The sequence below is a fragment of the Meleagris gallopavo genome, chromosome Z (assembly GCF_905368555.1).
Source record: "Meleagris gallopavo chromosome Z, MGAL_WU_HG_1.1, whole genome shotgun sequence".
Taxonomy (NCBI): domain Eukaryota; kingdom Metazoa; phylum Chordata; class Aves; order Galliformes; family Phasianidae; genus Meleagris; species Meleagris gallopavo.
Window position 1 is genome coordinate 40429361 of NC_139435.1, and position 288358 is coordinate 40717718.

A 288358-nucleotide genomic window follows, 5' to 3' on the forward strand; every position below is an offset into this window, starting at 1 on the left:
CACCACGTTTCATGGTTTCCAGATTCTAATCCTAATTCCTTTGGTTATTCTTATTATTCACCCCCTGTATAATAGATGACTGCTTCACATAAATTACTTATTTAATGCCCAAATGCAGTTAAAAGAATGAAGTATGAAAATCTCAAAGTCATTGAAAACAGAAGTATTGCTAAAGGCTAGAGCTCTGTTGCTCTTCTTTATGCATAGGTGTATCTGAATTTGAAGATATTTTTTGTTGTGTTTTTTTTTTTTTTTAAAGGTAAGTCTGGTTCTATGGAGAGCAGGTGAGAACTCTTTTCTAATTCATAAAAATATACAACTTTAAATTCAGCTTTGATTTCAGTGGCTTGCAAAGGAGTCCAGCATCTTGTGAAATCAAATATTTTCTTTTCACATTAACAAGAATAAATTTGGATAGGAAAACAAAACCAAAATTAGGATGGCAAAACTTCTGTTTTGATCAAAATCAAAGTCTCCAGATCAGGTAAATATCAGTATGATTATTGCCATGAAGTTTTGAGTAATCCAAGTTCATGCAGCCTTCAGTAAATCATTACATTTACCTGCAAATACAAAATAAATGAAGCAGTACTTCCTTCAGTCTTTCTCTGTCTTGCTTTCTTTTCTGTCTTGCCTCTATAAATCAGGCACATCTTAGGAAGGGCAGATCTAACTTACTTTATCGGTTTCACACAATCATAGAATGGTGTGGGTTGGAAGTGACCTCCACAGTTCATACTGTCCAAATCCTGCTCAAATGGAGCCAACTAGAGTACGTTGCTCAGATCCATATCCAGATTGAAGAAGCGTGAGGACAAAGACCCATCACCAGTCTGGGCAGCCTGTGCCACTGCCCACAGTTTACACAAATTTATAAATGTTCTGTAAGTTTTTAATAGACGTTTATACAAAATTTAAGCATTGCCTAGCAAAAGAGCTCTGTTCTGTCCAGTAAGTGGAAACTACAAATAATAAGACTACAAGAATTTGTAAACATGGGAGATTTGGGGATCCAGGACCAAATAACAAGGCCTTCAGAGCCGTACTTTATGTGTAATCATACTGTCATACATGGCACATTAAACAACTTTTTCTCTGCTTCACACGGTTTGAAACACTACAGTTGCTCCTGAAAAAACACACAGATAACACCAAGAATGTGAGTTTGCAGACTCCCTGTTAAAGGGCTGGAAGACATGGAAGGAAATATAAATTAGCCATATGAGCTGGCATATATTCTTCTGAACTACCACATACCTTACAGACTGTGTGTTGCCTCAGAAACATCCATGTTAGATCTGAGTTTAGTTTAATATCAGAGTTCTTTGGAGCCAGGCAGACAGCAAGAAGACAGTTGTAAAAGACCTGGGCGTTGCTTCTATCCACTGTTTACACATCACTGGTGCTTTCTGACCTTTTTCCTTCCTATTTGCCTATTTGGAGTGCAGGTAACCTAGGACTGAGTTTGTCTCACAGGGAATGTAATGGCTAACAGCAGTAATTTTGGCTATGGTCACTCCTATCTAATTCTAAAAGGTTTTTGACATTATCATAAAGCACAAGGCTTTTCTTTCACCTCAACATAAACAGTAAGTCAGGACATCAAACATCCTTAACTGGCTGATCTGGAAAACTGGCACCATCTTAGGGACTGCAGTCATTCAACTAGTTTGGTGTTAGCTTGTCACAGATTCCCACAGCAGCCACACATATAGAATCAAAGAATCACAGAATCATTTGAGTGGGAAGCGACCCTTAAAGGCCATCTATTCCAACTCTCCTGCAATGAACAGGGACACGCACAGCTACATCAGGTAGCTCAGAGCCTGATCTAGCCTCGGCTTGAATGTCTCCAAGGACAGGGCATCCACCACCTCTCTGGGCAACCTGTTCCAGTGCCTCACCACCCTTACTGTAAAAATGTCTTCCTTATATCCAATCTAAGTGTCCTTTCTTTTAAACTGAAACCATTTCCCCTTCTTCTATCACCATATTGCCTTCCTTCTTATCACCTCGCTTTAGATAGTGAAAGGCCTCTCTCAGGCCCAGCTGCAGCTCCAGCTCTCTCTGCCTGTCCACATAGGAGACACGTTCCAATTCTTGGATCATTTGTGTGTCCCTCCTCTGGACGCGTTCCAATAGGTCTGTGTCTCTTCTGTACTGAGGACTGCACATCTGGATGCAGTACTCCAGGTGAGGTCTCACCTACGCAGAGTAGAGGGGCAGGATCGTTTGAATTTGTTGAAGCTCATGAGGTTCCACATGGGCCCTCTGCTTGAGCCTCTATAGGTCTCTTTAGATGGCATCCCATCCCTCGAGTATGTGAAAAACATATAAGTATATATGTATGCCTGTGTGAGTTTGTGGGTGTGTAACCAGTTGAAGAGCTACAAAGAACCAAACAACATGATATCAGATGTTGATCATTTAATCAGCTCACATTCTGCTGCCAAGCTGATTATTTGGCTTCAAATCACAAAAATAGTCTAATTAGCTCTGCTATTGCATATAATGGTAAGCTTTTGTAGACAGTGGATTTTTACTGAGCGTACCAGAACTTCTGAAAACTGATATTGAAAGAACATTTTGTTTCTTTAAAAACTGCAATTTAACAACTTGATCATAATCTGCTGAATATAAAATGTGTGCAATAAATCACATAAAATCATGCCCTGTAAACACCTGGGAGGTGCAAAAAAACTTAGCAGAGCTAGTGTGTAGGCTGATTGACTCAGAAACCAATTCTGTCCATACAGAGGCTTCTCAGTGTCATCATTTGCTCACCTAGACAATACGGATGTCTCACACTTCTGTGGTCTCTCTCCTATGCACTTCTAAATTATCTCTGCATTACCAAGCAAGTTTATTCTGTCCATCCAGCTTTCTAACTGCTATTCGCTTTTCTCTTATAATGAGTTTCCTGTCAACTAATCCACCATAAAAAGAATGACTTTAGGGCAGTGACCTCTCCTTCTTCATTTGCTGTATAGGTAAAAATCAGAAAATTCTGGTGGGTTTGAACACTCCTGCTTGCCTAAATTGAGAATTACTCTGAACCTGGTCATCAGTTTCATACACAAAGTGTAAGTGATTGAAGTATTCTCTTGTGTAATATTCAGTCAGATTTTTATCATTCAAATAAGCCAAATTCTTATTGATCTTCAAAGAAAAAGCTAATAAAAATTTCCTGACACTAAATTTTAAAATAGGAGTGTGTTATATCTTTTGGTCAGTGTCTCCGAAAATTGAATGCTTGCACTATCAAACAACAAAGAGTGTTTAACACATGAAGTATTTTTTTATTCGTGGGAAATCAGTTAGAGGAACTGTTTGGCCAACATGAAGTAGTCAGTTCCAGAACTCCTCCCATGAAATAAACATTCTGTCCCACAGAGTGGCCTTTTGACACCATTTACTCAAAACCCCTCTAATTCTATCCAAGCAACTTCCAAAATGGTGTAATTGCAGTATTTATTGCATCATCTTAACCTCAGCTAAAGACAAAATACTTGGGAAACTTCTAACTTACTTTAGACCAAGATAAATCCAGAGGAGACTGGAATCAGCTATGCCACAATTTTGTTCTGTCATCAGAGATTCAGACTATCCAGATCATTCTACCCATTGCTAGCATATGGGTAGCATGAGTGGTTTAGCAATATTGTCATGTAGCTACAAGGAAAAATACAGAAAATGAACATTTCTCCTGTTAACATGTTTATTGCGTTTCAACTTTATCTCCAATACATATCTACAAAGAAAAATAAAACAGTATAAGGGTCAGAAATCTGATCAGTGAATGTTTTATATCCTTGGACAATCAGAGAAACTGAAGATTCAAAAGGAAAAAGAATTTTTAAGAAGGAAACATTATCGTCATTTCCATTTTAAATTCAGGAAAAATGCTGGCAGAATGGTCAGCACAGTTCTCTGGAAGTATTTAATAGTCGTCTGTCTTTTTTGGCATAAGCACAGTGAGGAAAGGCTCTTTTTATTATTTTACTTTGTCTTACTTGCTTTTTATCTGAAAAATGCCCTGATACAAGATAGGTGACCATCAGTTGAGCTAATGTCAGACATTGATCCAGTTATACAGATTTAAATTAACATAGAGTACACAAAGTTGACCTTGCACAGGATACATGCATAGACAGAGAAAAAACACTAAGTCAAAATAAATAGAGTTTTTAGACTGTATCATCCATATCAGTACTAATCCAGTAACTTTCCAGAGTATTTCCTATGAAATATTTTACAAGTAGCACAAGATTTACTTTCCTTCCTCTAGGTTTGATTTAGTGAGTCAAAGTCCATTATACTACTTAAAACACAGCTTTCCATATATTTATTTTTCATATAAATTTTGGGTTGTTTTTTTGTTTTTTTTTTTTCATCCTCTTGAGTCAGTGCTGGGCATGTTGATCATCAGTGATTTAATGTATAATAATCCCTTCAGTGATGGTGTAGCAGCATTAAATTTTAACCCAAAACAGGCAAGTTATACTTTTGTTTAAGAGATTCCTCTCTACATTCATTCAAGAGGTGTGTGTTTTTATCCAAGTGCACATCAGATAACACTGCTTTTCTGAGACTTACCTACAGTGATCTGGAAAAATAATTGTGCTACTAGTTCTAAAGTTACATATTTTCTTTGTGTAATAGGTAGAGAATATACTCTCTGTCATTAAGTAAAGAACAATTAACAAATGACTGAATAAGGAATTAGAGATTTAAATCATCTTCTTGTAAACTTATAAGCTTTATTTGGGCAATTGTAATTAAAATGACCTTGTATTCATGTTTTAGTAAGGTCAGGGCAAAAATTAAAGCACTAGAAGGAAGCCCTTTGGACAAAATGGCAACTGTTTTAACAATGTACTTTTAGTAAGAAAACTAATTACCCATCCAGACAAGCACAAAGCACCTGAACAGGAAAGCTGGTGAAGCATGATTAAACATTTCTGTAGCTGGGACTACTGAAATGATGCCTTTCAAAGGTTCATTTTTTTTTTCTTAAAGTTCAGCCATCTTTCACTGGGACAAACAGTACTGCTTATTAAATTCAGTAATTCCTTGTTTATAATCAGATACTGAGACTTTGGCCCTGCGTGGTTTGGCATTACCAGATGTTCACATAAAATCCCAGGGACTCATCTGCTCATTAGGGCTCTTCCTCTTTCCACTTATCTTACATTTTAAAATGGCATAGCTGTATGCTTTTCTTCTGAACTTTTCAAAAGCAATTAATTCTCAGGCAAAGCCCATGCACACAGCTTCAGGCTGACAGAAGAAAGTTGGGTGTGAGTCATGTCAGAGGCACGTGGACAACTGACTGAAGGGCTCTGGCTGGGGTTATTCATTCAACTTCCCAAGTGCTCTTCTTCCGTACATCTTACAAAATTTCAACGATGTGAAAAACATTTGGTCATAGTGAAGGGCTTGACACGTATTGCTCACGCATAAAATGTCCTTCCCAAAACCTCTTAGCAGCAGCTTTACAAGGAGTTGAAGCCTGATCACATGACTTCTATGGCCAGGTCATTTGTGTCTAACACATTCCTGTCCTTTAATATGCTACTGATGATTGTCTTTGAGCAGCATAAATATTGTGCAGCAAAGAGTGTGACAGTCAGGACTCCTGAAGTCAGCCTGTGCTGACCGTTAAGCACATATTAATGCTAAGCTTACATGAACAGCTCCAGCAAGCAAAAACTGCTACTGGTGTCAGTGTAGCAGCCTTCCTACTCTCTTTTAGTTGAGACAATATTTAACAAAACAACAAAAAAAAGCTACTTTCTCTAACTACAATTCTTTTCCTTTCTCCAGTCGCCTCTGTTTCTGAATTGTATGTTCTGTGCTGCTTGTGCTTTCCTCCAGCACCTTTACTAGCAAAGAGGAAGTTACAGCTTTAGCGGTTGTACTTTGTCCTCTCATTTTGAAAGGCATCAGTTCAAAATACCTTGTTCCTAGCTGCAGTGACTTTTCTTCTTTCTCTCCACCTGCCCCGGGTTTTGAATACTCATGCTAAATTGTGTTTCTCTTAAACTGAACCAGAAGGATGCGACCAATATCATAGAATCATAGAATCATTAAGTTTGGAGAAGACCTCTGAGATCATCTGATCCAACCACCAATGCACCACAACCATGTCCCTCACTGCCACATCTACACATGCCTTGAACACCTCTAGGAATGGTGACCCAACCACCTCCTTGGGCAGCCTATTCCAATACCTCACTGTCATTTCTGAGAAGAAATGTTTTCAAATATTCAAACTGAACCTCCCCTGGCACATCTTAAAGCCTTTCTTACTCTTTCTGTCACTAATTGCCTGGGAAAAGAGGCCCATTCCCACTCCTACCTTGCCACAACCTTCTTTCAGGCACTTGTAGAGAGTGATAAGGTATCCCTCGAGCCCCCTTTTCTCCAGACTGAACAATCCCAGTTCCATCAGCCACTTCCCATAAGATGTATGCTCCAGACCCCTCATCAGCTTCATTGTCCCTCTCTGGACATGCCCCATGGCCTCAATGTCTTTTTCCTGGCGAGGGGCCATGAACACACTCTTGAAACTCTGTTGCTAGTCTTATGCCTTCCTCGGGACAAGATATAAAGCAGTTATTAATACAGACTGAATGACTGCTCTTCTCTTCAAACCTGAAGTCACTTACTTGTCTTTTCTCCTTTTCCTTCCTACTGCTTTTCATATAACCAAATTACAGGGAAAGATCCATCCCAAATGCCATCTGTGAGCAGCATCTACATGGTCTCTGCCTCTACCTTACTGCAAGTAACTGCAAACCACTGGAAACAGTTAACTTCCCACAGAGCTGCTGACACAAAGACATGGGAGGGAAGAGTAGCTCTGAGTCACTGCTGCAGGTACTTACCAGCTGGGTCAGATATCCTCTGACTGGATTTTTTGCTCGACCCCTAAGGATTACATTTAGAAAAGATCTGTGACAGCACTGCCAAAAGTATACTTCGGTGTATAATAACACAGACATGGTGAGGATGAGATAGTGCAGAGCTCCTTACAGGTGTTCTTCCTATTGGCAGCTCCTTCCATGTGAACACTGCACCCAACCATTGCTTCCTGCAGATTTTCATTTTCACAACCCTATTCCCTCAGAAGGGGAAAAAAAAATAGGATAGAAAGAAATTAAAAACAAAACAAAAAACATCTTCTCATGTTATTTTCTTACTTATTCAGTATTGGATCCAGACTCTCCCGGTGCTAAAGGAAAGGTTATGAAAACAAAGACTCGCTAGGCTTTTAGTCTTCATACAGGAGTATGCATCAGCTTCAGCTGGCTGTTCTGTACTTATATCTACACATGCAGGCTTTTCTGAAGGGTTTGGATGTCTCTCTCAGAAATAAAGACAGATTATCAGTTGCAAATATTAACCTTGCGAAAATAAGTTTTCTGTATGGCTTTTCACACACATCTAAAGCAGACTATTGCTTTCCATAGCACCATCTGAAATGAAAAAGGTGGAAAGAGTGAGCTCTTTCCTATTTTCAATAATTTTTGTAAGATCTCTCCTTTGTAAACACCCTTTATTGAATGATAAGTAATAATAATAGTAACAAAATAAACCAAACAAAACAAAATGAAACAAAACAAAATGAAACAAAATAACAACAGCAAAGAAAAAGCAATCCACAAACAGAAAAGAAAAGACAAGTTTTTGTTAAAAAATGCTAAGATCATTTTTCAGCCACTAAGGTAGCAATCTCCAGCATCTTTTCTCCGAAGCTAAAGTATCACATTTATTCATGTATCCCTACTTAGAATCAGATGTGTATTTAGACTAATGTTTTGTCTAAGTGTTCATGGATAGAGAGGACAGGCAGATGACACCACTTTATTGCCCTGATAAATTTTACAGGTGAAAAGAAGAAATACAAAGTACCCCACTTCATTTCTTAGCAGTAGCTAGAGGAAGTGCTCCAGGGACCTGGAAGATTCTTGTTCTCCCATTCTCATGAAGATTTGCAGGTGTTCTGCTTTCTTTTACCTCTTTTCCAAATGTTTTGATCCATTCTTTTGTGCTTATCTTTAAGGGGAAAAAAAAAAGAGAGAGAGACGCAGATTAGATAGATAATAACACCTGGCTTAATAAATCCTCAGTGCAAAAGATGTGCAAAAGAGAAACTTGTGACAGAAGAGAAACAGGGGAAAATAGAAAAAATATCTTGGAAATCAAAGTTCTAGTTGATCTTTATCCTATGCAATAAATTAATTAATTAATTAATTAAGATACTTTAATAGGGCAGTGAATATTCTGTGCTGTGCAAGTATTGTTTTACCTTCAGAAGTGCTCATTAGAAGCATTTCCACCCTCCTCTTATTCAGCTGAAGACACTCATATTATTAGGAAAGTGTGTCAGGAAATAAATATAAATGTTTTTATGAGGGGAAACCTGTTTCATCTCCCATGATTACAGTATAATACAGCTGCACCCCAGGAGAACAATAGAGAGATTTATTTCTTTTATAAGTCTAAATTTTATAAAAAGGTCAAGAAGTTCTGTTAAAAAAGCTGTGAGCACAAGAACTATCTGGGAGAGAAAGAGAGAGCACAAGAGAGCAGGAATGCACATGTTCTTATGAAAGGGGAAATAAACATGCTTCCATTTAATATTTAACTCATTTCTTCTGGGTACTTTACTCGCCTATTAAAAGCATCTGTCAGGTGTGTGCAGTGCACAAAAACTGGTGTCCAGACAGAGTCCACGAGTGTTTGTTGAGCACCTCCTGGACAGTGAGGAAAATCTGGTACCATGAGGTGACTTTCATGTGTCTGAAGAGGACCCCACACCTTATCTTTGTGTTTCACTTGAGCTTGTTTGAACCTCTGTCTTCTCACATTCTGACACCTGCAGGAACATGACGTGGGCATCTACACTTACTCTGAATGAGAGGTGTATGCTCAGTTCACTGACCAAGAATGGCAGCAGTGGGGCTCAGGAGCACTGAGACATGTTCTCTGCTTTGCCATCAAGCAGCTGGGAAAGGCTCAGCAATCATCTCCTCCACTTCTTGTAGATTCTGTGTGAGGCTGCTGTGAACCTGTGGAATTTCTCTTACTACAGATGCCTACCTAAATTGGTCTGCCACGTATTTGGCACTGCTGGTGCCCCCATACTGCCTGCAAATGGCTGCTCTTGTCTTTCCGTGAACTAACACTCAGACCCACACCACAGGCCCATGTGTTGCCTGTGCAGCCAGCCTGGGAAGCTAACCATGCCTGGGGAGAGGATTAGCAGATGGGAAGTCAAATTCAATGCCATGACCACATATGGTCTTCAAGAACAGTCCTGCAGCCTACTCCCTGTTTAGCAGCTGCAACAATTAGATCTGCTTCTCAGATGAGAAAACACAGTGAGAGCAACCACACGTGCATTGTGGAAAAATAAAAGATGAGGAAACAGAAACAATGAAAAGCATAGCCCAACCATCAGAAACATCACTAAGCAGACAGTACAGTATGCCAAGAGAGATCCTTCCTATATTTATTTCACAGATACATAATTAACTATTGTACATTTAAGTTGCTCCCACTGTTGTGTCAAATTCTTGTTTCAGGTGTGTGGCAGAGAGAAGTGATGCTATTTTATGAGAAACACATCAAAAGAACTACTCAGCTACCTTCTCAGATACCGCATTAAACTACTAGTGTTACAGTTTTCTCTGTCAGTAGCTTGCGCCTTTCAATTCAGAAACATCAGCATTCAAAATTGGGAAAATTTATACATTTTGGTTACAACAGAGCGCTCACTCAGAAAATCTAGATTTTACTTCCAGATCTGCTGTGGATATAAATCTCTCTGACAAATCCTTCAACTCTTCTGTATTTCAGTTTCCCTATCTGTAAACAGAGATTGTCTATTTTAAAATTGCTGTGAGAAGCCAAGATGTATTTTTCTGTGAACAAAACCAAGATATTATTTGAAATGGGATCAACTATTGCTGTCTGTTATTGAAGACTATATATTATGATTTGGAAGACACAAGTGTCTGTGTGCTACTGTTTTTACTGTAAAATTGTAAGTATCATAAATCAGTACATTAATTTTTATGTGGGGCATCTGATTGAAATTCAGAAGGAAAGCAGAGCTTTTGTAAACATATGGCAGCCATACTGCAACTCCATATAGTTCCCCATTCCTCCTACAAGTACATCAAAAATGTTGGGGGGGAAAAAAAAAAGGAAAAGAAACAAACAAACAAAAAAAAAAGGTGAGAATTGTTATGAAGGAAATTGCTGTTCTTCCAAAATGAAAAAAGACTCTCACTGATTTCAACAGATTCCACTTTTGACTTTCTGGGTTTAATGAGAACCATTTTGCTCAACCTGGAAGAAAAACACAGTTAAAAATTCAGAACCAGCTTTACTTTCTCAAGCAAAAGACTGGTAATGGATTTATTACACAGATGCAATCCTATTTATATAGCAATTTTGGAAAAAAAAGTCTGACTTAGACTGTGTCATTTTAATTGGTGCCTCTTCCTTTTACATAAGCAGCCTACATTCCACTGTATGTCATTACATACAGACAGACAGCAATGTTAAAGTCAGTATTTCCAGCTGGAGAAAAGTATATCTCAAAACTTAATGTTTTCATGTCCGTTTGTCTTTCACCATCTTTCAGATAAGGAAGAAAAAAGATTATAGCAATAATTACTTTATTTTTATTAAGTCCATTCTCAGATACTTGTATACTCGATGCTTTAACATCTGCCGTTGGTTTGACCTCTTCGACACTTCTCCCAAAAACCTGGAAAGTGTTTCCAATCTCAGAACTTTCCACAAAGAACAGTATCATAAAGCCATTGTGGAATAAATATGTTTATCTTGTAATTTAAAGAAAAAAAAAACTCAAATAACAAAAATAGATCATACCAATGAAATTAAAGTAGGAATGAGTTTGGCTCCAGAACTTACACCAGTCTTTTCCTAATGGGTCCTGCAATAAACTCAATATCTAGACATTCTCATTTAGAGCAGATGTTTTCCATTCTTTGGCATGCAGGGACACACCCACAAAAAAACAGACACAATTTTTTAGACAGTCCACAGTAACAACCCTTACTACAAGCTAAGCATGCATCATCAACCTTGGCTACTAAATGCTTACATCTTTTTTTAGCACATCAGAATCGCAGTCTACTACAGCTAAAACAATGGGTTCTACTTTTTTCATAAGAACATCTTTATCCTTTTCCTGGGCCAAATCTGTCCCTCAGAGTTTAGGCTGAAGGGAGAAGGGAGACAGAGATTTCCTCTAATACTGTCACACCATATGAGGTCAAGCGGAGTCCCCTTCTACACAGACCTACAAATTGCCTCATTTTCTACTCTTGGAACACTCCAAGGGCAGGATTGCTGGTGGTAACAAGCACCGCTTTGCTGCCTGTGGACAGCCTTTGGAAGGATGGATAAGTATAGGAAGGATTACTCCAGTCCTCTGCAGTCAGAGGAAAAACAGACCTGATATATATATATATATATACATATGTATATACATAAGCCATCCTCATCCTTCCTACCACGAAAAATTACTGCCATTATATGAAGTTATAGGAAATGTAATTTTAGTTATCCCACTGAAAAAGAAAGGTAAAGTGGAGAAACCAGTAAACCAAGCCTATCAAGCACAAAAGATGAAGATAAACTGGCACCACTGTTAAAGAAGGAGAGAGAAAACTATGGTTGAAGCCACTGGTAACAAACAGAGTGCAGAAAGCACCCAAGACTTTTGAAGCTGGCAATGCTGATGGTAAAAGTGGGAGTGAGAAACTATTTGCTGCCTATATGGTTTTGCAGCCATGATGCATGTAAGGACATGAAGCTATTTCAAATTGCGGCTGTGTAACTGCAAAACTCTCCTACTGATGCAAGGCACTCTGCAGACACAGAAAGACAGAGCACCAAAATGCATGGTCACTCTATTTGAACTGCAGGAACTTGTTTTTTTAATTTTGTGCCAAAAGATATTTCTCCAAGAGATCCAGTAGACCCAGCTTCATAGTGACATGCATCAAAGAGATGATGGAGGTCAAAGAATTTGGACAAGATTTTTGTTGTGGGTTTTGTTTTTTTTTTCCTTTTTAAAAATCTCTTCCTCAAAATTCTTGTCTAAAGCCAACTGTTCTATCCTACCTGACTTTCCCAAGTTATCAATTCTGACACAGATTTTGCATTAAAAGATGGTCCAAGAGGGATGGATAAGGGTCCAAAATGTTTTAACTGTAAACTGCTTTTCAAAAGAAAGGATGCCTGATATCTCTTGAGTGTTCGGTGTTCTTGCTTAACCATGCATGATTAGTTTTCTTGTTAAAAAGTTATTAACAAGTTTAGCGTGAGGCAATCCTTACCCAAGAACACCAAGAGTATCAAAGTTTGCCACGGTGCACTTTGGGAAGTGAGGCATATGAAAGATATGTACCCTGATGGCAGAGAAAGTTAAAGTACTGCAGGGGAAGGAGGTGTAGGAGGAAAAAGACAGAAGTGGGAGGTGGGCAGTAAGGCAATAAAGCCGATGAGGATGGAGGAGAATCATGACCCTTTCTAACCAAAAACTCCACAGGGCCAAATGGAAGATAATCTGTAATTTCCACCCAGGAGAGACCAGCAGAGTTGAATTCTGATTTCATCTAAGGAGGACTGCTTGTAAACTGTTGCCAGCCAGCTCGTAGCTGTGCTGCCCCCACACTCAAAGTCATGATAGCTTGAACAAATAAAGAAACAACAGTTGAGGACAGAAATCAAAGCTGTAATGGAATAATGAAAGCCTATTTCTTATTATTTTTCACACAAATTCTCAGATGCTGAATCCATCAGTCTAAGAACAAGAGAAAAACTATTTGCTCTCCAGGGCTCGGATTAACTTTTGTGTGTATTTTAAATGATGCTTATTTTTGTGTTTCCTTGCTTTTTTAAATTGTTAGAAGCAAATAAAAAATAAAAAAAGAAAGAGAGAAAACTCAATGATTTTGCAAGTTATTTTCTTTGATGGCAAAGGAGCTAGTGGTTCTTTGCAGTAGTTTCTTACATTGTCTTTTCTTTCTGGGACCTTTCTTTCCAGTTCAGCACTGCTTGCTTTCACAATGGTTTATTTCTGCCCTTGGATAGACTTGACATTACAGCAGTTAAAAATATATTCTTGTAAAACTTTTCACCAAAAAAGTAATTTTGACAAGAAATACATGTATGTCCTTCTGCATACTAATTTGGGAACACTCCTCTTGAATTAGAGCAACAAGAAAACAATGTGAAATTTTAAAGAAATTCTCTTTCTAAACCAGGTCCAGCCTGTTCAGGTGGCCTTGTAAAAGCATCAAATAACTCCAAATGTGGAGTTAACAGAATAAAAAGTGATCACAGCTTTCCCAAATTCTTTCTTCCAACACATACAGAAGGATTTTTACTTCAATTCCACTGGCAGAGAAACAAACATTGAGGATGAGCTACAGTTGTTGCAGAATTTCTCATACAAATTAGTCACACAATTAGTATTGACACAGAATAGAAATATCCCACGTGGGCAGCACTGTAGAAAAATAGCTCAAATTATGAGGCTGCAATTAACAACTTTTCATTAAATCCAGGCATACACCTACTAGGGAATTTGGGCCAATTTATCCCCCATTACACAATACAAGTACAGGCTAAATATCAGGTAGGTTGCTTACAGAGCATATCCTCAGTGAAGGTACAAATCCTAAATTCTCCAAAATGCTGCTCTTGAACTCAATAATATTGTTTACTGGCATACTATCTAGTGTCAGAATCAGAAAATGCATAACCCTATCAACACCGTATTTTTCTTACAAGTGAGGATGCAGGATTTGCTTTGAGAGACATTTTACAACATTTTTCATTGAAAGATTTTATTATCATCATTTCCATTCATGTCTGGAACAATTAAAAAAATATATTTCAGTGATGGAAGGAGTCAAACATTTGGGAAAGTCATTTTATCCTGCATTTTGGTGAGAAGCAGCCACAGAATTTGCTGAAACTCATCGCTCAGCTCTAGGCTAGTAAATGTTAGAAATAGTGCTGCAGTGACAAGTTCATCAGAGTTATTACCATTAGGCAGGCCAAGAAATTTATTGCCTATTTTGTGATGCCTAGTTCATTGAGTACACTGTTGAAAATGGTTTTATAGCTTGAAATTATACACCATACAGTTTTACCATACAGATAACAAGATCTTTAAAATGTATTTTTCCTGAATGGCTGCTTCAGATTCAAACCCCAAGCTTCCCCCTTGAAGTATCTGAAACTGGCCTGCAACTTCTCTTCAGCAGCTAGCTAAGTCTTTAAATCAGAGATGATTTTTGCAGGCCTTTGTGGCAGACTTTGTCTTCCCAGGATGTGAAAGTTACATCACTCATGGTGGGTGATCACATCATTTGTGTTCAGAAGCAGGATAACATACTTGCTTTAGAACACAAAACTTCCAGCAGAGATGGAGGCAAGAACTAATTACCTCATTAAATTCCTGGTCATATAGCAAGAGATTCCCTTGTGATCATTCCAAATAAGATGTGCAGATGTCTATAATCTTATATCTCCAATTTCTTCTGTGAGTTCCCTAGGAATTTGGTGTAGCGCATAATGAGAACAGCATTATTACTGAAGGTGCAGTTCTTCCAATAAACAATTAATTTGACTGACCAGTATTTCTACACAGCTTTGCTTTCAGTAATACCCAGCTTTCTGCATTTTTTACTTTTCAATCTGAAATTTCACAGGCTTGCCTTTTGAACCAGTACTACATACTTAGAAAGTATGCTGGAGTGAGGGAATAAAACCAAATCCTCCCACATATTGTGGAAAAAAATGGAAGCAGAAAACCATGTATGTATTTCAATCATATGCAGAAGCAGTGGATTTATTTTGCACAACTCTTGAGAAGAAAAAAGGACAGGAAAAAAAAACAGAAACTGAAAAGAGTCAGCGTTTAGAGGAAGATAAATAAGTTCATTTGAGCACTGGGGAAACAATATTTTATTTTCAGTGGAAGACCAAACACTCAAACTTACTCTGGAGTTCTGTATTTCGGGTGGGAGATGCGTGCTCTTTCCTCTATCCTCCTGCAAAAGAGCAAGACAGAGCAGAGCTCAGCTCCTTCAGCTCCCCTCATTGTCTCAGCTGGTTTTAGGGGCCTTTCAGCCACGGCTCTCTATACACTCCTAGGGTTGGCCACTACAGCATCCTCTTGGCTTTGTTAAGAACCCTCATTTTTGTCTTTTTTTCACTGGTGCCACTGTGAGCAGATGAAACTCCAAGAGCATCTCCATTGGTAGCAGTTTATTGGAAAACTCTTTGCTGACCAGTGGTCTCCTCATTCAACAAGTGGGTTTTCTAGCCCACTTGCAGCTCTTCTGGCTGATGGTTCTGGGATGCTGCAGCTCACTAGGTGGGATTTGTGACTGTCGCCCTTCTTGGTGGCATTTGGCTTGCTTCCAACTTGCTTTCCAGCAAGGCATTACTAAAAGGCCAATGGGTCATATCAACTTTTCATAATTTCTGAATAAGTCCAGCTGTCCAAACCAGTGAACTACTAAAAGGAGCTTTTAGTCCATTACGAATTCCCCAAACTACACAGCTTTTTTGTCTTTCCTGAGCTAATGGAAAGTAGGCACAGCTCAATTAACAGAAGGATAAAGTTGATTTGTAATGAAGGACATTGTAATTCTGCTCTGTATAGACACACACAGAACATTGACACTACCCAATTTACTGCATCAACAAACAAAATGCTTCTTGGCCTACAGATCTACTCAGTATTACATCAGAGAAGGCTATTAGAGAGGCAGTAGACATGAATGAACTAGCAATTAGATAAAATAATTTGCAAAATAAGAGCTAGACCAAATCTCATTGAACCAAATATGCTTCAAATTTTTTACTTCCGAAGAGAAATACTTACATGGAATTCCACAAACTACCACTTCTTGTTTGCAGATCCTGCTGTTCACAAATGGTTGTTAATTTACCAACAGTATTTTTCCCCAGCAGAAATTATCAGTTGTTTGAAAGTACAACATTTTACAAAAATATGAAGTTCTGACACTACTTCACCTAAGGTAAATGCTAAGAATTTCCATTAGCATTCCATTTGGACAACTGAAACATGGCAAGATCGTTCCTATGACTGGAGAGCTGCAATGGATGGCTATTATATTTTTAGAAGGGATAGGCAAGGAAGAGTGGGCAGTGGTGTGGCTCTCTATGTTAGAGAGAGTTTTGATGTTGAGCTCGGGGCTGGAAATGTTAAAATTGAATCTCAATGGGTAAGGATCAGGGGGAGGACAAAAAGGCTGACATCCTGGTGGGGGTCTATTGTAGAAGATTAGAGAGGCAAAAGCCAATCTTGAACTCAACCTGACCGCTGTAGTAAAAGAGAACAAAAAACTTTTTTACAAATATATTAAGAGGAAAGCGAAGAAGTGTCTCCAGCCCTTACTAGAAGAGGTGAGGAGCATGACTGGTGAGGACAAGGAAAAGGATAAAGTTCTTAGTGCCTTATTTATACCCATCTTTAATAGTCAGACCAGTTATCGTCAGGGTACTCTAACCCGATTCAGGTAGAGACAGTCAGAAACTTTCTGCTCCATGTAAACTGTCACAGGTCCATGGCACCAGATCCACCCAAAGGTGCTGAGGGAGCTGGCAGAGGTGACTGCCAAGCTTCTTTCCACCATCTGTCAGCATTCCTGTCAACCAGAGAGGTCCAAGATAACTGGAGTCTTGCAAATGTGAATCTCATCTAGAAGAAGCGTCATTAAGTAGAATCCGGGGAACCACAGGCCTGTCTGCCTGACCTCTGTGTGGAGGAAAAGAGTCTGTGGGTGTTGTTTGATGCTTGGCTGAACATGAGCCAATAGTGTGCCCAGGTGGCCAAGAAGGCCAATGGCATCCTGGCTTGCATCAGAAACATGCTGTGTTGTCAGCAGGAGCAGGGAAACAATCATCCCTCTATACTCCACACTTATGAGGCCACACCTCAAGTACTGGGTTCAGTTTTGGGTCCCTCACTACAAGAAAGACATTAAGGCAGTGGAAGGAAGGGATGCCATTCAGAGGGACAGACTTGAAAGGTGAGCTCAGGTGAATCTAATGTGGTTCAACATAGCAAAGTCCAAGGTTTTGCACTTGGGCCAGAGGATTCCCAGGCATATATACAACTGGGAGGAGCAACCCTTGAGAGTGGCCCAGCAGAGAAGGACTTGGGGATTCTGGTGATGAAAAACTTAACTTGAGCCAGCAGTGTGCTCTTACAGGTTGGAAAGCAAATGGTATCCTGGGCTCCATCAGAAGAGGGGTGGCCAGCAGGTAACAGAAATAGGATGAGAAGGAATGGCCTCAAGGTGCAGTGCGGGGAGGTTCAGATTGGGTATTAGGAAAAAATTATTCTCTGAAAGAGTGGTCGGGCCCTGGAAAGGACTGCTCATGGAGATGGTTGAGTCACCGTTCCTGAAGATGCTCAAGAAAGCTTTAGATGTTGTACTAAGGGACATGGTTAATGGGAAACATTGGTGGTAGATAGATAGTTGGACTGAATGGTCTTAGAAGTCCTTTCAAACCTTAATGATTCGGTGATTCTATTCTAACTCCATAAAGGAATTACTTGGTTTTTCATTTTGAAAAGAATTTTTATATTAGTTTCCCTTCAAAAATTTACTTGCAGAGTGTTGACGTCGTGTTATATTACCACAAAGGACGTTTCTCATGAGAGTAATTTTCAGGGGAATTTCAAATCTTCCTCAGTTAAGCTTGTAAAATTTGCCATGCAACAGAAAGTCTGGTTCCTGTACAGTCACTGACGCTGAGTCTATTTTCTGTTGTACAAGGAATCTATCTCCTGAAGGACTGAACACTGGGAAACATAAAAATTAATATAAATATTCTCCAAATATTGTATTAATGTGATAACAAGTGATTATGGAGACTAGAGACAATCCAGGTTTTTGGCAAGAGAATTTCATGTGAAATGTCTCCAAAGAGCAAACAGGCTGTATGCTCTGGCCACTCTGTTGTACTTCACTATGTCCCTCCCATATCCTCAGTCTTGTCAACTTACATACAGGTTCCCCTAGGACAAGGGATGTGCTTTCCATTGATTGTGCACAGCACTCAGAATAAGCAAGTTTGCTACCACCTAAGCATTATTAAAACAAAGCTATTAAATCAGTGAATAGATAAATCTGTAGGATTCCAAACCATCAGATTCATGTATGGCATCATGGCACTAGCCAAGGTGCAAGCACATTTTTGAAACTTAGTGTGATTGTTTCTATAGTCATGAATCTATCACAGGGAAAGGGTAGTAAGAGAGAGAAATCAGTGCACATGTGTGGGCTACTACACAGTAAATCATTTGTGGTACAAAATAAATAAATCAGCCAATATCCAGGGAAAATCTATAATGAATAATTACTTTTTCACCAAGTAAACATTCCTCACAGGTCTATTGGGTGGAAATCTTCACATTTTATATAATATTTTTGTTCTTGTCTCTTCTTCACTGGTTACATTCTTTGTACTCCCTGTCAAGTCTGTTTGTTTTCCTACTAAGTACATTTGAAAACAGCTGAAGACTTAAGACTTCCATAAATTAAGATCTGAAAGTAACTCAGGAAGTTTTCTATTCATTTACTCCACCTTTCTTAAATTATACCATACAATCTTTCTACAATTTGTGAGAGAGATTCTGACTTCTGACTGATGATGGAGTCCATCATCAGTCATGTACTCAGATGGTATCAGACAAGATTGTAGAGAAGTAAAATGTCATCTGCAGCAGCTCAGTCACTATCCATAATAGATTTGAAAGGCATAGAGAGACTAAATAAACTTCCTTTGTTTTATCCCTTTCCCTGATGCAGCAAGTTACATCCAACTTTTTGAAACAGTGCTGCAATCTGCCAAAATTACTGGCAGATTATTATATGATCCTAGAGAACAAGACACAATAATATTCTTAGAACCATAACACCTTTTTTTTCTAAAGGCCATGAAAGTATGGTATAATTACGATTAAATATAAATTAATCCTCATTAAATTCTTCTCTATTTTTATTAGATTCTTTCATACTTATCCAAACACAGGTCATACCCAAATTCATGTGCTCCATTAAGCAAATTATGCTGATGAGAAGAAAGAGAAAACAGAAAGAGATGATCACAAGACATTAATACAATTAAATCAATACATTTAACATATATTGTCTAAAGTTTTATCATGTAAAAATAAACAAATCTTGTTCATTCTATTTCACAAGTCCTACCGCAAAGCGATATTTTTGCCAAGATCCTTTGTACAAGACAGAATATACTGCCAGTATAGTGACAAGAAAAAAGAGAATAATTTAATCACTGAGCTAGCCAATGCAATTACACTTTAAATAGCTCAGTAAAGTTGAAAGTGTTTGTGAAGATCTCGGTTTGCCTATGCTAAGACTATATGTATGCACTAACATTTCTATTATGTCTTCTTCCTAAGGGAAAAGGAAAGTATAAACTGGGGCTTAGACTTTGGGCCCACAATGTCTTTGAGATTAATGTTTTCTTATTATTAAAACTAATATTAAATATTATGCATTACAGAAATAATTATCCTCCTTATGCTCAACCTCAGGTTTTCCCTCTGACTTCAACCCAATGAGGCATATTTAAAAATGAAAACATTTATAATTTTCCACAATTGAAACTATGTTAACATACATATCGCATGTTGTATTTCAGAAACAGTGCTAATAACACACTCGTGTATCAACAACTGGAAAGCTATCAGAAAAAGTACATAGGAAACATTTATTTATCTCTGAGCATCTACTGATTGCACTAAATATAAAGGCTTAAGAAAGCACAAGCTGTCAGCAATTTCCCAGTACACAGTATTCTGACAGTAATATTTTTATAATAGCTTAGATCAAAGTTAAGGGTGCAACTCACTCTGTGCTGTAGTTAAAGCCAAGTCTCATCCATGAGAAGAGACTATGCCCATCATCAACCATTTTGTATGTTCATCTTTAAATGTTTTGTAGGGAAAGAAAGGGACTATGTGGATTATCTTTATGTTTTTTGTAAGTGTATAACATCAGTCACTAAAGCATAACATTTTCAATCCTGAACAGGCTTTCAGTAACGTTTACACTTAGGGTTGGAAGTGAGGAAGGAAGAGAAAGATAAATGTATACAGCATTCTCCAATGACACATTTTATATTTCAGATAGAAATATTGCTTGGCTGGAAAAGTGGCTTAGGACTTTTGTTCTTCGCATTAGAAATACCTAATTAATTAATATTGGCCTCATGAACAACATTTCTTTTCTAAGATGTAACCTACTGAAGATAAAAACAGGGAAGTTACCCAAATCAACTTTAGCCTTATGAAACTGACACCACAGGAAAACCAATGATTCCACTGAAATGCTAAGTATCATTTTGTTTATGTTTGTTTGGTTGGTTTATTTGGTCATTATCTCGGAACAGGGAGATAATTTGCTGAGTTCCTTGTGATACAATGGCTACAGAATTATCTACGTTGGAATAGACGTTCAAAATCACTGAATCAGGATGATTCAGAATTCAAGTCTGTATTTACAATATACTGAGTCTACATTCACTGCCAAAATACTTCCACTCTCTGTTAAGAATGGTCACTGGTCCCCAAAACTGCCTTCCTTTTCTTCATACTTTCCCTACATAACATTTTTGGTACTTCTTTTTTTAGTGCACTTACATTTTTGACAGAAACTAAATGAGGGAGAAAATGAATGCGTGAAAATTCCCAGACTTAATCCAGTGAGAAAGGATGACATAAATCTCTTGGTTTAGATATTATGCAGATTTAACTCTAAATGAGTTCTGAACTTGCACCTTACTTTCTAGTAGGCCTTTCCCTTTGCTTCCAAGTCTGTTTCTCATGTTGAAATACTTACTTCCAAGGTCACAATTCGAAGTCTCTCCAAGAGGTATGACAGCAAGAAGCCAGAGACATTTTTCCAAAGCACACTTAAGACAACAGTGTTCTAATTGAATTCTCCTAGCTTGCAGAAGACATTTCTTTTTGAGTGTACTAGCAGCTGCTGCATTTTCCATAATATTGGGTTTGAGCAGAAACTTTGAGACTGAATTGCAGGATTCTAGGGGGACTATAGCAGGAATGTAGGATGTGAACAATGGACACAGTTTGACCAAAGGCACTGGTATTTCCACCAGTCATCCATAGCCTGAAATGATGGACCAAAGGTCACACTGCACAGTTAAACATATCACAGGTTCTATATACACCTATAGGGGTAGCGTTCACAAGACTGCTGGCGGACACAGACTGTATCCTGTGACCAATAGGAAGTTGTTGTGTTGGCCACATGCTCTCTACATTCTCACTTGTAATAATGTTATCCCATTGTAAGCCCAAGCTATTTGCCTGTCTACTCCTCCTTCAACTTCTACAGACCTTCCCATTACCCACCCTTCCCCTGCTAGTGATTGCTATACAGTAATTTTTTTGCCCTTAATATATAGAGTTTCTTATTAAAAAACAAAGTCATATCTTCTCTGATGGTTTTCAAAAATATCTTTGGTGCTGTGTGTCTGTATATTTTCTTTCTTCTTCTTTTATTTACTTCCAAAGACTCAATATTATGTCTCTACACTCCACTTCAAAGTCTGGTTATCAGTTCCTCATTTCCATCATCAGAGTTGGGTTACTCTGGAATCTCCTGTTCAGGGGGCAACATTGAAATAGCTGTGAAGTGAGGGACAGAGACTCTTTTCATCCACTCATGTTATCCATCACAAATAATTGTAGTGCTGTCTGTAAATAAATTAGGTTTTTCTCTTTTACATTGCTCTTCCAAGTGTTTTGAGCTGTAGTGTCAAAACCAGCATCTCTAACTTTTCTACTTACTAAAATTAGAGCAGCAATCCTGCCATCAGTCATTCAGGAGAAGAAACAATATAAAAGAGAATTTTAAACACATACACCATCAAGAAAAAAGAAATAAAAGACAGCAAGACTAATGAGGACATACGTGTCTCCAGTGTTTGAAAGCATATATGCATTGTTTATGGAGCTGTGTGAAATAGAGAAAATCAAGTTCCACAGATCTGCAAAAGTTGTGGTAACCTTGCTAGTCCCTTTCAAGACACAAGAACTTTAATCAAGTCCTGAAAAGAATTTTCTTAGTGACCAAACTGAAGCAATTCTTATTTAACAGTTCTTGCAGATAGCCATTTTCCTTGATGAATGCAGTTGTTTTATGAATTATGAATCAGATGGTGCAATAGCTGCTAATTCATAGTAAAATAAATTCTGCTGTCATGAAAACGCTTAACTAGGGCTACGGACATTGCTCATATTTAGAGCATATTCCATTATGCAATATAATCATCCCCAAACTTTCCAAATTTCTGTTTGTATATCATTATCAAACATTTGTAATCATATATATTCCCCAAACAGTGGGTCTGGCAGTTTACTAAATTAACCAAAGTCTGTCTGCAGTGTCCTTTCCAGCCAGTCACTGACACTGCAATTCTTATCATCTGCACAACACGTCAGTTGTGCAGACTTTATTGTGCTACTGACCCCATTAGAAAGCTAAATCCAGTAAACAGCAAACAGGAAGTGTTTCATGAAGTGATGAACAAAGTAGTTAATAGGGTGTAATCTGAAAAGTATTTCTGGCTAGTATAAGCAGAAAAGACATAGTCTAGGAAAAAGTGTTGAGAATGTATGGCTGTGACACAAAAATGTAAAAATTTGTGGAGCTGGTGGGTTTCATAGAGAGACAATATAGCATTTGAATAGAAAACCTGAATCTGTAAATATACGCTTTACAGTATAGAAGCAGACTGACTGACAGTGGTCTCCTGCAAGGAGACAGCTGACTTTAAAATACTCCATACTTCTAAGAAGTTACAGCTGTTTCAGAGACTTCTGTAAATGGTAAGGATTTTTCAGCTGCATATCTTAAAACAGACTAACTGGTTTCATGCTCTTTCTACTCCTATGACACTACTGATATTTGTCTCTTAGCATTTTGTGCAACATAAGGAAACCACTTTTCCAGGAAAAAACTTCAGAAAGTGAAAGGGGCTGGCTGTAGGCCTTGGTTTCCTCTGGACACACAGTTTTTTGAAGACAAGAAACAACTGGGGCCTGAGGCTGGTCTCTAGGCAACTTGCTCATGCACAAATAAGGACAGACTATACAAATAGATCACTAGGAAAGATTCCCTCCACTTACCAGAATACTTTCCAAAGAAGAAGTGAACAGAAATTAAAAGTTGCTCACTTGAAAGTGCATCATCTGTAAGTATCATCAGCTAATGCACTGGTGTCCAACCTTTGGGCTTTCTTGGACTACACTGAGTGAAGAGGAATTATCTTGATCCATTAATAAAATAAATAATATTGTTAATGTAGATAAGTAATAAAACTTATCTATTTTTTCAATTAAAAGATAAATATATATTAAAAAAAAAGGAGAGTAGAAAAACCATAAAACTAATGGGATTTTTTACCTTATTTTTGTGAAACGAATGTGTAGGCTTGGTTGAAGGGGCTGCAATTCTTAGTGATCTCTCAAAGTGTTTGTAAAAGATTCTTGATGAAACCTGTGCTTCATCCTTGACAACAATTGTTCACAAACACACATACTGCTGAAAAGCAATAACATCGATAAGGCATGACATTGAGGCAAGGGATAGATCTTATAAAAGTCTAGCAAGAGACATGATCAGATTTTTGAGTTGAATATCTGACTGCAACTCTCTGCATTCCATTTGAAAATTGGCAGGTCATGTATTTACGTCAACTGAAAATGGAATCCTAAATATACCAGGAAACTAATTTTTTTTTTTCAGCAATCTTGAAACCAATTATCAAATTTCTTTATCAAAATGGAAAACACAGCTGCATACTTCTTTCTGTTCACAAGAACTGTGTTTAGTCTGTGTATCTAAATGTTATTTGCCATCACTTGAGTTAGCATGGCACTGCGCCCTTCCCATGTGCTGGTTTCAGCCCAGACAGTGCCAATCTCACACTGACGTTTGGTTGCTGTGCACGATAGGTGCATAGTGGGGCAAAATAATTGCCATGATGTTGTGGGGCAGAGGGCAGTCACAAGGCAGGCTGAGTGTGGACTGCAAGGTGTAGGTTGGACATGCCTGGACTAGAGGACTTGAAAAAGATTATTTTCTGACTTTCTTGCAGCCCAATGCTGCAAAATTCTTAGAACTATAGAATCTTTTGAGATGGAAGGGACCCTTAAAGGCTGTCTTGTCAAATCATCCTGCAATAAACAGGGACAACTACAGCTAGGCCAGCTTGCTCGGAGTCTAGTCCAGCCTGGCCTTGAAATCTTCCAGGGATGAGGCATCCACCACATCTTAGAACAGTCTGTTCCAGTGTCTAACTACCATCACTGTAAAAGACTTTTTCCTTATATTCAACCTAAATCTCCCTTCTTTAAGTTTGAACCATTTCCCCTTGTCCTATCACCACAGACCCTACTAAAGAGTCTGTCCCTTTTAGATACTGAAAGGCCTCTCTCAGGTCACTTCAGATCTTTCTCTTCTCCACGCCAAAAATGTCAAGTACCTCAGCCTTCTCTTTGTCCATTATTACAAATCTGCCTGTACTGCTCACTAGGTGGGAGGTACACTGTCTTGTACATTACTTTTCTGGTTGATGTACTTGTAGAAGCCTTTCTGATTCTTCTTTGCATCCCTTGCCAAGTCCAGTTCCAGCTGGGCATTGGCCTTCATCTTGACTCTACCCCTACACAACCTAGCAGCATTCCTATATTCCTTCCTTTGCTATCTGTTCCAGTTTCCACTGCCTATGCATTTTCTTCTTGCTGTCCACTCTGACCAGCGATTTTCAGTTCAGCCATGTTGGTCTTGTCTTCCTTTCTCCTTGTCTTCCTGCCAAAGATTTGCTTTTCACAGATCATAGAATCACAGAATCATAGAATCATCTAGATTGGAAAAGACCTTCAAGATCACCAAACTCAGCCATAAAATTGACCTGCTGAGTCCCATCACTAAACCATGTCTCCTAAATACCTCCATTAATTAGATCTCAACTACATCCCCACAGACTATTCCAGTGTATGGCCAGATTAAGAAAGTCTACCTAATGCCCAATCTAACCTGCATCTGATGCAACTTGAGACCATTTCCTCATATCCTATCACTTGTCAACTGAGAAAAAAGATCAACACTCTCCTCAATATGCCCTCCTTTTAGGTAGTCTTAGAGAGCAAGGTCTCTTTTCAGCCAGTTTTTTTTTCAGCCAGTCTTTGTATGTCCAATTTTTGAGTCCCTTCACCAGTTTTGTTGCTCTTACTCCAGCAACTCAAAATCATTCTTGTAGACAGGGGCCCAAAACTGAACACAGTACTGAAGGATTGGTCTCACCAGTGCTGAGTATGGAAGGACAATTCCTACTCTGGTCCCACTGGCCACACTATTTCTGATACAAGCCAGAATGCTGTTGGCCTTTTTGGCCACCTGTGCACCCTTCTGACTCACATTTAACCGGCTGTCAACCAACCAACCAACTTGTGACTCAAGTGTAACACCCTGTATTTTGCCTTAGTTGAACGTCATGCGATTGGATTTGGCTTATCAATCCTTCTGCAAAACCTTTCTACCCTCAAGCTGATTAACAGTTCCACCTAATTTGGTGTCATCTGAAAACTTACTGAGGGTGCATGCAATCTCACAATCTAGATCACCGATAAAATACTGATCTCTTTTAGCTTAGAGAGAGTCACACTATGAGGTGTCTACTTCTCATTTGCTAAAGAAAAGCTTCAGTGAAATGCTTTATTTTTGTGCAGCCAAATTTGCTCTAGTATCATTTTACCTGTCTCTCCATGTAAGCATGGAAGTAGATATGTACAGATATACCATAGAATCATAGAATCATAGAATGGCTTTGGTTGGAAAAGATCTCAAGAATCGCCAAGTTCCAACTCCCCTCACACAAGCAGGGTTGTCAGCTGCTAGATCAAGTACCAGATCAGATTGCCCAGTGCTCCATCCAACCTGGCCTTAAACACCTCCAGGGATGAGGCATCCACAGCATCTCCGGGCAACCAGGTCCAGCATCTGACCGCACTCTCAGTAAAATACTTCCCCTGATATCTAATCTAACTGTCCCTTTCTTTAGTTAAAACCATTCCTATCATTATCTACTCATGTAAAAAGCTGAATTCCCTCATATTTATAAGCTCCCTTTGAATATGGGAAGGCTGTAATAAGGTCTCCACACAGCCTTCTCTTTTCCAGGCTGAACAAGACCAGTTCCTTCAGCCTGTTTTCATAGGAAAGGTATTCCAGGCACTGATCATCTTTGTGGCCCTCCTCTGGACCCTCTCCAAAAGCTCCATATCTTTCCTGTGTTGGGGCTCCAGACTTGGACGCAGAACTCCAGCTGTGGCCTCACAAGGGCAGAATAGAGGGGGACAATCACCTCCCTCACTCTGCTGGTATTCCCTTGTCATGGTTTTATGACTTTTGTTATCGGTATTCCACATAATCAGTATTCCACATTACCCTAATCCTAACCCTAACCTTAACCCTACCATAACCCTATCCTAACCCTCACCCTAACATCATGTAGAGCACTGAGAGTTACAGAGTTAATGCTCCAGTTCTATGGATTGTCATTATTTCCGGGTATCAGTTCTCAGAAAAGAAGAACTACATCTCCCAGGAGGCTGACTGTTCCATTTTCATTTTCCATTCAGAGGGAAAGATAAAATCTGTCTGCAAATGACGAGATGCTCTTTCTGCTCATCTCTGCAGTGTGTGTGCTCTCTAGCCATCTCGCCTTCAGCTCTAGTGTAAGGCCTTCAGTTTTTGAACACTCTCATCTTATTTATTAGCTTCAATTCCAATTTTATTGTATTATTTTATCTTGCATTCAGTATCTTATTTAGTAAATCAATTTTCCCCCTCAGATCATTGCCACTGTTTTGTTTTTAAGCCTATCTCCCTATCCTTTCTCCTTTTTCCCCTCCCCCTTTTCCCGGGGTGTGGGTCCATCAGTTCCCCCTCCCCAGTAGTCATGGAACCAGGCCAAACCAGTCTGTAAACCATTGACACCCCTCTTCTGATGGAATCAAGGATACCATTGGCCTTCTGGGCTGCAAGTGCACACTGCTGACTCATGTTAAAATTTTCATCAACCAAGACCCTTAAGTCCTTCTCAGCAGAGCTTCTCTCAAGGATTTCTCTTCCCAGTTCGTATACATACCAAGTGCAAAACCTTTGTTGAACTTCATTAGGTTCACAAGGGCTGACCTTTCAAGTTTATCAAGGTCCCTTCTGGATGGCTTCCTTTCTTTCTGCTGTACCAGTCATACCGCTCAGCTTGGTTTCATGAGCAAACTTGCTGAGGGTGCACTCAGTACCATCATCTGTGTCATTGAGGAAGACATTAAAGAATACTGGATCCAAGACAGACCCCTGGGGGACACCAGTCGTTACCAGCCTCTACCTGTACATAATGCCATTGACCACAATCCTCTGGCTGCAATCTCTCAACCAGTTCCTTAACCACCAAATGGTCCACCTTTCAAATCCATATGTCTCTAATATAGAGATAAGGCTGTGGTGGGGGATCATGTCAAACGCCTTGACATGTAAATATATGTCCCTTTGCTCAACAGAACACCTTTTTTTAGCAACATTCTCACTGGGGAAACTCTCATCTGAATAATTTCTATTGTCATTGTCACCACATCCCATGCCCTGTTGGGTACTGGACCATATTTCCCTTGGTTGCCTACCTCATTCTGACAATGTATTTACAGAAGATCTTCTGGCTAGTTCCAGCCCCAAATGAGCTTGGGCTTTCCTGGCTCCATTCCTGCACCTACAGGCCAGGTCTCTGTCTAACTTCTGGGCATCCTGTTTCTCCTCTACTCTCCCTGCACTTCCTCCTCATGTTTGAACTCCTGAGTTGGGAGTCCCTGTTCATCCCTAATGACCTTCTGCCTGGCCCTGTTTGACTGTCTGGGTGTAGAATGGCTTGAGAGTGGCCCTAAGGAGAAAGATTTGGGGGTGTCGGTTGATGAAAGTCTCAACATGAGCCACTAGTGTGTGCCTGCAGCCCAGAAGACCAACCATATCCTGGGCTGCATCAAGAGAAGTGTGGCCAACAGGTCAAGGGAGGTGATTCTGCCCCTCTACTCTGCCCTTGTGAGAACCTACCTGGAGTACCGTGCCCAGTTCTGGGGCCTCCAACACATCAAGAAAGACATCAAGCTGTTGGTGACAGAATAAGGCCAGAAAGATGAGCTGGAGCACCTCTCCTACAGGGATAGGCTGAGAATGCTGGGGTTGTTCAGCCTGGAGAAAAGAAAGATTTGAGGGGACCTTGTAGCGGCCTTAGTATCTGAAGGGGGCTTACAGGAAAGCTGGGGAGAGACTATTTAGAAGGGCAGGTAGACACTGGGTGAGGAGAAATGGCTTTAAACTGGAAGAGAGTAGATTTAGACAAGATATTAGGAAGAAATACTTTACTATGAAGGTGATGAGACACAGGAACAGGTTGTCCAGTGAGGTTTTAGATGCCCTCTCCCTGGAAGCATTCAAGGCCAGGCTGAATGGGACTCTGAGCAACCTGGTCTAGAAGGAGGTGTTCCTGCCTATAGCACAGGGTTGGAACTAGATTATCTTAAAGGTCTCTTCTATCCCCAACTATTCTATGACTCCCTGCCCACTAAACTGATATTTTCCTGGGCTCTGAGAACATTGTCCCTGAATATCCAAGATGGACGCATAGTCCTCTTGTCCTCCAGGACAGTCCAAGCAGACCCTCAGCTACGCGAAATCAGCTCTCTTGTGGTCTTGTGCTGGAATTCACCCAGTTGTCCTGCTTCATCTCTTGGTCATTGCAGATGTGGCTATCCACAGCATTCCTATCCCCTTGCAGGTCCCTCTTCCCTGTGAGTAAGAGACCAGCCCTAGTCAGCTCATTAACTCTCTGTGTCAAAATGCTATCTTCGATACCCCCCAGGAATCTCCTGAGTTGCTTATGCCCAGCCTTCCTGCCAGCAGATTCTGGGCTGGTTCAACTTCCTATGCAATTTTGGACCTGTGATCACAAGGCTTCCTCCCAGGGCAGGCTCTTTCCATGTCAGCCTTCCCTTTTCCCAGAGTTCACTTCCACCTCCTCACCATCCTGCCTGCCCTGCTGACAAGCCTTTCTTATCTGTGGCTGCCCTGTCACCACTTGAGGTCTTACACCAATGCTCTGCAGTTGCTTTTGTGGAGGAAATTTGCTGCAGCTGAGAAGAAATTGCAGAGCTGATGAAGGAAGGAGGGTTTTGAAAGGAGCTCTGACAACTAGACTGTGCCGGTGATCACAACCCTCTGAGCTCTGTCAGTCAGTTCTCAATTCATTTCACTGTTCACTCATCTATATCACATTTCCTATGCTTCATTACAAGGATATTGTGGGAGACAGTGTCAAAAGCCTCGCTGAATTAAAGCTACACAACATCCCTTCATCTACTCAGCCAGCCATGACATCTCAGAAGGCCACCAGATCAGTCAAGCATGCTTTCCCCTTGGTGAATCTATTCTGACTACTTCTGAGAACCTTTTCTTCTACTTGCTTGGAGACATTGCGGATGGAAACAAACTATATGATACTGCATTCATACAAAGTTAGAACATATTCTTTGACATAATATAGATATATTGAAGTAATTTAAAAGTGACTTAGCAAGGTTCAGGATGTCTGTATATATTAGATTTACTGCATAAAGGATAGGACAATAGACTACAGAGATTTAACATAACATAATTTCAGATAGAGCAGTGACTTAACAAGTTTCAAGATGGCTGGATACACTTGGTTATTTACTGCATGGATGCTAGGTTAAACAAATTTTTCCTAATATCCAACCCGAACCTGCTGAGGCCCAACTTATGGCCATTACCTCTCATTCCATCACTCAGTTGCCTAGGAGAAGATGCCAACTCCCACCCGAACAGAGTAAGTTCAGGTTGGATACTTGGAAAAATTTCTTCTCTGATAGAGTGCTTGTTCTTTTTCTTCTTTATTTTCCATGCGTTACGTACAAATCAACACAACTGAAGTTAATTATGAGATGTTTAAGCCATGATGTAGATGTTCTGCACTAATACGAGAAATCACAAAAAAACTGAGGAGTTGTTTCCAGCTATGCAACTGTCAGACTTTCTATTGAATCCTGGACTCATTCCTCAGTAAGCTTTTTAAGATTCATAGAGTGGGGGGAAATGGCTTGTAAATACTGAAATTATGATTTTATATATTTTCCAATTTGTAATGATTAGCACAGTCATAAGTGATACAATTGTCAGAATACAATCTTCTTTTTTTTTAACCTTTCCTCTCTCCTCATCCTTTCTCACTCTTACTCTCTTTTTCTTCTCCTTCCTCTCCTCATTCTTTCTCCTCTTTATCTGCTCTGTTCACATCACTGTGGTCTTGAAGGTTGAAGCCCCATAATTAGTCATTAAGAAATTAAAGACTTACTTAGATCTCTAATAAAGATGCATTGTTTAGCAGCACAGCCTAGACAGAATTTTTATACCAATACTTTTAAGGTATTTGCAGTACAGAGATAATTGTTTTTGGAACTTGAGTGTCAGCTTCACCTTAATCTAACCAGGAGGAACCTCACTTACTGCTGCTTTGATTGCTCTTTCCAGGACATCATCTAAAGTACAGGGGAAAGAGGCAAACATCAGAGCACTGTACCTCAGCCCTGGCTTCCAGCCCTGACCTACAACTGGGACACTCTTGGGAAGCTGCAGTGGAAGGCTCTACATATCAAAACTTGACAGACTTATTTTTAAAGCTTTGTAAAGAACTCAATTGTACACTGCAGCAAAAAGCACAGAGCAGCAAACAAAGAAACATTCTGGACTTGTGACCTCAGAACTCGCCCCTGCCCTTACCTGCACAGCTGGTCTTCTTACTCCTGCTCCTTAGAGGAGAACCTTCTGCAAGGATCAAGGGGGAAAAGCAGCACCTCCTCCCCCCAGTGCCTTGCTGACTGTGCTAGGAGGCCTGGAAGGAGTTGCAGAAGCAAGTTCTGCACCACCTGCCTGGACTGCATAGACATCGCTTTTGAAGCAGCACTGAGGATCTAAAGGGAAACTGGACGAAGAGCCACCTGCTAAACAAGAGCTGTGACCACCAGCCCAGGTGCACTGTCACTGTCTGCAGTCTCATGCCTGGGACAGCCCAGAGCAGCAAACTGTCCTGGCCCTCTAAAAACACTAATGCTGACAACTCCCCAGCATGGTGCCCTGGAAACGCCCACAAACATTTGCAGAGGGCACCCAATTCCCTCCCCTTGAAGTGTTAATTGGAAAGCAGACACAAAGCTTCTGCCAATGAACATACCATTGTTGTGGAGCAATGTGACAGTTTTACTAACGGGAGATAGATTGTTTGCAGGAGGTTCCTGCCTACAGAGCAAGACCACTCCATAAGGCTGCTCCAAAGAGAAGAACAGATAACTGCTAGTCCTATGGGGCTGTAGTCAGCAAAGCATCCCACAAACGAGGTTTCCATCCCTAGTAAGGTAGAAAGACCAGAGTTCAACTGAAGGACACACTGATAAAACCACAAGAGGTCCCAAGACCCCCACCACAAAAACACTGCATACGCATGGAGACGGACCCCTACATTAATGCTTGTGTGGGAAATACTGAATATGTATATATTGTCCAGGGAATACCTTTACATGTGTAGCACAAGTAATGAATATAAACCAAAGAACTTTTGTACCAAGTATGCATTCTCAGGTGGAGTGATCCCCTGTGCATCCAGCACTGCAATAAAAGTATGCCCGCTTCTTAACACTACATTGGTCTTAAGGAGTTCTCTTTCAGGCTGGTATTTTTGTCCAGTATTGCCATGAAGGACTTCAAGACTTTGAGTGGAGGGGCTTGGCTCGGAGCTGTTGTTTCCCACTCTCTTGAACTTCTCTGTTAGAGCTGAAAGCCACAAATCTGTTTCTTCCCAGTCTTCTGTACAACATCTCTATGTTCTTGCAAGGGAAGAGAGTTCAACTGTAAGTTCTTGCAGTGCCCTCACCTCACTCTTCTTCAGCAATGGACCTTGCAGCACTTAAGCTCTTTTGTGTAGAAAAGGAGCTGTTTTATCTCTGGATCATCTAAATGAGGCAAGTTACTATTCTGACCATAGTAAGAAAGGCAGTAGTGCAGAGGTGCCCATGGGCTCAAATAGCTGGAGGAAGTTGTCAGACATGACCTCCCCATGCCACCAGGCGAGAATGAGTACTGCCTGGCTCAAGAAGGGTATGAATGTGCTCTGCTGCATGGACAACACACAGTTGTGAGGGATGTTTAGAGAAGAAGGGGAGAAAGAACGAATTGCTGCATCTGTGAGTCTAATTATGGATATTCACCACATGACCAATGCCTGCTCCCTTGACATGCCATCAAGATCTAAGTCTGAATTTCACGGCTACCACTCTGTTCCAGCCCTAGATCTGCATTCAGGCTATGCTTCTTTACTTCACAGAGGCAAAAAGCACAAAGTGTACTGCAGTGGCCAGCAAAGGAAAAGTCCAAGTCAGATGGAAAAAAGTCTCTTATGTCCTGGCGGATGTCTTTTCCATACATATGCAGAAAGATGATCATCCATTTCTGTCATGGTTTCATGATTTTTTGTTATTGGTATCCCACATCATAACATCATGTATTGCACTGGGAGTTAAAGAATTAATGCTCCAGTTCTGTGGATCATGGATAGTTCTGGGTACCTGTCCCAGAAGAGAATAACTATATTTCCCAGAGGACTGTTCACTGTTCTGTTACTGTTTTCTGCTCAGAGGGAAAGACAAAAACCATTCACAGATCAGTAGATGTCCCTTTTTGATCTTCCAGCTCATCTCTGTTGAGGGTGCCATATCACCTCACTTACTTAGAGTAAGGCCTTCAGTTTTCAGACACTTGCTCTCATTTTAATTGATTTACTAGCTTCAATTGTACTATATTGTATGATATTTTGTTTTCTTGCATTTGGTATCTCACTTAGTAAATTAGTTTGTTTCTCCTCAGATAATTGCCACTGTTTTGTTTTTAGGTCCATCTCCCTACCCTTTCCCCTTTTTCCCTTTCCTTGGGCGTGGGTCCGTAGGTCCCCCTGCCCCATTAGTCACAGAACTGGCCAAACCAGCCCATAAACTGCTGACAGCTTCTCAGCAGCACACACACACATCCCTTTGGCTTCCTGGAGGGTCTTCATTGTGCCAGTCATAAAGTCTGCGTTGGAGTATTTTCTGCAAACTGTTTGCAAAGAGAGAGAAGCAGGAGAGACTCCATCACAGCTTTGCTGCAGCTCTTCAGAACATAAAGCAAACTTGGGGGCATTCTTAGTTCAGCAAGTTGTGCAAAGGGCAATCGTGATGCTCCTGCTGTGTATACATTACTTTAACATACTTGAGCCGTCTCTAAGACTCTCCTCCCATGTTGTTTGCTTACCAATAAAGCCATGTTCTTTGCTTAGCTATAAACCCTACCTTCCAACAGCAGCAATTGCGCACACACAGCACACACACGCATCATGGAATCTGCTCCTTGCACTGGGTGCCTAAAAGCTGGACATGGCTCATAGCCTCCTTCTACTTCCTGAAAAAAGCTGTCTCAGAGTGACAGCTCATTCTGGAAATTGTGCAAGAGCCTGGAAGGATATGCAGAAGCCTATGCATTGAGATCTCACTACTTCCTTTTGGGTCCAGTTACCCTTCCAATTTTGATAGTGGTGTGGAGCTGAGATATGGTGCTGTGAGTATCCAGTCCCTCACACAGGTTCACAGTGTTGCCTGTTTTAACAGCTCAGTTGGTCATCTAAGCTAAAAAAAGCATCAGGAGAAAAGGGGAATTATGCTTTTGGAAACTGAATCATTTTTCATATGGGTGAGATGGAGACAGGCAGGAATAAGAAGGCAGCTGATTGTGGTGCTTCTCCTTTCTGGGGACAGGACCCAGACTATGGGGTCCTCGTTGTGATACGTAGGGATGAGAGGGCTGGCAATCACTTCTCTGCTCACCTTGGTCTGGGGAGGGAAGCTGAGACAGAGGGTAGCCAACTTGCAGGACTTGAGCATGGATTCACATGTCAGAGGTCCTAGCAATCCCAACAAGGAGCCAAAGGCACATCCTTTCTGCAGGTGCAAGAGGCAGGAAAATGGCTGTAGGCAGTTAAAGCTCTCCCATGCTTCTCCTACTCATGCATTCTCTGCGCTATGACTGGGCATCCCGCACCTTACACAGAGCTGAGCAGAGTTCTTCTTCCAGGACAGGAGCACTGGGGTAGAAGCATGGGGCATGCAGTGGGGCTCCTTACTCACTTGAAGCTCTAAATGATCTTCACAGACAACCAGCAGCTGGGTACAGGTCTGCAAAGCCCTGCTGTGCTCTCACACATTGCCCAAGATCACTGAATACCACAGGACCTCGGGTAGGGCTCTATCACACTGCAAACATTTTCCCCTTCCTACCATCCTCCTCTGCCACTGACTGCCAGCACCCAAGGTCCTCACTAGCAGACAACACAGGCTGAGAGAGACCTTCATGTCTCCAGGAAAACAAGCCTCATGGCAGAGTCCAAAACTCCTTGCAAGACAGTCCTGGCTTCTCTTGGATCATTTCTGTGGCCCTCTTCTGGACACACTCCAACAGGTCTATGTCTCTCCTGTACTGAGGACTCCACATCTGGATCCAGTACTTCAGGTGAGGCCTCACCAGCGTAGAGTAGAGGGGCAGGATCACCTCCTCAACCTGCTGGCCACGTTTCTTTTGATGCAGCCCAGGATACGGTAGGCTTTCTGGGCTCTGAGGGCATATTACTGGCTCATGTCCAGCTTATCTTCCACCAGTACCCCCAGGTTCTTTTCAGCAGCACTGTGCTCAATCATTTTATCCCCAGCAGTATTGGCAGTAGAGGTTGCCTTAACCCAAGTGCAAGATCTTGCACTTGGATTTATTGAATCTCATGAAATTCTCGTGAGCTCACTTCTCAAGCTTGTCTACGTCCCTCTGGATGGCATCCCATCCCTCACTTGTGTTAATCACACCCCACAGCTTAGTATCATTAGCAAATTTGCTGAGGGTGTATCCATCCCCACTGTGGATGCCATCGATGAAGATATTAAAGGGTATCAGTCCCAGCACTGACCCCTGTGGAACACCTCTCATCACCACTGATCTCCATCCAGATATGGAGTCACTGACCACCGCACTCTGGACTCAACCCTGCAGCCAGTTCTTTGTCCATTGAGCAGCCCACCCATCAAATCCATATGGGATCACAGAATTGCTCAGGCTGAAAGATCTTCAAGACGTTCAAGTCCAACTGCAACCTAACCATACTACCCCAAAAACCCACTGCTAAATCATGTCCCTGAGCTATCTTTCCAATTTGGAGTGAAGGATGTTATGGGATACTGTGTCAAAGGCCTTACTGAAGTCCAGATAGATGATGTCAGTGGCGCTCCCCTTATTAGCCCTTATTATACCATCATAGGCGACCATTAGGTTGGTCAAGCAGGATTTGCCCTTCATGAAGCCATGCTGGTTCTCTCATATCACCTCCCTGTCTTCGATGTGCCTTAGCATAACATTCTGGAAGGCTTGTTCCATGAAGTCAGGATCTCCATCATCTTGCGCTTCAAGGAGGGATTAAAGCTCTGCCACAGTCACTCACAGCTTGGGCAGCACAGCTGAGATGGGTGATGCTTTGCACTAGTGTGAGCTTGTTCAGCAAGTCTTGAGGCCCAAGAGAGAAAAATATTCTTTGAATTGCAGGAAAGGCCAAGGGCCACAAGGGGAATACGTGGGGGGAATACAAAGGGAAGGGCTTGGATCTTCATCTGGGGAAAAATTGTTCCCTGAAGAGTCTGAGGAAAGAGAAATCTCATCTCAGCAGCTCCTACCGGAGGGGGGGGGAGAGGGGTGGGCAGGAGCTGGAGCTGAGCACTCAGATGCCCTGGCACAGCTCAAGCTCTCATCTGATAGTTGCAGCTGTAGAACAGCCCACAGTGTCTCCTTCCAGGTGGGGAAGAAGCCACCCCCACAGTGCCAAGCTGCCGTGGGTGAACATGAAAGCGTTGAGTGTAGCATGAGCTCTCATGCTGTCCAGCTCCAACTGTGCAGGGAGAAATGTCTTGAGACACTTGCTTAATGGCACCCAGCACCCATGCCCCAGGGCCCTCACAGCAAGAATTGCTGTGAAAATAAAATGGAAGAAAACCAAAAAGTTAAACCCTAGACACTTTACCATCTCATATCTGGAAATCCTTGCATTCCAGCCTTTGCATAGCCTGGAAAGAAACATGGTGAGCATGTCTGAGACCAGGTGGAAGTTGATCTCAGCAGCATGGCTGAGAAATCATTCTCTGCAGAAAAGAGCAAAGGTCGGTTGGTGCAGGCCCAGACCTTTCAGCGTGGCCAGGCCAGTCACGGTCTGAGGGAAACAGTGGTAGGAAGAAGACCAGAAAGGCCTGGAGTAGGGTTGGGAGAAGTCCTCTCCCCCGGGAAAAACTGGGGAGACTCACAGAAGCTGGAGAAGAGTAGACCTCACTTAGACCTCAGTCAGCTCCTCCACGTTTCCTTCCTCCAGATGTTGCAGCTGCTTGTCTTGGACAGGGGAGACTTCCTTACAAGCTCTTAGTGCATTCCTTGTTATTTCTTGTACAAGAATAACTGTTTTGTTATTCTGATGTGGAACACATTTCTTTATAATTATTTAAAAGAGGAAGCATTGCTTAAACCTTGCCGAATTTAAGGAAGATAAGGAGAGGCAAGATTTGCAAAACAAGGTTGTAAAACAGGAGCTAGGGAAGATAAGGCTGAGAGGACTGCATCCAGCCAGAATATGCTATTCTTGAAAAGAATGTAACAGATAAATCACAAAGACAGAGTCAGCAATTAGGCTTAACCTGGACCAAAGGTGAAAAAGGACAACAAGAGGAAAACATCGAGCCTTCATCCTACAACCCCTGAGGACCACCACCACCATGATCCGGAACGCATGTGGAAAGGGGCTGGGCTAGGGGTGGAGAATATGATAATAACCTCTCAGAAGTAATTGTAATATCCCTCCAATTCGTGGCATATGTATGACTTGTCTCTATAAATATTCTTAACCTCTACCTCACGGTGTGCAAGCTAGGAGTTACCCCGTTTGCACCCAGCATGTGTGCGCAGCGCTGATTAAATCATACCTGCTTTATAACTACTTTGTGGTTATGGAGTTTGATTTCCACAAGTCAGGAATAACTGGATGGGAAGGGAAAAGAAGAGCCTGAGATGTGGAATAGACTAACCTGCCAGGAGAGGGCCAGGGGGAACAGACTCAAACTCCCAGGGAGCAGCCGAGAGCGGCTGCAGTGCCAAGCTTTAGCCAGCCCTGAGCAGGAGACAGGAAAAGGTCCTTCAAGGCACAGTCAGGGAAATAGCACAAGCAGCTCATGCACTCAGGGGACTGCTCGCAGCCTGAGGCCCCAGCTGGTGTCCCACACTGTGCCTCAGGGGAGAGCTGAAAGGAACCCACTTTCTCCTCAGAGAGTCTCAGAGAGCTGCCCGACTGCTGGCTCAGCTCACAGCTCAGACTTTTGATCTAAGCTTCACCTTATATGGCCTCCAGTAACGCCCTCAGGAACTACTGGAGAAGAAGCAAATGTTCCCTTGCCTTATGCCTCTTCCCACATTCCCAAGTCACTGCAGCCTGCTTGGAAGAGCTGTCTGAAAGGTCCCTCTGCCACCTAACATTTTCGTCATTAAAACCACCTCCCAGTCTTCTCCTAAGACACTCCTTTGGGTTCAGGACAAAGAAGAATAGGCAGTGTCAAGGCATATGGCTGCTCCAGAGCAACATCAGAGGCTGTTTCTTCCTGCTGTGGCATCTCTGGGAGTGGGGTCTCCTCTAGGCAGGTAAGCTTCATCCTGCACTGTGCCTCCCAGCAATGCTGTGCCTTTAGCAGATAGCACTCCATTCTGCAGAGTCCGAGAAACTCTCTTCTTTCCTTAGAGAACAGTAGGAAGGAAAAGACCCTTGTTTGATCAAGTAACAGAAGAAAAGCTGCTGTAAACCTGGCACTGCCAAGCTGGGACCTGCACTCACTCCACAGGTACTCATCCCACCCCACAAACACCATCACAGCAGGGGCATGCAGGTGCTCCAAGGCCTGCTGTCCTAGAGGATGCAAAGGACCACATCTGTGTTCTGTGATAAATGTGTCACCAGGAGAACAGCCCCCAGACCACAATGCTGGCTCCCTGGAAGGGAAATGGCAGCAGAACAAGCACTGGGCAACAGGAAGTGCTTCATCTCAATCTCAGCTATAAAGCCGAGCTTTCACACTCTTTCCCTGCCTCTCCATCCCCACCAGCACTTTAAGGTTCTGCATAACGGGGATATCAGTGGCTCACATGGCTCCCACAGCTCTATGGATCTTGCTGCGGAGGCTCTGTATCCAGCAGCAAGGCAGTGGCTTGGAGTTCTCTGTCTGTGACAGGAGCCGCTGCCACCATCTGAATGAGGGAGAGGAAAAGTAGGATCACTCTGCAGCACAAGCAGTGGCTTCTCCCAGGAAGGAAGCAGCTCAGTGCTGCTCTGGCAGGCACTGAGAAGCTGACAGCTTTGTCCACAGCACTGCCAGCCAAGGAAGGGAACAATGTCTCCAGGGACAAGGTGGGTGCCAACATACCTGAACATACTGCTTCTTCTTGGGGCTCATGGCACCAACCTCCATAGCATCTCTGCCACTGCCTTGGTCCAGAAAAGCTTTCTTCCCCAAGGCTTGCTACTCTCTAACAGGCTCAACAGCAGGATCTAGGGAGACAGCAGAGCACCTGTGAGGAGAAAGAAGTGCTGGGTGAGATACCAAGCCACTCAGCTTTGCCATGTGTAGCTCTGATGTCCCTGTTGGATGCAGACACAGAGATTCAACAGAGCTCACTGAGGAATTTTCTGCTCCTACTTTGAAAGTAGGATCTGAGGAAACAGAGATCGATCATTTCTATCTTATGCCCTGCTGTTATGTCCTCTCTCTCAGCCAGGGCTTGGAGTCAATGGGAGAGTAGGATAAGTATGGCCATGTACTGAGCTGGCACTATGTATAGCAGCAGCCTTGGCCGCAGGAGTTGTAGAGCTGTAGAGACTGAGGCAGTTCAGCATTTCCCTGAGCCTTATGCATATTGGGAGGAGAGATCTGGGGTGCTTAAAGGGGCTGGGGAACAAGTGGCTTGAAGATGAGGAGCAGCAGCAGGATAAATTATGGCTTACTTTGGTCATCCCTCTCACAGAGACATCCAGTGAAGCCTGGATACTCATCCACAGCTCTTGGAGACCTCCTACTTCTTGGGCTTCCTGGGTAGTCTCCCACCACCTGCATGACAATGTTGGGGAAACCCCATTTATTCTCAGTTCCCAACTCAGGAGGCTGAAGCATATCCCAGTTGGTTCTCCTGTGTCAGCCTCTGAGCATCACTCATCTCCCAGAGATCCTTACCCTTCTGTCTGAAACATGGCTGAAATCACTTGAAGATGTGCCACAGCACATCCCATGCTGAGCAGCTCTGCACATTTGCACTGAGCAACTCCTTAATTAAATGCAGAACTGCCCTCCTCACTTGCCGAGAGTCAATTATGGTTGTGATTTTCCTGGTCAGTGGACAAAGGCAAGCCACCTGCTCAAAGGGACAGTCCTGGACGTGCCGACAGACAACAAGAGCATAGGAGAAGACTTCTTTCCCTGAGGTCAGGGCCAGCCATTGGCACCAGGCCATGTGCTTTCCCTGCACATCACAGGGACCTTCATTCTCTGCACTGCTGTACTTGCTCTCCGTGGCAGAAGACCACACAACCATATGGATCAGCATGTCCCTGGGCATCCGAACCTCGCCTGATGCAGCAGCATCCCTTTCCCTTTTCCTTTCTCCTTTTCCATCTGTCCAGTGGAAGATAAGTTGCTCTGTAGGGCAGGGAGGTTTTCCCCTCAACCCCAGCCCTTCTTGCCAAAATGCTGTGAGATATGTCTGCTTCTGAGCAGGCAGTGCAAATCCTACCTTGCAAGACTGGTGCAAATCAGCTGTTTGTTCACAAAAGCCTACACCACACAGAAAGGGAATTACTATTGAATAGAATAGAAACTCTTAAGAATCACATCATCATAAAAATATTTTTCAAGGATGTTGGTACTAGCAAAAGAACAGAAAATATTTACTAAACAAATGACTGAACTATTTACTCTCTATAGTGTAAAAAAAAATAAAAAGAAGCACAACCTCTGCAAAATGCAGATGTGGTCCCTACTCTGGACCACAAATATTCCCAAATTTAGATTTTTTTTCTTTTTAACCAGGAAACTGGTTGCCATAGGTGTTAATCCACTTCCTTTCTTCTTTTACATTGTTGCGCAACATAACTTTGTAATAATCTCAGACACTGTGCTTGCTGAACCTCCAAGAATGTCCCCCATATTGCACTAATCTGACTGAACCCATAGCTCTGTAACAGCTAGGGGGGATATCTACCCTGAGAAGATCAGGCAGAGCACTTAAAAAAATAGCATTTTTTCAATTCCTACCTTCCATGCTGGATGGTTTATATTATAATCCATTATGCCTCAAAAGATCTTGTAAGTGAAGAAGTGTTTCTTAAACAGCACTATGCTGTGTCCAGGACCTAAAATGCCCAAAATGCCCCATCCAGGACCTAAATTTGAGGGAAACGGCTTATTCTGCTTTCACTTAGAACACCATTAGCAGGATGCTGTATGCTTTGCAAAGTTGGGAAAAGTCAAAGGCAGAAATTTTTTGTCTTTTGCAAAAGACACTGATCTTAGTTTTTTGACACACCAGATCACCAAAAATCTGTGTTTCATGTTTTAAAATTGTCTGTATTTCTCTGGTCTTTTTTGGGATTTCAGTAGGAAGAAGTTAGATGGATAATAAGAATTCATTGTGCATGCTCACGTGACAAACATCCCACATTTAAATCTTTCTCTAGTCCATTTTTAGGCTAATGAGATCATGAATAACCTTCATTCTTATCTGTGACACTCAAGAGACACTTGATCTTTTATAACCTCAATTATTATGCTAATCAACAAAAACACAATTCAAGCTTGCAATCCTTCGATGCTTTCTGATACTTTGTGTCTTCCGTGGTCTATGGAAAGAAAGACCCAATAGCAGAAAATACACTATTATCCCTTTTTATTTTGATATGAAAAGCAAACAAGAGTATAAATACCAGCCCACATAAAGACCTTTAAAATAAAAGCAATTAATGTTCAGAACAAGTAAGGGATTTAACATTGGAGGTAAGTTTGCATTTGGCAAGGTATTACTTTTTGTTCTGCTTTAAACATAATTATTTTGCACGCTTTCCTTTGAAAATGAGCAGAAGATCAAAACAGATGCTTGAATTATTGTATGTGGATATTTCAGGGAACTTTGAGCCTTTTTATTATGTAAATAAACTAATAATATCTTGCAGTTACCCTGTCAAAATGTTTCCCTGCTCTGCATATGTTAAAACAAAGGCGAAAAGGTTCTTGTCATATTTTTCTTTTGTTCTCACTGTTCTCTTTACAATACATATAGCATGATGGAATAATTTGAGGACAGTGAAATTGAAACAGAATTTATTGGCTGTGGGAATGCAGTTAAGGACCTAACTTTATGCTCCACAGAAATTTGCATTCATCAGGTAATAAGCTACACTGAAGAACTTCAGAAGTCACCTGTACAAACTTAATTCAGCCTCCGTATGCTTATAAATGAATAAATGATGATGAAATCTTTAGGTATAAACATTTTTTGTTGTTGTTGGTCTGCTTCCTTCATTATGTGAAAGAGACTGCGCCCTCAGTGAGCAACTATTTGATATGCTCGTTTCATTCTTCATACTCTGTGCAGGATCTCCTGCCTTGTTAGCTTCATACCATTCAAAGCATTCTAAAAGTTAAATACTTGATGTATGGGGACTGCTGAATCACGGCCTGAACCTCTGATTGATCACCTGAGGTGAGCAGTGAGTCAGCCATGGGATCACAGGTGAAGGCAATTCACCTGTGCTGCAGGAAGGGGTGGAGCCTGGCTCTACCTCTCCTAGACCCACTTAAGAGCTGACTGCCAGTGGGGAAGGATCTCTGCTGGAGATCCACTCCACTGGAGTTTCCTTTATGAGCCCAGGATACTGGTGAGTGTACCTATTTGTTTCCTGCTTTGGTGTAATAACATCATAGCCAAGCTCTCTGTTATACCTTAACATCGGTATATTCATTAATTGTATACTGCTATACCATAACATTGGTATATTCATTAATTGTACATTTGGTGAGCCAGGCCAAATATACTAACTTTACATTATGTCCTTCCTATGGAATTTCTTTAAATGGGTCAAGGGGGAGAACGTTACCCCCCTAGATAAAATTATTCCAGGGCAGATCCCAGGATTTGTGGAATCTCCCTATTATGAACTAGTGCTTATCATTGAAAAATGGTGTCCCTTACGTGTTATGGGAAGTATCTCCCCATACTGCATGGCAGATTACTTTCAGGGACTTAGCAAAGACAGATCATGAAAGAAAGGCAATTAGCTGCTTCCACGGTGGCATGGCCATTATTAAATGCTTTAAATCATGCGGAAATGAGGAATAATACTTTAGAGAACAAAAACTAATTTTTGAAAGTCCATGTCGGAAAGCTGGAGCAAGAACTTGGTATATTAACAGGGAAGAAACTAATTCTGCATCTTCCAATAGGTCAAGTTCATAACATTTCAATAGATGATGACCAGACTCCTGAATCAACAGACTTCGTTTATCAGGAAAATAAAAAATCTAAATTAGATCTCAAATCTCCAATTTTGACAGATCCACTAGAAGTCTGTCCTGTCATAATTAAAAAACAAAAAAAGTACAGGACAGACCGGCAGGGGTGTCACCTGATCAGTGGCCCCTTGCCCAGACACATTTGCACGTAACAGCCCGGCCGTACACGGCAACGGAATTGATGGATTTAGTACAGTGATTTCGGCAGAAGCCTAGAGAAAGTGTGCCAGCTTGGTTATTAAGAGTGTGATTCTGGGGCAGAAAGTGTTTTGGTGAATGGCCCAGAATTAGACAAGTTGGCCTCCATGACTGTCCATCCTCTTCTCAGGCAGAGGTTATATGTGGGTACTCAATATCCTGATGAAAACCATTCTATAATAGAATGGTTAATGGTGGCCTGCCATATGGTATGGCTGAACAAATCTGATATACCTCTATGTACAGGGATGTTGTCCTCCATGAAGGACCTTCAAAATTATATCCATGAACTAGGTGTTAGGAAAGCAATTTATGAAGATTCATTTGATGGCCCTGATATGGTCAAATTCTCAGCAGGGATGAGAAACTCAATTCTACAGCAAGCTCCCTCTCATTTATATGGTATGCTTTGGTATCTATATTAAGTTCCCTGGTGGCCTCAGAAGCAGTAGTCCAGCAGGCTGCCCAGTTAGTGGCTGACCTAGGAGAAACAGAACACCTATGGACCAGGCGCAACATTCAGATGTTAGAAGAAGCTGAGGTCCTGCCAGTGACTAAAACCAAGATGCTGGCTACTCGAGCTCCTCAATTGGGACCCATAAGGGTTTCCTGAAAACAAATGTTTAATGACTTAATTTGGGCTGGGGTCCAATTTGCAAGATTGACTGCCAGCCCAACCATATCCTTCTCCAGCTTTGGAGACAGCTAAAGGACAACCAAAAATTCCAGAAACTACCCTAAGAAACCAAGGGTAAGGGTTTTAGAGAGAATACCAACAATGACATGGAACCTAGAAGATTTTGTTGTTCCTAATAGGGAAAAAAAAGCCGCCTCAGATGTCTCGGGCCACGATGCCTGAGCCACCGGAAGCAAAAGAATTGGCCTTAGCACAATTCATGGCGTCACGAGGGATGTTAGTTCCCCAAGGGCCTCCAGACTGGACCAGAGGCTCTATGTAGAATTAATGATTTATTGGTCCCAAAAAAATATTCAGAGTTATGGCATTAGTGGACACTGGAGCAGAAACATCAATCATTTACAGAGATCCAAACAAATTTCATGGAGACTGAGTGATGACTGGTGGTTTTGGGGGACAGACAATTCCTGTCACCCTAACATGGTTAAAACTGCAGGTTGGGTGTCTCCCACCCCAGGAGTTTAAGGTATCTATTGCCCCAGTCCAGGAATACATCTTGTGCATAGATATTCTATGGGGTCTGGCTCTCCAGACAACTGTGGGAGAGTTCAGACTTTCACAGAGATGTATCAGTATCCAGGCGTTGTAGGCAATATTAAGAGGCCATGCGAAACATGGGCCAATTTGCCTGCCAAAACTGCACTAGATTACTAATGTGAGACAGTATAGATTCCCGGGTGGGCAGGATGAAATATCGAAAACGGTGCAGGAATTAGAAAAAGTGGGCATTGTAAGACCTGCATACAGCCCATATAATTCCCCCATATGGCCAGTGCGAAATTCGGATGGCATGTGGAGAATGACAGTAGATCACAGGGAATTAAATAAGCTCATGCCACCTATTCATGCAGCCGTACCCAACATTGCCTCCGTAATGGACACATTAAGTAGGGAGATAAAAACCTATCATTGTGTCCTAGATTTAGCAAATGCGTTCTTCAGTATTCCAGTTGCTGAGGAATTGCAAGATCAGTTTGCTTTTATGTGGGGAGGCAGGCAGTGGACCTTTCAGGTCCTGCCACAGGGGTACATGCGTTCACCAATGTACTGTCACAATCTAGTGGCGCATAAGCTGGCTGATTGGAAAAAAACCTAATGATGTTAACATGTATCACTATATTGATGATCTCCTTCTGACATCTGACTCACTGGAGGCAGTAGGGCAGGTGGCAGATTCATTAACCACCTATTTACAACTGAGGGGATGGGCTATAAATCCCCAAAAGGTGCAAGGTCCGGGCCTGTCCGTAAAATTCCAGGAGGTGGTTTGGTCAGAAAAGACCAAAGTATTACCCAGTGCTGCCATAGATAAGGTTCATGTGTTCCCCGTCCCTACAACATCGAAGCAGCTGCAAGAGTTTCTAGGAGGCAGGCCTCATCAAATGTTATAACGGTATTCGTAAGGCTGCCCGGAAGACAGACTCCCAGTCCCTGCAGGGATGGACAAAATGACTGTATGAAACCTTGCTGGACCTGAATGGAAGACCACGAGACGGCAGACCCAGCGCCCTGAGAATGTTGCAGACAACGTGGGCCACCCCGCTTACGATCCAAATTACAGGCACTGATCATCTGGTAAGACCTCAGATTGGTAATGAAAATAATAATATTCTGCTCCCTGTCCCTGAGAATTTAGATCCAGGCACCCATAGAATAAAATGGCCTTGGAAGGTGCAGGTAGGACCCAGATGGAGTGGCCTACTTGCACCTTGGGGGAGACTGTTGGAGGTGGGAGGCTCAGTAGTCCCTCCAGTAATAGGTAAATGGCCTACTGATATTGTAGTCAACACTCTGATCTTCACTGCTAAAGAGACTCCCATCATGTCCCTATGGCACATCAGGACACCTCCTTTGTTGCCTGATATAATTATGCCAGAAGGTGTGGTACAGGCAGCCAGGATGTGCCCCTGTACAAGAGGAAGTGTTGACCCAGGATAGAAATACGGCCTGTATCTTGCTCTGGAGAGCAGACCTTCCCCTCGTGATACCTCTGAAACACCTCTATTTCTCCCTGTGAATCTTTGAGCCTTCAGGATCACCGGAAGGAACGAAATTCCATCAAAGAGTTCCAGTGTTACTGTCAGATCACGTGCAACACCCAGTGATGGTCTACATGGGACTGATGGAACAAGGACCGACCAGCACCTCACGACCGCATGCCTCCAGTAACATCATCGAGCACTGGCCCATAAAAGAATATCAACGTTCACCGATTGTCACTCATCTTAAATTTTACCAACATGCGCCGTGATGGAAATTGTATAAGTGTATATTGGATCTCTGTATTAGGAAAAGCTCACCCTTTTAGTCAACCTAATCATTGGTTCATGCCATGAAAGTGTGGAGTGTATGGGGACTGCTGAATCACAGCCTGAACCTCTGATTGATCACCTGAGGTGAGCAGTGAGTCAGCTATGGGAGCACAAGTGAAGGCAATTCACCTGTGCTGCAGGAAGGGGTGGAGCCTGGCTCTACCTCTCCTAGACCTATTTAACAGCTGACTGCCAGTGGGGAAGGATCTCTTCTGGAGATCCACTCCACCGGAGTTTTCCACGTGAGCCCAGGTTACGGGTGAGTGTACCTATCATTTGTTTCCTGCTTTGGTGTAATAACATCATAGCCAAGCTCTCTGTTATACCTTAACATCGGTATATTCATTAATTGTATACTGCTATACCATAACATTGGTATATTCATTAATTGTACACTCGAGTTCCTCAAAGAACTCTTTAGAATCAGTTTTCCTAAAATACAGTGATGGTCATCATTTTATTTCTATTTACCAAACTCTGAATTAATTCATGTTTCCAAAATTTTTTAAGTAAAAGAGTAGTTGTTTTTTTTTCCCTCTGTTTCATTGGCTCAGTTCCAAGACACTTAGAATTTAAGGTAAAAAATAACTGCAAATGGCCAGTGCCCTATCAAAAAAAATCAGAAGTATTTAAAATTCACTGCACTTCACATATTTAAAACTTGCTCTCACCAGAGGGTGTTTGCATTGTGTGGTCTCAAGTCAAGCATTCTAAAACTGACACCACCAGCCAGTGAGACCAGGAGTGGGAGACCAGGTTTAGCTCCACTCAGCAGTTCAGAGGCAGCAATAGGAAACAAAACTAGATCTTTAGGCTGGTGTTAACCTAAACTCTTTACTTTTTTTTTAATTTCTGGTTATTCTTTATTTCCCTCATAACTTCTATAGTTGACAGAGAAAGAAGTCCTACCTAACTATATCATATTTCCATGTCAGTGTAGCATCCCTTTCCTACTTCACTATCTTACTAATCCTCTTCCCCTTAATCGGAGCCCTAGAAAACAAAATACTCAACCTCTAAGTACTCTAATAGTTTATGAAAAACATTGGTCTTGTAAACCAAAAACTGAAGACTTCACCCTTCTTAGAGTAACTCAGAAAGAAAGGATTTAAACCTCCTCCTCCAGCTCCCAAAGCTGGTATTCTCAAATAAACTACTTTCTGAAACCCCTAAACTGCCCGAATTGCCCCCCGAGACAACCCGCGTACAAGCTCTAATACCACAAATAACACTAACAATAAACCCCACCCTGCTACTAAAAGCAACCCAACCCCACAAGAATAAAACATCGCCACCCCACTAAAATCTAATCGAACAAAAGACACCCCCGCACTATCAACAGTGTAGTTTCATAGGCTTTTCAGCTTTCAAAATAAGCTTGAGATAAGGTTTTCTATTGTTTCTGTTATCTACTTGTATTTTGTAATGTCTGTTTTGGATCTTAAACAAGTATGCTTTGAAATGGAAAATTACATTCAATGATATTTTTAAGATTAATTTAAATTAAGAAATCTGCATATAAATCTCTCTATAAATATTTTTAAGAATTGAGAATTTCTGGTCTGAAAAGAATATCCAGAGACTTATGGCACTAGTTGATACAAGGGCAGGAATATCGATAATCTATGGAGATCCAACCAGATTTAGATAGAGTCGTGATTGGAAGTTTTGGGGGATAGACAATTCCTGTCACCCAGACCTGGTTGAAATTGGGGTTTGGGTGTCTCCCACCTGTCAACGGTTTACGGGCTGGTTCGGCCCGGTTCCGTGACTAGAAGGGCGGAGGGATCTGCGGATCCGCACCCCCGGAAAAAAAAAGAAAATAAGGGACCCCGAAATAATTGAAAACAGTGGCAACAATCTGAGGTAAAACAAAGTAATTTACTAAATATGGTATCAACAGAATTTTATAAGGAGAGAGAATGTGAAATTGATGGTGGATCGGCCTTACCACAACGCTGAGATGAGAAGCGCAGGCAGAGAAGCGCAAGCGAAGCAGCGCAGGCAGAGAAGCGCAAGCGAAGCAGCGCAGGCAGAGAAGAAGAGCATCAGGTGACCTTGCCGGGAGTTATATCTCCTCGCTGACCGCAAAGCCCCCTGGGGAAACGTAGCTGCTCTTCTCCGCTGGACAGGCACCCGGAACTTGAGCATCAGCAGTCAAACCCCAGTGCATTGCATGATGTTATGATGTGGAACACCGATAATGAAAAATCATGAAACCATGACATTCCACCCCTTATTCCACATCACTACATCATACTTAATATATACAAACAAAATATAAACACACGCACTAGGAATTACTGACTGCACTCCCTCAACATCAAGTTCCCTTGCGGTACACATTGAACATCCCCGTTTTCCTGCATCACCCACCAAGTGGACCCAGGTCCCTGGGCAAAAACAGTTCCACGAAGAGGTTTGTCCTTCTCAGAGGCTGGAATAACCCAAACTGCCTTTCCCAACATATTCTTTACATGTACAACAGGGACTTTATCTCCCTCTACGGTGTGTAGGGAGCTGGACTGGGTTGGACCACCACGATTGATAGATCCTCTGGTATTGACTAACCAGGTGGCTTCTGCCAAATGCTTCTCCCAGTGCTTAAATGTACCGCTTCCCATTGCTTTCAGCATAGTTTTTAACAACCCATTGTATCGTTCAATCTTACCTGAGGCTGGTGCATGGTAGGGAATATGGTAAATCCACTCAATACCATGACCTTTAGCCCAGGTATCTACAAGAGAATTTTTAAAATGAGTCCCATTATCTGACTCAATTCTTTCTGGGGTACCATGTCGCCACAGGACTTGTGTCTCAAGACCTAGTATGGTATTTCGGGCGGTAGCGTGGGGTACTGCATAGGTTTCAAGCCACCCAGTTGTTGCCTCCACCATGGTGAGCACATAACGCTTACCATTACGAGATCGTGGCAAGGTGATATAATCAACCTGCCATGCCTCCCCATATTTGTACTTTTGCCATCGCCCTTCCTCCCAGAGAGGTTTCATTCTCTTGGCTTGTTTAATTGTGGCACACGTGTCACAGTCGTGAATGATTTGCGCAATAGCATCCATAGTTAAATCCACCCCTCGGTCTCTAGCCCACTTATATGTCGCATCTCTCCCTTGATGGCCTGAGGTCTCATGGGCCCATCGGGCTAGAAATAATTCACCCTTGTTCTGCCAGTCCAGATCTATTTGGGCCACCTCAATTCTGGCAGCTCTGTCTACCTGATGGTTATTTTGCTGCTCTTCAGTAGCCCTATTCTTGGGCACATGGGCATCTACGTGACGCACCTTTATAACCATATTCTTTATTCGGGCAGCAATATCTTTCCACAGGTCAGCAGCCCAAATAGGTTTACCCTTTCTTTGCCAGTTGTTTTGCTCCCACTGCTGTAACCACCCCCATAGAGCATTTGCCACCATCCACGAGTCAGTGTAAACATAAAGCATTGGCCACCTCTCCCGTTCAGCAACATCCAAGGCCAGTTGGACAGCCTTTACCTCTGCAAATTGGCTCGATTCTCCTTTTCCTTCAGTGGCCTCTGCAACTTGTCGTGTGGGGCTCCACACAGCGGCTTTCCATCTGCGGTGTTTCCCCACAATACAACACGATCCATCTGTGAATAGGGCATATGTCTTCTCATTTTCGGGTAGTTCATTATATGGTGGGGCCTCTTTAGCACGTGATATCTCTTCTGCTGGCGGTGTTCCAAACTTTTTGCCTTCAGGCCAGTCCATGATCACCTCTAGGATTCCTGGACGGTTGAGATTCCCCATCCGCGCTCGCTGCGTAATCAGCGCAATCCACTTACTCCAAGTGGCATCAGTAGCATGATGGGTGGAGGGACCCTTTCCCTTGAACATCCAGTTCAGCACTGGCAGTCGAGGTGCCAGAAGGAGCTGTGTTTCTGTACCGATTACTTCGGAAGCAGCCCGAACCCCCTCATACGCGGCTAAGATCTCCTTCTCAGTTGGAGTGTAGCACTCTTCAGACCCTCTGTACGCCCGACTCCAGAATCCCAGGGGTCGGCCTCGGGTCTCTCCTGAGGCTCTTTGCCACAAACTCCAAGTGGGACCTTTCTCTCCAGCAGCAGTGTAGAGGATGTTCTTTGCATCCTGTTCCATCCGTACTGGCCCCAGGGCCACGGCACGGGCTATCTCTTGTTTAATCTGCTCAAAAGCCTGCTGCTGCTCAGGACCCCACATAAAATCATTCTTCTTCCGTGTCACCTGATAAAGGGGGCTTACAATGAGGCTGTAGTTTGGAACATGCATTCTCCAAAAACCCACTACACCCAGGAACGATTGTGTCTCTTTCTTATTAGTGGGTGGAGACATGGCACTGATTTTGTTGATCACATCTGTTGGGATGTGACGACGGCCATCTTGCCACTTTATACCTAGGAACTGAATTTCCTGGGCAGGCCCTTTCACTTTGCTTCGCTTAATAGCGAAACCAGCACGCAGAAGGATCTGGATTATTTGCTCTCCTTTCTCAAAAACTTCCTTTGCTGTGTTGCCCCACACGATGATGTCATCAATATACTGTAAGTGCTCAGGAGCACCTCCCTGTTCCAGTGCAGCTTGGATCAACCCATGGCAAATGGTTGGGCTATGTTTCCACCCCTGGGGCAAACGATTCCAGGTATACTGAATGCCCCTCCAGGTGAAAGCAAACTGTGGCCTAGATTCTTTGGTCAAAGGAATGGAGAAAAAGGCGTTAGCAATATCAATGGTGGCATACCATTTGGCTGCCTTTGACTCCAATTCATATTGGAGTTCTAACATATCTGGCACAGCAGCACTCAATGGGGGTGTGACTTCATTCAGGCCACGGTAGTCCACCGTCAGCCTCCATTCTCCACTGGCTTTACGCACTGGCCATATGGGGCTGTTAAAAGGTGAGTGAGTCTTGCTAATCACTCCCTGATTCTCTAGTTGGTGAATCAGCTTCTGAATGGGGAGCAAGGAATCCCTGTTGGTGCGGTACTGTCGTCTGTGCACCGTTTTTGTAGCAATCGGTACTTGTTGCTCTTTCACTCGTAGCAACCCCACGGCAGATGGATCTTCTGACAGGCCAGGCAAAATAGACAACTGCTTAACACCTTCTGTGTCTACAGCAGCTATTCCAAAGGCCCATCGATACCCTTTGGGATCCTTAAAATATCCCCTTCTGAGGTAATCAATACCAAGTATGCATGGAGCCCCTGGGCCAGTCACAATAGGGTGCTTTTGCCAGTCTTTACCAGTGAGGCTGATTTCGGCCTCCAACATAGTCAGCTCTTGGGAACCTCCAGTCACCCCATGAATATAAATTGATTTTGTCCCTTGGTGACTCGAGGGCATTAGAGTGCACTGTGCACCAGTATCCACCAGGGCCTTATATTTTCGTGATTCTGATGTGCCAGGCCATCTAATCCACACAGTCCAATAAACTCTATTATCCCTTTCCCCCCCTGGCTGGGGGCAGGGCCCCTCTATTTGTTACCTTCATTGTCTGCAGCAACTGGAGCAATCACCTTTTTGGAGAAGTTCACCTTGGTGGTTGATTTGTCTTGCAACTCTCTTACCCGTGCTTGAAGTACAGGAGTAGGTTGTTTATGCCACTCCTTCATATCTTCTCCATGGTCACGTAGGTAATGCCACAAGGCAAAACGTGATGTGGTCTTACTGTTGTCACTTGCTCGAGCAGGAGAACGTCTTCTTTTGATGGCTGAGACATTAGATGCCACCGGCTGGGAGGAAATCAAGTTGATCAGCCCCTCCAATAGGCTGTTTTGGAGATTCTGGTCCCCATTTGATGTATCCGTTACCTCCACGGATTTATCAGCTTCAGGCACGGTTGATAGTTTGTCTATTATATCTTCTTGTTTGTTCTCCATTCTGTCCAGCTTTTCAGCTACTTTTGTAATGGCTGAAACACAAGCTCGCAGAGGGCTTAAATGTAACTCAAAGTCTTGAAGTTTATTAACCAATTCACTTATAAGGGGTCTTCTTTCCCCTCTGCCATACATTGCTGCAAATGTGCTGGCGTACCTTTCTGGTGCGGTCTTTGTGAATGTACGCCACATGTTTGGTGTACACCTGACTCTCTCGGGATCATGCTCTTGGTCTGGCTCGTCAGGAATGAAATCGGGGCTATGTAGCATTTCCACCACAGCATATTCTCTTAAATAACAGATGCCTTCTTCCATATCAGCCCATTTCTTTTTCTCAGGCATCAGATCATCTTTGAAGGGGTATCTTTCTTTTACAGCTAACAACATCCGCTTCCAGAGGGTAAAGGCCTGGTTCTGGCATGTACTAATACCTCTGTCAATGGCTGAGTCCCTAGCAATGCCACCCAGTTGGCGAGCTTCTCTACTATCCAGCCAGACACTGTTGGCCCCATTGTCCCAACATCGAAGTAACCAAGTGGCAATAGGCTCATTTGGGTGACGTGAAAAGTCTTTTCTCAGACTTCGAATTTCATTCATTTTCAGAGATCGATCAACAATAGTAACGATATCTTGCTCACCTCTTACTCTTTCGGGACTTCTTGTTGCCCTCATTGGCGCCGGTGACCGTGGTCTTACTGAGGGCCCCTCCCCTGGACTTAGGGGTGCTTCTTGTGGATCTTGGAGCCACTCCTCTGGACCTCTCTCCTCTTCTTTCTTCTCTTCTAACTGAGTCGAGATTCGTTTCATTTTCCGTCCTCTTACAGGGGCAAGTGACATCAATTGTGGTGCTTCTTGTAGTTGATCAGGTTGGTCAGTTCCAATGCTCTCATCCTCCAGTTCAGCTCGGAGCCTGTCTCGTTCGATTATGAGAGTATCTAGCTCAGATTGGAGGGTGTCTTGTTGAGATTGAAGACTGTTGAGTTTGGATTGCAGGGAGTCTCTCTCAATTCGGAGGGCATCTCTCTCAGATTGGAGGCTGTTTCTCTCGACCAGGAGACTCTCTCGCTCATTTTGCACTGTTTCCCTGAGACTCTCCTTTTCAATTTCACAAACTCTCTCCCTCTCCAGGATAGTATTGAATAAGGCCCGGTAAGCATTAGCCAGGCCCCAAAGAATTTGGGCCTCCTCAGATCTTCCTGAGCCGCGACATTCCTGTCTCAAATATCTGTTTAAATTTTCAGGGTCTTTCAGGTGTTCTGGAGTAAAGTTCCATGACACCGAAGATTTCCATCTCTCTAAAGTCTCACCCAGGCCTCTCCACATTCCCTGCCACTCAGTATTTACTGTTTTTGGGGCAGACTTCCTCAAAATATAATAAATACTAATAATAAGTGAAATGGTGAGCAGTACATTCACGGAGATTAATAACGTGATCAGGTGAGCATTGAAAATCCGCATAAAGAATTCAAAGGAGAGGCTGGAAACCTGCTTAAAAATCCCCAACCCTGTAAAATTAGCAGCTCCCTCTGGAATGGTATGCCACATAATATGCAGATGCCACATAGTTATTTCCATCCATGTTTTCAATTGGCTATATATACCTATTGCTCCATAGAGCAAAGTGGTGAACTTAATTAAGGCCCAGTATGTTTTTAGCATTAAGAAAGAAGAGACAGTGGCATGCAGCCCCTTAAAAGGCAGTTTCAGTAGAGAAAGCATTTTTTCTCTTTTTTTTTTTCTTTTACAGAAACAAGATAGCAAGGCTCAAAGTTTACAAATATCCTAGAGTATTGGCCGTCCGCCTGGACTTTTCAAGGTCACGCTTTCAGACAGTACTGGTGAAACAGATAAACTTTCCCAATGAAGCTGTCTGAGAGCGGAGAGAGAGATTTGTTCAAAAAGCTAAAAAGCAACTGTTGCCCGCATTCTCCACCAAGAATGTCAACGGTTTACGGGCTGGTTCGGCCCGGTTCCGTGACTAGAAGGGCGGAGGGATCCGCGGATCCGCGCCCCCGGAAAAAAAAGAAAATAAGGGACCCCGAAATAATTGAAAACAGTGGCAACAATCTGAGGTAAAACAAAGTAATTTACTAAATATGGTATCAACAGAATTTTATAAGGAGAGAGAATGTGAAATTGATGGTGGATCGGCCTTACCACAACGCTGAGATGAGAAGCGCAGGCAGAGAAGCGCAGGCGAGAAGCGCAGGCAGAGAAGCGCAAGCGAAGCAGCGCAGGCAGAGAAGAAGAGCATCAGGTGACCTTGCCGGGAGTTATATCTCCTCGCTGACCGCAAAGCCCCCTGGGGAAACGTAGCTGCTCTTCTCCACTGGACAGGCACCCGGAACTTGAGCATCAGCAGTCAAACCCCAGTGCATTGCATGATGTTATGATGTGGAACACCGATAATGAAAAATCATGAAACCATGACACCACCCCAGGATCGTAAGGTATCTATTGCCCCAGTCCAAGAATACATCCTGGGCATAGATATTTTATGGGCTCTGGCTCTCCAGACAGCTGTAGGAGACGACAAAGATGTATTAGTGTCTGGGTGGTTATTGAGAGGCAATATGGAGAGGCCATGCGAAACATGAGCCTATTTGCCTGCCAAAACCACACTGGATTACTAATGTAAAACAGTATAGACTCCCACGTGGGCAAGATGTAATATCAAGAATAGTGCAGGAATTAGAAAAAGTAGGAATTATAAGACCGGCACATAGCCCATATAACTCCCCCATATGGCCAGTGCAGAAGTTGGATGGAACATGGAGAATGACAGTGGACTACAGAGAGTTAAATAAGGTCATGCCTCCTATTAATGCAGCCTTACCCAATATTGCCTCCCTAATAAACATATTGAGTAGAGAGATAAAAATTTACCATTGTGTCCTAGATTTGGCAAATGGGTTCTTCAGTATTCCAATTGCTGAAGAATCGCAAGACCACAAATCTTCCTAGTATAACTAAGTGAATGACATATAGCTGAAAACTTCTACTGCTATCAATGAGAGTACTTCTGCCTCAATACAGAGAGAAAGCTACAAAGGACTCACCTCACTGGCTCCATCTCTCCTAGACCCCATTTAAGGGCTGACTGCCAGTGAGGAAGGATCTCTCTCTGGAGATTGCTCCTCGTGGAGTTTCTTGCAAGCCTACAACACCAGTGAGCACTTTCCATTTATCTCTGATTATCTTTACCAACATGATAATCTTACTAGCCTAACTTGTCTGTATACTTATTGGTCATCCAATACTTTACAACATCTGTATACTTATTGATCTTACACCTCCCTTCCTTCCTGCAAAATAAGTACTTTTAAGCAAATCAAGACCTCTTTTTGCTATCTTTTCAATTTGCAATACTACATAATCTTTTCTTTTGGTATTGTTTAATTGTTTTGGCACTGAGAGACATATAGAACCTTTAACTTGGGAAAGAGAAGATATTTCTCCAAATTTACTCAGTTATTTAGCCTCCAGTAGGTACATTTGACTTAAACGTCTCTTCCTGCAAACCCTAGAGCTCAATCACCACATGTGCCCTCCTGCACATAAGGCTGGATTCTCAGGCACATTCTTTCCAAGTTCAAATTTGACTAATGCTTTAAAGCCTTTCTTGGATTATTTCAGTTATATTATTCCCTTTATACTGGCACCTGCTAGAGGTGACCATAAATCCTTGCAAAGTAGATCACTGAAATTTAATAGTGATAACACTGAGAATGGATATTGGCTTTAAGATGACAATTTCAAGTTACAAGGAATGATTTGACTCATTTTTCTAGAAGAAAAGAGTTTTCTCAGCTTGAGACATTAATGATGCAGCTAACAATAGTTAAAAATCTGTATGAAACATCAAAGAGAGAATGATACAAACAACATACAAGCCTAAATTCTGTAGTTACTTAGATTCCCTATACCTTCTACTCACAGACACATAAACATGCACAATGATTCTGCTTCTGTGCGCTGGTGGCTCTGTTGCCAGGAAGCTTCATCTTGTACTGACAAAGTGAGGCAAGAAGTGACTGCAAGATATTTTAGGACCACTCTTCTTTTGAATAGTTCATTTGGAAGGGATCTACAAAGATCAAGTCCATCATTCATTTTTTTTTTTTGTCATTGCCAATATGAACCCAAAGCCATTTTGTCCTGGTTGGCGAGCCAGACAAACATGGTGACTGTTGAGCACCACCCAGTATGGCCCTTAAGATGGGCAATTCACAATTTACTCTCCCCTGTGCCTTCCTCTGCTGCAGAACACAGCTCAAAGACAAGGAAAAACCTGACCACAAATCTTCCTAGCAGATATAACCAAGTGAATGACATAAAGCTGAAAGCTTCCACTGCTATCAGTGAGAGTACTTTTGCCTCAGTACAGAGAGAGAGCTACAAGGGACTCACCTGACTTACTGAAGTAACTGACCAGGAGTCACTAGGTTACAGCAAATCACATTTGGTCTACCCTCCCTACTGAAGTATGGGTCCAGTAGTTAGCATAAAGGGATTTCTATACTTAGTATCTTCCTGAAGTCACCCATTCCAGTAATACAGAGGTAAAAAAACAGTTTTGAAATACTGTTACTTTCTTTCTGGGTACTGATGTTTTGGACAAAAGGAAGACCACTTGGCATACTGAGTAATAAACTAGTATTTTTAAGCAGATATATTGGGGCACTTTCTTTTGTTCTGAAACACAATCAAGATTGCATTTGATAAAAGAGTTTTCAAACAATCCCAGCCAGTATGATTCATAACAGTAAGCTTTTGTCAACAGTGAGGTCAAACCAAAAAGAAGATGGGAATGTTACTGAGTTATCACTTAAACTTAAGGACCAACATGACAAGACTGGATGAAGTTGAACTTGTGCACTTGTGCACAAGTACTAGATGTGTGTAAATCAAATTTGTGGGTCCATTTTGTGATTAGACAACAGCAGGATGACTGTTGCACAGAATCTGCAAATTTTGTAACAGTCTTAACAGAATAAAAATAAAAAAGGGCATACGTTATTTTGGAATACAATCTGATCCAGTTCTGGAATTTTCATTTGGCAGGGTAATGCAGTAAATTAAATTTAGTGGGATGCTGAATCAAAGCCAAGTATTAAGGCAGACTATTGGCTGCGGGTTTGCGCGGGACACCTTTTTCCAGCTTGTCTTCACGAAATGTATGACTGAGGCATTTTAATCCGGGGGCTAGCCAGACTGCTTGTATCATTTGTGAGAGTTATGTAAATATGATGCAGTTGAACAAATACTATACAAAATGTTAAAGATCATCAGTCTTCCCTACTCTTTACTTTTCATCTTATGGTTAAATATATTCATATTCATTTGGGGATGAAACAAGCTTGAGAGCAGTGCTGCTAACTAGGAGTTGTTTATGTTGACTTAGATAATTAGCCAGAAAAGACGGTAGTTCTAATCTAACCCCCAAACACTCAGTGAATCGGAGAGTCATTTGAATAGGAAGGGACCATTAAAAGACATATAGTCCAACTCCCCTCCAATGAACAGACACCTGCAGCTAGACCAGGTTGCTCAGAGCCCTGTCAGTCTGGCCTAGAATGTTTCTAGGGAAGGGAAATCTGTTAAGGAGTGCAGAAAGCAGCCATTTAAGTACTGAAGGACCTCCTCTGTGCAAAGCAGTTCAACTCAAAAAGCCAGCAGCCTCCTGGAGCTGTTTCAGATGCTAGGGTTAAGCATAAGGTCAAAGGAGATTCTCCTCCCCCTCTACTCTGCCCTAGTGAGGCCACACCTGGAGTAATATGTCCAATTCTGGGCTCCCCAGTTCTAGGCAGACAGGAATGTTCTACAGAGCATCCAGAGAAGAACCACAGAGCCAGTGATGAGCCTGGAGCATCTCCCTCATGAGGAAAGGCTGAGAGACCTGGGGCTGTTCAGCCTGGAAAAGAAAAGACTGAGGGGTAATCTTATCAGAGCTTACAAACATCTAAAATGCAGGTGCCAAGAGGATGAGGCTAGACTCTTTTTGGTGAGGCCCAGTCACAAAACAGTGGACAATGGGCACAAAATGGAACAGAAGAAGTTCCATACAAACATAAGAAAGACTTCAGTGGTGACAGAGCATTGGAACAAGCTACGCAAAGAAGCTGTAACAGGTTGTGGAGTCTCGTTTTCAGGAGATATTTAAAATCTGTCTGGATACTTTCCTTTGCACCCTACTGTAGGGGATCTTCTTTAGCAGGGGATTGGACTAGTTGTTCTCCAGAGGTTCCTTCCAACATTTACAATTCTGTGATTCTGTAAGAAGAGTGTAAGCCGTAAAACATCTGCTGCATGCGCTTCACCCTTTCCAGCTTCCTGGAAGGTAAATCACCTTTGTTTCATTTGGAAGTTTGAGGGAAAGCAAGAATGTTGTTCCATAAATGTAATTTTCTGAATAGAACATTCCCGGGCCACAGACCTCCATGTTCTGGAGCAAACCTCATTATTCTCAGCATTTCTAATCTGTCCAGTACTCACCTTAAATTGAGAGACATTATGCAGGTTAAGCCATATGAAGACTTAGATCTTTTTGATCGCCGAGGTTTCCTGCTTCGGAGCTGTCCCAGGCAGAGCTGAGGCGGCTGATCGCGGGGTGCATAGGGGACTCGTTCGGTTTTCCCTCATCCAGGGATTCCCGAGTTATCGGAGCAGCCCGGCACCTCTCGCGAGAGCGGCTCACGTGGCGGGGGCGTTGCCAGGGTAGTGGCTCTCCGTCCCCACCTCCCTCCCCCCTCCCCCCCCATAATAAGGGTGTTGAAGAGGACAGTGGTGTGCCACTGGCCACACAGACGGGGAGGAGGAGTTTTGTCTCTGTGAAGAGGGTGATAAGTGCGGTTGCACCCGTCAATGACCTGGTAAAAGAGCGAGGGCAGATCCAGCACTTTCAGTAACGGGGCGGAGCTGTTGGTCACACTTGGTAATGCTACTCTGATTGTGCTGGTGCTAGTGGGTCTGCTGGATTGCCATGGCTGCATCCCGGCCGAAGGCTACTGCCAGGAGACATGTGGAGACCCAGACAGAGGTCCCCTGCACACGTAAGAGGAAGGCTGTAGCCAAGAAGAGTGTGGTGACCCAGACTGAGGTCCCAAAACAGCACGCTAGCGTTCAGGTTGCTGGCTGCAACGAGTGCCAGAGTCTGGCCCTTGAAGTGCCAGGCGATGGAGGCAACACCTGTGTAAGGTGCGACCAGGTAAATGACCTTCTCAGTCTGGTGGCCTGCCTGAGGGAAGAGGTGGAGAGGCTGAGGACCATCAAGGACTGTGAAAAAGAAATTGACTGGTGTGCCAGGCTCTATCAGCCCCGAGGTCCCGGCATGCAACTGAGGCTCCCTATGGAGCATGTGGCCCCCAGTCGCCTTGCAAACAGGTGACAGAGAGGAATCGGCAGACAGACTGTGCTCCGGATACAGTGAGCCCTCAGTCTGCTCCTTCCCCTCACAGTACTTACGAAGAACTAGGGGGTGTGGGACTGGGACAAAACTCTCCCAAAAGGGTAAGGTGATATCCACTGCTCAGTGGAGGAGCCTCTGCCCTGTTGTTGCTGACTAGAGCAAAGCTGTTTGAGAGAGAAGGACGGGTGGAAACAGATACCTACTCGGCGTTGTGGGCGTCCCCCCAGACCATGCTCAGCTACCCAGGTGCCTCTGAGGAATAGATTTGAGGTCCTGGAACCCGAGGGAGAGGTGTGTGCAGATGTGGAGGGAGGCCCACCCGTGAGGGTGCCTCGGGGGAAGCGGTCAACCCCATGCCTCAAGACCTCCTCCACCTGGAAGGACAGAAGGGTGGCTGTCATAGGCAACTCCCTGCTGCAAGGAACCGAAGGCCCTATATGCCGGCCCGACCCTACCCGCAGAGAGGTGTGCTGCCTCCCTGGGGCACGAGTCAGAGACATTGCTAGGAGACTTCCCAGACTGATCTGCCCTTCTGACTACTATCCACTATTGATAGTACAGCCTGGCAGTGAAGAAGTTGGTGAGAAAAGCCTGAAGGCTATCAAAGATGACTTCAGGGGACTGGGGCGGGTAGTTGAAGGAACAGGTGTGCAGGTGGTTATTACATCTGTACCTTCAGTGGCAGGACACGATACTGGGATGAGCCTAAAAACTCATCTCTTGAACAAATGGCTTAGGAGTTGGTGCAAACACAGGAGTTTTGGTTTTTTTGATCATGGGGCAATTTACTCAGCACCTGGCATGATGGCTGCAGATGGATGCAGCCTGTCTCCACGGGGAGAGAGGGTTCTAGCTGAGGAACTGGCAGGACTTATTGACAGATGTTTAAACTAGGTATGAAGGGGGAAGGGGACAAAATGAGGGCTGCTGGGACTGAGGGGGCAGTTCGAGGCTCCAAACAGAACTTGATGGGTGGAGACAGTGGAGTTCAAAGGCTTGGAGAGGGGTGGGGGGATGCTGCTTCTCTTAAGTGCCTGTATACTAATGCGCGTAGCATGGGGAATAAACAGGAAGAGCTGGAGTTCTGCGTGCGGTCGCGAGGTCATGATCTCATTGTGATCACGGAGACGTGGTGGGACAGCTCGCATGACTGGAATGTTGTCATGGAGGGCTATGTGCTTTTTAGGAAAGATCGGCTGGCTAGGCGGGGTGGTGGAGTTGCTCTTTATGTGAGAGAGCAGCTAGAATGTATTGAAATTCACTTGGGGGAGAGTGATGTAGCAGTGGAGAGCTTATGGGTGAGAACCAAGGGGCAGGCTGGTAAGGGTGACACTGTTGTGGGGGTGTACTACAGGCCCCCTGATCAGGATGAGGAGGCTGATGAGGCCTTCCAAAAGCAACTGGATGTAGCGTCACGTTCCCAGGCACTGGTGCTTATGGGGGACTTCAATTATCCAGATATTTGCTGGACGACCAACATGGCCAGGCACGCATGGTCCAGACGGTTCTTGCAGTGTGTTGAAGACAACTTTCTGATGCAGGTGGTGGAGGAACCGACGCGGGGAGGGGTGTTACTGGACCTTATTCTCACCAACAGAGATGGACTTGTTAAGGAAGTAAAGGTTGGGGGTAGTTTGGGTTGTAGTGATCATGAGATGGTGGAGTTCAAGATCCTGAGTGGAAGAAGCAAAGCAATAAGTAGGATTGCTACCCTGGACTTTAGGAGAGCCAACTTCAATCTCTTCTGGGACCTACTTGAGCTATCCCATGGGCTCGGGTGTTAGAAGGTAAGGGGGCCTCTGAGAGCTGGTCAGCATTTAAACAGCTCTTCTTCCAAGCTCAGGATCGGTGCGTCCCTGTGAGCAAGAAATCGGGAAAAGGTGGCAGGAGACCTGTGTGGATGAGCAAGGAGCTCATGCGCAAGCTCAAAGGAAAGAAGAAGGTCCATGAAATGTGGAAAAAGGGTCTGACCACTTGGGAAGAATATAGGAATGTAGTCAGGGCCTGCAGGGATGCAACGAGGAAGGCTAAAGCCCATCTGGAATTGAATCTAGCTAAAGTGATAAAGGATAATAAAAAAGGCTTCTTCAAGTATGTTAACAGCAAAAGGAAAACTAGAGAGAATGTGGGCCCCTTACTAAGTGAGGGGGGGGTTCTGGTAACGGGGGATGCTGAGAAGGCAGAGATACTGAATGCCTTCTTTACTTCCGTCTTCAGTGAAAAGGCTCTCCCGCAGGAATCCCACACCCTGGAGGTTAGTGAGAGGGTCTGGGGAATGGGAGACTTCCCTTTAGTCAGGAAAGAGGACGTGTGTGAGCGCCTAGGCAGTACTAAGGTCCACAAGTCCATGGGACCTGATGGGGTGCATCCACGTGTGCTGAGGGAGCTGGCGGAGGTCATTGCCGAACCGCTCTCCATCATTTTTGAGAGGTCTTGGACAACAGGGGAGGTCCCTGAAGACTGGAGGATAGCCAATGTCACTCCGGTCTTCAAAAAGGGCAAGAAGGAAGATCCGGGTAATTATAGGCCTGTCAGCCTCACCTCCGTCCCTGGAAAGGTGATGGAACAGCTTGTGCTGGATACCGTCTCCAGACAACTGAGAGAAAAGGAGGTTATCAGGAGTAGTCAGCATGGGTTCACCAAGGGGAGGTCGTGCTCGACCAACTTGGTGGCCTTCTATGATGCTGTCACATGCTGGGTGGATGGGGGAAGAGCGGTAGATGTAGTCTACCTTGATTTTAGAAAGGCATTTGATACTGTCTCCCACGACATCCTTATAACAAAGCTGAGGAAGTGTGGGATAGATGAGTGGACAGTGAGGTGGGTTGAGAACTGGCTGACTGGCAGAGCGCAGAGGGTCGTCGTTGGTGGTGCAGAGTCTGGCTGGAGACCTGTAACCAGTGGTGTCCCCCAGGGGTCTGTGCTGGGTCCGGTCTTGTTCAACATCTTCATCAATGACCTTGATGAGGGGATAGTGGCCACCCTCAGCAAGTTTGCTGATGATACGAAGTTGGGAGGATTGGCTGACATGCCTGAAGGCTGTGCTGCCATTCAGCGAGTCCTGGACAGGCTGGAGAGCTGGGCAGTAAGAAACCGGATGAGGTTCAACAAAAGCAAATGTAGGGTCTTACATCTAGGGAGGAATAATTGCATGCACCAATACAGGCTGGGGGATGAGCTGCTGGAGAGGAGCTCTGCAGAGAGGGACCTGGGGGTCGTGGTGGACGACAGGTTGGCCATGAGCCAGCAGTTTGCCCTCGTGGCCAAAAAGGCCAGTGGCATTCTGGGGTGCATTAAAAAGAGCGTGTCCAGCAGGTCGAGGGAGGTGATCCTCCTCCTCTACTCTGCCCTGGTAAGGCTTCATCTGGAGTACTGTGTCCAGTTCTGGGCTCCCCAGTTCAAAAAAGACAGGAATCTCTTGGAAAGAGTCCAGCGGAGGGCCACAAAGATGGTGAAGGGCCTGGAGCATCTCCCCTATGAAGAAAGGCTAAGTGAACTGGGTCTGTTTAGCCTAGAGAAAAGACGACTGAGAGGGGACCTGATCCAGGTTTATAAATATCTGAGGTGTGGCGGCCATAGTGGTGAGGCCAGTCTCTTTTCAGTGGTACGTGGAGACAGGACGAGGGGAAACGGACATAAGCTGCAGCATAGGAAGTTCCACACAAATGTGCGTAAGAACTTCTTCACGGTGAGGGTGACGGAGCACTGGAACAGGCTGCCCAGGGAGGTTGTGGAGTCTCCTTCTCTGGAGATATTCAAGTCTCGCCTGGACGCCTACCTGTGCGACCTGGTGTAGGGAACCTGCTTTGGCAGGGGGGTTGGTCTCGATGATCTCTAGAGGTCCCTTCCCACCCCTACAATTCTGTGATTCTGTGAAGACATCTAAAATAGTATTACATCATCCTTGGACTCAATTTTCCTCTTTCATGCTGAAAAATAATTTGAATCGTACAGTGAATTCTCGAACAAGCAAATCTTTTTTTTTTTTCCTCTCCTTAAACTGAGTAGGACAAAACGTTGGTGAGAGTTTGCAATAGAAGTTTCTTCTACTAAGCTGTACGGACACCTTTGCACATGTAATGTTTTACCTTGCTAAGTTTGGACAGACAATGCAGAAGCAGCTCCTCTTTTAAGTCATTTCAAGCTGATCTTCCCGCTCCACGTTAACAGCAACATTTCATGTATGGAACATTTAATGCCCGGAAGTAGTATTGTAGAATTTTGCTACTCTGGTTCCTTATAATGGTGATATTTATTACTGCTCATTTAATTATGTGTTCTTCCAATCTACCATTAAAAATGATGCATGCTAAATAACACCATTCCAAGAACGAAGGGCATGCACAAAGCACAAACATCTCATGGTAAAGAAATCCGTATAGGCAGCAAAAAGATGCAGCTGGTTGGCATTTGGTAACTACTTAATTTGACTTATCAAATTCTATTGTGTATGGTTTCCTTTTTGCTAAACTTGATATTTTCAGGCAATTCTTTCTGAATTGCTTCAGAAGCTAGACTGATAGTATGCTCTCTTACTGGGAAGAAAAAAAAAAAAAATGTACCTAACATCTTGTATAATATAAGGATTAATGGAGTATATTTTATGAACTACTTAACAGCAACTAAAACTGCCCATACAATACCATTAAGAACAGCCAAGGCATACATATTTTAAGATAGTGTATCCTTTACTAGCTGTTTAGTAGTTCACATTTTGAAGAAATTTCTTCAAAGTCAGTAATAGTAATAGTAAAATAGCGTGCAAGGTCATTGAACAAATGCTTTACATCCTGATGACCTAAAAAAAAAATAAAAATTATTTCAAAGAAAGGTATCCTTAGACTAATTTCATAGTTACAATGACACTACTAAACTTTGCAAGTTTGGATGACAGAATTTGTGAATGAAGTTTTCAACTCAATCAAGCAGGACAGACGTAGCTTTGTAAACTGCATGCGTATTTGAGAAAATGATGCTGATGACTGCTAATAACCACTCTTTCCATACTGCTCCATGCAACCAAAAGACCAGCTTCCCATATTAAATATTTCCTTAAAAACCAATAAATCTGAAATACTAAGACAGCTGCTGCAAATAGCAAAAGTGAGCTAGTCCTCACTTTCAGCCTAAGGTGGACTATAATGGGATGACTTACTGAAGAATGGAACGGGGCCTTTCTTAGATCAGATTAGAAATCTGCTGTGTAGGGCAGAAGGACTCTCACCAAAAACCCCTCTTCTGTGTGCACTGTGATGTCCTCCACTAATTCATCCAAAATCTTCAGAAGTTCAGAAGGGTATTAATTTTTTTTAAGAGTTACAATTCAATCTATTAATGTGCAAATAGTACTGTAAGCCTACAGTGTGTTGACTCTGACAGAGAACAAAAACAGTATCTTTTTTGAAATGCTAAGCATATACCAATTTCCTATACGTAGGTCAATAGCAGCAAATGCTATCATAAGAAAGCATTTAAATTTATAAACAATAAAATATGTAGGAGAGCAAAGTGATTGTAATTCATTCTTTATTATATATTTTTATTAATAAGTACTGTTACTTGAGGCATGCATAATAACACTGCAACAAGTATATCTATCACAGCATTACAATGGCAACTTTCTGAATCCTGGAATTCTTGCATTTTGGAAACTGTCACTACTACTACTGCAGTCTTATTCGAGAATAGAATCAGCTCACGCTGATAAAGCAATCCACCTCCAAAAACAACCAGAGAAGACTTTGGCACTAACTGCAATCTTGGTTGTAGTTACCTTACATCAAGTGATGTAACCAGTGAAGACACAATATCAAATTTTAGCTGCAATTTGAATAATACCTGGAGAGGGAATAAAGGAATTCATCATCCAGCAATTACTTGAAAGACAGACAGTAAATAACACAAATCTAATTATTGTTTTTAACCTTATTTCTTATTGTTACAGGAAAAAGACATTACTCCTTTTATTGTAGAGAATCGACCATGCTTACAGTAAAATAGCATCATTTAAAACCAAAAATATATTGAAGTGTCAATACATAAAACAAAGACAATGAGTTCTCTGGGTCAAGCCATGATACATTGATCAGTGGCTGATAAGGAGCTCCTGTTCTGGCCATTTATTGGGGGTGAATGCCTCTGTAACAGAGCAGCAGGTGCTCAAGTCCCAACTGTTCCACATTCAGCTAAGCCATCAAACTTCTCACCACATTGTGGGATACTGGAGCGTGAATGCCAACGGTGTTGTTAATAGTGGCAACAAGTAATAGAGAAGGGATAAATAGGTGAAGTAGCTAGGGCTGTGGCAGCTCAAACCAAGAATTTGCATCCCTGTGGGCACAAATGGAGACTGGGCCTTTCAGAATTATGTGCCTGCAAACATGGTGCATGCCAGACACATGGCCTTTGCACTTTCCACAACATGCATGATAAGGATAGTTTCACTCTTACACTGTAGCTGCACTGAAGTAGTTCAGAACCACAACTGACAGCTTGACTTCTAAATCAAATATAGAAATCTAATTTTTAAGTATCTTAGAATCTAATGCATAAAAAGAACAATATTTTAGAAAAGTGCCTGTTATCCTGAGTCATTACATAAGTCATAACTTCTTTTTTTGCACTATCTAGAGGCTGTACAAGACATGAGTACATAGATGTATTTTGGATGAAAATACCATATTTGTTTTTTTACTACTAAACCAGAATTATTTCTAATTGGATCTAGCACATTTCTAGTCTTGCCTGTAGTGTGCAAAAAATTTATAAGAGAAGTAAGGAAAAAATGCACAATTGGGCTAACTAACACTTGGCATTCTGCACCTTCCAAAATTTAAGCCAAAATTATTCACTGAAGTTACTGATGTGTGAATCCATAAGATGAAAATCTATTCATGCAGAGACCTAGTAAAGTGGCACTGTAATAAGAGCATTCTGCACTGCTTTCACTGGGTTACTTTAAAGATATTTCAAACTTTGTGGTAAGTTCAATCCTCCTTCTTGGCAGGTAACTCCCCTGTACTTTCAGTGCAGGTAACACCTCTTCAACAGATTATGAAATAAACTTTCTTGTTTACAGTATGTAGCTCTAAGAATTATAATTTTCACTAGACATAAATATATATGGGGATAAGAATCTGACTTCATTATAGCCTCACACTTCCACAGTAGTAATTATTAACATAAATGTAAATCTTTAAACAAAAATACAGCAGCAAATCACCAGAGGATCAGGAACCTTTCCTCAGTTCCAGAATTAGAATGATACAGACTTCACTAACCAACACTCTATTTGAAATGGCAAATCCTGGTGAAAAACAGTGTCCTAGCATTAATGAGTCAATATAGTTAATTCCCTGATTTATTTTAATCCTTCTGCCAATGGCAGCCTTCATATAATTTCATTTGCAACAGTAAATGCACACAATGTTCTCATCAATTAAAACCTCCTGCAATTAATGAGTGTTATTCTTCATGCTCTTTAAGCCTCTGCACATGCAACAGAAAATGAATACTGCAATTGGGTCACATCCAGTGAAAATCTTTTGGAAAAATATTTTTCATTGCAAAACATGCAAGTTCTGTAAATAAAAGTGTGAAACTTCACTTCTGCATTAGATTTTATACTAAGCAGAGATAAGAGGCAAAGGAACTGGCAGATGACAGGAGAAGACAAAAAAGTGACAGCTTGGCTTTAGACATGAAGAATACAAAATCATAGCATAAATTTTCACGCTGGAAAGGAGCTCAGGAGCCTACACAGTCCAATCTCCTTCTCAGAGGAGGGTTAACACTGAATTCAGACCAATTAAAAGATGTTACAACAAAATTGGACCTTCCCTCTTTAAGCATTATTGTGCCTGCAGTAAATTGAACTCTTTAACTACGTGCATACTGAACAAGAGAAAACAAGCTAAATATATATACAATGCACACATCTAATCCACTTCTTGTAGTCATGGACACTTTAGAAAAAAATCTTTTCATATTAAGCCATGTTTTTTTTTATGGGGAAAGACTTTTAAACAAGCGTATAGTTCTTGTGAATACAGGCTGAATTGGTTGCAGTGCAGAACTTTGTACTATGAACAGATGTTTCAGCTAGTACTGTGGTAGCATCATACAATCCTCAGAAGCAAGAAACAAGAGCAACAATTCATACATCACTTTTTCATTTTTAATTTGGTAATTATCAAATGGTTTCAGAGCAGGCACTACATTATTGCAAACACAATCAAGTATTTGTATTAACATAATGTTGAAAAATAACCTTTTCACCTCAGTATACACACGCGCATATACACACACATAGAAACATAATTTAAAATAATCTGTACAGATGAATTTTTCAGGAAGCAACCCTAGCACAAAGAATTCATTTCTGTATCCTGACACACCACAAATTATAAACCTTTTTTTTTTTTTTTTTAAATGATAGGCTTTAATGACACAAAATGCCATGCAATGCTACTCAGTAGAAAATGAACCAGTAAGGAAATTTATCTAGTTCATGCTCAGAGAAAACACAGAATTCCTTAAATAAAACAAGTGCCAATTTATGAGAAATCAGAAATATTTATTGTCCTTGAGCTTGAAAGGACCCAGTTACTGTGGTTCCTTAAGCTTATCCCCTTAGTAGACTTGAGTGAGGAAATATGTGAGTACAAGAACCCAAGATTCCTCATTTCTTATTACCAGCTGAAAAGATGCTTCAAGTAAGGAGTATCCTGGTTGAATCTGAGTCTGAGAGTCCATCTTCTTGATTGCTGGCCTCATAATCACCCACATTATCAGCTAATTCAACATCTTGATCATCATTACTTTCTGCACTATAATCAACTTCTTCAAGAAAGCGAGGCTCATCTTCATCCAAAACGTATGTTGTAGGGCTAAAATGAACAAGAAGTTGCATAAATTATGTTAAAGTTCTACCCCAAACACAGATTTCAGACTGTGCCCTGTCACTATCCTGACATAATCCAAAAATTACCTCAGGAAAAGGAGTTTACCTGAAACTGATTTTTGATTGCATGTAAGACAATTGAGAGATAAAAACACATCTGTAACACTCTGAACTAATTAGTCAGTCATACACAACTCATTATTGAAATGTCCCATGACAAGTCAGCTCTATGATAAAAAAAAAATTATACTAATGACTTGTACAAACATCATGTAATTATAGCACTATCACACATTGCTGCAGGACACAAACATAGAAATAGCAGCTGCTGTAAACAAATTGAGGAAAAAAAAAAAAAACACCAAATAGATCACAGCCTAACAATCTGAGTGGAAATCTTGTATTTTACTAAACACACATTTTACAGAAAAGTATTGTGAACAATTGCACTGTATATGCCAGAAATGACAAAAAAGGAGATATTTTTTGGCCTACAATTAAGATAGATTTCCATGTGTCCTATGACTGATACTACTGTCTGCACAGCAGTCTATGTCTTCAACTCATCCAAGGCCTCCAAGAACAATGAAAGTGTCACCTTCATGTATATTAGAGGAAGGTTAGTAAATAACTTTCTGATCATCTCAACAAGCAAAATTATAGGCACTTTATAGATGCAGTTTCACTGCTCTCCCTTGGAACACAGAACATTTTCTGCTTAAAAGCATCAAGTATTGCTAAATATTTCATAAGTAATTTATATTCAGATGAAGCACTAAGAAGGTTTTCAATGCCTTTTTCCTAATAATCAACTCACACACAACTAATACAAAAGAATACTCTTATTGAGAGAGATCACCGGGTACTTGTATAAATGCTTGCCTATTAATTTTGATGACTTCTATCTTAGGGCACACTTCAACTTATCTTGGTTGTGGCTTTAAAATTAAAAGGATTAATCATTGCTTCTTTCTAGAGGTCTATTAAGAGCTTAAGTGGATCACCTGAATCTTCAATGCAATTTTTCTATTCAATACAAGTAAATTACACACTGCTTTTCTTCTACTTGTAATCTCAATAAAACACTACATTATAACCTTTTGTGCTGTTGGCAGTTAAGTTATACATTGGAATAACAACAAATTAGATGAATTGATAGTCCTAGCTTATTAAAAATGGAAGTAAAACCTGAAATAGTACAAAAATAAATTATCAAATACTCAATTCAGGCAGCCTCTGGATTTATATTTAAAGCAATCTGTACAACAGTTCAACTGAACAAAACTAGGTACTCCTAAAGATTATTTAGCTGTAACTGGGGCAACAACTCAGTAAGTTGTGTTTTGAACTGGGTGTTTTAACAAAACTATTTCCATTTAAGACAACTTAATGAGTGCAAGGAACAATCTATATCTTTACTATGATGCCTCCTCATCTTACAGATGGGGAAACCAAGGCATCATAAAGGATACAGACACTTCACGTGAATAACCTGTCACAGAACCAGGAAGGAAACACAGGCTTTTGAGCTTTCATGTTGTGATGTTTTCTGCCTTAGACATTCATTACCTGACAAGTATTCTATAAGGGGGAAAAAAAAAAGTTTAAATGTTTCTCTTATTCAATGAGATACCAAGAAATCAAGTAGATCACATTTCAACAAATGCACAACTGTTTTGCAGCTCCTGCTTCTAACCACTTAATGTAGATGTCTACTTATTTGATTTCATATACAAGAAATCCACATTGCAATTGCAGAATAGACCATATAATGCAATTCACAGGGAACTAAGCCATTAAATGTGAATGCTGGTCCTATGTTAACTAACAATTCTGAATGCTGAAACAAAAAACTACATACAACAGTATATGTCAGTGACAAATACTTCATAAGCCACTGACAGTGGGACATTAATGCATTACCGTAGGCACTTAGGAAAATTCATGTTACTAAGAGGCTCTACAGTCTAGTAAAGCCCTTTGAAATTCTTTTTTGTTTTCTTTTGTAATAAGTGCCATTATTTGGGAATTAAACTCACATAGCTATTCCAGTACAAGAAAGAAAAGGCCAACCAACACAGCCTGTTCTAAGAAGTACACAAAGAGCTGGGCAAACAAACCTCAAATTTTATAGGTGTGGACTGTCAACTCATCTGTTCATAGACTGTTCCATTTTTACTTCATTGCAAAATATACACGTGTATTACACGTTTTTGTCATATATTTCATATATATTTCATATATTTCACATTTATTTCATATATATTCACATGTGCTTGCATATGTATGCACACTCCTAACTTTTACAAAGTCAAACAGTGTGCACAGTCGGTATGTCTGATAGAAGACGTTTTAGACATTTGCTCTGGTATGTATACATTCAAAATTCTCAAGAGATACGTTTAGTTGATATTTCTCATTTGATAAAAATTATAAATTACATTCTCTATTCAAGGCAATAACCAAAATAGCAGATCTGAGTCTCAAAACTACATAAACATTTAACTTCAAAACTGGCTCAAAAATCTGCCTCAGTTTTAGCTTTCTACTGCCATCCAAAATACAATGCACCATCACTTCTTTAATTACTGAAAATAAATATTAAGATTACATTTATCCAGTTTTTAATTTTCTCTTTCTTGAATCTTTATTTCTTGCAAGATGGTACTCCAGTATTTTCTACATTCATAGAAGAAACTTATATAACACTTACAGACATTTGCTTTCCCGTGGTGTGTTTGCATCTGATGTAGCAGATTAGCCTTGGATATTTAAATTTCCATAAATCTTTATTCTATAGGGTAGCATGTATCTGCAAAGTATGATTATCAGTTCACTGCTTCACTGAGGTTTGGTGAAAAAGAAAAAATGTAGAAACCCAAGCAACTGAAAAGATTTATTGCTGCTTAATCAAATTCTTCATTTGCCTCCCTGCCACTGCCCACCCTCAACGTACCTTGTGATAATATATTCTTAGCTGCCATCATGCTGATTCTGTGGGTTTTAATCTCCCAACTTTTCCCTTGAGCTGCTTCTAATTAACTTACTCAATAATCCCTCTTCCTCTACCCATACACCTCCTGCTTTTGGTTTTAAAAGGAAACCATTATTTGTCTCAAGTTAGCAGAGGTTGTTAATCATACAACTACAGTTAGTAGTGTAATGTATAATCTCAGTGCTTTATGTTATAAAACTTCTTTGAAGTTTTGCTGAAACTTACTTACACAACATTTTATGGTGAAATTATGAATTCACCAATATGAAGTAATACACTTGATACAATTTTGTATTCCTCACATTTATTAAGAACTTTAAGACTATTGCTTTAATTTTATAAACTAACTTCTACAACACCTGCCATCAAATAAACAGAATTTAGGAATGAACATAACCTCTCTCTGAAACATATTATTATTTTTAATTACAATATTTTACTAGCTTTTTCTTACATAAATTAATGCATCAAATATATTCAAAATTAAACTTGTTCACTAACACTGTATTTTTTTAATCTATAAGACTCAGTTACAGATAAATTAACCCACAAGTCAGACACAACCACAACAAATTTCTGGCTCATGGAGGTAAGTGACTTCTTGAGACTATGGGGAAAGTGTACACATTTAAAAGCTTCTGTAGAAAAAGAAAGAAATATTCCCTGCCAAACCATGGAAAGTTGCAGGTGCCTGAGGAATTGGAAAAGGAAGGAGAGAAAACCTAAGAACTAATGATTTCTTTTAGAACTGCAATGGAAGGGAAAGGAAAATTCTGAAAGGGCAAAAGAGTAAGGAAATATCACAAAGGAATCACCTGTACATACTTATGCTTTTGATTGATCTTTAGGATCAATATTCCTTTACAGGAAACAGCAAAGCTGGAACAGTAGGCAACATCACAAATTCAGCTCCATGCGCTGTTCCCATAAGGAGCTCTTCACCTGTTTGTTTACCCAAAGTAGTAAGTATAATCCTTAAATATTAAATTTAGAATTTCTAACACCAAAAAGAAAAATTGTGTGTCCAATCCCTTTTCAAACCATAAGAAGCTGTGTATTCAATTTCCATTTAAATATTTCAATTATTACCATTTTCACTGTCACATAATTTCATTCCACAGCTTAATCAAAAGTTACCTTAACGCTTTGTGGCATCATCCTGAAATACATTTTGTAAAACTCAAAATTGGATTAAATTACTTGGGTTCAAAAATCGTTAACTGCAGTACTTTATACACTAGTATTTGGATCACATTACCACAAATGGAAGAAAAGCATGAAAAGTGGTATCACAGCATCACAGAATGCCCGAGGTTGACAGAGACCTCTGGGTCCACTTGTCCGAACCCCTGCCCAAGTAGGGACACCCAGAGCAGGCTGCCCAGGAATACATCCAAGAGGCTTCTGAAGATCTCCAAGGAGAAGATCCCACAGCCTCTGAGCAGCCTGTGTCAGTGTTCTTTCACCTGCTCAACACCTGGTGTTCAGATTAGATGTTAGGGGGAAAGTTCTCACTCAGAGGCTGGTCAGATGCTGAACAAGTTACCCAGAGATGTTGCAGATGTCCCATCTCTGGAGGAGTTCAAGGCCAGATTGGATGGGGCCCTGGGCAGTCTGATCTGATGGGTGACCAACCTGCCCATAGCAGGGGCACTGAAACTAGATGATCTTTATGGTTCACAGAATCACAGAATGGCCAGGGTTGGAAGGGACCTCAAGGATTATGAATCTTCAACCCCCCCTTCCACATGCAAGGCCATCAATCTCCCCATTTAATACTAGACCAGGCTGCCTGGGGCCCAATCCAATCCGGCTTGAACGTCTCCAGGAATGGGGCATCCACAACCTCCGGGCAGCCTGTTCCAGCACCTCAACATAGTAAAGAACTTGGGTTCCTTCCAACTCAAGACATTCTACAATATAATAATTTTTGTGGCCCTATGCTAGACTCTTCCTAGTAACTCAATGTCTATCTTGTACCATGATTCTGGCCAGGTAGTTATTAAGATGGAAGGAAAGTAGGTCAAATTTGGTTTCCTTCTGGCAGCCTAGAAGGAAACCTTTTTGCAACAGGATCTTTGTCACATTCTCCTGCATGAGCCCCACACACCTTGCCCCTACCACACTGATGCATTTTCTCAAGTCTAAGAGTGTAAGTGCAGAAAACTGGATTTTACAGCTGTTTTTTCTCTTTCACACAGCTCCTTTTAGCAGTATGCTCTTTCGACAGTTTCGCAGATACCCAAAAGCATTCAGAAAAGTGCAGTCTGCTTCCCTACTATAATTAAATCAAATTAACAAAATACAAAATGTTCCAGAACACGCCAACGAGCGTCAAAACAACTAATGGAACAGCCAGAATTTCCAAAAGAGGTCAGGTTATTCGGCAAAAAATATTCCAGTAAGTCCTAACATGCAGTCATGTGTTTTTGTTTCATTACACAGACCTTACCAAATCTCTCAAGGTAATAAATTTAATTCATACTGCAAGATTAGTATTACATTTAGTCTAATATTTTCCACTGAGGATCAATTAAAAGACTGGCATGGTAACACATAACTGAACTCTCCTCCCCACAGTCCCCCATAGCACCTCTGCTGCCACACACCCTAGAAACAATGTCAAGCAGTAGTTACGTCTTTATTCACTTTCTTCAAATAACATCACAGCTGGATTTTTTGTGCATGTGTTTATATAAAGTAGTATGTTATGAGGCTGACTAGTACATGACTTCTCACCTTTTTTTATTCAATCCTGATGCTAATACACTGCTGATATTTCTTTAACTGTCTGCCAGAAACTGCAGGGAGTGACTCATGTATGGCATTCCTCAATTCAGGAAGTACTGTTTCAATGCCACTCAACCACAGGTAACATTAACAGACTAAGAAACCCAGCACTTCTTTTTTTCTAAAACAGCACAACTATCTGTGAACTGCCACGTTAACTTCTCTACAGAGACAATATAAAATATAGATTCTGAATCTGAGGCACCAGATGAAACAAAGCTGTGTGGAAATCTGGGGCTGTTCTTCAAAGCCACCCTAATAATTACTCACAAACACATCTTGATTAAAAATACTGCAATACGAGGTGAAACATTTCAAAGATTTGGATCGATATTGAAGCTTGGTTCTAATAAAAACTCACATTCATATAACACTTCTGGATGGGAAAATATTATACAGTCTTTTTAACATTTAATATTAACTGCAAATGAAATAAAAACTACTCTTGAAAATACGTGCTCAAGGCAATATATGAGGAAGTGATAGAATAAGCATAACTTGTCTGTATTAAATCTTGAAGTTCAGCATCCTGCGCTAATGGACAGAAGAAATCTTGTATTCCAATTGCTTCAATTAGCATTCTAATTTAACGCTTCCAAAACACCAGCACTCAGTGTTTTTGGGAGCAGACTTAAAAACTCTCTCATTTTCACAGGCTCACAGAAAGGAAGTTAGAAAGAACCCCTGGAGACCATTTTGTCCAACCTCCCTGCTCAAGCTTGGCTACCTATATATGGCTGCCTACAAACATGTTCTTCTGAATGATGAATATTTCCAAGAATGGAAACTCCACAACTCTCAAGGAAAGCATATTCCAGTGTCTGAGAACATCCACAGCAAGATGGGTTATTTTTATGCTTAAATATAATTTCCTCTGTTTCAGTCTTTGTTCATTGTATCCTGTACTGGCACTGGACACCAACATATACAGTCTGGCTCTGTTTTCCTTACAGGCACCCTTCAGGCATTTCGGCATCTTAACAAGATCCACTTCCAGAACACTCTCTACAGGTCCCAGCTCGTTCAGCCTTTCCTCCTGTGGGAAACACTTCAGTCCCTTAATCATACTAGGGGCTTTTGCTGGTCTCTCTCCAAAGTACCTTTCTTCTGTAAAGGAGAGTCCAGACTTGGATACAAATTCAGGCTGTGGGCTTCCCATTGTTGAGTAGAGAGAAAGGGTCACTCTGAAGCTGCTGGCAACATTCCTCCTCAGGCAGATGAAGATACCATTATTCATCCTTGCAGAAAAGGCACATGGCTGGTTCATGTCTAGCTTGTGTAGATCTCCCAGGACTCAAAGGTGCTCTGCTGCTGAGATGCTCTCCAGCTTAGTGGCCCTCAGCATATACTGGCGCATGAAGTTGTCTCTCCCCAGGTACAGGACACTGCAGTTCCCTTTGCTGAGCTTTGCCTCCACCCATTTCTCAAGTCTGTCAAGGTCCCCCTCTCTGCCCTATCAGCCACTCCTCCTGAAACACCTCCCCTACAGGAACAGGCTGAGTGAGTTGGGGCTCTTCAGCCTGGGGAAGGGAAGAACCTTATAGAGTCCTTCTACTATCTGAAGGGGACCTACAGGAAAGCTGTGTGTCCTCCAAATCCTCCAGTTCTCTTGTCCCTATTTGCAATCCCTAATTTAAAAATAAGATTTAAAAATAGGTACCTGATGATGGACACACACATATCTGAAGGGGGCCTACAGGAAAGCTGGGAAGGGACTTTTTATATTGGCATGTTGCAACAGGATGAGGGGAAATGACTTTAAACAGGAAGAGGGTAGATTTAGACTAGATATTAGGAAGAAATGCTTTACTGTGAGGGTGGTGAGACACTGGAACAGGTTGCTCAGTGAGGTTGTGGATGCATCCCACTTTGAGTAACCCGATCTAGAGGGAGGTGTCCATGCATACAGCAGAGGGGTTGGAACTAGACAGGCTTAAAGTCCCTTTCAACCCAAGCCATTCTATGATTCTATGACTTTTTCCTCTTGCTGAAAGTCCATGCTGACTTGTCCCAATGATTTTCCCGCCTTCCTGAATTCAAGCGTCATTTGTTTTCAGTATTCCACAATCTGATAAGGTGTTTAAATACAGAAACTGAACATCATCTCCCTACTTTTTCAGGGTACTATTGATGCCTTCCCATATCTCTGCTAGTTTTACACAGTTTATAGACAAATTCCTCATTAGTATAGCATCTAAAGTCACAGCACCTCAAGCACCTCCCTATTTTAGTTCTATAAAAACAGCAATAAATGCCATTTTTCCCCACCATTACTTTAGCTAAGTTGGAGCTACAGCCAAAGTCACTATAAAACCATTCTGAGCACAAAATATGCCAAGGGACATATCATACCATGTAAATCTTGTCTTTTTATAACCTAACTTAAATGCTTTTCTGATATCTGTAACTCCATTTTATTTAATTTCTAACCATATTTTCAAGAAAGACATGTTTGTACTTTTGAAATCACTTGTTTACTGTGTATTGCAAATTACATGCACAAACAGATAGTAAATGATGAAACATAAGGATATATGAAATAGTATGCATATTTTGTAAGTCAGCCTAGAGCTTTAATGAATTGGTAACTTAATAAGCGGACTGCTGAACAGGTACAATCCCTTTTTTTTTTTTGTTACCCAAACATTATTACTTCACATATTTTAAATTCTTCAAATGTTTTATGTATCAGTATCAAAGGGGAAAAAAAATAAAAGAAAAACTTCCATTTCCTAAGGTGACATTCAACTTATACAGTTCAAGTCTGACTAAATAAATTTTTAATACTGTAACCAGCAATACAAAAAAAATGCTGAGGAAGAGATAGTTGAGACTTAGTGTTTTACTGAATGTAATAACACCTTGATTACTTTTAAATTTGTACCAGCAACAAATATAACAAGTAATATAGCTGTGTATTACTGCTTTCTTCAGAAGTTTGAAGCAGTTGAATTAACAAGGTAGTGTAACAGCAATGTGAGTATATTGGAAAACTATCATGTCACAGAAGATCATCATTCTTTTTGATGTCTGGAAGAACATTTTTGAGAGTATCTTCACTTCATCTGAGAAACTAATCTTTTCCTGAAAAATTCAAAATATAGCAAATGTGTATTACCTTGTCACTTTACAGCTTGACTCAATCAGCTCACTTTCAATATCCAGCAGACCAGAAGGCAGATTGTATTCCAAAGGTGAAGTCATTCTTTTTAAACGCAGTAAGCCAACACAGAACTTGGCTCCCATTTCCTCCAGTTCTCTTGTCCCTATTTGCAATCCCTAATTTAAAAATAAGATTTAAAAATAGGTACCTGATGATGGACGCACACATACAGCAAAATTACTATTTACAATACATTTAAGAACCGCAGTATAAACACTTAGCAAGAAATAAATAGAACAAAGGATAACAAATTGAGTCTCCTAAGGGAGAACAGCCATTTCTGGACACCTCCAGATTTCTTCAGAACTTCCTGCTTAACGTTTCTAGCACATCAATATTCATAGAACTCTACCCAGCACTAACAGAAGAGATCAGAGATCATGTCCAAGTCTACATTATTTATAAAACCTGAGACAGAATTTTTAAAAACATTTTCAAATACTAAGATGTTAAATACAAGATTCTTCACAAAGTCCTTTAAAATCAATAAATTCATACCGCATCCTATGAGCAATTTCATCAATATGTTCTAAGAAACAAATTGGACAATTTAAAACAATACTATTACTCTTCGATATGAACAAGTCTCTCTTCTCCTCCTATAAACTAGGGATTACATATGTTAATTTTGAAAGAATTTACCCACACATTTGGTAACTAAAAACATAAATACATAAAAGAAGTATCAAAAGTCATTGTTTATTTCTAACTTGAATGAGATAGTCAGTCCTGTACCTGGGGAGAGACAAACTAAGAAGTAGAATTCATGTATTATTCTCCAATATTACATAAGTGATAAAGTCTCCCATCATATTATATACATTTAATTTGGCGAGCTGTGCATTATGTAAGGAAGAGTACCTCTGAAATCTACTGTTTTATGAAAAGAGAATGATACTACAGAGTGGCCATCAACAATTACAGAATTAGTCAGTACTGAACCATTTATATGATAGCAGATTAAATGTCACAGTCTCACTCAGTCTTTCCTCTGCATCTTCTTCATCTCAGGAGAATTTTAAGAGTTTAGTTTGTATCTTCTAATCCTCTCAAGAAAAAAGGTAGTTAAAAAGATGCTTTGACAAAATAAGCACAAGAGCAGAAGAACCAGGAACCAGTGGCAAGCTAAGCTGTCCAGCACGAGAATGTATGAAGAACAGGGCATATTTTTTTCCTAAAAGCTAGAACAGGCACACACACACAAGCTTTGCACATTGCCACATTGACGCTATACTATAAAATGCAAGGTTCAAAAGAATTGTATTACTAATTGGTAGATTCTAAACATTATTCATGTACTTCTGTTTTGAACAATTGCAAACTTAATAAATGGAAAGCCTGACTTAACTTTTCTTGCGGCTTCTTTTTTATCAGTAGTTTTCATAAACAAAGTGCTTTTTAATAGCAAGAAAACTAAAGCAATGCAATGCACTATTCTATAAATTGCCATCCTCCAGTCATATGGTACAGAAACCTGAAAGCAGTGAACAAAAGTTGGATACTAATTATTATTGTTAATAGTAATACTACTTACCTCTTTTATAATGCTTTTGTGCTGTAGGTTTCAAAGCACTTTATTAATAAAGGAAGAATTATCCTCATTTTACTGATGGAGAAATGGAGGCAGAGAGGGTTGAAGCGATTTGCACAGTGTCTCAGCATGTCACTGACCCCGCTGGGAACAGAAATCAGTTCTCCTCACTCCCAATGCAGTACCTTATCCACAGAGGCCAAATTTTTGTTTTTGTTTTGTATTTGTTTGCACGTCAGTAACATTCGAAGACCCCAATCATAGTTGGGGCTCCACTACGCTAATCACAGGAAGACACAGTCCCTGCCCCAAAGAGATTAAAATAACATTAAGGACAAGAGGCAACAAGTACGCAGAAGAGGAAGGAGAAGGGTAACAGTAATCTCACTGTTACACAGATTATTAATGTGCACAATTTGTTGTTCAGAAATTTTTCCAATCATTGTCTATCTGTTGCCAAAGAATGTACAGTTAGTTGGCAGGCTCCTTATAGACAGTATAAGAGGAGTGACTCCAAGTTGAAGAAGGACAAGAACACAGTATGAAATAAAGTGCAAAAACAATTGTTAGAAAGATAAATAGCGTGTGCGTGTTTCATGGCTGCTATTTTCAGCACAATAGAAACAGGATATAACTAAAGAGAACTAAAATGGAACAGATGAGAGATCGTATCTGTGAAGCACTTATACAGCAATCTGAACTGCAGTAGAAGCCTAAGCCATAACAGTTGAGAAGTATCTTCCTGTAATACGTTTTTAAAAGATCGGAAACAGTCATACTAAGACTTGGAGAAGTTATATAGTAGAACTTTATATTGTTCTTTTCATTCAGTAGAGACTACAAAGATCTGATCATTTTTGTGAATTCCAAGTCTAGAGATGGAAAGATCGTGGTAAAATAATTATCTTCTGTGCACTGTAAAATTTCAAAATGGCAAAGCCTTCTCAGTGAAGCTAAAAATCAAGTCATGCTACCAAACTTATTATTCGCCAAACATGAAAGGCGTGGATTTCCTAATTCAGTTAATGTTCAGGTTTCATGTTATTTGCATTACTGAAGAAATTTTCCTTCTATCTAGCATCTTAATTATCATCCATGTGTCTCTGAGCACTGTCTCATGTCAACTTCTGGCTTTTGCATATTGAATCAGAGATGACCAGGAAATATTTGTAGCAGTAATCCTCAATGTGTTACAACAATGCATTAGCAGTTGAAGCAAGATTGCTTCCAGAAAAAACTCTGTCACAGATGATCCTAAATTCAGGTAAGAACTTCAGCTGAACAGCTTCTTTCCTTCCAAACTGAAAACAGCCTAGCATCACCAAGTAAAATGAAATATTAAAAATAGTAATAATAAAAATAAAAACTGACATCCATCTTTGGCAGAGACTCATCATTTCTTTCCAAAAGAACATAATTTTTGAGTAATCTTTATGGTTTAATAAAATTCTATGATAACAGTAAGCCAGAAGAAGAGAGAAGTTCTTCAGACTTTTACACAATACACAGTTTGTCAGACTGGAACTCTCACATCCCTCAGGGTTGCAGGCAAGAAGGTGGGAAGGGAATTTCTATAGTTTGACTCCTTTTGTGTTTTGGAAAAACACATTATGAAACATGTCAGCCAATTTATACCATGTGTTCAAACACATTATGAAACATGTCAGCCAATTTATACCATGTGTTCATTCACAGAGGTGTTGGCTTCAGTCTCTCCACAGAAAAAAAATCCCAGTTACTTCATCTCTTCGAAGAAATATTGCTTTTCTCATTCTGTCTACCTTTGGCTTTTCAAATATATTTCCTCAATAAACCTAGCAGTACCACAGTAAATAAAAAAAAATGAAGATGCTTCTTGTATGTTCAAAGGATGACTGAGATCTCACAAACGGTTTGATTCCAAATGAACTAAGTGACAGAAGAACAATTTGATCTCATCAACTTGTTTATCACAAGGGAGGAGGATCTTCCCGATTGAGTAAGTGATTTTTCCATGAAATACATTCATTTTTTCCTCCCTTACAGAAGAAGGACTTTGCAGCCTAAGCATCTTAAAAGTCTGTCCATAAAGTATCTCAGTTTCTTATGAACTTTCTATTGCAATGCAGCAAAGGCCATGAATGTTTATGCTTGTAAGAATATTCCAGAAGTTTCAAAGTAAGTTATTTGGATAGGTTGTTTTTTAAAGCTCTATAATGTCAGCATCTGATGAACAACTGAAATTATAAAGGAATATTCTGACAATAACAAGAATGCTTCTATTGTTAATTGTGAAAATTAACTCACTCATTCGGTAGTTACAGACCTACTAATATTCATGCCAAAATATCTCTCTTCCTGATGTCCGGAAGGTAATGGAATATACATTAATATTCCTTGTTAAACCTCTTTTTTACCCCCTCTCTTGTCCTAACTTTATGGTTTCTTTTCTTGTCAAGCACATTATTTTTGACTTCTGGTCATTTTTTCTTAATTGGTAGTTCTTATCTCTATTTTGAAGCAGAGGAAATTGTGACTTTTTCTCTGAATGTACAGTTCAAAAACTTTCTTCAATTTTTAGCTAAATTCAACACAGTGGCAGAAACCAAAGACGTGATATTAGGGTTCTTTATCTCTCTTTATTTGTTGCTTTTCTAGAAATGTTTTCCTTGCAAAGTAAGTTCTCTGCTAATGAGAAACAACCACCAAGCTCACCTATTGTTTCTCAAACATACAACCCTATTAATTCTTTTGAAGGACACAACTTAAAGACAAGTTCCAATTTGAGAAGATAAACAACTATGATGAGTTTAGCTGAAGACATACTTAGTAGCACCAAAGTAGTAAATCAATATGAAATTGTTTTACTTCAAAAGCTTTTTTCTACAGCCGCACAGAAAAACTCTGTATGGAACCTTACTAAATATACTTGCTGAAGAACCATGAACTGCCATAGTAAACTCTATAATTGCTACATGTAAAGAAAATTCTTATTTTGCCATTGCTATTTATCACCATCCAATCTTAATAATCTATTAGAAAGAACAGTTATCTAAATTTTTTAATTACATGCATTCATATGTGCTATAAGCAATAATTAAGAGAAAGCTTGTTAAATCAGCAAATAAGCACAGCATACAATAATGTGTTTTTAGTGACAGAGACTGCTATGCAACCAATTTAATTTCATTTTACATTAGAGTACAAAGAGATCTTAGAGAAATTTTAAAAATCTAAGGTGAACAAGCAAGCAAGCAGGTTTATAGAAGAAATGGTAGAAATTATAAGCAAGAACAGTTTAACTTATATACCTTCTTACCTTATATTTGCCCTGGTCACATCCACATAATGTGCTTTCCATTGTGTAGCTCCTCTGTACTCCTATCTCCCTCCAGACAACAACTCGTGCTGTTGACTCCTTGGACTTTTCCACTACAAAGCTGCAGCTGCCCATACAGAACGCTGGGGCAGTTTGACTCAAGATTTTTGGGAGTACCTGCAGGAGAGTAATTTGAAAGAGATCTTGATTATTTTATTTCATTCATGAAAGGGAGACAAGGGAAAATATTCAATCGCAAATTGCTGTTAAAAAATTTGGCTGTAGTTAGATTTAACAGACAAATAATAATATTGCACCAGCTGGAATTTTTTAAACCATACCACAGAATCACAGAATGACTTGTATGGGAGGGGACCTTAAAGATCATCTAGTTTCAACTCTCCTGCCATGGGCAAGGTTGCCATCCACTAGATCAGGCTGCCCAGGGCCCCATCCAATCTGGCCATAAGGATGGGGGAGTATACACCTCTGGACAACCTACTCCTGTGCCTCTCCACACTCTAAGTATTTCCTCCAAATACTTAATCTAAATCTCCCATCTTTCAGTTTAAAATCATTCTTCCTTCTCCTACCACTATCAAATTGTAAAAAGTTGGCTGCCCTCCTGTTTACAAGCTCTTTTTCAGTACTGGAAGGCTGCAACACGACCACTCCAGAGCCTTCTCTTCCCTAAGCTAAACAAGTCCATCTCCCTCAGCATATCTTCATAAGAGAGATGCTCCCTGATTCATCTTTGTGGCCTTCTCTTAATCTGATCCAACAGCTCCACATCTTTCTTGTACAGGAGAGCCAGGCCTGGACTCGGTACTCCAGTGCCTCACAAGAGCGGAGAAAAGGGGGACAATCACCTCCCTCAGTCAGGAGGGATGTTTCCCTTTCTCCAATTACCAGGTACCTAACAGCCATGACTTTTCAAATATGACGGAGAGTGGCTTGGCAACTTCATTGGACAGTTCCTTCAGGACCCTGGGATGCAAGTCATCAGGCCCCATAGACATGCAGATGTTCAATCTCAGGAGGCACTCTCTGACCTGATGTGATCTGATCTTACAGTGAGGGTATTTTGCACAGCTGATCCCTACCTAGAGGTTTAGGGACATGAAAGACATGAAAAGCTGAGCTGCCAGTAAAGAACTCATTGAGCACGTCAGTCTTCTCCAGGCCTGTTGTAGTCTGCTTTCCCTTCTCATTTATCAGAGAGGAACACTCTTTTTGGCCTGTCTCTTCTAACAAATGTACCTATAGAAATGCTTTTTGTTATTTTTCATATCCCTTATGAAGTTCAGTTCCACCTTGGTTTTCCTTATCATGCCTCTGTATGTCCATACAGAATCCTAGTACTCTTCTCAGGCCACCCCTCCCTGCTTCCATTGTCTGTACTTTTCCTTCTTTTCCCACAGTTTGATCAGCAGCTCCTTGCTCAGCCATGCTATTTTCCTGCCTCCTCTGCTTGACTTCTAATGCTGGAGGAGGCTCACTCATATGATCTCAGAAAGTTGACTTTAAGAGCTCCTATATCTCTAAGGACAGTTTCCGAGGGAATACCATCCACTAATTCCTTAAGCAGCCTGAAATTTGACAGTCCCATAGTCCTCAAGATCACTACTTCAACAAGGGCATGTTTGCTACACCCCAGACCACCTCAAATCTTGAGCTCTTTAATGATGTCTTCTGCATTGGTGAGCACCAAGTCCAGTTACACTGGTTCATATCTCCAATACTTGGATCAGGAAGTTACTTCAACCAACTCCTGGATTTCATGCTTTATTGCTTTCCCAGGAGACATCTAGGTGGTTGAAATCCCCCATCAGGATGAGATCCCGCAAGCACAATGCTTCTTGCTGAAGCGAGAAGGCTCACACCCAATAGGTTCAAAATGCCAATAGATTTGTCATTTCCTAATGTTTAAATCCTATTGCTAAAATGAAGTATTTGTCATGTCCATAAGAAAAGTGGACTCTTCAGGTGACCACCATCTTCTTCTAATTCACTCAGATGATTTTGCTCAAATGAAGAGCACTACATAAGCCGTACAGTTCAGAAAGTAGAATTCAGACTTCATACTGTTTCAACAATCCAATTTGTTGACCTAACAGACACCATTTTATTAATGCATAAAATCCATCAATATTAAGTAATGCACTAAACACACTCTTCGCTTTGTGAACTGTGTGACTGTGAAGCAAAGTTCAAGAAAAATGTGCACAAGACAAATAGAGAAAAATCAAAGAATCACATAGATTGGAATAGACCTTTAAGATCACAAGTCCAAATATCAACCTGACCTAAGTCCCATTATCCTTACTGATACATTCAACGTCTCTTAAGTAAAAGCGATAGCAAGTCTACCACTTCCTTTGGCAGCCTGATCTATGCTTGACCACCATCTCCATAAAGAAGTTCTTCACTGAATACGCTAGGATCCAATGTAAACCTGCCTTGGAGCTTGAGTGCACCAAGGTGCAACTTGAGACCATTTTCTTGGATTCTATCACTTGTCACCTAAGAAAAGAGACTGATATCCACATATCCGCAAGCTCCTTTCAGGCAGGTTGCAGAGTGATTAGATCTCCCCTCTCCCTCTTTTTCTTCAGACTGAACAACCACAGTGCCCTCAGACACTCATCATATGTCTTGTTTCTTAGCCCCTTCACAAGTTTTGTTGTTCGCTGAAGAGGTTCCAGCAATTCTATATCCTTCTTCTAGTAAGGAGCCCTTTAACACTTCATTCTTAAAGAAGAAGCAGCCTTTCAGGACTCCTTTGCCATTCAGTACTACTCTGAAAGGGATTCTAGCAAACAGGTCTCAAATTAGGCCGAACTCTGCCATCTGGAAATCCAATGTAGCATTTCTGTGAACCATTTTCTTTACTTCACTGAAGATCTAGAACTCTTATCAGTTCATGACTGCTGTACCCAGGAAAGCCTCCAACTATCACAACACCTGTATGTCCTTTCTGTTTGCATCTCCTCAGAAAACTTTAAGTGTTTTGGACACTTTTAGTTGTACACATTTGCAGCTGCCACAAGGCGGCAATGGAGCTATGCAGAAGAAAATTATCACATAATTCCTTGAATCTTATTTTAGGAATTACTAAAAACTTATACCATTCAAGAGATGTTACTTCTATGAGTTGATTATGTTTACATATTAGGGGCATGTGCCGTAACTGTATGCTTTCAACACAAATCTTGCCTCTTTCCTTACACAAAAATAAGGATTTCTGTATTTTGCATGTTTTCTTAATGCTGTATTAGTATTTGCCATACTTAAATTATTCTTTTTTTTTCTTTTTAAACTTACTTACTATAAATACATGAAAGAATATTTTTTCATGCATTTGCTAGATGGTATTGAGCAGAAAAAGCACATAATGCTAATTAAAAGTAAACAAATGAAGTATTTTGCTAACAATAAACCCTGTATTAGCATAAAAATGATATTTAAAGCTGCCAAAATATTTTGACATATGGATGGACTAAAAAGAAATAATTCTAGATAAGTCTGATACTGTGAAGTCTCTGTGTAACCAGATTAAAATTAGGAAATTATGTGAAAAGTATATTCCAAATTCATGACAATTGACAAAGGTATGAGTGTCAGACTTACTCTGTAACCAGGGTCTTCCATTAGATCACAAGAGGTAGTGTTAACATTTGTGTGCCACATTGTCTCTTTGATGCTGCAGCCATACATGAATACATTCTTTTTACGAGAGTGACCATGATAATCGCAGTAAACCTGCAATTAATCACACATCAAAATAAAGACAAGGAACGTCAAATTTAAAAATCTTTATCCTTTTATTGCATTTATATTTTCACTGTTGAATGTTTCAAAAAATTAGGAACAAAATTCCTCATATACATTCACATTGTGAAGAAAAGGTTCCTAAGAAACATTTGACTCTCTAGCAACAAAAACAGATTCAGACTTAAAAGTTGCCAGAAGACTAGTTCACTAAGGCAATTTTTAAAGTTTGATACAGCATACAAAATCCTATTAAAGTGCTTATTTAACAGAACAGCTATACAGACAAAATTTGAAAGATTCTGAGATTGCTTATGCAGATATACTCACCAGAGGTAAACGCTTTATAGCAGCCAGATATTGCAGTAAGCCTTTAGCATGGTAAATTGTGGGATGCAGATCTGGATTTGGATTTTGCCACTGTCTGTTTAAATCTTCTCCACTTAAAGAGCAACGGTGGCTATTAGGGAGTGGGGGATGAAAAACACAAGTTGTACTGTATTTGTATTACCTTGTTACTTTTCAGTAAGACTCCTTTCTTACCTCAAGTTTTCTTTATCACTACAAACTTTTCTGGAAGAGTTTGGTAAGAAACAATTTTCAGTTTTCTGACATTGCAATTAATAAAAAAGTTTGAGGTATTTTTGTTTTTCCTTTCAAGTTATGTTACAGAAAATCTAAAAATAAATTACTTCTTATATGAAGTCTATTGTAATCTTGCCTGCACATTGATGAAACTGAAGCCTTGTGATTCTACTTAAATGCTAGTTCAAAGTAATTAATTTCAAATACATGGTATCTTTACAGCTCTGGTTCACTGGCTTCTGTCACAAAAATAATCTCAATCAGATATCTAAGACTTGTATCTTGAAGTGATTAGGAAACAACTTGCTACTAAGAGAACAAGAAGAAAACGAACAAAAAAAAAAGGCAAACAAAGATCATCTCTGTATTCAGCAAACTTTCACCAATAACTTCTCAGATAGCAGGTATCTATATTTCTACAGTTATCTAAGGTATATCTATATTTACATTATATCTGATGGGACAGATTCCTCCGCTGACTTTGTGTTAGATTTTCAATTACAGTCTGAATTATTTAATTTCAAATGTTTAGTTATATTCATGCTTTTTCCTATATAAGGACAGGTTGCATTCAAATCTATAACCAGTCTGACCATGAGAGACAATTAAACTAATTTCAAATCATTGAGAGATGGCTATTACCCATAAATAACTGAAAATACTTTTTAAAATCTTTGAATTCATGAGACAACTGCACCTGCCTCTTAAGCCAAAAAAGGGGAAACAAAAATTGAAAAGTGAAGTCTAGCAATCTTGTGATTTTCTTGTTAATTAAATATTGCATGGCATAGGGGATAATTTAGATATTTAACTTTTAAATTACAGGTGCAAAGACTAAGTATTACAGGTTAAATATTTGTGAGTAAAAACTTATGCTTACTTCCCATTGATGACACCATCTGGATTGAGCATGGGAATAATTTTGAAAATGTAAGATTCTCGCAAACTTTGGGCACTTGGGTTATTACTCATAAGATACTCCAGTGTTCCTTTCATAACCCAGCTTGAGTTAGTTTCTCCAGGATGTACGCGAGCAGATAGGAAAATATAAGGACGATTCCCTAAAAGAAGCATGCAGAAAAGTTGCAAAACAAGATAATTAAGCACCCTGTTAACTGAAAACAGGCAGTAGTCTGCTTCATTTATTACTGTGTGAAATAGATTATTTAGAAGTTTTTTTTCAGAATATTCAAATAAATGGAGAATGTTTGCCAGAATTTTGCTATATGGACTGCTAATTGTTGAATTCTCACAATACAGCTTTAAATTCAATTCAAGACATGAGCATAATTAGCTCGACCTGGTGATTATGGTACAATAAGTTTGATGTTTTTTTTCTTTTTTTCTCCAGCAGAAAATAAAAGTTTCAGGAATGCTAAGCAAGTTCAATTCAAATTAAAAATAGCTTAGATATAACTATAGATTTGGCTCCAATAAATATTGTCTTTTTGACAAGCAAATATTTTGAACTTTTGGAAAAAAAAATAACTCAAAACTGACATACTCCTTTCGAAAGAGGGTTGACTGCAAAATGTTACATGCAAAAAACATCTATCAACTGATTTAATACTTGAAAGAAGACACTTATAAATATTCTTATCGGACTACCACAAGAATTTTTAAATATAAAACTAATGTTGGATGTTAACCCCCTTTCATGTGATTTCATTAATGTTAGGGGTTTTTTTACATTATTATTTTTACAGTGCTCAATAGTTAATACTCAATTTTTTTTTTTAATTTTCTACATTATTTTCAGTTGCTGAGAAAGAAAAATCATACTTACTGAATTGACAGATATGTTCATAGTAATTCGATTCTGGCATGGCTGTAATAGTGACTACAGGACACGTGTTGCCAGCCAGAGTCTCACAGAGAGCATCTTGTCGAAAATATATCTGTTGAGGGTTGTGCATAGATTCCAACTTCTGAAGATGCATCTTCATCAGAAATACAATGAAAAAAAAAATCAAATCTTCTGCAATCATTTATGACAGCCTATTCAATGTCCTGTTTTTTTCATCTTTGTAAACAATGTTAACGTTTCCATTATAACTCTGAACATCAAATACCACGCTCTCTATATCTAACAAACTGAATACTTTTCTTTATGTAGCCTGTTTCTTCAACTGTTTTGAGGAAGAAGGCACAGAGAATAAGCCTTTCTTTTTCTTCTAGATGATACTATAAGGGTATATGGAAGGTGAGCACATCTGCTTTATTTAAGTTACCTGATTGAAGACGTTTCCAGGGCAGAAGAAGATAACAAATAAAACTTGACCCAAAAATCAGGAACAAAAGAGATAAACAGGGAATACAAGATATAACACAAGCAATGTCAATGATCAATTGTCTCCAGGCACTAACTGATCAGGCAGAAAACTACAGGCAAAGCTTCAGCAAGTGCTAGCTATACTAGCCACTGAGTTTCAGTACCCAGTGTAAGCAGGGTGATCACGTGGGCAGGCACACACGTTGGTAGCTGGAAGGAACTGCAGTGGTGATGGGGTGTGCGTTCATGTGCTAGAAAGCATCCAGCTGCACTAGCCTCCAAGTAGAAGGTCTGTACAGTGGGCAAGAGGGACCAGAACCCCAGAATATTGCACGGGTGGCAAATGTATGTATGCTTGTGAATCTAGTGAAGGAGGATGTCAGCACTGCTACAGCAATCTTTACCAGCTCAAGAGAAGGAAAGGGATTTGAGTGTCCACACTTGGGATATAGGCAAGTTTTGGTAGAATGTTATATGTGAGTGCCAGTCTGTTCCATGCTGGTGGGTGGGTGGCTGCTGCCTGTTTGTCTCTCACAGGATTACGCACTCAGCTTTGATATTACTGATTCAAAGTGCAAACAGGTCATCTGCAGCCAAATCTGGGCAGAGATGCTTGAGTCCCTCATTGGATTCTGTATAGTTTTCCAATCAACTATGATTTATTATTCTCAGGAAAACCTTTCGAAGTAATACATTTTTAAAAAAAATTTTCCCAGCTATTGTTCCTTAGAAAAACCCTCACTCCTTGCCAGTCTAAATAGTAATGTTTTATGAACATTCTCAATTTTAATCTCTCAGCATTTTGAACTTTACAGAAAGAAGTAAAAATTCACTAATGAATGCTCATATATCACATTCTCCAAAAATATAGATATTTATTAATACATCACGATCTTCTCACCTTCAGTGTTGAATACGTATATGGATAATGGTAAGCAAAGTAGCAGACATCATCTTTATGTTGAAAAGTCACTGTAAATGTAATTGTGTAATAAGATTTTCCTTTCTGACCCCCAGCAGCAATCGAACTTCTTGAAAAATGATTCCTGAGAGTACAATTAAGATAATAAACACAAGAATACTACTCATTATCATTGATTATTTCTGAACATACACTGTAAGGGGAATAAAACTTTAAGGGATTTTATTTCTCTTCTTTGTTTATCCAGGTTAAATCTACTACTTCCCACAATCTGGAAAGAAATTTCACGATAGCAGGAATACACATATATCATATTAGGAAGTTATGAATACACAAACAAACAAAAAGAAGCAAACAACTGTTAACCAAGAAAGGTTGCAAAATTAAATGCTATATCTTCTTGTCCTATGTTTTTTAGGATTATTCTAGAATGACTGCACCATGTAAAACAAAGACAAAACACAAATACCACTTAGTCAATACTACTGGATATCACCATTAATGTTTAAGTGTGTATGTGTGCATTTCATAAACAGGTTCTCTAGAATAATAGGCAATATCTGACGAAAGATGAACTACTTAAGCATTAACTGTGTGCTAAAAAAAAAAATAAAACAAGATTCTATATATTCTGTTCATGGTAGTTACGCTCCATAGTATCTGAGAAATAAAAATGTATTCAAAACCAAACTGCTAAAATATAATCATCAAAAATCAGAAGTAAACATTTTTCATCAAAAATTCTAGCTATACTAATCTTAAAAGTAGAAGTGTTGTTGTATGTTTGATGGGCATACTTACTTATAGTAACAAATATCTGCCCCAACACGAGTCCAAGAGGGTCGAGAATTTAGTGCTTCCTGAACAGAATACATAAGTGGCTGCATACCTTAAAGGAAAAATGCATCTCATTTTAATGCTTAACCTTCAACAAGATCAAACAGACCACATCAGCATTTTTACATAAGTCTACAAACTAGCTATGCTCATTTATTAACAGATTATATTCATACAAATATTTATATATTATACACTCTTTAAAGTAGGTGATGGAGACTGTCCTTCCTCATCACTTCCTATGTTTCAAAACATAGCAAATAAAAAAAAAATAGACATACACAAGATGAAAATGAAATGAATAAAGGAAAACTGTGTTTAGCACAAACAGTAATCTAGGAGAATCTTGGGTCTCACTTCATTCAACTCACCACTACAAAAAGGCTTCAAAGAGAGTACAAAAAATAGAGACTATAATCCATTCACATGGGTAGCTGTAAAAGTGACTCATCGTTTCAGAGCTATAATGTCTTTTTTTTTTTTTTTTAAAGTAGCAGTTTATATTTTTCAGAGAGTATAGTTAAATTGAATATCTGAGATCAAGCTGGAGGAGAAAAATCCACATATTAATTGAATAGTTTTTACTTCTTAGTTAATTATTGATATAGACATATTGACTGATTCATTGTACTTAATAAAAAGCAAAAGTAACTATCAAGTATGTGTACGCAACATATGAATGAATATCTAAGGTAAGTGGTGAAGATTAGTAATTAATTTAAAAACATTTTGCTATCTGGTCATTCTTGGAGCCTTTATCAATGTGAACTGTAAATTATGACAAAGAATATTTTGTTAATCTATTCCAAGAGTTTGAGGATGTGTGGGAGGGCATCATCCTTCTTAAAGTATTAAAAGGAAAAATTTCAGAATATCCAGAAAGAAAAAAAAAACACAAAGTAAGTTTTTACACTGAATGACAGCCTCTCTTATACAGAAAACTGGAATAAAGGCATACCAAGCAAACTTTTGGAAGAGGCATAAAGCACGGAGAGCTAGAGATTCCAGAAGTCACACAAGGCCCAGTAGTTCAAAGGAGATTTGCCTTTCCTTTTCAAGTGTGACTCTCTCTTCCTATCAATTAGACAACTCTGAGATGGTCTTCATCTATTTTCACTTCTTAAAATATACCTCTTTTCAGGTGGTTTTAATATATTAGCTGTCATTCTCTACCTGTGCTGGTCAACAGGCCTCACTGGTGTCATTCCCACAAGGATTTTACGACACACTGTAGCCGCAGCCACCAGGAGAATTGTTTTGCTTTGGCCTCTCTCACAACAAGAAGTTATTTTAGAAAATGATGGCTGGTGTTCTCAGATACCCTTTTTTTCTTTTTAATGGATATTTGTCAAAATATTTCCTAGTACTTCTGTTTAAAAAATATGATCAGTAAGAAAACATGAATGTACCAATTCCCAGGAGGATTAAGGGGAGAGGAGCAATGGAGCAGCTGTGCTGTCTAATACAGATATTTTTCTACATGCTTCTTCTCAAAGTATGGGAAATATATCTTACCGTAGTTAAACTGACTGTTTGACTTTTCACAGTTGATGATGTTAAACCGGTAACCAATGCCTGTTTTCATTCCACTGACTTCAAAGTAAAACCATTGATGATAATGATTGCTATTTATATCTGAGTTCAGAATTAGATCATACTCGTTTCTAAAGATTAACAAAAACAAATAAATCTTTTTTTAAAAAAATAAAAAATGAAAGGTCTTGCACATAAAAAGAATAGCTGAAATATCTTACTTTCTAATCTGAATGACTTTGCGCAGGTTTCCAGACTCAAATTTGGAATTAAACTTTAAAACATCCACTTCTTCAGGTACTGAACAACTAAGGGTACAAAAAAAAAAAAAAGATAAATAAAACAGATTTGACTAAAACAAACTCATAAAGTTAATTTTTAGTTCATACTTGATAATTATTTTAAGTCTTTCCATAAATACTGTTCTTCCTTAAGTACTGTTTTCAGCAGGGTAAAAACTTACCTGGAATTGTCGAGGTCATACACAACTCTGTCTATAATATCATTTTGATGAATTAGTCTTTCAATGTCTTGAGATATTTTTGTCCTAAAGTAAAAGGAGATTCTCATTCAAATCGTTGCATTCTGTTTCCAATTACAAAAGAGAAATTACCTCATACAACAAAGAAAACTGAAAGAAATTAACATGAAGACAGTGAGACAGATTTCATAAGAGACCTGAGCCTCAATCCCGTTTATGTGCACAAGCTGCAGTGTTCTTAATTTTAAAAACCTGCATTCACAGCTGACTGATTTTATGTATGCAAGACAATTGAGTTTTCATGCACACAACTGAGTTGTACCTTATGAAAAAAAAAAAAGCACCACTTCCTAATTTATAGTAGAAGCAGGAATTACTCAAATATTATTTATGTTAATGCTTTAATCTAGGACAGCACTTCATAATATTAGTAACTTACTGGAGTCCTATCATAACTAAAATTTAGTTTTACATAGTATGTCGTGCAGTGAGCGTGTTAATGCACTAGCGTTTCACCTCTGGAGATCTATGTTCATTTATCGATTAGGTAACAAATAAGAATGAATTTGGTGATGTCAATCAAATGTCAGGTGTATGTTTATCCAGATCATAAAACCATTGCACAACTGGCAGTATCTAGGTCCTGGCTTGGGAAAGTAAGAATGTTTGCAGTTCAAGAATGAAATATAGTAGCAGAGCTGTGTGGGAAAGCTTGCACAGCACCTGCAATAAGAAGAAAAGGAGGCAGATTAACAATGAAGAATACAGAAACAGAGCTGTAAAGTATGTTCAGGTTGGAAATTCTCCATTTAGTTAAACTAAATATTGTTGAGGTAAGTTAAAAAGAGTGATAAGTGGAGAACTCTTGCACTTCACGAAATTAAGAGAAAAGTAAGCAAGACACAAGTCCAATATACTGTCATAATGACAAAAATGCTGACTTGCCAAAATCTATCACAGCAGGTTCAGTTCAGGGCAGACATACAGATTTCTGATCTTACACAAATCATTAGCTCTCAATATGCTTCAATTTTAAACAGTAAATAATGATTCCTACTATCAAAGGAGTTTTGCCAGGAAGAAATCAATTTATGAATAACAGACATTCAAATATCAAAAAGAAGGAAGAAATAGTATCTAAGATATATACAAAAAGAAAAACATATAGGCACCAAAAAGTCAAAAGAAAAGCTATTTTAAAATAATTGAATGAAAAAATATGCAAGTCAAAAGCTCTGTGTTTATACGTCAGTCCTCTACTGATCCTGATTTATGTTTTAAAGAGTCAAATGATTAGAAAATAGTAGTGCTCAGTGAAAATCCCTAAAACTTTAAAGAACAACAAAAAAGTAGGTATTTAATCTCTAACCCATAGAGAATTAAAGCTGATTGCTTTCTAAAGAAAACTTAGCTGATAATCAGTAACTATCGCTTTTAGTAAAGAGAACAGAAATATAACTGACTGCCAAAAGCATTTAGACACAACCACTGCAGATGATTTTAAAGCTTCTCTGCGTCCTCTTCCAAACTCAATGTTAGGTCCTTTTTAAAGCTTCCCTTCTAAGAAACTTGCTACACTTGCAATAACAAGACTGAGTCATTTGTAGAAAACTGAATTCTTAGAAGAGCATACCTGAAAAAGTTGACACAAAATTTTTTATTCAAGCTTAGCATTATTATATGAGATTTCTATTTTTGTTCCATAAGCGAGCTATAAGTATACTTTCAACACAGATAACACAATTCAGCAAAAATAAAGCACTTTAAAGCAAAAATAAAATATAGTCTACAACTACACTCGTGGTTTAGAGATCAGCTTATATAATCACACAAGTAGGTTTGTTGGTCAAAATACAGAGTTTAATATAGAAATTTATTTCTAAGAAGAATGAGCATTGGATTGACAAATTATATTTGATTTTAGAGATTTCAGTCAATAGAGGGATGCTCAGAAAAAATTCAGAATGATAAAGTATAAAAAAACTACATGAAAATTTGCAAGATTTTCTTAAAATGTAGATCTTCATCTTGAGTCAGAAATCACCTATCTTGTTCCCAGACAACTTAATCTAGCTTAAAGATAAGCAGTTAGAGAAGATTTTTTTCCTACATGGAACAGTACTTCCTATAGCAGTTATATATTATGTCATTAGAGTTTCAAGTTTCTCAGTCATTTCACTAGAAAGTTCGATTTTACAACATGCTTAAAAATCAGATAAATCATTTTAATTACATAGCTTAGTTTTAAATACACTCATCACTTCATCAATAGATAAATGTAAATACGATAAATCTCACATAAATGGTTCAATTTACAGGTAAAAAGCTGAAAGCTTTCAACCTAATAATGAAGCAAGTGGCAAGATCTGCTATCATGTTTTGCAAAAATGCTACTGTGACTTTACAGTAATATAGTCCTATGCATATGAGCCAGCTCTTCATACCATCTCTGCAAATTGCTCTTTCCAGTCACATTCACCACAGTTGTGTTGACATGTTTACTCTTTCTGCAGATCTAACAAAAACTGCATCCTCAGCACAAAATTTTGCCCCATTGCAGACATTAAAAAAAAACTTGAAAGTATTAACAGAATAATTTTCCCACTGCAGTTTGCTTTAAAAAAAACAAAAAAAAAAACAAAAAAAAAAAAAAAACTTTTTTATCACAGGAAAGAGAAGAACTAAAGTATCTTTCAACTATTAAATGGCCTATATTTGGTAAGACCTGAAGGGAACACTCAGGTGTCTCTTTCCAAAAATACTAACCCTGAACACAACAGGTTAGTGTATAGTTACTTTAGTGCTTCCTCCAGCTCCTCCATAAGGATGACAAAGAGAAGGAATTGCATTCACATACATTAGACTTCATACTTAACTTACAGACAACACAGAAAAACCTTCAAGAAAAAGAGCTAAGACTGTCAATACGCCTTCATGGCTACAGAGTTCTTGGTTTATTTTTAAAATACAACACAATTCCTTCCTAAATATGATATTATGTAGTTAAACACAAGCTAGAAAGCACGACACCTCTAGCGTTCACCTTCTGATTCTGAAGTATTAAAATGTGGAATTTTTTGAGTTTGGGTTGTTGTTGTTTTTTTTAATTGTTTTTAAATACAAACTACAAGATCTGGATGAGAGTGTGAAAGGGGCACAGAAAGGAAGATTACAAAGTAAACAGTATTTAGCAATTGTAACTACTGAATTAGAATTATAAATTAAAGACTCTGTTGTTGTTGACTTTGCACTGATTAATGTCTACTTACTTAACTTTCTTTGTTTTTTTCCCCACTGAAAGTAGTTTTAGATACAAAAGTGAAAACTGTATACACACCTGTTAATCTCAGCCTAAGGAATATTTTTTCAAGGAAGATAATGACAACAAAAGAAGTACTGTAACTTACCTTTGCACTCCATAAGGCCTTTCCAAGATAGGCTCCTTAAAGGGGGGTGGAATATGTCCAAAATAATCTGGATAGGCCACTTCTGAATATTCAGGAATAGATTTTGTGGTTTTCACCATTTCAATATAAAGATCGCAGTCATGAACAGGAGATACATCAGAAACCTCAAGCATCACTTGTTCCTCTGATGAACTAGATTTGGAATCCTCCTCCTCAGATTCCACTCCAGTGCAGCAGAATTTCCCAAGATGGACAGATGATCCTTCAAAAAGGCTACTTCCACAGGGTGAAACATGTTCACAAGTTTTACTACAAGCAAGTGGGGTAAGGCTAGTTTTGTTTTCTTTTTTTACAACACACTCTGTAGCATAATACTGATCATTTTCTGCAGTGTTTTGCAGACTGATTCTGTCCAAGCCTTTCACAATTTCTTGGCTTAGACACTGGCATGATGGAAGCATATTCCTTTGAATATTTTGCCGAAGTAAGCTATTGTCTTTGATACTATCTTTCTTTGGTAATTCCAGGAAAGCTGGCCTTCTATTGTACTCCTCTGTCAGTAATGGATTGCTCTCCTTCAAAGAAATTCCTATCACTGATGGATTTGTTTCAGCTAAGAATTCCTCTCCTGCTGTAGGAACCACAATAGGTCCACCCAGATTTGCATCAGGTACAAAAGGCTTTGGTTCCTTGGAAACTAAATCACATTCCTTAAAATATAAAAGAAATTTTAAAAATATGTTAAAAAAATAGACAAGCAATTTATCAGAAACAAATTTATCAAGTCAATACCATTCACCAGATATTACAACTAGCTAATGTCAAAGGGGCACAGTACATTAAGGACATACAAGACATTATTTATCTTCATCAAAAACATCTCATGTCCTTCCTTCTTATTTTACTATCTGCTGTGTGCAATAATCAGACATTGGATAAACAGTTTTCTATCTGCCCACAATCCTTTTCTCAGTCAGAATAAAGTAACACAGAACATTAAGCTAAATAACTCACTATATAGTCTCCCCATGCATAGCTCTAGAGCTACAAACTGTCTCTCCCTTTTTCAACTGGAGTAGCTCTCCACTAAAACAAACAAACAAACAAACAAACAAAAAGCATTCAGATTCAAGTTCCTCACAGTAAAGCCTGCACTGAGAATTATGTACTTTACCTGAAAGTTCTCAGTAAGTTCTGGGAAAAATTGCTCATACATTTTCAGATCTTCTAAGGGTCGCCCCAGTTCCTGTCTAGGTTTCAGTTTATTAATATCAGTTTCAATATCATCATTCTGAAAAATAAAGAGAACAAATTAATCTTGCTTCTAGGATTAATAAATGTCTAAACTATTAGTGTAATATTAGTAATATTAGTAAAAAAAAAAAAAAAGCGTTACTCAGTTTTTTCTTCCTTCAAGGCCATGCTTTAAGAGTGTGATATCACTATTTTAAAATTAGTTGAACTGTGCATTTCATCGTAAGACTTTAAAAGCAGCTTCATTTTAGTATGTCCAGATCTCTATTTCGGTAGAAACATCATAAACAAAACAAACTTGCTTTCATCCAAATGTATTATGCACAGACTACACTTTACATGAGATCTACACCTAACCTAACCTGACAAACCTGAAAAATGTGAAGATTTCATCTGACTTGCAGTGACAAACGTATAAATTGAGGAAAATACTCCTTACAACATCTCATGACTGCCTTGAATAGAAGTTGTCATTGCAGCCCATAGACAGATAATTCAATCAACTCCTGAATATACATAACATAAAAATGTAGAATAAGACTGTTCTGAATGAGCATCCGCTCATGTCCTTATTGGAACAGGGGGAGAAGAAAAAGCCCTTCCAAAAGCATAAAGCAGTGTGAGATTAAATCTCTATCTCTACAGCTGGCTGAACTTCAGTTACCTTACTGAAGCACTGACTTAGTCAATCTCATTCCAGAATAAGGGAAAAACTTAGAGCATCTCTTACAAATTGTACTGTGTAGGTAACTGTAAAGCAAGGGCTACGAGATATACAAGTAGAAAGCAGAATGCTGCAAAAAGACTTGCAGTGTCTTGCACCTGCAAAGAATGCTGCAGGGTTCACATGCACTTTTTGCAGTGTTTTGCTCTACTGTACTCAAGTCATATTAAGTGTGGAGGAAATATGTTTAAAAAAAAATCTTGAGGCAAATTGAGCAGCAAAGGTTGACATTTTCAAGGAAACTCCAAGTTTCAGCACATATTTTAATTTCAGAAATTGCCCTGAAAACCTTCTCAACATTATCACAGTATGTAAATCTATGGCTGTATAAACAATTAAAAAAATTTAAAAGTAATAATAACAAAATGTGATACCTCCCTTATGCCCATTAGTTTTGTCTCATACCAACCTTAAAATTTTGGTCCTTGTCATCTTCAGTTTCAATTTCTGATTCTGTTTCAGCATCATCGTTGTCATCACTTTCATCTACCACATCATCCACTACAATGTGAAAAGATTTTGTAAGGCAGATTACACATTTAAACCAATAAATATGCTTGAAAAAAGGTCTTTTTTTTTTCCTTTTCTAGTTATCAGTTGATTTTAAAAAGTCATCAGGTCCCATAAAGCCTTGCAAATATTAATCATTATCACTAGATTTAAAAAACAAAACAAAAAAAACCCAACACCAACAAAATGTTTGTATGATAATTCTGCAGACTCAACTTAGGACATTTCATTCCAGTTTAAGTCAGAACAAAGATCTTTGGCTTAAAGCAAAACCAAAAAAGAGTTTCCCCCCCAAAAACATAAAACAGTACATGACCTTTCGAATTATTTTACAGTGCAGACATATGGCATGAGCTCAGCACAAAACAAGATGACTCTGAAGCCTTTTCCCAGTACTTATGAGCATGTCCAAAAAAATCTGAGGTTCTTAGCACCTTTCAGTCATGTCAGTTGGTACTAACCAATTGACAGTGTGGTACAAAGTGCCCTGTACACAATTTTAGACAAGCCCAGAAGAATCTAATACTAACTAAAGAAAAGTAAAAAACTTATCACTGGAAACCAGCAAGGAAAATACTGAAGGTGAGTGGTCACTGCACCTGCGTAACAAAGGCTGGGAACTAAACCTTACTCCCTAAAAATACAGCAAGATGTTACATTCTAAACAGATGAAATTATTTATACTCTAATGATCAATTTCTAACTTACTTAGAGACTAAAGGACCTAGACACTGAAGGACCTACAACTTCATCCCTCATAAACTAAAGAAAACAAGGGAAATAACATAATTGTTTACACGGGACAAAAGAGCATCAGGCTCTCTAACATTACCTAGTTATATTCACAGATGTGTCACTTACAAGAGGTAAATTTCATCTTTTTCTAGACATTTTTTGGGTTGGTGGTTTTTAAAGTTTTTTTTCTTTTTATTAATGAGTGTTTTCCATGTAGGAAATCTGCTGACTCCCGGTAAAAAGCTCACTTAGAGGTTTACAAATTATATTGATTTATTAAGGTAATGTATTTGCTTTTACAATGCTGACTATACAAAATTATATTTTTAATAAACTCAAAGCCATACTCTCCAAAATTCTGTAATGCACTTAATGTGTGTAAATGTAAACAATGTAAAGCATTTTTTAACACAGAAGTTTTCTTAAAAAAAAAAAAAAGAAAAAAAAAAAAGGAAAAAGAAAAGAAATAACTCTGTGAATCCTACTTCTACAAGTTTTCCAATCCTTTGGTTACAGATTTCAAGCCCATCAAGTAAAATATCAAGTCTACTGCAACCGAAAACAGATCTTCAAGAGAAGTTACTGTATGTACCAAAACATAACTTCTGTGGATTTTACAACAGTTCTAGATCACTTCCTATTCTGAAAGCAAAACTCTAAACACTTGCCTGAGTCATTCCTATACAAACCCGGAATAAATATTCGTCTTCTTTCACAGTGTTATCACACTTTGTTTTAGAAAATACTGTCAATAAGAAAACACTAAAAACCTCTTTATTCTAACTTCACCTCTTTATTTTGGAGTAACTTCCCCACAGCAACTTCATTATTTACTAAACTGTTTTCCTGTATCTGAAAATGCACTAAACATTAACTACCCAAAAATAACAAGAGGTAAGCACAATAGGGTGAACGTAATTCCTTCAAGGCACCATGCAAACATTTTATAGATGAGTGATGCCTAGAAGACTGCAGCAGTTCAAGAAAGCAGCTCTAATTTTCTCATCATGTAAAAGAAGGGAGAACCACAATGATTTAAAATCAATACTTTGTTCCAGTTTATCAGAATAAATAATAAATTAGGGCATACACATTTCTACAAAACAAGAAGCATACTATATTACATTTCACAATGATGAATATATATGATAAGTTAAAAAGAGTCTATGTAAGGTCAGAAATGAATACATACAGTTCATGTTTGACACTTCAAAGCTTGATGAACATTTTAAATTTTGATCACATTTTATTTCCTATTTTTATGTATCTCCAGAAACATGACCAAATATGCATAGACAAAACTGTCATCACTTAAAGGCTAACATTAGAAATTGCTGCTCCACACTAACAGCCAGAGAATCTTTGTTAGCAGAGAAGAATCTCACCAGAGCCCAGGTTTTAGCAGTTAAAAATCACAAATAACTTCAGTTGATTACATCTTGCAAATGGTAGCTTTAGACATTTTCAAAGGAAAAACATTACAAAATTACCATACCATCCGGAGGCAAACTGTACATTTGAGCCACAGGACCACTGGAAGGAATAATTGGGAGTTGGAAGTGAAAAGCACTTTTAATAGTTGGTAAAGGAAGACGGTTTTTAGGAAAACATTTTCTCATTATTAGGCTGGATGTGTTGACAAGTGGATCAAGAGTTCTTACTGCAAGGCACTCCTATTAAAAGAAAAATAATGAAGAAATGAGCATCTCACAAACCAGTAGTCAAATTGCATTAGTTTCTAAAATCCAATCCTAACAGCTAAAATATTTTACTAGAAATTAACTTAAAAATATCTATGTGCCTCCTTTGAAGGAGAATTTCTGTTAACTCAGATTCATCTTTTTAAAATGCAGACTTAAAAATGAAGAATCCTTTTTAAAACAAATAAAATCAAGACATCCTCCCAGAAATAATCGTATCTGAGTAACAGTAAATATAAATTTCATCCTGTATCCTTTACTTCTGCTGTAGGTAAATAAAGAAAACTACCATTGCCTTCAAGAGTGAGCATGAATATCAGAAAAAAACAACAATAAATTCGAAGTCAGAATATGTTTCTAACTCTCAAGAGACTAAAAGAACAAGAACAGCAACAACAAAAAAGAGAAACTTACTTGTGAAGTGTTGTAAAGAATTTTCATCCCATTTGCATCAATGAATGCTTTTCTTCCCAATTTGATGTTTGTTACACTCTTAATGCACTGTAAAACTCCTTTACGTATCAGCATATATCTGTGTCGACTATCATGACGGTGCCAATCAACGTAAATTGTTAAAAGCATGTGTACGTATCCTCTATCTACTGCTCTCCTGGCATTTGTTTCTTTATTAAAAAAAAAAAAGGAAAGTAAATTAAAAACTCAGCAATTACTCCAATATCGTTACGTCTTCAGCAGTACTTTCCTTTCTATTTTTAACTGACTTTTTTTACACAAGTACTGAACTACTTCATCAAAGGTATTACTTCAGCCACACTTGGCAGTGCATTATATCAAAGTAATAATCAAAATTCTAGCAAGTGTGTTTCCATATTTTTGAGACACTTCTTAGAAGCCCTATTTCTTCCCTGATTGTCAATATTGCCAAACTTTTAACTAACTCAATCTAAGCCACACATACATCAGCCATGGAAGAGAACTTCTTGTTTAACTACTTTTTACAGTTGGAAGTATACATATCAAAGTGTATAATAGAATTTATAATGGGCAAAATATTACTAATAAAGAAGTGATTAGGAAAGTTTCCATACGTATTTCTACATTGTTAAAATGAATCTAGTATCTAGAATCTAGTATCTAGTTATTCTTGCTCCAAAATGGAAATAAAGTTAATGATTTTCAGACAACTATTTTTTTTTTTTCATTTAATTAAAATCCATATTGGAATGTGAGTTTGGAAAAAAGTACTAGAAAAAAAACTTTAACTAGAATATACAATGTAATTAAGTATCACTATAGAGAGCAAGCATAGGAAATACTACTCCAATGAAAACTAACTAAATGATCAACTCCAATACCCTATTAGTTCTTCAGAATCATACTGCATGTAATTTCTACAGCTTATCAGAATAACAATGTGGATTACACTGAAAGGTAATTGTAAGGCAATGTCAGATAACGAATTTAAAAAAAATGTTTATCAGTATCCAAGCACAGTGTAAGTACAGCAGGTAAAACAAACTTCCTGCTGTTTGTAATCCATATGGTACTGCAGCAATAATCACTCACAAAAACACTTGAACCCCAAATACAACACATGAATTGGCCAGCTGCACTCTACACACTAGAAATTCATAAATTTTTCCTTTCCTGAATTTCCCTGGGAGGAACCCCCATATTAGTAAATATACAAATCCATAACACCAAATCATCACTCTGATCAAACCCAAGAGAATTCAGCACTGCATAATAAGCAGCACAGTCTTTCCCTCTTGTACGTCTGAAACAGTATTCTGAAAATATAAACATGCTTGAGCTCTTACCAAACTACTAGAACAACTAAGAATGCTGTATCTTTTATGCAAGAATGTTTTTAATCCCTTGTCAGTTATAACCTGGTGCAAAATCAACAGTGATGGCATTTGTCAGTTATCCACTGCCATCAGCCGACACAGCCAGTGTCTGAGAACAGGTCTTTGTTTTGTTACCCCTGGTAGCACTTCATGGACATCACCAACAGGCTTTCTTTAACATCCTGTTTATCAGAAAGGTACACAAGAAACCCTCTATTTTCCCCTGGCATCCAATAGATATTTTCAAATATTTGTATGGAGAAGATGCATATGAGATAAGCTACAGATATCTCGTCTTAAGAGCTGAGATGAATGAATACAAAAGGTTATTTCTCCACCTTGCATCCAGACCAATTCTATAGAAGTTGTGCAACCTTTCTGCTGCAGAACTGAAGAAACAGTAACTAATATATATATACACCAAAGAAAAACTGAAGTACCAAAGACTGGAAATAAAACTCTATTTTTAAACATCATATCCATTACTTTGTTTTGGCCACAGACTTAGTACTAATTCTACTATTTTTTCTATATAAGCACACATCTATATGTTTATACACATACGTATATCTCAACTAAACAAATAGTTTCTTGTAGTCAAAAACTTACTTGATTTTAGCAATGCAGCAAGTGTGTCTAAAGCAACCCTGTCAACATAACAAGAACAGTCAAACAACAAACAGCTAGTGAACTTCATCTACAACATTGCAAAGCTATAAAAAAAAAAAGTACAGCTAACAGATTTCTTTAGCATCTACCTAAATGTTTTCCTGGTTGCATTATATCACAGACTTGGCCTTAAAATTTTCATTTTATTAAAATATCATGCATCTTTCTTATATCTGCTGGTGAAATTTTAAAACATCAACACTACATAAAGGCTCATTCTGCAAGAAACAGTATTAAGTGGCAATGCAATCTTTATGAGCTATATTTCAATGGATATCTTTAACATCCATGTTTTTATCTTAGCAGTAGAGTAGGTATTTTGTAAAATAAAAGAAACTGCTTTAGAAAACCATCAGACAAAATGGGCAGTTTATGAATATAGGGGAGTAGTGCTCATCAATCTGTACTACAGTAAAAGATCACAAGTTTTTTTGCACGTAAACATCTTGTCTCAACTAACTCAAGATGTACAACTAGAAAACTTACATACTGATTTTTACCCTCCTTGTAAGGATAGACTTCACACATCTGAACTCAGGCCATAAACAAGGATATCAACATTACTCACATCATGGAATAGTAAGTTCATGTGTTTAATTTTAGCTGGGGCTTAAAAGGGCAGTGCTTGTTTTTATAAAACATACTCCACTGACCACAAGTATCATCTGTTTTAGATAACATAACAGAGTTAGAATATGAACAACAATAAATTATTATTTTGTTAAGCAAAGAAAAAATTAGTTTTCCCACAGGTATGCATTTAGAAACCTTCCTAGTATGTAATGAAAAGGCTATTTTCAGTAAGATTGTTTTTATCCTAAATAAAAACACTTGGTTTTATCCTAACCTCTCCATACCCACATTCCCTTGCACGCACACACACACACACACACACACACACACACACAAAAAAAAAGGAAAAGTTTAGAATAAAATACCTAATGCCACCATTTTAAAGTACCCAAAGAATTTTATTTGTTTTTACACTATATTTATCCTGGTAGATAATGGTGCTTATTAATAGCTTTGATGTAGTACACAAAATTCTCCTACACTAATGCCACCCTAAAATCACAAAGAAGATTTGGGAGCCAATTCAACAGACAAAAATTGATGGGATTATCCTGATCAGTTATTTCTTATATCAGGATAGCAGGTAGCACATGTACAGCTTGCTTGCAGACGTACTGGAGGTAAAAAAAAAAATAACATTCGTACTCTTTTACGTGGATTGTAACCAGACATTAAAATATTCTGTGTTACTCTACTGGATAAAACAGTCAGATTTGTAGTTCTCCTTCCCAAATCTTTTTAAATCACAAATGTAAGTTGCAACTGATATCTCTAATATTCCTGTTCATTAAAGAATTTAAAACACATGTAAAGTTTGCTTCAAATACTATATAAAGAAACATTACTTACTTCATAAGGCTAGTGTTCTTTTTACTAAAAGGTCCAATGATCTTAAACATCAGTTCAACGACTCCATTCTTTCCTAAGGACACTGCATTTACAGCTGGAAGAGTTTTAAAAAAAAAAAAAAAAAGAGCTATTTTAATACAATATAACAAGAAAGGCAAAAGAAAATCAATATACTCAAACTAAAATCCAGGCAATTACATTCTGAAATACAAAATTCTCATGACAACTTGACACTAGTATTCACACAATCACTGTACAGACCTAATCCTTATAAAACTTTCAAAATAAAAAAACCATAATGAACAAAATATTACTGCTTTACAGATAAAATCAAACTATTCCTAGTGCATGCTTCTGATTCCTTTGTTACTAAGATAAATCATTGAAATGATTTTTTCTTTATGGAAAAAAAATTTTCCACATTTTATTGAGAACACCACCGTATGTAAAATTTTGAGACTATCAGGATCTATGATTTGATAATATCCTTTGGCACCAGGTTAGAGAGGTTTACCCACCAGTATCTGAAAGTCAAGCATTTGCTGTAAAAGACAAAAATGCCAACCAGCATTGCCCCATTTAATCTTTCCTGAACTAAATGTTCCGCATGCAGATTTTCAGAAAATGAAAAATAATAATAGAATGAGAAAGGCACTAATTAAGAGAAATAGTGCTAAGATTGTTGTTCAAGGAATGCACACTGCATAGCCTATACAAGCACAGGAATTAAATTGCCAAATAAGCTCAGCAAGACACAGCAAAATAATACGACCGCAACTAAGCAGAGAGCAAACTTCAACATAATAAATGCTGCATTAGTGGAATTCAGTACTTGAAGCAACTTGCAAAGTCATCATCATTAGCAGCACTACTACAATACTCTTAAGTTAATTAAAATTAGCACTCTATTCAGTAGCAAGCAGAAAGAAACTGTATGTAATGCCACCCAGTAAACTGAAGTAAACTACTATTTTTCCTGCTTGTAAAGAGTGGGAAATACAGAAAGATAGAGATGATCTAAACAAAATCTGAAACAGAGACTCCCATGTTCAGGCTAAAGCAAGTTTTCAGCTAAGCTATGTGATTAGTTCTATTAACTTCTCCCACTTAAAAGTATTTCACCTCATTACTTTACTGCTCAAAGGAAACAAAGCTTCCACACAATGTACTGGGTCTTTACAAATTCTACATGCTAATCTTAGAGGGCATCAAGTCAACTCTCTCAGAGGAACGTGATTATGTTTTCACCTTCAGACATGTATTTAAAAGGTTAAACGGCCATTTCAAGTTAAACAGAAAAATCTTCAGCACACTTGAAGAGGAGTAAGAACCTCTCTATTTTCACCACTTCCTACTATCCATACAAACAATCAATTAGGCTTTTATGGAATAGTATTAGTTCAACTGTAGGACACATACACAGAAAATAAGGGAAAACTTAAATAGAAGAAGTAAATTCCTAATTTAACTTAGCAGCCATGAATTAAAATAAAAATACAGTGAAAAGCAAAAACTCATAGGCACGTATAGAAGTGTTTTTGCATGTACAATGTCAACATTCTTGGTTCAGATCATAAAGTGTCAGCATTTATGCAAATGAGATGCCCTCAAGTTGCACATAACTCATTACATGAGTTAAACTCACTGTACACTGAACAAAAAAACAAAGATATGCAAGAATACATATGCTTCATAGATTTCACTAGACCTTTAAGCAAGATGACAGTACAAAAATCAAATTCTTGGGTAACATGGTGACAAATCATTTAACATTAAACAAGTATTCAGATGCTATATTTTAACCATGTCTGCATTAAAAAAAAAATGAAACCACGAGGGAAAGAGTGATCTGCAATACTTACAGTTAGTTGAATAAACTCTTAATACTTGAAGACATGGCAATATTAGCCTATGGTTCTGCAAATTCTGCTTCACTAAATTCAGTGTTATGTTCAAGGCACCATTAATTCTCGCTTTCATGCCAATCTTTTTGTCTAACATAAAAAAATACAAGATCAATCAAATCAGTTCTGAAATTATCATTAAAATATGAAAGTTAAATGAACTGTGAATTCTTGCAAGTGACAACTTAACTATGCATGTCTATTTTTACAAATTTTTCCTTCCCTCTAATCTAGTCCTCCTTTTTTTCTCCTCAACCACTTCTGAGAACATGGATGCTTCAACAGAAAAAAAGGGAAAAAAATTTATTATGTTTCCACCACAAAACCGCAAAGTTACTTAAATGTATTGATTGTTACCTTTTGGACCAATTTTTGCAAGAAGGGTATGAAGAAGTACCATTAATTCTTCATTTGGTGGAGATTCTTTGCTTGCATTCAAAAGCAGCTGCAACAATATCTGTGTCCCTCCTTTGGTGACCAAGATGTTTGCTCTCTGACCACCACCTGGTAATCAAAATTCATTTGAGGCTGTCATAGCCAAAGAACAGTTAAATACCTAAACTATAATTATCAGAAAGAAAGACTTTCAATAGCAATGCTTGTAGCAATATTTTCTTCAAAGCTGACTGCATAACAGTAAAAGCATGCTTATCTTAGACTTATAGGAACAGAAATTACTTATGGATGAAAGCGTATTTGAAAAGTCACTTCATTCTTTATTTACTTTTGATTGTCCCAAAGCACATAATAATGCATATAGCCTTAGCAAACTTCAGGAAGAAATAAATAAACAAATTCTGCAGAAGTATGTAAGAGTACAATCACTGTTTGTTAATAAACACTTACCAACTGAGACTAATTCAATGAGGATACTCAATATATTTAGAACAGTTTGAGGATCTCTTGTATTCTGCAACAGAAATAAGACATATTTCTTTGCTTGATTTAGAAATCTAGTATTGTCATAGACATTTGAAGCACAAAGAAAATTGCCCACACAAAAATCAAGCAGAACTTCAACTGTTACTGCCCTTATAACCATCCCACCTGAGTTTAACCATAAAACCTATTAAAATCTATTTCTTAATATGACATATTAATGAAAATACTTGAGAAAAAAAGGGGAGAGAAAAAATGAAGTACAATGTACTTCAAGTACAATACTTCAAGACCCTACCTAATCATTATAATTCTTTGAAAAAATCACATTTTAGAGATGAAGAAGAAGAACTACATATTTAATAATACCAAACCCAATTAGAATATGGTAACCTGAAACGTCTAAGTAAGCAAAGAGATTAAAAGGTTTTACCTCTAGGGTTGACAGGATAACTTCTACTGCACTGGAACCCTTAGAAGTCATCTCCTTCTTGGTTTTTTCTGTCAGTGAGAAAGAGGCAGTTTTTGTTTCAATGTATTACCTACTATAGTGGTTTGTATTATACTATTAGACACTGTTGTCTTCGGACAGAACATAAATTTTAAGACAGTCTGAAAAGTGAAGATAGCCTGAAAAGGACCAGCAATAAACAATATTTGAAAGTCAGAGTAAGAAGCAGAGCAAAAGCAGCTGCAACTCAATACGAGTTCAATTCAGAGAACCATTTATGACAGATACTCTGAAAGTAATGCCTCCTATCCATTATGTGCACGATATCACAAGTGGATGCTGAAGGTATGCCAGTGGAGCGGAATCTTCCCACCAATATTCTGTTACATTTTGTTGCTGTGTGACAGATGGAAGCGGAGGGGCAGTCTGACAAAATGGTGTCTGACTCTGTAGTGTGTATGAAGCAAAGGTGTGTCACTGAATTCCTCCATGTGGAAAAAATAAAGCTGACTGATACTTGCTGAGTATTTATGGAGACAGTGGATGTGAGTACAGTGGGTAGTATGTTCCAGCAGTGGTGACAGTGGAACATCTCTACCAATTGCACATTTTTATCAGTGTGGCATGCAGGCTCTTGTTCACCAATAGTAAAAATGCTGAGAAATAGCATTTTGAGGCTGAGAATTTCCTCTGTCAAACAGTGTTATTGTGCTCTTTATGTCTATTGTCATTTCCATGGAAGTACATTGGAGGCAACTTCGGTATATTAGTCTACTGTGGTAACACGTTGCCTCCCAACATAAAAACTAAAAATGAATCATTTTAACAGTAAATAACTTATTCTTCATATGAAGATATTCCAAGTATCAGTTTTGATCCTCTCACTATGAGAAAGATATTGAGGCCCTGGAGTATGCCCTCAGAAGAGCAACAAAGCTGTGAAGGATCTGGAGACCAAATCTTACGGGGAGCAGCTGAGGAAACTGGCATTGTTCAGTCTGGAGAATAGGATGCACAGAGGAAACCTTATTGCCCTCTACAATTACCTCCTTCAATAAAAGGAGGAGGAGAGGATGTGGGGGTCCATCTGTTCTCCCAGGTAACCAGTATCAGAATGAAAGGTAATGGCATTAAGTTACAGCAGAAGAAGTTCGGGTTGGATATTAGGAAAAATTTCTTCCCAGAAGGAGTGGTGAGGTATTGAAACAGACTACTCAGAGACATGGTGGAGTCACCATTTCTGGAGATGTTGAGGAAACGTATATGTGGCACTTAGGAACATGATTAGTGGGTATACTGGTGATATGTAGACAGTTTAACTAGATGATCTCTAATGTCTTTTACCAACTTTATTGATTCTATGATTGATAAAAGAAGAACACTTTCTTTTATATCAATTTACCTGGAGTTAAATATTTTACAATATATCAGATACGACAGTATCACATTAAGTGTCCTTACACTTAAACTCATTACTTAAATAACTGCTCACATATATATTATACTTTATGTACAATATAAATTACAAAAAATATGCTGCACTGACAATACAAAATGTATTCAGTGTAACCAGTACTATACCAGATAACATTAAACATGGTCTTAGAAAAATCCATTACAGAAACAGATAGATAATAAAACTCAGCAAGTAGAAGCAAAAATTAGAAGTCCAACAAGTAAGAAATAGAGGGAGAAAGGCTCAAAAGGAAAACCATTGGAAAGAAAAAAAAAATCAGTTGTTTACCCTGACTCTGGACCAAATGAAGGATCTTTGCAGTAACATATCTGGCATTATCTGCTTCTGCCAATACAGAGTCCAAATTGATCTTCTCCAGCTGTGACAGCAAAGACACAGTCCGAGAACTGGTAGAAACACTAAAAGAAAGATTTTTTTTATCTTCATTTATATATTAACAGTAAGCATGATATCAAATACTAGATCAGAAAATAAATAAAAACCAGATACCCACAACATTAACAGAAAAACCCAAACACTAAAAGCAGAAGTCTCAGAAGTCCCATGTGAAGAGTACACAGCACAGCTTCTTCACTTCTGTAGTTTATCTTGATTGGAAAACAGGCATACTTCTTCATACAAAGGCTGCTCCAAAAGTGTTCTATGTATTATACTGCTCCATGACCTACAAGTAGATGCCGGTGGTATGGCAACAGCTTTTGAACATTCCCACCAATATTATGTTACACTTTGTTGCTGTGCAACCAATGGCAACAGAGAGGCAGTCTGAAACAGAAGTGCAAGAAGCAAAGGTAGGTAATACACATAGAAAACATGGTACCCATTGATGTTCATCAGTGTTTACTGAACATCTATGGAGACCAACCAGTGGATGTAGGCACACAGAAGAGGTGAGTGTATTAGAAGTGACAGAAGCAGAATTGACTGCTCCTGGTAGTTTCTATGACTAGTTTTCTTTCAGTCTGGTCTTTCTGAAATGAAGAAAAAGATTATCAATCATAAGTAAGCCAGTGTTCATTAGCTAAAGAAAAAAACTTAAATTTTAAGTTTGAAAAATAAAAATAAAAATAAAAATAAATTAAAAAAAAAACTTCAGGAAGTCCTCCTGTATGATCAGAGTTTGGATTTGTTTTGAACACGAAGAGTGTTTTGGCCAGTTTTGACAAAGATGTTTTGATATCACAACTTGCCTTGTAAATGTACTTCACATAAGAAATTATTTATAAAGACAGGTAGGTTACAGAGAAAGAAAGAATGTAAATATTTATAGTGCCAAAATAAAGTTTGTCTAGAAAACATTTCATCTCCTCTTCAGTTTCAGGCTATAACAATTATTTAGAATAGTTTTCATATTCACATTCCTATAAGAAAGTGATTTTTAGATAAACTTTTAACATTCAAATTATAGTATACAATTAAATAGAGGAGATTACTTTGAAGGAGAAACAAAAGTAACTTTACACATTCGTATCGTTAAAATTCTGCAATAGTCAACAATAAATCATGTTACACACACACACACTGTCCTGACTATTTGCAGTGAAAGTACATAAGATTAACTTTATAAATAGTCAGTTAGTATCTCTTATAATAATGCTAATAATGCAGAATTATTACTTCTTCATTTGTATTTTATATGTGTAAAAAGGCTTCACAAGCTACTACCTCTTAAAAAAAAAATAGTTCACATACAGACAAAAATGTTGAAAGCAAGGTTAAAAAAAACCACAGATAACAGCAAAGGTCATGCTGCTGTGAAAGCAAACCAGTAATAGCTGCTGAAGAAAATGTTTCCAAAACTATTACTTTCCCACACTGACATCTAAATAAGCAGCATAATTTAAAAAACCCTTCAGATTATAGATGATACTTATAATCTTTTAACATCAGTAGTAAGGAACAGCAAAACTAATTACAAATCTTAAATCAAAATCATTTGGTAGACTTCAATTTAAGAGTATTTTCTAATCTAAAATAAATGTCTTCCTCAAATATCACATAATGTGTATGATTAAAGCATAATCATTTTCAGTTCTTTCTCACCACCCAATATCAGGCTGAATAGTAGTAATAAAGCAACAATTATATGCCTAAGCTTTCTTCTGCTTTTTACTCCTCTGTTTATTCACTGAACTCAACATACTCCAAAATTAACCCAAATCCTGTCAATCTGATATACAGAGAGACTTCGAAAGGATGTTAACTTCACCAGCTCCAAAATGAAACAAGAAAGCGCCCAGCTAACTCACAAAGAAGCTATGGCTGGAGGGTAGGGGAGGGAGAGTGTGTAAGTAACTGCTGCTTTGTTATATCATTAGTCTAACAATGAAACACCACTAGCTGCCAAGTAGGAAACAACTGTGGATAGCAGCAAAATGAAAGAAGAAATAGAATTTCAAAATGTTCAAAATATAAAATTAATTTAAAGAAATAACCACTTCAAAGCAAATCTGATTTTTTACTTCTATAGTGAGCCAAAAATCAGCACTGGTACATGGAAGTAATATACCACTTAGAGACAGTTAATACCTAACATAATACCTTTAAACTTAGCAAAAGCTTTGAGGGGGCTAGGAAGGGTATATAATCCTCACTGTAGGCTACTATAACAACTTAATTGCAACAATTTAGAGGTATAATCTTCTCCTGGAGCTAGAATTTCTAGTAAGGGCAACCAGTGCTAACAGTTAGTTTGAAAATTGTTTTAGACTATTCATTTTGCAAGAAGTCCTTGAGCAGAAATATAGCCAAATAGATTTCACATCTTCATAACACCCAGTTAAGCATTCTTGAAATTGATAGCAGTCCTAGAGTCTGTGCTCAATATGAATCAAAGTCCTCTTCTAAGACTGAGTTTTTCTCCTTAAAGTAGGAATTAAAATTTTATTAAATTCTACATTAATATACCTACTGGTACATAATACTGTAATAGTTTTCAATGTCTGTACTGTAAATTGGAAGAGTTGTAGGACACAACTTATGGTAGCCAGCCTGAGTGACTACTCCTGCGCACAGCATCACTGTGATAACTCATGTGACCTGAGAACAAAATACAAGCCTAAGCCACTGTGGAAGCCTTTTGGGTACCTGAAATGTAAATAAATACATCTTGTCAACCAAGCAACCCAGTATCTCTATCTAGAATAGAGTTCTTCAAAATAAAGGAATTCAGTGTTCTTAATCCAACAGGTAGGTAAAACAGATAAATAATCAGAGTGGCACAATAGAAACTGTGTCCAGTTGAACTAAATTTCACCTTAAGCTGATGACATTCCAGAATCTCACAAGAACATCCTTAATATTACAACCAGCCACAACAAGACACTCATTTTCCCGCAGTGTGAAGAACCATTCTTTTTAAAAGGGACTTTTTTTTTTTTTTTTTACCTCACCCATTGTAAAACTTTCTTCTAAGACGACTTCATAGTCACTGAGGCTTACATAGCTTCCACCATTTCTAGTTATAAAGACATAGCTACAGAACACCAGAATAAGATTTGTGAGGTCACTGATACTATTCTCAAGACCATGTTTGGTCCTCCTGACAGATATATGATCAACCTGTACTTAACGGCCTGCAAAAACAGAGACAGAATAACAAAAACAACTGTAATGTAATACTTTGCAAACTTTAAAGTTTTGATCACTGCAGTTTAACCTTAATATTTCTGTCCTTCCTCACTACAAATATGAATACCTACTGTTCTTTATCTGTCCCAATAATATTTCTCTTGAAATATACTATCTTGCACAAATATTTCCATCAAATAATGAAAAACCATTTTCTGCATTTCACAAAAGTACTTTGAAATCATTTGGTCCTCCAATGTTTTGCAGATCTTTTGAAATACAAGTTGTCCGTAATTTTAAGAAGTATTGCTCTTTCAGTTCATTAGCTGAACCTCATAGTATTTTCATTCAGTTATGACCAGAAGTAGAAAAAAAAATAGCATATCCAGAAAAACTCTGCACATTTTTTTTTTTTTGTGATAATGAGTGCTACCACTTCAGTCAGTGCTTTATTCTAGGATACTTAAATGGAGCAGCAGCCTTATCTTCCTGATGGCATTATCATACACAGCGATGTCTAAAGCTTCATTACAATAATATGTACATACTATTTAATGCCTCTGTCCTGCTCATAGGAACTCTTCCCCATGTGAAACACAAGATAAATTCTCAAGAACATCTCAAAACACGTTTGCCTGTTGAAAGTGTCACCTGTTTTGTTAACTCTTCCAGAAACCTGTGCGAAGACCAGAAGTGACTGATCTACAGTTACTTAGTTTCCTCTCCCTCACTTCCACAGACACAAGAACTACATTTGCTATTTCCATCCTTCTGCACTTAGCCTAAATCCCATGAGCTTTTAAGCCAACAAGTAAGTTCTGGGACAGATGTAGGCAACTTTTCTTTAAGCATCTTGAAATGAAGCTTAGCAGACATTTCTGACTGTATGCACTGCAAGTGTCTATACACTGGAAGCAGTTACCCATACAACAAAGAGTAGACTACAGAGGTCAATACTTGAAAAAGAACTTCCTCAACAAGAAAACACCTTTTCTAAGTAAGTCCTCTCATTGCAGTGACATTCATTCCAGCCCCACCAGCCTCCCTAATGTTTAAGCATTCCTGCTGTGATTATGAAAAAGTACTAGATTCATAACTTGCCATTACCCACTGTGCAGTGCTTTTATCAAACTATGTGCAAAAACCTAAGTGTCTGCTCAAGATGAGAAAGATAACTAACATCTGTCACAGCTGTTATCAAACATCAGTTATCTCAGAATAGTTTTAGGCTATTTATCTTTAAGAAGTGCTTCAAAATAATAGTCAAATGGAAGAAGTCAGTTTCCCAACAGTATTTACTTTCTCTGAAATTGCTGTTTGCTGTTAGCCAATACATTTACATATCAGGAAATGTTTTCTTTCTCTACAGCAAAGTCTTGTGCATTCCAGCATGTTACCTGCAGTAAATCCAGTGTTCCTGCAAAAAGTTGATTTAAAGTAGGTAGAATTCTCTCCCCTCACCCCTACAACCCCCTTCTTTTTTTTAATCTAATCAAACCATTTCCAAAACTAACTTTCCTTTCAACCATCCCCAGTTACCACTGTCTTTAGAAAGATGATATTCTGGATTGGTTCACTCTTATCTCTGGAAACAATCAATCACTTTTGTGTGTGTTTATGACTTAGGAAAAAATTATTTTCAGTTACAGCGAATTAAACTTTCATTTTAACACAGTAGCTAAAGAAAAATAATAATAATAAAAAAACTTAAGTGGCCATTCTGCAAAATATAATTTTTTTAAAATACTTTATGTACTACAGTCAGTAGTGTTTCCAAGAATATCCACTGCTAAGAGACTGACTCTGCATATAATGTCTAAGAAACTGGTACATCCTAAACAAAAAACATAAGTTTCTTTACTGTTTTCTTGGTTACAACTTTTGCACAAACAAGAATAATCAGTCTTTAACATCAAGCTGTTCCACTACTACGAGAAACAAAACATAAGACTAATCTAAATGTTTTCACTTAAATTGCTATATAACACTCTTACAAATTTTAAATCCACCCCAAGATGTAAGATTTATCCAAAGTACAGCAAGTACTTCTCACAAATTCGTTCACTCATTTAGAAAAGAACTAGAATTTCAGAGGACTATGATTGAAGCCAAAATAGCCTATTTTGCTGCACTGACAATTTTTCTAAAACACCAGATCAGATGGTTTGCTGAAACAAAATGGTTCAACCTGTGCTCGCTCAAGAAAAGAACAAAAAGAACAAAACTGAAAGTCCTTCAACAGTTTCCTGATGTTGTCTAACTGTGACATGGCCTTCCACAGTTAATCACATAGCTTTTTAAAATGTTAAGATGAGCTATCACAAAAGTAACGAACTCTTCTGTAATTTCATTTGTTTGTTCTGTTGGACTGTAGAATTGTTATATAACAACATTTTGTAACTTCCTGTGCAATGTTATAAAGTTGTCCTTTAATTCCTTCAGTAAAAATGCTTTTTAATGTTTCACCAGCACCTGCATGAAATTATGAAATTCATTGATACTTCTTTCAAATAGAATGCATATTAACATACATATGGATATATTTGAGAATAACTGCTGGAGTGCATTTTAAGTGTGAAAAATTATCCATTAAAAGTGAAGTTACTTTATGCTAACCAATGTAAACTTCCTCAGAAGGAACATCTGGACACAGTGCTCCGGGTGTGATCCCCCCAGGGCAGAGTAGAGGAGGAGGAGAACATCAACTCACTCTCATAAGGGATAAACAATATTTTATTTAACATGAAGACTGCTTCTTTACAAACCTCAAATGTCTTGATGCTGAGAAGTCACTAAACTCACCTTTTTTCAGATGATGCTTTTACTTTGTTCATATCGGAAATCTTATTCTTCAAATCACCATCTCCAATAACCTGGAAGATATAAAACAATCACAAATTATTGATGTCTATTACTATTTATTGTTCATATGTTATTAATATATTGAATGTCTCTGCACTAGAAATGCTAAGTTTATTCACACTGATCATACTTCTTCACACAGACACAAGCTCTTCCTCTCTTCAATCTATTTAACATCACTTTTAAAATATTGTAGTTTAAGTATGAGCTGTAGTTCCACATTATAATTTAGTCCCACCAAGCTCTGAGTTTTATTATAATCAAACAGAAATTGATGTCAACAGATTTAACAGACAGTATTTTCATCTCCATAACTGTAAATCATCAAATAAAGCTTCTGCAGAAGCTACTATATGCACTTTTAAAAACTTTCTGGATAATGTGAGATACCACAAAGTACTAATTTCTGACAACTATTCGGCACATCTACGATAACAAGGAATAGCAGCACAGCAAGAAACATGGAGTGTTTGGTGTTCTTATTTAAGCAAGACCTGAATACATTTCTTGGACAGAAACCATACTGTGCTAAGGAGTCAATTTTCCTATCCTTTTAAGGACGTAGTGTCCTCAGGGTACACTGCTTCCTCAAACAGTGCCTCTGAGCAATTAAGGTTGCAGTCTACAGGACCATTAACTCAACCTCAGTACTTCTATTTGAGGTCTAATATGAATAATAAATACTCTACTGTGACAACAACAAACCCAGAAATGTAACATCAAAATCACAATGGTGTTCTCAAAAGGGCACAGGTTAGTTTTAAGACAAGTAACAGGATAAAGAGGGGAAAAAAAAAAAAAAAAAAAAAAAAAAAAAGATATTCAGATATTCAAAAATAGAGGTGGCGAGACAATACTGCACTTATTCTCTTGGGAAATGACAGAAAGAAATATGCACACCCCCTAAACAAATTTGTAAGACTTTTCAAAAATCTCTGTTCAGCATATATAATAACCAATTTTTGATTATTGGCAAATTCCAGTGCTAAATTCCAGATGCTAAAAGTCTAAAGCAGGTGAAGTATGAGGGAAGTTTGTTTCAAAGCTTACCTGAATACAGAATCTTCTCAAAAAGCAGTAAGCAATTGCTCAGCTTTTCAAATATTCCAGCTTCACTCAAGTGAACAGCTGTCATAGATTTGTTCAAGTAAGCTTCAGGTGCAGGCTATCTTGGCTTCCTTTAAAGAAAATGAATAGTTAAAGGAGAATAGCTGTGTTCACCACAAAGCAGACAATACGACAAAAAATATAGTTGGGATTATTCAATCCAGACTGCAGGTCTTACTTCAGAGGGAATATATTAGATTCTTGAGTTCAAGTAGCCAAGTGCTATTTAGTTTGCAGTGCTGACCTGCTGTCAGACAGATGATTAACAGGCTGACAGTGCCAATAGTGTCCATATATTATACTATGCAGAAATGCCTTACAAGTGGAGCCAGCAACACAGTTGAACTATGCTGAACAGCAAGGTCTTAATTTCCTTGACTCTAAATTCAACATAAAATATTGAACTTTAGTTAGTGCTAAGATACAAACAGTCCAGGTCAAGCAGGTTAAAAAAAATAAAAATGAACTCCTACACACAAACACACATATACAAAGCAAAAAGGATCAGGGACAAAAGAGTAAAACACTACACAGCAGCAATTCAGAGGGTTGAGTAAAGTAACTAATTATCTCTCTAACATTCTATTAGACGATGCAAGAAATCACACAGTGATATTAAAACTTTAAATGCTATGCTTAATTTGAATAAAGGATTCCAAGAAAGGTAAAGACAACAAATACATGGGGCACAGCTAATGCCACTTGTCTGTCAGTGATTGCATAGAAAAGAGTAAGTTACCAGCAGTCACTACACACTAGGAAGAACAACCAAAAGAAAATAAATAAATAAATAAATAAAAGGAGTGAACCAGAAGGGAGTAGAGGGTGATGAGTAGTTAAATTTCAAGTTGGATTCTACGGAATCTCCCACAGTCATTTCATACAGCCTGTGGAACAGCATCCCATGGTAAATTCCTCATAGTAAATTTCTTCAGGCAGGTGAAGTTCAAAATCAGAAGCTGTACATACATAACAATGCAATGCTAAGACACGTCTAACTTTTTGTAGTCCAATCCATTATTTTCACCTTACCCATTCCCCCCTAAAAGTAATAACATGCCTGATGTGACATGTATTTGCCTTCTTCTCAAGTGAATTCTTTGTCACTGAGCCACCAACTCAGCTTCACTAATCTTTCCAGTCCTGTGAAATCACAGCTAAATAACAGCCACCACATTATTCACACCTCGCATCCAGGGCTGTTGACTGGGAGTGCCTTGTAGACTACTGAGACATGTAACACAATCTACTTCAATGCTAAGTCGATTTCTACATCAGATGAACACTAAGTTGCTCAGCATCTCCAAGACAGTAATAGCTCTGGTTAGACATTGAGACAGGATTCACAGAAATATTATCAACACAAGCTAGGTAGCGGAGAGGGAAAGAGCAATTAGTAATTCTAGCACAGTGTTCTTGATATTGCTTATTAATTCCATTCCACTAATACAAATGATATGACCTCAGAATTTCTGGGAGAAAACACAGAACAATGATGATTCAGTCACAGAATCCAGGTGTTACTATCCACCTTCATAAAAACCCTCAAACTCACTTCTTCTCGTGTGAACAAAGAAATTTACAGATTTAAGCTTTTTTTTTTATTGATTGCCAGGTTCGACAATTCCCCTTTTTCTATGATCTCCCAAGACTACACAGCAAGTGTCCGCGTTACTTGCTGTCCAAACCCTTCGAAAGGGACATCAGCTTTTCTCTTGGTCTCACTCAGCCACATCTGATGCACAGGAAAAAAAATTGTTTCTGATACTTTTGTGATTCTAAATGCACTGGTTTTGGGGAAATGGCACCTAAAATACTGTTTGTTTCAAAAGAAAAATATAAAAAAAAAAAAAAAAAATCAAACAAATGAGAACTCTCCGCACTAAAATTAGGTCATTCCCCTTGGTTTGTCTTACATACTTTTTCATTTTCACACAAATATCAGGAATCATAGAATAGCACCTCCCTCTAGACCAGGTTGCTCAAAACCCCATCCAGCCTGGCCTTGAATTCTTCCAGAGAGGGAACACCATAGTGCACTAGAAACAACCAAAATCTTCAACTTTACCATTCACCATCACAGAATCACAGAACTGTGGGGACTGGAAAGGATCTCTGAAGATCACAAAGTCCAGCCTCCACTACAGCAGATTCCTTAGCAGGATCCAGATGGGTCTTGTGTATCTACAGAGAAGGAGAATCTACAACCTCTCTGCGCAGCCTGCTCCAGCACTCTGTCACTCTCACAGTGAAGAAGTCCCTCCCTGGAACTTCCTGTGCTACAGTTTCTACTCATTGCCCTTTCTACTATTGCTTGCGTCAAGAGCCTGCCCTCATCGATTTTACTCCTGCGCTCCAGGAGTTTATGAACACTGATGAGAACCCTACTCAGCCTTCTCACCTACAGACTGAATAATCCCTGGTCTCTCAGCCTTTCCTCATACAGGAGGTGCTCCAGGCCCCTCATCATCATTGTCACTCTTCGCTGGAATCTTTCTAGGAGATCCATGTCTTTTTTGAACTGGGGAGTTGAAGTATTTAAGGCTGAACAGTAGGCTCTGAACCAACGTTGACCTACAGATGAACCTCACAACCAAATGCTATACCACACATGCAATGCAATATTTATCTTTTTTGCTATTTTAACATTAATATATATATAGATGCCAATCAATAAAGATCTCCTGTAATACTTTTTGAGCAACACTAACCAGAAGGGACTTTTCTTTATTTACAGGCAAGTTTTCAAGGGAGTAAAACCTTGTGAGCAGTGAGATCAGACAACTTGTTGAGAAGAATGTGGCTAAAGCCCAAATAGATAGAGACACTCCCCTGGCTCCTCCTTGAGCTGCGGCCAGATTTTAGGTGGAATCCAACAGGAAGATAACATGAAACATTCCTGCACTTGACATTATGCAAGCTTGTTTATCCAGCAATAGAAAAACTGGTCCCCATTTTAGCAAGTTCAGAGACCTCATCTACAAGGTCACTACAGTTTATCTTGCATAGTAATGATTAGGTGCATTAGCTTATTCTGTTATATTCTTTTTGTATCCTTTCACCTTGTTTTATTCTTGCTGTACTATTTCACTTATTATTTTATTTCTTTAATATAAGTAAAGATAAACTTATTTAATTTGATGCCTGTGTTCTTTGTGCTGACCTCAACAACTGGCAAAAGAGGAGCCCAGAACTTGACCCAACAGTCCAGACGTGCAAGAGTAGATGGGGAGGCCTCAACCTATTGGCAGTGTTCTTTTTATTGCACCTCAGAATACCACTGGCCTTGCTGGCCATAAGGGCGCACTGCTGGCTATGGATTGCTAGGTCCCTCTTTGCAGAGTTCTTTTCCAGTAGGTCAAATCCTAAACTGATGCATACAGTTATTTCTCCCCAGGTGCAAAACTGTTCTGGTTGAATCTCCTAACATTCCTTTCTGCCCAGCTTTCCAGTCTGTGCAGGTCTCATGGCATGGCAGCATGGCCATCTGGTGCGTCAGCCCCTCCTCCAACCATCAGCAAACGCGCTGAGCATGCACTCTACCCTTTCACCCAGGTCACTGATGAAAATGTTGGACAAGATCAGACTCAGCACTGACCCCTGGGGAACACTCCTAGCTACAAGTCTCCAACTAGACTCTGCCAGTCAGTTAGTTCTCATCATCTGCCTAAAAATGAAAGCGGAAATTAAAAAAAATTAAAAAGTAAATCTTAATACTTCGTATGCTTGGTCACAGAGGTTTTCTTGCATCTTCTTTAAGATTCTGGTACTTAAATCAACACATATTTCAGGATAAAACTTTCTAAGCACTCTGAAAAGTCACTTTAAAATAAAATTGAAGATATTAAATTAAACCCAATGCAGTAACATACATGCCTCACCTGTACAAGAACTTACAGTCAACTGCATTAATTGCGTATTTTCTTCCCTCTTTTATTTCCCATTAATTGCTAGTGGGCATCTAAAAGCCTATTAGACCAAATTCAAGCCTTACACTAAGTTTCTTATAAAGCAAAAAAAAATGCATTATCACAATTGTACAGTCTCTACAAGTCAATTCTGAGCATTTTTTACTACCATTTTCTTAACATCGTATCTGAAAAATTCTCATGTATTTCATCTCACATCTGAAGCTCACAATGTTTAGTTTATGCAACAGCAGTCCTGCTTTAATATTTCAGATATCTTCCCCCTATTCTTTGCCACTGAAACTTGAAGTTTTTGATACATACGTACCTGCCAACATACACATGCTAGCGGAAACCAAAGTGAGTAGCACCGGTCAGCTGGAGCAAAGCAACTGCCACAAAAACAGAGGTGCTGAGAAGTGGCACATGTAAAACATGCCAGATGAAGCCAATGCCTGAAGCCTGCAAAGGCTGAAAAAGCTTTTGTGCTAGAGTCCTGTTATTAAAACTCTTCTAGAGATAATCTGTTTGGTCACTGACGTTGGAAGACATTTTGAGTTTATTAAACCTAAATTCATATACATTAATTGACCAAAATATTTTAACATAGGAATGCTGTTCATGGAAGAATAAATGTAATTAAAAATGTTAAAATATCTTTTAATTTTCTTAAAGTTAAAAAAGAGTCCTTAAAAAAGCCAAATACTTCTGAAATTAACCCTAGTTAATACTATGACTTTCCTGCAAAGTACTCTGAAATTACATTCTCAAGACAGTTCACTAGATCTCTTTATCAAATCAACTGGAAAATCAAAAATGAAAATAGATATGCACAGCTTACTGATATCCTTCAGTTTGCTCTTCTTATATGATATTTAGATTTCTCTCTTTTTTTTTTTTTTGCCAGAAACTCTTTTTCTTAACAAATTTACTTGATATCTTAAGGCCTATTCTTCACTGAGCCCGCTCAGTATTTCAGAAATGTGTTTTATCACAATAAATGAGTTTTAACTATCAGATTTCAAATCATGAGGAGATAAAACAAATCTATAATTTCAATATGTAAATCTGGATCAGTAAGTCTGTAAAATCTTTATAAATATTTACCTCTACATACATTTCCATGCTTTGCTTTGCATTTAAAAATAGGTGCATCCTATCTTCAAGATAAGTGCAAGAAGTGCAGAGCAAACAAAATATTTCGTTGCTATTTACCACACAGAAGAAGCAAGCAGCTGAGCAAAATCATTGTAATTTTTACAATCAAAAAGAAAAATCTAATATGTGAAAGACACAACAAAGAATACAAATTTCAGAGGATAAAACAGTAACAAATAACAGTAAATTAAAAATAGAGAAAAAGCAGATATGAAATAAGAAACAATGTAATGATTTAGAACTTTGTAAATGCAAGGCAGCAAAAAGTTGTGAAGTCAGAGCTCTACTAAAACCTGTTGATGGTTCAGATGATTGAATGTATTTCTTCAGTGTGCTTCCAAAGGACAGTCCTATCACTCACATAAGGGCATGTGACAAGCAGAGCTTAAAACAGAAGCAAATAGGCCTTTGATAGGACAGCATTTCACATACCACAAAGTCTGAAGGTGTTTATGGATCAAAATACTCCTTCCTTTCCAAGACCCTGAAAAAATCTGTTTGAACACAACTTCAAAGAAAAATTAGCTACTGCCTTTTCCTTGTACCCACTGCTATAAATATTTATATTAGAAAACGAAGTCAGCTGATTAGTTTACCCACTGCTGCATTATAACAAAGTGCTGGCTTTCCAACGTGACTAGATAAACTGCAGTATATACTCAGACATTCAAAACAACACACACTAAGCTCCACAAGAGACTGAAGCAGCAAAGCTCTGTGCAGCAGCCTGCCAACTATGTCATGCAGCCTATTACCACTGGCTATAGAAAAACAGGTCTGAAATATGCTGTCTAAAAAGCTGTAAATACCTAAGTCATCTTCCTTTAAAAAAATCAATGATCAAAACAAACACACAACATCATTCAGCAGGTAAAGAACAAATTAAGAAAAACTGCACTTAACTCCTAGAAACTTACCAGACACTCCTAGAAAGTTACCAGCACCCGATATCCATACTTCTCAAGACATGAGGAACTTATCATCATGCTCAGAGTATCACGTTCAAAACTTGCTTGATTTAAGCTGACAGAAATATTGTGAAAGTCAGCTGCTTATCACACAGATAACATAACCCCTTCACAGGCAGAAGGTGAATGGTACGGGGCCAGAAGGGGAGCTGGGAGCAGTAAAAATAGCCAGGAGAAGAAGGACTATCATGGTAGAAACAAAGCACTTCCCTCCACTAAGTCCTGAACAGCAAGTGGAAACACCAGCAATTTTCCTGATTTCTTGGCCATGTCTCAACAGCTCACTGCTATACCTCCAAGGTGCCTGCCAACATCAAACTCAGTGCCTAGTCTTCTAGATCACACTGTCAAATGCAGCTCAGATAGGTCTACAAAGGTAACAAGCACCCGCGCTTGTTATTTCACCAGCTGAGCTATGGGAAACCCGAATGGAGAGGGAAAAATAAAAATAAAAATTAAAAAAAGCAACCAATGGCTCCATGTTGGAGATTTATAAACAGAAACATATTTCCAGCTCTTAAAAGATAAAGATAATTCTGTTCATTAGTAAGCAGAAATAAAATCATGTCACAATCCATAAAATCTCTCAGCAACCATTCACACTCTCAAAAATTTGATTTGTACACTTGGCCTGTTAATTGTAGGTGAAAGTTATAACAGTAATGCCTTCCTGCCAGTACACACAACCCTTCTCCAAAATCATAGGATTTTTTAAACATACAACAAAACTCTTATATCAATTGCTCAATGTATTAAGCTTTTGGGATAACCTTCAGAACTCATCTCCACAGCTATTGCAAAAGAAAGGAAGCACTCTCGTCCACAATTTTCAGCCTGTGTAGAGCTGTTACAAAACTATCCACACATCAGTCATGTTGAATTGTCCCTGTATCCAGGACACACACTGAACAGCTCATAATCTCCTTGATGCTTAGCCCAGGATATCAGACAGTAAAGCTGAGCATAGCAGCAGGGCTTGAAAACAGGCCCAGAAACACACTGCCATTACAAATCCTTCCTAAGCGCTATCACAAGCAGCTGCCTTGCTTGGCACTCACACACTCGTTCCAAGAAGCCTGACTTCCTCTCTAAGTTCCTTAAGGAGTTTAAATGCTTCAGTTATGCAGTCATTACTCCAGAGCATGAGTTGAATAGCACTCAGCTCCTTCAAGCAATAGCAATCCATATCATAGGGGCAACCCCTAAAGAGCAAGGGGCTCACAGATAGTGGAAATATGAGAAAACTTTCAACTTACGCGCGTCAAGAGGAGAAGAGGAGATGTCCGCCAGACACCTTCAGCAGAATACAACCATGCCCAGAACCTGCCTCCCATCATGAGCAATCGTAAGACATGCTGCTGACAACTTGTTGGGCAAGTGCAAGCTGAACATCTTCTCTAGGCTGAAACCCAAACACAGAGTGAAACAGCAAGCTGCTCTACCAGCTTCAACCCTCCCTGAGGCCTCCATGCTCTAGTTGGAGCCTTTTATGCTTAATTTTTGAAAGCTGCTTTCTGAAGGGGTAAACTAACTGCAACAAAAATCAGTCAAATGCTTCTACCAAGACAACAGTGTATTTTTCTTTGTCCATAAACCAGACCGTGTGGAAGACAAATTTAAATACCTCAAATCGGACAACCTCAGCACGAGCACTGCCCCCTGTGGTGGGGTGCCGCTTCACACAAACACCCACACTGAGTACTCATTCTGCCATCCTCCCCTTGCTTTTTGGAAGAATAAAAATAAGGCTAAAAAAAAAAAAAAAAGTTCTTAACTTATGCTGGCATAAAAATAAACTCACAACAGTGAGCTAAGACACAAGAAATGAAGCGTTTTATGTGACAAAATGCCCTTGATGTTACACAGCAAGGTCTCCAGAAAAGGAGACTGCCTTGCTGCTCCACCACTGACCCAAACAGCAAAAGGAGAAGCCAGCGCAGACCCGCACTTGCTCACGAGCAGATGCTAAGGTGCTGCGTCCAGCTGCACCCCCCTCAGGACCTCCCGACGGACAGATTAGTGTCTGTGCTGTCACCGTGCGGCAGTGACACGCAGCGCTGCGCTTCCAGCCTCAGCAGCAAGCGGCCCTCCATGCAGCATAGCGCAGCGCGCACGCCGCCGATCTATCGGAGCATTGCTGCTGGGAAACACTCCTACCTGGTAGCTGGCTTCCTCGAAACGGATGCATAAACACACAAAGCCTGAGCTAAAACAAGCCTATCTAAAAATTTCAGAGTGTTTTTGCTTCACAAGGGTACGCAGAATCTCACCTCTGCCCCAAGGCACGACGCGGACAGCTGGCGGTGACAGGTTCACTCTGTCTGGTGACAGGACACTCAGGACACGTCTGAAACAACAGCCGGCACCGAGCAAAAACACCGCTTCCCCACCGCAACGCGCTGCTCACTGCTTAGCTTGTCTCCGAAGCGCTCGCAACGACACCTGCAGCATACAGCTATGCCAAATTCCCACGAGCGGTAAAGAGAAGCGAAGCAGCGCACGAAGGAAGAAGCAGCCGCGGCCCCGCGCCGTGCCCACGCCGGCTCGCGCAGCACTGACCGGGCCGGGCCCCGCCGCACCCGCACTGCCCGCCGCCCCGGGCAGGCCAACGGAGCTGTGCGGAGGGAGACGAGCACGACGCCTACCGCGGAGCCAGACGGTTTCCGCAGGCGGATGCAGGCAGCGCGCATCGCTGGATTCCAGGCGCCGCAGGGCCAGGCGGGCCCCGCAGCCCCATTCTGCTTCTGCATCTGCCGCGGCCGTGGCCTCGGCCTCTCCCCGCAGCGCGCGCTGCCCCGCCCGGCCCCGCCCTGCCCCCGCTGTCCGCCTCACCTTGTCCGTGGCGGGACGCGGGCGAGGCGGCAAAGCGTGCCCCTCACCCCGCGGCGCTGAGGCGGGGGCGCCAGGCCGCGCCCCGCCGGTCTCATCCGCGCGGCGGCAGGAACCTGCCGGCACACAGCGCGTCAAGGAACCGCCTGCCGCGCCCCCCGGCCCTGCGCAGGCGCCCCGCGCCCCGGCGGGGGGGACCGGTGCCGGCCTGCGTGGAAGGGCTCCCTCCGCCTGTCACGGCGAGATCTTCCCCACCTGCTGTGCTGCTGCCGCGGGCCCTCCCTGCAGGCTCCGGGACACTGCAGTCGCAACGGGCTGGTGGGAGAGGGAGCGGCCGCCTCAGGCGGTTGCACGAACCGGGAGGCGTGTGAGAATCATATGGCTGCAGATCAGTGGGACGAGTCGCGTGAATTAGCCTCGCCCGTGGCGGTCCTGTAGTGTCACACAGTCCTCTGTCACACGAGCTGTCCCTGCCCAGGCCCGCGGTCACTGTCACACCCCTTTTTTCGTCGGAGGTAAATGCTTGCAGCTGCAGGTGGTACAGAGATCCCTGCTACCCAGCGTGCTGAGGAAGCACCAAAGACTCAGGTTGGGGATTTGTAACAGCCCAAAACAAAGAAACAGCCGAACCATTAGATTTTATAGCAAATTAATCTCTGTGGTACACAGTTCTGAGCCACTCAGCTCACTGATGACTTCTAGACGTGAGCAATATAGCTCCTTGACACACTCCCATCTGTAACAACCAACAAATAACATTTCATGAAGTTCCTCAATCGGAGAAAGGACATGTGCAAGAATAATGATGATCTAGAAGACTCACAAAGGAGAAGCAGCCTTTTAGTTAAGGCTGATAAATCAAAATCCATTCCAAATCTCTCATACACTAGTAATCATAGGAAATAGTTCCGTCGTGGGGATAATCTCTAATAGAAATACACAACGCCTGTTTCCCAATAACATTTTGTAACTACAGAGTTACCTATCCTGCTTCTCATACAGCACAATGTAGATTCTAAATTGCACACATTTTTATGCATATGCCTTTCAAAATGCATATGCCTTATCCATCTGGCTAAAGTAGCTACAACCACTGCCTTATGTGCTGTGGTTTATTCTAACCCCAAGGACTGGACTAAAGATTTTCAATACTTTTTCACTAACAAACAGCTATGCATTTTGGGTGACAGTTTGTCACCTCTTCCTTGGGGCTGGATCCACCTGAACAACAGTTCACGATAACTACTTGTTAATGCTTTCGTTTTGGTATGGTGTTATGGTATTAGATAAATTGTGCTTACCATCCGTGCAGCAATCCACACATGATCTGTGTAGAGAGGATATATATCTTTACCTTCTGAACATGGAACAAAACTGCGTTAGTGACAAGTCAGTGGAAACTCGATAGTTGGGACCAGGGGGCCACATCTGTACACTTGTGATAGAGTAAAGATAGATACCAGCCCTCCCATGTGGTTCTGGTGAAATACAGTGTTTGCCTGACTGTTAGTTTCAGCCAATTTCTGCCCATCTGATCAGGGAAGTCAGCTTCTACTTTGATGGAGTTAATTTAAGTTTAAAGTGATATAACAGATTCTTAACTCCATCATCATGTCATTTATGCATAAATATTAATTACGCTTTCTGAATTCCCCTTCCCACCATATTAAAATAAATGGATAGCAGTAGTTAAGACATATAACCAGATATCCCTGACTTTACTTACTTGATCTTTATCCAGTAAATACTTAAACATTAATCATACTTCCTAGACCTCGTGAACAATCAGAAAACACACAGGTTTGAATGGAGCTTTGTCCCTCCCCTACCTAACACATTCTTCAGTCACCTATCTTGAATAAGTAGAACCCAGAGAATCAGAATGCAGGAATTTATGAGCATATTGGCACTAGGCAGGAATAGTCTTACTTGTTGCAAAACAGCTATCATATTTGACAGCTGTTAAGAAAACAGAAAACAATGCAGCTGAAAGTTTTCTGTGGAGTTCTATTCATAGAATGATTTTAAACTCTCTCTAAAGCAATGTCGGGCATTAGAAGATGTAGAATAAACTCAAGTATGACTCAGTCAAAGACAGAAATAGTATCAGGCAGGCACTGGCAAATAAAAAGCAAATATGAAGAATATAAATAAAAATCTCTTTTTTTTTTCTTTTTTTTTTTTTTAATCTGATCAAAGAGACAGTTAAGTTTGTTCAGAAAATAATATTATTAAATACCTTCATGTGTGTCCTGGCAGATGACTAAAACAAATCAGCTAAAAACATGAGAATCCTCTGCTGGAGAAAGAACACATAACATTAAGTCAAATTTTCTGTTTGTTCTCTAACTTTTATGTGTTTTTTTTTCTAGCAGAGCATCTGTTTGTGGGAGTTGAAGCTCATTAATGAACATAGATTTATTATTTTTTTCTTTTGCAGATAAAGTGAGTCCACATTTAGGACTTATTTCTACAGAAAACAAGTTTGCCTTTAGAACAAATGCACAACCACAGTAACAGACCAATATTGTTCTTAATTGTGTAAGAATTTTCACCAGTTCTGATGGAATTTAGTTACATGAGACTGCAAGAACTTGCCCTAGTTTTGTTTTCAAACACATTCCAGTGAAAAGTGATGGTTTGAATCCTTTGTAAATATATACTTGGAAAATCACACTTAGAACACAATTCTAAACATTTATTAGATACTATCAAAACAATATAACAGTTTATTATTTATTTCATTTCACAGAATTTTCAACATTCCAGATGAAATCTTTACTGTAAACAAATAACTTTTTATTTAGCCAGAGGAAAACATAAATCTGTGGTGTTTTGCAAATAAGATGATGACAAATTGTATTACTGCCATTAAGCAAAAGCTGGATAAACCCAAGCACTCCCTTCTGAAAATAAAGCTACAGCAAAACAGCCTTGCAGTTACTGGTTCCATAGTGGTTCCATACAAGACTAAGCCTCTGATTTTGCTGTTTAAACAAAATATTGTCACAGGAACATACTTTTTAATAGAACAATCCAAGTACTTAAAAAAGAAAAAAAGTAACAAACATGTCTCAATCTGAACTCAATGTGGAAAAACAAGTCCCTAAGAGAGTCTACATCCAGCAATACAAATTAAAAAAGAGAGAGAGAGAGAGAGAGAGAGAGAGAGTAGTTTGTATGTTTACAGAAATCATATTGCATTGATTTACTATTTTTGGCAAGGTAATAAAAGCAGTGATTCCAGCAACACTTTCTGAAGGTTATGCAAAGGCAAAAGATGCAAACAAAGACTGCCACCCCCAGCTGCACACTTATTATCTCCATTATCTCAACATCTACCAATACATACACAGCATCAAGTCTTACAAAATCAGCATACGTAGCTGAAATAATCACAGGTAATTTTTAAAGTTAATAACTCTCCCCTATGGAAGCAGGAAGAACAAGGAGGATAAGAAAAAGTTCTTCAAAATACTCTTAATGATAACAATATGTAAGCATTGTTTGATTCTACCCCTTCTCATCCTCAGTATCCCTATCACCTAGTTACTCCCTCATTTACTAGTAAATCTTTATCTGTACTAGTTCAGTCTGCCTTGCCTGAATCTATGCCCCTATATACTGAATAAATCCAGTCAGTTCCAGATGATAAACAGCTAGCAGCTCTCCTCAGCTGTGAAAAATAATCACTCCCTTATTTGAGAGTCAATTCTTATCTCTGAATACACACTGGAGAATTTGTTTTTGTTCCTTTATCTCTTAGATACGTAATTCCTCTCTAAACATTAGAATACTTGGTACTTTTCTAACATAGCATCTGTTCTTTTTCACATTTGAGAAGATCTTTTGTGCTCTGCTATGTATCTGTTTCAACATACACAAAAGCAATTCAGTTCAACCTCACATCTGTGTCTCATTGAGATATTTTTGCTTTTATAACACTAGAAATCACCCATCAATATTCTTTGCACAGACTAATTCCAAAAGTATAGATTTATAGCCTATGGATACTTTCATCTAGGTGTCCAGGGGAAGGGTGTTTTGGGTGCAGTGGGGTAGTTGAACCTTGTAGGCAGCTCAGCACTACACAGTTGTTCCCTCATCTCCAGTCCCACAGCATGATGGGTGAGAGAATCAGAAAAAGGTAGAGCTTGTGGGCTGAGATAAAGATGGTTTAATTGGACAAAGAAAAAGGGAAATGATAATAAATATATGCATATATACAAAATAAGTAATACACAGCCAGGTTACTGATGCTAGCCAGGCCCTGAGCAGCGGCAGCCCTCCCAGCTAAGTCCCCCAGATTTATTGTTCAGCATGATGCCATTCAGGTACAGGACATCCCTTTGGTCAGTTTGGGTCAGCTGTTCCAGTTCAGTTCCATCCCAGCTGTTTCTGCACACCCAGTTTCCCTCTGGCAAGGGCAGTGTGAGAAGATGAAAAGTCCTTGACTTAGCATAAGCACTGCTCAATAACAACTAAAGCATCAGAGCAACATTGTTTTTTTCTCATAAATCCAAAACACAGCACCATACCAGCCAGAAGACACCAGCTGAAAACAGGACAGATAGGAAAAAATTTCAAAGGTGATGCACCATGCTTGTACTAAGTCAGACACTTACTTCACATATCTACTGATAAACAAATTATAGTTTTACATACAAGACATTAAAGACAACAACAAAAGAAAACAAAGAAATAAGAGGAAGAAGTTACTCTCCTGTGTTACAGTCAAACAAGAGCTTCCATTTTCAGTTTGGTTTTTTTGTTGTTGTTGTTGTTTGTTTGTTTGTTAGAGGGGAAAGAATTTATGAACATCATTCAGTTCAACTAATTTCTGCACTCAGGGCAGTATTTTACTATCCTTTCATATCCTGTTTGTTATCATAGATATTTTTATCAATGTGAGTGCCCTAGAATTTGATAGCTGACAAGTATCACAAATTTGCAAACTGGGGGCAGTTGGTTTTGTTGTTTTTAAACAGGCCACTAATCAGTAAGAGCCTGTGGTAAATTCTTCCGTATACAAGCATATTAAAAAAAAGTAAGTAAGAAATAAAATAGACTGCAGCCCAGCTGAAGTTCAACTTCTTCACACATGTATGCTTTCACACATCTCCATTTTCCCCCTCTGCCTGCATGAATTATTTCCGTTGGCAAGACACAAAGAAATTCCAGGTTCTTGAAAAATTTCAGCTGTCCTTTGAGCAAAGTAAAATGTGAGGAATAGCCTTGAATAAAGATGATGAGATACTTCCTTCTTTGGAAAATGCTAACTGAAAATAGCTTTTTGCAGCAGGTAATCTCTTGCTATGATGGACTTAAGATGATACTTGAAGGAAGGGAGAATACTCTGTCGACTCTCAAAAATGATAAACAAATGTATATTTTAAATACACACATGATTCCTAGAGCAAACAAAGGAAACTTATCTCTTAAATGTTTCCATTTATTTAGCATGTTTTAGTAACAACCTCCAGAGTATGAGAATGTGTTATAAATAGAGAAGACTTAGAGGTAAGTTACGTTTGTCTATTTAACTCAATTGACTTCTGGGATATAGAACTTCAAAGGCTGCAGGAGCTCTCTCTGCAAATCAAAATTTCTGTTACAGGATGTTTTTGATTTGTTTCTTCATGCTGAATAGTACAAAACAAGTCTGCTCATATCTTCTTGTCAGTATGCTTAAAAAAATCACGTTTTAATATGAGTTGCTATAGTGTAAAAATAGCCTCTGTATTACAAACTCATACAAAATACATCAGTAGTTTCAGAATTAATATCATTTTGGAAAGAAAAAAAGAGCAGGCAGTCAACTGACTACACTCTAAATCAGTGCATAGTTAGCTGAAGTTTCCTTAAACAAAGCAGCCTATTTACATCTAGTATACGGTGATGTCTTCTTACTGTATCACAGGAACAAAGGTACTCCTTAATTAATGCTTAAGCAAGTTCCTCATAATCCTTACATTTAATCGAGTTCTACTCTGACAAGAAGTGGGAACACCTGTTCTGGCTTTAGTCATGAATGTAGATGCAGGTTGCCTTTCCCTCTCATCCTCTCCCAATTCTATTTTGCTTAGTATTGACTATCTTGTGGATCTTAACATCTAAACAGAAAGATATTTTTGTATTAAACAGCAAAGCATTTTAAGTATTAGTACCTAGTAAAGCAAGTCTGCATGGAAACTAAAAATAAATAAAAAGCTTTTATTTCTTTGGATGTCCCATGCAAGTACCACCTAGATCAGTCTGCTCTGCTCTACCAATGCACTTCATTGTACCATAGGAAAATAACATGCTTCAATTATGTTCATAGAAAGCACCTCAGCTTACTGATTACAGGAGTGAACACAAAGTAACTTTTTAAACTGTTATGGGCATTTCACACAAACAACCAACCTTCTCATCTTTCACTCCTGGTAATTTTCTTGCGAAGAGAAAGCACTTAAAGTCAGTTACCATACATCCACTGGTCTACTGAGAACTGGAATGAGGTCACCACAAACATGTCACAAAAGCCAGGTCATAATTCTTACTGTTCAGCCTGTTCGGAAACATAGATAAGCATGTGCTAATGGAAGTGTAGGTAACAAACTTCAAAAGTAATACCCTTTTGGAAATTAATTTACATTAAATACTGCGGGTTTTAAAAATAATTCATACCTATATAATAATCATGTCTGCAACAATAATCAGAGAAGTTCTTTTATCTTGAAACGTGTACATAGAATTCAGCTCTCTTTCTACAGAGTTCTGGTTCAGGCACCATATTTCTTGCTACAGGGAAGTAGATGTAACTAGTTCTAATTTATAGATGCTTAGCTGCCAGCTATCTGGTTTAGCATCAAAGATCTGTTCTTTGCAATCATAACATGACTGATACAGGGCATCTATCACACAGGGCAGGGCATCCTCCCAGAACACAGAACCGCAGTGTGGAACGATCCCCTGAGACATCCCTGAAACCACTGAATCCAAAAGGATAGCTCTTTCTGACATAGCAGGTGCTATCAGAGGTCTGACAGTTGGCACAGATTTTTCTCCTTTTGCCTCGCTCCACATACAGTTGCACTGTGCATGGAGGGTGTTGAATAGGAAGAGTGAATTGCAAAGTCAGGTTTTCCATTTTAAATGGAAAATGTAACTTCTTCACATGCACTGGAGCAGAAGGCTCTAGGCTTAAGTAAGCTCTTTTTGTTTATCAGAGCACGTTAAGAGCTGATTTCTATAACTGTGATCTTTGTCTTAGGCACGGGAAACATTCAGTCTTTGCAATTAAAGATCAAATTCGCAGTAAACGGCTCTGAAACTGTAGGTCCCTCAGATACGTCAGCTCGTTTCCCTCACAGGACGAGATAACCAACACTGCCCGCAGAAGGAGTTATACAACGCCTGATGACAGCAAAACCGCGGAGACAGAACCGGTGCCCCGCCAGCAGGGCTCTCGCTCTGCTTTCCTCTTCCAAACCGGGCCACATAGCCTCACCCAGAGCACCCCGGAACGACCACTGCTCGCTTGCACTCAGCTAGCCCCGGCCAGCCCCTCACCGAGAGCAGGCGGCAGTGCAGGCAGCGCCAGCCCGGCGGCCCTCCTCGCGATGTGCCCCCGCCGCCGGTAGCTAGGGCGCGCGCACGCGCTGTGGAAAGGAGAAGGGAGGGGCGCGCGCATGCGTTCCGTCACCCAGGCCGGGTATCGAGGCAAGAGGCGCCGAGCGGGTACGCTGGCTGGGGGTGGCGGGAGGCGTAGTGCAAGGCCGCGGTCGCACTCCTCGCTCTGCGCCAGGGTGAGGGCGGCACGATCGCCTCCCGACGCGCCCCGCCGGGATGAGTCCCGCCAAGGCACGGGCCCTGCAGCCGGCGGGGGCGGCGAAGGCAACGCTCGGCGTGCGCGGTGCGGGGAGGCCTGTCCGGCTGCGCGGTCGGGTGCCTCGAGGACTGCGAGAGGTCCGGCGTTAGCGGCCTTAACGCCATCTCGATCTCTCGTTCGGTGTCTGCAGGTGTCTTCTCGTTCCGACTCGCACAGCCCGGCGGTTTGCGGCCTCGTGAGAGCCGGCGAGGTACTGACCCGAGTAGGTCGGGGGGGCCCATCCTGAACGCTTCTCGGAAGCCTTGCTGTCGCCGCCGCTGTTAGTCGCCGGCACCCGGGAGGTCTGCTGTTACGGAGGCCTTTGTCGGAAGCTTCTGCTTCCGTCGGGCGGCGCCCGTCGGGGCTCCCTGACGGCTGTGCCGACATCCTTCCCACAGCAGGGGAGGACTGGGTACCGCGTGGGGGAAGCAGCGTGCGCGCAGTGCTCCTCGGGGTGCCTTGCGGGTGGGAGCGCGGCACCAGCTCGGAGCAGTTGGTCACTGCTGTTCCAAAATTACGTTTTAGTCTGAGGTTGCTTAACACTCTAGTGGTGGTCTTGGTATTAGAAATGCCCACGAATATGTTTTGAGGCATAGCAGCACCTTCTGCGTTGCAGCAGGAGGATATTTGTGTTCCTAGCAGTGTAACACACCAGAAGGTAAAAGTGTGTTGTCTGCATCCTCTCTAAGGGAGGTTCTTCTCATGTCTCTTATTTTCAGTACAAACTTTGTTATAGCTCTGTGCTGACAAACTTTTGGTGTTCTTAGCTTTTGAAGGTTTGTAGCCTATAAACAAGTGGTAGGAAAACTGAATACCTTTCAAACTGATATGTAACAGTAGCCATTTAAATGAAATTAGGTTAGTCTCTCTGTCTTCCCATATTATTGCGGAATAAAAAATAACTTCCTTGAACAACTTTCTGTGATTTCTGCCTAATCTGTAGTGTGTTTGATACAGTTTTAAAGGAGCACTATCATGGTTATGAAAGCTTCGGTAGAAGATGATGATTCGGGATGGGAGCTTGGTATACCTGACAAGATGGAAAAGAGTAATACAGACTGGGTAGATATAACCCAGGATTTTGAAGAAGCTTGTAGAGGTGAGTTGTAGTGCTCGTGTTGTGTGAAAAATTTGAATCCTTGGAGAACGGAGTATAGTTTTTTGTTTCAGTAAGTAGTTTGATCTACATTCAAGCTCCAAACAAAGAGACCACAATGATTTTGTGTTTTCCTATGTTTAACACTCTACAAGGCTGGAAATATGAGAAGAACCTTATCTTCTTCTCAGTTGCATAAATATAGATTTGTGTTGTGCTCTGTGTTGTTCTATGCGTTTTTGCATGTTTTTTGTTGTTTGTTTATTTGTTTTTTTTTGCTAAGTTCTTTCTATGTCCTACTGAGTGGAAAGCTCATTTCTCTATGCAGAATCAATGCTGTTCTCTCTGTAAATTTTGAATCTACAGGATCTGATTATTTGTTTATTTATTTGGTCAGTGTATCATTTTTTGTCTGAACTAAGGCTCAACTTCAGAAGGGATGTAGTACACCCCAGTCACATAGAAAGAATTGCTTTCATTTAAACGAAGTCTTTATTGCTATTAGCTATTGGTTTGCTGCGATGACAAATTTATACATTTTTTAATTGATTTTATGATGACCTTATGAAAAATAAAAGTAAAACTGTAGCTTATGAGACACAATAATTTACACAATCATTGACATAATTTTCTTATACCACTAAATAGTTCCCTTTTATTAATAATGTATGGTTTGTATGCCAGTCAGGTGTATCTGAAGGCTTTGCTAAAAAATAATGAGGAAAACCAAGCCTTTCAGTTAACAGCTCCTCTGGAAAATCAGACATCTGCCTAAAGGAGCATGGAAAACTACTGTCCTGTGTTTCACGCTATTCAGATTTTTAAAGTTTGGTGATTCAGGTGCTGGGTCAGAGAGGAGGATTAGGTATGATTCGGAAGAACGATTTTTAGCCTTATGGTTGTAAAAGTGCTAAATGAAAGCAAGTAAAGGTAGAGTAGAAGGGCCTGGTTTGATTCTCACACTTTATTCTCTTTTAGACTATACAGTTTTAAAATAATACAGTTATACTGGAAAAGTTGCATTAAAATTATGATTGTAATTATTTATTGTGTTCTGTTCCTTCATAGAACTAAAGTTAGGAGAACTGCTTCATGACAAACTGTAAGTATGCTTTTTGAATAGTTCTGTTTTTTTAAATATTAATGCTTAATAATGATCAAGACATGCAGTATCAGCTAAGTTATTTAAATTTTTACTTTAACTAAAGTAGTTGAAATACTAGGAGTATTATTAATCCTCATGAACATGTATGTGATGTGTTTGTATGAAGGCTGAACATTTCTCTTTTTGCCAGTATAGTCATAGAACGCCTTAGGTTGGAAGGGACCTCAAGAATTGTCAAGTTTCATCCCCCCTACCTCAGCCAGAGTTACCAGCCACTAGATGAAATACTAGATCAGGATTCCTAGACCTGGGAAACCAACCTGGTCTTGAATACCTCCAGGGATGGACAATCCACAGCCTCTCTGGAGAGCATGTTCCAGCACCTCACCATTCTCTCAGTAAAAAAATTTCCTGACATCTTATCTAAATCTTCTCTCCTTTAGTTTAAAACCATTCCCCCTTGACCTGTCACTTGTCCTCATGTAAAAAGTTGATTTCCCTCCTTGTTATAAACTCCTTTAAAATATTGGAAGGCCATAATGAGGTCTCCCCTCATCTTTCTCTGTTCCAGGCTGAACAAGCTCAGTTTCTCCAGCCTGTCTTCATAGAAGTTCTCCAGCCCCCTGATTATCTTTGTGGCCCTGCTCTGGACCCTCTCCAAAAGCCCCACGTTTTTCCTGTGTTGGGGGTCCCAGACATGGAGGCCTCATGATGGCAGAATAGAGGGGACAGTTGCCTCTCCTTCTGATGGAGTCTAAGATACCATTGGTCTTCTGAGCTGCAAGCACGCATTGCTGGCTCATGTTAAGTTTTTTATCAGCCAAGCCTTAAGTCCTTCTCAGCAGGACTGCTTTTCTCCCAGTTTGTATACATGCCTGGATTACCTCAACCCAAGAGCAAAACCTTGCACTTTGCTTCCTTGAACCTCATGAGGTTCACAAGGGCCCACCTTTCAAGTTTATCATGGTCCCTTTGGATGGCATCCCTTCCTTCTGGTATATCAACCACACCAATCAGCTTGGTGTCATCAGCAACTTGCTGAGGATGCACTCAGTTCCATCATCTGTATAATTGTTCAAGATGTTAAAAGAGTACCAGATTCTAGATGTACCCCAGGGGACACCACCACCGGTCTCGACCTGGACAGAGAGCCATTGGCTACAATCCTTGACCTTTCAACCAATTCTTTATTCACTGAATGGTCCACCCATCAAATCTTTATCACTCCAATTTAGAGATAAGGGTGTGGCGGCCTTGCAGAAGTCAAGGTAGATGTTCCTTTGGTCCACTAATGCCATCACTCCATTATAGAAGGCCACCAGATTGGTCAGGCACGGACCTTCCCTTGGTGAAACCATGCTTGCTGTCTCAGGTCACCCATTTGTTTCTCAAATGCCTTAACATGTCTTCTAGGAAGACCTGTTCTATGGTCTTCCCCATCACAGAGGTGAGGCTCACCAGCCTGTGGTTCCCCGAATCCTCCTTACTCACTTTCTTGCAAATGAGAGTGATGTTTACCTTTTTCTAGTCACTGGGGACTTTGCCTGACAGCCATGACTTTTCAAATGTGATAATACTACATTTTCACTTAATAGATGTAATGCTAACATTAGAAGTTATTGTCATTAACGCTGGAACTAATAAACCTACTGAACTATTTTACATGGACATACCTTCATGCAAAAAGACCAGAAAAAGTTTGAAGTTTTTAAATTAATTTACCTCAGATGCCATTAGCATGCTTAGGTAAGCATGCTATGTGCTTTAGAGTAATTCTAAAATGCCATCCCAAAGTGGAAACTGGGAGCGCTACACATGAAGAAAAAAATATACTTCAGCGAAAAGTATGTGCTAGGATCTTGCTGGATTTTTTAAGGAACGAAGTGAGATTAAAATATTTTAAAGAAAATGTGTATTATTAAGATATGTAAGTCTCTTCATTTAAAGAATGAAAAGAGTTCTTGCTGAAGACCAATAATTCTGAAGACAGGAAGGAGCATTCTATTTAAAGGCTTAGAATTATGATCAGGGATGTCACCACAGTAGAATCAGAGCACAAGGCGAAGTTTTATACATAAATGCCTTTCAAAATTAGAATGCACAATAACTCAACACACAATAAGCCTTTTTCTACACTTGCATAGGATTGAAAATGGGATATTTAGTTAAGGAGTGTTCTTCAGTTCCTCTGCTCAATAAATACTAAGCAATTTCTTTTACTTTTAAGTGTGTCTTTTCTGACATAACTGTTAAACAGTCCTCAAACTCATGAAAACCATACTCTCTCAAGATCAATCATAGTGTCCATGTAGCTTATTGTCAGCAGTTAGAAATCAGTGTACTCAGTTTGTCATCATATGTTCTTTTAGTCTGGTTTGTTAAGACTGTTTGATTTATAAAGAATCAAATTTGGAACATAATTATTTTGGTCTCCTTAGTTTTGGTCTTTTTGAAGCAATGTCTGCCATTGAAATGATGGATCCCAAGATGGATGCTGGTATGATTGGAAACCAAGTTAATAGAAAAGTTCTGAACTTTGAGCAAGCTATTAAGGTTTGTGTTTCCTGTTTTTGCTTTCTCAGTGGCTGTAAAATAACAATATGAGGAGCTTGTGGCGCTTGTCTTTTTTTGTTCTTTATATTACTACAGCGATACTAACTTTTCCTGTGAAAATTACTGTAAAATTGTTAAATATTAATGCCTCAAATAAATACATTTTGGAAATAGTTTTGCAAGTCATCTTGCATATCTTTTGTCTTTTATTTGAAAATAGCTAAAGGAAAGTCAGCTTCTGTACTCTTTTTTGTGATTGTTGGTTCAGTTCATTAACATGAACAGAAGCTGTCACATTTAACAGTATTCACAGTGATGATTAACTTCTGATGCATGGCCAACATTTATGAAAGTATGCTGAAAGACTGTTACTTGGGAAGAAATAATGCACTTGTAGAGGATATATACTTTTTTTTTTTTACCCAAGTGTTTTGAATGGACTAAGGGAGAAAAATGTGTGAAATTGCATGCGTTGAACAAATAAAGAAACAGGGTCTCTGCTTTCTTGATCCTTCAAGGCAGTAAAATTCTGTGCAAGTATCCACAATGAAAAAAGCAGCTTTCAGAGAAGAAGTCCTGCATAATATTCCTTGTTCAGTCATTATTGTGACTTTGCATACTGTTTGTGTTTTTAAGTAATTGGCTTTAAGCTTTTATTGGATAGTTACAGATCAAAAGTTTTATTTTACTGCTTTCTTTGAAGAGCTCTGCGTTTGGTGGAAGTTGAACACAATGATGGAAAGTAGCTTTTTGAGAGTTCTTGAAACATTATGAAGCTGGTCAGTAAAGCATACAAATATTCAGAAGTCTTGACCAATTTGTAATTTCCTTTTTGGTTGTACAAATAACTTGCTTTTTGACTATAGTCTTACACATTCTTAATTTTTGTTTCTTGTTTTTTTTTTTTTAAGGATGGCACCATTAAGATAAAGGATCTCACTTCACCTGAGCTGATAGGAATAATGGATACTTGCTTTTGTTGTTTGGTAAGGATTTCTCTGCTATTAGCATTTATTGTTCTTGCTTTCAGAATGTAATCCCTCAATCCAGACTGAGAAAAGGAAAAGGAATAGAGCTCAAGAATAGTGAACCACTGAGTAGAAAATAGGCTATTTGCATTTTTATTTCCATTGAGATATTTGTGTTGGATAATATAACAGGCCTTAAGTTTGATTTTACATGTGTTTGTTTTTCATTCTAAGAAATCATTGCAGAAGAGAACTGATAGCATTTTGAGTAATGTAAAAAGGCTCAGAAATTGTTTTTTTTTTTTAAATATCTAATTGCCTACTGTATATTAGTGTTTACTGTGTAGGAAGTGAGTGCACAGTAATCTACACAAAGTGTTGCTCAGTTTTTTAGAGTCAACGTGGACTTCAAGCTGTCATCAGTATTTTGAGAGTGGAAAGGAGGTAATCTAAATCGGTTTCAAAAGGAGATGTAAATTATCTGTTATTTGCTAGTTGTAACTGTTTTTCCTGTGTGTATATACTTATATACTCATTAACCTGCTCAGTAAATGATTCACAGTATTTTTAGATGTTCTTTAAAATGATGTCAATAAAATTACTTCATTTTATGTATTTTATTCACAAAAAGTCATACAAAGATCACTGTGTGTTTGACGTGGTATAACATAATTCCTCTTCTCCTTCCCACTTCATAGGCTGACTTGTTTTTCTTTTATTTTAGAGAAAGGAACTTCATCATTTCATGATATTTCAAGATAGAAATCATGTTCTGGGTTACTGAAGGTTTCGCTTTAGTTTAAAAACATGGAAGTAGTAGAGAGAGTGGATTGTGAAAAGAAGCAATGTAAAATATCGCTGAATTGTTTCATAGCTGATTTCATTTTTCATACTGGATTTTGTAAAGGAAACTTCTGTGGTCGATGGTCTCTCAACTTAATGTCATGTCTAAGCCACAGAGATCAAAGCTGAACCTTTTATAAGTTTCGCCCACACCAGAATTTAGCTGAAGGACTGTGGCTAAAGGTTGAAACACCTTCTCTATCCTTTTCTGCTAGGTAGAAAGCTGTGATGATACAGACGTCCTTAATGACTCACTGAAGCTCAATGAGATGTAAAAAGAGTAAGGGTGTAAAAAAACGAGGACTTGGCTGTCATGAGTAAAACATTTAATTTTCATTTCCGTAGATAACATGGTTAGAGGGGCATTCCTTGGCACAGACAGTATTCACTTGCCTTTATATTCATAATCCGGACTTCATAGAAGATCCTGCTATGAAAGCTTTTGCTCTGGGGATCCTAAAAATCTGTGATATTGCCAGAGAAAAAGTCAACAAAGCAGCTGTTTTTGAGGAGGTATGTTTCAGGATATGCTGTCGTTAAGTCTTCAACATCATATGTAGGCTCTTTAACACAAGTGAAATAGTTCTAGAGAAATTTATTACTGTTTAATTGAAGGATGCTATAGGAGAAGCAGTTCATGCTCCTGAAAGTGTTACACTTGATTTCTTTATTATGCAATGTTCTTTAAAGGACATTAATGCTCTTTTCTATATTTTGCTTGAGCATTTGAGCCACATAAATATTTTGTTCAGGAAACAATGCTACTCTTGTGGCTAACCATTTCAAGTCAGATTTACATATGGTTTTCTTTCTGTTTAAGTTTTTGATTTTGTACTTTAGGTAACCATATTTGTCTGTCTGAAATGTCCTTATATCACTGGAATGAGAATTTCTTTTTCTGTGACACTGGTCCTTTCGGTGCCCTTGTGTTTAATCCTTTGTTTTCTCTGAGCTTGGACAAGTTACTTTTTAATAACTAATCTTAAACTTTAATAATTAATCTTAAAATTGATTAAATAGAACTGTGCATCCATAGTTTTTGAAACTTATTGGTAGGATGATGCTTGGTAAATGTTAGGAAAGTCATACTAGTATTAGAGATTTATGCAGAATTTTAGCAGGAATATCACCCATAACTGGGGATGTATTCCACTCTGTCGAATAAAAACAAACTTTTATTTTATACCTGGTGTAGTTAAAGAATAGCAACAAAAGCAAGCTTAAAACTGTAACTTTGTGTATTTCACTGCTCATGCTTCTCCAATTTTCGTGTTTTAGGAAGATTTTCAGTCAATGACATATGGATTTAAAATGGCCAACACTGTGACAGACCTTAGAGTTACAGGTACAAACTCTTTGTGTGTGCCTTCCTATTAGTTGCTTTCTCTTTAAGCATGTCTTGCATGTTTATTTTCAACCAAATCTAATAAATTAGTAGGAATGTCTTATATTCCTACTTATAGTCCTAGTCCCAACCCTGATGATTGGGTAAAAATAGGGACTGGTTATTCTTTTTCTTGAAGAAATTACTTGGCTGTTTATTTGTCAAATGCCTGAAAAAGAATTGGTTTAGTAACTGGAGTACTGCATCCAGGTCTGGGACCCCAAAACAGAAAGGTATGGAGCTTTTGGAGAGGGTCCAAAGGAGGCCCATGAAGATGATCAGAGGGCTGGAACACATTGGCGAAGACAAGCTGGGGGAGCTGGGCTTGACCTACTTGAGAATGGCTTCAGGGAGAAGTTATTATACAGCCTTACAGTATTTAAAGGGAGATTATAGATAGGAGGTATATCAGCTTTTTACACAGGTAGATAGTAATAGGACAAGGGGGAGTGTATTTAAACTAAAGATGTGAAGATTTAGATTAGATAGCAGGAGGAAGTTTTCCAGAGAGACTGGATTCCTCATCTCTGGATGTGTTTGAGGCCTGGCTTGATAGGGCCCTGAGCAACCTGATGCAGTACTTGATCTAGCTGTCAGCCCCGCCCTTGGCTGGAGATGTGCAACTGTATGATCTTTGAGGTCCTTCCAAATTAAGTCAGTCTGTGGTTCTGTGTGTCAAGCAAATGTGTAACCATGGGATCATCTAGAACTAGGACAACTACAAGCCACTGGAAGGTACTCTTCATGCGTTCTGCTTCTCTACTTTTCTACTTATTGTCATCTAAACAGATTGCTTGTGAGGAAAAAGCTCTGTAGTTTTAAAGCCGTGGATACAAACGTTAGCACTGTATGCATACATGTGTACAGTAGTCTTTCTATGCACTATTACTTATGTATGCTTGAGCCTTTCCATTAGCCTTTATTTCCTTAAAACTTTTCTGATTTAAATGATGTAGGTGTACTTAAGAACACTTCTGCTTTTAGTTGAATTTTTCCTTTTCTAGGTATGCTTAAAGATGTAGAAGATGACATGCAAAGACGAGTGAAGGTATTTCTTTTGTATTTGCTTTGTTGATTATACTTCAAGTGTGCTTAGCATAGGTTTTAGAGAGGGAGCTGGATTATGAAGAATAAAATTCTGTCAGTAAATGCTGGTTGTGGGGTTTTGTTCGTTTTTTTTTTTTTTTCTTCTGTGTGTGTATGTGTGTTCAGAAGGATTGCTGTAGTGGATTGCATAAAATGATGGTACTTTACCTTCTAGGTAAAGATGCTGAACTCATAAGCTTTTTCTAAATTCATTAATAGTGATATCATTAGAAATAAGTGGAATGGTGATATAGAGCGTGACATTGGGCTGTGACAGAGAAAGCACTGTTTAATTTTTGGCTTTTATGCACATACTTTGTGTGATACTAAGAATCAATCTTCCTTCGTCAAAATGTTTTTAGAATTTCCATAAGGAGGGTAATGTACTATTTTCAGAGTATACTGAGGCTGGTATGGTTATTTAAGAAACAACATTATTTAAGAAACAAAATGATACGCTAAGAAGTTTTGAATTTAAAAATGTTTTGTTTTTTTTTTTTAGTGCTATTTAACTCGTAAGGTGTTCTATAGAGGATGAAGGGCTTTTATCAGTAACTTTCCTTTGCAGTTTTTAATTATTTCAAATTCCTTAACCTTTTAGAGCACTCGGAGTCGACAAGGAGAAGAGAGAGATCCTGAAGTTGAACTTGAAGTAATTAATTGGTTTACTTTTTTACTATCTGTTTAAAGGATTAGTACACTCTCACTTAAATGAATAGTTCAGCTCGTGGGGGTTGTGTGTCCCCCACTGTTGCTACACCAGTTGTTTATGAACTACTCTTTTAAGAATGGCCCTTAGCATAGCCCCATCTGGTATGTTGACTTTTAAGTGGTGAAAGAGTTCCAGATTGATCCTGGTGGCAGAACAGTGCTGTCATTTTTCTGCTTGCTTCTCTAGAAAACATGATTAGCAAAGTAGAAGGTCTTAACAATCTTGTGCCTTCTCAACTCATTTCCTTCCAACAGATTTTACTCCGGTTGATAAACTCTCCATTAAGGGGGAGTTTAGCAGCAGAAGGTAGAAGCAGTGTAGCTCCTTCCAGAAAGGATGGTAATTAATGTATTCGATGTGGTATAGAAGGGTATGGGTTTTCTTTCCACGTGACACATTTTCTTCAGAAAGCAGTTATAGTAGGATTTTCAGGGGGAAGAAAAAGAGAGAAAACCAGATTCTTTAATATCTTATGGCTGTTCACCTAAGCTGAAACTGAAATGGCATTTGCATAGGAGCTGTAGTCAGTGGCTATGCTTTATCCAAAGTATCTTTGTATCTTTTTAAGACTAGAGAGTGTAAGTCAATAAATCTATAATTATTTTTTTTTAATTTGCAGGATTTAATGTATATTGCTTAGTAATTTGTGGTGTTTTTTAATTACAGCATCAACAATGTTTGGCTGTATTCAGCAGAGTAAAGTTTACGCGGGTACTACTGACTGTTCTAATAGCCTTTACAAAAAAAGAGGTATGTCTATATGATATTTTTGTGTTTCCATTAGGATCCTTTCTCTAAGATAGTACAAATGCTATGTTAATCTGAACTGATGTTCCTGCAGGGTTAAAATAAGCCATGATGGTAGCTATTGCTCATTACAAAAACACATGAAAGTACAGTAGCTGATACTAGTATAGCCTTCCAGAAATCACTTGAAGAAATTGTATGAGAGTTTGCAGAGTTACCTCATATCAGGTTGTATTTTGTTCATCTCTAAAAAATCATTAGCTTTTCCTTCCATGTGGGTGTTGCATTTATATCTAAATTTCTTCAGTCTGAGAAGTGGAAAGTAACAACTTTTCCATATAGTTGTTTTTTTTTAAAAAAATACTGGATTTCCTAGCTGTTGAAAGGAAACTGCTTGTATTAGTTAGAATTGCTTGTCACAAAGCTTTCTGTTTGAATGACTTTATAGAAGAGTAGGTAACTGTATATTGCTTATTATTTCAGTTTTCATGAAGTTTTTTGTTTATTGGCATGGAATTGTGCTCCTCCCAGTTTTGCTGTTGGAGCAGTTGCATACTGGATGGTTTGAACGTCCTTGATTAAATTAAAATTTAAAGTCAAATCCCAACATTACTGATGAACACCAGTGGTGAAGAAAAGAGGTAGCTGAGAACAACTGCATTCTGAGTATAACCATTTGTGGAGTAGAAATCAAACTATGGTGTGGAAGTGACATGTGAGCAAATTCTGCTTGTATTAACTGCTATGAGTTGTTTACTTCCTAGCCTGCTTTGATTTGATTTTTAGATCTCTTCAGCAGCTTATTCACGTACTAGAACTTTAAGAGGATATTTCACAGATCGATGGATAGTGTTCAGCTTCTGTTAGCTCTTCAGGGAGTTTTAAACTTTTTTTCCAAAGGAAGCTGTATTTCAATTTGATGTTGGGAATAAAATATAATAAAATATAAATATAATAATATATAATATATAATTATTTATATATAATATATAATAATATAATATAATAAATATAATAATATAATAAAATATAAATATAAAATAGCTTCCTCAGGGACCATTAGCCTAGTACCTTTAAAACAAAATTCTGTTTTTACGGAAAGTTGTTTTAAATGGTATTCTTTCTGCTCACATTTTGTTTCGTAGAATGTCAGAAAATTCAGCATGTCAACAGGTAATGGATGAATATTTCTAATGAAAATGTGGGATTTTCTAATGTTACTTAGTAATTTCATTTTGTTTGAAAGCTTTTGTTCTGTCTATACTGTTAAGAGTTCTGCATTTTTTTTTAATGATACGTGATATCTTTTTTCATCTTTGGAATACTTCATTTGGCAGAAAAGTTTTCTTTTTTTCTTTTCCAGATCTGCAAAATCAAGAGTGCCAGACCTATGCATAGTGTGTACTAGATTTTCAGTTGTAATTATTCTTATGGCTTACATTACTTAAAGATACTTCATAAAATGCAATATTATACATATATACAGATACGTAAAATGTAAAGAAAAATTTTTTTTGCACAAAAGTTTGTCTCTTCAGAACTGTTATGTTCAAATATGAATTTTGATGTCATTTTCTCCAAAACTAAAATGAGTTTTGTAATCAAAATATATTTGTTTAAAATGTGATTAACTGTCCTGTGCTTTTTAGACAAGTGCAGTTGCAGAAGCTCAGAAATTGATGACTCAGGCAGCTGACTTGCTGTCTGCCATCCATAACTCATTACATCATGGTATACAGGCACAGAATGATACCACTAAAGGAGGTAAGTTTTTTTTGTTTTTTCATTCTTAAATATGTATCTTGATAATCTTCAATATTTGAGCATGTTAAAAAAAAAAAAAGTTTGTTTTGAGCTAATACTGTTTGTTATACAAACTATTAGAGCTTTGAGTGTTGCTGCTTCTGAAGTCAATAATGTCAGCTCAAAGCCAGAATTTATGTGAACACTGAATACTGTGCATTGCATTTCAAATCAATGCATATGCCATTTCAGAACAGGAAGTAGCACCTCATTGTCTGTACAGGTAACTGCTGTTGTTGAGGGTTTTCTAATGGTTTTAGAGAGGTTTTCTAAGAGTTGAGGGTTTTCTAATGGTAATCATTATCTCAGTTGCATAGCTGGTGTCACCAGAAGTTAATGTCAGCTAAAAAATTCATTTAGGCTAATTGAATCATTAATATCGTACTTTTAAATTTAAAGTGAGTTTTGAGAAGTCAGCTTTATATGCAGCTTTTCTCTCTCTCCTCTCTTGTTAGATCACCCTATTATGATGGGCTTTGAACCTCTTGTTAATCAGAGGTTACTGCCTCCAACTTTCCCTCGGTATGCAAAAATAATTAAAAGGGAAGAAATGGTCAGTTATTTTTCCAAACTAATAGACCGAATAAAAACTGTATGTGAAGTGGTAAACTTAACTAATTTGCACTGTATATTGGTAAGTATGAATATTTCATATTTATAGCCAAATATAAAATCTTACAATTAGACTTATGAAAAAAATGATTTGATGCGTGCAGTTTCTGCAGTTACACACTGCAGGAAAAAAAAGGAGCTTATGAATAAATCTTTTGGTATTTTCTGTGTATTTATCTGGTATTGCTGTGTACAATTCAATATCTGCTATCGCTCCTGGTACTTCATCTTATTTAATTATTGGATGAAGGCCTTTTTTTCTTGTCAAACTTCTGGTTTTTCCATAGCACATTAGATAGTAATTATGTATCACAGTAGCAGAACACAAGGAAGTTAATTTCTTTGCAACTCCTTTTTTTTTTTTTTGTCTGAAAATCTGTGTCTGCCGTAACAGAACATCGTCCCTGCTACATTCCTTTTTGTACATGGATTCTATAACACAGGAGCACAGATCTTTAAGCAAGTTATTCCTTGAATAAAGCTAAGCAATTGTGTATGTTCTTTCCTGAATAAGAATGGTGCCCCCACTTGCTGTCTACATTGGTTATAAGTGGTATTGGTTTTAAATGCTTCTGTGAGATAGACCTTTTCACTGACAAGGGAGCCACAGTTAAATCAGGCATAGTTCAAAGACCATGCAAAAATGCTTTGTCTTCTTATCTCCTGTTACATGAATTATAGCAGTGTTTGCATGAAACACCTGCTACTAATCAAATCCTGCAGTTTTATTACAAACCTGGTTCAATATTGATGAGACATAAACAGCTTCACAGTATCCTATTTTTTTCTACTACTACTGATAGTAGTACTATTCAGTGTTGCACTGAGAAAAATAAATTTTAAACCTTCTGTTTTGTAAGTGATAATTATGGAAGAAATAGATTTTAAATTCATAAAAGATTTTTTTGATAGCTTTTGTTCCTTCTTTCTTACAGTTAGTATGAGCTAGCTATCTGCATGTCTGTGTGTGTGTGTTTTTGTGTGTATTTACAGTTGTGTGTGTGTGTGTGTGTGTGCATACAACATGCACATTAAAAATACAACCATGCATAAGAGTAGTTGTATTAAACTGACTTGTTTTCTTTTTTCCTTAATACACATTAGGATTTTTTCTGTGAATTTAGTGAGCAATCACCATGTGTTCTTTCAAGATCTCTGTTACAGGTAAGGTCCAGTCTTTGAGCAGAGTAATTAGCTTTCATGACAAATACAGATTCATCCTCTTGCTTTAGATATCTACTATCTAATATCTAATATTTATTGTTTGCGCACAACTTAGTATAATACAGGTTTTAAAAATTTTCTGGTGCTACTTAAGTATCGGATACGTGTTCTGATCTCATTGTTTTAAAACATTTTTAAAATATTGTTTAGACTATGTTAGTACCTACTGGTTAAAACACAGTGTTGACCTTTCTTCTGTGCCTTAATATTGTCCCTGTACAGGCATTTTCTGCTGTTCTGCATCTGCTAACTTTAGTCTGAGACTGATCATATATAAACTACCTCTGTTGCTGCAACAGTAACTGATGATTGGAATACAATTGAGTTTTGGACTTGCTTCTTCATTTACCCTAAAAATTCATAATGCATTCCATAACTCCAAGTAAAACACACTTCGTTATAGGAGGTTTTGATCTCCATAGGGTGTCTTGGATGTCAGAACTTCTTTTCCTTTGAACCCAATTAAGTCATGTGTAAAATTGATGGAGAATATCTACTGGCAAAACATTCTCATAACATACGTGTGTTCTGACTTTCCATTGCCTGGTCCCTGGGTACCTGGCAGCACAGTTGCTCCATTTGCTGGAGAGCCATGTAGAAAAGGGGCAAAGCACTTATGGGTGAAAGTGGAATGAGTAGCAAATGTGACCAGTGAAAGTAGTAGTATCTGTAGGGCAGAAAAAGTTTTGCATTGGTCCCGTTCTTTCCAGATTTAACTTTATTTGCCTCCAGGGGAACTGCACAAAGTATTTTCTGTTAATCTTTGGAAACATCTGTCTGATGAATCATACTTGAAGAAGAAGAAATGAAATAATTTTACATGTCCCATCTTATACAACCACTAGAGCTGTATTTTATGTGAATTCAATACAAATGACTGATCTCAGTATGCCTCTGTTTTTAAGATTGCCAACTAACCAGACTATCTGAATATTTAAAGCAGTTTTGATATACTTAGGTATCTTAGGAGTTTACTATATGTTATTTCTCAAGCATTGCTTTTAACTTAACACATTTCTAAAAGTACATTTTCATTTTCAGACAACTTTTCTGGTAGATAATAAGAAGGTGTTTGGTACTCACCTCATGCAAGACATGGTAAAAGATGCTTTAAGATCTTTTGTCAGTCCTCCAGTACTTTCTCCAAAGTAAGTGTGTCTTGAATTGACTTGCATGTGTGTATATATAATATGATGAAAAATACTTCTTCTTACAAAGGTAGATACTTGAGGAATATACGCGTTTTGTATTAATTTGTGCTTAATATGTGAACATATTCATACTTACATTTCTTGTTGAATTTTGTGCTACATAGAGTGGTGACGTTTTAAATTCATCTGTCCATTTTTGGATATTTCCCTTCTAGATGTTGTCTTTATAACAATCACCAAGCTAAGGACTACATTGATTCCTTTGTGACACATTGTGTTCGGGTAAGTGTTCGTCCCACTTACCTGAGTGCATTCATATATGAGTACTTTCAAGACTATACTTACATTTGAAAATGAAACCAGTTATTTTAGATAACTGATGGGAAGGCAGAATTGGAAAACTTGGCCATCTTAAAATGGTAACACTTAGAAAGTCAGAAAACCGTTGTTGTTTTTTTTGTTGTTGTTGCCTGTATTGTTTCCGTCTTCAGTGAAAAGGCTCTCCCTCAGGTTTCCCAGACCCTGGAGGTTAGCGAGAGGGTCTGGGGAATGGGAGACTTCCCTTTAGTCAGGAAAGAGGACCGTGAGCGCCTAGACAGTACTAAGGTCCACAAGTCCATGGGACCTGATGGGGTGCATCCACGTGTGCTGAGGGAGCTGGCGGAGGTCATTGCCGAACCGCTCTCCATCATTTTTGAGAGGTCTTGGATAACAGGGGAGGTCCCTGAAGACTGGAGGATAGCCAATGTCACTCCGGTCTTCAAAAAGGGCAAGAAGGAAGATCCAGGTAATTATAGGCCTGTCAGCCTCACCTCTGTCCCTGGAAAGGTGATGGAACAGCTTGTGCTGGATACCATCTCCAGACAACTGGGAGAAAAGGAGGTTATCAGGAGTAGTCAGCATGGGTTCACCAAGGAGAGGTCATGCTCGACCAACTTGGTGGCCTTCTATGATGCTGTCACATGCTGGGTGGATGGGGGAAGAGCGGTAGATGTAGTCTACCTTGATTTTAGAAAGGCATTTGATATAAGGATGTCTCCCACGACATCCTTATAACAAAGCTGAGGAAGTGTGGGATTGACGAGTGGACAGTGAGGTGGGTTGAGAACTGGCTGACTGGCAGAGCGCAGAGGGTCGTCGTTGGTGGTGCAGAGTCTGGCTGGAGACCTGTAACCAGTGGTGTCCCCCAGGGGTCTGTGCTGGGTCCGGTCTTGTTCAACATCTTCATCAATGACCTTGATGAGGGGATAGTGGCCACCCTCAGCAAGTTTGCTGATGATACGAAGTTGGGAGGATTGGCTGACACGCCTGAAGGCTGTGCTGCCATTCAGCGAGACCTGGACAGGCTGGAGAGCTGGGCAGTAAGAAACCGGATGAGGTTCAACAAAAGCAAGTGTAGGGTCTTACACCTAGGGAGGAATAATTGCATGCACCAATACAGGCTGGGGGATGAGCTGCTGGAGAGGAGCTCTGCAGAGAGGGACCTGGGGGTCGTGGTGGACGACAGGTTGGCCATGAGCCAGCAGTTTGCCCTCATGGCCAAAAAGGCCAGTGGCATTCTGGGGTGCATTAAAAAGAGCATGTCCAGCAGGTCGAGGGAGGTGATCCTCCCCCTCTACTCTGCCCTGGTAAGGCCTCATCTGGAGTACTGTGTCCAGTTCTGGGCTCCCCGGTTCAAAATAGACAGGGATCTCTTGGAAAGAGTCCAGCGGAGGGCCACAAAGATGGTGAAGGGCCTGGAGCATCTCCCCTGTGACAAAAGGCTGAGTGAACTGGGTCTGTTTAGCCTAGAGAAAAGACGACTGAGAGGGGACCTGATCCAGGTTGATAAATATCTGAGGTGTGGCGGCCATAGCGGTGAGGCCAGTCTCTTTTCAGTGGTACGTGGAGACAGGACGAGGGGAAACGGACATAAGCTGCAGCATAGGAAGTTTCGCACGAATGTGCGTAAGAACTTCTTCACGGTGAGGGTGACGGAGCACTGGAACAGGCTGCCCAGGGAGGTTGTGGAGTCTCCTTCTCTGGAGATATTCAAGTCTCGCCTGGACGCCTACCTGTGCGACCTGGTGTAGGGAACCTGCTTTGGCAGGGGGGTTGGTCTCGATGATCTCTAGAGGTCCTTTCCAACCCCTACAATTCTGTGGTTCTGTATTCCCAGACTTTTTCAATAACACTTTCATTAACATTTGATTTTACAAGAAATCTTCACCAACTATCTCTTCACAGGGTAGTTTCGTACCAGAAAAAGTACGTAGTAAAAACTGATTTATTTTTACCTTCTCACTAGTTAAAAAACAAAAGTGAAAAGATTCCTTGTGTTGCAGTGACAGAGCAATGAAAATATCAGAAAATATCAGAAGACATATTTCTTACTCTTAAATCTCTTCCTACAAGAGTCGCTTGTGATCACGTTCCTCAAAGATGCTCACCTAAACCCTTGTTGACTTACATACAGAGAAGTGGGCATTTGCACTGCTCTAGATTGCTTGCTTGCCTGTTAGCTTGCAGGCTTCCTAGGGAGTCTGAAGGACCCTACCTTCTAATGATAGATGTATAAAGCATGCCTAGTACTCCTCCGCAAGGTTGTGTTGAAAAATTAAAACTATGCGTTGTTTCTTTCAGCCGTTCTGTAGTTTGATTCAAATCCATGGACACAACAGAGCTCGTCAGAGAGATAAGCTGGGTCACATTCTAGAGGAGTTTGCCACCCTTCAGGATGAGGTAATGGCCTAGGTAGCAGTCCAGCAAACCTTTCTTTCAAGGCATATTCCTGCCAGATTGGAGCATATGGTATTCGATTATATGTAAACGAAGCAACTCCTCTGTTCTCATGTCTGAAAGAGAACTTCAAAACAAGGATCCCTAAAATTCAGACCAAGAAGCATTTAGGATGAATCCAAATACTTCTTGTTAAATCTGTTGGATGAAAAGGTACTGAGTTTTTGGGGTCTTGTTTGTTTGGGTATTTTGTTTTATTTATTTATTTTAGATTAACTTTGTCGTATCGGTAAACTTTGTGGAAACGTACTATATGTTTGTAATTCAGCAACAGTTCCACTCCTTATACTCTTCTGTCCGTTTTATAAGTTAGTTTGCAAGCTTGTAAGCAGAGACAGATAGGTGAGGCAGAAGTCCATTAGGTTCCTGAAATGCACTGCTTCTTGCTGCAGATCCTCAGCATGTCTAGTAGGAACAACAAACTGCTGAATTTACTGCTGGCAGACTGAGAAGGCATACTTAACAACTACCAGTTGTTAACTACCAGTGCTGGCCTTAGAAACAGCGATCATAACTTTGTGAAGTTTGGGGTTTGGTGCAGTATACTGAAAGCAAGTAATAAAAAAAACTTGATTTTAGAAGTTCCAACTTCAGGATGCTTAGCACCCAGCTATGAGGGATTCCTTGGTAGGCATCTGTGGAGGTCAAAGGAGCTTATAAGTGCTGGGAATTATTCAATAACAGTCCTCCAGAATTACAACATTCCATCCCCTATAAAGGGAAAGGGAGGAGGCAGAACAGGAAGCCACCTTTCCTAAATAATGAGCTTCTCTGGATGCTTAAAAGCCAAAAAGAAGCATACAGTCTATAGAAAAGTGGCCTGCTATGCATTAAGGACTACAGAATTGCTAGGGCATTCAGAGTTGCCATCAGGGAAGCAAAGGATCAAGAGTGAAAATTGCCTTAGATGACAGAAATGAGAAGGGTTTCTTTAGTTACATGAGCAAAGTAGAAATGCACAGGGAAGGCATATGCCCATGATAAGCAGAACAGCAAAGCTGGTTGTTAATAATTATGACAAGGTAGAGGTTCTCATTACCTTCTTCACCTGTGTCTTTGCCAGTGTAACTGGAGCCCAGATCACAGGATTCAATAGCTGTAACAGTACAAGTCTTAACCTACAATCAGTGGAGCAAAGCAAGTGTCAAAAGGTACAAGCTACTCCGGGAGAAGTTTTGCCTTGATATAAGAAAGCAGTTTTTTTACAGTGATAACAATCATTACTGCAACAGCCAGTGATGTGATAAAATTCCTATCGCTGTAGGTTTTCAAGGTGCCCTTGAGAAGGATGCTGTATAGTCTCATGTAGACCCCATTCTCCATTAAAGTTTGGACCTGATGATCTCTGGAGGTCCTCTCCCAGTGGAGCTGTTTTGTGATTCTCTGAGACATCTTTGCAAGATGCTTCTGAAAATTCAGATTTATTGCTCTGTAAATTGAAAATGGCTTTCTTTTTGTTAAGTTTTAAAAAAACATATGTGAAGTAAGTAATAGTTATTTAAAATATGTACTCCAGCTTGTTTAGGATTTTTCTCCAGACTGGACAGTAAAAGACTACAGGAAAAGGTAAGTTTTTCTCCTGGGATTGTTTCCTTAGGTAGTCTGAGGTATTGAAATAAAGCATTTTGCATGACCTTCATTCTAAAGAGAACAGTCATTTGGAATTGAGGGAAATTTTATGTATTCTAGTATCTATGAAGATTATTTGCTTGAGAGTTTACTGCAACACTGCAGCAAATGCTGCTGTTTTGAGATGCTTTTTTTTTTTTTTTTTTAATTTTCTGATATGTATAACGAGGTGTTTTGTTCAAGACTACTAGTAATATTTCAACTGTGAGAGACTTCACATCTTCTATACTACTACATTTTAAGACTGAATAGGTCTTATCAATGTTCTAGTTTCTCTGGTGGGCCACAGTGTAAACGTATTTGCATTCCAAACTTAGAAATATAGTATTTCATTGCAGCCAGGTTTAAAAAAATAAAATAAAATGAAGCAGTTGTTGCAAATACAGAAGCACAAGTAGTAGTTTGCTGTATTTTCTGAGTTCCAGTGCTCACATGACTGTTAATAATTTTAAAATCTGAAATTTTAATATGAGGAGAGGTAATGCTGGTTAACAAACTTGCCTCCCTGAATTATTGTATTAAACATTTTTTCCATTCAGTAGAATTTCCTTACACTCATGTGAAAAATGTTTCAGATTTTTACCAGTTCTAGACCATTGACACAACAGTATCTGGAAAAACATTTCTGTTTTAAATTTGGAGCATAACTTTGTTGGCAGCACTTGTATTCTGATTTATTTATTTCTGGGAGAACTTCAATGCACTTTCAGTCTTATATTCTTCCTCTTGTCTATTATTGAATAGTTTGCCTTTGTTTTTCTTTTTTTTGGTAGGCAGAAAAAGTAGATGCAGCACTTCATAGTATGTTACTGAAGCAGGAACCACAAAGACAGCATTTGGCATGCTTGGGCACCTGGGTCTTATATCATAACCTCCGTATTATGATACAATATCTTCTGAGTGGGTTTGAGTTGGAACTTTACAGTATGCATGAATATTACTATATATATTGGTAAGAGAATGCTTTCTTTACAGTTCTTGGGGGAGGGATGCTACCACGGAGTTTTAAATGCAAACATTTAAAAAATGGATTTCAACTCTTTTCTTTCAGTCTTAAGCTGGTTCGAAATGCCATTTTAGTTTCCTGTTCATTAAATTACAAATGGACAAAAAAAATCTGTTGGTCCCTTTTCTAGTTTTACTCATTATTGTACTTCATTTTCACTGAAATAGTAATTGGCTCTCATTTAATCTTCGGAAACTATGTCTTCTAATGAAAATGGGTGGAAAATACACTGATTAACAGAGAGAACAATGCAGGAGGAAGACAATTTTGTATTTTCAGTCTTTGTCCTACTAAGATCATTTTGTTGACCACCTTAGTGTTTTTAAAAAATTCAGTGTTTTAGGTTGTGGCTGTGATACTATGTAAAAATAACATCATATTCCTTAAACATATTTGGTGAGTTATGTGCCTTTACTGAAAATGATCACCCTCTATGAAGTCAAAGTACTTCTTTTTCCCCCACTGTACTTTATCCACATAAAGTTATTTTTCATAGTAGATGACTTGTTCAAATGAGAAAAGATTTTTAAATGTTTCAGTTTTTCAATACAGCAATAAAAATGTAATGTTGATCCTATCTACTATGAAGTACTTCTGTACTCTAGTGGAGGTTTTGGGGGGGGGTTGAGTTCGTCGGAGGTTTTTTGTTTTTTTTTGTTTCTAATGAAGTCACCATTAAACTTTTATGTAAGCTGTCATCGTTTTTTTTCTGAGCAGTTAGACAGGTTTACATTACTTGAACTTCAGTGCATTTCATTCTCTTTCTGCTTTGCTTTGTTGATGGTTTTTCCACATTATGTGGGAAAAGTAATACTGCAGATAGGTAGCAGAAGTTTGCAGTATGCTTTCAAGTACTACCTTACAAGTAATACCCAGCTTTCTGTAACTTAGTGTGTTTACCTGCCTTATTTCCCCTTTGTTCTTTTTAATAAAATCACTCATAGTCTGAACTATCAAATCAACTGTTTTATCTTCACACATTAAGTGAAGAAAAAAGAGAAAACCTGTAAATTACACAGTACACAGTAGTTTTTCTCCTGAGTTATAAATTCTTACAGAGCGTTATTTTTTCCTTCATGTGGTCTGGATCTATAATTTCTGTTGTTTTTCTTTAATTCCTTTTGTTCTGAAATATGATTTGTTGGACTGTCTCATGCTCCAGAGGAAATTTCTCTAAAAGAATTCTTTAAAATTTCTCTTCGAGAATGTCACATGTATATAGTGTGGACTTAGCACTTTCCTGTAATAATGCATGAATTTTTAAAGCTTGTAACTTAATAAAATAGAACACAGAATAATTTGTTGTTTTCAGCTGTGCACATTTTTTGATGGATTTAATTGCCCTAAAGTTTGTCCCTGTGAGTAAATTCATTGAGTAAGGCACTTAGCATTCAGTTAGAAAGCATGTATTATGTTTTACACTGTAGTACTTTACAAGGGTATACTGTGTTTTCCACAGGTACCTATCAGAGTTCCTCTATGCTTGGTTGATGTCAACGCTGAGCCGTGCTGACAGCTCTCAAATGGCAGAAGAGAGAATAATGGAAGAACAACAGAAAGGCCGTAGTAGCAAGAAAACCAAGAAAAAGAAAAAAGGTATCTGAGATGTAAAGTGATTTGTTTTTTCTCCTTTTCCTGTGGCCATGTCACATGAAATTAAAAATTGAGTCAGAACTTATGTGAGTGGGAAAAATGTCCTGAAGTTTATGAAGGCTTAAAAGTAAAACATTTTAACTGAAATAATCAATCTCTGCATAAGAGTTTTCCATTTATTATTAAGTAAGTTTTTCAAAAAAATCCAAATCTTATTTGTATTCATAGCTTCACGAGTTGTGTGTGTAGATGCTATGAGATGTAGATAACAGGCCCAGAGCAATTGTCTTTGAAAAATACTACCTTTCCGAAGGAATTATAGACTGTAAAGGTATGCTTTTTGTGACTAGATTCTGTAGCTAGATTCAAAGACCAAGCTTTCCATATATTTCTTTATTTTCTCTTAGTTTTCAGAATGTTTCTTAAGTTTTAGATGTTGAGTTACCCTATTTAAATTCAGTGGTAGCAATCTTGCGCAAAAATTTCTTTTAGAAACTTGGTCTTTCTCTGATGCTTCCATGTGAGAGATAATGAGAATTCCTCTTTCACTATAATAGCAGACTGACTCTCTTCAGAGCAATAAGCATGCCTGCTAAAAAGGCAGCTAGACCCACTCTTAGTATTTAATGTTGCTTTGCCATACCTAAGTGGCTAGTAGATTGTAGTAAATTGGAGTTATCTTAGTACTAACTTTGTGATTGAACACCATGCAGACAATCTACTTCTTTGCTCTCTCTCTCTACTTCTCTGTACCTTCTTTCCTGTTCAAGGAGAACATTTGGATTTGAACAGCCTGAGATAATTTCAGCTGAATTTTCTTTTCTCTGGAAGTTCAGAAAATTTTACACATTGTAAAAAGGTGCCAAGTGGCACTAGTTATACAGTGGAAGCTAAAGGGGAAGTTCAAAGAATATTTTTTGAGTAAAAAATATTTCTTGTTTAAAAAAGCTTTAATCTTCTACTGACTATTGGAATCAATTTATTTCATTGAAGACAATGTAACATTCATGTGATAGTAATTAAGTGTGTCTTGTGATGTTTTGTGTAATCAGGAGCCAAGTGAGCAGGAAAAGTGCTCCTGCTCTTCATGCTCCAGTTGTCTTTCATTATTTACAGTGCAGAAAGTGTAGTCTCTTTCACTGAATAGATCAGTCGGAGTCAGCTAGCTTCTATCTTTAACTTCAGCACAATGTGATGCTGAAACCATTAAACTGAAGTCAGTGCAGAACACTACTCTAATGGACAGAGCAGATGGAAAGGAAGACTAATTCCTGGTCTTAAAATGAGTGCTGAGTGAGTCCATGAGTAATTCTTGCCTTCTTATGAGAGTAAGCAGTGAGATGCAAGAGAATGGTGTACGTTTTGATTTCTGCTATGTGGGTGAGTTATGGCCGTGTTTTAGTGTTCAATTTTGAATTACATTTTTGAATAGAACAGTTGGTACTCAGCACGATTACACATTTCAGTACTTAGACTTATCTATATTTATTAGGAAGAAACAGATGCTGATGATTATCATCGTAAGTGAAATTTCTTCCGTTATTTTCTTGGAAGTACAGTTACATACATTTGCTAATTGCGTGGAAGCTCACAAATACTTCAGGAGGGGTGAGAAAACTTAATTGAAAAGGTGAGAAATGTGTTAGAAACAACTTTCCTGGAATATATGCAATTCAAGAAGCAGTATATTGTAATAGGCTAGTTTAATGAAAATGGGTAATTTGCAGAAGCATTTTAGCTCATCACATAATACAACAAAACATGTCATGTTCGGGCAGTGCTCTTGGAAATAATCTGAAATAAGTTCTCTTGCTTATATGGAATTTAAAAGTTCTTTATCTAAAATTTACAGTTCGCCCTCTGAGCAGAGAGATCACTATGAGCCAAGCGTACCAAAATATGTGTGCTGGGATGTACAAGGTAACTTTTACATGTTTTACTGATCAGTGGCTTCTTTTCGTTTTTAGTGAGAATCAAGTATACATTGCATGCCCTCTTTGTTTTTAGTGGGACTGAAAATGAATTTCAAGTTTTTAATGTGGTATAGTAAATTCTCTACTTGTTTTGCCTCTATCCAATTAGTGCAAAATTATAGCTTTCATCTTGCTTGTGCAAAAGACAATGTAAAGCTAATACTTCTCACACTTCTCACTGTACTCTATCTTTTTTTTCCTTTTTAGACAATGATTGCATTTGACATGGATGGCAAAGTAAGAAAACCAAAGTTTGAATTAGATAGTGAACAAGTGCGGTATGAGCACAGGTTTGCTCCATTTAACAGTGTTATAACACCACCCCCAGTGCACTACCTGCAGTTTAAAGTGAGTAATTTTAAAATGCAGTACCACTCATGCTTTTGTAAATAATCATTTATTTATGCAGTGTTGTTATAAAAAGAGCACTTAATATCTCAGAGTTTGTATTAAGGCATGTCTGGGCATCCTCAGATAATGAAAGGTGTTCCTGCCCTTGATAGAGGGGTTGAGACTAGAGGATCATAGAATGGCACTGTGATCTTCAAGGTTCTTCCAACTCAAAGCGTTCTTGATTCTTTAAGTCAAAATTGCAGGAAGTTCTAGCTTTACTTATAGCAAAGAAAATTGTTTTAAATTCTTACGAAGACTCTTAGATGCTTGAAAATTGGTCTGCTCTCACAGTTTAAGATGCCTGTGTTGATTTACATGAAAATGAAGTATATTGAAAGTTCATTGACAAACTTGTTTGTGGTAGTTTGTCTAGCATAACGTTTTTATTACTGCAATAATTAGTAGAAAGGAAACAAGGATAAAACTAGATTTCAGTTTTAAGTAAGGGAAGTGGTGGTTGGAAGTGATATGTGAACGTCTGTCTTGTCCAGTCTCATCCTGAATAGTGTTACAGATCAGACCTGCTGTATCTGTGTCTAGTCAAGTCCAGAAAAAATTCAGCGATACACATTCTTCTCTGGAAGACGTGATCCTGTTACTTTTTTTTGTTCCAGTTACTCTGTGGATAACCTGATTCTGGGTTGCACTATCTGCATTTTCTTCTCATGTACAGTCTAAATCTCCCAAGCTGCAATTGATGGTCTTTTCCCCCTGTTAGTCTGCCATTAAAAAGGAGTTTAAGAGAACCCTTATGGCTTGTATTCAACTTAGTGTTCACTGTAACAGTGCTCCTCCTACAGTTGGTGACTAGACTCTAGTGATATGTGGGGTTATTCTGCTTCAGATACAGTGATTTCAAAATTTCACGTTGAACTTCTAGATACCTGTTGGCCAATCTTTCAGTACCAGACAGACCTGTAAAAGCTTAAACTGTAATATATAGTATGCCAGCCACACTCCTTAATTTAGTATCGTGAATAGCTGTTGTGGAAATGAAGACATGGCTTCTTCCTTGTCACTGAAGCTTCAAAATTGTATAAAATGAAGATTTAAGTACTGTGAGTCTTAAACGTTCTTTGAGTAAATACTATTACAACCATTTGGCTTTGTATTTTTTGTTCCTTTTTTTTTTTTCCCCTGTAATTTTATTCCCTGCTGCACAGGACTAACTAATCAAATGAACGGCAAGTTACTGAGAACAGGTATCATTTTATAGCAAAATTTTATAGCAGTATACAGTGACAATTAAACAATATATTGGTGCTTACTATTTGCCTTTTAAAATAAGTGTTTTTAACTTTACTGCTTTTTCTTAAAATTTATCATTTTCAATCAGGGTAATAAAAATACAACTTACTGGCAACTGATCTTAATGTGTATTTGTATATTTCTTTAATATGCCAGGAAATGTCTGATTTAAATAAGTACAGCCCCCCTCCTCAATCAGCAGATCTCTACATGGCAGCTAGCAAACACTTCCAGCAAGCTAAAATGATTCTTGAGAATATTCCTAATCCAGACCATGAGGTAAGACTAAAATACTGGAAAAATTAGTGTTTGTTAATGATAGAATGTGCTTGTTTTAAGCTGAGTTTGCTTGAGATTCGGGGTACCTTACTCTTCCAAAATTCTGAGTAAAGCTGAATGTTTTTATTAAGGGCTGAATGTTTTTATTAAGGGCTGGTCAGAGGAGCGTAGTGGCGTTTTACACAGCAGTTCATTTCATCACATTTGATAGTGGAATCTGGATTGTTCTCACCATCGTTCCAAGGCTTCTCTCTGCTGAGTATCTTAAATGACAGGCAGCAACGCAGTTCTTGCTTGTATGGTACCTGCTAGTGTCACTTGAAAAACATATCAGTTTTATCAGGAAGTTAACATCTCCACATTCCTAGCTTACCTGGAGCCTGATAATTTTCCCTGAGAGATGGGAAAAATTTTGGCTGGAAAGTAGATTTCAATCTGGCATTTGTTTCCATTTGTTTTTTCAATACTAGTTTGTAAACACTTCTTCTCTTCATGTTTGGATCAGTGTATAGGGTAGATACCTAGAGTCTGTCTAAACATTTTTTTGGACAAGTGCCTCGGAATTTGTCATAGTTTTAATAGTCTTTGTACTTAAGCATAGAAGTCAGTGATCTGTTGAACAAATAAAATGTCCCCTTTCTTAAATATTAATCCACTTAATGCAATCCTGAGTAAATTCAGAACTCTTTGATCTCTGGTGAGATATACTGTAAGAGGACTGTAGTATTGTTACAGTATGCAAGTGTGCGTATTATCCTTGAAATGATTTTGAAGTCATATGCTTTCAACTGACAACTACTTGCTGTTTTCTGAATAGGTCAGTCGAATTCTAAAAGTTGCTAAACCCAATATTGTAGTCATGAAGCTTCTGGCGGGGGGCCACAAAAAAGACTCTAAGGTAAGAAAATGCCAGGTTAAATTAATGTGAAATATGTTAGTATATGCAACAATACCATAGCTGCATTAGCAGATTCGGGCCATAGTTACTCTGACTGTCAAAAGAACTGGGAAGTAATAATTCATTTTCCCTTGGAAATAAATATGTTATAATTATTTAAATAAAGAAAACTCTTATGTTTTAAATATCTTTGAAACTAAATTGGAAGGTATGTGTGGGATAACATATACAAAATTAGTCTTCAAGAACAGGAAGGAGTAATTGATATGTGTGCCAGCAACTTGTGAGAAAGCAGCAAGGAGAGTGGCTGGCTTTCAGGATCAGTGGATCAGAGCGGGGAGAGAGGGCCTTCAGACTTTTCTGCTGAAGGGTAGGCACAGAAAAGGAAAAGATGATGCCAAAGAAATGCACTTTACAACTTTGTACCTCCAATCACTGGAGAAATTACTGAAATATCCAGAACTAGGTTGGAGCATTTTTCAGATAGAAAAAATAATCCCATCTCTTTTCTATCTATCTCCTACTGTTGCTTGACTGTATTATTTTTAATGTTTCCCTTCTAGGTTCCTCCAGAATTTGACTTCTCTCCTCATAAATATTTTCCAGTTGTGAAGCTTGTTTGAAAGATGAGACTTTGTTAGGATACCTGAAGCAAAATCAGGTACCAGCAGTAGGATTGAATATCTAGTAATGTACCAGCTGAGTGGGATTTCTGGGATAAAAGTGCTGATTTATGGAATATCTTTAGCCTGCCTTCTTTAAATGAACTGAATGACAACTGCTGTTTTAAAGTGGTGTTTTATAATGTTACACAGGTGAAGCTGATTTTAATCAACTGTACTGTTGAAAAATGTTGTACCTTCTTTGATTTAAATAAAGACTTAATCAAAAATTACTTCTATGAGTGAGCCGTGTCAGAAAATGGTGTTTAAAGACATAACACTCATTACTGAATAAAAATAATGCTCTACAGTATTATGTCTGATAATACACATAACTGAGCTGCTGCAGTTAGAATCAGCTTCCATTCTTTTGCCTGAACTGCATTGCATTTTGCAAGTAGAATGGCTGAATTCCTTTCTTGCCAAGTCCAGTCAATTAAAACAAACTTTATAGAAATTAAAAGCAGATGAAAAGTAGACTTATACATTTAGCTCCCATTGCACTGTATTCAGTGATTTTGTTTCAATTTTGTCAGTTATCTTGGAGCATTTTGCCTCAAATGGGTGAAGTGCCCTTGAAGACAGGGAAGAAAAAACAATGGAGTAGAACACACAAGTTGAGATGAAAACTATTTGCTAAGACAGAAAAGGAAGGAGAAAAATAATAGTGATGATAATTATATATAAAATGAGATTACTTTGGAAATGAGTCCTGTTGTCTGACTCAGTTCTTTCTGGGGGGTCACCCTTTCCAAGACACAGAATAGATGTTTCCAGACAGCCATTGGTTGGTTCCACCATTATAAGCTTGTGGCAATTGCCATGGCAGCTTTGTGGGAGTGCAATATAATCTGCCTGCCAAATGCAAAGTCTTGCACCTAGGTCAGGGTAATCTCAAGCACTAATACAGGTTGGGCTGAGAATAGCTTGAGAGCAGTCCTGAGGAGAAGGATTTGTGAGTGTCAGTTGATGAAAGATTCAACGAGCCAGTAATATGTGCTTGCAGCCCAGAAAGCCAACCGTATCCTGAGTTGAATCAAGAGAAATATGACCAGCAGATTGAGGGAGATGACTCTACCTTTCTACTCTGCTCTCATGAGACCCCCACCTGGAGTACTGTGTCCAGTTCTGAAGCCTCCAACATAGGGAGGACATGGAATTGTTGGAGTGGGCCCAGAGGAGAGCCATGAAGGTAATCAGAGGGCTATGTCCTCTGCTATGAGGACAGGCTGAGAGAACTGGGGCTGTTTGGCCTGGAGGAGAAAAGACTCCAAGGAGACCTTATAGCAGCCTTCCAGTATCTGAAGGCAGCCTATTGGAAAACTAGGAAGGGATTTCTTATAGGGGCATGTAGCATGGCTTTAAACTGGAAGAAGGTAGATTTAGACTAGAAGTCAGAAGAAATTCCTTACTGTGAGGGTGGTGAGACACTGGGACAGGTTGCCCAGTGAGGTTGTGGATGCCCCCTCCCTGAAAGCATTCAAGGCCAGGCTGGATGGGACGTTGAGGAACCTGGTCTAGTGGGAGGTGTCCCTGCCTATAGCAGGTTGGAACTAGGTGATCTTAAAAGATCCCTTCCAACCCAAACCATTCTATGATTCTGTGATTATTATTATATTATTATTATAGAAATAATTCACCCATATGTTGCCAGTCCAGATCTACCTGAACTACAATCCTAGTGGCCCAGTCCACCTGCTGGTTGTTTGGGTGTTCAGTGACACAACTCTTGGGTACGTGGGCATCTACATAATGTACTTTTACAGTTAGTTTCTCTACTTAAGTAGCAATATCTTTCCCCAGTGCAGTGGTCCTTTGATGAACTATACTACCTAGTCTTTCTTTGAACATAAAAGCTATTTTTCCAAGTTTACTTTGCTGGAAAGGGCAAAGCTTTGGTTTAAATGCACCGTGGCTTCCTGCATAGTGATGAGCTTTTGGCCATGTAGGACACTCCTTTCTGTTTCTCATCATCTATCTTTGCCCTGTGAAGTAATCACACTCCATCGCCTAAGCAACAGCACTGGAAAGCTAGAACAGGAAAACAACAAAAATACATTGAACTGGAACACCCCACATGTCTGCCAGCAATTTGAATCTTCATGGAATAAGCAACCCTCAACACACACTTAGCACAGACGTGAAAAAGGAGATTGCATACCCCTTCATGTTTGCTTATCATCTTGATTTATAGTTGATTTATTTACTTGAATGCTTCTACATCATTGCCAGAGGAACGGAAATGCCAGAACATGTAGTTGCAGAAATGTCCAACTGGTGGTACTGTAGGCCACTAAAAATTCACCTTTTGCTACCTTGTTGTAAGCAATTATAGAAATCCTTCCAGTCTTCAAAATCTTTAACTGCATACCAGTGGCTCAGGAAAAGCTTTCCGTATTTCTCCAAAAGATGCAGCAAATAAGAGAGACACCAAGTAAATTCCACAATGTTCACAGAACTCAAAAAACTTGAATGATCATCTTTTCCATTTTCATTAACAATACAAGTGTATCAACAGTACAGAATAAGGTAACAGACATTAGAGAAGACTCTCTTTATTTTAAAATGCATACTTAAATGGACCAGACTTTGTAAAAAACAGTGGGGACAAGTGTGAATTTAAGCCCAGGAAAATTAGACAAGCAGCTTCCCCACCCTCATGCACATAAAAAAATTGGTGATAAACATTTTGTTAATCACAGTTCCAAGTGAATATTGTTTTGTTCAACTACATTAAGTAAGTCCTTTAAAGTTCCATATAGTAGACACAACAGTCCCTTGTCTATTAAAAATTTATGACCCCAGGTACATTCTTGTAGCACTTGAAGCTACTGAGAGTAGGACATTATTCTGCTATGTTTATGAACATTGCTTTGACACAGGTTTTCAGCCTTCCACTGTAAGAGGTACAGCAATTGTGCTTTGCATAAAGGAGGTCGTGTTTACAGGAAGGACGCCACCTATCTGGCTACCAAGAAGCCCAGCCAGGTTTTAGGCACTGTACAGAAATGCTGCCAGCTATTTCCTAACCCCAAGAGTGGTTGGACTCTGCCACAGTGTTCCTTGACAGGTTGTTGGTGCCCCATATCTGTCAGTGTTCAAGAGAATTTGGGCATGCCCTCAGTAATATGCTTTAACTTTCTGTTAGCCCGAAAGTGGTCAGGCAGTTGAACTATTCTAAAAGAATTCTCTGGCAATATATTAATTGCATTAAGGAACTGTGGGCTTTATTCAGGATTTTAGGAGTTTCAAGTTCAAGTATTTGTTCAACTTGAACACAGCATTTCACTGTACATTTCATAGTGTTAAAATGTACAGTTCTGCAATCAGAAATTCCTGATTAACTTAATCTCAGCTAAATAACAGTTTACAGATTAAGTCCTAAAATCATGCTCACTCTACTCTGAATACATGTAAACATTCTGATGCCAAAGCATACCATGTTTTACAAAAGATAAAGCAAAAGAACCAGCAATACAGAAATATCCCCAAGTTTTTCAACATCTGTCATTTAGAAGAAATGCTCGTATATCCTCTACTGCTTAAAAATATTTGCTTTCACTGTTATTACTGACTGCAATAGTCCAGCACTGTAAAATCTGACTTAAATGGTGATAATACACAGTAGAAAGTAACTCAGTAACAGAGGGTAGTTCTTCTTTCAATTCATGTCACACTTGGCAAGTCTGTCAGTGAACCATTTGATGGCTCCTGCTTCTTTTGCTAAATGACAACTCTGAATGACAAACAAAAAACAAACAAACAAACCAGCCCTCTATTTGCACATTTAGGCATCTTAAGGTACAGGAGTAGTTAACTAACGCATTAAAGAATGATACACTATAACTTTATGATATGAAGTACATTAAGAGAAAGCCATGATAAATTTCTGTATTCTTAAATGAAACTGTTGGTTGGGAAGTCATTTGTGTCTGACTTCTCCCATACTATCATGTGGCTGTTGGTTCATATTCATGGAGACTGCTCCAAACATGGGGGCTGGTCTTAAAAGCAGACAAATGCAATCTTCAAAACAGTTGGCTACAAGCAACAAAGGTGAGATTTGAAGTTAAAAGGTGTTTCAGTGGCAGCCATGCATATTCTAGGCTCTCCAGAGTGAACTAGTTCAACAAGCTGCAGAAAATTCAAAGACTACAGAATAACAACAACATGATAATATAAGTGCTGTGTGTAACACAGCACATCACATCAACTACTGTTTCAACTGTGGGCAATAAAATGCACAACCTGGTCCGCCTTCTTCAAAAGTCCATCAGAGAAGACATTTTTTGACAGCTGAATCTGCTACTCCATAAGGCAGGCATTTCCTTTCTACTCTTCAGTGAAAGATACTGTTTCAGCAGAGGGATGACAGAAGTAGCACAACCCTGCCGAAGGCCTATCACATCACAAGTTCAGAAGTCAGTCTGACTGATCTCTGCATAAGCTAGTGGCACCTCTAATTTTGTGAAGAGACATCCAGTAAGGCTTTCAGGAAACGCTCCTGCTAATCTCTTAAGAATATTCTATTACTAGAATCTATTTTTAACAGAAAACCTAGGAATAAAACCAGGACAGCTATTCATTCCTGGTACAGATTATGTAAGCTAGAAGTTTCATTTATGAAATAAAGGAAAATATATAATGCCATGTCATATCTCAGAATTACAATCATCCTCTCTGAGTTCCATCCACATTGCAGTAAAATAATGTCAGAAGTGGCATGAGAGCAGACTGCAGCACAGGACATTTTTCATGTTTCCCGTATTTTGCCAAAGTAAGTTAGCTCCTCACTCTTAAAACTAAGATGAGGATTTCTCTACTGCACTGCTCAGGAGAAAATTTCATCTTTGCCAGAGGACTCTTTCCCACCTACCACCAGTCCATGCATAATGTTATTGTAGCATGACTATACATGTCAGCTGACTTCAAAGTTACTACGGTGCTTGTTAGCTGTTTTTTATTTTATAATCAGGAGGAAGAAAAGTCTCATTGCAGAGGTCACACTGCCTTAAAACAAGCCTTGAGATATATAATTTTTTCACCCCGAAACCGTACTAAAACTTCACAACAAACTACTTCATTTGAGCCTTTATCAAAGCCTCAAAAAGATAATCAAACATTCTTAAATCACTTTGCTCTGGCCATTGCTGCGTTTACAGGAAGAGTTGATTAAGATGCATCATGAATTTCCCTTGTTCACAGCCTCTGTGTTCCAGTTTGGTCAAGTGGTTCTTCATATTTTTTCTTGAGAATTTTGACCTAATAAGGAAGAAAGAAAAAGGTACAGAAATCTCTTTAAGACTCAGGAGTGATAGGTCCAGAAAATTTTGAAGGGACTGTTAGTGCTGAACAGTAAAGCTGCACATACTCCCCCTCTCCACCATTTACTAAAAAGTAGCTTCAGTAATGCTATGTAACAACACATCATACTCAACAGTAGGGAAAACTGGCTAAGAAAGAGGAATTACCTATCTGAACCTGTTAAAGTATAAAACTCAAAATATCATCATAGTACTTTGCAGCATATACTGCTTCAAGTAAAATATTCTTTGTTTATTTACCAGTTTCAATGCCTGCAAGTGCAGCTTGCTTGTCTGTTTCTGATTCAGCTTCATTCTCATCTAAATTGTAGTCAACATCTTTGTCTTCATTCAGTGCTTCACGTGCTTGTTGGTCTGGAAAAACATTACAGTTAATTTGTTTTACACAGCAAAGATAAGTACTGCAAAAGAATCTATGATATAATTTATTTTGCTGGTGAGTGAGTTTCTGTTTAGAGAGTGAGTTTTAATATCTTTCCTTCAGAATAGAAAACCTTTGCTGTCAACATTGTATTAAGAGCTAGATAATAATCTTTGGGAATTGGAAGTGTAACAAAGTTCAGCCAGCATGTAAGTGGACAAAAGAAAAGCATTAAGCAATTTCACAATACATTAAGTGACATCTAAAGAAGAGTAAGACTTGAAGATTATACTGAAAACCTGACTATGGTGTTGCTTTTAAATGCGTTAACACTTCCTTTGAAAGGCATCTCAGATACCCCCTCCTTATTTTGGCTTGTGGATAAAGCTTTGAAGATGGCATGAAATGAATATATGAATATACTAACTTGGCCTTAAAATGGTTTTCTATAAATGATTTTCTTCACTCTGACACTGTCCTGCCCCACATGGCTTCATCTTGAGCAAATTTCACTACCTTAAAATTTCTTAGTATAGATTGTTCAGAAGAAAATTACTTCTGACTGCAAGAACCCTACCTTTACTTTTTCAGTTAGTCAGGCAGAGAAACCATAATGATCAGTTAAGAGAAGAGTCTCTGGTTCTCAAGAAGGAGAACCCTAAACAACAACTGATTAGAGGAAGGCTTGAAAAATTTTAGCATTATATTGTACACGTTTAAAACATCAAAAATACTTTCCAGTAATAGACCTAACTGTCTCAAGCTTTTAAAACTAGCTTTAAATGAAAAACAGAGAATGCTTATAGAATGTAGAAGAAGTCCACTTCTGCTTCCTTACAACCAAAGGAATCCACACCATAAGGTATATTATTTTTGCTGAACAATCAAGCCTAAAGAATATTGTGCTGTTCCTGGATTCAGAGAACTCTGACCTTCCACAGGCTGCACTGCAGGGCTTTCTCCTGCACTAGTTGTTGGATGATTTCGCTATCTGGTTTTCTATACCTCAGTTAAAATGAAACATTTGGCTTGTATAGTCACATCTCATTGGAGAACTGCCTGCTCTGGTACGTATCTTTTTGGTGCAGTTGGAAAAGTGTTACTTTGGCAGTGCAGATGAGACAGATTACTTATCCTTGCCAAATTATCTACTCTACTAATATCATATAATAATGCATTATATAAATGCATTCATTGGATTATAGAACATAAAGAGTACTACTTCTTGTTTACTGTCCATGCTACTGATTCTGCTTTGCATCAATACACAAGGAGCGTACACATTTCCCCATTCAGAAGAGCTGGTAGTGAGGTAATTAGGATAATCTGGTGGAAGATGGAAGACAAGCTGGAATAAGTACGGAAATAGCAAGAAACTGATCCTTCATAGCGCTGCAAGCTTCTACTGCATCAGAAAATTCTACTTTGTTCCGTGGAAAAGTTGCTAATAACCACAATGTTAGGAGCACCAGCCTGCACACATGAATTAAAGCCCACCTAAGATGGAGTTCCTCAAGTTGCCTGGTCCAGATTCTGGTCAGATTTAGACATCACATCAATACTCAGCATGGTACAGACATGGTCACACATGGTAGAACCAAAAAACTGGCACCTTTGCCAGTAACTTCCAATTTGCAGTTTTGCTGACTCGCAATAATAAACTTCAGATACCTGAAGTCTCAAGCAAAGGTTTGTTCATGCCAACATATTTTGAAATGGGTAGCTATAAACTGACAATCTACAAAATATTCTATCCATCAATGCTTTGTATGCACAGTATGTTGCATCCTTTCCAAACATGTCATATTCTTACTAAGTCCCAATACTGAAAGGTTTCTGAGAGTGAAGTCCCCACATTGTCTGCCTTGTGCAGACAATGGAGAGAAGGACAGAACAGCTAGAAAAGTGACGCACGGGAATCCAGACTGGAAGCTCCACATTGCACAAACAGAAACCTCAGTCATTATCCACTTGACTGTGAAGGAGTGCTGAGGATTGATCTTTAGCCTCTCACTTACGAAGCCTTGCATTAAGTCTAGCTAACCTCCACCACTATTTCAGAAATGATGCCCTTTATTCCCTTTCTTTCAGTGTGCAAGGTGTTACTAACCAGCCTGTCCAGGAGGCGAGTCACTCTGCTTAGCATCATAGTTGAGGAGCTGCTCCCTCTCCACCTCCTCGTCAGCAATCTGTTGTGCAGCTGGCTGTGGTGCCTCTTGCTCAGCTATGTTTTTTCCATCTTCAGCTGGATTCAGTTCTTTCTCTGACTCAGGGGGCATCTCCTTATGGCCTGTGCCAGCCATAGCCAAACCCTGTGGGCGTTTCAGTTCAATGGAGAGCTTCTCCTCCTCTGCTTTGGAGTCCTCTTTTCTGATGGCAGCAAGGCCATTTGCTCTTTCTGTGAATTATATTGATGATTCCAAATTAAAAAAAAAAAAAAAAAGAAAAAAAAAATCAGTAGCAGCATATGTTAAAAACCTTGAATAAACGTTGCTTCATTTTTCACATTCCATTCTTATTTTTCTTTCAATCACATCAGATTCAAAGAGAAAGACTGAAGACAGTCCATACTTTTTGAGTATGAAAGCTAAAGTATAAAACCTACAAAGTCCAGCGTCCAACATCACCAGATTCACGCTGCTACCTACTTAAATGTTTGTATGTGGAGTTAAAAAATAATGGTAAAATTAGGTAGGTGAAACAGAGCAGTGCTCTATTAAAACTTCCAGTGTTGTATGTAAGCATCAGATTTCTAAGCATTGTACGTTGTTATTAACAATATAACAGATCAGGTGTTCAAAGGTAGCTCAGGACACAGTGGATACATGGGCAGACTTTCAAGTAAATGAAGCCTGTTCTCACTTTTAGGTGTGGAGAGAATGCAGAGGTGGGCTGCTGCTTTCAGCAGGCATTACCACATCACATATCTGCACTTTTAGCTTAAAAATGCCAGGATAAAACTCACCTGAATAAACTAAACGGAGTTGTTGCTGTGAATTGCTAGTTCTCTAAAACTACCCCTAAGCCTGCTATTAAAGATAGCACAAAAGAGTAATTTAATAGAAAGTTGGATTTCTCACATGCACAGTACTTTGTGAGACTAGTGCACTGAGACATCCATTCAAGTCAATAGATTGTGAGAGTTGAATGCCAAAAACAACCATGGCTTACCTGATCTGATCTCTGATTTCTCTTACTGTCACTTTGCTCAATGACAACACAGAAAGCACAGGAATGTGTTTGCCTAATGCCAAACTTTCAGGTATTTGATAGGGAGGGGAGTGGGCTAGAGGTACCAAACTTACTAAACAAGTAAATTTAAAACATACTTAAAAACTTTTGCATGCAAAAGCAAAATATTTTCTCAACAGTAAACGAGTGATTACAAGCATTTTTATTTTGCTTTAGAAGCAATACATCAATTTCAATATAGCTGAACTAGCAGAAGTGGCAGTAATAAAAAAACACTTGGACAAATTACTGCAGTTAAAGGACAGTTTATTATAATTCAGTCCACTGCTGTCATTTTTTTCCTTCTTGGATACAAAAATATTTTTAGTGCTCAGTTAAGTTGCAAACTTTCTTACTCAAGTTCCTAAGATATCAATGATTTTATCTCACCATTAGGCTGCAGAGCATTTGTCCTTTTCACTGTAGGCACTGCTTTTGGCACATCTTCATTGGCTCTCTGCTGTTCCAAATCAGTCTGCTTGAACTCAGGTTGTTTCGGAGCTGACAACTGACCATCAGCCTGTAAAGTGAATGCACACAGACATATATTGCTTTGAACACTCAGTCCTGGATTTGGAAGGTGAAATTTAGTCAGAATTCAGTGGAGGAAAAGAAATCTAAACACACTCAAATAACTGACCTGAAATTTTTAGTGGTGATGGAAGTACCATACAATCCTGAATAGGCAGCAATGCTTCTATGTAACAGCACAATAACACTACAAAAATCTAACACCTTTTTTTCTGTCTAATTGCAGCTGAGAATACTGTTCTTGGTTAGTGTTTCCTGTTATTCATCAAGGGTCACAGAACCATAGCATCACATATTTCTCTACGGTACCCCTGCTACCACACCAGGGACAGCAGAGCAATAAAAACAGATGGTATTACTACTGCTAGTGCAGGAACAGGTAAACTGAGTTTGGACATAATCAGCCAATCATTGCTGTACAGAACTGGAATAAATGTTGAATGTAGGTTTTAGAGAAGGAAACAAAAACAAAATATCAACAACTAGACAACATTATTAGGAAGACCAAACTTAAGGATGTACTGAATACTGGTACTTGACTGGCCTTGGACTCTGACCTGTGAGATATGATTAAAGATTAATGGTTAAGATGTCACAGAATCATAGAATCATTATCCACCAACCTAAAGATCTTTCAACTAAATAATTACAATTCTCTATGTGGTCTTTACTCATATTAACTCTTAATAGCTATGTGTTAATTCAGTTCACATAAAAACTGAACATGAGATGTGCCTGGAGCTCATGTTGCCCTATACCAGCACAAAACAAACAAACAAACAACAACAAAAACAGACTACAATGTCTGTTTTTGACAGACAAATGACTACAAAGTTTGTTCAGTGTACATGTGCCCAGCTTGATTAAAGTTTAGAGCAAGTATTCAGGTTGCAAGAGGACAAGAAGCTGGACGTGAGCCAGCACTGTGCACCTGTAGTCCAGAAGGCCAACAGTATCCTGGGCTGTAACAAAAGAAAAGTGACCAGCAGGGACAGAGAGGGCATTATCTCCTTCTGCTCTGCCCTTTTGAGGCCTCACTTGCACTACTGTGTTCAGGCCTGGGGCTTCCAGCAAATACGTGGAGCTGTAGGAAAGGGTCCAGAGGAGGGCCGCTAAGATGATCAGAGGGCTAGAGTACCTATGAGGGAGCTGGCTTGTTTAGCTCAAAAAAGAGAAGGCTCCAAGGAGACTCTCTACAGCCTTCCAGTACTTGAGGGGAGCTTACAAGCAGGAGGGAGCCCAACATTTTAAACAGTCTTATAGTGGGAGGACAAGGGATAACGGCTTTAAACTAACAGAGGGGAGATTAAGCTGAGATGTTAGAAAGAAGTTCTATACTCAGAGGGCAGTGAGGCCCTGGCACAAGTTTCCTAGAGAAGCTGTGAAAGTCCCATCCCTGGAGGCATTCAGGGCCAGGTTGGATGGGATCCTGGAAAGCCTGATCTGGTGGGTGTAGCTCTGATCTGGTGAATGTTTATGGCAGAGGGAATTGGAACTGGGTGATCTTTAAGGCCATTCTGTGATTCTATGATGATTCTATGTATTCATCTTTCCAAAGATGCAGAGAGAAAAGTATACAGACCTACAGAGAGAGACTTTTTAAATAGCTGGCACTACACAAATCAGTAAGCAACTTTATGGTGTAGAAAGTCATACCATCCACAAAAATCTTCCTGTTCCAACTGTTAGTAAACTGTAACTGCTTATTGTTCTAAGCAGGTCAATAAGTTACTAGGTTGCCAAATCTTCATGTGGTCATTTGGTAAAACATCTGCAGAAATAAGTGATCGAATAACCAAGAAACTGAAGTTGAAAAGGATGCATATGTCACTGATTACTTGCCTATTTTGAAATTGCTTAAGCTAAGTTAAAGCCAGGGAGATCTAAAGACCTTGGGTCAACACCTCTGAGTCTAACATCAATAAACAATTTAACACCTCAGATTGAGAAGTAATTACTACCACAGAAGATTTAGTAAAGTTATTGTGATAAGAGTATTCAGAAGTCTGTCCTTCTTCACTCATTAAAACATAAAGGTACTATATTTAAATATTCCTCTTGGTTTTTTTAGACATAACTGTCTCTGCAGTACAAATCTCTAGAGACTGAAGATAAGACTACTTTCCAGTTTATGCTGGGGCACACATACTTATGTAAAAATATCAAGCCTGAAATTAATAGCAACAATTCAGCCCTTAATTAGACATGCAATAAGCCTTAAGCTGTATTATCTTAAGTGTTCAACTCAGTAATTTTTAATGATGATGTCAAATAAAAGCATGTGTACGCTACAAATTGAAGTGGTTGGTCTTCTATCTGAAAAGATAACTGAAACTTGTTAAAGATGAATTAATATACACATTTTATATTCTTAACCTAGGAGTACACATCAATACTCAAAAGACAGAACTATAAGCATAGCTGTGTATTTATTAACTAACCAACAACCCACCTTCTTTCTCTGATTTATTTTAACACTGACCTTTCTATTACATAAGCATGTGCATTTCGGAAACTCAGCATGAAAAAAAGAAATCACAGTAGCTGAGCCACTGTGATCTGTAAAAATGGGAATCATTCCAGCTGAAAACATACGCAGTGATAAATAACTCAGCTTTTGCATATGCAAAAGTTGCAATCATTGGGCAAACAAATAACTGAAAAAGTTACAACCTGACATACGAAATACTGCCATAGATATTAGGGAACACAAGGTAACTATTTTGCCTGAAGCTCTATCAGTAGTTCTTTGAGCTGGGGCCAACCCATCTGTAGATAAAAAGGACGACAGGTAACCTGCAGCCTACTCTGAAAAAACACTGACTTCAGACATGAGACTTGTTGGACAAGAATACAGGTGTCCTGCAGAGGGAATTCAGCCAAACTTCCTAGCTTCTGGAATTGGTAAGTAGACCTCATCTGGTATGAGTAATGTTAATGAGAATCTGATGCAAGACAATACCAGAAATTCACTTGCCCATCTCTTTAGTATGCTCTTTCCCATGTGAAGTTTATAAATGGTTTGTATTTTCCATCATCCAATCAAGCAAGACACATCTGCTCTACGAAGTCTCCCTGCCTGTGTCCAAATGATGGGCTTGTTATTTTTTTGTTTATCTGACACTTCACAAAAATTACTCAGACAAACAAGAACTTTTCCCTTTCTTCTACAGAGATAGAAGAATAGCATTCACAGTTTCTAATGCTTCATTCTTCTAGCAGCACTCATACAACACAAGGCAGGTACTACCAAGACTGTTTTGCCTTTGCAGTGAAAGCTGGCCACTCAAATAGTCTCTACTGCAATCACATGTTAAAGTTTCTGTCACAAGTGCTTGTGGTCTTGAAGAAAAGGCACATTAAATTAAATTACTGTAAGTATAATATACTAGTTGTCTCTTTATCTGGGGGTTTTGCTGCCTGTTTCCATGGCCATCTGTGGCAAGCTTAACTACTCAAGTCCTATCCCAGATTTAATCCTACTTTACTAAAGTAGTATCAATAATTTACATGCCAAGACAACACAATCATATGAAATTTATTTTTCTCAGCATTCCTTCCATCCTCCACAGCTCAGGAAGAAAGAGTGTGTGGGCACACAGCCACTGCTGCTGGCACAGGGCCAACCCCTGTGGCAAGCCCATGCTATTCCACTAGACTGTGTTACATACAGCAACACTTTCTGCAGCTCCTTCATTCCGAGAAAAAAAACAAAACTCTCACTCCTGCTGTACAAGACTGAAATCTGTATTCCTCTGAAAACTCACAGTACTGCGATAAACAGCTGAACCCCAAAGTCCCAAGTAAAGAGCTGTGGACTATAGCATTGTTCTTCAGGCTTTGTGCTATTCTGAAGTGACTGATGCTAAATTTATCCTCATCTTTAAACATATAACTTCAATACACAAAGCAATACACAAAAAGTCCTTCAACAAAGTCAAAAGGAGCTGTGAGCCAACGCTCAGCAACACAAATATTCTTGAAATGGCTTATAACCACTCTCATTCTCTCATTATCACCTCTCAAATTCTGCCTGTCTCAGAGGACAGTAATAAGGAGAACAATAAAGACCTCTCCAGGATCTCTGCCTTGTTCTGTCCCCAAGTTCACTCAATTTCACATAAATCAGAAGCATTCAACTGATGCAAATGAAAGTACTAAAAAGTTTAATGAGACACAATATTTTAGCTGGAGACAGCAAAAAGGAGGAGAACCTCTTAAGAATTACAAGGAAAAAGATTTAAGACAAGATACTCCTATCATACCTGGGTGCTTCTTTTTGAATCTTCTAAGAAGTCCTTATTTTTTTTGACTTGTGGTACATCACTGTCTTTTTTTGATATCTCATTTATCCTTTCTTCACATTGTTCTTTTAATTCCTTCATCTGGTTGATGCACTGTGACCTGGAGAGAACATGAACAAGTGAGTAGTTGCAAACTTCTATCCATGTTCAAAACTCTCTCCTAAAATTTCATTTTGTAAAATTATTTTCTTTGTTCCTTCACTCCCCCCTACTTCATTATCTTTTTAATTTTATTACCTTACAATCTTCTATTCCCTTCTGAGACCTAGTGACTAGCAAATCAGATGAGGCAGCTGTGCGGAACACAGTATGACATAGGGGAAGAAAAGCTTACGAAGAGAACGGATGGACCTTGAGTAGTCCTGCATGCAACACAGCTTTCTGTTGCCTGTTGAACTGAAAACATGAGACTCATTCAAAAAATAATTCTGCTGTGATGAAACCTGAGAAAAACGTGTTTTTTGTACCACCTAAGTTAAATTTTGTTCTTAGGCATTACGCACGCACAATTTTATCACTGCTTTCTACAGCACAACAGCCAAACTGACTAAAAATGTGCAGTTTGCGTACTTGAAAAAAAAAAAAGAAAAAAGGCAAAGTTCAATTCTATAACAATACTTTTTTTGACTTTTTTTGCTAGGCAAAATGTACTTGATATCCAAGGTGTCATACTCTCATCCATACAATTCCAAGTCCAAGGAAGTACCACACATCTAGCATCCCTTCCTGCCATAAATGAACTTTTAAGTGCTACTAAGCAAACCTCAGGAAGATAGTGTAGCTCCTCATCTGAGAAAACTGCTTTTGTGGATTACCAAGGAGAGACAGCAGAATATGGTGCACCTGCCTTAAGACTAATGGAAGGCAGATGAGTTGACTACCTAACCCCTGTTCAGTCCTGTTGGCATCCACGCTGACCCTGGCAAACCCATGCAAGCAGTATGATTTCATCACCATAACTTTATCTCTTCAATCCCTGCTTGCTGTGATCCTGCAGCTGATCCCTCCAGATCTAATCTTGTTCAGTGAAATGAGATGTACTTGAAAATATTTCATGGACAATAAGCCTGAGTTTTCAGATGTCAGATTTACTACAGTAATTTTGTATCACTTTTCTACACACATTTATCAATCTAGTAATTCAACGATTTCTACTCATGTGGAGCACAACTGTACAGCACATACATGCACTTATGAATTCACTTACTCTTGATGACCTCAGCCCTCAAGGAAGATACATTCTTATCTAACCAGCAAAGAAGATGAACAAATGTCCAAGAGTTCCAATTATGTTATGATCCATAACACACACGATGATGTAGTGTACTTTGAGAGGTAAAATACCTTGGTTGGCATGTAAGTGTAACGCAGCTTAATAAAAGGTTGGTACAAACTTATTTCTTCAAATTCCTTTTATGTTAAAAGTCCTTACTTATTAGAGTTCCACCAATACAACACATCCAATTCATCTCTTTTAAAAGAGTAACACCTTAAAAAAAATAATAATTGTATAATCAACTGACAATCCGTAAGTATCCCAAAAGCAAATCCTTAATTCTTAAGTAGTTGGGATAGAAGGGAAGAAAAAAAAGGGAATTTTGAATTTTCAAGTTTGGCTTGCAAAATACAGGTTCTTTGATTGCCATGTTGAGCTTTTAGTCAAAACTCCTACTATATCTAACAAAAATTTGAATGTTGGAAAAAATACATATTACAATTGTATGCCTGATGGAAATCCTAGGAGTATACAGACGTGTGCTGGTTTTCTATACCTAAGCACAAAAGGGGAGAAGCTGAGGGACAAGAACATTACTAAACAGAAAGAACCTACAATAAATTCAAATAGCAGAAATACGTGTTAGTGTACAGACACTGATAGGTACTTTTATTCATCAACCTGTGCCTTTCAATTCAGTGAAAAATTTCAACAAAAAAAAATATGACTAAGTATGAAATGCACCGCAGAACCATAACTCTAACAGAAGCTTCCTGTTTGACCCTCCAACAACTCCATGAGGTACAGCCTCTCAAAAGCATTTTTATATCTTAGTTTTTAAACTTCTTCATTGCTTAGCCTGTTCATGATCCCGTTCCCCCCATTTCTGAATTGAGAATATAGCTACCCTTCTCCTCCTGCACTGGAAGGAACATCCAGAAGCATGGAAGAAGTTTATGGATATGGAGATGCTGTTCAATGCAAGGTGTGTGCTCTTCTCCAAGATTAACTCTGAGCAATTCAGAAGATGTGTGCGGTGTCACTTCCACCTTAAGATGGTATAACTACTGATAGTGCTAAAGCTGTCACTAGAATTCTTAGGGTTATAACCAAGTCACTTACAACTCCAGAAGCATTGTTTAGATAGAACTTACAGGTCATATGAGAATTTTCTCTGAAGGTTAGTCTGGTTCTTCTGAAACTGGTAAACATCTAGCTGCAGCTTTCCATACTCTGTCTGTAACTCTTTCAAGTGTTCTGATCATAACAAAATTAAAATATATATTAAAATATACACATATATTTACCTAGATATATTACAACACATATATCAGACAGCAAACCTTACTGTAAGCACACTAGCTCTATCCATTTCTCACGTTCATTACATTTTGCATGCAGATGCACTGACAATTGCTAAATTGAAAGATGAAATGAAATGAAAGATGGAAAGGACTCAGTAAGATCAAATACCCTCTCAGCTGAATAGAATAACAAAAGCTGCATAATGTAGATTTTGATTTCCTTTTCTTCACAAGGAATATTCTAGCTTGTTTATAAACTCTTTGTCTCCTAGGTTTCAGCCCCAGAAACCTTCTGATATAGGAGAGAGAGAGATTTATCAGAATGTGGTATGAAATAGCATTCATATTAATTAGCTACCAGAAGATGTGTTTACAATTCTTTCCTGAGTAACACAGAGTTTACTGTTACATTCCTCAGGAATCTATGATTTGGAATTCTCTACATTTTTTTTAAATATCTGAAGCATCACTATCATGCTTCATCATTATAAATGGCTCCTGACAGAAAGCTTTCTATGAAGACATCAGAAGAACTGGCAACATATTTGCTTGTTAATAGAACTTAAGATTTCTTTCTCAGACTACTGGGGGCATACATTGTTAACAACAATTTTGGAACACCAACATGAATTGAAACAAATTAGATTATATATTTTTTTTTGTCTAATACAAGTTTGCTAATTATCTTGGTGCTAAAATACATGACCAAATACCACCTCAGGGAGGAATGCAAGCATATGTGATAAAAAGTGCAATAAGCTAGTTTTATTTCGCATTGTTTTTATATCATTAGCAGATAAGGGTCAGGAGTCTACAGCAAGAAGTATACAGACAAATCCCTCTGGTATTGAGGCATATGCAGACTGACAGTTCACTGAACCAGAACTATGTAAATGCAGAATTGAAATCACAGCAGCTCCTGCACATTCCCCACAGCTTGGAGAAAGGCAGCATTTTCAGAAGACACCGGAATAGCTCAAGTCTTAAAAACAGCATATTTAAAAAGAAAAAAAGAAAGAAAAAAAAGAAAAAAGCAATACAGGGAGGTATTATGTCCTACCTTGTAGACTCTGGATCAATCGTTCGTTTGTTGTGATGTTATTTATCAGCACTGCCTGTAAGGAGCAAAACAGAAAACAATGGTTTAACTGCAAAGGCCCGGAGTTACCATTAATGTTATAAGTAACACCAATCAAAGCACTTGTAATAGGATTTTTAACTTGAGAAGTGCTGTGTTACAGATGAAAATAAAACTTTATTCGCTGTACTAGAGACTTATTATTAAAACCAATGAAGAGTTATTTTAATTCAGATTTCTGAGTGTACAAAGATATCACATTTATATTTACATTTTATATATACATTTAAACAAAAGCAGGAGGAATGTAAAGAGCCCACTGCTAAAATTTCTTTATCCTGGTTTAATCTCATAACAGTCATGGTCAGATTCACTGTATTTACCCCTTGAAGGAAAACAGTGTAATACAGCTCACTGCTAGCTCCTGCTCACCAGCAACAGAAACGCAAGAATGACCCAGAAAGCATTAGCCATGGAAAGAGAAATACAAACTCTAAAAGCAGTATGAAGTCCCTGCCTCGTGTCATATTTCTCACTAGCCAGACCCTTGCTTTGATAAGAAAGCCCTGAGAAATGTACCTCTCATGCTGCACTCACTCTCACTCTGAAAAAACATTCAATATATGATTATGATTTGTCTAATTTTTCCCCATCTCTACCAAATCATAAGTACTCCAAAACAGCTTAATAATAGCAGAAATAAAGCAAGCCTAAATGAACCCTCAGCAAGTTTGCAGACGACATCAAGCTGAGTGGTGCAGTCAATAATTGGAAGGGAAGCTATCCATAGGGACCTGGACGGGCTGGAGAAGTGTGCCCATGAGAACCTAATGAGGTTCAATAATGCCAAGTACAGGGTGTTGCACTTGGGTCGGGGCAATCCCAGGTATTTATACAAATCGGGGGAAGATCTCCTTGAGAGCAGCATCTTGAGAAAGACATGGGGGTCCTGGTGGATGAGAAGCTGGACATGAGCCAGCAGTGTACACCTGCAGCCCAGAAGGCCAACTGTGTTCTGGGCTGAATTAAAAGAGGGGTGGCCAGCAGAGACAGGGAGGTGATTGTCCTCCTCTACCCAGCTCTTGTGAGGCCCCAATACTGCATCCAGACCTGGGGCTCCCAGCACAGGAAGGACGTAGAGCTCTTAGAATAGTTCCAGAGGAGGGCCGTTAAGATGATCAGAAGGCTGGAGCACCTGCCCTGTGAGGAAAGGTTGAGGGAACTGGGATTGTTCAGCTTGGAGTAGAGAAGGCTCTGGGGAGACCTCATTGTGGCCTTCCAGTACTTGAAGGGAGCACACAAATGGAGGGGCAAAGGTTGCTTACGAGGGTGAATTGTAATAGGTTTTAACCTGAGACAGAGGAGGTTTAGGTTAGATATTAGGAGGAAGTTTTTCACAAAGAGGGTGGTGACACACTGGAACAGGTTGCCCGAGGCAGCTGTGGACGTCCCATCCCTGAAGGAAGTCAAGGTCAGGCTGGATGTGGCTCTGGGCAGCCTGGTCTAGTGGTTAGTGACCCTGCACACAGCAGGGGGTTGAAACTAGATGATCCTTTTCAATCCAGGCCATTCTACGATTCTATGATATTATTCTATGAAAATAATTCCTCTGAGCCAAATGTCAAAAAAATTCAGATTAATCTTTAACACTCAGAAAGCTTGATGCAGGAGTCTTCTCAAAGACGAGATCCACTCATGAGCATCTGTCTTATGCTTCACTACAGTTCTCTAGCTCTCAACTTCCCTTCTCTCAGGAAATATGTGTACTCTACAGGTTTCTGAAGTCAGGATACATTGAGTCCCTGGCTTCCCAATGCTGCTTCTCAAGTTGTGATGCGTACTCACACTCGCATCACTTTAAAGGCAAAGAAATACTTGCATTCATTCTGTCTTCCTATGTCATGCTGAGACACTGACAGCACCTATTTTCTTGGAGACTAACACTAATAAGTACCAGTTGGTTAAAAAGGAAGTGTTCAATTAATCCAAGCATACACAGAACAGAGGCGTGAATTTGTCTTTTGTCAACCTTTTAAAAAGTTCCAATCCAAAGAAGTGGTCGTTCATGTCTTAATAAAGAGGCAGTCTTTTTCAACTCAATAAAAGAAATATTCCTACAGCATTCCATACATACAGTCAGTCCATGAACACTGTTGTGAAATATCAAGAACAAGGGTCTTAATTCTTCATTGAAAAGACACAAAGAGAAACAACACAGAAAGCAACATATTTAGGATCAATCAACTCCTCTCCTTCTCAGTCCTCAAAGGACAAGGTAAAAAAGGTTCTGGATCTGTCTTCACTGCTTAATCGCAGAAAGGCAATTTATGTTTCAATGGAAATGTAAAGTGCTGCTATTGCTTGCTCAGCCTAATGAGGCTGCTCCATGATCATCACCGGCAGGATTTTCCTTATTGGGGTTAGTCAACCATGGCCATTACCAGAAACTGTCAATGGAACAGAAGAACAAGTACTATAGTTTGATACAGCCATTTTACATTCATACATATTTCTGTTCATTTGGTTGTTTACTGTTCTTTAATGAACCCCTCTGGCACTAGAACCATTTACTTCATTTTGATTGTGAAGCACACAAGTGCTGGATGTTCAGCACCTTAGGCATGGAAAATTCTCCTTAAAATATAAAGGAAAAAAAATTATAGATCTTAATCTTTTGGACAACGTAAATAAAATTGAATGAAACTTCCATTTGACAGAGCCACATCTATCTCCCTGAATTTGAGGGTAATAATCCAGGAAGGAATCACGAAAGTCCAGCCACCTGTTTAATGTGAGCAGGAAATGCTGCTCAGTAATTTACAGGGCAATGTTCCAACTGCCAGCTCCCTACATAACTGTATCAATAGCTTCAGGCTTTCAATTCTTCCTCCTGCCAGGCAAACATTAACTAATCTTTGCCTCATACCTGGGAATTAGGCGGGTATTATTTCATCATATTTTTCAAACTGCAAGGAAGCAGTTAGCAAACACACACTGAAATTCAGACCTAAGAGGAAATTTACATTTTAAATCCTGTTCAGCAACAATACCTATAATTCCTGACAGTGATTATTCAGTTTTGGTGAATTCAGTATCTCACAATACCAAAACAATCTGTGAGAGCCAGTTGTAAATAGAGTAACTCTGTAAATAGAGCCAGTCGTTGTACTTGCAATACACTTTGCAAAGAAGTCCTCGTCACTATGAGATAGGAACAGTCAGCCTCCTGACTGGAGTCACTGTTATGGACAGCAGATCTTCAGAAACCAAACCAAAAGCCATGCGGCTATCAGCAGTGATTAAAAAGAGACCTTGTTCCAGCTGGACAGCAAATATTTTACTAAAATCTGCCAGAGATATGTATCATATACCAAAGAAGATCTACATAAGTCATATTCCTCTTTAGAAGCACAAATGTTAAAGGCATAGGTTTAAAAACACCACAAACAGAAATACCTGCATGGTGGTATTGAGATAAATCACCCCAAAGCACATGTATTTTAAATACATATTCTGAGCTACATACATGCATTAAAACACATAATTAGACCAATGCCTTACACAACGGTCTCCTTAATCACTCTCTTGGGGGGAACGACTAGCTTAGCTCCTTCAGCATGGCTGTCTATGGCTTTTGATACCACCATAAAACCAGCCAGACCCAGCACACTGATGTATGTGTTTTCCAACACTAACCAAGCATAGCATATCTACTTATGAGAGACTACGATGGAAAAAGGTATAGTACAGCAAAGCAGCTGACATGAATAAACATTCGTTTCAGAGCTAAAAGCAGCGGAAAGGGATTTGGAACTCATGAGGCACAGCTCTCAAGAGAAGAAAAAAGCAAGCAGCAGTGTCACTAATCCAAGCTCAGGACAGATGCAGTTTTCAGCTGCCCAGCCTCCCGAACAAAGTGCTGGGAACATAGCAAGCTGCAGGGTGAGGCTTGCATACGCGAAACTCACACAAATCAGTACTTGTAATAACCAGGGAGAAGATGGGCAGCTATATCATGACCAACACAAACTGATCTGTGTCCCTACGGCAGACAAAAGGAGCAGTTTATCATGCACACTTCCAAGACAGTAGCACAGCCCAAACGAGGGCTTGTTTATGTCTTTATGATACATGAAACTGTCTTTCTCTGTTTCTGCAAAGAACAGAAAATCTTCTCTACCACTACATTCTTGGCACTATCTCCAATTCTTGTCTTTTTCTAGTCTCCTTTTTCATCACTTTGGAATAATTTTTGAAAAAGTGGGAACTATTTCAACCAGCCACAAAGAGCCTTTTTCGTTCCAAGGCATCAGATTCGTGGCTAAGCACATATCAGTATGTAAGGAAAAAAGAAAAAGAGTTCATAAAAATGATTCCTTATGAAAATATTTCTCTTTTAGGCTGGTCCCTGTGGAAAATGCTCATAAATACTTCAGTAGAAGCATCTCAGTTGAAGAAATCTGAAAAAAAATCTTGAGCTTGAATGGAGCAGATATTCTTCATTTAAACATATTTCCCACTGAAATTAGTTCCATCAAGAAATCAGACTTTTTCTTCCTTACATTCTCAGCAGAAAAAGCAGCTGAAAATCTGAAGAAGAAATTATGTTTGCAGCTGTGGCGCAGCAGCAGGCAGACTGGAGACAACACTCCTTTTGAGGTTACAGGACTTCTGTGAACACTGCTATGTTTAATTAGAACCCCAACACCTGGCAGTATATAAACTAGTATTCAGAGTATTCAGTATAGTGGGTGCAACACTGCTTTAAAACAAGCGCACACAGACAGCTCCTTATTTCCACAGCAGGCTTTTTTCTCTCTCCCTCTGGCCACTGCCACTCCTTTTGAGCAGAGCCTGCACTCTACATGCCAGCAGGTGTTTTGTCTCAGAAGGCTGAGCTGGGAGCTGAGATCTTCTCAGAGGAGTGATGAGAACAGCTGTGAACAGTGGTAAAGGACATCAAGCAACAGTGCCAGCCACTTCTCTTACAGCAAACAAAGCTTGCTGTCCCTCCTCAAGAAAGCAAGATGTGAGCTTGGGAAGAATTACAGAAATCCAAACTGCAAAAGTACATACTAAGAATTAAACATGAAACAGATTACAAGTATTGTTCTGCTGCTCCACTCTTCAAAAAACTATTGTGGGTTTGTGCAACCCAGAAGCCGCGAGTTCTGAATAACAACCATGCAGGATATTGTTTTGCTTTAGAAAATTGTTTGTGGATTAGAAACAGCCCCTCTGCACTCCTGATTCTTTGTCTGCTGTTACTGAGAGTTCTTGTAAGGTCTCCTGATCTCTTCAGTCTACTTCTGTATGGATTTCCAGAAGCCATTGGCCAAATCTTCAATAATTCAAACAGATTTTTTAAAAGCAGTATGCTGACAGAAGTGTTTCATACATACTCAGACATGAGAGAAACATGATTTCTTCTCCGAAGGAGTAGTGAAGCATTGGAATAGCCTGTCCAGGAAGGTGGTGGAGTCACCATCCCTGAGGCGTCCAAGAACCGCATGGATGTGGCACTGGAGGGCATGGGTAGTGGGCATGGTAGGGAAAGGTTGGTGGTTGGACTAGATGGTCTCAAAGGTCTTTTCCAACCTGAATGATTCTACAGTTCTACAATTGTGAGAGCAATTACCCAGGATTACATTGCCTCAATGGATTGTGAGAACATGGGATATTTCACACTCCAAGAATCTTCTTCCTTCTGTACCCTTGTTCCTAAAGTAGAACAGAGGCAACTGAACTAGAAAAGAAGGCAGATATAACTAGTGATAGTCGCACTGTCTCTGAGAATTACTTTAATCTGGAATGTATATTACTGGTATATTAGTTTAGCACAAAATTAAATTAGTCGCATAATTATCATATGATCAGCATTATGACCATATCCTTATCCATATTATAATCAAAGTAATAAGATGCAGTGATCACTGATGAAGTGAAATTAAGATGGGTCTCAAATCTAATTTGAGAGTTACTTTTGCTAAGTACTACTCTTCTATATCCAGAGGCTCTATAACTTCCCCCCAGAAAAGAGGAAGCTTTCTGACACAAACCAATCACTTCTACAAATCAGCTAATGGCCTTTCCATTTTTCTTATTTAAGGACAACAATGAAAATTAAACAAAATCCTGTTTATCATGTAAAGATCTGTTTAGCTACATTTAGACAGTTGTGTTAACTTGGAAAGAGAGCTGAGACACCCAGGGTTTAGATTTGCATTAATTCCTCCTGGACTGGGTAAACACTCCCTGCTAATCTCCAGAAAGGGGAAATATAAAGTCCAGCTCAAGAAATGAATTTTGTATAAGTGGAAATATTGCATTCACTATCTGCCTTCAAGGTATCCCGGATTCCACTGGAATCCATTAAGCCAAAAACCAAGAATATGTGTTTGTGTATGCATACACATTCATGTACGTACATGTGAATTCAGAACACAGACATTAGCACGTAGACATTTAAAGACAAACACTGAAAAGCTCAGAAACAGCTTTTTCCTGTATTCACACCCCACTCTCATACAATCTCTGACCCTGAAGAGCATGTTCAGATTAAGGTCCTTAGCGAGGAAAACTACGCTCTCCTCCTCCATCATGATGGTCATATCAGGAGCACTTGTAATTTAGAGTAGATGAATCCATGCCAACTTGCTTATGGCATAATTTTTACAAATACAGTTTTCCAGTAAAACACCTCTCCGTACTCTTAAACTGCAGACCTGGGCAGCAAACATCTGTGTGGGATGTCCGTTCACGTGTCACAACAAGAGCAAGTGCACAGACTCGCATGCTCGTTCCAGCCTTCAGCCTCCCGAGACTTGTTCTACTCCAGTAACATGAAACAGAAGAGGAAATGAGTCCATAGCATCACTGATACCTAATGCTTTCTACAGCATCAGCTCCTGCGTTTCCAACAGCAAACTTTATTGACTATTCCGTTACTGAACACCACCTGCATTTCAGGATGATGGAAGAGAATGCACTTATTAGGTCATAATCATAATAAGCTATGCTAGTCTCAGCCCCACCAGTCCAACATCCTGTCTTTCAATAGCAGCTGCCAAAGGAACATAAAGGCACCATAATGCACAGTGTTTTCCAGCAGCAACTATTTCTGGCCCAGGAACATTTGGAGCCAGAAAACATCTTATCAGGCAGAGGGCAGGTGCTTCTCCAGTCTGTCCTATGGATTGTAACCATCACTGACGCCATGTAATCAGGTGCTGCAAATGAAATATGTTTGCAGCCTGAGAAGCAGCTCCTTCACCCACTGCTGTTTTCTAAGCCATTCTGCAATTTTTACCTGACCATTCAGCCCTGTTATAACAATATCATATTATCACATGGCTACACAATTGCTTTGATAGTGAGTGGTGAGTGTACAGACACTTCCAGTTCGAGGTGTGAATACACTAATTAGTCTTTCTCATCTCTGTAATGCCTCCTTCATACAGAAGTTCTAAGGGACACCAAAGGCAAGATTTTTTCATAAGTTTTTCTAAACCCTTCCCAAAATAATATATTCATCCTATGTCACATAACAAGATTGATTTTTTTTTTAATATTTCCTATGATTTTTCTTGGAAAAAAAACAAGATTTGATAAACAATAGTTCCTCTAAACTCAAAGAAAAAAGCAACTCTACCACAAGAAAAAATGATTGAGTGGTGGCAGTTGCAACTGACTAGTATCATGGTAATTCAAAGGAAAAAGTGCACATTGCTCTTGGCAAAAGGAAGCACTTTTCCATCCATGGAGCTTTCCTAGGACTCTTGGGTGAGTTCTTCTCACTAGCTCTTGATATTTGCCCATCATGCTAGTCAATGGAATTGTCAGTGGTAGACATCTAGAAATTCTTCTACCTTGCTAAAGGAAATTCTACTAGTGAAAAAGAAGCAGAAAATGCATTTGCTTTTGAAAAAGATTTTTTTTTTTCCCTCCCCTCATAAATGTTCTCTGCTACTTGCAAGACGCATGTGGAATGCAAAAGCATGCCAGAACAGAATGAAGGGTTTTACCAACCACCACTGAACCACAAATTAGACTCTGAGATGCAAACAATGGTACTTGCAAAGAGGACGCTAAAACCAAACAATACCCAGAACACACAGTAGCAATGCCTGCTACTAGAAGGGAGAAGTGACCACAGGTTTGAATATTGAGAAATGATTAAGCAAGCAGGGAAATGACGAGACTGAAGCTGTGCTCCGTGTTAAACAAAGGACTGAATGTGTACAATTGTCTTTGGAAAACAGCAATAAGCAGGTTGAGAGCTTATGGGTGAGAGTTAGAGGCCAAGACAAAAAAGGAAACCTCATGTTGGCGTTAACTACATGCCATCTGATCAGGAGGAGAACATCAACTAATTGCTCTTTTCTCAGCTACAGGAAACACCACGATCACAGGCCCTATTCTGCTTGGGGATATCAACTATCTTGACAAATGCTGGAGAAGAAGCTCAGCAAGCATCCAGGTGACTTAAAGGACAATTTTTTTAATCCAAGTGATAGATACTGCAACCAGAGGAGGAGCTTCACTGCGCCTGTTGCTCACCAACACAGATAGTCTCATTATTGGAGGGTCAAGATAAAAATCACAGAATCATAGAATCATCTAGTTTGGAAAAGACCTAGACCTAGTTCAACCATGTACCTACCACCACCATTTCCCCACTAAACCACATCCTTTAGTACAACATCTAAAAGCTTCTTCAACACCTTTGAGGATGGTGTCTCACTCACCTTCCTGGGCAGCTCATTCAAGAGTGCCCAACCATTCTTTCAGTGAAGAAATGTTTCCTAATATCCAACCTGAACCCCTCCTGGCATTCATGATCACAAAGGATATAGGCTGGGCAAAGAGCAAAGTGAAGACCTTTGGAAAAGCAAACTTTCACCTGTTTCAGGAACTTGTGAATGCAAACCCTTGGGAAACAGCCTTCTGTGTCACTGGAGCAGGAAAGTGTTGGCAGCTCCTCAAGGATGCTTTTCTTCAAGCACAAGAGCTCTTGATCTCCAAGTGCAAAAAATCAGGCAAAGAAGACATGAGACCAGTATGGCTGTATATTCAGTTATGGCTTAACTGAAGAGAAAGAAGGAAATGCATAAGCAGTGGAAGCAATGGCTGACTCACGTCTTGGGAACAATTTAGGAATGCTGTCTGAGCGTGCATAGATGGGATTAGGAACATCAGTGCACAGCTGAACTGAATCTGCTGACAGATGTGAAAAAAGGAACAATGGTTAGAAAAAGAGAAACAAAGAAAATGTACCATCCATGCCAGACAAATCAAGAGATCTAGTGATGTCAGACATGAGTAAAGCTGAGACTCAACAATTTTTTTGCATCAGTTTTCACCAGTCATCAGTTCTCTCTGATCTCCCACATCTCCAAATCTGAAGATGTGATCTGGGTGAAAGACGTCCATTCCATCAAAGGAGAAGACTCTCTTAGAAACCACCTGAGGAATCTGAATAGCCACAAGTCCATGCACCCACTTCTTCCAAGCCCAAGATCAGTGCATCCCTAAGAGCAAGAGATCAGGCAAATGTGGCAGAAGACCTGCATGGATGAGCAAGGAGCTCAAGAAACAAATCAAATGGAAGAGAAAGTCTACGGAATGTGGAAAAGGGGTCTGCCCACTTGGGAGAAATATAGGAACACTGTCACGGCATGTAGGAAAGCAACGAGAAAGGCTAAGGCCTACTAGGAATCAAATCTGATGAAGGAGGCCAAGGACAACATTTCTGTATGTCAGTAGGAAAATGAAGACGATGGAAAACATGGGCCCACTGCTGAATGAGGAAGGTGGAGAGTCTGGGGAAGGGAAGACTTCCCCATGGTTGAGGAGGATCTGGTCAGAGATCGTCTAGACAAACTCGATATGCACAAACCCATGGGTCCCCATGGGATACAGCCGTGAGTGCTGAGTCAGCTGATAGAAGTAATTGCCAAGCCACTCTCAATCATCTTCAAAAGGACGTAGAAAACAGAAGAGGTGCCTGACTACTGAAGGAAAGCCAATGTCACTCCAATCTTCAAAAAGGGCAAGAAGGAGGAACTGGAAAACTACAGGCCAGTCAACCTCACGTCTGTCACTAGGAAGGTGATGGAACAACTTATTCTGGATGTCACCTCCAAGCATTTGGAAGAGAAGGAGGTTTATCAAGAGTAGACATTGTGGATTTTCCAAGGGGAAATCACTGATCTGGTGGCCTTCTATTCACAATCAGCCGGGTAGGTGAGAAAAGAGCAGTGGATGCTGTGTAACTTGAGTAAAAATCAAGGCTTTTGACACTGTCTCCCATAACAGCCTCATAGGTAAGCTCAGGAAGTGTGGGACAGGTGAGGAGACAGTGAGGTAGATTGAGAACTGACTGATTGGCAGAGCTTAGCGGGTTGTGATTAGTGGTGCAAAGACTTGTTGGTGGCCTGAAGCTAGCAGTGTTCTCCAGGGGTCAGTGCTGGGTCTGGTCTTTTTCAAGATCTTCATCAGTGTCATAGATGAAAGGATAGAATGCACCTTCAACAAGTCTGCTGATGATACAAAATCAGGACGGGTGATTGACGCATCAGATGGCCTTGCTGCCATTCAGTGAGACCTAGCTGGACAGGCTGGAAATCTGGGCAGAGAGGAGCTCTGTGAGGTTCAACATGGGCAAGTACAGAGCCCTACACCTGGGGAGGAATAACTGCACACATCAGTACAGTTTAGGAGATGACCTACTGGAAGGAGCTCTGCAGAGAAGGGCCTGGGTGTCTTGGTAAACAACAGGTTGACTGTGAGCCAGCAGTGTGCTCTTATGGCCAAGAAGGCCATGGTATCCTGGGATGCATAAAGAACGCTGTAGCCAGCAGGTCGAGAGAGGTGATCCTTTTCCCCCTGTTTGTCCCTAGTGAGGCCACATCTGGAGTACTAGGTCCAGTTCTAGGCTCCCCAGTTCAAGAAAGACAGGGATCTCCTAGAGTCCAGAGATGGGCCACAAAGATGATGAGGGGTCTGGAGCATCTCCCTTAAGATGAGAGGGTGAGAGATCCCAGGATGTTCAGCTTGGAGAAGACAGAGGGGGGATCTTATAATGGGCAGGAGTCAAGTGGATGGGGCCAGGCCCTTATAAAAAGTGCTCAGTGACAGAACAAGTGACAATGAGGGCAAAGAAGTACGTCAGAAATTGCCTACAAACATGATGAAAAACTTTACTAGGAGGGTGACAGCACTGGAATAGGGTGCCCAGAGAAGTTGCAGAGCCTCTTCTCTGAAGATATTCAAAACTCATCTAGACACTTTCCTGTGTAGTGTACCGTAGGGAGCCTGCTTTAGCAGGTTCCAAGGACTACGTGATCTCCAGGGGTCCCTTTCAACTCCTACAATTCTGTGATTCTGTGACCTGATGAGGTACTACCCAAGGTACTGAGGAACTGGCTGACTTAACTGGCAAGTCACTCTCCATCATACTGGAGAAATCAGGGCAGTCAGGTAAAGTTCCTTGTGACTGGGGACTGACCAGAGAGGGGGTAGATGTCCCTTCCTTGGAGACATTCAAGGTCAGGCTGCATCAGGCTCTGAGCAACCTGATCTAGCTGTCAATGTCCCTGTTCATTGCAGGGGAGCTGGAACAGATATTCTTTAAAGGTCACTTCCAACACAAACAATTCTATGATTCTCTTCACTTGAATGTAGTCTGAATATCCCAGGGTATCTTTTTAACACCTATACACATTAAAACATAAATAACGAAACTATAACTTGCTTACTTTTTTTTAATCACACACGTCTCCCACTTTACTGAGTTTTGGAGGCAGAAGATTTGGAGGCCACAAAATTTACAATGGATTTAGAAATAAATATCAACCATTTATAACTACTTGGGAAAGGAATACAAACATATCTATCAGTGCAGCTGCTTCTCTTCCTGAAGTTTTGAAATGTTAGCATATAGGAAAGAAAGCCAGAGGTCAAACGAATGTAGCTCTAACAATATAGGAGGCAAAGGTATTATTCAGAAGTGCTATCACTTGTAGCTTCACAAGTGATTATTCACAAGTGATAATTTCACAATTAAAACCTGATGCAGTGCAGTAAGAAAAATCCAGATTTCAGCTTACTTCTGTTTCTTTCTTTCCCTCCCCCTAACACATTTATATTAAAGTTCTTCTCCATTACAAACACCTGAGCAAATCTTTTACCACTTTGAGGGCTATAAGCTGCATTCAGTGATAATTTGTACATCAAATATTTTGCCACACAAACACTAACTGTAACCCCCATTAGCTGGAGCAACGTTACTCTGTTGCAAAAAGTGTGATGGTTAACCACGATCTCATGGAACATTGTAGTTAGAAGAGTTCCTACCTTCTCTTCCCAATGTACTCTGTTGGCATTTTCCATCTGGAAGCTATGCAAGGACTGTATTTTATCAATTTGCTCTCGCTGCTTCTGCAGCTCTCCCTGGAATTCATTCTTCTTGAGCTCCACGGCGCCTCTCTCTGCTGCTGCCCTGCGGACCTTGCCTTCCAGCTCCATGATCCGACTCTGAGGAAGCAATAACAAGAGGCAAAGAGAAATGTTCTTCCTGTGAGACTGTTTAAAAGGGTCATGCTTTCAAACTTCACATAGGCAGAACTAAAATAAGTAACAAGTGAATCCGCTTTCCCTCTTGCTGGACTTTTTTCCAATACTTTCAAAGAATACCTAACCACAGAGAAAACAATAGGCTAACAATACTAATCTCATCAGAGTATTTTCTCAGATAGTGATGTCTTCCAGACACTGCCATGCACACACACGCACACACACACGCACACACACACGGACCAGTCTTACACAGATTTTTGAAACATCATATTCTGTAGTGGCCATCAAAATTTCATCTAAAGATTACAAAAAAAAGTACAAAGCCTTAGGCTAAAATAAATAAATAGATAAAACTGCACCAAAACATAAATCATAAAAAAAAAAAAAAAGAAAGAAAGAAACCACAATCCATGATCTTGCTGAAGTCCAAGGTCAAAATATTTTCCAAATGTCATCCAGGCAATCCAGACATCACTGCACTTCTGAGTGCTGATCCTAACCTTACACAGAGGGAAAATTCAACTCTGAAATCATGAAGAAGTTTTATTTTAAGACCAAGGAAAAAGTGGAGGAAGGACAACACTGTCCAACTTACACTTAAAATAACTGACATACAGCTGTTGCACAAAGATACAATGCTTATTTATAAGAACAAAATTATTCTTGACCAGTCAAAAAGCAGTGACAAGATGAAAACTCAAGATCATGATATACTGCACACAAAAACAAGGTAAAGGAATCAAGCCAGATGCTGTCAAGGCTATATATTTTTTATTTTTTAAATACTCATTTAGTTTTGCAGGTCATTGTCTCTAAACATTTTGTATTAAATTCCTCATGAGCAGTAAGAAAGAGTATAAAGCCAAAGATGGACGGAGGAAGGGGGAGGAAGACAATATTTACACAAGTATAAAGACCTGGCAATTCCAGGCAGACTATAAATGAATTTAGTAAGAACTGCAACATCTGCCTAGACTGTCAGAAAATTGATCAACTCTTCTTACATCACAGTATGCTGCATATTACTTCCTGCCTACTCTTCTTCATTGCCAGAGAGAGTGAGAGAGTGGAGAGGTGGGGAAAAAAAGGGAAAAATTATTTCTAGTTTAACTGGAAGATCAATGAAAAGCATTTATTTCATTTAGTATTAACTGGAACAAAATCATGCCAACAAATGGATAGGCTTACAGAGTTCAGAAGCTTGATTTGTACCTCTGGCTGTGCTTTTATTATACTCAGAGTGTTTGAGGACACAGAAGTAAAAGTATTTTCGTATCTTGTATTTTGTGGATAAGATACAAGACAGTAGAGTAATCAATAACAACAAACAGGACCTTATGCCTGCTGTGGATTCCTGAGACCAAGTCAAGCTGGTATAATTGCTTACTGATGTCTTATGTTCCTCCCAGCTGCTCCATGACCACGCAGCAAAACCTCAGTGGTGCAGACACAGCTACTAAGGGCTAGATGCCACCATGCTGAGGAAGATGACCTAAGCCCCAGGAGACATGACACCACACCCTCCCACCACTGGAAGACTAAGACATTCCCTCAGCTGCATGGCCCCAGACATGCAACCTGAATGAAGTAAGAACATGGGGTGAAATAGGAGTTCAGTTTCTACAGTCAACATCTCAGTGCTTAAAGTCACTTCACTTACAGAGAAAACACTAATTCAGTAGAAAAATTAAGCATTGGCTCTCATCAGTCATGTTTAATTACCACTCCTTCAGCTTTAGGGCTTTTTTGTTTATTTAAAATAAACAAACCTTGCACACGGAATCACAAAGCAGGAGCTTTGTTCACGTACTCCTCAACTTCAGAATGTGCAGCACAGTAAATTTTACAAACCAAAATAGATAGTCACAGAAAATGCAGTTACAAAATAGTAATTATTCCATGAGAATTGAATGCCTTCTTTAGGAACAGTTCCTAAGAAATACAAATTCAAATTTTTAGAAACTGTATCTGAACAAGCTAGCTTTCCTTGCCCTTCGTGGGAAAGTGCATGTTACTCATCCAGCTAATACTGAAAGCGGTCAATCTTTCTTTATACTGTGCAACAGAAGTCACTGAAATGGCAATATGGAAAAATAATTTAGGAAGATGACCAAATTACAGAGACTTGTTCAGATATTAAAATGGACTGCAAGTTCAATGTACTCTGAGAAAAAAACTGAAGCAGAAGAAAGCAGCTGAATGTCTACATACATTTGAGGTACCATACTCAGGTCTTTGGGTTTTGGGTTCCCCTGACCTCCCTTCCTCCCTATATTGATAAGCATTGGCTGTAGTATTTGTGAAAATCCCTAAGCAAGCCAAAGCAAGCTCATCACATCTAGTGCAAGCATCCTATTTACTGTGAATTACCTTTGCCAACTGCAGATGTGCATGACTACATGCAGAGCAATAGGAACGTTACCTGTAGATCCAAACTGCGAGAGCTTGCAATCCAGTAATTGAAACCCAAAACAATGATGCATGCCAGGAGTGAGGCCACGAGAAGAGGTGGAGACTTCATTTCTCAGCAGCCGTTCCCAAGCTCTACCATGTCAAAAACAGCAAAAAAGCAAAACCACAAAAGAGTGGAAACTGCAAATTAAATTATGTGTGTTATATTGCATCCCCCACTTAGATTACTATATGAACACAATCAAACCTTCACTGCAGTAATGCAACAGCTCTCAACTGGACTCCACTAGGCAAGGAGGGCAGGTATTTCCACCTGGAGAAAGAAAAAAGCCATATCATAATGTTAGCTGTTACAGAAAGCCCTACATAAACTTTGCAAAAAAATCTCGAATATTCCTAACAATACAACAAAAACCAAAAAACAAACAGAATAAACCAGCCATCCTGCTATCATACATTCCATACAGCAAGCTAATTAACAGCACTGTTCTAGAGGTAAGAGGACAGATTCCTTGTCATACCACTTAGTAATAATGAACATTAATCTCAACCTTCCAGAAATAATTCACACCTTGCTTTCAACTGTGGATATGAACCTAATGCGTTGGTTCAAGGCTAGTTATTTAATAGGTAATTAAGTACAGAAATACCATGAGGGTAACGTAAATAAATAAATAAGCAAACACTGTTGATTTCAATGGGAAATCATACGAAGTGCTATTTCTTTTGATCTTCAGCTTTCTGCTGCTCTTGACCAAGTATAAATAACGTGCCTTAATCTGTGAGCAACATCGAAGGCATCAGCTGTTGCTGAGCTTGTTTCACTCTGTGAAGCAACCCATTTTAACACAATGTGAGGGCAAAGAGCAACTGCAATTCGGTTTACAATAGGCCATAATCATTCTATGAATTTTATGAGTTGATAAAATCTGGTCTTAATGACTGCAATGGCACTTAGCTCAAGGAATCCTCCAACTCCACCAGGAACTCTGGGCACAGTTGGCAATACAGAGTACTCTCTTGCAAACTGAGATCCACCTTTTTTTTTTTCCTTTTGGCACTGCAGACAAAAACCAGCAAAAATAGTCATGAAATCAAACAGCAAACACCAGTGCACTGCAAGATACTAACTCAAAGTGAAGTGGGTGCATTTACTATCAACACATTGCACAATCTCTCAAGGTGCACACTCTTAAATACAACAACTTATTTTTCCCTGTGGATGCAATTGTAATGCATTTATAAGTGAACAAATGGTAGCAACACTCAGAGCGTTTTGCATGGGGACATGCTGTGATCACAGGGAAAATGATGATTCCAGCTGCTAGGAGGAAACAGAGATGCTGGTATTGCTCAATGCCCAAGGCTTAAGTCCTTCAACAGCACACATTCATTTCATGCACATGTGTACCCAGAATAAAACCCACTTTGGAACACTCCTTCCAGATTTAGTACACATAGATTTAGACACAACCCCTTGTCACTCTCCCTCAGTAGCATGGCCCCACCACCTCCATCACACACATACAGACACATACAGGTTTCCAGCACAAAGGTACAGATTATGGAAATGCATGTGCTGCTGTGCAGATTGCCTTCCTGCAGTGCTACACAAAGAGGAATACCTGAGATTTAAGAGCAGATTCCCTGCAAATCTAAAACCATAGAACTCCAGGGACAAAATCAAAATGCAGGAAATATCGGATTTAGTGTCTGGTAGGGGGTCGGAGCTAGATGACCTTTAAGGTCCCTTCCAACCCAAGCCATTCTGTGAGTCTATGATTCTATGAAACAGGGACAACCATGTCAGCTAAGGACAAGATGATTTATTTACTTGTGCTTACCAAAATTAAAATTCCATTTCAAAAAATGTTTAACAAAATCTGTCTAAGGTCATTTGTGTCCTGTTCTTCGCTGTAATGGTACTAGCTGCTATACTTGAAAAACATGGAAAAGTTACTAAATGTAAATTACAAGATACAGTGCATCATTTCAAGTGCTGCTTTCCTTGCTGTTTTCCTTCTGATAGTAAGAAGTACACAGAATCATAACAGTGGGAAAAGACCTCTGACATTATCTAGTTCAATCGTCAACATATCACCACCATGCCACTAACTATGTACCTCAGTGCTTCACCCACATGGTTCTCAAATATATCTAGGGACAGTGACTCCAGGCTGTTCCAGTGGCTCATCACTCTTTCTGAGAATAATTTTTTCATAAATATCCAACCTGAACCTTTGCTGAAAAGCATATACCCAACATCCAACCAACGGCTCCTACAACAGAAAGCAGAAAGCATCCATTTCATCAGCTTCAGAGACTTGCTGGAAAGTTAACTACTGGGTTTGCTGGTTAGCTCAGAAAGTCGTGAAGGTAAAGCAGTTGCACAAACACAAGTGACTGTCTTGCCTGGAGCACAGTGCCACAGGGCTGTGGATACCCCAGTGTCATGCTGCCTGAGCTGTCCCTGTTAGAAATAAGTGGGTGAGCAAGCACTGACTGAAGTACTCCTCTCTTGACTCCCATGCATTTTCCCCTCTAAAAAATCCAGTGTTGCCTGCCTTAGCTGATTTACATTAATTGGGAATATGTTTTATAGTCAAAAGAAAGAGAGGAAGGAGAAGGAGTGAAGACACAGGACACACAGGAGCACCGTCCATCCACCCAATCTGATCCAGGGCACAACCCCAGCTGCAATACTGGCATTTCCTCCTGCTACAGCTTAGAAACAAAAACTGTGTGGCTTTCTCCTGGGGAGACACGCATCCTGAAGGAAAGATGCAAATCAGCTTAGGGAATACATTGATATGGAAATGTATTTGTGCATGCTGTCCTCCAGGAAATATCTAGCTTGGCACAGCTATTAAGTCAAAAATAAAGTATGTTTCTGATTTTGTGTGTAAGAATGTGATTTCACTGAAAATGAAGGAACCCATCTCTCAAGCATGTTTACTACAGCTGTGGAATGAGATGCTCTGCCATATGCATCATGTTCTACACTTGGTAGGACACACAACTCCTGACCTCTGAACATTCCGGCCCTCTGATGGCAACCCAGCGGTGCTCCATGAGGAAGGCAGTAGATGCTTGAGCCAGCTAACACCTCCTGCTTCTTGTGCTGCTGTATTGCCAGCTGGAGCAGATCCCCCCCTGAGCAGCCAGGACCCAGAAGCCTCCATAAGGACTACCAATAGAGACACAGCCTCCAGGATAGCCATAACAAATCAGAGTGGGTTAGGCCACATGCCACCATCTCACCTGGAGAGCCATCTCCTGCCCACAGGCCTCAGATATGAAGTCCTGAGAGGCCATGAGTCACTGTTTGTCCAAATTATCACATTACACACTCCCCAGAAAGGGGTGCAGCTCTTGGCCAACAGGTTCTGCAACTGCATGCTCATTGTTCCCAATAAACAACACCGCTCGAGGCCCAGTCTGGACCTCAGGTTTTCCCATCCCAATGCATTTGTAGACACAAATAACAGATCAGAAGAACATGAAAAGATGGAGAAGGCTCCTGCTAAGGGAGTAGCTGATGGCTACCACCACCTCACTGGCTATTTTTCAGATCAGGGCCCACCATGCACTGCCTCTTAACTGAATTAATCCAAAGGAGAGTTCCCCAGCAGAGCTACGGTTTGTGACACCTCCACACGACTCAGGATGCTCATCAGCTGTGGAATCCAGAATACTTCCATGTGAGAACAACACCGAGCAAAAAAAAGTTACACATGAGAACAGTTCACTGTTAACCAGATTGCTAATTTCTTTTTAAGGATATGGTTTGTCTTAGGCACTTTTACATACAAAATGAAATATTTTGTTAGTATCAAAACTGAAAGGATCCTTGCTTGCTCTTAAAGATTAATAAAAGGAAAAGGAATAGAGTAAGCTTGTATGTACAACACAGGAACCACAATATCACGTCACTCCTTCCACCCCTGTAAAACCACAAGTACAGTTTCACTGTAAAACACACAACCCCACACTCGGGGAAAAAAAAAGAAAAAGAAATAAACAAGAAAACCACATATCAAGCAGTCGTTCATCAAGCACAGTGCGATTAAGACACGCTTGGACTGGGAGAGCGGGACTGACTGGCAGACTGAGCAGCAGTCCCAGCCGGCACAGAGGCGGGCAGTCCCCGCCGCAGTACGGCGCCTCCAGGCTCTGCCCCGGGCTGCGGCCGGAACCCGTCACTGCCCCTCACTTCAATCACAACGTTATCCGTACCCCGCTGCAGTACGCGGAGTTACCGGGGGGCCCCAGCCCGTGCGAGACCCCCGGGGCACAGAGGCTGCGGGCACGAAGCAAAGCGGGCCGCCACCCGCGGTCCCGTCCGGGGCAGACTCCGCTCGCCTCCCCGCGGGCCGGAGGGGTCTGGCGGGGGGACCCGCGGGCACAGTACTTCCAGCACCTGCTCTCGCCGCCGGCACGGCCCCGCGAAGCCCCGCGAAGCCCCGCTCCGGCCCGGCCCCGCCTGCAGCCGACAGCCGAAGCTCACCTCACCGCGCTCTGCCGCCGGGCTGTCTCGGCCGGAGCCAGGAAGGCGGCCGCTGCCGCGCCCCCCGCAGCCCCCGGCGCCTCCCGCGGGGAGGGCGGTGCTGGCGGCCGGGCGGGGGGCAGGAAGTGCGGAGCGGGGCGCGGAGGAAGTCTGGCGGGCAGTGGGGCAGAGCGGGCGGGGTCTGTCTTCACCTAGCGCCGTGGAAAGGGGCTGCGGCGGGCAGGGGGGTGGCTTAGGGCAACCGCGCGCTGTGGGTGGTGGGCAGCGGCTCCCTGCTACCGGTCCGATCGTGACCGCAGGTGCTGGCGTGTCATTTGCGGAAAGCCGAAAGCGGAAAGCCAAAAGCAGAGCGAGGTGAGACCGGGCAGAGCTGGTCTAATACTCGTTTACGAAGCTAAAGGAGTGAAGCTGGTGGTTTTTGTTACCGGAACGTGTCTATTCCATTGTTAGCCATTCAGCTGAACGCTTTCCACCGTTTGGTTCTGAACATTGCTTTCGCCCGTTGGCTTCTCTGAGTGGAACATGCACAGCTGAGGAAGAGCAGAGCGTGGAGCTGCAGCAGCTGGTTCATGGGCTGTGCGGGAGAACTTCTGCATCTCTTCAGCAAAAGTTACTATTTTGAGATAAATTCCCTTATTGGGTTGGATGTAGTAATGTGATTCGTAGAAATACAGTGGCAGTAAGAAAGTGGTTCACTTGTCTTAGAACAAAAGGATGGTAAAAATAAACATCAATAAAAATACGAGGAATCATTGTGCAAGCAGAAAATAGGCTGCCTTCAGCTGGGAGCACTGTTTAATTTTCCCCATCTTGCTTACGGCCAGAAGTTCTGCAGACATAACTCAGTTACTTCCCTGCCTCAGGATATTTTCTCGATGAGCAGCAGCTCTTCCCACAGATTACAAATACAAGGTTTCAGACACAGAAGTGGCTGTTGTGTCACAAGAGCACATTGCCAAAAGCTGTCTTCAACAGGAGCATTGCAGGTTCAGCACTGTCTGCAGTGTGGATCCAATGAGAATAGTTACTAGAGTTCAGTTGCTGCAGCACTATGCAGTCTGCACAAAGTGGTCCTAAGGACATTGAAGGACAATGACAGTGGCTGAACTAGTTCAAAATACTTATCAGTACTCAACACCTACTGGTGTTTTAGGAAGTATCAGTAGCTGATACTGACAGAGAGGAAATTGTGAATAGCTCAGAGGCTGCAGAGCAATGGCTCTTCTGGAAAAAAATAGGTCATCATAATAAACCCTGTTCTATTTATTTATTCTGTCTACTGCTGGTCATCTTTACTTTCTCTGTTAACTAATGCATAGGCTACAGCTACAGCCAGTGTTGCATAAAGGATGGTTGAACATTCAACATTAGCAAACACGTTTCATCTTTTAAATGAATAGGCATGCATGTTAACAGAAAACTGAGAAAAAGGGAAGTCTTGCCTTTAAGTTTTGTGGTAAAGCAAAGAATTCTTGAAAGAAAATCTCTCATTTTGGTCTGGAAGAAAAAATGAATGGGACATAGCAGCAGAGTTCAACAGAGTTTCCCAATTGCAATATATGCACAATGCTTCCGTGGTCTTTAAGAATTGTGTCCTAATTTCTTTGAAGCCAACAGCAATGCATGTCAAAGTTATGTTAAGCTGCAGAGGAGTTCAGTAACTCAGCAACATTGTTCTTTCCAACAGGGTTGGCTTGTTAGGCATGTGAAGGTTGGGGGCAGCTTTGGATGTAGCAATCATGAGGTGGTGGTGTTCAAGATCTTGAGTGGAAGAAGTAAGGCAAAAAGCAGGACTGCTGCCTGGACTTTCAGAGAGTCAACTTCGACTTTTTTCAGGACCTACTTGGAGGTATCTCATGGGTTAAGATTCTAGAAGGTAAGGGGACTTGTGAGAGCTGGGCAGCATTTAAACAGCATTCAAGAGTGTTGTCAGGGCCTGCAGGAAAGCAACAAGGAAGGCTAAAGTTCACCTGGAGCTTAAGCTGGCAAAGGAGATAAAGGATAATGAGAAGGTTTGGGGTTTTTTTTTTTTTTTTTTTGTTGTTGTTGTTTTGTTTTTTTTTAAGTATGTTAGCAGTAAAAGGAAGAGTAGGGATAATGTGAGTCCCCTGCTGAGCAAGGGAAGTGTCCTCGTAATGGGGGATGCTGAGAAGGCAGAGATGCTGAATACCTTCTTTGCTTCAGTCTTCTCTTCAGAAACTCCTCCTCAGGGCTCCTGAATCCTGAAAGGAAAAGAGGGAGTCCGGGAAATTGAGAGCTTCCCTCTGGTTGAAGAGAGGGAGCATCTAGGTGGGATCAATGTACACCAATCCACCACCAATTGGGATGCATCCACATGTGCTGAGGGACTTGGCAGGGGTGATTGCCCACTCTCTATCATCTTTGAGAGGTCTTGGAGAATGGGAGAATTGCCTGAAGACTGGAGGATAGTCAGTGTCACTCTGGTCTTCAAAAAGGGCAGGAAAGAGGATCAGGGAAACTAGAGTCCAGTCCGTCTCACCTCTATCCCTGGAAAGGTGGTGGAACAGCCCGTTCTAGATGCCATCTCCAAGCAACTGGAAGAGAAGAAGGTTATCAGAGGTAGTCAGCATGGGTTCACCAAGGGAAAATTGTGCTTGACCAACCTCGTAGCCTTCTAGGATGGCATCACCAGCTGGGTAGGTGGGGGGAGAGCAGTGGATTTCGTCTACCTTGACTTCAGCAAGGCTTTTGATACTGTCTCCCACAACATCCTAATGAAGCTGAGAAAGTGTGGGATAGATGAGTGGATGGTGAGGTGGCTGACTGGTTGACTCAGAGGGTTGTGATTGGTGGGGTAGAGTCCGTTTGGAGATCTGTGACTAGCAGTGTTCCTCAGGGGTCGGTGCTGGGTCCAGTCTAGCTCAGTGTTTTCATTTATGACTTTGATGAGGGGATAGTGGCCACCCTCAGTATGCTGATGATACAAAGCTGGGAGGAATGGCTGACACACCAGAAGGCTGTGCTGCCATTCAGCAAGACCTGGACAGACTGGAGAGTTGGGCAGCAAGAAACCAGATGAGGTTTAACAAAGCGAGTGTAGAGTCTTGCACCTGGGAAGGAATAATCGCAAGTATCAGTACAGGTTGGTTTCTGCCTATTTGAGAGAAAGTACTTTTTAAGTCACACAGCTTTGCAGATACTCCTTGGAAAACGAGTATATTAATGCCCTCATCCCCAAGAGGTTCACTCACAAATTTGTCTACCTTTGTCTCTGACCTTTATTATGATCATTTGTACATACCTACACATAACAGGTAATACATAACTGCTATGAATACATTTCCCATGAACACTGTAGCATTCCCATTTGATCAGGAAGAGGGATGCAGAGCTATTGGAATGGGTCCAGAGGAGGGCCACAACGATGATCAGAAGGCTGGGGTACCTCTCCTATAATGAAAGGTTGAACAAATTAAGATTGTTTAGCCTGGAGAAGAGAAGACTGTAGGGAGAGCTCATTGCAATCTTCCAGTAGTTGAAAAGAGCTTACAAGCAGGAGGAAGATCAACTTTTATGCAAGTAGATAATAATAGGACAAGGGGGAATGACTTTAAACAGAAAGAGGGGAAATCTCAGTTAGGTATTACAAAGCAGTAGTAATTCTTCACTCAGAGAGCAGTGAGGCACTGGCACAGACTGCCCAAAAAAGCTGTGTATGCCTGGTCCTGGAAGCATGCAGTGCCAGGCTGAATGGTGCCGTGGGCAGCCTGAGCTGGTGGGAGGCAGCACTGCCTATGACAGGGATTTGGAACTGGATGGTCATTGAGGTGCTTTCCAATCCAAGTCATTTTATGATTCTGAGATTCAATGATTCTCTGAATTTATCTCTCTTCACAAATTGTTAGACATGAGCTGCATTTCTCAGGTCATTTCTCAAATACTTCCAGAAGTAGAAATTAAAAAAATATATTAAGTGTCACTGCAACAACATTAGGCAGGCAAGAAAGCATTAGTCTAGAGGGAGTTAACAGATTTTAAGTATTCTGATTCTAATTGTATCCCTGCCATTAATTGCCGTGGAGCCCTTGGCACATCATTTAAAATCTTAGGTTTGAAAATAAATATCCAACTCATAGTCAAGGAAAAGATGTAGATGTGGTGCAGAGTATGTTATGGCATTCACTTTTCTTCCATATATATTACAAGAGGCGCTTGATATTTTTAAAATGAAATTAAAAATCAAATGCTTATATGTCATTTTAACCATTTCTAATAGCACCATGTACAGAATGCGTGTCCTACATTTTACAAACCCATGAACTGGCATTATTTCAGGTGATATCTTACATCCTTACTGAAAAAAAGGATTGAAAAGGATTTGTTTTTCTTGTGGACAGTTTTTATAGAAAGCTTTTTATGGAAGCTTTTATCAGTTAGTAATTAAAAATTGGTATTATTTCTCATTATGAAAACACAATACATTCATATAAAAATATATGTCACAATAACTAATGAAAAAATACAGTGTCTTACAATTATAAATGCAGAAGAACTGTAAGTGTAATACCAGTTTCAGGCCTAGAAGAAAAGCAAATCTTAGAGCATTATTCACTTTCAACTCACATTTTTGGTCACACAGAGAGCATCATAACAAAGGGCTTATTCAACATGTCCAGGTCAAATGCAGCTTAAGCATAACCTTCCTCCTGCTTCTCTCCCCTCCAAAAAGGAAAATAATGCACCAAAACAAAGCAACCACAATGAAAAAGAACTTAGGCAGAAAGGAGAAGAGTGCAAGAAAATCTGTTGAAGTAGAACCTAAGCTTACAGTGGGATTCTGGAATTTAACTGAAACTGTTGAATTATGATGTCAGCTGGGCTCACTTTTCTTTCAGGTAAACTCTATCCCTCCATTGCCAAAAGAGTTTCTTGTTTTAAAGTCTAAGATTTCATCTTGTGTCCTTCCTAATCAAAACATCTTCAGTAGGGACAGTGGGAGAAAGACCAAGAAAAAAATCAATGCTTCACTGTGCTAGAGATGCAGATTTCATTTTTTGACATCAACACTCTTGTTGCTTATTTATTTCCTTATATGACAGAGAAATAACAACTCTAAAGACTTTGGAGAGAAATAGGTTTACTTGAACCATTTGTTTATTTACTCATATGCTTTTTCTGCCAAATGGCAAGCTAAAACAATCCAACTATTTTTATCTTTTTAGTAAAAAGATAAACAAAATAAAGAAATCAAAAACATCAGTCTGCTTCTTCCATTTCTGAAAATCTCCTGGTAGAACAAGAGCTTCAAAACCAGTCATGAGATCATCCTCTGGAGACACATTACCATAGTAATGTCTGGTCATCATCAACCAGCGGAGCCACAGTTTCATATTATTGGAGAAAGGCGTTAGCCATATTTGGGTAAGAGTAGGTTTAGTTGTTTTTACCATACTATTACTCCCAATGACCCCAAACAACAGGAGTATAATTCCACAGAGAATCCAATGAAGTTAAAGATTTAACACGTTCCCTTTTTCCCAAGTGCCATCAGCATAAGTTGCTAGATATCTCTGTTTCCTCCTGCTAGTCTCCTCTTTTTGAGGATCCAACGTTTAGAGGTCTGATCCTTGTTAATATCTAATGTAGAACGAGGAAATGAAAATTTGCACTCTAAGCATCCAAAAGATTTATAAAATTACCAAAAAGAAATAACATGAAACTACCGTAGGATCTCTCGGTTTTTGTTTGTTTGTTTGTTTTTGGTTTTTGTTGGTGGTGGTCTTTTTTTTTGTGACACTCAGTTTAGTGTCGATTTTTTTGTTCTGTTTTATGTATTTTTTCTGGTTCATTTTAGAGTTTCATTATGTCAAGGCTGTATACCAAATCAGATAGGGTTGATGACAGCTAATGAGAGATGGGTGATGTCCCCTGCCTCTTCTCTCCTCCTCTCAAGGAAGAACATCTGAAATCAGGCTACATTTTTCAGAGGTGCAGTGCATATTACAAGACATGAAACACCACATTTAAAACACATTTCCCAAAAACAGATAGGAAATAGTGTAATCTTCTGCACAGTGTGTGTGCATATATTTTTTCTAAGTTCTTATTGGCTGATGTGCACACTTAGGGTCTGTTTTTATAAAAACAACAACAACAACAAAAGGGCTTTCCAATCAATGTATGCTCTTCTATGGCCTACATCTTGCAGGATGTACACTTAATGTTCCCCCTAGGAGGAGGAAGGGACACATCCCTCCAGACCAGTTTGCTCAAAGTCCCATCCAGCCTGGCCTTGAATGCTTCCAGGGAGGGCACATCCGCAACTTCATTGGGCAACCTGTTCCAGTGTCTCACCACCCTCACAGTAAGGAATTTCTTCTGACTTCTAGTCTAAATCTACCCTCTTCCAGTTTAAAGCTATTTTCCCCTGGCCTGTCTCTGCCTGCCCTAATAAAAAGTCCCTCCACAACTTTCCTGTAGGCCCCCTTCAGGTACTGGAAGACCTCTACAAGGTCTCCTCCAAGCCTTCTCTTCTTCAGGCTGAAGATCCCCAGTTCTCTCAGCCTGTCCTCATAGGTGAGGTGCTCCAGCCCTCTGATCACCTTTGTGGCCCTCCTCTGGATCCACTTCAACAATTCCATGTCCTTCTTGTGCTGGGGGCTCCAGAACTGGACACTGTACTCCAGGTGGGGTCTCACGAGAACAGCATAGAGGGGCAGAATCGTCTCCCTCATCATGCTGGTCACAATTCTGATGCAATTCAGGATACGGTTCACTTTCTGGGCTGCAAGTGCACATTGCTGGCTCATGTTGAATCTTTCATCATCTTTCACCCCAAATCCTTCTCTTCAGGACTGCTCTCAAGCCATTCTCAGTCCAACCTGTATCTGTGCTTGAGAATACCCCAACCCAGGTGCAGAATGTTGTACTTGGTCTTGTTGAACTTCGTGAGGTTGGCACAGGCTCACCTCTCAAGACTGTCCAGGTTCCTCTGAGTGACATCCCTTCCCTCCAGTGTGTCAACTGCACCACTCAGCTTGGTTGCTGTGGGTGCACTCAATCCCACTGTCCATATCACCTACAAAAATGTTAAACAACACCAGTTTCAACACCAATCCCGGAAGAGCACCACTCATCATCAGTCTCCACTTGGACACTGAGCCACTAACCACAAATCTCTGAGTGTGACCATCCAGCCAATTCCTTATTCAGCAAATGTTCCATCTGTCAAATCCATTTTTTCCAATTTTGCAACCAGTACATAATGCGAAACAGTGTCAAATGCTTTGCACAGGTAGATGATGTCAGTTGCTCTTCTTCTATCTACTGATGCTGTAACTCCATCATAAAAGGCCACCAAGTTTATCACGCATGATTTGGCTGTACTTGTGAAATGGAAAGTGGAAAACAGAACTAGCATCTGAGGGCTCTTAATGCAGGACTATTAGCAAGACAAAAAAAAAAAAAAAAAGAAACTATGTTCTACTAACATCACAGAATTTCAAATGACCAAGTTCTACATGGTTAGTTGCTTATGTGAAGTCAATGCTTTGTTTTGTGGAACTAGTTCCTGTGAGACACTGGTGTCTAATTTGTAATCTCATGGCTCACAAGAGCAAGCTAATAGAGAATGACAGCCTTACAAATGATTTAGTTCCAAGACAAAGCAAAACATTTATTTCCACTAGGGCTGCTAGCTAATTGTCCACACTTGCGCTGATGCTGCTGCCAAAATTAACTCACTGGCTACGTAAGTCAAATCTCTTCTTGCTATCAGCAGTTCAAAGATAGTATGTACAGAACGCCACTGAAACTAGGAGAATGAGGTGACTGCACTCCAATCACAGCAACAGAAGTAAGGAAGTATCACTTTTGGAATGTGAAACAACATTATTCTAGCTTCTGTGCTGTACAAACCTGGGTACCAAGCAAAATCTGAAAATTCAGCCTAAGCATAGCCCTTATGATAATCTGTTACTTCTGCAAATCTGCAAGAATTGGTGCTGCACAACAGGATTAAATAGATAAATATATAAAAATCCACTGATTCTGCATCACTATTATCTGAGGAGATGAAACTGGTCAGCAAACAAGAAGTGTAGTTTGCGGAGATAACCACCAGGTGGTATTAATCACATAGTATGGGTATCTGCTGAATTTTCTTTATGCGGGATTTCTTGAGGTGTTAGCATTCACTCATGTGTTTATACATGTGAACAAGATGAACTATACAAAACTACATAAACTGTGAGCAACTGCTCAAATACTTCTACACCCAAAACACCAATGAGAAACATTCTCCAGAGTCATTGTTCCTGTTAGCAGGACACTCCCTTTTTGTTCCTTCTGATGAACAGATGTTACAAATTAGGATGTTTGCAAAAATAAACAGTGTTGTTAGAAGTATTATTGAATCAGCTGGTTATTGTATTTTCAGATTTGATTTTCAATATCAAGTAAAAAAGCCTGTGGTGCTTATTAAACTCTTCGCTTGAGATCTTGTGCATGAAAATCAAGGTCTGGGTGAAGGCTGGTAACAAGCTGTTACCAGTGTTCTCCAGGGGTCTGTCTTGGGACCGGTGCTCTTTGACATCTTTATCAATGACATCAGTGATGGAATTGAGTGCATCCTCAGCAAGTTTGCTGACGACACCAAGCTGAGCGGTGCGGTTGACACAATGGAAGGAAGGGGTGCCATTCAGAGGGACATAACAGATTGGAAAGGTGGGCCTAGGTGAATCTAACAAGGTTCAACACAGCAAAGTGCAAGGTTTTGCACTTGGGTTGGAGGAATCCCAGGCAAGACAGACTGGGAGGAGCAATCATTAAGAGTAGCCCTGTAGAGAAGGACCTGGGGGTCCTGATGGATGAAAAACTTAACATGAGCCAGCAGTGTGCTTTTGCAACTCAGAAATGGTATCCTGGGCTCCATCAGAAGAGGGGTGGCTAGCAGGGAGAGGGAGGTGATTGTCTCTCTCTGCTCTTCCCTCCCGAGGCCCCATCTGGAGTACTGCGTCCAGGTCTGGAGCTCCCAATATAAGAAAGACAGAGAGCTGTTGGAGAGAGTCCAAAGGAGGGCCATGAAGATTATCAGAGGACTGGAGCACCTTCTCTATGAAGACAGGCTAAGGGAGTTGGGCTTGTTCACCCTAGAGTGAACAAGGTGTGGGGTGGCCTGCAGGGTGACCTTATTGCAGCATTCCAGTACCTAAAGAGAGTCTATATCAGGAGGGGAGTCAGCTCTTTGAAAGGGTAGATAACAGCAGGACAAGGGGAAATAATTTTAAGTTGAAGGAAGAAAGATTTAGGTTGGATATCCAGGGAAAGTTCTTTACCAAGAGTGTGGTGAGGTGCTGGAACACGCTGCTCAGAGAGGCTGTGGATGCCCCATCCTTGGAGGTGTTCAAGGCTGGGTTGGATGGGGCACTGGGCAGCCTGGTCTAGTATTAAATGGGGAGGTTGGTGGCCCTGCCTGCAGAAGGGAGATTGGAGCTTGATGATCCAACCCAACCATTCTATGATTCTATGATTCTATGAAAATATGGATAGTAAACTGTCAGTGGTTTATGGGCTGGTTCTGTGACTAGCGGGGTGGAGGGACCTACAGATCTGTGCCCTGGAAAAGGGAAGCAGGGAAAAAAAGGGGAAAAAGTGTAGAGAGATGGGTCTAGAAAAAAAGCAAACAGCAGCAATGATCTAAGGAGAAACAAACTAATTTACTAAATAAGATATCAGAATGCAAGATAACATGCTGTAACACAATGTAATAAAATATAGTTAGAACTGGAGCTAATAAATCAAGTAAAATGAGAGAGTATCTGAAAACTGAAGGCCTTACTCCAATGCTGAGGTAAGACGATCTGGGGAGCTCACATACTGCGGGGGCCAAAAGGGAAAAGAGCAGGTCTCGTGACCTTGCCAGGGATTTTATTTCCTCTTTGAACACAAAGTCCTCTAGGGTATGTAGTTTTTCTTCTCTTGTAGGATAGGTACCCGGAACTGGAGCATTAACTCTTTAACTCCCAGTGCACTACATGATGTTATGATGTGGAATACCAATAACCAAAAATCATATAAAACCATGACATATATACTGCAATAGTGTTTTGAGGATATTCATTCACTACTCTATCTTAATATCTGCTGCTCAGTATAGCAATGGTGAGATTGAGATCTCCAGACCGTTTAGACAAACCTAAAAATCTGCCCTGTCCCACTGAAAAATAAATAGAATCATAGACTCATTAAGATTGGAAAAAACATCAAAGATCGTCTAGTCCAACCATCCACCTATCACTAATATTGCCCTCTATATACAAATACATAGATCCTAATCTGATATTATAATTCTTGTGTTTCAACTGACTCCAATTTACACAGTTACAAAAAATGCACCAGTTGCCTAGAGCTACAATCCCCACAAGCATCAGAACATCATCTTCAGGAAACTGAGTGCGAGTATAAGAGTATAAGAGCACCAAGTTTTTTGGGACCGTCCTCCACCATTTCTTTCTCAGTTACCATTGAGAAGAAATGTTGTTCAATATTATGTACTGTTTTTCCCCTCGATTAGATTATTTTAAGGGGGACTGCCGATACACAGAGAAGCAGTGGTAGAAAAAATAATGCTTGCAATGCTAATACCATCACTGAATTTGTTTAGAAAACAGCAGGCAAAAGGCTATTCAGAGCAGCAATGATGAGGATATTGTGCACAACAAAAGATGTGGTCCTGTTGCTTTATGTTGGAAGGAGCCATGCATTAGAAGCACAGCTATGGTCAGGGCTCTGCTATTTTGCATGCTCTTGGCTTGTTAAGACTAACTCCTGGAATTCATTTGTACTCTTTTGACAGCCATGGACTACTTTAGTTCTGATGCTAATCTGTACACAAACACTTTTCATAAGCTGACTGCCCTTTAGCACAGAAAAGCACATACAAACCAAAATAGTCTCAGAGCTCATCTGATCTGCATGTCAGCCCATGCACAGCCTGAACAGCATTTTGTGGCCACCTCTTGTAGAAATGCAGTTGGCTCTAATCCAACATTCATAGGCTTCTATAGACCAGAAGGCTCTAAAAATAATGCATTTGAAATAATACACTCTAGACTAGAATGCAACAGCCCTTTGAAGAGTAGCTCAGCACAAACTGTCTCACTCAGTGCCTGAGAAGCAGAGTACTAATTGCACTGATTATTTTTCATACCTGACTGTATGAATATAAGACTTTCTAAAAGTCTGGGATCAGCTCAAATACAAACAATTACAGACCTGAAGAATATTTCCCAAACTACTGCTGCCAACAGACTTGTGGCTGCCCCCAGAATCTTCTAGGATGTGGGAGAGAGAAAATATTCTCACTTATTTTGCAGTGGTGGCCCAGCAGTACTCCAAGTCTGCAGACCTGCTTTTGAACTTTATCCGTATGCCATTCACCCCAAGGGTTTCTTACCTAGGTCTGTAACATTTTCCTATATCTTCTGTGAGTGGCTGCTATTTCAGATGAGAAAGAGGATCCAAGACATCTTCAGGTCATTAAATCTGAAGATTTCACTTTCCCTTTTGCCCCAGTACAGAAGACAATTCAATGAGGCATTTAGAAGAAAATCTTCTTTTGTTAATCTCTGTGTATCTGCTCTGACTTGTGCCATATCTCCAACTTCTGTTTCAGGATGTAGCATTTTTTTTCAAGAACTGGCATTCTCTGGTTCCTATACTTTGTAATGTGGGAATCAAATGTTGATTCTGCATTAGAATTGGATAATATATATTTTTTATTTCATGATCTCCGCTGTCATAGTTCTTTTTGGGAGTCTTTCTGCTTAACCTGGGGAAGATCTCTGATAGTTTACGTCATTTATCCTCTAGATGACCCCTCCCAGGAAGGCACGCTCTGTATATAGGTGTATATAGGTGTATATATGTATATTTTGTCATACACACCTGCCTGAAGAGACATCGGAAGGCATGGCATCATTCCCCTGGTGCTCCTTGTTTAACGAAGACTTGGAAGCAAATCACCATATCAGTATGACAAGAAGAGCACTGAGACATCTTGGAAACAACAGGATGGCAACTGACTGACACCAGATAACAAACAAATTAACAACTAAATAACAAATGTAAATCCTCTGATAAGATTGTGAACCTGGAGTACCCAGCCAGTGGGGAAATAGGGGAGAGGGGGGAGGCAAGGGGGAGAAAACGGGGTATAAAGGCTGCCATGTTGTATCCATTGGTGCGCTCCTGCTTGCGGGATGCCTGCCACTGCAATCGCAAATAAAATCTGCTTTTATCAGACACACTGTCCTGACAAAATTATTTGGATATTTCCAACAGTAGCTCCCCAGAAAACACAGACAGGACTTTACATCTGCATTGCACAGGACTTGTAACTGATAAGTATGACAGTCTTTTATATGTACCCCTATTCATATATTTAAGTTCCTATGCCTGCCTTTTAGCTGCAGATGTCAGTTATTGTCCAGTGTGTTCATGTGTAACATATAACAGAAATCATAAGCTACCATGTCAGCAAAAACAGAAGTACATTAAGAAGCTACTGCTAGCAAGACAAGAATATTACTGGTATACTGGGAAAATAAGAAAAACTAACATGACATCGTAAAGGTTTTTGAAACATTCTGCTTTAAAGCACTCCCCTGTTCACTGTCACAGTTTGAGTCGCTGCACACCTGAGAATAACCAGTGAAAGCCACGCTGCAATTTCTGAGCAAGTGCGTGAATGTAGCACATTGTCACTGTCAAGCTTCACCAAAACAATTAATGAAAAATCTATGGAAACTTGCTACACGCCAGAACAAATTGCTACATACCGTAACTTGTTAGATATTTTATCAAATCTGTACAAGGTGAGTTGCTATTTCACTGCGTAACAGAAGGAAACTTCTGCTGCATCATACCACCACTGCATGTTATTCTTGCCTTATAATGCAAGCTTTCAGTGAGGACTATAAAGGTCTGATGGGATGGGCAACCTCCTTCCAAGGTGAGAAATGTCTTTGGCTTTACATTTTATATGCAATTCAGAAAGAGCCTTGTCTTCTGTTCCTTACATGATATTATTGTATGGTGAAGCTGTGCTCCAGATGCGAGGTGAAAAAAACAACACACGCACACAAAACAAAAAACAAAAACAAACAAACAAACAAACAAACAAAAACACACACACACACACAAAACCCACTACCACAGTAGCACAGCGATTCCTAAATAAGCAAGCTGTCACAGTACTGATCTTGGATCAAAGAAAGCTGATGTTGCCATGTTCTTAGGTCAGACACAGGCATCCTTAAGAGTACAGATCTCTGCCATGCTTTTTGTTTAAAGTGTTCTACATGCTTCAATGAGAACCTACACTGTTCTTTTAAGCCTGAAATGTCAGAAAGCTAAAGGAACTTGATTAAAGTGACCTGAGGAGTAGAGGGGTGTATAATAGACAACAGTAGGAGAGGTTTAAGATCAGCTTTAGAGAATTAACTTCTAATTATCTTGCTGCATAGCAGAATTCAAAGGTACACATCAAGGCTCCCCATTCAGTGCACTGGCAGAGTAGGTGAGCCAGTTTCAGCACTTTGAGTGGCATAGAGCACTTCAGAATTAAACATCCTCTATCACAAACATCACTGAAAGTTGGACTCTCACAGCTTCTAATACGCATAACAAAATGAAGTGTAACAGCTCCTGCCTATTACTACTGAAAAGATGTAGAAGATGTTGAAAGCATTAATAAAGATATTTCCCCTACATAGCTTTTGGTACTCAATTTCAGTAGTGATGTTAGAATAATTTGTACCTACTTCCTCACTGTAAAAAACATTATATTAATAAAAACATTGATACAAAATGGAGGTAAGACTGCCTTCCTCCTCTCATTTCTTTTCCCTCCAATAATTTTTCAAAAACCATTTAAAAATTCTATTGGTTTTAGCTCATTGAAGAATTTTAATCATCACAAGTAAGGACAATCTAAGCAGATCAATTTCATGGTTTATATTCTTAGTCTTCCTATTGAAGCTTGTAGGTTTTCATTAACTTTGATAGGTTTCAGATCAGATATTTGAAAAAGAAAAACAAAGTTGTGCACTATCACCACGTGGCAGATAGCCTCTGGGTGAGGATACAACAAAAGCTGTGCAAAGTAGAAGCAAGCTGAGTATTTCAGTCAGCTCTGTCTCACAACCCTTATGCAGCTGAGAGAAATAATTTAAAGCATTAGAGTAAGTCTGGAATACTTACCTAGCTCTAATAGAGTGGGATTTCCATGAGAATGACTACCCATGCCTCAGCAGGGTAGCTAAGGCAACTTCATCCGTTTCTTTAGGTATCTCTGTAAACACCATCTGGTGCAGCAGCAGGGTTTCCACGCTTAGCATCTCATCCATGAAGAAATGGCTGTTTTTGTTTTCTGTTAAACACAATGTCACCTGTAAGTACAGTGGTCACCTGTGTCTCCAGGGTATAACTTGTTTGCAGAAGAGAAGACGGAAGAGCACAGTTAGGCAGTGGAAAACTAAATTGACATCTGAAATCCATGAAGAAATCTCTAACTCCATTGTAGTGTTAGAAAGTGGCATTCCTTTATTCCTCATGATGCACACTGGGCAAATTGACAAGCAAGCATGCACTCTCAGAGTTCAGGTTCTACATTTATACGGCTAGGACACACGTATGCAGCACTTTGGCATATGTATTCACTCTTTTTCAAGGTCTCATAGGCATGTACTAATGTCCCTTTTGGGCATGCTCAGTGGTATTTAGGGTGGTTGAGTGCCCACCTACTTCTTCCCCTTGTTTTCACCATCAGCTTCATCACTGAGCCTCACTTTGACTCACTTCATTCACTTTTCCTCAGTTTGGAAGATTTCCGTTGCTTATTAGGCCATAGTGAACCACTTTTTAAAAAATGTCTGTGGAATACGAGGAAAATATTTTTGCATGTTTCGAGGCAAAAGACAAAATATTCTATTTTATCCCCATTGCAAAATTATTGAGGAAAAACACGAGTGTTCACACACTAAAGTTGAAATGGGAAGTTGCAGAACTATCACTTAGGATTCCTTTTGCTAAGCTATTACACTGGTTCTTAAACTAATGTACTAACCCCTATTGCTAAGCAAACCAACCTATATCAGAGTAGCTTGAGGAGAAGAGCTGACTGGGACAACTGGAAGACAAGAATTGTTTTGGAAAGCAACACCACTGGACAAACTCATTAGCAGTGACAACCAGGAAAGTAAAAGGTGTTGCTAATACTTGGAGACTTGTTGTGGGTATGGCAGAGCGATCTCATTTGTAATCAGAATGGAGTTAATTTGATCATAAATGAGAGGAGTCTGATGGATGGAAGGAGAGTGGAAGAGGGGGACAGAAGACAATTAGGAAGCTGACCCCTGGAGTAAAACAAACTGAAAGAAGGACTGTTCCCTGGGTATTTGCAAGCAAAGACTGATTGATGAGTGACAAGTAGACGTGTCAACAGCAAAGGTGATTTAAAAAGTACCTAAGCATTAGTGTGATTTGAAGAAAAGGTAGAAGAAAGTAGAGAAGTGCCAAATAAAAATGAAAAAAAAAAAAAAAAAAAAAAAGGAGCAGAAAGAGAGAGGGGTATAAAAGGCAGAGAAAGAAAGGATAGATCTGAGTTCCTTACTCTGGGCAGGGCAGAGTAAGGTACTGCCTTACTCTGACAGTAAGGTAAGTGGGCTGATTTACCTAGAATGTGCCTATTCCTGGGAACATCCTGACTGGGGTGTCTTAGAGAACTGAGCCAGACTCCCTAGACTGAGAATTACAGTTTACGGGAAAAGACATTATGTTTTACATAAGCAGCTACTTATTATGTCCCAGGACAGGCAGAGAAATAAGTGAACTTTGTTTTCATGAAGACTGACATTTATATCCTGTACCACTTTCATGAAGAAATGAAATCTTTGGGGAGAAAAGTCAGCTTATCATGTTGTGTTTGTATAGTGTGAGAATGTTATGCTTCAGGCTCAAATTCAAGCTACTGCTACAGACTGAAGAATCACTAAAAATAATGATAATTTTTTAATTGCCTAAGGCACTTGCAGTTTTATTCGCTTCCTCTTCTGAGCTGCAGTTATTTCCTTTTAAATTCAAGACGTAGAACAGGATATGCAGGATAAACTGACAAAATTACTGAATCTTTAAAAATCAAAGGGAGGTTGTAGTGTGTCTTCACAGCTGTTCCATTTAGTATTGTAGAACTTCCGTAATTTGCTTCTCTCAAAAAAATTCGGCTGGATTCCTTCCTCTTCACCATGCCTTTATACAGTTTCCATTGCAGTTCCCTCAGGTTATGGAAGATGACATATGGTATTTCTGGCTCTGGCAAAAAGGTATGTATTATGTTAACATATGTAATACAACTTTTTCTCTAAAATAATTAGGAGTACACTGCAACAAGGCATGAACACTGACAAGTGCATGCTGTAATTTAAGCTGAGTTCCAGAACCCAAATGATCAACTGATCATTTGGGTCATTGTTTGGTTTTGTTGTTGTTTTTAAGCAAAACCTAACAAAATGAGTAAGTCTTGTCCTGCTTCCACTTATACATATAGATGGATTCTAAAGATTACCAAGTCAAGAGGAAAATTATTTCACATATCATCATTACTGTTGGGCACCCATGTTGCCAGCCACATTCACTAGGCCAAAAATGACTAGATGTCAGCACTTAGCAGCTGCATGCTCTCACAGATGTGAGTTGCTGACAGATTAGCGAAGACACACTTGTACTAATGCTGCCAAGGTTGCACCTCTTGTTCAAGCTGAACAAAACAGTTTCATCCTCTTCCACATTAAAGTGTCTTTGGCTATCTAGGCATCAATTTTGGCACTGCTGGCCAATGAGGAACACCTCAACAGATAAAACATAGGAACCAACTCAAACTAAGATAAAACATAAGAACCAATTCAAACTAGTTTGAACACTTGTCTGCTTCTTGAGGGCTATAAAGGGATGGATGCTCTGACAGTCCTCATCTCCAAACTGATGCACCTAGAAAAATTTTAACAGTGGAAATCATATTATCTCCCCCAAGTTGTTTCTTGGTGACTTGAGGCTATTATCTGAGAATCCAGAAAATATAAAGATGAATTTAATTTCTCCTTAGTTATCTAGGAAGTGCCATTAACTAGTGTTTTTGAAAAAAAAAAGACTAGTGTCTTTTCTATGTCCCACATATTCATGCTTCTATTATTTGGAAATTATTTCAGAGTATAATACCTGAATTTTTACATTCAGAAGCCTAATCTAGAAACTCAGTCTCAATTATTTTCCTCTTTCAAACTTTTTTTTCTTCCATTGTTCTTAGCTATTCCCATTTGAGCTATTCTGAGCCATATATAAGTACCAGTACAGACTACGCACCTTCAGAAGCATGTAATTTGGAAACAGGAGTCTCTGATGTTGGCATGCTCCTTTTCTCTTTCCTTAAATACTGTATTTTGCATAATATCTCTCCACTGAAACATTTGTCTTGGATCAAAGAAAGTGGCATAGAAAGGCAATTTTTGATCAAAAACACGTAAGGGAGAATATGTTTTTGCAGTGAGTCACTAGAATAGTATTTTTTGCGTCCTCCAGAAACAGGTACTTTTGGCTTTGATTTAGACAGCTGTCTGACATCTTCAGATATGGAGCTGTCTGCACTTCTCATTCCTATTCTTAATGACTCAGCATTTTCCTTTGCAATACCTATTTGTGAACAACTACTACTAATAGACTTCTTACAAAGATAGCTGCATTTGCTACATGCTGCAGCATCCCAGTCATTAGATCTTGCTGCTGACTGTATGGTATGGAAGAGAGAAATGTGTGTTTGCTCCAGAAGTGAAAGGTAATTTTGCCACTCATTTTTGGTATTTGTGAAAGATAACAACAACTCTGACACCTGAAAAGAAAAAAGAAAAAAAAGCAGGGAAACTTTCCACATTAATGAAAATGCTCAGAACTATAAAAATGAATTCTGTGGAGGATTAGGATGTCTTCTTTTGTTAATATTATACCATTTTTTATAGACTACAAGTTTTGATATGAGTCATAGTTTGATAGCTGGTGATCTTCATACAATACAAATCATCCTTCCCACAAAAATCTTACAACATAAGCATACAATAAAAATTATTTACAGAATCATAGAATCATGTGAATTGAAAGGGACCTTTAAAGGCCATCTAGTCCAACTCCCCTGCACTGAACAGAGACACTTACTACTAGGTCAGGTTTCTCTGAGCCTGATCCAGCCTGGCTTTGAATGTCTCCAAGAACAGGGCATCCACCACATCTCTGGGCAACCTGTTCCAGTGCCTTATCAGCTATGATATAAAAAACTACTTCCTTATGTCCATTCTATACCTCCACTATCACTTTGAAACCATTTCCTCTTGTCCTATCACAACACACCATGCTCAAGAGTCTATTCTCTTTTTTCTCGTAATCCATATAGCCAGTGACTATAGATGAAGATAAAAGCAAGATGACCACGTGAGATACAAAAAATGGTGATCCCAGCATTTCACAATGATGACAGTTTCCTTTGGACTGATTTGCATGAATATACATAGAAGTTTCTTTTCTACTGTTTGGAATGGGCAGTAGAGGACAACATGAAAAATTCTCTTATTTTTTCACTTTATGCCTTGATAAATAAATCTGTCAATCTGATTTTGAAATGTAGTTTGACGGGAACAATGTGTTCTGCTACATAGTGATCTGTTTTGTACACATAGCCTAAGAGTAAATAAATGAATCTAGTAAGTATATGAGCCTAGAGAATCTGTAACCTTTTGCATCCCTCAGCTTATGTCCAGCACCTAAGGCCAATCAGTTTATTGCAAAGGAAGTTGCAAAGATGATACATCAAATAATGAAAAAGATGTGCTGTTTGTTTGTTGTCATTTACTAAACAGGCAGTGGATCCAAATATTATGCATTGAGTCATTTTGTTTTACTGAAAGCTCAGAGACTGATAATTTCTGCAGAAAAGAAAGTAGCATCACTCAGAATAAAAATTACTTGAGGCAAAATGCCTATTGTTGGGATTGCAATGGCTTTCTGTTTTATTCAAATAGCACTCAAAATTTACAGAAGAAAGCAAGAGAGCTGCTTCTATTATATGAAGATAAATATGTATTAAAGAGCATATAATGTAAAGGACAAAGCAGATTAAGACACCTCGCTCTTACCAGTATTCTCATCAAATGCACTGATGCACACAGGACAAATGAGAAACAAACAAATTCATCTTTTTGATTTACAGCATGAACAAACACCTCTTTCTTTTCAAGAATGGGAACAAATGACAGTAATTAAAACACTATTCATATGCTAAATACCGATCATAAAATGTTCAACTACTATAGATTCTGGTACTACTGTTTGTTTTTTTTTCTTTTTGATACAAAAATTCAGCACAAATGTACTTACGACGCTTAAAAAAAAGTTTCTCTGTATTTTCTTGCAGAGCAGCATTCCACTAAAGCCTAGCATATCTTCTCATTCTGTCAGGTCCACTGCATATAGCAAAGAGCATTTTGGTGTAATAATATAAAAATAATAATTTGGTACCATAGAGGTACGTAGGCAATTCTTTGGGGGAAAACAAGGAAAACATCAACAAGGGGAAAAAACCACAATAAAACAACCCTGAGGATAAAGAAGGTGGGCACAGAAAGCCTACAAATGGTTTTTATACTGTTACAGTTCTCACTTTCCAGCCCACAGAGGATGACTTCTTCTGATCCATATTTTCTGGCAGCATACCATCCTCAGTCTGATCCATTTGCCTTCACTATGCTGAAAAAAGTAAAGCAATTTTAATTAGAAATTAAAATATATGAAAGTGGGGGAAACAGTGAAAGGGAAATACAAATACCCATAATTAAGTCACTCCTTACTTCCAGGTGACCTGTGAAGTAACAATGAAGTTTCTGCGTCATGCACAACTGTACTCTGCCTGCCGGTTTAGAATCTCACATAGAACAGCATTTCTCACAGTTTTTGCAAGGTGATTTCCAGGCCAACGAATTTTCACACCAAATCCACCCAAAACACTATTTTTTTTTTTTTCCTTCGCTGGCTTCATTCTTTTTCCCTTGCTTTCCCTTCTCCTACCACAGACAAGACCCTCTCTCTCCTGCTTCCTCCTGGCAGCAGAGGCCCTCTCAGATGACCGTCTGGGGCCTCCCCGCCTGCCGGCCGCCACCGCCCGGTCACACACCGCACAACAACCGCCTCCATCACGGCACTCGGAAAGGCGGGAGCGCGGCGCCGAGCGGAACAGCCGCCCGGCCCTCCCGCTGCGGCCTGCTGGGGTCACCGCTGAGAGCACCTGCGTCAGGCTCTGCTGCTCGTTTATTTGAGTTAAGGGAGAGTCCACTGGGGCATAACTCTATGGATCTCTTAAAGTACTAGGGGACGCAGTCACTCTTTTATCCCTGTACCCCAGTGCCAATGAGTCCTTACCCCTTTACCTGCTGGCTGAAGTACTCGGCGTTCGCATTCTTCTATAATTTACCTATCAGCCATCCCACTCAGTAGGTGTCCTCTCACCCCTTCATTTCCCTTTTTTATACATTGTAATCCGAACTCAGCGTTTGTTATTTTGCTCGACTAGAACTAGAATCCTTGTATCTCATGAAGTCGATCATTCTTTGTTCTGTCCAACAAATCAGATTTACATGCAGATGCTAAGCCAGCATCTCCAACCATGTACTTACAAACAAAGTTTGTTTAACCAGATCCATGTGACTCCACTTTCGGGGAGTTAGGAGCACAGTGGTGAGTGGTAGTCTTCCATTGTACAGTAGGTAGACCAGAGGCAAGTTTCTTCAGCTGCTGGGGCTTGGGGTGGCAGCTGAGCAGAAGCAAAGCCATCACCTTCACAATTCCACAGAACTTCCTCTGTGCAAAGCACAGCTTAGACAGCTTCCCACCAGATTGGAATTTTCCAGGAAAGATTTTTCAATTTAATAATAAACCAAGAGTATTGCTTTCAGAAGTGCTATATGCAAAGCCTCTTTATTGAGACATATGGGTCTAATCATAGCATAAGGCTGTTCCAGCCAGTTTTATGACAGCCCAGGCAGCACAAATTTCATTAAGACAAAGGAAGGCACATGTGCACTTAATGTGAACAGTTTTCCTTGAAATGATCAGAACCTGGAGTTCATGACAGTTGTTTTGAGACTTTCTATACCACTTCACAGTTCTGGACCATGCCCATAAGGAGGATGGCAAAGATCTTGTTGAATGTGCAACAGCCTCTGGATTTAAGGATTGCACAAACACTCTGAAGTTCTGGATTAACTGTGGAAAACAAGGTTGCTCATGAACAGAACATGGTAGAAGGCAGCTTACCTCATAGCAGGCATTTCAGGCTCCCTATAGGACATGGGTAGATATCTCTGGCTATCATTTTACCTCTGCTTATTGCTGTATTGTGGTTTTCCAATATTTCAGCAAGGGAACATGTGTTCCTCCCTTGAAGTACTGATAGGCAAAATGCAACACATTAACACAAACTCAGCCTCACCAGTTGATGTTCAGTCACTTGTTTACAAATTTGCTGTAGGGATAGCAGCCTCAAACAAAGGATACAAACATACCAGTGATTTCCTAAAAGCACTTCAGCAAACTCTGCTAGAGCTGGCCAATTTGGTTGAATTTCCATTCATAGCTTGAATAGCAAAGGAAGAAATTCAGAAAATATATTTCAAGGAGAAGTAGCACAATTTACATTCTCAACAAAGTTTCCAAACAGCAGTTTTGCACTGTCACTATTCACATCCAAGTACTGGATTTTCTATTGATTTATTTAGTGAGGGGGCATTATTCATTAGATATTCACTAGAAAATTTTGACATATTTCAACCAGCTCTAATTTGAAAAAGGGAGGATGACACTGCACAAATTTATTTGTGTGAAAATGAAAGACAACAAGGAGGAACTATTTCTCACTCCCTACTACCTGTGTTCTTCCTAAGATCCTACAACATTAAGTTTGTTAGCACCTGGTCTTTTCTCCTTATTTGAATACTTGCTTGCATTTAAGCTTTTAATATGAAACAAGTGCAGTGAAAAATAATGAGTATAATTAACAGTAAAATTTAAACAGTTTTGCGACTCCATACAACAATTTAGTATTGATTTAGAATACTGTGATTAGGAATTAAAGGTCTATATGGATGACTCACTATGAACAAATTAAAGATTCAAACACGTGGTCAAAACAAGGATATATCTGGCAGGAAATCTGTGTAATGAATTCAGCTATTTAGGTTATTTCAATTTTTTTTTTTTTTTTTTTTTTTTTTTTTTTTTTGGAGGCTCTCTCATTTCATTACTCAAGGGAACTTATTCTTGTTGTCTAGATTTAGTTTCAGTAAGCAGGAAATTTTCATTAAAATCATGTGTAATAAAATCACTGTGCAATAGCTAAAATCCAGAGAAGTGAGGTGTAGAGGATGAGAGTACCGTTGAGAATGGATACTTAACTATTACATGAGATTCTTCATCCTGCTGGATCAGACTATCCCAGCATTAGCATTTGGAGGTTAAAGCTGACAATCAGAATATATCTGCAGAAATTTGTAGTTAGATATAATGTTAATCAAGTACACTAGCACACTACTAGCAAGGAGACGAAAGGAAAGAAAACCAATAGAAAAAGCTCATTGGCAAAATAAATGCTCTGCTCTTTGTTATTCTTTGCATCAGGAGGTCTTAAAGAGATTTGGCATTAGCAGTAGATGTAATCTACCTTGATTTTAGAAAGGCATTTGATACTGTCTCCCACAACATCCTTATAACAAAGCTGAGGAAGTGTGGGATAGACGAGTGGACAGTGAGGTGGGTTGAGAACTGGCTGACTGGCAGAGCGCAGAGGGTCGTCGTTGGTGGTGCAGAGTCTGGCTGGAGACCTGTAACCAGTGGTGTCCCCCAGGGGTCTGTGCTGGGTCCGGTCTTGTTCAACATCTTCATCAGTGACCTTGATGAGGGGATAGTGGCCACCCTCAGCAAGTTTGCTGATGATACGAAGTTGGGAGGATTGGCTGACACGCCTGAAGGCTGTGCTGCCATTCAGCGAGACCTGGACAGGCTGGAGAGCTGGACAGTAAGAAACCGGATGAGGTTCAACAAAAGCAAGTGTAGGGTCTTACATCTAGGGAGGAATAATTGCATGCACCAATACAGGCTGGGGGATGAGCTGCTGGAAAGGAGCTCTGCAGAGAGGGACCTGGGGGTCGTGGTGGACGACAGGTTGGCCATGAGCCAGCAGTGTGCCCTCGTGGCCAAAAAGGCCAATGGCATTCTGGGGTGCATTAAAAAGAGTGTGTCCAGCAGGTTGAGGGAGGTGATCCTCCCCCTCTACTCTGCCCTGGTAAGGCCTCATCTGGAGTACTGTGTCCAGTTCTGGGCTCCCCAGTTCAAAAAAGACAGGAATCTCTTGGAAAGAGTCCAGCGGAGGGTCACAAAGATGGTGAAGGGCCTGGAGCATCTCCCCTATGAAGAAAGGCTAAGTGAACTGGGTCTGTTTAGCCTTGAGAAAAGAAGACTGAGAGGGGACCTGATCCAGGTTTATAAATATCTGAGGTGTGGCGGCCATAGTGGTGAGGCCAGTCTCTTTTCAGTGGTACGTGGAGACAGGACGAGGGGAAACGGACATAAGCTGCAGCATAGGAAGTTTCGCACGAATGTGCGTAAGAACTTCTTCACGGTGAGGGTGACGGAGCACTGGAACAGGCTGCCCAGGGAGGTTGTGGAGTCTCCTTCTCTGGAGATATTCAAGTCTCGCCTGGACGCCTACCTGTGCGACCTGGTGTAGGGAACCTGCTTTGGCAGGGGGGTTGGTCTCGATGATCTCTAGAGGTCCCTTCCAACCCCTACAATTCTGTAATTCTGTGATTCTGCTTACCTGCACCCATCTATATCCTTCAGAAACAGACAAGAAAAACAGAACAGAACAGAAATAAGGGTGAACAACACAACAATCATTTCCATGAATATCAGCAAAAAGTACTCTATGAAATACAAGAGGAAACAGAACCAGGGAACTAGGCAGAGGCAATTCTCATTTTGAATGAACAATAATTGCAGTAAGCTTACTGCCCCCCTATGGCAGTAACTGCCTGTTCCCATGAAATAGGGTTGTAAGTTTATGAAAAGAAGCAGGGTTAGGACACTGTGGCTAGCATTCCTAGATTTGATCTAGGAAGACAGATTCCACAGTTTGAGAAGCGCTGCTACCAGTGAAGGTACCCCAGTTATTTAACCCAGGTTAAATAAATGACCCACTGAAAGGGACAGTAAGAGATGATGGCAAAGAGCTTGCTCCAATTCGGCAAATAAACTTCCCTTAGTGAATCTTTAAGGAAAATGCCAGCTCCTGCTGAAAACAATTACAATTAATGCCACTCAAACCCAAGTGCATGTGGAGCTCTGCTAAGTCCTTGCATTTTAGCTCGGCTTCACAAGGCAGCATTCCTCACATAACTTAAAAGAACAATAAAGGAAAAGAGAAGGCCAAAGTTCTCACTGTATGGCTTTACATCTTTATCTGTAAACTGTATGTTTACAGATAAAAAGCCAGTCATGCTGAAAAGTAATTCTTCAAGTAATCTTTTCAGAGGTCTTCTGGAACAAATACATAAATACACACTTTGCCACATGACACAACTACAGATTCCTACAGAGAGACTGCAGAATTGTAGCATCATAAAAGAATTACCTGCTTAATGAAAAAAAATACATATATAGTGTTAGCACCAAAGTGGAATAGTTTGGGAATTTTTTTTTGCTAGTAAAGAAGCCCATTTAAATAAATGGGAATAATAATAATTACAGTGATAAACATTATCAGCCTGGCAGATAGGATTCCAACACTCACAGAACAATAATCATTTGACATTAGATTTTATAGTCCTACCACCTCTCTCTATCTTTTTTAGTTCAAATTCATTTTGTGCTGTCATTCGTTGCCAAAATGACTTGTATACTGAACTGTTCAAAGTTTTCCTGAACAAGTTGTCCTCCTTCTTGAGACATCCAAAGAGAGCTACAAAAAGGAGTGGATCAGGAGTGACTTGCTGGTGTGCAAGAATTTTTTTTATTTTAGGATTTTGTTTTTTTTTTTCCCCAAGTTCCGTAAGAACTCCAACAGAAAGACAGCTGTTGCATTTCCAGCCCCCTGTCTGTAGAAAAGACTTGATTTTTTCTCTCCAGCATCGTCAATATACAGCTGTATCAACAAATTCTGAGAAAGCAATGGAGATTGTTAACATTTCTTAGAATTATTAATTAACATTAACATTAACATTCTATCTATTATTTCTTAATCCAGGCATACAATAATTCTCTGCCAAGCCTTCTACCCCATATTTATTATTGCAAACAGAATCATTTCAAAATAGAAATCTTTCACATTTACCAACAGGCAAATATTTATTATTATAACTCAGAACTCTACATACAGTATTGCACAAAATTGTATCAATTGACAAAACAATGTGCCCATAGAACAGTAAATAGCACATAAGCAGAAGCTTATTTTAACAGACTGTGCGTTATGTGTCAGTAAATTAACACGTTTTAAAAGATTATTTCATGAGGGTATGAAAACGCAAACTTCCATTCAAGGCATATCACAAAACACATGAAAAAGATTAATGTGTGTGCACAGGTCCAAAAACATCCCCAAAACCAAATGCACACCAAAACAAGTGAAATGAGCAAAGTCAAAGCACTCTTAGCAAACACCAGTGCTACTACATTCATAGTCTTATCTGCTAGCAAGAAGCACAATCTGAAGAAATGCCCTCAGCTTGGTATTTTAGACATACTATCACATCAACCAAATTTTTGTTTGGCAGGATAAAAGGGTTTACAGCACTATAAATTCACCTAGCCAGTGTTACACCTGTTACTCCTGAATTACTGTATGAAATAAAGTAACTGTGTATAATAGTTGACTACTAAAAAGAGTTTTTAAATCAGAAGGTGACATAGTACATAACTAAAATTCAAGCATCTAATATTAAGCCATAGCTCTGGAAATTCTGGCCTTCAATTCCTATGCAGTACATACCAAGAATGATTTTTCATTTTTATTCTTGCCTCTACATATTTTCTCAAGCTAGGTGTAACTGGCTGCAATTCTATATCTTTAGCATGTCACTATTGCCAAGTTGTTCACAGGCAAGCGTAAATGATCCTAAGAGCCCAGTCCCCAAAATCCTCTACTTTCTATTTCCAATCTTTTGACTAAGTGTTCAGGTTAGTTTCCCAGATTAACTGTCTTGTCTACATAAGGAAATAGCTTAGCTGCACAATGTCCTCTTTAGACAATCAGGGAAATTAGAGATGAAAGGATGAACTGTACTTTTTTCCTATCAGCTTTGGGAAGGCCTGGAGAAAAGTTAACACTTCTGCCTGATTTCCAGTGAAAGACCATCAGCTTGAAAAACACTGCTTCAAAAAGGGAATTATCTGATTAGGAATAATCGGATATATATATTTTTAAATTACTGACAGAATTATTTTTAAAACAATTACTCAATAAAGGCTTTTTTTTTTTAAAATGATAAACAGTTTCCTGTTACTAAATTAACCCTTGGCTAGCCATTACATAGAAGTTACTGTAAGCTTTTAAAGTGAAAAATTCTAGTGCTACATAGTTACTAAGCAGAGTTTAGACTTCTAACAGAAGGAGTAGCATTCCTGGTTAGAAAAAAAAAAGTTAAAAAGATTTCTCTCCCAGAAAAAGCAGCTTATGGCTTTGGTAGACAGATAGCATAATGAGAATATAAACACACTCTGAATACAGAATTAAAATTTTGAGTTTTGACACCTCTGTAATTTACGTCATGAAAAATAAACAACAGAAATGTGAGGAACAAGGGCTGTATCCTGCTTTAGCATTCCAGTACCTGAATATATTTTATGTTTTTGGAAATCATTAAGTACAACATAGGCTGTGCCTTCAACAAGGCAAGGAATGGGATTAAAATTCAGTTAGCATATTTTTAATTATTTCTACAAGCAGTGCTATAACAGCCTACCGCTACACTAATATACAAAATTCTTTTTGGACTTCTCTGGATTAAGAGGAAAGTAAGCTACCAGAAAACCTACACATAAAAACATGAAAGTATCAGAAATCTAAGAAAGGAAAGTAAGCATTTACATAATCAGTGAACTTAGAAGCTGAAGACCATATGCCTGTGTATATTTAACAACTATAAATGGTAATTTTTTTTTCCTCCCCTAAATCAAACCATAATACTGGAATATACTTTTGGAAACTGCATCAGTTTTGGATGGGGAACGAGCTGAGTGAACAAAGAAAATTGCAAAGGAAAAGAACAGCAGTGTTTTATTTCCTTGGCATGTAAAAGCACAGTGACATTACGATATGACTTACTGCTCTTACCTTATGGATTCCAACTCATCACAAGTTACAACATAACTGCATCAGTGCTGCAATTTAACACACAATTTACATACTCAACACAATTTTATTTTTCTTAGTGGTGTCCAGACTTCACACACCCTAGAACCTGAAGAAAACTGATCTACTTCTGAAAGCCAAAAAGCAAGTGTCCTTTGATGTTTAAAGTGAAAGAAGTAGTCCTGAGATTTCAGATATTAAAGCTTTCTCCACAGCCACATGTTCCTTTAATGTTTGGATTATTGAAGACAAACTCACTGGACAATTTATCTTCTACATAGTCCATTTCAGTTCCTAGAAGTGTCAGCTGCGCTTTCTTCTCAATAAACACTCGTACTCCTTGAAGACAACAAAGAAAACAAATTTACATAGAGCAAAATCATTCATCGTTCACTTTGAGCTGTATTTCAAATAAAAGGGAAATGGTTAACTTTCAGTTTCCTAGAAGCAAAATTTGAAGACATCAACACAACTTCTTTTTCCTTAACCTGTGACACTCTTCCATTTTTTATCCTAATATAAAATCTGAATAACAATCTTAGTAGTAGTTCATGTTATGAACCAGAAAGAGATTTCTTTTCTAAGGTATGGAAAGCTGTGAGTAAGTTGCTTTAGCTGTTTATAGAGTAGAAGATAACAGAAATAACATCAGTGAACAACAGCAAGAACTGGTTAAGTTATATAAGCAACTGCCAGAAAGCTGTTCTATTACAGTGAAAATTGAGGTAAAACACACTGGTATAGCAACACAAGTCTGCAGGAAACAAAGTTGAACTTACCCCAAACAGATTTTCAGGAAAAATTTGGATAGCAATTAACACAGAAGGCTAAATGTAATGCAAAATTTTACAGACTTGAACCCTAAGCAGTCACTTGCTACCTAAAAGCCAGAAAATTTGGGCTGAAATCCAAAACCACCAGCCTGATGAGTACAGAGCTAAATAAAAGTCAGCCTTTAGTGGAAATCAGTCTAGAAGCAGCCAAACAAAATAGAAAGCAGAGACATCTGAAATGCTGTCCGTCTTTGGACCTTCAAGTCTCTCCCTTGACTGAGGGAAACAGAAACTGCTTTTATCTTCCTTAAGATCCAAACCAGAAAATCTTTTTTCAGCTCTATAAAGCCAGAGCAGCTCTGAGTCAAGCAGAGGTAACTCCAGAAGCAAGATAAGTTTGAAATCAAGAGGCACTTGCAGAATTATGTGGTAGTCTTGATCTCACATGCTCCAGTTCAATTTAGTCATTTGTTGTCCCAACTACTTCTTTTTGTAAGAGAATGAAATGTATTAGCTGGTCATAGATATCTACAACACAGCTATAAGATGGTCTCTGCTTAGCAGAATACTATTTATAAGGAAATAATTGCAATATCCCATTCTTATGCGTATTTCCTACTTTTCTGCCAGATTTATTTTTTTGGATGTAAATACAAGAGAACTCAGTAATTCTCAAACAAAACAACAGAAAAAACAGAGGAATATTTTAGAAACTTCTCAAAAATAAACATTATATTGATTCTTTGAAAATCCTTATTTCACAGGACCACAAAGAAATTTTGAGCGCTGGACAAAGCTATGGAACTTTCAATATTTTAGCAATACAACTGTTATAGGGTGCTCAACAAAATTATCAGACAGCTTAATTATCAGACATGCTTAAACATCAGCATATGAAAACAATTTTCTAAGTAATGCTTAATTAAAATTGTAGAAATGGTTGTTACAAAACAATTTGAAGATCAAAAGCATAAACAGGTTAAAAACAAATTACAGATCAGTGAAAAAGAAGACAAGTTAGAGAAGACTTTTCAAAAATAAAATCCTTTTTTTGCCAACTCTAGTTTTAGGCATGCTGATAAAGTATCCCTTTCCATACGCATTTTTCTATTTTTTTTCTCTGAATACCTAGGATTAACCTCCTCCAAAAACATGAACCATTTGCTACACTACTTATTCTGCACAGTAGCCTTTGAACCACAGATTGCAGAGCTGCAGGTTTCAACTGGTAACTTCAACATGGAAACCAATGCAACACCAATTCCAGAATCAGAAAGCTAGGACCTCTTTTTATAGTTTAGTACTCAAAAAAATTTCTAACCCGCCTTTCTAACCACGTAAGATTGCTCTACTGCAGCAGAAACTCACCATCTTGAACTACTTCTTCATCAGAGTCTCCTTTAGACTTTGTATATTCTAATGTATAAGAAAGTCCATTGCATCCCCTTGTACGAACACCTACTTTCACACCTACCTGGAAAAAAAAACAAAACACAAACATACATGACTTTTTTAAAACTTGTTCTTCAACACCTAGATATAAAAGTAGGTGGAATAACAAAATGACTACATTTAATATTCCCTACCCCAAAGCCTAGAACTAGAACAGAAGTGAACTAGCTCAGTGCATTTTTTTTCCTTTTATAAAATTGATTATAAAGGTAATGGTAAGCATCAGATATCTGCTACTTTGCACCTAGCTCTAATATATTCTTAAAAAGAACTTTTGAAGTGATAATAAATTACTGGTACTTCTGTGAGTGCCCAGTCTCATAAAGACAGTAACATTTCAAAACGTTGTGACTTCAATTTAAACTTCATTCAGATGCTAATTCAGGCACTATTTTAAGACTATTATAATTAATTATGAAGCTGTGAGGGCAGGCCAAGGGCAGTTGTTAGATTTTTACACTCCTTCTCTAATGACCATCAGAAAACTACTTCAATTCAAAATTCTGAAAGAATTTACTTTGATTGCTTCATTACTCCTATTGCCTTTTGCCCCTAAAACTCAAACTCTGCCTTACATCAAATACATTCATTTGCTTACTATGTTAATCCATGTTAAACTCAACCTAGTCAGTATGTTTGTAACCATCCACTGCTTCTCATAATGATCTTCTATGTTCGACAGAAAAAGAGCAGCCATATAAGTGAGGAACTAAGAAAAAGTGGTATAGAATCAGAAAGTCATTCATGTACAATAAACTTTCAGAAGTACCTCCTTCATTTTCAGCAAACCACTGTTTCTTAGTTAAACAGAAGTACATTGTATACCTGTGTAATCAGTGTTACAATAAAAATCTAGCAGAACATTATCAAATGCCACCACTTGGGACCTCAGACAAACTGTGTGTGATCTGCTCAGACTATGCACCTCTTGACAGGAAACACTACATACAATGCAGCATGCTGGAAAACAGGAACACTGTTTATAACACAAAGATGAATGATCAGCCAAGCTGCAGGCTTTGGGCTTCCTTACCATCATTTGTGTTTTGAAGAAAAAGCCTGGTTATTTACAGATGTAGAGGAAGAAAAGGAAACAATGGGCATTGTACTGAAGTTAAGAGAGAATATTTATCTTGAAATAGTACTTGCTGTAAAGCAAAATAAAAATAGGGTTTGTTTTTATAGTGGTTAGAAAGAAAGACTGTGCTTTCCTCTGAAAAGCTCAGTTATTTGGTGAAATGCTGATAACTTACAAAAATGAATATTTTGTCAAGTTTCTTAAGTAATGTGTGTTTTCCAACAGATAATAATCTAGCATTACAGTTATATACCTCACAATGACCATTCCTACAAAAACTAATTATTAATGTCTTAAAGGAACAGTTGAAGGCCCTAAAAGAAATCACCACTGTGCCATATTAGAAGACTTCATTAAAATATAACTTAAAAATAGTTTGAAGCTCAACTTCGTTTCACATTTTATCATCTCAAAAGTAACTGTACAGTGACACATTATTACAGCAAGCTAACTCCTGCATTTCATTCTATAGAGAAACAATGCTTAAAAAACATTTTCCTCCAAAAAAGCCCCCAACATCTCTAAACTGCTGCGTGTTTATTTCAGACTTCTCGGTTAGTCAGAAGTATTTGTGACTGTCAGCTGCACAGCACAACAACCCTGATATGCTTACATGCTCAGGCTGGTCTTTAAGAAGTTGCTTTATCTTCTGGACGGCTGACGGGGTCTGAAAAACAAAACAAAAATACACACATCATTTCTAATTGTTACTTCTTGTTCATTTGCAGCGAGTACTTGCATAAACAAGCACTTCACAGAACTATGTTACACACAGCCCTATTCTGATACTGCGCAACAAAGTTATGCCTTACACTTGATTCCAGCACCCCATTTGCACGGCCACCTTTGGCACAGCCACCTGTCACATCGCCAGCCCACCTGCTGCCGACCTGCTGCCTGACCTCAGCAGCGCCTTGTGACTGCAGAGCCGAGCAGAGTACCTGCCGCCTTCCCACAGCCAGCAGCTCAGGTACGTAAGCGCCTGTGGCTAGCTTTCCGTTTTCAGACAGTCTCTGAGGACTCTGAGGAGCAGCCCGCTCCTCACTTTCATCACACGACGTATTTACGTTTGTAGGCACGCAAGCACCTCATACGCCCGTAACCCCGCTGCGCAGCCGGCTGCCCGCGATCCCCTGGGGGCGTCCCCGCGCCCGCACCCAGACCCTCGTTCTCCCTTCCACCCCCGGAGGCCCAGCGGCGCTCGGCCTCGCCCCGCCCGCCGCCTCCGAGTCCGCTGTCATCCCGATGCCACCCGCCGCGGCAGCAGGCCCCGCCGCCCGGCCCGACTCCGACAGCGCCGCCGCGGTGCGTAAACGGCGGCCGAAAGCGCTCGACCCGGGCCACTGACCAGGGTGAGGGCGGCGCGGGTGGCCTGGATCTTCCTCTTGCTGACGGCGCGCACCGTGGCCCGCACCACCGACGATGCCATTACGCCCCTCCGCCCCGTCCTCTGCCCTCTGCCATGGGCACCACCGACGTCACGCCGCAACACCGCCCCGCCCGACGCGCTTCCGCCATCCCCCCTCATTGGGCAGCCGAGAATGACGGGCAGGCGGCCCGGCCCGCCCCTCCCGACCGCGCTGCGCTGAGGCCGTGTGCGCGGGCCCGTGGGGTGTGTTTTGGGAGGGCGCTCCGCGCCTTGTGCACGGAGATAAGCGATATGCGGGGCCCGGCCCTGCCCGCGGGGCCGTACCGTCCCCGTCCGCAGGAACGACGGCCAGGGGATGCAGATACAGTCCGATGGAAACAGGGATAGGCGCCTCTGCAGAACCATAGAGTCACTAAGATTGGAGAAGACCTCTGAGATCACCGACTCCAGCCGTCGACCCACCATCGCCACGCCTTTCAGTGCATCTGTGCATTTCTTAAACGCCACTCGGGGCAGCCTGGGCCAGTGCCTGACCACTCTTTCTGAGAAAAAAATGTTTCCAAATATTCAACATGAGGTACACAGCCCTCTGCAAATGTGTGGAATAAGTCAGCCGGCCTCTTTACAAGTCCCTGAGAGGATACTTTAGTAAGGCATAGTTCAGCCTTTTTTTCCCAGGTACTAGCAATAGGATGAGAGGGAGTGACCTCAAATTGCACCAGGGAGGTTCAAGTTGGATGTTTCTTCTCTGAAAGAGTGGTGAGATGTTGCAATGGGCTACGTAAGGGGATGGTAGAGTTTCTGTCCGTGGGGGTGTTTAAGGAATGTGTGGATGGGGTACTGAGAGTACTGTGCTTTTATCCAACAGATGGCTGAGCACCAGGTATTCATCTGCCCACTGCCCCCTTCCCAGTAGAATAGAGAGAACAGGAAAAAAAAAAATAGTTTGAAATCAAACTGTTTACTAAGATAAAGGATAACACTTATGACTACATATGTATATTTATATATACATGAGCATATATAAGAAGTGCTGCACAAGCAATTACTCACCACCCCCACCTATGCTCAGCTAGACCCCTGAGCAGCAACCGCAGTGATGAATTTTCATATCCTTCAAAGCTCATTCCACATGAGGTCATACAGTACATAATAACCCTGTGGCCAGTTTGAGTCAGCTGTCCTAATTCTGCTCCTTCCCAGATCCTTGGGACCTTTGCTGGGAATGGCCTTGGCTCTGAGCAACACTGCTTAGCAGCAACTATGAGTATCCGTGTACTATCATCGTTTTTCTCCTGCAACCAGGTGCTCTGAAGAAAAGAGCTCCATCCTAGCTCAAACTAAGACAGAGGGACATGGATATTGGGCATACTGCTGATGGGTTAATGTTGGAGTTGGTGATCTCAGAGGTCTTTTCCAACTTTAATGATTCTACAAAAGCATGCAGAAAAATGGTGACCTGCAACACAGGTATACCCTGCCACACACATTCATCACTGTGCTCTCAAGCAAGGAGTTACAGTTCACACACTCCGTCCAGGCTGCACATCTGCAGCCTGTGCCACAGCCTTGAAGTTTTAAAATATAGCATTTACTATTTTTTACATATGTGATTGTGCCCATACTCTTCAACACAGAGTAAGACGCAGCCTTACCTTAAATAGGAAAGTAGATAGCAAGAACACTGCATTGTCCTTAGCTACACAAAACATCTGGCACACAACAGGTGCACATATCCTCATTTGAAACATACCCACTGACAAGTGGAAGGCCTTGGACGCTCTATGAGCCTGAGGCCTTAGTCAGCAACGCCTGTTAAGTACAAGCTGGAAGCAAGCGTGCAAATGCAACCAGTTTCTCTGTCAGTACTGTTTGCTTTATGTCCTTGTATAAAGGTGCGTGACTGAAATCCTTCATGCAGAAAATGCACCCACTGACATTCAGCAGTGCTTGCTGAGACCAAGCAAGTGAGCATGGTGAGGCATGCGGTGTATTTCAGCAGTGACAGGAGCAGGCCATCTTTGCTGGTGCACATCTTTATGAGTGCGGTGACAAGAAGCCTGAATGCCAATGAAAATGCACAGCTAATGGCAGTGACTTTTGACGAAAGTGTTTTGCTGAGAATTTGCTCTATCAAACAGTGCTATCGTATTCTTTGCTGTAGTTTCCACAGAAATAAGAGGTATTTTCAGAGTGAGCTGGAGGTTGGAAGTGTAATCTGTAGGATTCAGAACTGAGTTTAGAAATCCCACACTTGAAGGCTTCACTATAAAACTAAAAAATATCTCAATGGGAAGGTGCTGAGTATGCATAAATGTGATTTATTTAGTTTTAAAAATATTTTCTATCTATAACATTACGCTGTAGTTTCTTAGAGGTTTATACATTTTGTTCTCATCAACAAAACAGAAGGCTAAATAAAATATATGCGAGGCGTGCAAATGTCCTGCATGTGAATTTTCTGGGTATGAATGTGGAAGTATAGAAGAAAATCTCACTTAGAGAAAAAAAAATACTTAAAATTATATGAATAATATGCAATAGAGAACAAAATTAGCCAGCTTCACAAATGGAAAACAATTTTAAGATTGAAAATAGGTAAAGAAAAACAACATATTTTGGGAGAAAGATAAACATCTAGAAATATAAAGATACTGGCTTCACAATGATGAAGAAAAAGAAAAAAAGAGTTAGCTTCCTAAGGTCACTTTGGAAATTCTAGCTTTCACCTTTAGTGAAAAACAGATAGGTAAAGGAAAATAAAATAAAACATAGCATTTTATAAAACAGATCATTCCAATAAATTAATGATTAATTCCACATTTAAGTCAGGAATACTGAAAGCTACAACTTAAGAAGACATACAGAAACAATAATTTTGGATTTTGATTTTATTTATTTATTTCAAATTCATAAATAACAGTGGTTTCAATTTTACCATGTAATTATTCCTGAACAAGACAGAGAGTACGCTATCAGCTCTGGAAGGACTTCAAGTAAAGCTCAAGTTGATAAACCTACTTAAATTCTTGGCTGGTCCAAGGATCCCATTCACATTTTATGAAAATGCACGTGTTTTCCCCAGATGCCATATATCATTTCTCTATTCCATACAGCAGTTATGTCTGTATCCCCAAGATAATGAAAAAGATTCTTAGCAGCATCAAACAGGACTGACCTGTTTCTTAGTTGTCTCTTTTTTTTTCTTTTTTTTTTTTTTTTCTTTTTTCCTCTCTTCTCCTCCTTTGTACACAAGCACAGCAGCAAATTAAATTTCGTAAAAATCAAAGAAGGGGCAAAAAAACAAAAATCTCACTGGTACTGCTTTACCACAGAGACAGTTTTAACATATGTTTACTAGTGACTGTGTTTTCAGCCCTCTACATGGAGAAAATAAAAACACCACAAAAACCTGTTTGCAAGCACAGTCTACAAGCATTTCAAACACTTTTACACAAATATTCATTAACAATCAACATATATAAATAATATTTGCTCCTTCAAAAAATCATATTTTGAAGAAAATACATTTATTTGGCCTGCACACAATTTTAGTGCATTTTAAAATGCTCAGGCTGAATGACAAAACCTTGGTCCATTTTCAGTACCTGCATTTATCTGTATCATTTACCTAGTAAACAAATACAAAACATCATGGCTTTCTATTAAAATGCTCAGACAATCTATTTAGGAGCGAGGAGTCTATGGTATGACACCATATTAAAATCCTTTATTAGCAACCTAAAGTAAGGTTAATGAAACATGGGTATTTTAAGTTGAAGATTATTTATGCTGCTGTCCTGTGAATCCAGATGCTTTAGCCAAAGTAAGTTTTTAAGTGAATGAAGTAAATTGCAACTGTATTGCAATTTAACAGTGCTTCACATCCCTCATGATTCTTGCTGGGTCCTCTTCTGTGAGGCTTTTCCCTGAGTCATATATTTATTGGAAAGGCTGCCTAAGATCAGGGGGGAAAAAAAAGCATCACACTTTAAAAGCTTAAAGGTTTCAAAACAAAACAAACAAAAAACAAAAAAATCCCAACCCAACAACCACTACCACCACCACAAACAGAAACAAACAAACAAAAAAAAACAAGTAACTAAAACAATCAAGAAGAAACTACTGTTAAGTCGAACTACAACAAATGCACACACAGATCAACTTTATAATATCAGCTGCTAGAGGACAGTAGTAAATATTATAATACAAAAAAGATTACTTTTTTTTCCAAGTAAATGCCTGGGGACAAACTGATTTGTGTTTTAATTCCCCCAACTTAGCTTCAAAGAAGTCTTTCAATGACTTTTTTCCCCACCCCACATAGAACTGAAAACCTAAAGAGATATTTAATAGCAGTTTGCAAAGACTTCTCAAATCTCCCTTCAGATGCCCCAGAAGAGATCTATGTACTCCATGGAAAAACCCATGCTGCTAAATGGTTTACAGTTGCACATAAAACTCAAAGTAATTAAAAACAAAAAAAACAAAAAAAACCCCGTTCTTTGAAAAATCTTCATTGTGACAGTTAACAAGTTAAATGTGTGAAATTTCTGTAAGGAAGCTGCAGTGGCAACCATGCATGTAACACAGTGCACAAAATGTCTCTGATCCAGAGAGCGTATACAAAGGCCTTTATGTCATCATCTGTCTGCTACTTGTAAGTGTAATTTTAACTCTCTCGCATTTTGGCAGCTGAAAGGATGTGCTTTCATAGTCTCTCTTAAGTTAGCTGATCATGTGGAATTCTAGACGATTATTCTGAGGAAGCCTCACAAGAAAGTGCTCCACATGTCGTTCCTGAAGAGAAACACAGAACCCAATGTATGCCAAAACAGAGGGAGAGAAGAGAGAGATTGATAAAACACCATATCCTTCTGCAAAATGTATCTATCAGAGTTAAATAAAGAACAAATGGCTGACAGAATTGACATGCCTTATAAGTTTTGTTCCCAAAACACAAATGAAAAAAATGCACTTTTCCAGCTTAAAAAAAATAAAAAAATAAAAATAAAAGGTGGTTTCAGAATTATCTAGCAACCTGTTCAGACTACTGCTGTGTTCAACAAGTTAGGCAGTTTCCTGAAGGACTGACTGAGAAAGTAAGTTGAAAATGCATGCTTTCACATTGAATTTCTGAATTGAAATTAAGAGATACAAACCTGTCTGGGGACTCAAAAGTACTTTTCCTTTTTGCTTCTTTTTTTCTTCATGTGTAACCATTCCCTATAAACAACACATACATACTGATGAACCTACAAAACTGAATTACATATTACACATGTCCTCCTTGAAAGCTTAAGTAAAAATAGCTTTAAGTTTCTTTACAAGGGTTTCAAAACATTTAAAGAGATCCAGGAAAAAGAACACTTAAGATTTACCTGATTTAATCGACCAGCATGTTTGGCAGCTGGAGGTAAAGGGGATCCACACAACATTTCTGGTTTTGAACCTCCTGAAAAAGTTACAATATAGCAAAGAGTTACTATTTTGAAACTACTTTCCATCTCAGATATCCTAAGGTACAAAAAATACAAAGATACTTGCATTCTACCTTCATAGTACAGAGAACTTAAGACATTTTTGTTTTCCCCCTTTATATAATATGGAAAAATGGGCACAATGAAATGAAATCCATCTATAGTTAAGCATTTAAGCTAGAAACCCCCCTTCCCAAATCCACAAGGAGACTGGAGCCTTCAGAAAATGAATGATGATATTTGGTTAAGTGAATTGACCAAAGTCCTACAAAGTGTTTATAGCACAGTAAGTCACACAACCAGATCTCTTGGATCCAGGGAACTATAGAGAACACTTCAGGCACTAGACAAGCAAAAAAGTCCATCCTCGATCAATTCTCCTTCTCTACAAATATATTAATTCCCAAAATACCCATAATTCCCATCAGCAACTACAAAACACTCAAGTATATTCCTTTTCAACTCAGCAAACTCAATATAATGGCAAACATCTTAGCAAAAAATGCTCAAAGATAAATTTGAAAGTTAAGTTTAGACTTGACATGCATCTTCAAACTGTCAGAAGCCTAATAAAATGTGGCTTCACTTTATAAACATCTTTTTTATCCACCCAATTCTATTAGTAATCAATTAAGAACACTTGCAAATATCCTTAAAATTCTGAGCACATTTGCAACCATTTTCTTACCACTTCCAGTATTCTGGTAGCACAACCTTATGCCTTATTCTATCAAAAACACCTGGTTAAAAGAGTTTCCTTATCTGAGCGAGAAGGAACATTTTTCTAGTAGAGACGATTTGAAACTGTGTATGCAATGGATTCCTGTATTTTATTTTGAGATGTCAAGTAATGAGCAAACTGTACAGCTTTCTTCTGTAGTATGTATATAAGTGCTTCTAGATTTACTTAGGGGGAAACTGTAATACTGTGTTCCTTTATAAGCTAGCTGAAAGTACCATGCACCATGCCAAGAAGTTTCATTTTTATTAGAGTGATTTTCTTACAACAAAGATGTGAAGGATGACTTAGATACTGCTTAGCAGATCACTGTTTTCTTCAAGTCTGTCAGTCAAGTTGTATGTTCAGGCAATTATTGTAGTTTCACGTGTTTTTTTAATTTTATTTAACTCAAAGTTGCAAAATAACTTTAAGAAAAATAAGACATTATTTTATCCACCCAATAACTGAATTAGGAAGGACATTCTTTATTTCTTCCCATTCAAAATATTTTATCTGAGCAATTTATTTTCAGTGATCTTGAGGTCCTTATGAAAGAGGTCTATTTTACATGATAGGAAAGAGCTATAAGCTTTTACTGCTATTACCATGTGCTGAAATAGAAGCTGTAATTTTAAATGTTAGCCAACTTTAGCAGTGAAGACAACAGAAGCAATTTCAATTTCAACACAGTAGGCACTCTCCACTTTCTACTGTTACCTCCTGACCTGCTAAGAGAAACGATCTGAATTCACAGGACACAACAGTTTTGAAAGATAGGTGAAAATAAAGGGAAAACTGATGTGTGACTCTATTTTTAAAAAGTCAGTCAGCATTTATGTGAGTGCCATTCAAAGGAAAAATTTTTATCCATTAGTGAACTTTGTAACCATAAGTTCTGCTTAAACTACTCAGCTCAAACAGTTTCATACCTGCAGTTACTTTATACTGTGGGCATTCCTTTTTAATGTGACCTTCTCTTCCACAGATAAAACAACGTTTTTCTTTTAACTCTCTGTCTTCTAGTCGCTTCCACTTCTCTGCTGATTGCCTGGGAGACCTTTCTTTTCCAGTTTCCACTATTCCCCTTGCTACTTTGCTCTTCTGAGGTGTAAACAGATGCAATTTCCCCTCCTTGACAGAGCTTTCTTTTTCTGTTGTTCTGTTCTGAATTTCTTTGTCCTCTTTGCTTTTCTCTTTGTTCTCTTTGCTTTTCTCTTTGTTTTCTGTGTACCTCTGGTTTTTGCTATCCTCATAATCACGTCGTCGTCTCAGTCTGCAAGAGGAAAAGGCTGCAGAATTCATATGTCTTATATACATAAAAGATAAAAACACAAACACTGCATATAGACAATAAATGGACTCCACGTATTTCTTCTGCGAGTTAAATAAAGTTAAATGCTTTTGACTCTTTTAAGAAACAGTCCTACACTGGTATAATATATATATTAATAATTTAACTTTACAATTTGATTATAGTACAGCTGAAATTTTTTTTTCCCTCTAAATTATGAATGCATCAATGTGAAGATCTTGGTGCTGGAGCTGCAATGACATTGGAAGAAAAAAGACACCAAATTAAATGCTAACACATAAAAATAAAGCTCTCATTCTACCTCTTGTACCGTTCCAGGAGAAATCTACCTTCCTTCCAAAATGGCGTATATTCACTCTCTCTACAAATCACATATGAAGGAAGATGCTTCTAGCATTTGAAGTGACTTAAAGACGTATCAGTGAGAACCTAGGTGCCATTACTGAACCGGTTTCATTTTACTTGTTTATTCATGAACTGGAGAAGGAACAATCAGTGTCTGATGATGATAACAGGCTCCTTTGCTCAGTCAGATGCAGTACTAATGGCAAGAAAACTGAATAAACTCACAAAACTGAATAAACTCACAAAATGATGGCAGACGAGCTTCATCATAGATAAACTGTAAATAATGCATCCTGGCAAAAAGAAACTAAACAATAGCTATATGATATACAAATGAAAGCAGGCAATTATACCTAAAGATAGACCTAAAGTATCTTGAAATAATTTTAAAGAATTCTTAAAAAAAAAAAAAAAAAACAACAAAACAAAACCCCTACCCCAATACAAAAAAGAAAACAAGAAAAATTGACTAACAGTAGTAGCCAAGAAGTTTACTAGAATATCTGTATCATCAGATAACATACTAAGAACAGTATAGAAAGGACTTTTTTTTGTGCTATGTAAAACTATGGCGTGCCTCCATCCATGTACTTTGTGTTAGTCTAATGTGAATACTTTAAGAAGGAGGTAGTACAGTTACAGAAAGTACAGAGAAAGGCAGGCAAAATGAAGGAGCAATTACTAAAAAGGGCACAGATGCTAATTTGGCAAGAAGCTACAAGATGAACACTACTGTGACTTAAAATCTCATCCAGGAATTATCATTACTCACAAAATCCTCCTATGAAATGCTTATGAAACTAAATGAATGCAAGAGATCCCCAGAAGACAGCCAACTAGTGTACCTGTTATAAAGAGCATCTCCTAGTGCAATGGCTGGACAAAGGACTGAAGAAACATCAGTGGTGTTATACTGTTTATTTTCATAAATGCAAAATTCCATTGATTTCTGCTCTCTGGAATGCTGTATGGAATATAGCTGTGAATGCACAGCTTTAGCATTGCTATTCTAATCTTCCTTCTAAGGAAACATATCACAGAACTATACTTACTTTCTTCTCATGGGACAATCTTTCATGAAATGGCCAATTTTACCACAAATTCTGCAGCATCTGTCATTTGGTGCCAATTCTCCTTCTGTCAATACCTCTGGATCAAAGAAGTACTCCTGAAAAAAAAAAAAAAGATGCATATAAATTACAGGTTCATACACTGGGCAATCAAAACAGATAGGTAAGTTGTCAAAATTTTGCTTATGTACAGTTCTAATGAGATAAAACTGTCCACTGCTTCCTCTTCCCCACAGGCAACCGGCTGACTACCAGATGTGCAACATTCTTTCTTAAACCAGTCTTAAAAAACCCTAAGCTTTTCTGATTGGGGCTGAACTGTCTAAAAGCCTACACAATGAATATCTCCCTTGATCAGTATTTTGTATGCCTCCACATTTTATAGGTAAACAATATGAAAAAAGAACTCAGTAATAACAGTTCAAGGATTTATAAGATCACTGCTGAAATTAAGAAAAGCATTAAGAAACCATAACATATTCTTAAAAGTGCTAAGTTACACAATGAAAAACATGCACATAATGCCCTTAGAAGCAGCTTACCATTTTTGATGGATATTCTTTAGGAAATATTTTTACAGGAGTACCAAATACTTTTCTGCCGTTTATAAAAGCTTTCATTATAAAGTTTGTCACTAGGGAAACACACACAAAAAAACAGAAAACATCATCTGAACATCAAACAAGCCAGTAAAACAAGAATTATCACTTAACATCCAAGATTTTCAACAGGAAACTTACTTTTTCTTGATAATCCAGCTCCAAGATTGTGGTTCAAATCGAAGGGGTCTGTATGGAGAGCATTAGAGACATGACTCAAATATTTATATACATATATATACACATACACAAACAAACAAGACAATTATTTTGAAAACAAAATTAATACACCAAAATTAAACTGTTTGTGAATTTCTGGAAAATAAATTAACTTCATGGACAAAGGATCACGTTAGTGCAGATGAAAAGTGAATGACGTATCCCCAAGTGCATTAGGCACAGTATAGATTGACAGTCGAGGGAAGAAACTGTTCCACTCTGCTCTGTATTTTTGCAGCATCACCTTGAGCACTGTGTGCAGGTTTGTGCACTACAGTATAAGGACATAAAGCTACAAGGGAATATCAAAAGGAGAGATATAAAGGTGATGAACAGCCTGGTGGGCAAACTGTATGCGAAGTGACAAAGGTCCCTTCGATTCTTTAGTCTAGAGAAGAAGAGACAAAAGAGAGGCCTCATGGCGACCTACAGCTTCCTCATGAAGGGAGCAGAGGGGCAAATGATGATCTCTTTTCTGGTGACAGCAACAGGACCTGAGGAAATGGCATGGAACTGCATCAGGGGAAGGTCAGGTTGGGGATAAGGAAAATGTTCTTCACCGGAGGGTGGTCAAACTCTGGAATCTACTCCTCAGGGCAATGGTCATGTCCCCAGCCTGCCAGAGTTCAAGAAGCATAAGGAGAACGCTCTCAGAGATAGGGCTTGAATTCTGGCAGGTCCTATCTGGATCCAGGAACTGGGCTCTGTGATCCTTGTCATTCCAACTCGGAATATTCTGTGGTTCTATAAAACAATATGCTTAAGTTGTATGTGGGGCAAGACAGTAGAAGTTCTTTCTATGAAAGTCACGTAGGCCAGAAAATGACTTATGGAACACTTCTAAAATGTATCACTGCATTTTCCTAATAGAGATCTTAGCATTAACAGTGTAATACATATACAGCATTAAACTGGTCATTCAAATATGAATTCTGCTAACCTTAATATTAGTGGGAAAATCTCACAGGTATGTTTTTGGCTTTGCAGCTTTTTTGCAGGTCGGAAAAAAAAGAATAATTTTTAGCTCCACTGAAAATGAATGGGAATTTTATGAAGATTTAAAACATAAGAAAATAGCAACTTGTAATCTATTAATAGAAAACTAAATAAGCCAACACAGAATGACCAAGTTTTTCATGTGGACATTAAGGAAATTCCATATAGGGATGTACATTATATGATTTTACCCTCAATAACAATGTATTTGGAGGTCCACTGCTTCTTGAAAGTTGTAAGCAGGCTCTTTCTCCTAATGCAGATGACATGCTCTTTAAAATCAAATTCTTCTGTGTAAAAACGAAGAAGTCCCAGCCACAGTTGCCCTACAGATTCAGTGTTTTTGCCAAAGTCAGGCCAAACAACTGGCTGAAAATGACAGAAATATGTTTATTTCCTATACTTATACTGGAGAGAATAACTTAACTTTCAAATCCAACACAATCCAGTTACTCCAAGATACTTTCTTTCTAAACTGCCACTAAGAACCCAATCATTGATTATAATAGCATGTCTTTAAACTTTAAATTGAATTTGTGTTAACAGAACTGGAGAATTAATAATACTTCTAAGATCAGGTTTTGCCTTTATTAATTCACTTAATTCAAAATTATTCAATGGGTTTAACCTACTAAGGCCATAAACATAACTAATATTTAAAAGGAATTCTCTACTCAGTAATGTGATGTACACAGTGATTGATCGTCATTAACATCTTAAAGCAATTTATTTTAAAACTACTTTTTTTTCAGGTTATGCTGTGGATTTTTTTTGTTTGCTTCTTTTTCAATGTACAGATGCTTGCACTGCTGAGTTCAATATAACCACGTTCTTAAAACTTCACATTTCAATTTTTAAAGCAATAGCTACTTCAGTTCCACTACTGTGTTCAATCAACATATCTGAGAACATTCCTTAAAATGAATTCTTTTTCATTTTTACTTACCAATTCTTCTATCTTATCAAAGAAATAAACGTTCCAACCATCAACTAAAATTTCAGGTTTTTTTGGTTCTTTGTAGATCTGAAAACATAGTATTAAATTCAATAAAAGAGCCTTTATGACTAACCACTAACATTCTTCTGATCAATACTATCAATACTGTGTACAGATGCTGATTTCTTTATTGGTATAGTGTACCTCTTGAAGAACAGGGATGACAGGCGGATTTCTCTGTTGAAGAAAATAAAGCACCATAAGAGTATATGCATAAGAAGAAAGGCTACCACGAGATGCATCTCCAATGTCGCACATCTACAAAAAGAAACACAAATTTAATCTTTTATGATCATCACCTCATGGTGCACGTACTACTGCGTACTGAATGCCTGAAAAAAACTCACCTTTGTAAAAACTTTCATCGTATAGCACAGATATTTCACTCGAGGATCAATGGCTGCATATGATGAAAGAAGTCTTGTATTATGCAAGGCCTATGAAAATAAGAAATCCACGTATGAAATATAGGAGGTCTGAAGAAGTTGAGGGAATGAGCTGAAAACACATAAAATGTTTTTAGTCAAGAGAAGACAGTGAATGATTCAGAGCACTGTAGATTCAGAGTTCACATGCATACTTCTTCAATTTTTATTTATTTATTGAATTTGTGTTAACAGCCTGTAGAGCTGTGAGCTCAACAATTAAGCCCTGCATAGCAGAATGTATATTGAGAAAGGAAACATTCAACAATAAGGTTATCGCTACTACACTATTGAAAGGCTAACAAACAACTCATGCTTCTCAGAGTTGCTATAAAGCAGAATTTACAGAACAGTACTTCAGAAAGTGAAGTATTTGTATATTACTGCATTTTCAAAATATTTGATAGGGGGTTAATTCTTGAATTAAGAGATTTCATTCCAGAAAAGTGAGAGCTATCAAATTACCCATGGGGATGCAAAACTTCAAGTACACACTTTTAGATTATGTAGTTGAGGTATCCTTCTCTACTTGGGCTCCCCTCAGACTCATACAAAAGCTTCAGAAAGCTTAATGCTTGGCTCTAAAATTCACTTTCCTTCAATGCTGCAAGGAGCTGGCTACTGATGTACAAAACATTGGGGAAAAAAACAAAACAAATGATACTCATTTTTAAAACATTTGGCCAGTGACTTTTTTCTCAATTGTGTTGTGTTCTAGTTCAGGCAAGCTAGATTCTTGTTACTATCCCAAGCCTCAAAAGCTAAGCATAACTTGTGATGGGAATTGAGAGATGGGAAAAGTGAAGTTATATTATTCTGTCTGTTTCACAGAAAGAATTAAATACTATCACTTATCATTACTGAAGAACTACTATTTTGTCTTACAGATGTAATAACACTAAAGTCTTGACTGCACAATTGATTGCACCAAGTCAAAAATAACTCATCTGTGCTGGACAATGGAGTAGAACTGGAACCACTGGAACCTAGACAAAGCAATCATTGCATCTCAAGAAGCATTTTACTGCTAAAAAACAGATAACCTTACCAGAGTGTTATATAAACTGATGTCTACTTCAAGACCACTTCTGACATGGAAAAATTTGACAATTGGGACTTTAGCAGTTGTTATAGGCAAGACATTTCGTAGACCTAGGAGGAAATATTTCATTATTAAATGTGTACAATAGAGTCATAACAGTATGGAATACTCCACAAATAATCCCAACCATAGTAAGAATCTACACAATAAAATCTTAGTTGATATCAAAATTGTATCAGTAATACATGATTATTAAATGACTTCAGGCATTTGTCAAACACTTTGTATATGTAATATGTATAGTATAGTATATAAATATATATGAGATAAACCAACACAAGCACTGTAAAATTGCTTTTCTTGTAGATCAAAGAGGATTACTTCAAGCTTGTATTAGGCTACTTTTTATCATTACATTACTAGGCACTAAACACACAAACACAATATAGTTACTAACATGAAGCCTCAAACTTCAATTTAAGGCTTGTTTTTACACACTGAAGTTATGAATCTACTGTCTGCCCAATTCAGATGCAGTCTTATAATATTAAAACTCAGAAATCTACACATACAAATAAGTACAAATGTCCACAACATACTCCCTTAGTTATCAGTATTAAGTTCACACAATTTTATGACTTTCCATCTACAGGGCCCAACATTTTCACATATCAACTGAAGTCATAAACAGAATAACTTATTTCAATGTTTAAGAGTTACCTGACTGTTTCTTGAGAACTTTTGCTAAATCTTCAATAATTTTGATGCAATCAAGTCCCTAAGAGATTAAGAAAAATAGTGAAAACTCAAATAACACCTGCTACAAGTATTTCAAACAAATCTTTTATTAGTTGCCATTTATGTTTAAAGTTGCATAACTGGGTTTCACATAAAACAATTACGTATACACCAGAAATTGTTTCAAAATTGCACTTATAACTTCAACACTAGACAGACAATACCTCAACACAAGCTTTTTAAGTTTTGTTTTATATATGAAAGACTCATTTCATGTTCCACTGCTTCCCATTCATCGGTGTTCGTGCTACAAAAAATGTTAATTATCTGCACAGCTAATACTTGAAATTATGCTAGCACCCTAATTCAGAAGAAAACTGTCTACGAAGACTTGAGATTCTTAAACTCATGCACAGATCAATAATAAAAAAACATAACACCACCTTCTTTTTTCACACCTACTTGTATTTTCCCTCTATCTGAAAAGCTTTCATAAGGCTACAACATACATACAGTGCAAAGTTTACATTCACTGGAAAAATCTTGTCAAACTACCTCAGCAGTTTCCAACCCATCCATCGTCATACAGATATCAAGATCACTTTGTTTGAAACCAAAGCCGTTTTTTGAGGAGCCAAACAAATTCAGCTTTGTTCCTGTAAGAGATGTGATGGGTTATAATCACATGTTATCAAACAAAACCTTGAAATCACCACATGCTTTTTAATACAGGCATGAAAACACTAGTGATTTTTATGTTACTTCAAAACTTAGCTCCTATCAAACTCAAAATGACCTCTGCTTTTATTAGCTCAAGTCTGACAGATATAGAAATAAATTTGGTGTTCCCACAGTTAAGCATTCAGGCCAGGACTGAAACCAGATTAAAATAGGATTGCTTTCTACAAGAGATCTTCGAGATAAGGCACATCTGAAGTCCAAGTCCTACAGATAAAAGAATCCAGAAAGAAAACAACAGTTTCAAACAGCCAGGATCTGAGAAAAAGCCAGAATTTAAAAATATTTCAAAGCCGATAATCTGTAGCAGGAACAATATGGATCAAATGCTTTTGTCCCTATAAGAAATTTAAAGTAGTGTATATATATATATGTGCAAACATATAGACTAATGTATGTATGAAAGTGCACCTACATATATACAGAAGACAAACTTTGAGGCATTACCAGATTTTCCATGTCTCGGTAAGTATATAAAATCAAAGAGTAGTGATGAAAAAGCAGAAACATGCATATAAACTAAAATATTGTTCTTTAACCTTAGAATCAAGACCTCTACCAGAATTCTTAAAAACAAAAAAACTTTTTTTTTTTTTTTTTTTTTAAAGCAGATATAAGAAGAAGCTTGGTTAATGAACAGCTATCTTGAAACTGTCCTACTGCTTTTTATTTTCTCTTTAACTTGCCCTTGTTCCTTTGTACAGATGCATTTTTATGCATGATAAAGTCACAGAAGGGTTAAAATAAAACCTGGGGGGAGGCTATTGCTTTTCTTCCTCACTTTAAGCAAACAAACCACACAGCCAACATAGTTTTCAAGTCTTTCTTCTTTGTTATAAGAAGTAAAATTCTTATCAACAGGAAGGAAGTCCAGGGCATCATACACAAAATTGAGACATTAAGATATGTTAATAATATGACCACTGTAACAGAAGATATACAATAAACAACAATACAGATCAAATGCTCAAAACTAAAATGTTTATTATGCGGATATGACATGTTTTCTTGGAAAACACTTACGTATAAAAACATCAAAGCATGAATATAAAGGCAGAACTTAATCACCTGGGAATTCCAGTCTAATGAAGTTTTCCAGGTTTTGTCTTATATGTTCCCGAGCCTGATCCTCTACAATATTTGGAGCAAAATCCTCTTTAAAAATGAACAAACAAACAGTTAAGGTAAACTGATCTGTAAAAAGAGTCAACAGGAAAGATTCAAATGAAAAAGGGAGGGGAGCACAGCAAGGGGGAGAGAAAAGCAGAGGATTCAAATGTGAAGGAATGATAACAAGGATGAAGTAGAAGAGAAATACCTGTTCAAAGAAAAACATTAATTAAACAAATAATGCATTTTGTCTGGTCAAAAATGGTGAGAGAGAAAGGAAGAAAGTTGGGTCACTCTGAAAAGAACAAAAGTGGAGAAGTATTATAAAACAGTATTCTGATTCCAGTTTTTCAAGAACACTGAAGTCTTGTTGAGAATTTTAATGTAAAGGCATCAGTCAAAACACTCCACCATAAAACAAACTCTTAGATTTATATTAAGATTCCTAAACTAGTTGTCAGACAGCCATTGCCACAGAGGCAAACCTAAATATTTTTTATTTCTCAAGATATAAACTCTAGACACAGTCCAATTGTAGTCTTACAAATCTTATAAAGTATAGTCATACTCTAGACAGTGCAGCAAATAAACTAGTCACCTTTAGAATAATAGTCTCTGGTTATGTCATTGGTTTTTGCAGTTGTTTTTCTTTTTTTCTTCCCCACAATAGCATGTAAAGGAGAAAAAACTTACGGTAACACTGGACACAAACTTGATCTAGAATAACTGAAAACTTGGGTGTCAGAGGTGGCAGTGGGTCCAGCTCAATTTTCTTGAAGTCTTCTGGACAATCTCGTTTTAAGTGACCTTCCCGTTTGCACAAGCTACACACTACTGTAGGAGACTGCATGAACAGAAAGCAAAATTGGTTTTAAAAAGCATAACCCCTTAATGAATTTGAACAGTACTTTCATATAACTGATCAGAGAATATAAACAACATGTGCATGTTCTGTTAAAGCTCGCTTACCTTGCCCCTTGTAAAAGCTTGTTTACTAAATTCATAAAAGAGTTCAGATTCTAAACACTTTTCTACCACTGCATTCTCTTCACAAAGATCTCCCTTCTCAATAAGATCCTCTTGACTGAAACTGATCCTAAGAGATCCATGAATGTTGTCTTCAAAACGGTTTTCTTCATATTTATTGGTGATGGACAAATCATCGTCTTCCTCAGATAGGGCATTCTCATCTCCAGATCCAGGGTATGTATTGTCTAGTTCACCTTTGGTTGTTAAGATACCACCACATGTTGCCTGGTTTAGAAGACTCAATTCTTCCTCCTCTTCCTCCTCCTCTGAGTTAATAACTTCAGCCAGTTGATTCTTTGTTGAATGTATGAATTTCTGGGGGCATTCATCCAGTTCATCAGTACCTTCGGTACTCTCCTCATCAGCATCAATCTTGTTATCCATTATACCCGTGCACTCTAAGCCAAACTCATCACTCTCTACAAGTGCTGTTATTTGAAAACCTTCCAAGTCTGAAGTACTGCATGTCTCTATATCTTGATCTGTCATTGTTACAGGGAGATCTCCACCATCACTGTCTTCATCTATTCCCTGATCAGTAGACAAGATATTATTCCATCTTGTTTCTTGCTCTTGTTCTTCCTCTTCCTCCTCCTCCTCATTTCCACTCTCCATCTCTTCACAACTTGGTTTAAAGCCCTCATTATCTCCAGAAATAACCTCTTCAACTATGCAGTCTGAATCTTCTTGAGCAATTCCCAAATGACTTGTATCATCGACAAGTTCTTCTTCTGTCACGCTCTCTGAGCCATCACACACCTTTGAAGGAAAAGTTCCATGTACCTGAGGAATATCTGTAGTTTCAATTACATAACCTTCCACTACTGCTGTGTTAATTATACCACTGACGTTTTGCAACTCAGACTTGTCAGGCTTTACAGTGTCACTTCCACTGTCCGGCTTTAGAAAGTCCTCCTCGTGGGCATTTGGAAGGGACGTTTTTCTCAATTTCACAGGTTTTTTGTGAGGTAAAGCAAAATACTTGTAAGTTGCTCTCAAGCAATGAAGAATATATTCATACATTAGCTGGCTGTTCAGAGTTCTTGCAACATTCCTTTTGACCGAATACGGGTCTAGTAGAAAGAAAAAGTGAGCCAGCAGTGCAGAGGTTAACTTTTAAAAAAGTAACATACTTAGATACTTCAAAAAATTCAAATATATTATTGTTAGTTACACTGAAATGCCTAGGAATATAAATGTATGAATAGAACTGAAGACAATTTATTTTACTTTTTTAAAGACCATCTCTCACATTACTTCTGATAACACTGAAAAAGTGCCCGAAACTGATTTTTTTAAAAACATTCTACAACACTGCTGGGAATAACAATTCAAAGCTAAAAAACCCAGAGTTACTGCACTTCATCTCAACAGCAAAGAAAATACCCTGGAAAGTTCATGGTAACAGTTCTTTGAAGTCTGTTGCTATAACATACCTTCCACAGCTATGCGCTTTTTAGGCCAGTCCTTCAATTCACGCGACACTATTTCTTTCAGTCGTATGCTAATAACCAAATCAGCCATATTGAACTCCAAGGCATAGAAACGAAGCAGTTCTACCCAAAGTTGTCCTACAGGTGCTGAACACTTCTGTACTGAATCAAATACTAAGGGAACCTGTCAATTATAGAAAAAAAACCCTTAATATTTAATGCATATATAGATATTCAGATATCTGCTTATCTAGAACATGCATTTGCAAACAATGTCATTTAGTTTGATTTCTTCATGTTCTGTCTGTAAAGTGACATTACAAGATTTATAACTACTTCTGTAGCAGAAGCAATTGCAACACCTGCAAAAAAGGATGAGATATCGTATGGTCTTATTATAAGATGTCAAAATAAAAGACTGCAGCAATAGTTGAAAAATAGTGTTAATGATTAATAGCAATTGATTATGTAAGTGTCTTTGTTATAATTTACAAATTTCCAAGAAAACAGCATAAAATACATTACAGATTCGAACTTTTATTGCTAACTGCTGCAACATGTCATTAGAGAACAACACTATGGGTTGCACAGTAGTTGTAAAATAAAGTACGTGTGATAGTTCAAAACTAAGATGAAATACAATCATACACTTGATTTAATTTGAAGTAAATTTGTTTTAAGTCTATATTTTCTCCCTTAACAGATTAAAACCCAGGGCCTTACCAGAGACTTGAAGTAATACCTGTGAGCTTCTGGATACCAAAGGATAAGCATAGCAAGCTCTGTATGAAGCAATTATGTAATATTCCATTTGCTCTTATGGTTTTGAAACATCAAAACCAAAGCAAAAATAGAAGCTTTTTTTTCTTCCCCAAGAACAGTAAAAACTACTGCACTACTACCAAAGGAATGTTAAATGTTTCACACCTTGTCCCTTGTAGGGGAAGTTTCTTGTGGCAAATCAGCATTGTCAACAGGGTTATGTTCCCAAACCACAACATCATTCTCAACTTCTTTAAGATGGAAATTAGTTAATTTGTTTAATGAGAAACCTTCAATCTAAAGAAGATAGAAAAAGAAACAAAAATTAACATTACATGAAGTTCAAAGCATTCTTCCCAGGGTAGTAAGCCAAATTAGAACAAAGTTTAAAATCAGCTTTCTCAGGCCCTAGAAGATAATCCCAACCTACTTCCCTCTTATCCCTAAACTTCTCTAAAAAAAGCTCTTGAGAAGCACTGCATTTGAAAATGAATATTTCAATGAACTTTGCTTAGCACCCTGCTCAAGTATAAATATATATATTTTAATTATATAGTAATACTGTATAGGACTTTTTCTCACATTTAGTGCAGAGAGTGAAGAGACTCTGGGAAAGAGTCGGCCATGTAGCAAAGAACTGCAAGTTAACTGCAAGTTAACAGAGTTAACTGCAAGGCCTGTGTAATTAGTTATGGAAACTAGAACATCCACATTGAATGTTAATTAAATTTACAAGTGACTGTATGAACAAAAATACATGCCATGGATATAACACCTGAATAGTGTCCTACAGAATTGGTTTCTACCCATAATAGCCTGATCCCAATGCCCAAACGTGCTCTTGAACTGTAGTCCACACTTCCATTAGAAAACCAGATGTCAAAGTTCAATACATTGTTTTGCGATATAGCTGTGTTAATTCAGAGCTATCAAGAATATGGAAGAAAGGCTAAAGAAATAAGAAAGTAGATTGTTATGCACTGCATTATTCAATTACCCTTCTCCTTAAAGAGGCAGCAGTAGCACTTAATTCAATGACTACGACCGCAAATTTTATCCTTACAGGCAAGTAATATATATATATATTCGGTAATATAGTAACTAAGTAATATATATATACTTACAAGTTATATAAAAATTAAGTGTACATTGGCTGAATCACGTTCTCTCTGAATTCCTGCAGAAGTGAGTGGCTTACAGCTTTCTTAGCATAGCAAGAAGCTGTCAGGTCACACCACAAGTGAAAAGATGGATCCTCTGCTCACTCACTCACTCACTCACTCACTCACTCAACCCAGTTTACTAATATACATACCCATGATCCCAAATATACAGGTAGAAAAGGCTCTTTCCTCTGTTGCAGAAAGAAGATAACCATTAATGCAAACACATAGGGCGACAAACCTCCTTCCTCAGGATGATCAACACAGCACAGCTGTAAAATAAATTGTGCAGTAATTGCAGTTTCAAGAGATACAGTAAAAAATATTATTTTCCTTCCCGTTAAAAATAAAATCTGTCACTATATATAGTGAGAAAAATTTGGGTATCTTTGAGCTCCTCTTGTGAGATTGATTCTGTTATCAAGGTCAGTTAAGAGTCCTGCTGCAAATATACCACAGAATCAGAGTACACAGAACAGCAAAACAGCATAGTGCAGATTTTCAAAATGATGACTCATTTTACATATATGTAACCAAAGTTAAAATATTTTTCTATGTTCTTCATAAGATTGTATTTTAATTGCACAAGTCTTTGAACAAGTTTGTTATTTTTTTAATTCAAAAGAAAGTTTTATCTATGTGAGAAGGAAACATTTTATTTCCAGTCTTTTTCACGATGTATTAAGTTTATGCTAACTGCATTACATAGACATTTTTCTGATTTGTTTGGTAATATAAAAGAACAGAACATTAGAGCTTTGCATGACACTTACTGAATCAATCTGAAAATTCCACTTCTAAAATTTAATGGAACATGATAAGGCAACAAATCATAGACTCATAGAATGGCTTGGGTTGGAAGAGACCTTAAAGATCATCAAGCTCCAACCCCTCTGCCATAGGAAGGGCCACCAACCTCCATGTCTAATTTAGGCTGTTTATAACTTAAACAAAAATTATACCCTTTTTCCAGTATTCTCTCTAAAACAGTTTAAACAGTGGTTTTCTAAATCATACTTACAGTTTAACCAGTATAGTACTGGTATATTCATTAAATATTTTCACAGATGAAGGAATAAAAATAACTCTTACCTTTGCCCAGTACCTGAAGGCAATCACTAAAGATGCAACAGTAGGCTCCAGTTTTCCAATGGTGGCCAAATGGTTTGTTGTCAGATAAGCATTTTCATTCCCTGCACTTACTTTACAAATAAGGCCACTAAAAACCAAAGAGAAACAAATTAAAAGACATTGGAGGCCTTGTAAGAAGAGACAGAGGTCAGACTACATCTCACAAAACAATCTAGAAGGCAGCTGTAAGGGAAGATTGAACAGCTTTTCCAAGACAGCATATCTATATTAAAAGAAGCATGAAAACCAACTTGATATATGATAAGATTGAAAATGAATGCACTATACATCGGCTGCCCTGAAAGTAATGTCTTCTATTTATTTCCATGGAAACTACAACAGATACAAATACCACAATAAGACTATTTGATAGAGCAAATTCTCAGCTACAGAATACTACTTCTTAACGTAATCAGCACCATCAGCTATACATTTCCATCAGTAAGACTCGGGAGTCTAAGCTTGCAAAAATCTGCACCAGCAGACGTGACATCTGTGCATAGCCGTCCAGAACATGGTTTGTCCTGCACATTGTTGTCATCACAGCTGAAATGCACTACCTGTTGCCTCACTGGGCTCACGTCCATTGTTAGGTCTCAATAAAAGTTCAGCATGCATTGAAGAGTGTCAAGGGGGTGCCATTTTTTCCACATTAGGGAATTCAGTGCCGCCCCTTTATTTCATATGCACTTCCATGCCACTTGGTCAGACTGTTCCTCTGCTGCCATCTGTTGCACAGCAACAAAATGCAACAAAATATTGCTGGGAAAGTTCAACCACTACTGCCATACTATCAACATCTGCCTCTGACTTTGTAGGCCAACAAAATAAATAGGAGACATTACTTTTGGAAGCACGCCTCATAATTTTCTGTAGACGTGTGTTCAAATACATTCCAAATTTAAGTTAATTGTTTCTAACGTGTTCAATTCTAATGATATTAAATCACTGAACTGTAAAACCTCAATCCTGATTTCCTTCATGTATCAAAAATATTTTTCCATGCCACACCCACTGCAAAACAGTTTCTATGCTGTTTCCACAGAACAAGAAACACTTTCAAACAGTGAAAAAACAAGGTAGCGGCAAATAACTGGTAATACTCCTGTACCAGAAAGTATTTATAGAATGTTTCATGAATCTTAAGTGATTTCCATTAAATGGGCAAAATTAAATGTCTTTAACTCGTGCATGAAATATTAGTGAGGCTATGCAAGCTGATCTTGCCCTTAGAGAAATCTTTAATTTAATATGGAATCTATGTTATCTATAAGGAAGCAAAGGAAGTTTCTTCTTAAGCAGTAATCCCAAATGGAGGGGTAAAGGCACATGCTGGAAGCCAAAATGGTTGAAAGGACTGGAAAATACGCAGCTGAGGACAGAACAACCCTTACCCTCTTATTCTAGGCTAGGAATGACTTGCCCATGAGTGTTAGTTTGTGTTTCAAGATCCATGGAACTGTAACAATTTAGTAAAGAAACATCACTTTTCAGATGTTGGTACATATAATTTACAATGCTATATACTATTAGAACACACAAAGTGACAACTGAGACCTTTGCTTTTCTCTGCATACCACCACTGGTATTCTAGTATGGAAATCTGCATCAACTCCAATAAAAGATTCTAGGGGGGAGAAAAGAGAAAAAAGCACATTAGGTATGGTATTGACATAAAATATTTTGAACTGGATGCAACTAGAGGAGTTCAGCTGTATTCTGACAATTTCTTCATTATTTCAAAATCAGTTATTTTATTCATTCATCCAAGGATGCTGTACATTAGATGTGATAAATCAACTCCAACATGCTCTTAATGCTAGTTTATCACATGTGATAGGAAGAGCATGGTCTATACTCTATGATAAGAGTTGTTATTTAAGCAAATACTTAAGAAAAAATGAACTTTACAAAATTCATAAATACTGTACACGTAAGTAGGGATATTTTGGTTGTGCTAACTTTACTGTAGGCAGATGGAACTTTAGAACAGCTTTAGACCGACAACTTCCGTAAAACAAAGGTATTGTGAAAGATTAAAGACATACAACTTTATCTCAGTATCAGGTGGAAATACAGGAATTAATTTAAATTTCCCTTGTAATCTAGAAATGCTCTACGCAAGTATTAGAACAGGCTTGCTAACAAGAGGTAATGTCTTCCTCCTAGACTTTATTTTTTCCTTCTCTTATTCTTCATATAACTCTTCAAACTTCATTCAGATTCTTTTTTTTTTTTTCATTAACACCGAGAAGTATAAATACCACTACAGCTCCTCCTCCAATTGGAGCATATTGATCCAAACTTGCCTCACTGTTTCACTAGGTCAGATGCAGAGAGAACTATGAAAGCGTAACTTAGGTACTCAACTCAATGACTGTAAAACTGAAGCTCTGTTATGCTCGAGCCACTGAGACTGATCTCTTTGCTTTTGCCATGGAAGTACCACAAATACCTAATACTCTGGCCTTGTATCTCCAGACTCAAAAAGACTTTGCACAAGATGTTAAAGAAAACACTATTCAAAATACAGATTCTGAGTTCTTATGGGATCTGGGCGTCTTTTTTTCATCTCTCGTTGAGTAGTAAATACTGCTATCCTCAAAGACTGCTATAGTCATTTGATCAGACAAGATCACATACATACAGCAGAAGGGAAGAGAGGGACAAATAGAGGAATGGAAGAAGGATGGGAAGAGAAAGTCTAGACCAGAAAGTACATGCAAGTTTAATGTATTTGCCTGGAACTATACAGACTGAATTCCCATCTGTGAACAAAATGCAAGGTCAAATGTAAAAAAATTTTTTTTTCAAAATTTGCCTTTAAAAGAACAGAGTTTATTTCCTATTTATTTATTTATTTATTTTTGTCTGGATATGCTCTAGCTGGCTTGAGTACATTTAAGATGTAAAAATGCCATTTAGGAAAGTGATATTGTATGACTATGTATTAGTACACACAGTCATATTCACTGCTTGCAAAATGTGTCTGTATGCAGTCAATAGTACATTAGCTCACTGCATTAACAGACAAGTGCATACAATTACAAGAAAACAGATCACAATCATAGAATCAAAGCAGTCTGATCAAGTTAGAAATGTTCAATGTACTTCAGGTACTATACTGGTTCATACTGCAGTTAGGGAAAGAAATGCACCACCTGCCTTCTTCACTTGTGATGTGGAAGAAAACATCCCATTAGGAATTCCTCATATCAACAGAAATAACTCCAGAAGTCATAAAACTAACTATAAAAACAAGAGTAATTTCTGCCTCTACCAGTGTATTATTTTCTGCAATAATTTTCAGGTTCAAATTAATTAAAAAACCCTCAAAATAATTTGTTTTATATATTCAACAGAGGTGGAATTGATTAGCAGTAATTGTTTAATGGAATTGAATAGGAAGCAACTGTTCCTTACCACTGTTCTGTAGACTTTCTTGAACAAGTAAGAGAACATCTGGCTGACTCATCTGCGAATAAAAATAATAAAATTGTTTTCATTGCAGTGAAAAAGATGATTTCCCACATCACTTTTTATTCTATTTTATTTTATTTTTTTTTAAACAATGCCTCTAGGTCAATTTGGTTTTTCTTCCAAGACAGCAAGAGGCAAACAGAGTAAGGTTGTATCAGGAGGAATATGTATGGAAAAATTGTGGAGCAACTGCAGGTTTATTTTTTATCTCCAACAAATCAGAATACTGAAAAATACTTTTTCAGTGAGTTTAATCAGCTTACTTTCTGAAATCAGTGGACCTGTCATGTGTCAAAGATTGGAATACAGCTTTTAGTATAAATATTTTAAGAATATAGATCATTTTTTTCTCCATTACACTTCAGTATTCATCAGAGAAAACATCTGATTTTAGCTATAAGAATGTCAAACCAGGAATAATTTTAAGTGTGGAAACAGAAACTTTTCACAGTCCTGAATTTCTTTCCAATGTCTCTAGCACAACAGCATAAAAGAAAACAACAACAACAACACCTACTAGCATGAGAAATTGATACTTTAAATTAATTTGCATATAAGATGGTTTAATGGCTCAAAAATGACATAGCAAACAGAAACTCTAAAGCACAGATGAGTACAGAAGCAAGACCACGGAAATGCCATTTGATCCAGCTGTAATACAAGACAAATAAGTTGATCTACCCCATACGACTGCTAGGAGTTGTCACGGTATTAGAAAAAGCTTCAGTGAAGTATGAAGTCATGTTATATTACAACAGTATTAGTGTGATAGCTTTGTTCTACCCAATGCATTTTCATTTAAAGAATGCTATTACCACTTCGTAAGTTATACTGACATTATATATATAAGTGCAAACCACTGTGACATATTCAATAAAATGGTCTTACTTACGCTGGCAGGAAACTGGATGTCTATGTTTATGTCTGAAGTTTTGAAACCAAATCCGCTAAAGGAGGATCCATACAATCTTAAGGAGCACTCTGCAATGAAAATAACGCTCCATTTATTTTATATCTAAGTCTGTAGCTACTTTACAACACCAACAATGCATCTTACATCTACTGCTAGATTTGATAACCACAAAAGCTCGTGAAGGATCTTCCAACAGCATTATGCTCACTTAGTAAACCCTACCTTCCATTGTTTAAATAGTAAAAGCTTATGATGAAGGTAATATACTCCCCACATCCTGTTCATCTCTAGTTTTCAGTCCAGGTCTATTTAGGTCACGAGCAACATTGTAATTTAATTCTGATATTGCCACATCATGTTGTTTAAAGAGAGTAGTAACTAAATAACATATTTTAGTATCCAACTAGCCAAGTTTTTAAACGAGTTTCCACCTCTGTGAACTTATAACAATTAACATATCTAGCAATTAGAAAAAACTGCAAATAATACCTGGCAATTTTTGATGCAGTACGTCTTCCATTACTGTTCTAATCTTGAGCCTTTCTTGTAAATCTGCATTACTTAAGCCGAACTCCTGTACTACATTTTCAATGGCAACATCAATAGCTTTAATCTGTGAAGGTGTTGGAGGAGGCAGGGCATTCAATAGCTGTTCCTCTTGCTTTTCCTTTAAAGATAAGAAGACTAATGATTCTGTTCAGTTGCTTACTGTTCTAGAATGAATGCATGCAACTTATCTCAATTAATATAACCACAGCTTATCAAGACCACGAAGGTAACTGGAAAAATAACAAGAGAGAAACTGCAATAGGAATAAAACATTTATATATACCAAGAAGTTTCAATAACCTGCAGGGGTACATACGTGTGTACATGTACTTGTGTATATGTATCTGGAATGTAAAAAAAGTCATTAACTCTTTCATCAGCAGTGTGTGTGTATAAGTACACATGTATCTGGAATGTAAAAAAACCACACCAACTCTTCAAAATCTATGAAGCAAGAGAGGCTAGAAGTTAATGAAAAAGAAACAGAAAACACGATCAAGACAATTACTGCCTATTTAAAACTTGGAAAGCAGAATGAACAGAAAAAAAAATTAAAGAGTAGTAACACTGAGGTCATGCTGGAAGTTACTTTGAGATTTGTTCTGAACATGATCAAACTAAATCATGATCATCTAAATAGGTCTGCAATAGTCCACATGCAGTTAATTTCATTTACAGTATTCTGAATGGCAATCTTCATCCAGACATACAGCTTATGATTTTTGCTTATTATTACACCTCACTGTTTTGAACTTTATCAAAACACTTAACTGACGAGACATACCAAATATACACCAAAAGGAATGCACGTAACTAGCCTACTAGAAGAATTATAGAACAACAGAAGAGTTGAAACAGGTTTCTTTGTTATACTTGAACTCCAGTACCAAATACTATTCCATGACAAAATAAATTAGGACTTCCTTTAATGATGGACATTAAAAAGTATAAATTAAATTTTGAAAGTGAGAGTGGAAGTAAAGTCCAGGCATTAAGTTTACTCTTTTTATGAGCCTCAATACATAATCATTTTGAAGGAGCTTCAAATACAGTAAAAAATATATGAAGAAAGATTTTAGATACAGTGCAGTTTCATAGTTAATAGCAAGTGAAGACAGCTTCAAAAGCTTGCATTTTACACTTCCTCTTCTGTCCTTAACTCACCTTTATGCTCTTTTTGTGTCTTTTCTCCTTAATATGCTTATGAGCAAAAGTCACAGATTCAATCAAAACATCACATAATTTGCAGGCATATTTTGCTGATGGGTAGCTTCGAGGTTGCTAAAATAAAGACAGAAAGAAATCACACCATAAAATAAAGAATAATACTAACTTAATTTTGTTCAATACCCTTGCTAACAGGAAGACTAACAATGAAATCCAGGAATGCTCACTCTATCTTTCCCAACTCTATCTTTACAATCAGAAAGTTCAAACATCAAATATAATGCCAGAAGAAGAGTGCTGCTGGGCAATTAAGTCCAGTACCCCCAAAACCATGGTAGAATATATTAACTGAATGCACAATAATTTTTTTCTGATCTGCTGCCCCAACCTTTAGTGAACCGATGTTAATTGGAGAGCTAATGGGACAGTCTTTTTTGCAATTATCTTGCTGCCACATTGAGACTTAATAATAGAAAAGGATAACTTGCCTTCTCTTTACAATTCATCTACTCGGTCGTTACATCAATAATGACCTTCTAGCTATAGCCAGAGAAATTGCTCAATATGCATTCTCTACATTTTATTCAAAGATTAAAAATATAGGGGATAAATAAAACAGTGGCACCTTCTTCAGTCTATAAATGAAGTCTCGCTTCAATCGTTCTTCAGCTTGCTGTAAACCTAGAAGCTCTTTTGCTGAAAGCACAGATTCATCTATGACTGGGCCACCCACTTCATCATCTTGATCATACTCATCTTTTCTACTTCTTCTTGATCTCCTTGTTTTCCTGAGCTTCTTCATTTCTTAGAAAGAATTAAGAGCAAACACATCAAATAAATTCAAATACCACACAAAATTCTGGATTTCATTTCTTCTTTAATTTCCATTCTACTTAAGCGCAAGTCAAAGAATGATCTACCTTGCATTGTATCATAGCCTGTTTTGTGCGAGTCCGATAATAGCAAGAGTGTGTATCTATGACAGAGCCTAGATTATCACTTATTACAAATGACGATGAAACACTTGTTCATCTCACTGAAAATTACTGGCATGCTTATTTAGATAATTTTGCTAAAGTTGAAAAAAAATTAAAGATTTAGGTGCCTACTTGAGACATACCAGTATAATGCTATGAAGATAGAATATGCCCAAAGATTTCAGGATGCTTAATGCAGCTTAGATACACGAAGAAATAATAAAGCTAAGCAACACACAGGTCACTAAGACTATACAGAAAAACTGACTGTAGGCTTATCTGAATCGTTCATAAAAGCTAACAGCACTAGGAGTTAGCAGTCATGGGTTAGCTGGCATAAAACAAAATCATCAATAGTAACTGCCTGTTAATACGTACTTGTCTTTCAATTAAACTAACACATGGATCATTACTGCCTTCACATTATTTAAAAAAATAAATTAAAAAGTATCACCACCTTTTGGCTCCAGATCAAGAAATAAAGAGCTGTCTAACTACTCATACACATCACTTAATAAAGCTACACAACTTGCACAATAAAGATGCTTAGAAAGCTTATTATGTTTACAGAAAGTTCTGTATCAAATAACTCCAAACACCACTTCTTTTAAGCAATGCCTGTTGTCATTTTGAAGCAGGAATTGCTACTAGTCTGAAAAAGATGTGTAAAACTTACCTCAAGAATGAAAACACATAGGCTGAATTTTCATGTAAGACTTTAGATTAATTTTCACTTGAATGGTTACACAGGATGTCCAAATGCATAGAGTTTCAATATTTCCCTGCTCCTGACAAAGTTTACGTAACTTTCTTAGACTCTAAAACTCTTGTCATACCATGAGGTTTATTTGTAATAGTCAGAAAAAAAGAAAAAAAAGACATCTGCTCTACCAAATGTATTTGTAAGGTTTTGTCCCTGCTATCACAAATTTTGTCTCTAATAACTGGCAAACAAAGCAAAACAAGCTGGTTGTGAATTTTCAATCAGTTGTCTGATTTCATTCACTGAATAACATGTTTGTGCTGGTGTTGTAAACAGGAAAAGAACAAGAATGGTAATACAACCCCCCTCAGCAGAAGAGCAGCCCAAGCATATCCTGGAATAAACAGAACTAAGTCTTAATAGGGATTCCTCTTCCTCCAAATTAGTTCCAAAGAACAGAAACAGAAGTCATAGCCTTGTCTTTACATAACCTTTCCATTTTCTGTACTGGCTCTCCTGCTGAGAATCCTAAGACCCGCAGTTGTTTGACCACATTTTTTTTTCTGATGAATGCTGGTGGGACTTGCGGAAAACTGTCTATTAAATAAATGTCTTTGAAGGAAAGCATGTGACCTAATTATCATTTACCTTTGTAAGTACTAAGTTAGTTCAGAAAAAGCGGCAAAGAAATTTAATACTTCTAGTATTATTTATTAGTTGAAGTAGTGACAATCTAACTATAGGCTAACAAGTAAACAAGTACTAAAGGTACGTTCAAGTTAAAGATTATGCAGAAAAATGAGGGCCTCACATTTGGTAAACTCTGTGTGAGCTACAGTAAAAAGGCAGGAAGCTAAAGAGTAGAGACAACTGCACAGATGTCAAATAAAAGGAAACATCAAAAAAGCACTATTAATAAATGTTTGCTATCTGACAGAGTTTATGCAGGAACCTCAAGAGGTGAGCTACACCATGCCTGTGCTTCACAGCAGGATGAGCTTTGTCAATGCTAGGTGATGCTCATCCAACCTATACTCAAAGGCATTTGCACAGACTGCATGAGTTGTGAAGACAACGTCCCGAGTACTTCACTAGTGTTACACAGAGAAACTTTCCCTCTATTCCTCATCTGAATCCTTCCTGTTGAATTTCAGGCCTGCTCCTTTTTGTTTCTACTATTGGAAAGATTCAAACAAGATTACCATAATATTTCCAATAACTTTCTATATCACTGAAAGTTATTATCATGCCTGTTTCCCACTAGCCTACAGAATAAAGGTTTACTCTGTGTTAGTTGATGTTTTTTAGGCGCCCTGACAACCTTGTTGTCTTGCACTGTTCCTGCTTTATTTATTCAAGAGAGCTGTTGAAGTGGACACAACACTACAGCTAATTTTGCCAAAAATATACAAGAAAAAGAGTACGTCAGGCTACAATTTTGAGTTTCTACACCTCACAGTACCGTGATGCTGACTACTCATTTTCATCTTCCTATTCATTATGATCCTAGATACTTCTCTGAAGAAATGCTACTTAATAGCTCTTTCTTCCTCATTTGTGCATTCCAACTTAAATAACAGTATTCGTATGTATTCATTTGGTATCTCAACCTGTATGTAGCTCAATTCTTCAATTTTGCTAAATAATTTCAATTCTTCTTCCTGCATTTCTGCATTTAGTTCCTACCAGCTCTGCAGCTCATTTATATTAATAAGAACACTGTGTACATTCATAGTTAGAATAGTGTAACAGACTTTCAACAGAGTAGAGCTCTTGCAGAAGTTTGGTCAATGCTTACAATCATTTTAAGAAGATCACCAGTGCTTTCCGTAGCTCTACAACTTTGCTGTATTAATTTCATCCAGAGAATTTTCCTACAGTTTACTTATTCTGGGACTGTCACCCAAGTGTTGAGAATACTATTAACAGTATTTAACTTTTCTCTCATGTCATCATTTTATCATTTTTAAGAAATAAATTAGATACTTCATACTTTCTTCTAGGCAAATCCACATTTACTGCCATTTGTCTCTTTGCTATCTTGCAGATAACCACAGCAGGTTACATTATTTGTTCCAGAGTGGATTCCCAAAATGAAAGTTTTAAAGAGAGGCTTACCTTTTCCTACATGCCACTAACTCAATTCCCCTGTGTAAATTCTGCTCTGCTCTTTCCTTCTGAGACTGAGCTTCACTTCGCAACTGATTTCTAACAATGAGACACACTGGACACCTGCTCAGAGTTCGTCCTCTTACAACTGATGTCAAGAAAGGACAGTACAGTCTCAGACTTGTATACATCAACTAGCAAGACCTTCTCAGTAGAGGAGCCTATCAGCCCATAATGTTAATTAAAATAAAAGACTTCTTGGTAACAGTTAGCTGATCCTTGTTAGCAGCACCTCAGCTAGGTCACAATCTCTCTCTTTTTACCTAACTATAAACTATGTTTTTTCTTAAGAACAGGATGAGAGGTAATGGCCTTAAATTGCACCAGTGGAGGTTCGGGTTAGACATTGGAAAAAATTTCTTCTCAGAAAGAGTGGTGACGCATTGGCACAAGCTGACCAGGGAGGTGGTTGAGTCACCATCTCTGAAAGTGCTTAAGAACTGCGTGGATGTGGCACAGAAGGACATGGTTAGTGGGCATGGTGGTTATGGGTTGATGGTTGGATGAGAAAGCCTTAGTGGTCTTTTCCAACCTGAATGATTCTACGATGCTTCTCACTGCTTCGGTCTACTTATACTTTCTTCTCGTACTTGCACTCACTGAAGTTCTGATTATACTGATGACTTTATCCCCAGCCCAGCCTGTTCTCCTCTGCATTTTAATATTTAAGGTTTGTACTTTTCAATATTAGTATCAGTTGCTCCTAGAAAAGTTTAATGCATATGGGAACTACATTATTTGTTCTTACCGTACTACTTACTAGCATTAAGTTCTCACAACATCTCTGACACATTGTTTTCAGTCTTCATTAATATGCACTTTTATGGACTTCAATGGCAGCTCTAAAATTTTATCCTGTACCAACCTAACTGAATTATCTCTAGCAACCTTAGCAGATTCAATCAAACCATACCTGGAAAACTGTAAACAGGGACAACATACAGTTGCTGTAATTTCTGTACCATGTAAAAGCTAACACAATTTATAAAACAAGTTCTATACCACACACTGTACTAACTGGTGACTCAATGTAGTAAATTTGCATTGTATGACAGAACAAAAACATTTTTTTTGATTTAACAGTGATTGTAGAAATTTTACTTTTCAGTAACATACACAGAAAGGTACCAAATAGCATGTATAATAACAAACATCTTGATTACCAGAGCTTCCTCTCTGCATGTCTGACATGTCTTCATCTGCTAAGTCTTTCTGAAGTTGTCGTCTTACATTTCTGCTTCCTGCACCTTCAACTTCATGAAAAGAGTCCTTTCTTGTTCTGTTATGCACGGGAATCCAGATTCCAGATCTGTAGTCTCTCCAGTTTTCAGAATTACCACGGTGGTCATCAGATATCCACTTCTTTATTTGGTCTTTGTGGGTATCACTCAACTTTGACCCTTGACTAGGAGTTATATTTTTAAGAGAATTTGGGCTTCTGAAAACAGTACGTGGTCCTTGTCTGGGACTACCTCCATAATGACCTGGTGATCCCTTCTTCTTCTGCAGGCTGATATCTATTTTATTGCTATGGCCATTTCCATATTCATCCATTACTTGGTAGTCTTTCCGTGAGAGACCTCCTTTGAATTCTTCTTCAGATATTATCTCCGGTTCCTTACTTTGTTTGGTAACGTAAGGCTTTGCAGTATCTCCCATAGTTATTCCTATTCAATTTTGTGGTTCACACCTAGAAAATAAAAAGTTAAAAGGAGTATTTTAAAAATAATCAACCAATAAATACAGATGTACTGGTTATTATTTTATATGAAAATCTCAAAAATAAAAGCCCTGGCTTTGTAATACTGTGAAGGCAAGCACATCTTGGTGGAAAATGAAATTTTATTTCAATCAAATAAAATTCAAAATTAATATAAGCTTCTCCTCTTGAAATGTCTAAAGCTGGTTCACAAATTGCAGTGATAGTCCATGGCCTCTTTTTTTTTTTTTTTTTTTTCTTCTCTCTTCGGTATACTCAGCTCAGTACAGAAGAACTTTTAAAGAGTCACAGAACAAACTCTGGTACACACAGAAAATTTAGGAAGCAGTAAAGGGAATGCTCCAAAGTGATGGAACAAGGGGGAATGGTTTTAAACGCAAGGACGGAACATTTAGATTGGTTGTCAGGTGAAGTTCTTTGAGGAGAGAGTAGTGAAGTGCTGGAACAGGCTGCCCAGATAGGCTGAGAGCCCTGACCCTGGAGGTGTTCAAGACCAGGCTGGATGGGGCCTTGGACAGCCTGGTCTAGTATCAGATATGGAGGTTTGTAGCCCTACCTGTGACACAGGGTTGTAACTTGATGATCTGTGGGGTCCCTTCCAACTCAAGCCATTCTATGATTCTAAGAAAAGTTAATTAAAATCATCATCCAAGTATCATCCCCCACCATCACCACTGCAGACACTGTTCACTTTGTTAAGCATTAAAATCGTGATCAGTGTTACAGATGAGCAACAATTAACTGGTCTGAGGCAAACATCACCCAGTGATTAAGAAGAAACCTTAACTGCCAATGCATTTTGCACTTTTTACCTCTTCCAGCACTCATATTACTGGGTAGTAAACATGCATATTTCATACTACTTCAGTACTGCCTAAAAAACGTGGGCTGCCAATATGCCACCTAGACTTCACCACATCTGTGTTCTTATCATAAAAGGCTTTCAGAGTACTGTATTTAAGCAGCTAACTTAAACCTGGGAGACTGGGAAAGGAGTGTTAGCTGGAAGAGATGTTAAACCAAATAAAGAAAAGCAGTCTGTGTATTTTGCATGATTGAAATCTAGCCATATACAACCAAAAAGGAATTTTTTTTCTTTTTCAGAAGAAGATTTATGCGCTTAAGACTGCAGAGAAAGCTACTGAACTACTGAAGCAGTAGATAATTCACTTCTGATGTGTTCAGTATGGATACTGGATGCTTGATTTTACAGATATCTATCTATACATATACACACACACTCACATGTGTACGTACATACATTTACATATGTGTGTATACATACATACAAAAAAGTTCTGCAGGCCCCAAAGGCACCATTATACCTCTCAGTGTCTGCTTTCTACCAGCCTGAAGCTTTCAGTATGTAACCACCACATAAGCAGAGCTCTGCTCTTACAAGAGTGACAGCTCCTGGGTCCTTCTCTGAAGACCTGAAGTCAGTCAGTTGCACATTACTGCAGGGGTGCAGTCATTCTAAGTAGGAGCCAGTAACAATAACGAGAACAAACTGGACTTGCTTCTTATCTTAGGAAAAGAAGCTGCCACCAACTCCTTACTTCGGAACGGCCCACAAACAGGTCGCTCCGCAGTCATCTCGAGAACCCAGCCCACGCCCAGGCACAGGTCGGGCGGGACGCTAGCCGTGCCCCGGCCTCACCCCCCGCAGCTGACACCAGGCAGGGCGCGGCACTCGCGTGGGCCCCGGACGGCCAGAGCTCAGCAGCAACGCCACCGGGGCGAGAGGCACCCCCCGCGGGGTCGGGAAGAGCGGGCAGTGCGGCCAAGCCACCGCTGGCTGCCGCCAGGCAGAGCGCCGTCACCGCCACGCGGGACACGCGCTGCGAGGCCCGGGACCCTCCTTCGCCCCACAGCCCCCTCTTCCAGCCCTCCTCAGAGCACGCACACGGCTCCGGCCCGCCTCCTACCTCCCCACTCGGCCCCTACAGCAACCACCCCGGCGCTGAGAGGAGGGAGGAAGGAAGGGAAGGAAGGAGTAAGGGCCACGGCCCGGGCCGCCGCAGGCGCGGGAACTCGGTCGACGCTCGGCGAGAGGGCGCCTGGGGACCAGGCGGGAGGCCCCTCCCGGCCGCCATTCGCCGAGAGAAGGGCACTCACCGGCCGCCGACACTCCGTCCCCTACCGCCTCCCCGCCATTACGTTGCGGTGGAAGCGCTGCCGGTCCCTCAACGCTACCGTCCGCGCGGCTCTTCCGGCAGCCCGGCCCCGCCTCCTGCTCGCATGGCGGTGCCTGCTGCGCCAGTGGCTCGCGGTGCTATGCGCCGCCATTAAGTGATCACGGGGTTTCCAATGTAGGTCATAGAATAACAGGATTGGAAAGGACCTACAAGATTATCTGGTCCAACCGTCCTCCCATTACGATTGCTACCACACGCACTAAACCATATCTTGTCGGTCCTCATCCAGACGCCTCTTGAACACTGCCAGGGACGGTGACTCCACCACCACCCTGGGCAGGCCATTCCAGCGTCTGACCACTCTCTGAGAGAAAAAGTGTAATCTTATGTTTAATCTAAACCTCCTCTGGTACAACTTGCAGTTCTTTCCTCGGGTCCTGTTAGTTGCCTGGGAGAAGAGGCCAAAACCATCCTCATCACAGCCTCCCTTCAGGAAGTTACAGAGTGCAATGAGGTCTCCCCTGAGTCTGCTCTTCTCCAGACTAAACAATCCCAGCTCCCTCAGCCGCTCCTCGTAAGACTTGTGCTCCAGACCCCTCACCAGCTTTGTTACCCTTCTCTGGACACGTTTCAGGGCCTCAATGTCTTTCTTACAGCAAGGGGCCCAAAACTGAACACAGTACTTGAGGTTGCTGAACAGGTTCCTTGCTGCAAACATGCAGTGTCACAGCCAGCCTCGGCAAGGGCAGCCCAGCTAACATGAAAAGATATTTTAGTGGTACTTCAGTCATTATCCTTGTAAGAAAAGAGTAAATACATCGATCTGAACAGTCACAAAAACAGCACAGTACAAATAACTTGGAGAATAGGCACTGAATGCAATGCTGTTCACACATCGAGGCTGAGACATTTCTTCCCACATCTGGATGCAGTATTCCAGGTGTGGCCTCACCAGTGCAGAGCAGAGAGGCAGGATCTCTCAACCTGCTGTCTGCGCTTCTTTTGATGCAGTTGACTTTCTAGGCAAGGGCACATTTCTGGCTTATGTCCAGCTTATCATCCACCATTATCCCCAGATCCTTTCAGCAGGGTTGGGGAGACAAATGACTGTCAGACGAATACAAGAGTAGTAATGATAAAAAGGTGCTATGTTGTAAGTGGGCGGGAAAGAGAATTAGCAGAGCTTGTTAAGTTCACCTGAAATTAAAAAAAAAATAAAAATACTAGAAGACCATATCTAATGAAGATGGGCTAGGTACGTGTAAGTCAGACTACTGGCTATTACAGAACCATGTTTTGTTTTTAAAGACATCTAGTTTGTGGATTACTTCAGCACTGATATTGAATCTGACACAGACTTTTTGTTCCAGTTTAAGCTGGTCATTACATTTCCAGTTTCTCCATAATTACATACACTTAGCTCCATATTGTGCTCTGACGCAGCGGACAGCAAAGCACCATGCAGATGTTCATTCACATCCCTTCCTCACATGCCCTTTCTTCTTTCTTTAGGGAAAGAACAACAAAAAAAAAGAATTGTGAGACCTCACAGGTTGAGGTAGGGACAGAGTAGGTAAGAAGGAAAGGAAAACGAAAAGCAAACAAAGAGACTACAATAACAACAAAAAAAGCCCTAACAACTGATGCAGAATACTATTGCTTACTTATAGTGGGGTGATGCCCAGCCAGTCTCCAAGCAAATACCCCAGCCAATTTTCCCCAGTTTTACGGTTGAACTTGATGCAGTATGGGTATGGAAAATCCCTTTTTCCAGTTTGTGCCAGCAGTCTTGACTGTGTCCCATCCAAGCTGCCTGCACACCTCCACATGCAAAACAGCATGAGAAACTGAAAAGTACTTGGCTTTTTGTATGCAGTGTTTAACAACAACAACTAAAAATAGAGGTGTGTTAATGCCACAATTTACATTAAAAATCCAAAACACAGAACATGCCAGCTACTATCTCGGCCAAAACAAAGGTGCTCAAACAAGTATTTAGTACATTTTTTAATTAGTGTTTTTATGTTGTGAAGCATACTATTTTCTATTAGGAAAATTTTCCCCAGCAAGAAAAAAACAAAAACAAAAACAACAACAACAACAAAAAAAACAAAATGACAAAACAACAATCAATCAGGGTTTATTCTGGTTCTGTAAGCTAAATTGAACTAAGCCAATGTCAGAAGCCCGCCATATTGGTACTAAAGGGGATGGAGTTGCCTGGGAACAGGAGTGGCAGGAAGCAGAGCACGTGCTTTGACTGTCAGCCATCTCCTGGAGCCTCATCACTTATCTGCAGTCTCTCATTTCTGCATTTCACTGTTGCATCACTCCCAGCTTTGAAAGCAGCTAAGAAGTATTGAAAATATTGCTGCTTGTCCACATGAATGAAAGGTTGCATCACTTGTAAATTAGACAGAAACTTGTCAGCTAGATATTTTACAGTGAGATTTTCCTGAAGACATTGCAGCTCACTGATGTACTTCTGTGCAGACAACCTGGCCCAATCAAAGTTCTAGATGCTCACAACTTTTAAGAATTATTTTGTTTTGAAAGAGATATTCAAGCACGAATTTATCTGTGGGGAGCAATCTAATGAATTTCCCCAGGTGCTGAAAATAAAGTGATTTAGACTTGGACACAGAGGGTATATGGTGTAACACTGAATTAGCCCTTTATCAGTTAAACATTTACATCTGGCAATTTACTAGGAAAATGCATGCAAAACTTACCACACTGTAAGATGCACCTTGAAGTGGAAGGGGAGTGGGACAAACCCCTGAATGTCTTAGAAGCTCAAAACATGCACTGCTGACCACAAAAACCATAAATTACAGCTTGATTTGTGTTCAGTAGATGGCAGCAGATTCAAAAGAATTGCTGAAAAGCTGTAACTCAGACGAAGTGTCAGTGAAGTCAAGACCTAAAAACATTTTTATGCAGCAAAATAAAAGTGTGATAACAACATGTGATTGCAAATTTAGCTAGTCTGGGAAAGGACAGCAGTGGGGGAAAAATGTCAGCTCAGTTCTCAGCTTCATCTGGCAAGTAGAGTCGTACTTTGTCTGCACTTTCAGGCTTGTGTTCCTGCTGATATGTCTGCCATTCCCTAGGCTCACTTGACTAAGGGCAGCAAGTCTATGCCTCCCTGTGCCACCTCCATGTATTTGCTCTCTGCGTCAACAATGCCTAAGGAGGTATTTTAGAATAGACTGTACTCTTTGGAAGCCTTTCTTATTCTCTCTCACTTTCACTTGAATGTTTTCTCTGAAACACAGAGGCTGTAAAAGTGAGGTAAGCAAAATGTATTTAGCTAACAGTCAGTGTTATTCTAACAAATTACTAGATGACCACTGTACCTTATCTTCTCCTGAGAGTTGTCTCAGTTAGGCTCAGGCATGCAGCATGCTTATAATAATTATAAAACTGATAATTTAAAAAATAAAGGGCCTGAGGAAAAATACCATAAATGCAAAGCATAACCCTTTCCATTGATAGAAGAAGTTGTCTTTCCAGGGACTCAGATCTTTGAACTTCACATTATATAGGTCCTGAAGGTTTGTCAGTACGATTATCACAGAATCAATGGATCACAGAATGGCTGAGTCTGAAAGGGATTTCTTGAGATCATCTTGAGATCATCTTGAGATCAATGCCCTTCTATCAAGCAGAGTCGCTTAAGCAAGTTACACTGGACTGTCCATCTGGGTTTTTAAGTATCTCCAAAGATGGAGATGCTGTAGCATCTCTGGGCAACCTGTGCCTGTTTGACTACCTTCACAGTAATAGACTGTTAAGCTCCATTGGAATCCAGTATGTTTTAGTTTGTGCCCACCTCCTCTTGTTCAATCAGTAAGAACTACTGAAAAGAGTCTGCTTCCCTCTTCTTATGTTCTCTCATCACATATTTATACACACTGTAACACTCTCTTTACAGGCAGAACAGGCGCAGCTCTCTCAGTCTCTCCTTGTACGAAAGATACTACAATCTCCATATCATATTCATGCCCCTCTGTCGGAGTTGCTTCAATACATCCATGTCTCTCTTGTGCTGGGGAGCTGAGAACAAGCCCAGCTCTCCAGATGTGTCTCACCAGTGCTTAGCAGAGGTGAAGGATCACCCCCCTCAACCTGGGGTGTCAGTGCTCTGTTGGCCTTCTTTGCCTGGAGAGCACACTGCAGGTTCATTGTCAATTTGGCATCCAATAGTACACCACGTCCGTTCTTGGTAGAACTACTTTTCAGCCCTTTCAACTCCAGGAATGTGCTGATGCATGGTGTTGTTCCTCCCCAGATGCAAAACAACTCAATTATTTGTAGACCAATTCAATTCATTGAATTTCAGGAGGTTCCTCTGAGACCATTTCTCTAGCTCAGATGACAGCACAGCATCTGCTGTGTCATTCTCTCTTCATAGTTCTGTATGTTCTGCAGGCTTGTGAGGATGCACCCCATAGCAGTGTTCAGATTGTTTGTGAAAATGGTAACTATATTTAGTCCCAGTAGCAACTCTTAGGGCATACCACTAGAGACTGGCCTCCATCTGAAATTTGTGCCCTTAGTAACAATCCTAGAGCTGGGTAAGAGACAGCTATACAGGGAGATCCTTCTAGCAGAAGCTTGCACAGTGCAGTGTAAATGGCAAAAAGATTTGCTTGGTGGTACAGCCTGTAGTCATTCTCAACCTGAAATACATGATTCTGGCCAGAGGATTTGTCAATCTGCAGAACTATCTACAATTAGGTTTTTTCTGGCATAAGGACCAAAGGTGTGATTTTTCCACAGCACTCTGAAGTGTAAACCAGGCTTAATGTGTGAAGGGGTAATGAAGCCTGGTTGTGACGCTATTTCATGGCAGACATTCCAGGATATGTGCTCACCCCATAAAACAGACATCTTCTACTCTCAGAGCAACCAGGGGATTTTGACAAGATTGCTGATGTTACGGAAAATAGTAAGCAATAATCCCTTCCATCAACCTAATTCCCAGTTCCTCAGCTGGCTAAAAATGTTGCAACTGTTTTATTACAGTGGATAGTTTTACAACACTCACATGTTTTTTAGTTCCCAGGTTGACTGAATTTCTGAACATCATCATAAATTAGAAGTACAGAACTTGACAAGATGTTTGTTGTGAGAATTTCTTGTTTTAAGAAGCACATTAATAGTATTGACTTTAGTAATTTACTGTTTCTAAGAAATATAATTTTATAAAACGAATTAAATTAAATCGCATCAGAAATGGTGTTGCCAGCAGAAACAGGGAAGTGATTGTCCCCCTGTACTCAGCTCTGGTGAGGCCGCACCTCGAATACTGTGTCCAGTTTTGGGCTCCTCACTGCAAGAAAGACTTTGAGGCCGTGAAGCGGGTTCAAAGAAGGGCGACAAAGCTGGTGAGGGGTCTGGAGCACAGGTCTTATGAGGAGCAGCTGAAGGAGCTGAGATTGTTCAGTCTGGAGAAGAGAAGGCTCAGGAGAGACCTTATTGCTTTCTATAACTACCTGAAGGGAGGTTGTAGTGAGCTGGGGGTCAGCCTCTTCTCTCGTGTAACTGGTGATAGGACTAGAGGGAATGGCTTCAAGCTGCACCAACGGAGATTCAGACTGGACGTCAGGAAATATTGCTTTCCTGAAAGAATGGTCAGGCACTGGAATGGGCTGCCCAGGGAGGTGGTGGAGTCACCGACCCTGGAGGTGTTCAAGGAACGTTTGGATTTTGTGTTGAGGGATACAGTTTAATGAGAACTATTGGTGATAGGTGCATGGTTGGACTGGATCTTGTACGTCTTTTCCAGCCTTGATGTTTCTGTGATTCTGAGATTCTGTGAAATGCTTTCATTAAATACAGCCTACATACACACAGCTAGATATATATATATATATTTGTTGTGAATGTGTAAATATGAGGGACTGAATACTCAGTTCATAGGAACTGATATGTTTCTTTTGACTTTAGAAACAGAAGATTATTATGGTTCAGGAAAAAACATGGATCGTCTTACACCATGATTTTCTCAAGATGGTCGTCTGGACTCATAAGTACTGGCCTTCATCAGAGTCAGTCCCTCCTGCATTACATGGTGGTGTTCAGTGCCTCTAAGAATCAGACTAGTTACATAAGATCCACATGTTATCATTAGGTATTTAAATTGAAAATGTTTGTTTATGTTTTAAATTGCTTTTGTGTCATTAATGAGACACCACAGGCAGATGAAGAATTATGCTATGCAATATTGTTCATTTTGTCATCATTTCCTATGTTTTCCTCTAGAAAACACTTCTGAAGCATTAATAATTCACATCTGCACAACAGGAGATCATTCTGCTCTCAAGCAGTATCTCTTGTGTCAACACATCTCTGGAATAGCTGAACGGAGCTGTGTTGGATATGGTCTCCACTGGCTCATGCAAAGACCTGCATTTTGACCTGTGGCACCAGCACCTCTGGTGGCACAGCGTGTCTTCCTTGTCCCTGCAGCTGCAACTTCTTTCTCCAGCAGCTTTGAATAAAAAGAGAAGCACTTCCACTGGAAGTGGCTTTGAGGCCAGCTGCCTGATGGTCTGCTTATGCTTGATGGGCATGTGCAGGATTTTCAGGTGCCTTGAAACACATTTGGAACAAGCAGTGCTTCCCTGCCTAAGCTGTTGGATGCCTGAAAATCTAATATCAATATCCGAAGTCCCGGGAATCTCCCTAGAAAAGACCTCAGGTGTAAAAGGGGATGTACCTTTGGAAAATCGAAGAGCTCTGTTGGGAGGTTACAAAAAGCTGTAAAGGGAACTACTGGATACAGACACATTTGGACTAGTTTTCTCTTGCTAGTCTATGCATCCTTAAGGGAGCAGCTGGCAAGAGGAAATTTAAGTTTAGCTCCAGTCAGCTTTAACTACAGTTAGGAAAATTAGGCAGTTAGCATTGTTTTGGGATGTTTTTCAATTAGTAGAGACATGTTATCTCTGTGTGGAAAAGGTCTGCCCTCCTACTGAAGGAAGAACAACAACAGTTACGCCTGAGAATAAAACAAATTCTTCTGTTTTTCACTCTCCTTCCCAAATAGACCTTTTAAATAACTTGTATTATCTTTTCACATGAATCAGGTTATTTGCACTTAGGCAAACTTAAAGGGCCCCTCGAGTATATAAGAAATGTAAGAAGAGGTAAATATTTCTGAAATGGATAAACAAATAAAGTGGAAAATCTTAAGCCAAAAGCTTTAGATTACCTTCTTGCTGTTGTGTCATTAGATAAGTGGATTATAGATTATTTGGAAAGAAAAATGAGGTTTTGTCTGGACATTTTGATATCTTTTGTTATTTACAGCTTCCAAGAAAGCCTGTATGCAGTCTGGTTGCCAAGCTTGGATATGTAAATTGTTACACATGATGCTGCCTGTTTGTTTGATGAATGCACCAGTATATTTGCACTTGGTCTCAACCATATCATTCTGCCTTTGTCAATTTCTTTGCAACAAGCACAGCAAGCCAATGCTGTAAATAAATTGGAGTGACTTAAAGCTTCTTCTTAGCATCGGTGAAATTGAATTTATTTCTCTGCTTTCTGGGATAAAAATAGCTCTTTGGAGACAAGCGTGTATGATTTTGTGGAAGTGGTATAGCTGGTGCAGAGGAAGGAAATGCAGGTAGAAGAAAACTGGGGGGAATCAGTTGGAGGTAGAAGAAAGTGGTACAGAAGAGTCCCTGGCAGCTCCAGGACCTCTTGGACAGGGAAGGTGGGACAAGTAACATTTCAATACAATTTCTTGAGGACACAACCAAAATTACTCAGAATTGTATCTGAAAGAATGAAGAAATTCCCAAGACCCTGTGAGGATGGGGCCCTCAGGCAGTAAAAAGGATGTGAGGTTGCCACACATCTGATTAGCAGAGGTTAGCGTGTTCGTAGCTAGTGCAGGCAACTGGGTGATTGTGAATTGAGGGCTGCCTTTAGTAGCCTTTTTTCTGATGAGCCTCCCGCATTGGCACATACTCCCCTGCATGTTGCTAATTTGTGCAGATCAGATGCTGCACTGATCTTTTTGCTTAGCTGCTGCTTTGTATCTCCTCATGTCTTTCATGCCCAATTAGCATCTTTACCAGTAGTGAGAGCAGGTGGATTGATCAGAACAGTTCTGTTACCCTTGCAACATCTGATCTGCAGGATCCGGCACATGCTGGCACAGCACTTTATTTTCTGGTGTCAGTTCTTACTGCCTGGACAGTGCCAAAAGCCCCTTGATGCTTCGCCCAAAGCTATCTATTTTTAAAGCTATTTTGTCAATCCTTCATATTCCCTCTGTCTTTCCCAAATTTACAATTTCAGGCTGCTGCCTACTTGCCTGAAGCTTTTAGTTTGTAAAAAAAGCTCCAACTCAAAGAAAGCAGATGATGTTGATTATAATATTCAGTCATTAAAAAAGAGTCCTCCCAAAAAAGCAAATGTACATTGCCCCAAAGTTTGCTCTGACTGTGCTTAGGAAGAGGACTATCTTCAAATTACTAAAAACATAACACACAAGTCTGGAATGTACAGAAATACTGAATATACAACCCTGAATATAGATCTGGAAGCTACATGAAATGCAGTCATGTTCTGACACTGTTTAAGCATGTTGGATAGTAATCTGCAGTAGTTTTATTACATTTATATGACCATGTGAAGCAAACACGAAAATGAGGTTGTGCCATTTGACTCTACGTGGTATTCCCCTGGAATTTCAATAGGTGGAAGATAAATGAGAAACAGGTTCGGATCAGCTCTCACGCAGATTACCAGCATGTTTGTCCTTCCTATGCATGGTACTTGCCTATGTATCGGTGTGTTGGACTGTGTACAGGGGTTGGCAACAGCTCTCCTTTGTGCTGGGCCACGAGGGGGACCCAGATGCATAGACCACTGAAAGCCATTAGCTTCCAGCCTGGATTACTGAAAGAAGCTTTTTTTGTCTCCTAGCCTTAGTTTTTAGGAATTTTTTACAACTCACCTCCATGCTTTTTGTGGGAAAATCTGAGACGGGCACTTACCAAACAAATTGCTTTAGGTAATAAATGATTGCTGAGCAGACAGAGAAAGACTGTGTATCTTCTAGGCAATAATTATAAATCATCTGAAAACATGAGGAGGAAAGCATCTGCCCTGATGTATTATACTGGGTGCATACAAGAAAAATATTTTTTAAAAAGTCAGTGTCTGGAATTTTTCCGTTATTAATATTTTTGAACATTTAGCCAAGCAGACGACTGTTCCACAAATTAGAGGAAAGTCTTATTAAAACTAAAGTTGCTCCATAGATATAATTGGACATACTCTGTAATAGTCAGCTTTGCTGCTGCTGCTGTTACTCCAACAGCTGTGCTGTTTCTAAAATGCCACTGCATGTGGAAACAGGACATTTCTTCCACAGCAATGGAAAACATCCTTGATACCTTCTGTTTTGGTATGGAAATAGCAGCTCTATCTGCATATGGACTGACTCAGCAGCTTCATTAAGTAGTCCTGACAAGTACCTTTCCTGATGAGGAGATCTTACATGCCTTCACAATGGGCTGCTTCCCCTTCTTCTGTTGCACATGGTCAACAGACACAAAGCAGGGTTATGTCCGTTGCACTGACTGCCCTTCTGCTGCCCACTTATGCTGTTCTAGTCAGTGTAAGTGATAGCTATGTTTTTATCATTACAAAAGTTATTTCCACTAGGTAGTGGAGCCAGGAATTATTTTACTGCAGAGACAGTTTCTTGTTATTCAATGGAAAACTTATGTTGGTGAGTGACAGTGTCATAATTTGGCCGAAGAGTAAATTAAGCAGTGCTGTGTTGCATCTGAACAGCACCTCAGACTAAGATTAAGATTAATTACAATTGCTGTTAAACCAACTCAATTTGTTCTGGGAGGAGATGACGCAGTGTCACCCCTAACTCAGGGACAGGAGGAGGGGCCTTTGGGGCTGACTCAGAGTGGAGCTAAGAGTGGCCTGGGCCTGGTCTAGGAAGAGACCATAGTCTCACTTTCCTGCTGTCAACCCACAGTCCATCTCTGCAGGCCTGGAAGTACTGCAGAGCCGCTCTTTGGTCACACACCTGCCAGAGAGGCCCTTCAGGGATTTCCCGAGATCCTGCATGCAGGGCAGGCCACGCAGAATTCTGCCTGCTGCAAGGAGCTAACTTTTATTTTCATCTCTGTGTTGTGTACTTGGAAAATACAGTAAAAAGTGCGGTGACAAACTGATATTAAAGATGGTTCCCTTCCCTCTCTGCTTTTTCTGGCAGCAGCAGAACATGCACCAACAACACACCTTCCATTACTAATATTTTGAAATCCAGAGCAGGAGAGCGCCTCAAACCGCAGCCTTATAGCGTAATGAAGAATACACACAGCTGCAGAAACAACCACATAATTATTTAATTAGTTTTTGACAGCTTCGAATTGCACAGGCAAAGGAATGCATGAACCACACATGGAAACCTGCCAGCAAAGGTTTTACACGTACGCAGATGGTCTTAGCTATTGTAAGCGCAAAGCCAGGTTGTTGTACACTTACTGCAGAACCTAACGGCACATCATGCACTGCAGATTTATACCAGGGGAATAAAAATGCTATGCGTAATTATTTCTTCCCCTTTATGCACAGTGTTTCATTCTATTTAACTTTCCACAGCTGAATGTGAGACCAAAGATGGCAATATTTTAGCATTAACTTAAGTAATCCATAAAATAACAGCTTCTTTGGGCTTTTGGAATAAGCAATCATAATACCACTAATTAACATTACATATCACTTTCTATTTTAAAGTCCTCTTATGGATATGAATTAACACCTCTGTTAAGAAGTTAACTTTTGGTATCTTTATTTTGAAAAAGAGAAACCAGAGGAGCTCAGAGGACTGCAATGATTTGCCAGAGGCTCAAGTGTGATTCAGGGACAAAAGAGACGGCAAATTAAGAACTTCCTTACTTCTCATTTAGATCTGTGGAGAGCCAGAACAAGAAAGTTCAATATAGAAATAAAGGAAAAAGAATTGCCTGCCATGGAGCTGATGGGGAGGGGACTGGCAATAGTAGAAATCTGTCTTTGGAAAATAAATTATTCCAGAGGGGAAGATAATAATTTAGGAGGGAAGCAAAGCCTAATGTACTGTAAATATTTGCTCTTCTGCTGCTGCAGAGCCAACACCCATCTCTCATGTCATTCCAAAGTGTTTATAATTTCCATGTGTTGCAAGTTCTATGATTCTGTATTAGAGCGGAAGTGATTTCTCGTGAGTACACCTAATTAAGGCTAACGGTTTAAATAAAACAAGGATTAATTCAAAACTTTACTCTGAGCTCTAAATGAACACAAACTTTGTCTGAGGCTTAAAAAGTTAAGTCCTCTCTTTTCCCACATAATTTTAGTTTTCATATTTTCCAGTCTTTGCTTTTTATGGTTCTGGCTGGGATAGGAAATGCTAAAAGACCACAAGAAAAGGTTATTCCCAGAGAGCTGTGTAAGATATTCACAACAAAACCCTAAAGCATGTGGAACACATGTGGTTTCAAGTTTCACAAGGAAGTCAAAACCCAGACTCTGTTGAAGCTTATGACATGGTTTGAATGAAACTAGTCCCATTTTCAAACAAATCTGTTCAGATTCCTGGTTTTGAGATGAAACCATTCAAAATCACAGTTTAGCAAGGCCTGGGGAGAAATCTCAGTGTTGACCAGGGCACTGGGAGAAGCATTGGAGCTGCGAAAGAGAGCAGAATGCTGGTGGGTCTCCTAATGTGGACCACTGTAATGAGAAGTTGTTTGAGGTCAGTGATGGGACACAGTCTGAAATGCAGATAACATGCGCTGGTTGGGAGGCTGGGGGGCTCCCATCATGGCCCTCAGAGAGCATCTCACTCCTCCTTTACAGGTGCTTCCAGTACACACTGGAGAATAAAAGTTAGGAGGCCACAAATTCTTCAGAACTGCACCCGCACTATGTTGTGTTCCGTAGGATATTTGTTGACAACCTTGAAGCCAAAGGGAAAACACAGCTTTGTTTTACTTAAAGAGGTCTCTTTGACTAAGAAACTGAAAGACTGTTAAGAAACTCTTAGCATCTGTGATGATACCATGTCCACAGAAATCTCTGAATAGGCCAAATCCTGTGAAGGATATTTGCTTTGTTGTCCTGCAGTAATACTCTGGAAATTACCTTTAAAGGTACAGATGTTTTTAAGAGCTGTACATGGAAAACTTGTTGATGCTGCAGCCTCAGTCTCCAGAAATGCTACCAAAACAGAAATCAGAAGTTAAGTTCTGGTATTGCTGAAATGGATAGGAGAATAGTATTTTTTCTTGTGTACTCCTAGAAACATCTTTAACTGAGCTATTAACACTTCTGTAGATTACTGAAACTGGAAAGGTTTAAAATTGACTTTGCCTCTGCCAGTCTTTGTAGCTAATTGCTTTTAAAAATTCAAACATTGTAAGAAATGAAAAACAAACCAGAGATCTTACAATCAGGGCTTTAATAATAGTGCTGGAAGAAAACACTGCCTTCATAGACACATTTATTTCTTCTTTGCATGCACATAGATAGTAACATATTTTCCCGTATTTATTGCTATGTTTAGGAGTATTTTGCTGAGAAAATAAAAGCTGCTTTCTACTGAGGCCAAAATTTAAGCAAAGAAGAGAGCAGATGTTTTGTGAGTACATGGAAAAACAACATATGTCTGTGTATAACGTAATAGCTCCATATCAGGCTCCTGAATGCAGTGTATAACTTCCCTGTTTAATGAAGAATATTTTGTCTGTACAGTTCTGTGAGTCCAGCAAAGTCAGGACAAGAGTTAGGTTCACAGAGGTTCACAGATGAAATATATTTCTTTAATGCTGCAGTGTTTTCATTCTCACTCACTTTGATTAAAGATAGGTCAAGCCTGTGGGCAAAAATTATTCACAAACCTACTTTTTTTTTTTTTTTTTTTTGCAAATTCTTCTGTCTTTCTATTGATATAATGAAATCCATGTTGATAACACATCTTTTATGCAGCATGATATTGCTCTGAATCTTAAGAAATATCTGTAGTGTGCAACTTTAATTATTTGTGTCCACTGTTGTCCCTTTTAATAAAATTACTAAAGAAAACAGTTAACAATATCCAACAACCTTCTTCCCCATGATCCTGTCCTACCTCACATTTATCTTGTCCAGACTAACTGAAAATTTCCCAGATGACTAGGATTTCAACACTTTCCTAGACAATCAACAAGTGCCTTTGAGCTTCCTCTTCTGATACCATTCTCTCATTCAAGAATTGTGGGAAACAGCTCCAAAACATCCTTGTTTTCTTTCAAGACCATCCTTTTCGCTGGTGCCTCAAAAAAGCTGATAGCAGTTGAACTTCTGGGACAGTGAGAAGTGCTGTCCTGCACTCCCTGCCTGTCTGCATCCTCTTCCTGCCTATTGCCTTGGTTGCAAAGTTTTCCAGGCAGAGGCTGCCTAGGCAGCACTGTCCCTGTTGCAGTGAGCTGCGTGGGTGTATCTACCCCTTCATGTCTGCTTTGTCATCTCAGCATCTGTGGGCTGAACGTGACTGATGAGTGAGTGCTGTGGATGTGAGAAATCAATAGCCTGAGAAAGTGCAGAGTAAAAAATTTCCCTTTTGCTTGCACGATAGTAAATGGTGTAAATATCTTTTTCAGAAACAGAAAATATAAGAGAGTCCAATTTAGTGCAAAGAAGACAGAATGTAAATGGAAAATTTTGTCTGTTCTGTTTCACCACCAAAATTTATTTTGTATGCCACAATATTTGTCAACATAATTATAACAAATAGAGAAGAATAATTCAACAACTGATTACAAAGACCCTGGAGAGACATATTGTGTTTAAAAATAATATAAGTTTATAATGATTGCATTTCAGAATGGCAATATTTTTAATTGAAAAGTGTCTAAGGCTGAGTTATGCTGAATGATAGCATTTAACAGCAAGATCAATACAAATTTTTTTTTTTTAAAAAAAAGGAAAAGAAAGAAGGCAGAAGCTTCTGTGGATACTGCCAAACCACTTGTCAGCTTTGTAAAATCAAACACTTGGGCAAGTTTCCCACTGCAAAAAACAGCATAAATTCAAGCTTCAAACTGCTTATATTTTTCTGGCAGTTTCTTCCGCCAGGTTTCTGATGGATATTTGATAACCTATCAAAAATATTAAAATCAGTTTATGTCAAAAAAAATTTAAAACTATTGAGTTGCTTATTTACATAGTAAGTTTTTTGTATCTCTTAGTGCTGTATTAAAGATCCTGACATAGTGCTATCATTCTTTAACTTCTAAGAAGCCAGATTCTGCCTCCTTTCCTCAGGTGGACTGTCTTTGTCCTCCATTAGCAGCTTTGTTCACTCTGCTGTTTGGTGGAATTAGACATAGCACAGTCTTATCTTTAACAATTAACATTTTTTTCTGGAACAAAAATGAAATATCATTATGTCACAAATTGCTCCAGTGGGAATTGGAGTGGATGCCAAGCTCTGTGTTTATTAACTCAGTAGCTGAAAACTATTTGCTGTGCTCACTTTGGAAATCACATTGGCAGGTTTTGGTTTAAAGAATGGCTGCAACTCAATCATTAACTACCATACACATCAATTTGAAACAACAGAAATAATTGCCATCGATAGCTTTATTCTGTGGAAGCCTATTTTCTCCCCTTCAGAAGCTTTTTTTTATCTTGGCATACTTAAAAAGTGAACAAACACAAGGAAATGCTTTCAAAATTATCAGCTCCTAAGGAACACCAGTAATCACTTTGCATAATCCACATCTGGGCTCAATCCAGTTTTCCTTAATTAGCTACAAATGCAATGCCTGCTGCTATGTCTCAAATTTTCACTGCATTTACCTATTAAAATGCAAAATGAATCAGATTCTCATGTTAAAGTATATTACTTAGGTGGTTAAGTGGATTTGGAAACTATGACATTCCTTGCGCTATAAGTAGTACAAAGGTGATTTTTACAACCAGGGCACTTTCATTGTGTGAAAACAATTGCAGTATTCCCTAGCAACAAATATTTAACAGGTCAGTAATCAGTAAATCATACACAGATGCTCAGGCCTCCTCTTCATCCTGAAAATACAAATATTATTATATATAACAGGGAGTAACTATAGCTTCTGCGTGTCCAAAGTCCCTCACTTAGCCTGGATGTGGTATTCACATCCACCTACAAGACCACATTGAGTGAACATCAAGGCACTCTGATTAGCTGCTCCATGGGTAACAATGCCATCCTGAGAATGGATGATCAAGAAGGTGACTTGCCCTGGAACATGTTATTGCTCTGAGATGTAGGATATGTGAAGGTGTACATTGTGCCTGTGCTGGGAGAACAAAACAGCTTTCCCCTAGACTTAAGTTGAACTTTTTAAAGAAAAAGTGCCCTCTTAAACACACAAGTGGCAAAGGAAGAGTGCAGATAGGTGAACAGCCTCTTCATGCCCTCAGCCATTACTTGTGAAAACATTTCTCACTGTGTCAGTCATGTATATACATACCACTGCCCCTGCCAAATATCCCATTTTTTCCACAGAAGAAACCCAAGAGTATTCTTTGGTATCTTGTCTGATAGGGAACGATTTTGAAGTGTAGGCGTCATCAGAGTGGGATGCTGGCATTTATCTTTGCTCAGAGCTCTGTGCCTCATTCTAGCATAGAAAAAATTTGACCTTTTTTCTTTCAATACAAATCTGCAAAGAAAGAAAGAAACAGCCGCTTTCTTTTTATCCCCATTTTTTTTCTATAGGTGGATTGCTAAAGGCATTATCCAAACCTTTGTGAAGCTAATAGAATCCTTTCAAGGGCTTGAAAACATGTTAGATCTATATAGAAAAGCAAAAATGACTTATAAGCTGATTTTGCAAAAGGAAAAGAATGAAAAACTGTATGGCACTTGGTTAAAGTAGTGTGTTTGCTAGATTACGCCTTGGCTTCTAAAGCCCTGGAACTGAATCTGATGCCTCCTGGGCTACTTCTGCCTCCTTCATCTCCTGGCTATAGCCTGCAAGGAGCAGGCACTGACTGCTGGCTCGGATCTGTGTGATGATATGAATAACATCAACAAATTTAAATAAAATTGACCATTCTTTGAATGCTTCCATCCTGGTCACCCTAATCCTGTGTAGACATAAAGCAGCTCTTTGAAAGTCAACAAAGCTGCACTGATGGGACTACAGGACAGTGTTGCAGTGAGCAGGGAGACTCTCAGTTATACTGTAACCTGTTTTGCAGAAGCAGCCAAGTGGCCCTAGGAGAGTTCTTCAGAGGTGGCATTGACATGGCTGCCCTGTTCCGATTGCATGGGAGAGGTGCAATAAGTTAAAGTCAAGCCTGGAGAGATGGAGCTTAAATCTGAGAGTCTCAGAGGTATTTCTATCGTTAGCTACAATTATTTTTTTCTTAAAAGATATTCCTCTCTCTACTTCAGAACTCCAAGCACAAAACAGCTCACATTTGAAATATATGTTAGTGATGAACCATGTCTTTTTTGAGCGTTACAATACGGCTTTGGTGATTTGACTGGAAACAGGCCTATGTATTCTTGTGGAGGCTCTGGTTTACTGTGTCTTCTTAGAGCTTGGCACACGGCTGCAAAAGTGTGCAGAAAAATCTGTCCCAAAATATGCTGACCGGCTGTTTTATACTTTATTTATCAATTACAGCAGTTGAAGATTACATGTTTCTGCTTTCTAAAATGCGCAGCTAAGGATCAGAATATTGAAATAATTTTTTTCTTCTGTTCACATTTTCATTTGGTTGTCTTAGGTAAGAAGTTCTTTTGGAAATGTAGCTTAATATTACCTTCTACTATTTCCAAATTAACCAAGTTGGTTTTCTAAATAAGGATTAAAAAAAAAAAAAATAACAACAAATTGGAACCTTATGGACTATTAAAGCTCTCTGCTAGAGAGAAGTGTCAGCATGATTGATATGTAGAAATTCTCTTTTTGAGGCCTTTGAAAAGCTGTGCTCCAGTCTTTGAGCTCTTGGTACAAACCTAGCTAAATTTCTTCCTGCCTTCTAATTTTTATAAATATCCCAACCAGAAGCAAAATGACAACAGAATCAAGCCCAGAAATACAAACACCAGGTGAGCCACATGCATCAGTAATTGAGGAAAATAGCTTAGTCTGTTTGTTATTCAAATGGTTGGTTAGGTAAGAAGAACAGAAAACAATAGATGGAAACTACAGATGCTCTGGGTAATTGACTAGCATCAACTAACAGTTCTACAGCAAGGACAAAGAGTTCTGTGTGACCTTGACAATCAGAATACACTTGACTGAAGTAAAAGGTAAGGAAAAATATAATATAAATTTGGTTTGTATGTAGAAAGCATGCTGGATTAGGCTACTGATGTTATTCCAACTTCTGATGAAAACCTTTACCCTAAAATAAGCATGAGGTTGTCTTTTACAGATTTCATGCTAAGCTGATGCACTTTCTCTTGGAAAGGAATACACGTCTAATTCAGCAAATAAATCAAAGGCTCCAAGGAGATTTTTGCTAAAGGCTCAATTTGTTCCTGAGACATTGGCATTAGTTATGGGCTGTGGGCACCAAGGTGCCAGCCTAGGGTGTGATGGAGGGGGCAGGCAGCACCTCACTCCCTGGCTCCCAGAAGAACCTGGGTGAAAAAAAACAATGTTAGCATTTGGCAAGCATCACATGCTAACTTCCAAAATATGAGTTCAGCAGAATTCTCTCATACAACAAAAATGAGCTCGCTCTGGGTATTAGCAGTAACACACACACGCCTACATCCATCATCAGTGAGTGTAAAATGAGAAAGGAATGCTTGCCAGGGAGCTTTCAGATCCAAAAATGTGAATGAGAACTGCATGCTTGGAGTAGAGACATGAGAACATGCTTGCAGTTTGAGTCCTTTTGTTCCTCTGATATCTTGGGATTTTACGTGGGTTTAATGACAAATTCCCCCAAAGCCTGTAGAACCAAGCCCTGAGCTTCAGTGCTAGAGATCAGAGGATGGCTACTTCAAAACATGGCCGCAATGAAGCTCTGGGAGTGTTGTGCTGTGCCCAGGCCTCTGGCTGATTCTACTGGATAAAAGCAGAGAAGGGAGTTCTCCAACCTGCTGCTTACACCCAGCGGCAAATGCTGCTGCTGGCTGCTGCATCATCCTGCTGGAGGATAAGGCCATCAGAACAAATGAGAACTGGCCACAAAATACTTGGAACTATTACATCAGATGGTTTTGTTTTGAATGAGCTTTTTTTGTAGCAGCATTAGACTCTGTATGCAGGATCTTGGATAGCTCATTGCATGGAGAGAGTGGGGTGACCACAGGGCTGTATAGGCATGTGATCCTTCAGCTGGGCCAGGACCTAATCACCTTGGTGATCACGTGTGGTGGTGCAGTCTGAGAGCTGGTTGGGGATGACTGCCCTAAGGAAGGTCAGAGGCAGAAAGTGAGAAGGGCCAGCAATGTGCTCCAACCCTCTTGTGAATCACATGTGGGGTGCTTACAGATCCAGACAAGGACACTGGGAGCTGGATGTTATATCAATTATCTGTTCATTACATAAGCAGAATTTGTAGAGGGAAAAATAATCTCATTTATGGAAATACTTCCTGCTCCAACCAAACTTCAATTTAATACTGTCAAAAACTGAGCTGGAGGATTTGGATGAGATTCACTCACCAAGTAAGGAACTTCACATCAGAGTGTGGCATCTGTCAACACCAGATAGACAGCAGATCTGCAGAAGAAGAAAAAAAAATGCTATTGGTTGATTGCAGCTAGGAAGGAAAAAGGATAAAATTAATTTGCAGGAGGCCAGATGGCTATGTTTGAAATCAATTTTCTTTATACGCTTCCTTAGTTCTTTGGAAAGAGAAGTCTGCATCTATTTCTTTCACAATGAAAAAGAAATTACTTTGAATTTAAACTTGAAAAATACATGTGAACAAAACAAAACAGAATAAAAAACACTCCCCCAGAAATATTGTGGTATAGGCTGTAAGAAAACTGAATCCATTATCATACAATTTTATGACTGACAGTTCTACTAATCTCAGAACTATCCTGCAGCATATGATTCCAGGATATATATTATTGAGTAAATATCCTGGGTTTTAAATATATAATCTGTAGCACAAGAAAATAAACATGGATCTTCCTACATTTTATGACATATTTTGTTTTGCATAGGCAGTAGAGAGAGAGGCAGAGAGGAAAGTGGAAATAAAGATATAAAAAATAAAAATAAATTGCTAAGTAAAAATAAAATCACTAGGGTTTACAGGGGAGTTGAGAATGGTGGAAGGGAAGAAAAAGCTTAATACAGAAAAAAGTGGAATCCAAAGGTATAGAGGAGAGTTTTTTAGAAGTTTTCTATCTCTCATAATTTTAAAATAGAATGCCCTTTATTTTCTTTCTGCAGTAAGATGAGGAGACTAAGAGGTTGAAGGTGAAGTGCTCCAGAAACATTCAGCCTAGGAGAACAATTCTCCCCTCTAAGAAGACCTGCCTCTATAAAGTCACCATGTCACGTCCATAAATCAGCATTATAGCTGCACCGAGAAGAAAGCCATATTCAGACTTAAATGCACAGAGAAAGGAGCAAACCATCTCCTCTATGCTAGTAGTGATGTAATGCAAATGTTTATGACTAGGATTAATTTTTTATTATTATTTATGGCCTAAATACTGATAAACTATGTATTCTCCAACTTTTTGGATGATAACTGTTATTTCTGTTACCTGTTTAACTACTTTATTCCTTATTTCTGCCATAAACATCAGACATATGACAAAATTTATTTCCATGATATATCTTCTTCTGATATCTCTTTCTTTGCTGATTTTCATTGTTATTGCTAGCTAACAGCTGAGCCAACATCTATAGCAATGAAGAGCAATGCAGGGAAATTGTGCACCTTGTCATTAACATCTTTATCTCCCTTAATTATTCTTCATAGCTTGTCTAATCATCAGATCTCTCCCACTTCTTTCACGTTTCCTGATTCAGATGCATCTAGATTATTTGATTTTGTTTGTTTTAAAACTGTATGCTTTTTACTTTGCAAAATCCACCTCAGCCCTTTTCTCTCTTAGACTGTACTCTCTGTTTTTTTTATTAACCAGATCTGTATCAAATTTCTGAATTCTGAAGTCTTTCTCTTTGCCTCAAAGAACGCTGGTTATATTGATATATCTCTTATCTTTCTGGTTTCCATTTCTATTCAGTGCTGCAAATATTTTGGAGACTCAGCAATGGACTGCAGACGTATTGTACACTTGGGAGTTTTACGTCCTTTGTATCTAACCTCATACTTTTAATGAAGTCCCTCCTGTATAAAGCAATGTTCCCTTTCCTGATGTCAAATCCAGCTGTTACTCAGCAGCACAAGTCCTGGCATGAGGTGAATTAGCTCCTGTGTGTTGCTTAAGACTAAATCATGTCTAGCTCACCCTTTACTTCAGAGCTCTTTACCTTTGGGGCCATTTGGAGAGATTAACTGCAGACCACAGAGCTCTGTTAGAAAGTGGAAAGCTCTTTCTGGTTAAAAGGCCTACTCCATTACGCTCCCAAGGGGCTCTGCCAGCTCTGCTAACAGTTGGCAGCACTGAGCTGTCCTACCTATGTGGACCCTGAGAGGCTCTCTGTGACTCATGCCATGCCTGGGACTCGTGGTCCTCTAGGCTTTGTACTCTCCTTGGGCCTTGTGCAGCCCCTGGGCCTCATGTAGTCTCCTGGGCTCCTGTTATCCCTGGGCCTCACACTGTCTCTGCCTGACGTCTTGCTGGTGGGAGAGGTATGCTGGTGGGTACTGCAGCTGCCCACTGTGCTGGTGGCTGAAGGAGCTCTGGGACACCCACAGCTGCCCTAGAAAGGAGGCTCTCAGAGGAGCCTCTCCTTACCATGCCCACGAGCTGGTTTTCTGCTCAGTTTTCCTCAGTCTTTTTTCCTCTTTTATTCTAGCCCCAGCCTCCTTGTGCAGGCCATACCATCTTGGTTCCAGCCTCCACCGCAGCTTGCATGTGGGCAGCACAAATTCTTCTGCTTGGTCTCCATGCCTGCACAGATCCAGCTCTTCACCTCACTGCCTTCCTATCCTTTGGCTACATTTCAGGCTTCTGGTCACACCCTGTCCTGCACACCCAAACATTGCTTATTTCCTTCCACCAACCTCTCATCCCTCCACAGCTGCCACCTGGTTATCTCAGTTAAACATCCATGTGCTTGACGTGCCTGGGCTCAGCTGACATTTAAACTACATATACCAGTGACTTGCAGCTGGCCAGTTGACATTTAAACTACATGTAGCAGTGACTTGCATCTGGCCAGTAAAATTGCAGATGAGGGTACCCTTTCTGCAGAGGCTCTGTCTTCTGGATGGATTTAAATCCTTCTTGTTACCACCACCTCATCTAGGAGGCAAAGGGACCAGGTGCATCTTCCACCATGGTGGATTTGCATGTAAGTCTTGGAAACAAATCAGGAGCATTGTGGGAACTCCTGAACTATTCACAGGATCACAGAATCATAGAATGGCTTAGGTTGGAAAGGACCTTAAAAATTTCCAGCCCTGCTGCAGTGGGCATGGTTGCCAACCACCAAATCAGATTGCCCAGAGCAGCCTTGCCCTGATCATCCAGCCTGGCCTTGAATATCTTCAGGGGTGGGGCATCCAGAGCTTCTCTGGACAGAGCCTCACTACCCTCTGAGAAAATAATTTCTTTCAACATCTAACCTAAATTTCCCTTTTTCTAGTTTAAAGTCATCCCCCCTTGTCGTATCACTGTTAGACTGCATAAAAAGTCACTTCCTTTCCTGCTTATGAGCTCCCTTCAAGTACTGGCAAACTGCAATGAGGTCTCCCCAGAGCCTTCTCTTCTCCAGGCAGAACGAGCTTAACTTTCTTAACCTTCCTTCCTAGGAGGTGTGCTCCAGCCCTCCAGTCATCTTTGTGGCCTCCCTCTGGACCCACTCCAACAGTTCCATATCTTTTTTGTGCTGGAGGCCCCTGGCCTGGATAGAATACTCCATATTCAGCCTCATGAGGGGCAGAGCAGAGGGAAGAAATCCCCTCCCTCTCCTTGCTGGCCACCCTTCTTTTGACACAGCCCAGGACACTGTTGTCCTTCTGGACAGCAAGAGCACACTGCTGGGTCATGTCCAGCTTTTCATTCACTAGGAGACCCAGGTCCTTCTCCTCAAGACTGCTCTCAGTGAGTTCTTCTCCCAGACTGTACTTGTGTCTAGGATTGCCTGAACTGAAGTGCAACATTTTGCACTTGGCCTTGTTGAACCCCTTTAGATTCTCATGGGCCCGATTTTGAGCCTGTCCTGGTCCCTTCAGATGGCATCCCTTTCTTCTTTTGTATCAACCGCACTGCTCAGCTTGGTGACATCTGCAAATTTATTGAGCTGAGGGACCTTGCTAATGTTCCTATTAACTAGCAGAAAAACTAGCATCCAGCCCCTCTCTGTGTCTTCTTAGTTGCTGCTGATGAATGTAAGCCATGATCTTGGTTTCCTCTCCAGAAACCTATCTAGGTACCTTGTGAAACCAGCTCTCTTAAGAGCATAGCTTGTTTCAGCGTCCCCTGTAGGCTGTTTCTTGTAAACGTAATTGTCTAAGACGAGGGTCACAAACTGCTTTGTGATCGGAATACTGCTGCTACCGGTCCGGGGACGAAGCCTGGTGCCCGCCCGCGAGGGCTGCCTGTGCTGTTGGGGAAGCAGCCATCGCGTACCAGTGAGCTGGAGTAGCCGTGCGGCGGCAGACGCGAGCGGCGGGCTT

General features: G+C 39.3%; 7 protein-coding genes and 1 long non-coding RNA gene across 31 annotated transcripts; 1 reads left to right on the forward strand and 7 right to left on the reverse strand.

The window, feature by feature from the left end:
* Nucleotides 1–3700: 3700 nt before the first annotated feature.
* On the reverse strand, nt 3701–58714 carry LOC146542221 (uncharacterized). Its single transcript, XR_014880557.1, has 4 exons — nt 58521–58714; nt 38798–38942; nt 15063–15113; nt 3701–8061 (listed from the first exon to the last, which is right to left on the reverse strand). It is a non-coding gene; the product is annotated as an uncharacterized LOC146542221 (long non-coding RNA).
* An 8877-nt stretch (nt 58715–67591) lies between these two features.
* AGTPBP1 (ATP/GTP binding carboxypeptidase 1) lies at nt 67592–126235 on the reverse strand. 17 transcript variants are annotated; one of them, XM_085214448.1, is made up of 30 exons: nt 125862–126028; nt 124286–125471; nt 116939–117066; nt 115829–115899; nt 110322–110427; nt 109950–110221; nt 109724–109854; nt 107962–108029; nt 107496–107559; nt 107007–107153; nt 106608–106739; nt 104746–104839; nt 103264–103301; nt 101258–101466; nt 100639–100816; nt 98308–98399; nt 97095–97211; nt 95921–96630; nt 92496–92579; nt 92254–92340; nt 92015–92163; nt 90464–90551; nt 89642–89786; nt 88255–88408; nt 87349–87529; nt 86214–86343; nt 85743–85874; nt 82113–82289; nt 77239–77399; nt 67592–68321 (listed from the first exon to the last, which is right to left on the reverse strand). In XM_085214448.1, the coding sequence occupies exons 6-30, from the start codon at nt 109952–109954 to the stop codon at nt 68144–68146; spliced, it is 3651 nt and encodes a 1216-aa protein (XP_085070574.1). In that variant the 5' UTR covers nt 109955–110221; nt 110322–110427; nt 115829–115899; nt 116939–117066; nt 124286–125471; nt 125862–126028; the 3' UTR covers nt 67592–68143. The 17 variants fall into 17 exon arrangements, 15 of the variants coding, with proteins under 15 accessions (XP_085070574.1, XP_085070565.1, XP_085070572.1 ...); XM_085214439.1 differs by lacking the exons at nt 109950–110221; nt 110322–110427 and having other exon boundaries at nt 124286–124431; nt 125300–125471; XM_085214446.1 differs by having other exon boundaries at nt 109950–110427.
* Nucleotides 126236–128253: 2018 nt separating this feature from the next.
* On the reverse strand, nt 128254–134304 carry LOC146542222 (uncharacterized). The gene is made up of 3 exons (XM_085214069.1): nt 133413–134304; nt 132264–132408; nt 128254–130413 (listed from the first exon to the last, which is right to left on the reverse strand). Exons 1-2 carry the CDS (start codon nt 134302–134304, stop codon nt 132404–132406), a joined length of 897 nt encoding a protein of 298 aa, XP_085070195.1. The 3' UTR covers nt 128254–130413; nt 132264–132403.
* Nucleotides 133483–161686, forward strand: NAA35 (N-alpha-acetyltransferase 35, NatC auxiliary subunit). Of its 4 annotated transcripts, none has more exons than XM_085214453.1 (24): nt 133483–133580; nt 133862–133921; nt 134668–134809; nt 135875–135908; nt 138350–138464; nt 139376–139450; nt 140621–140788; nt 141554–141620; nt 142664–142707; nt 143347–143397; nt 144124–144207; nt 145854–145968; nt 146463–146641; nt 147724–147783; nt 148885–148991; nt 149210–149276; nt 151617–151715; nt 154175–154353; nt 155867–156003; nt 157853–157920; nt 158181–158321; nt 159771–159893; nt 160711–160791; nt 161355–161686. In XM_085214453.1, the coding sequence occupies exons 3-24, from the start codon at nt 134686–134688 to the stop codon at nt 161412–161414; spliced, it is 2178 nt and encodes a 725-aa protein (XP_085070579.1). In that variant the 5' UTR covers nt 133483–133580; nt 133862–133921; nt 134668–134685; the 3' UTR covers nt 161415–161686. The 4 variants fall into 4 exon arrangements, with proteins under 4 accessions (XP_085070579.1, XP_085070580.1, XP_019466089.2 ...); XM_085214454.1 differs by lacking the exon at nt 133483–133580 and adding an exon at nt 133594–133648; XM_019610544.2 differs by lacking the exon at nt 133483–133580 and having other exon boundaries at nt 133890–134012.
* A 1937-nt stretch (nt 161687–163623) lies between these two features.
* Nucleotides 163624–198452, reverse strand: GOLM1 (golgi membrane protein 1). 3 transcript variants are annotated; one of them, XM_085213181.1, is made up of 11 exons: nt 198306–198452; nt 194041–194106; nt 193804–193925; nt 191160–191339; nt 178785–178839; nt 177575–177677; nt 175166–175304; nt 170760–170889; nt 169249–169536; nt 167018–167131; nt 163624–166715 (listed from the first exon to the last, which is right to left on the reverse strand). In XM_085213181.1, the coding sequence occupies exons 3-11, from the start codon at nt 193900–193902 to the stop codon at nt 166690–166692; spliced, it is 1134 nt and encodes a 377-aa protein (XP_085069307.1). In that variant the 5' UTR covers nt 193903–193925; nt 194041–194106; nt 198306–198452; the 3' UTR covers nt 163624–166689. The 3 variants fall into 3 exon arrangements, with proteins under 3 accessions (XP_085069307.1, XP_085069308.1, XP_085069309.1); XM_085213182.1 differs by having other exon boundaries at nt 198301–198438; XM_085213183.1 differs by lacking the exon at nt 198306–198452 and adding an exon at nt 194752–194773.
* Nucleotides 198453–214384: 15932 nt separating this feature from the next.
* LOC116217540 (uncharacterized) lies at nt 214385–218092 on the reverse strand. The gene is made up of 3 exons (XM_031557331.2): nt 218021–218092; nt 215680–216202; nt 214385–214632 (listed from the first exon to the last, which is right to left on the reverse strand). Exons 1-3 carry the CDS (start codon nt 218090–218092, stop codon nt 214385–214387), a joined length of 843 nt encoding a protein of 280 aa, XP_031413191.2.
* A 5634-nt stretch (nt 218093–223726) lies between these two features.
* Nucleotides 223727–230574, reverse strand: ISCA1 (iron-sulfur cluster assembly 1). The gene is made up of 4 exons (XM_085213565.1): nt 230409–230574; nt 229674–229727; nt 227899–228004; nt 223727–226096 (listed from the first exon to the last, which is right to left on the reverse strand). Exons 1-4 carry the CDS (start codon nt 230487–230489, stop codon nt 225948–225950), a joined length of 390 nt encoding a protein of 129 aa, XP_085069691.1. The 5' UTR covers nt 230490–230574; the 3' UTR covers nt 223727–225947.
* Nucleotides 230575–233302: 2728 nt separating this feature from the next.
* On the reverse strand, nt 233303–265681 carry TUT7 (terminal uridylyl transferase 7). Of its 3 annotated transcripts, none has more exons than XM_085213062.1 (29): nt 265536–265681; nt 262861–263387; nt 258474–258652; nt 257846–257962; nt 256622–256799; nt 256112–256200; nt 255163–255214; nt 253297–253366; nt 251701–251827; nt 250761–250880; nt 249611–249742; nt 248687–248867; nt 247191–248323; nt 246915–247065; nt 246180–246266; nt 244929–245029; nt 244356–244413; nt 243642–243745; nt 242516–242605; nt 242313–242426; nt 242118–242195; nt 241363–241540; nt 240098–240145; nt 239900–239991; nt 239340–239455; nt 237560–237903; nt 235811–235884; nt 235592–235655; nt 233303–234387 (listed from the first exon to the last, which is right to left on the reverse strand). In XM_085213062.1, the coding sequence occupies exons 2-29, from the start codon at nt 263354–263356 to the stop codon at nt 234320–234322; spliced, it is 4641 nt and encodes a 1546-aa protein (XP_085069188.1). In that variant the 5' UTR covers nt 263357–263387; nt 265536–265681; the 3' UTR covers nt 233303–234319. The 3 variants fall into 3 exon arrangements, with proteins under 3 accessions (XP_085069188.1, XP_085069189.1, XP_085069190.1); XM_085213063.1 differs by lacking the exon at nt 233303–234387 and adding an exon at nt 234394–235229; XM_085213064.1 differs by lacking the exons at nt 233303–234387; nt 235592–235655; nt 235811–235884; ... (1 more) ...; nt 239340–239455; nt 239900–239991 and adding an exon at nt 241116–241162 and having other exon boundaries at nt 240108–240145.
* Nucleotides 265682–288358: the final 22677 nt, after the last annotated feature.

Coding starts and splice junctions, on each gene's coding strand:
- AGTPBP1 (XM_085214452.1), bottom strand. CDS start 125,779: ATGCAGAAGCAGAATGGGGCTGCGGGGCCCGCCTGGCCCTGCGGCGCC. Junction 89,787..90,463: donor GCAGATATTTGTTACTATAA/GTAAGTATGCCC, acceptor TTGTACTCTCAG/GAATCATTTTTCAAGAAGTT. Junction 68,322..77,238: donor TCAAGCTGTAAAGTGACAAG/GTAATACACATT, acceptor TGTTCATTTTAG/CCCTACAACATACGTTTTGG.
- LOC146542222 (XM_085214069.1), bottom strand. CDS start 134,304: ATGCCTCAAAACATATTCGTGGGCATTTCTAATACCAAGACCACCACT.
- NAA35 (XM_085214453.1), top strand. CDS start 134,686: ATGGTTATGAAAGCTTCGGTAGAAGATGATGATTCGGGATGGGAGCTT. Junction 144,208..145,853: donor TAGCCTTTACAAAAAAAGAG/GTATGTCTATAT, acceptor TGTGCTTTTTAG/ACAAGTGCAGTTGCAGAAGC. Junction 158,322..159,770: donor TGCACTACCTGCAGTTTAAA/GTGAGTAATTTT, acceptor TTAATATGCCAG/GAAATGTCTGATTTAAATAA.
- GOLM1 (XM_085213181.1), bottom strand. CDS start 193,902: ATGAAGTCTCCACCTCTTCTCGTGGCCTCACTCCTGGCATGCATCATT. Junction 191,340..193,803: donor CTCGCAGTTTGGATCTACAG/GTAACGTTCCTA, acceptor TTGCTTCCTCAG/AGTCGGATCATGGAGCTGGA. Junction 177,678..178,784: donor ATTGATCCAGAGTCTACAAG/GTAGGACATAAT, acceptor TGTTATGATCAG/AACACTTGAAAGAGTTACAG.
- LOC116217540 (XM_031557331.2), bottom strand. CDS start 218,092: ATGGATCAGACTGAGGATGGTATGCTGCCAGAAAATATGGATCAGAAG. Junction 216,203..218,020: donor CATCCTCTGTGGGCTGGAAA/GTGAGAACTGTA, acceptor TTTTCTTTTCAG/GTGTCAGAGTTGTTGTTATC. Junction 214,633..215,679: donor CAAATTACATGCTTCTGAAG/GTGCGTAGTCTG, acceptor CCTTTTTGCCAG/AGCCAGAAATACCATATGTC.
- ISCA1 (XM_085213565.1), bottom strand. CDS start 230,489: ATGGCATCGTCGGTGGTGCGGGCCACGGTGCGCGCCGTCAGCAAGAGG. Junction 228,005..229,673: donor TTAAAGACCAGCCTGAGCAT/GTAAGCATATCA, acceptor TTTTTTTTCCAG/GTAGGTGTGAAAGTAGGTGT. Junction 226,097..227,898: donor TGAAGAAGTAGTTCAAGATG/GTGAGTTTCTGC, acceptor GTTGTCTTCAAG/GAGTACGAGTGTTTATTGAG.
- TUT7 (XM_085213062.1), bottom strand. CDS start 263,356: ATGGGAGATACTGCAAAGCCTTACGTTACCAAACAAAGTAAGGAACCG. Junction 251,828..253,296: donor GTATGCAGAGAAAAGCAAAG/GTCTCAGTTGTC, acceptor TTTGGTTTTTAG/TGGCCTTATTTGTAAAGTAA. Junction 237,904..239,339: donor GATTGTCCCATGAGAAGAAA/GTAAGTATAGTT, acceptor TTCCTCTTGCAG/ACTGAGACGACGACGTGATT.